At 45.1% G+C, this 258,675-nt stretch overlaps 1 protein-coding gene and 1 long non-coding RNA gene across 2 annotated transcripts; one reads left to right on the top strand and one right to left on the bottom strand.

Annotated features, from left to right (window-relative positions):
* Nucleotides 1-30,626: 30,626 nt before the first annotated feature.
* On the top strand, nucleotides 30,627-55,612 carry LOC143795455 (trypsin inhibitor ClTI-1-like). The gene is made up of 4 exons (XM_077281011.1): nucleotides 30,627-30,782; nucleotides 35,137-35,174; nucleotides 49,674-49,786; nucleotides 55,311-55,612. Exons 1-4 carry the CDS (start codon nucleotides 30,734-30,736, stop codon nucleotides 55,354-55,356), a joined length of 246 nt encoding a protein of 81 aa, XP_077137126.1. The 5' UTR covers nucleotides 30,627-30,733; the 3' UTR covers nucleotides 55,357-55,612.
* Nucleotides 54,443-219,737, bottom strand: LOC143795615 (uncharacterized). Its single transcript, XR_013220436.1, has 3 exons — nucleotides 219,726-219,737; nucleotides 129,441-129,558; nucleotides 54,443-54,486 (listed from the first exon to the last, which is right to left on the bottom strand). It is a non-coding gene; the product is annotated as an uncharacterized LOC143795615 (long non-coding RNA).
* Between the last annotated feature and the right edge of the window lie 38,938 nt (nucleotides 219,738-258,675).

The raw sequence follows: 258,675 nt of genomic DNA, 5'->3' as shown, positions 1-258,675 counted from the left end.
TCTAGCAAGATGCGCCACATTCGCAGTAGCAACTGTCAGTTCGCCAATAGCTGCTACTGCAGGCGTGACCGTTGCCACTTTCAGACTTTTTTTTTTATGAATTAAAGTATATATAAAAAAAAAAAATACATATTATAGATGTGGTCATGCTGCAGCACAGGTGCCTGTCTGCAGAAGGTGATATTTTGTTTTTTATTTTTTTCACGGATTGATCAGTAACCTGTCATAAGCCATCAGTATGAATACCAAAGCAGGGCACCACATGAAGACCCCCACACAAGCCACCTTGGAGCACGAGCATATCGTTAACAACAAAATGAAAATAAAGATTAAACAACAACCACAAGACTGATTTCATCAACCAAGGTATCATTTTAATCAGTATAACGGCACCAACCTGACACTGTAGGTTACTGTGCACAATCCTGCTGACAGGTTCCTTTTAAGTACTTTGCCAGCAAAGGTGGCATTCCTATCATTGTTTACTCAGGGACAGTGCTACACATTTCTGTGCTTGGCACAGCAGCTCCGTTCTGTTCACTTGCTGCAACCCCCTTCATTCACATGATGAGTTGGGGTGCTGACATTTGGGCCTCAACTGGTCAAATATCAATTGCTTATTGTAAGTAAGGGTGTAGAAACCCATTTAAGAATCTAGATGAAAGAATAATAAAACATTTTACCTTAGTTGCTACAAAATAGTTTTCTTTTTATAAGTACAAAATCAAGATAATGTAGTATTCGTTCATGAAAGGGACATTATACTGAAGTATTAATATAGTTTTCCTGTCTGAGCCTCTCAACTGCAGCCTGATTCTCAGACAGGGAATGTCCTTTACACAGACTTTTTTCACATAGTGTACTGATTCTTCCAGAGCTGCAGTTGGAAGGAGCCTCAAGTGTTTGGGAGTTATGGATTCAAAACAAGATAGTGAAGTATATTGCAGAAAAGCATAACTTTGCAATGCCAAAAGGAGAACTAAAAAAATAAAAAGTTTACTTACTACTTAGGTAATCTGGAACCTAATATTTGCTAGTAAGTACATGTCTGATTGCACTATTAAAAAAAACAAAAACAATCTCTAGTTGTTGGTAGGTTATAAATTGACTGTAACCCTTGAGACATTGTTTTTCATGCATGGGAAAATTTATATTTGAAGGTATGAAGTCCTTCATACACCTTACAAAACCGTTGGCCGGACAATGGTTCGGCTGGCAGCTATCTCAGGCTACTTTCACACTAGCGTCGTACGACACACGTCGCAATGCGACGTAACGACGCATACTGTGCAAGCGCCGCACAACGGGGGCAGCGGATTCAGTTTTTCAACGCATCCGCTGCCCCATTGTGAGGTGCGGGGAGGCGGGGGCGGAGTTCCGGCCGCGCATGCGCGGTCGGAAATGCTGGACACGACCCACCAAAAAACGTTACATGCAACGTTTTTTGGTGGCGACGGACCGACGCAACCGTCGCACGACGGTTGCGACGTGTGGCAATCCGTCGCTAATACAAGTCTATGTAGAAAAAAACGCATCCTGCAAGCACTTTTGCAGGATGCCTTTTTTTCTACAAAACGACGCATAGCGACGTGCAGTGCACAACGCTAGTGTGAAAGTAGCCTCACCTGCCTCTCCCAAACACAGAAGCACTTGCTTTGCCAAGTGCCCCAATTAGAGAGCCTGCTGCCAGACACGTCAGTGAGCTCATTTCTGCTGTTTAAAAATTTGACATGCTGTATCCTTATCTCTTACACCATCATCTGTCAGCCAAAGTGGTCAATATCGGCAGGTTCAACTGATGTTGTTCTACTGTGTATGGGGGCCTTTATGCATACAAGTGTTTGCTAAAGCAACACAATCAAATGGTAGCTGGTTGGTCTACTGCACAGTAAATACTTGCTTTTAGTTACATTTACCGCACAGGGAATACAGCTATTTGGGCATTGAGGTAGCTCAAATATGTTTTTGACCATTTTCTGTTCTTCACTGAAATATCATGCAGTGAATATTTGTGCATTACTTGGATATACAGTTTATTATGTCCCTTTAATAGTTTCAAGTTTAATGCTTGAGTGTTATTAAAATATTTAGCTTTCTAGCCATTGAAAAAGTATAGCTAGGTTCCCTAACATCAGCAATCTGTTTCTTGGCTAATTCTGCCTATACTGATGCTGCTTCCAAAGGAGGATGAATGTCAAACCCCTTTTGTAATTTTGGCCATCACATGGATGAGTGAATGGTAGTCTTTTACAATTAATGCAGCTACTTTAAATGATTCCAGTGTCTTCCATTTCACTTCAAGTAAATGGCTACAGTATTGTACAATAGAATCCTAAAAGCAGATGAATAAGTGAATGTTGAGAATGCATTTTCCGTGTATTTCTGTAGTCTGTCTGTGACTGCAGATTCCTAAATCCTAAGGGTAAGTTCACACAGGGCGTATTTTGCTGTTTTTTAATGCTAATTTTCAGCTGCTTTTTACAGTACCAGTAAAGTCTGAGATTTCAGAAATCTCATGCACACACATTGGTTTTTTGAGTGATCAGTATTTTGTGCTTTTCTGCGTTTTTTGGACATAGAACACGTCACTTCTTTTAGCTTTTTTGCTGCATTTTTTCAGCGTTTTTCACCCATTGACTTGAATGGGTATTGAAAAAACACAGGTATCATTATTTGCTGCTGAAAATTCAAGGACATTCGCATGGACAAAGGAAAAAAATGCACCAAAAACGCAACAAAAAACGCACCTAAACCTGCATTTTTGATGCAGCTTCTTTCCTGTCAAGAAGATCAGGTTTTGCTGCAGCAAATTGCCCCGTGTAAACTTACCCTAATGGCGTGCTATATGCACACTGTCAGGCTTTTCCTCTGCCGCCTTACATACTGATGTTCACATGCAGACTAGCATCTGTTCCTGTTTCTCTTCTTTGAAAAGTGTGGAAGAATAAAGCAGGAAGAGTTGCAAGTTGACATATTACAACAAGTGTGCATATTGCATAGGTAGGAGTGGTCATGGGAGGACTTGAATAGGTAGCAAAGGGTAATCTTGACATTGTACACGGTTAGGATTGTGCAGTCACAGTGACTACAGCAATTTTATGTTTGGCCTGAAGAAACTACTTTAATACATGTTGATATGTAACATTTTCCTTTACAGAGGCAACAAAAAAAAGCTTCTTTTAGAGTAATAAGGTCAATACATTAGAAAATGATAAAAAGCTGTAACGCTTGTTCTGCTATGGCTCTTTTCTGCCCTCATTCTAATAGAAATCCTGCCTTGCTCTAGTTTATGATCTGTTGCAACCAGACTGTCAAACATTTCAGACTGTTCAGCTCAAAACCTTAGTACTGGCAATAGAGAGTTGGAAACGTGGCTTTGTATCAGCCATGTTATGCTGTTCTTTATATCTGGCTATACACATATGATGTCTGTCAGCTGAATGCTGGCAGATCGCCAGCTCAGACCCCCATTCACAGAAGTACTCGCTCAGCTGAGCGCTCCTGTGATTGCCTTGATAACGGTCCGGCCATGTATGCGGTAAATGTCACCGAGTGGAAAGCCGTACTTGCACAAATTCTTATATTCAGGTAGAGATCTGATTGCTTCCTTGTACCGTATAAATAAAAAAATATATTAAATGTATTTTTGGCGCTGAATCGTTGGCAACCTCTCTCTTCTGTGACAGTCATCCAAAGCAGGTCTCAGGAATTTCTACATACAGAAACTTGTTGCACATACTGACCTTATAGTAACCGACCCATGTGCCAGCTAAGGGTGAGTGTCCACGGTAAGTAAACGCTGCGTGATTGACGCTGCAGCGTCAAACACGCAGCGTCCAGATGTTCCAGCATAGTGGAGGGGATTTTGTGAAATCCCGTGTCCACTATGCGTGGAAACCCGCACGCGGCGGCCCTGCGACTCCGGACATGCTGCGCGTCTTTTCAGATCGCAGCATGTCCGTGCTACCTGCGGCGACGCTGCGTCGCCGCAGGTAATATCACAGGGCCCTATGGCGAGGGGTGCAATGATCCCGGATGTGTACAGTACACATCCGGCATGATCGCGTCCCAGAAAGGGGGCGGGGCTTAGCACCGAGCGGCTTCGCCGCTGCGGCGATACCGCCGGCCATCCTGAGCGTTGACACGCAGCCTAAGGCTTCTTTCACACTTCCGTCTTCCAAATCTGCACAGGATCCGTCAAGACGTTGATATGACGAATCCTGTGCAGATTGTGGAAAACGTGTGCACTGGGCCCGTCTTTCTGACGGACCCGTCGAGGCTATGTGCACCTGTTGTGTATGCGTCTTCGCAGCGGTTTTCCGCTGCGAAAATGCATATACAACGCAAACCAGGTTAAAAAAAAAAATAAAAAAATTTGCAGTATTCTCACCAACCGGCATTCCCGATCTCGCGAGATTTCACAATGTATTTACTAGGAACGTTGGCTACCGGGAGTATCGGTGACGCTACGTGGGACGCCGATAGGTGAGAATATTGCGGGTTTTTTTGTTTTTTTTTCACATTATATCTTGTTACTATTGAGGCTGCATAGGAGCATCAATAGTAAAAAGAGCGAGAGAGTATTTCCCTGACAGGAAATTCTTCCACGCATTCTCAGTTTGAAAAGGTGGGACCCGTCGCTGGATTCCTGCTTTTCACAGTCAGTGACGTATCCCATTGTAGCCAGTGACAGGCAGCGCAGGATGCGTCGCTGACCGATTTTCCGACGTGCAGAAAAAACGTTCCTCTGAACGTTTTCTCTGCCCGACGGACCTTTTTTTTTTTTTTTTTTTTTTGCACAAGATCCAGTGCACGACGGATGAAACGGATGGCCATCCATCACAATCTGTCGCTAATACTAGTCTATGGGAAAATGCAGGATCCTGCATTCTCAAAAATCGACGGATTGTGACGGGAGCTGAAAGACGGAAGTGTGAAAGAGGCCTAAGAGGGATGAGCAATGTGGCTGCAATTTTCATTTTGGGAGGTAATGCTCATGAAGTTTTCTAAATTCATACTAAATTGGGAGCATTTCCCTCTAGCTTTTATAACTCATGAGGCATGGCTTATAATTTTACTAATCCAGCTGTCACATTAAATGTCCCACTACGTGGACAACTCCTGCTTAATCACTTCAGAGCCTTAAAATGAATAACCATAGGTACTCTTCTCCTGTGGCAGCGCTGTTCTAGCAATGCCAGCCCTTGTATTCCAAGCTGATCAGGTACATTGTTGTCACCTGATTGCTGCAGCCAATAATCGTTTTCACAAAATAAACGCTGCACCATCCGGTGGCCGCCGATTGCAGCAGTCCCATGACACAACAACGTCATGTGACCTGCTAGGAGTAGCATCTCTGACATTACTGGAACCGAGCCTCTGCGGGTTTAGAGTGTACATTGTTTTTATTTATAATGGGGACTGAAGTAATTTAGCATATTATACAAATTCTAAAATTGCTGAACTCCTGTATAGCTAATATTTACTTGGAATTAGAGAAACCTTAAAGAATGTATTTTAGTGGGTAGCCTATCCTTAAAGGGGTTGTCAATATTTCCATGAAGTTAGCGGTTTCAGCAGATAACTAGTATCTTTAGTGAACAGAGGTAATACTGCAGTGTGGCACTGTTGCTAGCATGCAATAACACTAATGTCTTGGTAAAAGGAAGTACATAAGTTTCATATTCCCCGCAGTTTTGTTTCTTCAAACACTCCTTATAGAATTGGTGATGGGTTCAGACTTGTAATGACCGTTTCCGTGTTTTGGAAGCCGGAACTGTACGCTTACATACAAGTATTTTATAACATGGCAATTGTAGAGATACAGTATCTCTGATGTTATTATAATCATTGGAAAGGAGAAACAATGTTCTATACTTGGAAATACAATATATTGTTAAGTCCTTCTCAGTCCCTGGCTTACTGGAGGTAAGCTTCCAGGTAAATGACACGCAAACAAAGTATTGTGTGATCATATACAGGGGAAGCTCAGGAGCGCGTCTGACTCTCTGGGCTTTACCCCTCCTTTATAAAGAAAAAGAGTTATGCATTTACAGACATGCGCACAAGCGCTCATTATTTCACATTCTCTTACAAAGCTTATCTATACTGTGAAATTTACAACCTCTAGTATGTAGGTAAAAGGCTATAATAACAGAAGGAATGCGTGCATAAAAAGGAAATGTCAACTTGCTCAAGTTTCTTGATATGAGCCAGATGTTTCAGGAGAAAGATACAATGGATTCTTTCAGTCTAATCTCTACAATATATTACTTGATATATGCCAAAAATGTTTGTGGAATGTACTTTTGATATTGTAAATGTTCACATTTTCACAGTAAAAGCATTAACTTCAATGCGGCTTGCAGTTATGTTCTTGATCTTTGTTGTGCTATGTTTTGCATGTAACATATATTCATTTAGGACAATCTTGTCATCTCATAGTGGTTGTATTCGTTGACCTGCATAAATCTTCCATGTCCTGTTGTCTGAAAAATGGAATCTACAAATGAATGTTTACTCATGCAAACCATGTACTGAGAGAAGAATGTACATTTAACTCCATGTAACATCTGATTGGACAGTCTTGTAATCATTTTGTGTATTACTCTAACTAGACTGTATAAAGGGCTATTTTAGTGAATGATATCTTGTCAGTCTGTTTTGTTATGCTAATATTTTTTTCTCATGTTTGGCTAGTTCGTTGATTTATAAAGAGAACATGAGATTTTGACTGCACTAAACATTAAATGGGACACTACCGTATATAGTCGAGCATAAGCTGACCTGAGTATAAGCAGAGACCCCTAATTTTGCCACAAAAAACTGGGAAAACTTAATGACTCAAGTATAAGCCTAGGGTGGAAAATGCAGCAGCTACCGGTAAATGTCAAAAATACAAATAGATACCAATAAAAGTAAAATTAATTGAGACATCAGTAGGTTAAGTGTTTTTGAATATCCATATTGAATCAGGAGCCCCATATAATGCTCCATAAAGTTTATGATGGGCCCCATAAGATGCTCCATATTAAAATATGCCCCATATAATGCTGCACAAATGCGGATTATGGCCCCATAAGATGCTCCATACAGACATTTGCCCCATATAATGCTGCACAAACGTTGATTATGGCCCTATAAGATGCTCTATGTAGACATTTGCCCCATATAAAGTTGCACAAATGCTGATCATGACCCCATAAGATGCTCCATTTAGACATTTGCCCCATATGCTGTTGCTGCGATAAAAAAAAAAAAATCACATACCTCTAGTCGCTCAGACCCCAGGCACTTGCTATATTCACCTGCTCCCCGTTCCGCCGCTGCGTCTTCCCCGTCCTCTGCACTGACTGTTCAGGCAGAGGGTGGCGCGCACACTAATCGCGTCATCGTGCCCTCTGACCTGAGCGTCAGTGCAGAGGACGGGGAAGACGCAGCGGCGGTGGAGCGGGGAGCAGGTGAATATCGCGCACTGTTATATTCACCTGCTCCTGGCGTGATCCCTGGTTCCCCGCCACCGGCAGCTTCCTGTATTGAGCGGTCACATGGTACGGCTCATTACAGTAATGAATATGTGCCTCCACCCCTATGGGAGTGGAGTGGGGTCCATATTTATTACTGTTATGAGCGGTACCATGTGACCGCTCACTACAGGAAGAAGCTACCGGGGAACCAGGGACTGTGCCAGCAGCAGGTGAGTATGATTACACAGCTGCTGCTCCACCTCACCTGCCGACCCCTGGGTATGACTTGAGTATAAGCCGAGAGGGGCAATTTCAGCCTAAAAAAATGGGCTGAAATTCTCGGCTTATACTTGAGTATATACGGTAACTTTGCAATACAGTCTAAGGGCTGTCCCACACGTCCAGATAATTCCGGTACCGGAATAAATCGGTACCGGAGTTATCCGTGTCCGTGTGCCTGGGAACTCACGTAGGCCATACGTGCGGCACACGTGTGCCGCCCGTATGGCGAGTGGGTACCACACGGAGCATGTGGTACCCACGCATGTGCCTCCCTCGCTGCTTCCTGGTCTGGCCGCGGCTTCTAGTGTATGCGGTCACGTGGGGCCGATCATTTACAGTCATGAATATGTGGCTCCACCTCCCATAGGGGCGGAGACGACTTCATGATTGTAAATGAGCGGCCCCACGTGACCGCATACAGTAGGAGGCGCGGGGCAGAGAGTGACAGCCAACGAGGGACCGGGTGAGTATTTTCAGGACAGCGGGGGGGCGCACAGGGGGTGGGGGGGCGGCGGACACATAGATCTTTTTTTTAAACACTATTATACATATTTTCTCTGCAGCAAACGCTGCTGCAGGGAACATATGAATCGCGGCTTCAGCACCATGTGGGGGGGACAGCGCTTACTGTAGCGCTGTCTCCTGCACGCACACGGACCCCAGACGGAGAACGTCTGTGTGAGGTCCGTGTTTTACACGGACCCATTGACTATTGGGTCCGTGTAATACGTGCGCTCCCACGAACACTGACATGTCTCCGTGTTTGGCACACGGAGACACGGTCCGCAAAAAATCAATGACATCTGAACAGATGCATTGATTTTTATGGGTCTACGTGTGTCAGTGTCTCCGGTACGTGAGGAAACTGTCACCTCACGTACCGGAGCCACTGACGTGTGAAACCGGCCTAAGAAATTTGGATTCTAGACGAAGATCTCAGGAACTGGGAGAGTATTAGCAGTAACTATTTGCTATACATACTTACAGATTGGATTAGCCACAAAGCTCTCTTGTATAGCTGTAGAGAATATACACTGCTCAAAAAAATAAAGGGAACACTTAAACAGCAGAATATAACTCCCAAGTAAATCAAACTTCTGTGAAATCAAACTGTCCACTTAGGAAGCAACACTGTTCATCAATCAATTTCACATGCTGTTGTGCAAATGGAATAGACAACAGATGGAAATTGTTGGCAATTATCAAGACACACTCAATAAAGGAGTGGTTCTGCAGGTGGGGATCACAGACCGACCACATCTCAGTACCAATGCTTTCTGGCTGATGTTTTGGTCACTTTTGAATGTTGGTTGTGCTTTCACACTTGTGGTAGCATGAGACGGACTCTACAACCCACACAAGTGGCTTAGGTAGTGCAGCTCATCCAGGACGGCACATCAATGCGAGCTGTAGCAAGAAGGTTTGCTGTGTCTGTCAGCGTAGTATCCAGAGGCTGGAGGCGCTATCAGGAGACAGGCCAGTACAACAGGAGACGTGGAGGGGGCCGTAGTAGGGTAACAACCCAGCAGCAGGACAGCTACCTCAGCCTTTGAGCAGCCTTGCAGCGCTGGAGTCCTGGGTTCTAATCCCACCTTGGACAACATCTGCAAAGAGTTTGTATGTTCTCTCCGTGTTTGCGTGGGTTTCCTCCGGGCACTCCGGTTTCCTCCCACATTCCAAAGACATACTTATAGGGAATTTAGATTGTGAGCCCCATCCGGGACAGCGATGATGATGTGTGCAACCTGTAAAGCGCTGCGTAATATGTTAGCGCTATATAAAAATAAAGATTATTATTATTATTGTGCAAGGCGGAACAGGAGGAGTACTGCCAGAGACCTGCAAAATGACCTCCAGCAGGCCACAATTGTGCATGTGTCTCCACAAACAGTTAGAAACCGACTCCATGAGGATGGTCTGAGTGCCCGACGTCCACAGATGGGGATTGCGCGCACAGCCCAACACCGTGCAGGATGCTTGGCATTTGCCACAGAACACCAGGATTGGCAAATTTGCCACTGGCGCCCTGTGCTCTTCAGATGAAAGCAGGTTCACACTGAGCACACGTGGCAGAGTCTGGAGATGCCGTGGAGAGCGATCTGCTGCCTGCAACATCCTTCAGCATGACCGGTTGGGCCTGGGTTCCTCCTAATGAAGGACAATACCAGACCTCACGTGGCTGGAGTGTGTCGAAAGTTCCTGCAAGATGAAGGCATTGAAGCTATGGACTGGCCCGCCCGTTCCCCAGACCTGAATCCGATTGAATACATTTGGGACATCATGTCTCGCACCATCCACCAATGTCACGTTGTACCACAGAGTGTCCAGGAGTTGGCAGATGCTTTAGTCCAGGTCTGGGAGGAGATCCCTCAGGAGACCATCTGCCGCTTCATCAGGAGCATGCCCAGGCATTATAGGGAGGTCAAACAGGCCCATTCCAAGTCAAGACGTGTGGCGTACAGCCACATATGGGGCATTGCCACTTTTAGCAGACATTGTGACACTTTTTTGCAATTTTCATCCATTTCTCCGTGTGACCATGTAAAATCTGGGCTAAAACAAAAATTTTTGTGGTAAAAATCCCAAAAAGAAGGAAGATTTGGAAGCATTTCAAGAGACCAGGATGGATGAACACAGAGCCTAAAAACTTGCTCAAAAGGAAAACAGAAATATACATCAAATGGAACGAGGGGGGCATATCTAAAGAAGAATATAATGCTGTCTGCAGGGAATGCAGGGCAAGCGTTAGAAGAGTAAAGCCAGTCATTTGTGGTGTACGTCAAAAGCAAAAGAAAAGTCAAAGAGCCTTACTTCTATACCAAGAAAAATCTTTGAACAAATTATTAAACAGTATGTATGTAAGTACTTTGGATAAAAATACAGTAATTAACCAGAGCCAGCATGGGTTTGTAGCAAACAAGTCATGCCAGACTAATTTCCTTCTACAATCCCTGGCAAAAATTATGGAATCACCGGCCTTGGAGGATGTTCATTCAGTTGTTTAACTTTGTAGAAAAAAAAAAGCAGATCACAGACATGGCACAAAACTAAAGTCATTTCAAATGGCAACTTTCTGGCTTTATGAAACACTAAAAGAAATCAAAAACAAAAAATGTGGTAGTCCGTAATTGGTTACTTTTTTTAACCAAGCATAAGGGAAAAATTATGAAATCACTGAATTCTAAGGAAAAAAATTATGGAATCACCCAAAAATTCATACCCAAAAATAACACCTGCATCAAATTAGATTTGCTTGTTAGTCTGCATCTAAAAAGGAGTGATCACACCTTGGAGAGCTATTGCACCTGGACTGACATGAATCATGGCTCCAACATGAGAGATGTCAATTTAAACAAAGAAGAGGATTATCAAACTCTTAAAAGAAGGTAAATCATCACGCAATGTTGCAAAAGATGTTGGTTGTTCACAGTCAGCTGTGTCTAAAATCTGGACCAAATGCAAACAACATGGGAAGGTTGTTAAAGGCAAATATACTGGTAGACCAAGGAAGATATCAAAGCATCAAGACCGGAAACTTAAAGCAATATGTCTCCAAAACAGGAAATGCACAACAAAACAAATGAGGAACGAATGGGAGGAAACTGGAGTCAACATCTTACCGAACTGTAAGAAACCGCCTAAAGGAAATGGGATTTACATACAGAAAAGCAAAATGAAAGCCATCATTAACTCTAAACAGAAAAAAACAAGGTTACAATGGGTTAAGGAAAAGCAATCGTGGACGACTGGATGAAAGTCATTCAGTGATGAATCACAAATCTGCATTGGGCAAGGTGATGATGCTGGAACTTTTGTTTGGTGCTGTTCCAATGAGGTTTATAAAGATGACTGCCTGAAGAGAACATGCAAATTTCCAGTTATTGATGATATGGGGCTGCATGTCAGGTAAAGGCACTGGGGAGATGGCTGTCATTACATCTTCAATAAATGCGGAAGTTTATGTTGATATTTTGGACACTTTTCTTACCCCATCAATTGAAAGGATGTGTGGGGATGATGAAATCATTTTTCAAGATGATAATGCATCCTGCCATAGAGCAAAAACTGTGAAAACATCCTTGAAAAAAGACACATAAGGTCAATGTCATGGCCTGCATCTCAATCCAATTGAAAATCTTTGATGGAAGTTGAAGAAAATAGTCCATGACACGGCTCCAACCTGCAAAGCTGATCTGGCAACAGCAATCAGGGAAAGTTGGAGCCAGATTGATGAAGAGTACTGATTGACACTCATTAAGTCCATGCCTCAGAGACTGCAAGCTGTTATAAAAGCCAGAGGTGGTGCAGCAAAATACTAGTGATGTTTTGGAGTGTTTTTTTGTTTTTGTTTTTCATGATTCTATAATTTTTTTCATCAGAATTGAGTGATTCCATAATTTTTCCCCTATGCTTGGTTAAAAAAAAAGTAACCATTACTGACTGCCACATTTTTTTTCTTGATTTCTTTTAGTGTTTCATAAAGCTAGAAAGTTGCCATTCGAAATGACTTTAGTTTTGTGCCATGTCTGTGATCTGCTTTTTTTGTACAAAATTAAACAACTGAATGAACATCTTCCAACTCCGGTGATTCCATAATTTTTTCCAGGGGTTGTATGATGGAAACACTGACTGGCTGTATTAGGGAAATGCGGTAGATATAGTATATCTCAACTTAGCAAAGCATTTGATAAAGTATGACAAAGTATGGGATTGACAAGGCTACTGTTAGGTGGATTCATAACTGGGTCAGTGCTTGGCAGCAACTAATAGAATGGTATCAAACAGGGAGAAATGCAAGATTATACATCAGGGCAAGAAAAACTTAAATGAAATCTACAGAATTTGAGAAATAGAACTAAGCAACAGCACGTGTGAAAACGACTTGGGTATTCTAATAGATAACAGACTGCTCGTGAGTCAACAGTGTGATGCAGCAGCAAACACAATTCTGGGATGTATTAAGAGAACCATAGAGTCTAGATCACATAAAGTAATTGGGCACCACATTAAAAAGAAAAAAGACCGAAATACTGGAGCAAGTTTGAAGAGGACCTATCAGTCAACAAAGTAACATTTTGGTGGAAAAAACTGTAATTTTCCATTGGCACAGCCAAATGTTATAGAATTTTGTGAATCGCCCAAGGGTTAAAAATGCTACACAGCTAGATGAATTCCCCAAGAGGTGTAGTTTTCAAAATGGGTGGTGAGCTCGCTATCTATTCCAGCCAATTTTGCTCTCCAAAAGTCAAATGGTGCTCCTTGGGTGCTCGACAGGGCTCAAAACGAAAACAGTTTTCCGCCACATATGGGGTATCTGCGTACTCAGGAGAAATTGCACAACAAATTGTATGTGTTCATTTTCTATTGTTACCCTGGTAAAAGTACAACATTTGAGGATAAATGTACATTTCTTTGGGAAGATTAAATTGTTCATTTTTTCCTTCCATATTGCTTTAATTCCTGTGAAGCATCTGCAGGGTTAATAAACGTCTTGAATGTGGTTTTGAGTACCTTGAGGGGTGCAGTTTTTAGAATGGTATAACTTTTGGGTATTTTCTGTCATATAGACCCTCAGTCATTTCAAATGTGATGTCCCTAAAAAAAAAAAAAAAGGTTTTGTAAATTTTGTGGAAAAATGAGAAACCGCTGGTCAATTTTTAACCCTGTTAACTTCCTAACAAAAAAAATTTTTTCAAAAATTGTGCCGATGTAAAGTAGGCATGTGGGAAATTGATTAACAACTTTGTGTTACATTTTTCTCTGATTTAAGGGCATAAGAATTAAAAGTTTGAAGACTTCAACATTTTCTCCAAATTTCCATTTTTTTTAAACGCAGATCATATGGAATTTTTTTTACCACTATCATGAAGTAGAATATGTCATGAAAAAAACATTCTCACAATCAGTGGGATCCATTGAAGAGTTCCAGAGTTATTACCTCATAAAGTGATCGGGGTCAGAATTGTAAAATTTTACCTGATCATGAAGATGTAAACAGCCTTGGGAGTTGAAGGGGTTGAAGAGTTAATTTTTTTCTGCTTTGATGAATTTCTGACTACAGATCAGTGTAAAAAAAACCATAATTCTGTCAATGAATGCATGGAAAGAAGCCATCATGTTGTGGGCTGTGGAAGACATATGTGACCAGAATGAACACTTATTTCCAGCAGATGATACCAATATGACACAACAAGATCGCAAAAAGAAACTTGACGGCCACGTCCACATCCCTTATTTGTCGCCCTCCTCATTTTTTAAGTGGTTTGTAGGAAAAGTACTCCCACAGACACAATTGCAGATTAGAAAAAATTGTTTTTACGCACCGTACTATCACAGACATGGGTGCATAACAGTAGAAACATTTGTTTGTACACCCAGTACTATCAGAAATAGGTGCACAAAAGTAGAAAAATGTGGTTTTACCCACAGTGCTATCAACGACATAGGTGCATAAGAGTAGAATATTTTCTTTTAACGCAGATGACTCCCACAGAGACAAACTTTTGGGTCTGCAAAGCACTATCACAGAGATGGGTGTAGAGTACATATAGAGAGTATTTTTTGAAAACTGAGCACACACAAAACCTAATACTGTCCCTCACTTTAGCTGTGGACTGTCCCTACGCTAAGCAGAGCAGAAATAAAAAATCTTGAACCAGAAGGAACAGGTCAAGGTGGAGGAGGAGGTGGACGTGGCAATGTAGGTGGAAGAGGCATGCAAGGAGTAATCCAATACTATTTTTTAAGGGAGGAGTTCTTTTTTTAAATTTTTTTTTATGGATCTAACTTAAAACAACTTAGAAGTAGCAAAACTAAAACTGGCAATCAAGAACCAGGAGGTGTAGGTCCAAAATGGAGGAAGAGGTGGATGTGGCGGTGTATGTGGAAGCGGAAAGGGAGGAGTAATCCAACATTGTTTTTGTGACTTTTAAAGAATAAAGTCAAAATAAACATGCTACCACCAGAGGGCGGAGGTTCCACTGGAGGAGGAGGTGGACATGGAAGTATAGGTAAGGCTACGTTCACATTTGCGTTGTGCGCCGCAGCGTCGGCGCCGCAACGCACAACGCAAACAAAAACGCAGCAAAACGCATGCACAATGCTGCGTTTTGCGCCGCATGCATCCTTTTTTTAATTGATTTTGGACGCAGCAAAAATGCAACTTGCTGCGTTCTCTGCGCCCCCGGACGCGGGCGCCGCAGGGACGCATGCGGCGCAAAACGCAAGTGCGACGCATGTCCATGCGCCCCCATGTTAAATATAGGGGCGCATGACGCATGCGGCGACGCTGCGGCGCAGACCGCAAATGTGAACGTAGACTAACATAGTAACATAGTTATTAAGGTTGAAGGAAGACTTTAAGTCCATCTAGTTCAACCCATAGCCTAACCTAACATGCCCTAACATGTTGATCCAGAGGAAGGCAAAAAAAACCCATGTGGCAAAGATCAAGCTCCAAATTGGGGAAAAAAATTCCTTCCTGACTCCACCTACGGCAATCAGACTAGTTCCCTGGATCTACGCCCTATCAAGGAATCTAGTGTATATACCCTGTAACATTATACTTTTCAAGAACGGCATCCAGTCCCCTCTTAAATTTAAGTAATGAACCACACATTACAACATAATACGGCAGAGAGTTCCATAGTCTCACTGCTCTTACAGTGAAGAATCCGCGTCTGTGATTATGCTTAAACCTTCTTTCCTCCAGGTGGAATAGGTGGAGGAGGTAGCCAACACAGGTTTTTTTTCAGCATTATAATCTATGGAAGACAAAGAGGGGTGCATTATAATCTATGGAGGAAAATAGGGAATGCAGTATAATCTTTGAAGGACCATGGGGAGAGCATTATAATCTATGAAACACCATGGGGAGAGCATTATAATCTATGGAGGACCACAGGGAGTCCATTATAATCTATGAAATACCATGGGGAGAGCATTATAATCTATGGAGGACCAAAGGGAGTGCATTATAATCTATGAAGCACCATGGGGACAGCATTATAATCTACGGAGGACCACAGAGAGGGCATTATAATCAATGAAAGACCATGGGGAGAGCATTATAATCTATGGAGGGAAATGGGTAATGCAGTATAATCTATGGAGGACCATGTGGAGTGCAGTATAATCTATGGAGGAAAATGGGGAATGCAGTATAATTTATGGATGACCCATGTGGAGTGCATTACAGTATAGTCTATGAAGGACCATGGGGAGAGCATTATAATCTATGGAGGACCACAGGGAGTGCATTATAGTCTATGGAGGACCACAGGGAGTGCATTATAATCTATGAAGGACCATGAGGAAAGCATTATAATCTATGGAGGGAAATGGGGAATGCAGTATAATCTGTGGAGGACCATGGGCAGTGCATTATAATCTATGGAGGACCATGTAGAGTGCAGTATAATCTATGGAGGAAAATGGGGAATGCAGTATAATCTATGGAGGACCATGGAGAGAGGATTATAATCTATGGAAGGAAATGGGGAATGCAGTATAATCTGTGGAGGACAGTGCATTATAATCTATGGAGGAAAATGAGGAGTGCAGTATAATCTAAGAGGACCATGTGGAGTGCATTATAATCTATGGAGGGAAATGGGGAATGCAGTATAATCTATGGAGGACCATGGAGAGAGGATTATAATCTATGGAAGGAAATGGGGAATGCAGAATAATCTGTGGAGGACAGTGCATTATAATCTATGGAGGAAAATGAGGAGTGCAGTATAATCTAAGAGGACCATGGGGAGTGCATTATAATCTATGGAGGACCACAGAGAGGGCATTATAATCTATGAAGGACCATGGGGAGAGCATTATAATCTATGGAGGGAAATGGGCAGTGCATTATAATCTATGGAGGACCATGGGCAGTGCATTATAATCTATGGAGGAAAATGGAGAATGCAGTATAATCTATGGGGGATCATGGGCAGTGCATTACAATCTATGGAGGAAAATGGAGAATGCAGTATAATCTGTGGAGGACCATGGGCAGTGCATTATAATCTATAGAGGTAAATGGAGAATGCAGTATAATCTATGGAGGACCATGGGCAGTGCATTATAATCTATGAAGGGAAATGGAGAATGCAGTGTAATCTATGGAGGGAAATGGGGAATGCAGTATAATCTATGGAGGACCATGGGCAGTGCATTATAATCTATGGAGGAAAATGGAGAATGCAATATAATCTATGGAGGACCATGGGCAGTGCATTATAATCTATGGAGGGAAATGGGGAGTTCAGTATAATCTATGGCGGACTAACGGGACAGCATTATAATCTATGGAGGACTATGGGGAGTGCATTATAATCTATGGAAGACTACGGGGAGTGCATTATAATCTATGGAAGACTACGGGGAGTGCATTATAATCTATGGAGGACCACAGGGAGTGCATTATATTCTATGGAGGACCACGGGGAGTGCATTATAGTCTATGGAGGACCATGGGGAGTGCATTATAATCTATGGAGGACCATGGGCAGTGCATTATAATCTATGGAGGACTACGGGGAGTGCATTATAATGTATGGAGGACCACGGGGAGTGCATTATGATCTATGGAGGACCACGGGGAATGCTTTATAATCTATGGAGGACCACGGGGAGTGCATTATAATCTATGGAGGACCACGGGGAGTGCATTATATTCTATGGAGGACCACGGGGAGTGCATTATAGTCTATGGAGGACCATGGGGAGTGCATTATAATCTATGGAGGAAAATGGGCAATGCAGTATAATCTAAGGAGGACCATGGGCTTGCATTATAATCTATGGAGAAAAATGGGCAATGCAGTATCATCTATGAAGGACCATGGGGAATGCGTTATAATCTATGGAGGACCATGGGGAATGCATTATAATCTATGGAGAAAAATGGGCAATGCAGTATAATCTATGGAGGACCATGGAGAATGCAGTATAATCTATGGAGGAAAATGGGCAATGCAGTATAATCTATGGAGGACAATGGGGAATGCTTTATAATCTATGGAGGACCATGGGGAATGCATTATAATTTATGGAGGACCATGGGGAATGTATTATAATCTATGGAGGAAATTGGGCAATGCAGTATAATCTATGGAGGACCATGGAGAATGCTTTATAATCTATGGAGGACCATGGGGAATGCATTATAATCTATGGAGGAAAATGGGCAATGCAGAATAATCTATGAAGGACCATGGGCAGTGCTTTATTATCTATGGAGGAAAATGGGGAATGCAGTATAATCTATGGAGGACCATGGGCAGTGCATTCTAATCTATGGAGGAAAATGGGAAATGCAGTATAATCTATGGAGGGAAATGGGGAATGCATTATAGTCTATGGAGGACCTTGGGCTTGCATTATAATCTATGGAGGGAAATGGGGAATGCAGTATAATCTATGGAGGGCCATGGGCTTGCATTATAATCTATGGAGGAAAATGGGGAATGCAGTATAATTTATGGATGACCCATGTGGAGTGCATTACAGTATAGTCTATGAAGGACCATGGGGAGAGCATTATAATCTATGGAGGACCACAGGGAGTGCATTATAGTCTATGGAGGACCACAGGGAGTGCATTATAATCTATGAAGGACCATGAGGAAAGCATTATAATCTATGGAGGGAAATGGGGAATGCAGTATAATCTGTGGAGGACCATGGGCAGTGCATTATAATCTATGGAGGACCATGTAGAGTGCATTATAATCTATGGAGGGAAATGGGGAATGCAGTATAATCTATGGAGGACCATGGAGAGAGGATTATAATATATGGAAGGAAATGGGGAATGCAGAATAATCTGTGGAGGACAGTGCATTATAATCTATGGAGGAAAATGAGGAGTGCAGTATAATCTAAGAGGACCATGGGGAGTGCATTATAATCTATGGAGGACCACAGAGAGGGCATTATAATCTATGAAGGACCATGGGGAGAGCATTATAATCTATGGAGGGAAATGGGCAGTGCATTATAATCTATGGAGGACCATGGGCAGTGCATTATAATCTATGGAGGAAAATGGAGAATGCAGTATAATCTATGGGGGATCATGGGCAGTGCATTACAATCTATGGAGGAAAATGGAGAATGCAGTATAATCTGTGGAGGACCATGGGCAGTGCATTATAATCTATAGAGGTAAATGGAGAATGCAGTATAATCTATGGAGGACCATGGGCAGTGCATTATAATCTATGAAGGGAAATGGAGAATGCAGTGTAATCTATGGAGGGAAATGGGGAATGCAGTATAATCTATGGAGGACCATGGGCAGTGCATTATAATCTATGGAGGAAAATGGAGAATGCAATATAATCTATGGAGGACCATGGGCAGTGCATTATAATCTATGGAGGGAAATGGGGAGTTCAGTATAATCTATGGCGGACTAACGGGACAGCATTATAATCTATGGAGGACTATGGGGAGTGCATTATAATCTATGGAGGACTACGGGGAGTGCATTATAATCTATGGAAGACTACGGGGAGTGCATTATAATCTATGGAGGACCACAGGGAGTGCATTATATTCTATGGAGGACCACGGGGAGTGCATTATAGTCTATGGAGGACCATGGGGAGTGCATTATAATCTATGGAGGACCATGGGCAGTGCATTATAATCTATGGAGGACTACGGGGAGTGCATTATAATGTATGGAGGACCACGGGGAGTGCATTATGATCTATGGAGGACCACGGGGAATGCTTTATAATCTATGGAGGACCACGGGGAGTGCATTATAATCTATGGAGGACCACGGGGAGTGCATTATATTCTATGGAGGACCACGGGGAGTGCATTATAGTCTATGGAGGACCATGGGGAGTGCATTATAATCTATGGAGGAAAATGGGCAATGCAGTATAATCTAAGGAGGACCATGGGCTTGCATTATAATCTATGGAGAAAAATGGGCAATGCAGTATCATCTATGAAGGACCATGGGGAATGCGTTATAATCTATGGAGGACCATGGGGAATGCATTATAATCTATGGAGAAAAATGGGCAATGCAGTATAATCTATGGAGGACCATGGGGAATGCAGTATAATCTATGGAGGAAAATGGGCAATGCAGTATAATCTATGGAGGACAATGGGGAATGCTTTATAATCTATGGAGGACCATGGGGAATGCATTATAATTTATGGAGGACCATGGGGAATGTATTATAATCTATGGAGGAAATTGGGCAATGCAGTATAATCTATGGAGGACCATGGAGAATGCTTTATAATCTATGGAGGACCATGGGGAATGCATTATAATCTATGGAGGAAAATGGGCAATGCAGAATAATCTATGAAGGACCATGGGCAGTGCTTTATTATCTATGGAGGAAAATGGGGAATGCAGTATAATCTATGGAGGACCATGGGCAGTGCATTCTAATCTATGGAGGAAAATGGGAAATGCAGTATAATCTATGGAGGGAAATGGGGAATGCATTATAGTCTATGGAGGACCTTGGGCTTGCATTATAATCTATGGAGGGAAATGGGGAATGCAGTATAATCTATGGAGGGCCATGGGCTTGCATTATAATCTATGGAGGAAAATGGGGAATGCAGTATAATCTATGGAGGGCCATGGGATTGCATTATAATCTATGGAGGAAAATGGGGAATGCAGTATAATCTATGGAGGAAAATGGGGAATGCAGTATAATCTATGGAGGGAAATGGGGAAAGCAGTATAATCTATGGAGGGAAATGGGGAATGCAGTGTAATCTATGGAGGGAAATGGGGAATGCATTATAATCTATGGAGGGAAATGGGGAATTATTATTATTATTATAGCGCCATTTATTCCATGGCGCTTTACATGTGAGGAGGGGTATACATAATAAAAACAAGTACAATAATCTTAACCCCTTCCCGACCTCCGCCGTGCTAGTACTGCTCTGCGGGAGGTGCATTTCTGCCCAGAGCAGTACTAGTACGGCGCCGCCATTTTCCGGTCACAGCGTGGCATTGCGTGGTGACCGGGTTCCGACTGCTGCTGTCCCTGACAGCAGACCATCTCTGCACGTAGCCCTGGGGGGCTGCACCTCTCGCCCACATCGGCAATCGCTGTGACCGGCTGTGATCTGTGCTGAGTGACATAACACCAATCACAGCTGTCACAGTGGGTGGGGTGATCCCGTCACTGGAGCGCCCCCACGTTAAGGGCAATGGGGTTCTCGGTACCGGGTCTCTCTCTCTCGGTTCTGGGGATGTCACGGTGGCCCGACCCGGTCCGTGGCCCTTCTGAGGGGCGTCCAATTAAAGGGTAAAGTTTGTCTGGTGTTCGTGACGCCACCTGTGGTATTCGGTCAGGGTGACCGACGCTGCTAGGGGTCCGCTGGGGTGATGGAGTGGCAGCTAGATGGTATACCTTCCCACAGGAGAAGTATGTCCCGAGGGCTTCCCAGATGTGTAGGTGGTGATGGTGGACAATGTAAGTCGCAATGAATAACGAGGACACAAAGGTTGCAGTTCTCCGAAGGCACATCCAGAGTTCTCTTAACCAGGTGGAAATCAGTAGCCTTCCTACTAGCGCCTGTGTGTTGTAGTACCTCCCTGCTGAGCACCACGGGATAGTCCTCACAACTTTCGTAGATGTTTCTGATGTTCTCTCTCTCTCTGTCCCCCAGATGGTATGGATAGGACAACCCATATGACTGGGATAGCCTGGGGCTTGTTTGTAGGGACCCTAGAGATGCCCCGACCCCCACAATTTGCCACCGTGTCTTCTTAGGTATTAAGGTCGGGTAGCCAACTTGGAATTGACTGTCCTGCTGGTCTCTGAAGTAATGAGTTAGAGACAATTACTCCCTCAGTGTTCCGGCCACCGGCTACGCGCCTCAGAAGGAGGCTGCCGATCTCGTGGCAGAACTCCTCCCGGTATTATCTCCTTGTGCTGTGACTTCGTTTCTCACTCTTCACAATACACTTCGCTTCGTGTCCTTTCTTAGGATGCTGCTGCACTTGGGGCAGGCGCAGCTCCGTAGCATTCTATCTCGTGCTAGGCCTCTGCCAGGATCTTACCCCTGACAGGGACCCTCTGTCTGCAGCTCAGATGTTCCTCCTTCTCCCTATGTCTACCTGACAGGTCCTCTCTGCGTCAAACCCAGGCAGCTTCTCACTGACTTCCTATCCAACCCACCAGTTTTACCCGTGTGTGAGGAGTGCCTTAATAGATAGAAGCAAGGCTCCCCCTGGTGGACTGGAGTGTGAAGTGTAGTGTGTGACTTGTGATACCTGGCAAGGTGAACTCCTTTAGTACCATCAGACGTAATATCACTCCCCCTGGTGGAAGGGCGACATTACTGCAGCAACCAGGACTCTGGGGCGCTGCATCACCTCACCAGATTAACCCCTATGGCGCTGATTGGCTGATCAGTAGCTTCTAGCCAGTCAGCGCCAAAGGGTTAATTTAAAATAGCGATCACCACCCTGCATGCCATCTTTAGCTCAGACTTGGCATGCAGAGCCTTTGTCCAAGCCCCTCTGTGTCTCACCTGAGAAAAGAATCCATTGGTGGCCAGTGTGATCAACCCGGCAATCTCCAGGCTCCATCTTCAGCAACCAGCTCCAGCTTCCTACTGTGCTTTCTGCTTTTTTCTGTGATTTACTTTCTGTGTGACTCCTGTGATCACAGCAGAGCAGCAGCACCTCCCCCATCCCTTTCCCATCCCCCATCCCTGTTCCAGTACCCCCCTCCCCCACCTCCAATTGATTTTTTAGCGCACTTCTTTTACGCTTTTTTCCTGTGTGCATTTGTGCTCTTCCCGTGACCGCAACGCTCTGATAAGTATCGCTGCTGATCAGAGACTGCGCCACTGGATTTTTTCTTTTTTCAGATAGTTAGCGTAGCGGTCATCGCAGTCTAAGCAACGTCCGATTTTTTTTTTTTAGAAAAATTAATAATCGTAGTTAGTACAGTGTAGTTTTAGACGTAGCGTAGCCGGCGTCAGTGTTTGGTGATCTCTCCTTTCCCAGTCCCCCATCCCTGTTCCAGTATCTCCCTCCCCCCTTCAATTAAATTTTTAGCGCACTTTTTTGCGCTTTTTTTTGTGTCCGCTGCGTCCTGCGCAGAGCATTTGTGCACTTCCTGTGTCCGCAGCGCTCTGATCAGTATCGCTGCTGATCAAAGACTGTGCCACAGGGATTTTTCTCTTTTTAGCTAGCTAGCGTAGCTGTCTTACCGAGTCATTAATGAGGAGGCGTTATGCCTTACTTACGGAGCACTCACTAATATACTAATTAGGCACAGACAAAAGTCTTTTTCGGTAAAACAAGATTATGAAATTTATTAATTGTGATTAAAAAGATTTATAATGACCTTTGGCACAAGATTAGTTCAAAAGTTCTGACATGCAATGATCAACATCTTTGTTATACAATCATATATATATAGAGATAGTAAGCATCAATACATTACCGGATATTGTAGCATCTCTTTCTCCTGACGGGGGACCTCGACAGGGGGAAGGAAACAATCCCGGCTTACATCACAGACCACAGTGCATCCACTTGAAGAGTCTGGAAATGTCCCTCCCCCATCTAGGTACCGTCCTGTTTTATACACTTTAAAGCTGTCATGCGTACTGGCATTTTTCTTATTGTTACTATAAAGATCACGAGCTGTTTATTGTGCAAATTCCACATTTATCTCCTCATGCAATATAAATAACACTTGTCTTGTTATTCGGCCTTGTTATTTTGTGCCACATCTCCTCATGCAATATAAATAGATCACTTGAAGGGCACCGCTTCCATTTTGTCTTTGTACTCAGTTAATGGCAATAGATACATGAAATCACTATCTACACATACATTCAGACATTCTTGTCTCATTTGTATCACAGTAGCGGACATCGCAGTCTAAGTGACGTCCGATTTTTTGTTAAGAAAAAAATAATAATCGTAGTTAGTGCAGTGTAGTTTTAGACGTAGCGTAGCCGGCGTCAGTGTTTGGTGACGTCTCCTTTCCCAGTCCCCATCCCTGTTCCAGTACCCCCCTCCCCCCTTCAATTTAATTTTTAGCGCACTTTTTTGCGCTTTTTTTGTGTCCGCTGCGTCCTGCGCAGAGCATTTGTACGCTTCCTGTGTCCGCAGCGCTCTGATCAGCATTGCTGCTGATCAAAGACTGTGCCACAGGAATTTTTCTCTTTTTAGCTAGTTAGCGTAGCGGACATAGCAGTTTAAGTGACGTCCGATTTTTATTTGTAGAAACAAATAATAATAGTAGTTAGTATAGTTGTAGTTTTAGACGTAGCAAGGTAGAGTAGCCGGCATCACAGCGTTAGTGAGGACCGATCTTTTATAAAAAAAAAAAAATCGTATAGTAGTTTTATAGGTAGTGTATTAGGTCTAGTCGGCGTCAGTGTTTGGTGATGTCTGATCTTGTGGTAGTGAAAAAAAAAAATCATACAGAGTAGTTTTATAGGTAGTGTGCTAGGTTTTGCCGGCGTCAGTGTTTGTTTCTATCGCTGAGTAATTCCTAGTGCATTAGGGGAGCGTACATCACATTGTTCGTGACGACCGTTTTTCTTTTGTAAAAAAATAATTAGTTGCGCCGAGTAAATTTTTAGCGAGTGCATTAGGGAAGCGTACGTCACATTGATGCTGACGTCCGTTTTTCTTTTGTAAAAAATAATTATTTGCGGCGGGTAAATTTATCGGGAGGGCATTAGTGTAGTGAACGTCTTATTTTTTTTATCCAAACTTTTTTTTTTCATCTGACTTTTCTTTTCATTTTTTTTTCTTTTCTACATTTTATCTCTCTACTATTTTTTCTCAGCTTTTTATACTAAATTGTACCCTATTACACAAGCCCCACACATTACACGTATAAAAGCACCACTTGCATACACATCCCCGAGGTGTGGGGAAAAAAAAAAAATGGCCTATTCGTCAACAAGGCGCTATTCACCAGAGGAGGCTCACGCCATCCTTGCGTCCATCACGGATTCATCCAGTGAGGAAGATCCCACATTCCTCTATTCCTCCTCCTCATCTGGTGAGGAAGGACCCCCAACAAGGCACCCTAGGACCCAGGCAACTCCTGCAGCAATCGATCCCGTATGGATTGTGTGGCGCCCCAGGGTCCTTTTCGTCACAGTAGCATTGCTTTCCTCCCGGGGAGAGTTATGTTATGCTTGAAGGCAAGAAGGGATAACTGTAACCAGGTACCACAAACATGCAACACGTTCACACTCCAGGCCACCAGGAGAAGCTTTTGATCCTATTTACTAAGTGACTTCCTGTTGGGAAAGTAAGTGAATTCTTGCCAGGAAACAGACTGGATCAGTCTGAGGCAGAAGAGGGTTTACGGAGCTGTGTAGCCGCAGTGCAGCAGTTCCCGGAAAGAGACATACAGAAAGCTGAATACATTGCAGTGAACGTGCAGGAGAGCAAAGCACAAGAGAGGAAACCAGGGGGAGACCAGCCCCGAGCAGGCTGCCTCCTTCTGAGGCGCAGAGACCTGTAGCCGGAACACCAAGGGTCGTAAGGCTCTCCATGACTTACATCAGAGATGGGCAGGACAGCTGAATTCCACGTTCCCTGTCCGCCTTAGTACCCAGGAGGCACGGTGACACCCTTAGAGGCTGGGGCGTGCTAGGGTCCCTAGAAACTGCCTCAAGTCACCAGTCATACGGGTCGTGTCCTATGCTATACGGGGGACAGAGAGAGAGAGAACATCTGTGAGGACCTGTGTGAAGCCATAGGCAGTAAGGGACTACAACATCACGGCGCTAGAGGAAGGCTTTGATTTCCACCTGGGTAAGGGGACTCCTAACTTGCCTCCAAGCCGGCCGGACCCTGCCTGCCCTGTGATCTGGTGCCCTGGACTGTGGCTGCCTGAAGACTTCAGTAAACAAGGTAAAGAGACTGCAAACCTGTGTCCTCATTCTTTACTGCGCCATTCACTATCTTCCATCTACACATCGGGAGCCCTGGGGATATACTTCACCTGTGGGAAGTTATTCCATCTAGCTGCCATAATCTCACCCCAGAAGACCCCTTAAACCCTTTACCCCCAAGGGTGGTTTGCACGTTACTAACCGGGCCAATTTTTACAATTCTGATCACTGTCCCTTTATGAGGTTATAACTCTGGAACGCTTCAACGGATCCTGATGATTCTGACAATGTTTTCTCATGACATATTGTACTTCATGATAGTGGTAAAAATTTCTTTGATGTTACCTGCGTTTATTTGTGAATAAAAATGGAAATTTGGCAAAAATTGTGAAAATTTCGCAATTTTCCAAATTTGAATTTTTATGCCCTTAAATCACAGAGATATGTCACACAAAATATTTAATAAGTAACATTTCCCACATGTCTACTTTACATCAGCACAATTTTGGAACCACATTTTTTTTTTGTTAGGGAGTTATAAGGGTTAAAAGTTGACCAGCAATTTCTCATTTTTACAACACCATTTTTTTAGGGACCACATCACATTTGAAGTCACTTTGAGGGGTCTATATGATAGAAAATACCCAAGTGTGACACCATTCTTTATAAAAACTGCACCCCTCAAGGTGCTCAAAACCACGTTCCAGAAGCTTATTAACCCTTCAGGTGTTTCACAGGAATTCTTGGAATGTTTAAAAAAAAAATTAACATTTCACTTTTTTCACCAAAAACTTACTTAAGCTCCAATTTGTTTTATTTTACAATTTGTAACAGGAGAAATTGGACCGCACAAGTTGTCCAATTTGTCCTGAGTAAGTTGATACCCCATATGTGGGGGTAAACCACTGTTTGGGTGCATGGCAGAGCTCGGAAGCGAAGGAGCGCCATTTGACTTTTCAATGCAAAATTGACTGGAATTGAGATGGGACGCCATGTCGCGTTTGGAGAGCCCCTGATGTGCATAAACATTGAAACCCCCCACAAGTGACACCATTTTGGAAAGTAGTCCCCCTAAGGAACTTACCTAGATGTGTGGTGAGCACTTTGACCCACCAAGTGCTTCACAGAAGTTTATAATGTAGAGCCATAAAAATAAAAAAATCATATTTTTTCACAAAAAATGATCTTTTCGCTCCCATTTTCTTATTTTACCAAGGGTAACAGATAAAACTGGACCCCAAAAGTTGTTGTGCAATTTGTCCTGAGTACGCTGATACCCCATATATGGGGGTAAACCACTGTTTGGGCACATGGCAGAGCTCGGAAGGGAAGGAGCGCAATTTGACTTTTCAATGCAAAATTGACAGGAATTGAGATGGGACGCCATGTCGCGTTTGGAGAGCCCCTGATGTGCCTAAACATTGAAACCCCTCACAAGTGACACCATTTTGGAAAGAAGACCCCCTTAGGAACTTCTCTAGATGTGTTGTGAGAACTTTGCACCCCCAAGTGTTTCACTACAGTTTATAACGCAGAGCCGTGAAAATAAAAATTCTTTTTTTTTCCACAAAATTTATATTTTAGCCCCCAGTTTTGTATTTTCCCAAGGGTAACAGGAGAAATTGGACCCCAAAAGTTGTCCAATTTGTTCTGAGTATGCTGATACCCTCTTAGTTGAGGGGTACCACCATTTGGGTGCATGGCAGAGCTCGGAAGGGAAGGCACGTCGTTTGGAATGCAGAATTAGATGGATTTGTCTGCAGGCGTCACGTTGCATTTGCAGAGCCCCTGATGTACCTAAACAGTAGAAACCCCCCACAAGTGACCTCATAATGGATACTAGACCCCCCAAGGAACTTATCTAGATGTGTTGTGAGAACTTTGCACCCCCAAGTGTTTCACTACAGTTTATAAAGCAGAGCCGTGAAAATAAAAATTATTTTTTTATCCACAAAAATTATTTTTTAGCCCCCAGTTTTGTATTTTTCCAAGGGTAACAGGAAAAATTGGACCCCAAAAGTTGTTGTCCAATTTGTCCTGAGTACGCTGATACCCCATATGTTTGGGTAAACCCCTGTTTGGTTGCACGGGAAAGTTCGGAAGGGAAGGAGTCCTGTTTTACTTTTTCAACGCAGAATTGACTGGAATTGAGATCGGACGCCATGTCGCGTTTGGAGAGCCCCTGATGTGCCTAAACAGTGGAAACCCCCCAATTCTAACTGAAACCCTAACCCAAACATACCACTAACCCTAATCCCAACCATAACCCTAACCACACCCCTAACCCTAATCCCAACCGTAAATGTAATCCAAACCCTAACTTTAGCCCCAACCCTAACCCTAACTTTAGCCCCAACCCTAACCCTAACTTTAGCCCCAACCCTAACCATAACCCCAGTCCTAACCCCAACCCTAACTCCAACCCTAACTGTAGCCCTAACCCTAACTTTAGCCCTAACCCTAATGGGAACATGGAAATAAATACATTTTTTAAAATGTTATTATGTTTCCCTAACTAAGGGTGTGATGAAGGGGGGTTTGATTTACTTTTATAGCATTTTTTTGGCGGATTTTTATGATTGGCAGCCGTCACACTAAAAGACGCTTTTTATTGCAAAAAATAGTTTTTGTGTCTCCACATTTTGATAGCTATAATTTTTCTATATTTTGGTTCACAGAGTCATGTGAGGTCTTGTTTTTTTGCAGGATGAGTTGATGTTTTTATTGATACCATTTTGGGGCACTTGACATTTTTTTACCTCTTTTTATTTCGATTTTTGTGAGGTAGAATGAACAAAAAACAGCTATTCATTAATTTCTGTTTTGGGGGGCACTTATACCGTTCCACGTTTGGAAACATTGATAAAGCAGTTTTATTCTTCAGGTCAGTACGATTACTGCGATACCTCATTTATATAATTTTTTTATGTTTTGGCGCTTTATACGATAAAAACTATTTTATATATAAAATAATTATTTTTGCATTGCTTTATTCTGAGGACTATAACTTTTTTATTTTTTCGTTGATGACACTGTATGGTGGCTCGTTTTTTGCTGGACAAGATGGCGTTTTCAGCGGTTCCATGGTTTTTTTATATTGTTTGGCGTTATGATAATAAAGTGTGTTTTTTTTTTTTTTTTTTTTACGGTGATCACTGAAAGGGTTAACTAAGGGGACAGTTTTATAGGTCGGGTCATTACGGACGCGGCTATACTAAATATGTGTACTTTTTTTTACACGTGTAAATATTTTTTTTTTACTTTTTTTACTTTGTCTCAGGGGGGGACATGACTATATAGGGTCAGATCGCTGATCTGACACTTTGCTGTACACTGTGTCAGATTAGCGATCACACATGCACAGCAGGGAGGCTTCCCGGCGCCTGCTCTGAGCAGGCGCTTGGAAGCCACCTCCCTGCAGGACCCGGAAGGCCCCCCGCGGCCATTTTGGATCTGGGCCTGCAGGGAGGAGGAAGTAGGAGACCCTCGGAGCAACGTGATCACATTGCGTTGCTCCGAGGGTCTCAGGGAAGCACGCATGGAGCCCCCTCCCTGCGTGATGCTTCCCTGTGCCGCCGGAACGCTGCGATCATCTTTGATCACAGTGTGCCGGGGGTTAATGCGCCAGGAGCAGTCCATGACTGCTCCTGGCACATAGTGCTGGATGTCAGCTGCGATAGTCAGCTGACACCCGGCCCCGATCGGCCACACTCCCCCCGTGAGCGCGGCTGATCGGTGATGACGTATTATCCCGTCGGTGGTCATACGGGCCCATACCACCTCGACGGGATAGTTCATCATATGTCAGAAAGGGGTTAAAGCAGCGTCGGTCTCCACTGACCGAATACCACTGGTGACATCACGAACATAAACTTTATTCCCTTTAAAGACCTTTCCCTTTTACATGAGCGCCCAGGGCCACAGAGCGGGTCGCAGCCCCCGTGACATCCCACTGTGAACAGCAGGACCCGGTACCGAGTACCCCACGGCCCTGGCGGGAGACTCAATTGCACCCCCCCGGAAAATTATCAGCCTGTCATTCCGGATTTCAGCAGCAGCTCAGGAATCCAGTTTGACACCACTGGCCTCACTGAAATTGACTTCTTCAAATTCTTTTTCAGTGAGAAAATAATAAATCTTATGGTATCCCAGACGAACTTGTATGCCCAACAATTTTTCACCCAAACTCCCACGTCATTATATGCCAGATGGACCCCCATAAATGCAGCAGAGATGGGGGGCATTATACTATATGGAGGACTATTTGGGGGGCATTATACTATAGAGAGGACTATTTGGGGCCCATTACAATATTTGTTGGGCTATGTGGGGCCATTATAATATTTGGAGGGCTGTCTTGGGGCTGTTACACTGTATGTAAGCAATTATACAGTGTGAAGGTATATGCGTGGTCCACCATACTGTGTGCAGGGCTGTGTGGGGGCCATTATATTGAATGGAGGGCTAGTTCAATCCATTTTACAGTGTAGAGAGGTGTGCAGCAATTATACTGTATGTAGGTCCATTATACTTCTTGGAGGGCTGTGGGAGGGGTCACAGTTGGAGGATCGTACTGTGTTGGGGTCAGTATACTTTGCCTTGTAAATTGTGGTGGGGTACAGTAGGGTCATTATACTGTACATGTGGAGCCTAATGTGGAAGAATTCAATATGGGGTATCATACTGTGTTTGGGGGGCATTTTTATTGGCATTATACTTTATGGGGGCAATGAAAGAGGAATGTAGAACTTCAGCAGGGGTACTCTGTAAAGGCTGGAAAGTTGTGAGAAATGCTCTACTGTGACCTCAACAAATTTTTCTTTTGGGGGGGCCAATTTGAACTTCTGCTATGGGGCCCCATGATTTGTATGAATGCCCCTGATAGAGACATTGACCTGCTATATGAATTAGATATTAAGGAAAGTACGGTGTTGCTTACTGAATTGTTGGACATGCTACAAAGGCTGCGCATACTGTTGTTTTGTGACATCACAGGCTTGTTCCAATGAAGCTGACAAAGGCAGGCACTGGGGAGTTCTGTGCTGGAACACAGTGCTGTCCTGAGCAAACAGCCTGTAAGTCAGAGGAGAGAAGAAACCATGAAGACTCTGATATTCTCCGCCTTGCTTTTCTACATACTAACAGCAGGTATGCAGAGGTATTGTTCTCACCCATAAGGGAGACCAAAAAAGTGAGACTATTTCAATTATCATAATGTATTATTGTAGTGATTTATTGCATGCATTTTTTTTATGTGGCTTCCAATTACCAAGTGATCAGTTACTAGCTTTGTTAATAAATGTAGGAAGCAGCCAGCATACATTTACTTTTACCAATTAATTTATTGGTGTAAGATTTGCATGGATTCACTTTTTTACTTTACTTTTTTCCATACTGTATATGTACAAATGTCAATGTGATTTGAGACTTTCATACGTGATTGGATGATGAAAAATGTGCTTTATATTCAATGGAGCAAATCTGTTAATGATAAATATAAATATAATACATCTATGTTTTCTGTTCATCAAAGGCTGTGAATGTGTAACTTTAACGTGAATGGCCACAATTATGAAAAGGTCTCTCCAGCAATTGCAACATCCCTGTCCATTTGCTGTTTGGATATTGCTCAGACCATTTTTTTTTTCTCTTAAAGGGGGTTACTAGCAAAAGGAAAACTGTAGTTAACTGTTCTTTAGCTGGCTAACTAACTAATACAGTCCTACTAGCCCAGGTGCCCTGCTTCTCTGCTGGCCCTATATTCCCTGTCTTGGCTGCCTCGCTTCCAGTACTGTGGTCATGACTGCTAATTTCAATAGCTAAGATGGGCTCCGATCTTTGTACAGAAAGAAGCCAGATTCGGTTAGAATGGTAGCAGTCAGTTGTCTCCTTTACACACTGCTTCTGTCATGTGCCAGCACAGCAATATTGTGTATTCCAAAGCGTTAAACAAGCTGTCGGAGGATCACTGCTTCAACTCCTCTAATGGGGCAAAAAACAACAGTAAAATTATGTCTGCTAAAAATTTTCAATAAAAATGCCTTTAACCCCCAAAAATGCTGTTTTCATGAAAAATATATTTTATTCAATGTCTCCAAACAAAAATAAATATATATTGACCCCTGCTGCAAATGTCACCATCTGTAGAATAAAGATAATAGAAAAAAATCTCCCAGATATACTGTTTTATTTTTTTATTTTGTTTTATTTTTTTCCATTTTCTCATACTGTTATATCAACATAAAAATGACCATGTATACACTCTTCAACGTTAAAATGGGACCACCAAAAAGGAAAAGTAGTAGAATTCTGGAAATGACAGGCTTGAGAGACATATTAATGATATGTAAATGACTACAAAAATTGACTACATTTTCAAAACATTTTGATTTATCCAAGTACGAGCACCGTGTGCACAAATAAACATACTTTGGCATGCTATCAATGAGGTCATTAATGGTTGTCTAAGGAATGTTGCCAATTCCCAAGAAATAATATCCCAGATTTGATCGATGGGAGATAAGTCTGGAGACGCTGCAGGCCATGGCAGTACGTTTAGGCCATGCAGGCTGTTCACAGTAACGTGAGGAACATGCTGTCTGGAATTGTCCTGTTGAAAAACAGCTATCGGGATACTTTGAAGAAATGGCTGTACTGCTATTTCAACAAGCAAATCAAGGTAGCACTGAGCTGTTATTGTACCATACATTAGGCCACCCCACACCATAATCCCGGTTGTTTCATTTACCTCATGCCTCTACTCTCAAGGGCTACCATGGTGCAAGTAAAAGGCAATGGAGGCTTGAATAGCTTTCTATCCTTTTCAGCGATGAGTCATGCTCTTGTCTTGTACACAATGATAGATGTAAATTGGACCGGAGACCATGTGGGCAACGCCATGAAAAGGCCTTTACGAGGAAACATCTCACCATCCTACTTCCAGGATTATGGTCTGGGCTAGCATAATATACAGTAGCGCTACCTGTTTAGCCTTTAATACATGTACAATAACAACTCCGAGTTACAATGATTTGGTGGTGGAACCAGTAGCAGTAAGGTTTGGTATGTGCAATTCTACAGATCCACCCTGTACTATAGGTATGGATACATGTTTGTCTAAATGTTCTTCATTGTTTTTGAAGCACTTTTGATTAAAGGTTAAATATTAGTGTTCAGTTAATTTTTTGGAGCTTTGTGGTATTTGGGTGGACCCATTGAGTGGAGGCTTCTCAAGCTATTCTGTAGAAAGAAATCCTTTAGTATTTTGTCCATACTCTGAAATAAATGCTCAAAATAATGTGTTTAAAATAGGTTTACGTACACTTTACACAAAAGTACAACCATAATTCTAAAAACGTTGGGATGCTGTGCAAAATGTATAGGAAACAAAAATGCAATGATTTGAAAATCTCTTATAGCCATATCTCATTCACAAAGGATTGTAGAACGCGAGTCAGAAGTTGAAAATTAGACATTTTTACATTTAAATTAGAAATTGTTGGCAGCAACATATTTAAAAAATGTTGGGACAGGTCCATGTCTACCATTGTGTAGCATTTAGTATTCCCTCTTCTTTTTACTATACAGCAGTTTATAAAGTTCTAGGATGTGAGAATACCAATTGCATAAGTCTTGGGAGAGCAATGTTGTCCCATTATTGTCTGATGTAGTATTCTAGCTGATCAGTAGTCCCGGGTCATTGTTGGATTTTTCATTTTATAATGTCTCAAATGTTTTCTTTTGATGAAAGGTCTGGACTGCAGGCAGCCAGTTCATTACCCAAACTCTTCTTTTGTGAAGCCATGTCTTTTGTGATGGATGATGTATATGGTTTAGCATCACGTTGCTGAAACATGAAATGCCTTCCCTGAAATAGAGGTTATCTGGATGGTAGCATATTTTATTATAAAACCTCTATTTAATGCTAAGTATTGATAGATACTAGTGTTGAGTGACCATTCTCACCTCTGCTCAATACTTGATTGGGCATCGGGTGCTCGGGTACGCTCGTTACTCGATCGAGAATTGCGGGAACTCAAGCGCCATGCTCAAGTCCCCTCCCACATTTTTGCGGCTGTTGCCCACCATACACAGTAATGTTGTAGCTATGTAGCTCACTGTGATTGGCCGGCTGTATCACGTCATCTGGTCTTATAGAAGGCCTGATGGCGCGATACTCAGCACACTGTCCTCTGGAAGCAGTTCAGGGAGAGTTGTTATATGAGGGTGAGCTTAGATTAATGTCCGCGCCTCTAAATATTATAAAGTTGCGTCCTTTAGTGGCACTAAAGGGGGGTTTTGACCTTTTTTTTAGACCTATTACATAACAAATGAACTTAAATAAAGTCTAAGGGGTAAGGTTTCTCCTTGTGGAGAGTTACATACCAGCTCTGGCTTGTCAAGGTAAGGAGACTTATTCGCCATGCAATGCTCCTCTGGGAAATTTAATATGCAAATTGCCTCTTCAGAGAAAAAGAAGACTTGAACTCTATAGCACCACCTGTTGGAGATTGTGACTTGTAGGATCGCTACTTCCAACAGGTGGCGCTATAGAGTTCAAGTCCTCTTTTTCTCTGAAGAGGCATTTTTAAATAAAGTGACGTGGGGTTCCCCTATTTTTGATAACCAGCCAAGGTAAAGCAGACAGCTGGGGGTGAGGGCTGATATTATTAGGCTGGGAAGGTCCATGGAAAATGGTCCCTTCCCAGGGTAAAAATACCAACCTGCACCCACCTGAGAATTAGCATGTCACATTAGACGCGCCAATTCTGTACTTTTCCTGGTTCTTTTCGATTGCCCTGGTGCGGTGGCAATTGGGGTAATATTTTTTGGGGTTGATGTCAGCTGTTTAATGTCAGATGGCATAAACCCCTGGGGTTAGAAATAGAGAGGTGTCTATCAGACATCCCAATACCAACCCAGTAATAAAAAAAAACAAATGCACACAGAAAAAAAACACTTTATTTGAATAAAGACTACTCCACACACCTTTGTTCACCAATTTATTATCAAATGTTCCCGCGAAGCTCCACCAATGTAGTTCATGTTCCCCCAAGGTCTCCAGTGTCTGTGAATAGCAGTAAAGTACTGCTATTCCCAAATGTCGGGTAGTGACAACAACTCTCATCAGAATCACTGGCCCTAGCTGAGTACAGCGTTGAGCCCGCAGCTCTCATGAGAATTGTCACTACCCAGCACCTGTGAATAGCAGTACTTTTGTCATGGTCAGAATCATCTACTTTCATCAACTTTTGTTTAATGCATTCGGACACCTTAAAGGGCTTGTCCAGGAATGAACCATTAATGACAGGTCATCTATATCAAATTGGTGTGTGTTCCACCCATGACACCCCTACTATTAGCTGATACCTGGGGCCACAACAACTCAAAGTGTATAGTGTCTGGAGCAAAAACACCACAGCTCTGTACACTGTGTAGTAGACGTTCTTGGGTACTGCAGGTCAAATCCCATTTAAATTAACTCTTTAATGTGCTTTTACAGCTTTGTGGCCAGTTCCTGAAACAGAAGGTGCAAAATTGGTAAGCATGATTTTATTTCTATATTAAACAGACAAAAGAAACCCAATGATTGCTTGTTCTGCTTACAAAACTACCCATAATATATCAAATCAGCATTACAAGGCCTGTAATCCATGAGATGGGTGCTAGTGAAAGTGGAAAGCTGGTTGGAGCACAGTGTTTTACTAATATTAGGATATGGCTTTCATGTTTCAAGCTGCCCCCCAGTCTTAGTTTTGACTGAAATATACAGCGGTCTCTAGTTGTAGGACCATTAGGCAAAAAATGGTCAGCAATCTGTAGATGGCATAGGAAAAAGTTTAAATGGCAACTCTTTTCATATACTGTTGTTCTCTTTTATTTACTATCATTTCAAAGAGAGAAGTAAAACTTAGTGATGTATGTTGTGCGTTGAAGTCAATGGACATTTCTCAAGAGCAGAGTTACTCCTATCATGTAATAGCTCCCTCAGTGACCAATCATATACTTGTGCCCTCGTCATATGCCAATAAACGTTATTAGTACAGAAAGGTCCACTTTTTTAAGTTTTATTGTCATTCATTTTTATTACATTTGGGCCTTATTAGTTCCTTTAAAGGCAATCTGTCACCAAACTTTCTATGTAAATTGAAAGTGTTGTCGAATATATAACTACAGTGGGTACGGAAAGTATTCAGACCCCTTTACATTTTCCACTCTTTGTTTCATTGCAGCCATTTGGTAAATTCAAAAAAGTTCATTTTTTTCTCATTAATGTACGCTCTGCACCCCATCTTGAATGACAAAAAAAAAGAAATGTAGAATTTTTTTGCAAATTTATTAAAAAAGAAAAACTGAAATATCACATGGTCATGAGTATTCAGACCCTTTGCTCAGACACTCATATTTAAGTCACAGGCTGTCCATTTCCTTGTGGTCCTCCTTGAGATGGTTCTATTCCTTCTTTGGAGTCGAGCTGTGTTTAATTAAACTGACTTGATTTGGAAAGGCACACACCTGTCTATATAAGACATCACAGCTCACAGTGCATGTCAGACCAAATGAGAATCATGAGGTCAAAGGAACTGGCCAAGGAGCTCAGAGACAGAATTGTGTTAAGGCAAAGATCTGGCCAAGGTTACAAAAGAATTTCTGCAGTACTCAAGGTTCTTAAGGGCACATTGGCCTCCATAATCCTTAAAAGGAAAAAATTGGACCCACCAGAAGTCTTCCTAGGCCTAGCCATCCAGCCAAACTGAGCAATCATGGGAGAAGAGCCTTGGTGAGAGAGGTAAAGAAGAACCCCAAGATCACTGTGACTGAGCTCCAGAGATGTAATAGGGAGATAGGAGAATGTTCCACAAAGTGAATTATCACTGCAACCCTCCACCAGTTGGACGTTTATGGCAGAGTGGCCCGATGGAAGCCTGTCCTCAGTGCAAGACATACAGTTAGGTCCATATATATTTGGACAGAGACAACATTTTTCTAATTTTGGTTATAGACATTACCACAATGAATTTTAACCAAAACAATTCAGATGCAGTTGAAGTTCAGACTTTCAGCTTTCATTTGAGGGTATCCACATTAAAATTGGATGAAGGGTTAAGGAGTTTCAGCTACTTAACATGTGCCACCCTGTTTTTTAAAGGGACCAAAAGTAATTGGACAGATTCAATAATTTTAAATGAAATGTTCATTTTTAATACTTGGTTGAAAACCCTTTGTTGGCAATGACTGCCTGAAGTCTTGAACTCATGGACATCACCAGACGCTGTGTTTCCTCCTTTTTGATGCTCTGCCAGGCCTTCACTGCGGTGGTTTTCAGTTGCTGTTTGTTTGTGGGCCTTTCTGTCTGAAGTTTAGTCTTTAACAAGTGAAATGCATGCTCAATTGGGTTGAGATCAGGTGACTGACTTGGCCATTCAAGAATATTCCACTTATTTGCTTTAATTAACTCCTGGGTTGCTTTGGCTTTATGTTTTGGGTCATTGTCCATCTGTAGTATGAAACGACGACCAATCAGTTTGGCTGCATTTGGCTGGATCTGAGCACACAGTATGTCTCTGAATACCTCAGAATTCATTCGGCTGCTTCTGTCCTGTGTCACATCATCAATAAACACTAGTGACCCAGTGCCACTGGCAGCCATGCATGCCCAAGCCATCACACTGCCTCCACCATGTTTTACAGATGATGTGTTATGCTTTGGATCATGAGCTGTACCACGCCTTCGCCATACTTTTCTCTTGCCATCATTCTGGTAGAGGTTGATCTTTGTTTCATCTGTCCAAAGAATGTTATTCCAGAACTGTGCTGGCTTTTTTAGATGTTTTTTAGCAAAGTCCAGTCTAGCCTTTTTATTCTTGATGCTTATGAGTGGCTTGCACCGTTCAGTGAACCCTCTGTAGTTACTTTCATGCAGTCTTCTCTTTATGGTAGATTTGGATATTGATGCGCCTACCTCCTGGAGAGTGTTCTTCACTTGGTTGGCTGTTGTGAAGGGGTTTCTCTTCACCATGGAGATTATTCTGCGATCATCCACCACTGTTGTCTTCCGTGGGCGCCCAGGCCTTTTTGCATTGTTGAGTTCACCAGTGCTTTCTTTCTTTCTCAGGATGTACCAAACTGTAGATTTTGCCACTCCTAATATTGTAGCAATTTCTCGGATGGGTTTTTTCTGTTTTCGCAGCTTAAGGATGGTTTGCTTCACCTGCATGGAGAGCTCCTTTGACCGCATGTTTACTTCACAGCAAAACCTTCCAAATGCAAGCACCACACCTCAAATCAGCTCCAGGCCTTTTATCTGCTTAATTAAGAATGACATAACGAAGGGATTGCCCACACCTGTCCATGAAATAGCCTTGGAGTCAATTGTCCAATTACTTTTGGTCCCTTTAAAAACAGGGTGGCACATGTTAAGTAGCTGAAACTCCTTAACCCTTCATCCAATTTTAATGTGGATACCCTCAAATGAAAGCTGAAAGTCTGAACTTCAACTGCATCTGAATTGTTTTGTTTAAAATTAATTGTGGTAATGTCCATAACCAAAATTAGAAAAATGTTGTCTCTGTCCAAATATATATGGACCTAACTGTATGAAAGGCTGCATGGAGTTTGCTAAAAAAACAGATGAAGGACTCCCAGACTATGAGAAATAAGATTCTCTGGTCTGATCAGACAAAGATAGACCTTTTTCGTGATGATAATTCAAAGTGGTATGTGTAGAGAAAACCAGACACTGCTCATCACCTGCCCAATACAATCCCGACAGTGAAACATGATGGTGGCAGCATCATGCTATGGGGGTGTTTTTCAGCTGCAGGGGCAGGATGACTGGTTGTCATTGAAGGAAACATGAATGCGGCCAAGTACAGAGATATCCTGAATGAAAACCTCTTCCAGATTGCTCTGCTCTGGACCTCAGACTTGGCTGAAGGTTCACCTTCCAACAAGACAATGACCATAAGCACACAGCTAAAATAACAAAGGCGTTGCTTCAGACCAATTCTGTGACCATTCTTGACTGACCCAACCAGAGCGCTGACCTAAACCCCATTGAGCATCTCTGGAGAGACCTGAAAATGGCCATCCACCAACGTTCACCATCCAACCTGACGGAATTGGAGAGGATCTGCAAGGAAGAATGGCAGAGGATCCCCAAATCCAGGTGTGAAAAACTTGTTGCATCATTCCCAAAAAGACTCATGGCTGTACTAGCTTAAAAGGGTGCTTCTACTCAATACTGAGTGAAGGGTCTGAATACTTATGACCTTGTGATATTTCAGTTTTTCTTCTTTAATAAATTTGCAAAAATTACTACATTTCTGTTTTTTTCAGTCAAGATGGGGTGCAGAGTGTACATTAATGAGAAAAAATGAACTTTTTTGAATTTGCCAAATGGCTGCAATGAAACAAAGAGTGAAAAATTTAAAGGGGTCTGAATAGTTTCCGTATCCACTGTATATCATTAATTGGGGATTACCGTAATTACATTGGATAATCAGTAGGTAAAATAAACTTGTCCAAGTAAAATTAGTGACAGGCCCAATGTGGCTTAACAAGGTGGTATATAATAAGATGTTTTGAGCTACATGTTTTCTACATTACAGTAAAGGTCATAAGTTTAAAAACAGAAGTCTGAAAAAACCCTCTTTTCATGCCCTTAGTACTGCATTTTCTTCGTTGCTCAATTATGGGTTCTAGTTTCCTTTGTTAAGGCAAGGGTGCACCTCATTCCCACACTGCGATCACCTATTCTCTGACCCCTGTGACCATTGTTCTGCCGCTATCTGAGAGCACCGGCTGTTTTCACATCTATTAGGTTGCAAGTGTACAGTACTTCCAATTTGTAATCCCAGCAGAGGTGGCATTCTCCAACCTTCTAGCTTGAAACAAGAAAGTAGCGGCATGGTTTGTTTTTGGCAGTCATTTAATATAGTGATTCAAACTAAAAAATGAATGCAGTGACTTATTCTGGATTTTATGGTCTTTCCTTGCTGTATAAAGCAAATAGAGATTTCTCTAGTCTATCTTATCCACTTATCTGTGTTTCTCCTCAGCACAAACCACACACTATGATTTATAAAAATTCATTTTCTTATTATGTAACACATTATAATAGACAAAATCCCATATGTGCTAAATGGGGATAAAGAGGCATAGGAAAAAAAAGGATTTTTACTAAAATAGTAATATTTTATTCAAAATTATTAAAATTAGTATAAAGTATAAAACAATGGGAAATTCTCAAACAATGGCTGGGTGTGAAGAGGGGGCCAAGGATAATAACTTAAGGCAGCAGATAAATCACAAACACTGTTTCATGATTAAATCCTATGAAGCAGTAAACCATATTCAGCAGCGTTCAGATGAATGTGCAAGGTGTCGATATATTGCAAAATGCTGTCATATACAAAAATGTATCTATAATCCTGGCATAGTGTAAGTAGATAGATCAGGTCATAAAGTGCATGAGTGCATTATAGCACAACCTGCCATATAAGTGAAGGACTAAATTACTTACAATAATGTCTTTGTTGGCCACAAGCACACCTCAGTTTTACCACGACAGCGCCGTTTTGCCTGATTGGCTTCCTCAAATGCCCCCTATTTCCCCTTGTTTTAAGCTTTATACTAATTCGAATCATTTTAATGGATTGCACAAGTAAATGTTGGGGGGGGGGATACAGCAATTGAAGTAGGATGTACAGATGCTTCTCACAAAATTAGAATATCACCAAAAAGTTAATTTATTTCAGCTCTTCAATACAAAAAGTGAAACTCAAATATTATATAGAGTAATTACAGGGTGATTTATTTCAAGTGTTTATTTCTCTTTATGTTGATGATTTTGGCTTACAGCCAATGAAAACCCAAAAGTCATTATCTCAGTAAATTAGAATAATTAACAAAAAACACCTGCAAAGGTTTCCTAAGTGTTTAAAAAGGTCCCTTAGTCTGTAAGCTCCACAATCATGGATCATGGAGAAGACTGCTGACTTGACAGATTTGGAGTGTGTCAATGACTGCCTTCTAGACAAGGAGGGTAAGCCACAAAAGGTCATTGGTAAAGAAGCTGGCTGTTCACAGAGTGCTGTATGCAAGCATATTAATGGAAAGCTGAGAGGAAGGAAAAAGTGTGGAAGAAAAAGGTGCACAAGAAACCGGGATAACCGCAGCCTTGTAAGGATTGTTAAGAAAAGTCCATTCAAAAATTTGGGGGAGATTCACAAGGAGTGGACTGTTGCTGGAGTCATTGCTTCAAAAGCCATCACACACAGATGTACCCAGGATATGGGCTACAAGTGTCGCATTCCTGGTGTCAAGCCACTGTAATAATTATAGGGGATAACTCAGGAGACTCTTTGCGTGGAACAAGACAACTACAGGACACAGTTTTATAAGTGGTAAAGTCTATATTATCACACGGTGATTCAAACAGGTGCAGAGAGAAACTCAAGTCCACAACACTTGGAGTAAATATTAATTGCAGCTTAGCAGTCTATAGGAAACTTCAGAGGAAAATGCAATCACGCAGAAAGTCTATGAAGCACAATTATTCTTGAGGATACTTGACACGAATAAGTCCTTGCTTAGTCCAAAACACAGATAGATATGCTTATAAGGCAGTTCAAATAATATCTTAGCTCAACCAGGGAGGCCTGGGTAATAGTCTCAGGTTCTTGCAGAGCAGAAACAGCTTACATGTCCAGCAAATGCAGATAGAAGTAAACACGAGCAGCAGATGAAGGAGGATTACTGGAACTGGTGCATGCAGCAGGAACTCAGAGCAGAGTAGCAGGATAACCACACAGGTTCACAGGAGCAGGTATATAGCCAGGGAGTAATCAGAGGTCAGGAGCTGGATGCAAGGCAGAATACTCTAGCACAGACTGAAGGCTGGGGTGGAGTTTTATAGCAGGAAGACACAGTGCACACGAGACCAAAGACACCATCTTGGAAAAGGGCAGTAATGCACAAAAGGTAATAAAAAATGTTCAGAGTCCTGACAGCCACTCATGACCAATAGACACCGCCAGAAGTGTCTGGGCCAAGAAAAAGAACTGGTCTGTTGCTCAGTGGTCCAAAGTGTTGTTTTCAGATGACAGTAAATTTTGCATTTCATTTGGAAATCAAGGTCCCAGAGTCTGGAGGAAGAGTGGAGAGACAGACAATACAAGCTGCTTGAGGTCTAGTGTGAAGTTTCCACAATCGGTGATGGTTTTGGGAGCCATGTCATCTGCTGGTGTAGGTCCATTGTGTTTTATCAAGACCAAAGTCAGCGCATCCGTCTACTAGGAAATTTTAGAGCACTTCATGCTTCCCTCTGCTGACAAGCTTTTTAGAGATGGAAATTTTATTCTCCACTAGGACTTGGCATCTATCCACACCACCAAAAGTACCAATACCTGGTTTAAAAACAACAGTATCACTGTGCTTGATTGGCCAGCAAAGTCACCTGACCTTAACCTTATATAGAATCTATGGGGTATTGTCAAGAGGAAGATGAGAGACACCAGACCCAACAATGCAGAGAGCTGAAAGCTGCTATCAAAGCAACCTGGGCGTCCATAACACCTCAGCAGTGCCACAGGCTGATCGCCTTCATGCCACGTTGCATTGATGCAGTAATTGATGCAAAAGGAGCCTCGACTAAGTACTGAGTGCATTTACTGAACATATATTTCAGTAGGCCAACATTTCGGATTCTAAAATTATTTTTCAAGCTGGTGTTATAAAGTATTCTAATTTACTCAGATAATGACTTTGAGGTTTTCATTGGCTGTAAGCCATAATCATCAACATTAACAGAAATAGATCACTCTGTTTGTAATGACTCTATATAATATACAAGTTTCACTTTTTGTATTGAAGAACTGAAATAAATTATCTTTTTAAAGATATTCTAATTTTGTGAGATGCACCTGTAATTTTCAGCAAACAATCAATTTCTACAGCAAATTCTATTAAGATCAACTTTTATTAAATATCTATTAAAATGTGTATACCTGAACAAACAAGTAGGATAATGACTCCTTTTTCATACACTACCCCCATAAATAGACAGTATGTACTGCTGTTTGCCTACCTTAACAGCATAAGACATAAGTGGAGTTTTTTTATAATCACAGTTATCACCATCTATTAATCAGGGTGATATCAACCATTGATAACTATGGGTACTCCAAGTCTTTTGTGGACAGCTTCATTAATAGTTGGACAATGAAAGAAGTGGTGTCCCTCTAAAATGATACAACAAAGCAAGCTATATTTATGAATGTGGGTATCAGCAGTGGTCCGCACATGTTAGCTTAGTACTCTTAGATAGATCCGCATCAACAGTGGTCGACAGGACAACGCTATAAATTAGACTTACATACTCATAGTAATCCATAAACATCTCCAGATGTTGCATGTGTATCCATCTGGTTATAGCAACATGCATAGAGATAATTAAATTATTCTGCGAGGAGAAGTAAGTGTACATTGGACCAACTCTTTCATTATAGTGGTGACATAAAATTGGAATGATCCCACGGCAATTGTTGGCACCATCACAGATATGGCGGACAGGAGTTGTTGGCATCTGGCATCAGACAGGTATTACTTGTATACTATCCAACCCTAAGCCCTAAAACTCCCTTCCTTACAAGGGCAGCCCGCAGCTATATTCCTTATGCGCCTTCTGTGCATTCCCTATGTGCCTCCTTCCTAAATTTTAGGGGACAACGTTTATTAAGCCGTGCCCAGGCAAAAAGAAGATGGACATTTCTGCAGTGATAAAATGTTATGGAAGCCAGCTATGCATCTATAATCGGATGTTTATTTATTAAGATATGAAGTATAAGTAGCCAAGATGGCTCTGCCCACATGTCCTGCAGGCTACAGACATTAATTGAAAAAGCAAGGCCCAGATCTTGTTTAAGGAAAGGATTTACCAGGGGATTCATCTGCTTCCCCGTGGATCAGTTTGTGCCTAACTCTATTAGTGGTGTGGTTACTAAAGTACTGTATATAAAAAGTTTTTTTAAAAAGAATATTTACCCTTTAACCTTGGGTTGTTCATACACTTTTAGGACACGAGTGCTACTGTATGTATATCTTTGAGTGGACCATGTGATGAGACCACCTTATCTGATTGTATTTAAGTTTTTAACCCCATTGCCCTGAAGCCTGTTTTCACTTTCCTGACCGAGCCAATTTTTACAATTCTGACCACTGTCACTTTATGAGGTCATAACACTGGAACACTTCAACGGATCCCGGTGATTCGGAGATTTTTTTCTTATGACATATTGGACTTTATGATTTTGAACCCCCATGTGTTTCACAAACGTTTATAACTAGTGATGAGCGAGTATACTCGTTGCACGGGTGATCTCCTAGTATTTGTTAGTGTTCGGACATTTAGTTTTTGTGGCCTCAGCTGCATGATTTACGGCTGCTAGACAGGCTGAATACATGTGAGGAATGCCTGTTTGTTAGGGAATCCTCACATGTACTCAGGCTGTCCAGCAGCCGTAAATCATGCAGCTGAGGTCACAAAAACTGAATCTCCGAGCACTAACAAATACTCAGAGATCACCCGAGCAACGAGTACATTCGCTTATCACTATTTATAACATTAAGCTGTGAAAATTAAAAAAAAATCAACATTTTCCAGCAAAAATCTTTTTTAGCTCCAATTTTTGTATTTTAACAAGGGTAACTGGAGAAATGGCCCCCAAAATATGTGGCACAATTTCTCCTGTGTTCGCAGATTCCCCATATGTCATCAAAAACTACTTTGAGGCACAGTGCAAAGCTCAGAAGGGAAGGAGCACCATATTACAGTGCAGATTTTGCTGCACTTGTTTGAGGGTGCCATGTTACATTGGCAGAGCCCCTGAAGTGCCAGAACAGCGGAACCCCCCATAAGTGACCCCATTTGACAAATAAACCTCCCAATGAATGAATCTAGGGTGTAGTGACTATACTGACACCACAAGTGTGTCACAGACTTTTATACCATTGAGCAATGAAGATAAAATAATTTACATGATTGCCACCAAGATTGTCTGCATGTTGGATCATGGGGTGTGCATGGAGCCTTGATCTCACTTTTCTTTGGATTAAGTCCAGTGCAAATCCAGTCTTTTTTCCATCATATTTCATTTGGTGGTGCCGTCTACTAGCTTAGTATGTGTATACACTTCATGTCACATCTGCATAGCACACAGGAGGCAGTGTTCACACGCCAGACATCTGCAGGAGGGCAGACACACGCTTGGGGTAAGCTGTGCAGCCTGAGAGGTAAGGGGGCCACTACCACCTCCAAAGCAGGTTGAACTGTGCTTCATGATGTTCTATTAGACTATAAAGGGCCCAAATATTGTTCATGCACAGGGGCCCTGCTGCTGCTGTGTCCCTCCTTGAAAAAGGTCCATGCGCGACTGAAGATCTGCAGCATGTTCATCTGTGCTGAATATTGTGGAATATTAAAAAATCCTTTATTATCCATGTGATATTTTTGGTATGGAATCAGCAAAGAAAAAAATAATCCACAGCATGTGAACCTGGCCTTATACATGTCTATGGAATTAATAGCGCTATATAGGTGAGTAAAATGAATAAATAAAATAAATGTTTTTCACTATGCCCTTGGAGCGCCCCCCAGTCGCAGGGCCGCGGGGTACTCGGTACCGGGCTTCTCTGTCTCAGTTCTGGGGTTGTCATGGTGGCTAGACCCAGTCCGTGACCTTGCTAAGGGGCGTCCAGTGAAAGGTGTAGGTGGTGGTGCGTGGTGCAGGTCGCGGTGAATAACGAGGACACAGGGTTGCAGTCTCTTTACCTCTTTACTGAAGGCTTCAAGATCCTCAATCCAGAGTACTGCTAACAGGGCTGTCTGAGACCGGCCGGTCCGATGGCACCTCCAGAGTTCCCTTTGCAGGTGGAAATCTGTGCCTACCTTCTAGCGCCTGTGTGTTGTAGTACTTCCCTGCTGAGCACTACGGGATAGTCCTCACAACTGTTGTGTCTGTTTCTGATGTTTTTTCCCACAATTTATGTCTGTTCTGATGTTCTTCTCTGTCCCCCAGATGATATGGATAGGACGCACCCGTATGACGGGAAGGCCTGGAGTTCTTCCGGGACCCTAGCGTCGCCCCTCTCCCACAATTGCCCCCTATGTCTGCTTAGGTGATTTAGGTGAGACAGCCAATTTATAATTAACTGATTTAGGTGAGACAGCCAACCTATAATTAACTGTCCTGCCGTTGGTTTGAAGTAATGCTTGGAACCCAATACTTCCTCGGCATTCCGGCCACTGGCTACGTGCCTCAATAGGATGTTGCCTCGATCTTACAGCACGACTCCTATTGGTGTTATCTCCTTTTTGCTTCTTGTCCTTTCTTGAGATACCGCCGCGATGTAGTGCAGGCGCGGTTCCTTAACGTTCTGTCCTTTTCGCTAGGCCTCTGTCAGGATCCCACCCCTGACAGGGACCCCCCTGAATCTTTCCCTGCAACACCCTCTGCCACAGGGTGTTGCCTGGTTCCAACCCAGTCAGCTTCTGTCCTAACTTTCTATCCAACCCCCAGTTTTACCAGATTGTGAGGAGTGGCCTAATACATAGCACCCTTAGCTCCCCCTGGAGGCCAGACTATGAAGTGTATTGGTGTCTGTGATACCTGGTCAGGTGAACTCCTTAAGTGCCATCAGACGTACCATCACTCCCCTTAGCGGCAGAGCGATGTTACTGCAACGACCAGGTCTCTGGGGCGCTGCACCCTTAACAATCTACACTAGTTATTCTTATTCTTTTCATTTAGGATTGCAAACAATGACTATGAATGACTATTGGGCTGCCGTCACATTAGCAGTATTTTACATCAGTATTTTACCTCAGTATCTGTAAGCCAAAACCAGGAGTGGGACATATAGAGGAAAAGTATAGCAGAAACATATGAACCACTTCTGCATTTATCACCCACTCCTGGTTTTGGCTTACACAAACTGATGTAAAATACTGACCAAATACTGCTAGTGTGACGGCAGCCTTAGTCAGATAATAGTTTACATAGAATCCATTTCATATCTAATTGGTAACACGTATATAATTTTGTTAATTTAAGCTTAAAGTTAAAAGCATAACAAATTTAACTTGTGGCTGATATTGAAACTTTTTAACTTTGGCCACAAAAGCGCAGTACATGAATTTGCCCAGCAGATGGTAGTAACGAGCTGTATAGACATGCCACTTTGGGCCTACATAGTTGTATGCAGGATGCAAACGTGTGCTCTCATAAATTTCAAGCTCATTTTTCCCACAGCTAAGTACAATTGTTGTAGGTGTCTGAAAGGTTTGGAGATTTTTCATCCGTATGTCCATTTTTTGAGAGCCGTGTGGCATTCTTTTTATACGTTAACAGTTAAAAAAATAATACAAGGCCAAATACATTTTCTATGTTAATAATTGTAAAAGATGTTTTTTTTTTTTTTTTTCGAAACCATTGAGATTATTTAGCGAATTTGAGATTAAAAATAGATCAGAGTAGTGCATGCTGTGATATTTTACATGTGGGCCATTGAACTACCCCATTTACTATCTTTGATCTATGTGGTGGACTTGACAAAGGGACAGCATACGGACTGAAAATGGGGTGCATTCATACAACCATATATTACTGTATGTAATGTACATCTGTGTACATGTCTGTAATGTCTGTCTGAACCACAGGTCTCCTGAACCAACCTAACAGTCTCATATATGGTTCGTAATAACCACCCAACCACCCAACTTTGGTCTTGAAAAATCACCGTGGACCTACACCAGCAGATGACATGGCTCCCAAACCAGCACTGATGGTGGCTACTTCACACTAGACATTGGAAATCAAGGTCCCAGAGTCTGGAGGAAGAGTGGAGAGACAGACAATCCAAGCTGCTTGAGTACTAGTGTGAAGTTTCCACAATCAGTGATGGTTTGAGGAGCCATGCCATCTGCTGGTGTAGGTCCACTGTGTTTTATCAAGACCAAAGTCAGCACAGCCGTCTACCAGGAAATTTTAGAGCACTTCATGTTTCCCTCTGCTGACAAGCTTTATGGAGATGGAAATGCCATTCTTCAGCAGGACTTGGCACCTGTCCACACTGCCAAAAGTACCAATACCTGGTTTAAAAACAACAGTATCACTATGCTAGATTGGCCAGCAAACTCACCTGACATTAACCCCATAGAGAATCTATGGGGTATTGTAAAGAGGAAGATGAGAGACACTAGACCCAACAATGCAGATGAGCTGAAGGCTGCTATCAAAGCAACCTGGGCTTCCATAACACCTCAGCAGTGCCACAGGCTGATCGCCTCCATGCCATGCCACATTGATGCAGTAATTGATGCAAAAGGAGCCTCGACCAAGTATTAAGTGCATTTACTGAACATACATTATAGTAGGCCAACATTTCGGGATTTTAAAATCATTTTTCCAGCTGGTGTTATAAAGTATTCTAATTTACTGTGATAATGACTTGGGTTCTCATTGGCTGTAAGCCATAATCATCAACATTAACAGAAATAAACACTTGAAATAGATCACTCTGTTTGTAATGACTCTATATATGAGTTTCACTTTTTGTATTGAAGAACTGAAATAAATTAACTTTTTGATGATATTCTAATTTTGTGAGAAGCACCTGTATGTGTGTGTCATTGACATACATATATATGTATTCTATGTGTATATGTGTATATATCTATTCTATTTATTATATTCTAACCAGTCAGTGTGATATTACTGTATGCGGCACGTTAATTGCCGGCTTTTCAAAGGGCACCTGTGCATAAAAATTGGACAGTACTTGCATGGTCTCAGTGCTATGCGATTTTTTTTTTTATCGCACCTATAGGTTTGCATTGGCGAGTCTCGGTGACAATTGCAGCATGCTGTGATTTCACACGCTGAATACGCCCAAGAAAATAAATGGTGATGTGAGCTGCCCTATAGATTAACACTGGGCCGAGTCATATGCGATGTTTTCACCCACTCCTGGTTTTGGCTTACAAATACTGATGTAAAATACTGACCAAATACTGCTAGTGTGACGGCAGCCTGATAGAAACACGTCACCACTTCTGTATTATCACCCACTACTGGTTTTGGCTTACAGATACTGAGGTAAAATACTGACCAAATACTGCTAGTGTGACGGCAGCCTTACGCTAGATCACACCTTTGTCAGCCAGGCCATGCAGCCTTACAGGACAGGGTGCAGAAAGGGATTTAAAACAAACGATAAATATGGTGTAGGACACGAAAAACAGTTTTAGACCAGTCTCCTATGGGAGGTGGAGCCGCAAATTCATCACTGTAATGAGCGGTACCACTTGACCGCTCACACAGGACAAGCTGCCAGCGCTGAGAGGAGGCATCGTGGGAGCTGGGTGAGTATTTCTCTGCAAGCGGGCGGGTGCAAGGGGGGTGGGGAGGGGTGGAACGCGGGAGGTGACCCCAAACTTTATTTTTAACAAAAAAAAACTTGATCTTTCATCCCTTCTCTCCTGCAAGCGCTGCTTTCAGCCGAGCAGGACAGAAGGGATGAATGCCGGCTTCAGCACCACACACAAGGGACAGCGCTTAACTGTAGCGCTGTTTCTCCTGCGGCGGTACGTGCACACTTTGACGAGAGTGCACACTGTTCTCCGTGTGCATGTGTGCGGGACGCTTTGCGGACCGTGCTGCCAGAGAAAAGCGGACATGTCTCCGTGTTTTGCACACGGTCATACGGTCCGTGAAAGCACACAGGCATGTGCATAGACCCATTCATTTGAATGGGTCTTTGTGTGTCAGTGTCTCCGGTACGTGAGAAAACTGTCACCACACGTACTGGAGACACTGACATGTGAAACCGGCCTAGTAAATATCCCCCCTCTGTGTTGAGTGATTAGTTGTTTCCGTTCATTATTACTGTTCAAATAATTATAGGCAACTGCTAAGAAAAGTTTTCAGTACATGCATTTCATCATTGTCCTTTGTAATCTGTTTTGTAATTTGATTTCAGCCAAATTGTTACCTATATGAAAAGATGCCGGGATGCACGAGAGAGTTTGACCCTGTCTGTGGAACAGATGGACATACCTATTCCAACGAGTGTATGCTGTGCTCCTCAAACAGGTAATTGCTAAGGCTATGTTCATACGTTGCGTTTTTGCTGTATTTTCTTAATGCAAATTTTAAGCTGCGCTTTACACTGCCAGAAAAACCTATGAGATTTCAGAAATCTCATGCGCACACCTTGGTTTTATTTTCCTGACTGAATTAGAAAACTTGCATTTTTTTTACTCATTGGTAATAATGGGTAAGTGCAAAAAAGCAGGTGTCAGGTTTTGGTGCAAAAAACCTGAAGGAAGTTGCATCATGCTTTTTGGTGGGCACTAAACTATCAGCATGCACAAGAGACAACAAAAACGCAGCAAAAAATGCAGTAAAACCTGCTTTTTCATGGCAGATTCAAGCAAGTTTTGTCTGCAGAAAAAAAAATGCAGCAAAAATGTAACGTGTGAACAAAGCCTAAATGTATGTGTTTTAGAGGATCTGTCACTAGGGATGGGTGAACCTGAGTTGTAAAGTTCTGGACCCTTACCGAACACAAGGTCCCGAACACGGGTTTCCATGGGAAACCCGTGTTACCGTTCGGGTCCAGTTCGGGCTGTGAGGGTATGTGCACACGTAGAATGGTCCTCTGCGGATTTTTGCGCAGCAGATTTGACAAATCCGCAGGGCAAAAACACCGCGTTTTTCCTGCGGATTTATAGCGGATTTACCTCGGATTTACCGCGGTTTTTCTGCGGATTCCACTGCGGTTTTACACCTGCGGTTTTCTATTATGGAGCAGGTGTAAAACCACTGCGGAATCCGCACAAAGAATTGACATGCTGCGGAATGTAAACCGCTGCGTTTCCGTGCGTTTTTTTTCCGCAGCCTGGGCACAGCGTTTTCGGTTACTCATAGGTTTACATTGTACTGTAAACTCATGGGAAACTGCTGTGGACCCTCAGCTGTGGATCCGCAGCAAAATCCGCAAAGTGTGCACATAGCCTCAAATTAATAATAAACATTATAATTATACTTACCTGTCCAGTGACGCGTCCTGCCATCCCGCTGTCTCCCGGCCACATCTGCTTCCGGGACCGCTCATTAACTTCCGGCGGTATTCACTGCACTCGGCAGTCTTCGGCTTTTTCCGGCAGTGTTCATGTGGTGACGTGAAATGTGCTTACTAGCAGCAAAAAACATTGTATTTAATTTTTTCAGATTTTTAAATGTTTTTATATTTTTTTATTTTTTATTTTTTTAAGCTTTATTTAGGAATCCACCGTGTAACACAGTTATCGATTCCAGTACAAAATGAAATTACTCTTTGTCTAGCTTCAAGTGAAATATTGCAGAGACCCACGCCTTCCCACAATCTGCTATGAATGCCACCCAAGCAGCCTTTTACCTTGATTTTTGGACCTCCACTGTGACAAACCTCTGCCTCACACTACAGCAGTTGGAGCAATTATACATGCCGTGGACATAACCCCCAAGCACACCCACTAAGGTCACCTGCTCACTGCCTCACCTGTCATCTGGAGATGGATGTATATTTTATTCCCTTCATTAATGGTGTCCAGTGATGAGTGAGGCTCACAGATACCAGAAATGGACCTTCCCAAGCTTCTTAGTGCTCAGATAACATCTCTCTTCTCTATGGTCACTACTAAATCAAACATTACTAAATACTTTTGAGCCAGTAAAAAAAACGAATTCAGCAATAACTGAACCTATGCAATCTACCATCAGTAACTGACAAGTTGCCAACCCAGCACTAATGCATGTAGGCATATCATGTGCAATCTAAATGTTGTCCTGAATCATAACACAGCGCCCATAGCTGTCTACTTAGCCTGCGGAACGTCGTTATGTCTCTTATTTCTAGAGTTATTTTCTGTTTCTTTCAGAGAGTGAAAACTAGCATAGCCCATCAGCTGCTGTATTGTTGATGTAAGGTCCGTTATGAGTATTGCTTAAAGGACAGACAACGGCCTCGATTCGTCAAAGTGGCATCAAACACTTTGATTTGGCATTTTCACACTAGTTTCGGGCAGCCCTGATAAAAAGGGCGGAGCTGGGGAGGAATCAGGACAGAAGATGGTTATGTCCGCCAGTCAAATGAATGGAAAATGGCAGCATTTCTTATCACAATAATGTTACTCCAGTCTTTGACCAGAGTAACGTTTCTGGTGAGGCACATGCCACTGATAAGTTGTGCCAAATTCACAATTGTGGTCACATGACCGCCGCTCCCAGCATTGTCACTGGAAAATCCTCACAGCGCGATGTGAGGATTCACAAGTCTGATGTCACACAGAGTGACTGCAGTCTTGTAACTTTAGAGCGGACAACCCCTTTAATGAATTGAAGCATGTATGCTTAATCAGGATACACACATGAATGGCTACATAAACCAAACACCACGTGGTGAGGTCTGTAGCACCTTTTCATCAAACACTCCTGATTAGAATAATAATACCAGAGAAAAATGGAGCAATGTCCGCTACATATATTATGGTAAAAATGTACAAATTTATTAAGTAGACCTCACAATTACAACAATGAAAAAGTATCAATAAATAACATCAAGCTTTAGAATCAGGTAGATATGTGGCAACAGTGTCCGCAGTAATTAAATCATCAATATTAATATATTAACATAGTAAAAATATAAATATATATGTAAAGGTAAGTGGGGGAGAAAAAAACTATCCCATAATCTCATGTCCCCGCTAAAGTGCGTATAAGGATCCTTCAATCCTCAGAAAATCCCCCAGAAAAACTCATAGCTGTCCACAAGTGCTTACCCGTGATAAATAGGACCCGTGCCACCCCGCTGTCGACGTGCTTTTTTCGCAGATGCTTCTTCAGAATGCGGTAATGTTCAATGTGCCTAACCAGGGTATAAATACCTTTATCCACAGGTGTCCATAGTCTTGGCGCATGTGTCCGGAAATATGTGCCGGCAAGGTCCGATGACTCACTGCGCCAGAGATGCCGAATGACGTCACTGGCACGCATGAGTCATCCCCCAGCGCCATCAGCGATGCTCCGGAACGCAGTAACCCGGAGACATGCGCACAGGAACCCCACAGGGAAAAACAATAAGTGGATCAAGTCCTATCATTCCCTATTAATCTTATACTGTGTATCAAAGAACAGGAGCAGTATGTGCATATTAACCCCTTCACCCCCAGGGCTTTTTTCCGTTTTTTCGTTTTCGTTTTTCGCTCCCCTCCTTCCCAGAGCCATAACTTTTTTATTTTTCCGTCAATATGGCCATGTGAGGGCTTATTTTTTGCGGGACAAGATGTACTTTTGAACGATACCATTGGTTTTACCATGCCGTGTAACAGAAAACGGGAAAAAAATTCCAAGTGTGATGAAATTGCAAAAAAAGTGCAATCTCACACTTGTTTTTTGTTTGGCTTTTTTGCTAGGTTCACTAAATGCTAAAACTGACCTGCCATTATGATTCTCCAGGTCATTACGAGTTCATAGACACCTAACATGTCTAGGTTATTTTTTATCTAAGTGGTGAAAACAAATTCCAAAGTTTGCTAAAAAAAAAAAAAATTTTCCGATACCCGTAGCGTCTCCAATTTTCATGATCTGGGGTCGGGTGAGGGCTTATTTTTTGCGTGCCGAGCTGGCGTTTTTAATGATACCATTTTGGTGTAGATACATTCTTTTGATCGCCCGTTATTGCATTTTAATGCAATGTCGCGGCAACCAAAAAAACGTAATTTTGGCGTTTTGATTTTTTTTCTCACTACGCCATTTAGCGGTCAGGTTAATGCTTTGTTTTTATTGATAGATCGGGCGATTCTGAACACGGCGATACCAAATATGTGTATGTTTATTTTTTTTTTATTGTTTTATTTTGATTGGGGCGAAAGGGGGGTGATTTGAACTTTTATATATATATTTTTTTTTAATATTTTTGAACACTTTTTTTTCTTAATTTTGGCATGCTTCAACAGCCTCCATAGGAGGCTAGAAGCATGCACAACTCGATCGCCTCTGCTACATAGAGGTGAAATACAGATCACCTCTATGTAGTAGAAATGGTGGTGTACTTTAAGCGCCGACCACAGGGTGGCGCTCAAAGCAATTGGCCATCAACAACCATAGAGGTCTCAAGGAGACCTCTGGTTGTTATGGCAATGCACCGCTGACCCCCGATCATGTGACGGGGGTCAGCGGTGCGAGCACTTCCGGCCACGCGGCCGGGAGCGCTAGTTAAATGCCGCTGTCAGCGCTTGACGGCGGCATTTAACTAGTTAATGGGCACGGGCGGATCGTGATTCCGCTCGCGCTCATTGCGCGCACATGTCAGCTGTACAAAACAGCTGACATGTCGCGGCTTTAAGGTGGGCTCACCGCCGGAGCCCACCTCAAAGCAGGGGATCTGCCAGCTGACGTACTATTCCGTCAGCTGGCAGAAAGGGGTTAAATATCCTACTACATATGACAGTGTCTATATTTGACAGAATATATTTGACAGAATAAATATTTACAAATCCGTGACAAATAGCTAACAGTGCACATATATAAAAATACAAATACCTACATATATCCAATGTATATCAAAAAGTGAAAAATAATCATCAATTTGTATCAAAACATCAATGACAATACCTCCATTAAGACAAACATCATCATAACAAAAGACTGGGAGATGTGGACATATGGCGGCAGCATTAATTTCAGGGATGGCCCAAAAGGATCTTTCTTAATTCACCCATTCAAGTCAAAGTACATGTTCCTTTTTGAGACTAAAGATAATACAAAATACAACATTAACAACAAATTAAAAAAATAGACAAACAAAACATTAAAACAAGGAGAATAAGTCTGAAGACATTCCAATCTATAAAAATGAACTAAAACTGAGTTGTTCATTAAGACCTGCCAGGGTCACAGTATCAAGTACCGCAATCCAACGGCATTTTCTTTGAGCTAATCCACGCTTTGTGTCACCTCCTCTAATGCTGGCGCGAATCCTGTCAATTCCCCAAGCTCGTAGGTAGTAATAAGAAGTTTACACAATTACATTGCCGTATCGGATTGGTAGGGCTCATGGGTAAAGTAAAGGTAGCATCTAATGCCATAACCCCGTTGTGGTTCCAGCATGACCAAAGCTCCACCGACCCGCAACTGGCCAATGACTATATTGATGTGACACAAAATCAGGCAGCTATAGGCCATCGCAGTGGGCAGAGTTCCATCCGTACACAACCAGCCACACAGGCTGACCCTACACTAAGCCCTCAGTCCTTTACATTAGATGCTCTTCTTATCACAAGTCCTTTACATATGGTCTAAAACAGAACCTCAAGTTGACCATCATAAAGCAGATTTGCATCTCAAATGAAGACAAACGTACTACGACAATTTAGCATTGACTTTCCAAGTACCCAAGCAATTACTTAGTGGTATGTCGGTAGTAATGGATTGCATTCAAGTGGGCAGCGTTTCCAGTCTTGGCAGTGCTTGGTAACAATGTCAATATTTAGGAGATCTGAGTACTTAATGACAAGTCAATATTATGCTGGCACTAAAAGGATAATATTGTGAAACTTATTTGTTTTCTCCACAGAAACAATGGACAGAAAGTTGAAGTTAAATCGAAAGGCGAATGCTGATGTGCTCCTATTACATCTCGGAGAGCTTCAGAAGAAGTCTTTTACTGCAATGATCACTTTGCAGAAAGTTTTAATCGCATGAAAAATAAATCCTGAGCAAATCCAATACTAAAGTGGAAGTATTTATGTGTAGAAATGTCTAAAGATTTAGTGACTATATTGTTGTATGCAAAGTGTACACAGTTGAAATAGTTCTTAAATATTATGCAAATAAGTTTCAGCCCTAAATTGATTATTAAAGAAGATTTGTAACTGGTTGAGTTTTCCAGAACATATATCCTCATGCTTCTATTTCTAAATATCCATCAATTACTTTCAGATTATTTTTATTGAATTTATGTAATGTATATAATTAATACTAATATATATAATTTGGTAACAAAATATAAAAACAAAAGTTGGTGGCATGAAAAGGAAAGGACTAGAAAAACTTTCTGAATTATACTAATACATTTCCAAATATGGATTAATATTACAGAGGCGCAGTATTGTTATAGAGTAAAGCAAGTTTTACATCCCAGCAAAATAATAACTTAGTGAACACATTTAACCCCTTTCTGCCCTTTGGACGGAATAGTACGTCTGATGCCAGTACACCCGCTTTGATGTAGGCTCCGGCGGTGAGCCCGCATCAAAGCCGGGACATGTCAGTTGTTTTGAACAGCTGACATGTGCCTGCAATAGGTGCGGGAGGTATCGCGATCCACCCGCACCTATTAACTAGTTAAATGCCGCTGTCAAACTCTCCCGAAACAATCATTGATTGTGGATACTTCTGTCAGTGGAAACATAGGGGGCTTCCACTTTTCTGGTAGTACAATGGCTCTGGAAAAGCGCTATGGCTCCTGACCCCCCCAAAAGAAATCCAGCAAATTCTGCTCTACCAAATCCAAATGCCCCTCTCCCTTCTGATCCCCACAGTGTGCCTAAACTGCAGTTAGCATCCACATATTTGGCTTTTCAGTAGCTATGTGAGCTTGCTTAATTTATGGGGTCCATGTCTCCAGAAGCACGAGCTGGTCACAACGTACTGGGCACTACAATGGCAGATTTGCAATTTTCACTCAGCAGCATCCATTGCTGCTTTGTTCTGGAAAATATCCATGGAGTCAAAATTGTCAGTACTAGCGATGAGCATCATTGCTTGGGTTTTCCCGAGCACAATCGGGTGGTCTCCGAGTATTTATGACTGCTCAGAGATTTAGTTTTCATCGCCACAGCTGAATGATTTACAGCTACTAGCCAGCCTGAGTACATGTGGGGGTTGCCTGGTTGCTAGGGAATCCCCACATGTATTCAAGCTGACTAACACATGTAAATCATTCAGCTGCGGCAATGAAAACTAAATCTCCGAGCACTTAGAAATACTCGGAGACCACCGATATTCCCTCATCACTAGTCAGTAAGCCTGTAGATAAATTTCAAGAGGGGTATCATTTCCAAAATGTGGTCACTTGAGGGGAGATTCTACTCTTTTAGCACTTATGGGCTCTGTATATGGAGTCCGCAAACTATTTACAATAATTTGTTCTGCATAAGTCAAATAGCTCTCCTTCCCTTCCGAATCTTGCAGTGTGGCTAAGCAGTACTGTACAGCCACGTATGGGGTATTGCCAAGTTCAGCAGAAATTGTGACATATTTTGGTGCCATTTTTATCCATTTCCCTATATGAAAATATAAAATCTAGGGCTAAAACCAAATTTTTGTTGTAATAATTTAATTTTTTTTATTGCTCAACGGTATAAAATTCTGTGACACATAAGTTGTGCCAATATGATAACGGTAACCTTAGATGAACTCATTAAGAGGTGTATTTAAAATGGGGTCACTTATGGGGGGTTGTTTTGTTCTGGCACCTCAGGGACTCTACCAATGTGACATGGCACCTGCAAACCACAACAACAAAATTTGCACTATGATATGACACTCCTTCCCTTCTGAGTTTTGCACTATGCCTCAAAAGTACTTTCTGACCACATATGGGGTATTGGAGTACTCATAAGAAATTGTGTAACAAATTATAATGTTTGTTTTTCTCCTATTACCCCTTCTGAAAATTAAAAAATTACAGCCAATGCAACATTTTAGTGGAAAAAATGGTAATTTTCCATCGACTCAGCCCAATTTTGTGAATCTTCTGAGGTATAAAAATGCTCACTACACTCTTAGATGAATTCCTCAAGAGGTGAACTTATCAAAATGGGGTCATTTTTGGGATATTTACACTTTGTCGTTTGGTTGGGTTGAAATCAGGCTGTAGAGGACTGATCCAGAGGCCACAAAAATTCTTCTGTTATTAATGTCATACAGTAAGGGACCTGACTTTAAAATAGTTTGCAGCATCTAATGTGTTATAGAGGCCTGATCCAGAGGCCACAAAAAATTCTTCCGTTCCTAGTGTCATACAGTAAGGGACCTGACTTTAAAATTGTTTGTAGAATAAATTCTTTGTCATATGGGCCTCATCCACACTCAAACAATTATTTTTTTCTGTAACTAACACGATACAGCATGCCATTTGTCAACTTGAAATTTACTGTAGCTGAAATTAAGCTGTTTGCAGAGCTTAAAATCTAATGTTTTGTTGCTAATACTGTGATCCTACCACACTATCTGAGCAACATGACTAGGAAAAACCAAGGCCGTGGTGAAAGGGGAGTTAGGCTTGGTGTCAAAGTGTACGTGTACGTGGGGTAGGTGGTAATGTTTGTGAAAGCACTAGTGAAGCAACATCATGTCCTATGCAAAGACAGCTGACAACTTATGTTACTGGACAGGCTACACTATTATCTTTCTTTGGCAGATGCACAGCGGTACGCCTTGTCGATGATGCCCAGAAACAGCATTTTCTCGAGTGGATGGCAAGCATAGCTTCAAGTGGCCTCTCCTCCTCTTCCTCCACCTCAACGTCACACCCAGTACAGCCCACAGATGTGGCACCCAAATTCTCCTTGCTTCCCCTGAATCTCAACTGACTGTATGGAACCATACAACTGAAGAGTTGTTCACACATTCTATGCCATGTTCATCAGAAGAGTACTCAAAAGCTTCGCAGAGTCAGGAGGAGGAAATCTGCACAGATGCCCAAATTTTTTTTAGCTTGGATGTGGGCCAGGACGAAGTAGGATCCGAACAGCACCCTGACACTCGTCATCAGATGTTAACCCCTGGGGGGAGGTGATCCTGATGAGTCACAGATATCTGAGGCTCATGCGGACTGTACTGTTCTGTCAGGACAAGAAGAGGAGGAGGGTGACTTCAGGGGCGAGGAATGTGATAACACAGGATGAAGATGAGGTGTTATATCCCAGTTGGCATGAACATAGAGGCACACAGCTGAGTAGGTCATCTGAGGAGGAAGACGAGGAGGAGGTTACGTTACGCCGTACGTCAGAGACACCTATTGATGCAGCCATGACGAGCAATGCATCCTCAGCCACAACTGTGCCTGTGACCAGCATCATCCACGGGGCTGCAGCTCACAGGGCTATCAAGATTTGCCTAGACTAGGCCTTTTTTGTCACTGCAAAGGATAAGCCAACTCACGTAATCTGACAACTTTGCAAAAAAAACTGAGTCGAGGTAAAAAGCACAATAATTTGACTACTACATGTATGAACCTTCACACGTGCAATCAACATTCTTTACTGTGGGAATCCCACTGCGCAAAAATGCAGACCAGCGGACCTCAACAACCATCAGCCACCTCATCAATCGCATCTGCTGCTTCTTCCTCCTCCTCTGTTACTGTGCCAACTATTGAGACGCACGTCTTCAAACGCAGAACCTCGGGTTCTTTACCTGCTCCAGTCACGCTGACTGAGAGCCTGTCTTCAGCTGTAACGGAAGCGGAAATGCCTGCTGTTTTTGACCGATCTCAGGGAACGAGCACACCATAAGTTTCTCGATCCACCTTAACACCTCCGCCTGCACCTCTTTCACGGTCCAGCAGTTTGTCCGGTTCACCATACTCTGCCCTCTCTCAGCACTGTAGCCCTCCCACGTAGTGGTCACATAAAAGATTGTTTCCTCCTACGCATGACAAAGCTAAGAGGTTAAACTCCACCATCTCCAATCTATTGGCCACAGAAATGCTGTCTTTCTGCCTGGTAAATATGGACAGTTTCCAAAAGCTGCTGGCCATCGCAATCCCCCAGTACCAATTACCCAGTCGCCATTACTTTTCTAAGAAAGCTGTGCCTGTGCTACACCAGCATTTCGCTGACAACATCACCCGTTCCTTGACAAAATCTCTGTCTGCCAGGGTGCATTTCACGACAGACACTTGGATGAGTAAGCATGGCCAAGAGCATTACATCTCGCTGACTTGGCACTGGGTGCATCTGGTGGCTGTAGGGACAGGCGCTGCTCCACAAGTCTGGGAATCCTCAAGGCTTGCAGGACAAACCTCTACATTTAACACTTTTTCCATTGCTTCCGCCTCCTCTGTATCTTCTAGGGCCTCCACCTGCACCTGCCTATGGGGTTACTGCCTTATACTTCAGGGTCTGCCTATAAGGGTACTGCCTTATATTACAGGGCCTGCCTATACGGGTGCTGCCTTATACTTCAGGATCCGCCTAAAGGGGTGCTGCCTTATACTTCAGGATCTGCCTATGGGGGTGCTGCCTTATACTTCAGGATCTGCCTATGGGGGAACTGCCTTATACTTCAGGATCTGCTTATGGGGGTGCTGACTTATACTACAGGGTCTGCCTATGGGGTGCTGCCTTTTACTACAGGGTATGCCCATGGGGCTGCTGTCTTGTGCTGTAGAGTCTGCCTATAGGTGCTGCCTTGGGCTATAGAGTCTGCATATAGGTGTGCATTATTCAATATAGAGTAGGCCTATGGGGAGTGCATTATACTGTATGGAGGTCTATGGGGAGTGCATTATACTATATTGAGGACTATCTGGTGCATTATACTATATGGAAGCTATCTAGGGGGCCATCATAGAGTGTGGAGATTACAGTGAGGTGGCCATCATACAGTTTTGGAGCCATCAGTTTGGGGGCTACTAAGGAGTCAGTATACTGTGTGGGTGGTACTATACAGTGAGGGGGCATTATACTGTGTATTAGAGAGCATCATATTGTGTATAGAGGAGCTGTGCAGGGGGGAGACTCAGGACATTATTAAATGTAACGTGGGTACTTCTTGTTATAGGGGAACTCAGGTTACTGTGACTATCAAAGGGGCACACAGGGCAATATTACTTTCTAGGGGGAAAATATGGGCACTGTTTTCTAGGGCACTTGCACCAGGCATTACTATATTGTAGAGGGTTGCTTTAGAATTTAGAGGGCACAGAGAACCACACAGCAGGTGCAGTAATAGGGAAACATACAGCAGCAGCGGCTCAGTTTTGGGGTATTAGCAGGATGAGGAGTTTGTGCAGGTTGGGAATAGATGGTGATGGGGCTGGAATATGAGACATGAAATGTGTCTTTGTTGTATTCTCTGCAGGCTGAGTCCTGGCTGGAAGAAGTTGTCATGTCGGTCTGGGCCAGATGGAAAAGACGGGAAAAGTGATGATTCCATCAGAGAATGTCAGCAGTAAGTCATTATCTGTAACTGTGCTGTGAGCACTTATATGTTCTGTAGGACTGTTATCTACCACTGACCATATGGCGGTAATATCTATGTTGGTCTTGAAATAGAGATTATCTTCAGTAATAGCGCGGTCATCTGCTGAGGCTCTCCTCCACTATTAGGGTGTGTCACCGAGTTGTAATGAAGGTTAACTGGTTAAAGAGAGAAATTTAGTCTAAGAAGAGGTTTCACAGGTACCCATTCAGATGAAGACATTTATTCTCAGCGAGGAAAGGAAAGTTTAGGACCTGGTATACGAGAGATGCCCTAATGTGGCTACCAGGTACACATGAATTGGCCATTTTTATGCGCTAAACGCTCTCATTTTTTCATATTTCTAGTGCAGTAAAGCAGTTCAATTTTCATGTTTCATGTTTGCATGTTTTAGCGCTGCAGTGTGCTGCCTTATTTATTTTATTGTCTGCGCAAGTCCCCTCTAAATTGTAAAGTGCTGCAGAATATGTTGGCGCTATAAAAATAAAATTATTATTATTATTATTATCATCATCAACTACAAAAAACATCTGACTACTCTGCTTGCCAACAAGAGATTTGCCATCAAGTAGTAAGTCTTGTTTGCCAGAGTGATCAAATACTTATTTTTCACTGCAAAATACAAATAAATTTATGTAATTTATGCAAATAAATTAATGTAATTTATACAATGTGATTTTCTGGATTTTGTTTTTGATATTCTGTATCTCAATGCTAAAATTAACCTGCCCCTAAAATTATAGAATGTTCATGTCTTTGCCAGTGGGCAAACTTACAAAATCTGCAAAGGATCAAATACTTATTCCCCACACTGTATATATATATACAGCTCTGGCAAAAATTAAGAGACCACCACATCAAAACCCTGTCATGGGCAGCCCAATCTCCAGATCTGAACCCCATTGAAAACCTCTGGAATATAATCAAGAGGATGATGGATAGTCACAAGCCATCAAACAAAGAAGAACTGCTTACATTTTTGCACCAGAAGCAGTGTGAGAGACTGGTGGAAAGCATGCCAAGACGCATGAAAGCTGTGATTAAAAATCATGGTTATTCCACAAAATAGTGATTTTTGAACTCTTCCTGAGTTAAAACATTAGTATTGTTGTTTCTAAATGATTATGAACTTGTTTTCTTTGCATTATTTGAGGCCTGAAAGCACTGTTTGTTTTTTTTAATTTTGACCATTTTTCCTTTTCAGAAAAAAAATACAAAATGTATTGCTTTGAAATTCGGAGACATGTTGTCATAACTTTATAGAATAAAAGAACAATTTACATTTTACTCAAAAATATACCTATAAAGAGAAAAATCAGACAAAAGTGAAAATTTTGAAGTGGTCTCTTAATTTTTGCCAGAGCTGTATATGGTTTGTTCTCCTGAGATTTTTGTGAGAGGGGCGAGCTCTCTTCGGTTCAGAGTTACATTAGACAATTTGCAAAATCATTCTGGCATATCATTGGTGGCTTCTTGTGATGCCCTGCTTTAGAGCCTTGGTCTTTGATATAGAAGAAATTCAGTCTTGACATCACATTTCTGGTTACCCCATTGGGAACGCTTTTAGGCTTAGGTATGCTATGTGCTCTACCTATGAGCAGATCCCGTTAGTTGGCTTCATCGATTATTACCACAAAATATGCAAATTGCCTCTTCAGAGAAAAAGAGGACTTGAACTCTATATCGCCACCTGTTGGAAGTAGCGATCCTACAAGTCACAATCAACTCTTTAACGAGTCGTGCAGTATGACTTAGGATAAAAGCCAAATCAGTATCTCAATTCGCAGACACGGTGTTTCGGGATGTTGGCCCTCATCAGTGCGAAGCATGAGAACTAATTTGGCTAGATGATAGGCTCTGGACTGGGGTCTAAGGGGCAACTTTTCTCCTTATGGATAGTGACATACCAGCTCTGGCTTGTCAAGGTAAGGAGGCTTATTCGCTTGCACGGCGAATAAGCCTCCTTACCTTGACAAGCCAGAGCTGGTATGTAACTCTCCATAAGGAGATACGTTACCACAAAATAATGAGCTAGAAAGTTCTTTAGCTTTTCTGCCACTACACTTTCATGAATTCCCTACACCTCATATTATTTCCACGTCAGCTATTTTTAATTTTAAAGCGGTTATATCATCATCCACTTAATTATGGACATCCACAAGTTTATTGCCTACTGCATTAAGCTCAGGGCCGGACTGGCCATCGGGCAGTTCTGGCAAATGCCAGAAGGGCCGGTGGCAGTAGTGGGCCGCTCGAGTGTGCCGCTGTCGGCACACTCTCCCTGCTGTCGGCACACTCCCGGCCCCGCATTCAACTATACCGGCGTCATAGACGCCGGTACAGTTGAATGCAATGATGGAGGAGAGAGCGTCTGCTGACGCTTCCTCTCCCATCATTCCCCGCTCTGCCTGCCGCTGACACTGCGGGTGCGCGATGACGTCATATCATCGCGCACCTGCTGTGTGACCGGGCGGGCAGACTGCGACTGCTGAGACCAGAGCCAGAGCAGCGCGGGGCAGGAGGAAAGGTGAGTAGAGTGTTTTTTTTTTGTTTTGTTTTTTATCAGTGAGTGATGACTGGATTGTGGAGCTATTGGGGGGAGGGGGGCTGTGCTGCATTCCATTCTATGGGCCTCTGCTGCATTATATTCTATGGGGCTGGCTGCATTCCATTCTATGGGCCTCTGCTGCATTATATTCTATGGGGCTGGCTGCATTCCATTCTATGAGCCTGTGCTGCATTATATTCTATGGGGCTGTGCTGCATTATATTCTATGGGCCTGTGCTGCATTATATTCTATGGGCATGTGCTGCATTGTATTCTATGGGCCTGTGCTGCATTATATTCTATGGGACTGTGCTGCATTATATTCTATGGGGCTGTGCTGCATTCCATTCTATGGGCCTGTGCTGCATTACATTCTATGGGCCTGTGCTGCATTATATTCTATGGGCCTGTGCTGCATTATATTCTATGGGGCTGTGCTGCATTATATTCTATGGGGCTGTGCTGCATTATATTCTATGGGCCTGTGCTGCATTCCATTCTATGGGCCTGTGCTGCATTCCATTCTATGGGCCTGTGCTGCATTATATTCTATGGGACTGTGCTGCATTGTATTCTATGGGCCTGTTCTGCATTCCATTCTATGGGCCTGTGCTGCATTCCATTCTATGGGCCTGTGCTGCATTATATTCTATGGGCCTGTGCTGCATTATATTCTATGGGGCTGTGCTGCATTCCATTCTATGGGCCTGTGCTGCATTATATTCTATGGGCCTGTGCTGCATTATATTCTATGGGGCTGTGCGCATTATATTCTATGGGGCTGTGCTGCATTCCATTCTATGGGCCTGTGCTGCATTATATTCTATGGGCCTGTGCTGCATTATATTCTATGGGGCTGTGCTGCATTCCATTCTATGAGCCTGTGCTGCATTATATTCTATGGGCCTGTGCTGCATTATATTCTATGGGACTGTGCTGCATTATATTCTATGGGGCTGTGCTGCATTATGTTCTATGGGGCTGTGCTGCATTCCATTCTATGGGCCTGTGCTGCATTATATTCTATGGGCCTGTGCTGCATTGTATTCTATGGGCCTGTGCTGCATTGTATTCTATGGGCCTGTGCTGCATTGTATTCTATGGGCCTGTGCTGCATTCCATTCTATGGGCCTGTGCTGCATTCCATTCTATGGGCCTGTGCTGCATTATATTCTATGGGACTGTGCTGCATTGTATTCTATGGGCCTGTTCTGCATTCCATTCTATGGGCCTGTGCTGCATTCCATTCTATGGGCCTGTGCTGCATTATATTCTATGGGCCTGTGCTGCATTATATTCTATGGGGCTGTGCTGCATTCCATTCTATGGGCCTGTGCTGCATTATATTCTATGGGCCTGTGCTGCATTATATTCTATGGGGCTGTGCGCATTATATTCTATGGGGCTGTGCTGCATTCCATTCTATGGGCCTGTGCTGCATTATATTCTATGGGCCTGTGCTGCATTATATTCTATGGGGCTGTGCTGCATTCCATTCTATGAGCCTGTGCTGCATTATATTCTATGGGCCTGTGCTGCATTATATTCTATGGGACTGTGCTGCATTATATTCTATGGGGCTGTGCTGCATTATGTTCTATGGGGCTGTGCTGCATTCCATTCTATGGGCCTGTGCTGCATTATATTCTATGGGCCTGTGCTGCATTGTATTCTATGGGCCTGTGCTGCATTGTATTCTATGGGCCTGTGCTGCATTGTATTCTATGGGCCTGTGCTGCATTCCATTCTATGGGCCTGTGCTGCATTCCATTCTATGGGCCTGTGCTGCATTATATTCTATGGGCCTGTGCTGCATTATATTCTATGGGGCTGTGCTGCATTCCATTCTATGGGCCTGTGCTGCATTATATTCTATGGGCCTGTGCTGCATTATATTCTATGGGGCTGTGCTGCATTATATTCTATGGGGCTGTGCTGCATTCCATTCTATGGGCCTGTGCTGCATTATATTCTATGGGCCTGTGCTGCATTATATTCTATGGGGCTGTGCTGCATTATATTCTATAGGGCTGTGCTGCATTATATTCTATGGGGCTGTGCTGCATTCCATTCTATGGGCCTGTGCTGCATTATATTCTATGGGCCTGTGCTGCATTATATTCTATGGGCCTGTGCTGCATTATATTCTATGGGGCTGTGCTGCATTCCATTCTATGGGCCTGTGCTGCATTATATTGTATGGGGGCTGTGCTGCATTACATTCTATGGGGCTGTGCTGCATTACATTCTATGGGGCTGTGCTGCATTATATTGTATGGGGGCTGTGCTGCATTACATTCTATGGGTCTGTGCTGCATTATATTGTATGGTGGCTGGCTGCATTACATTCTATGGTGGCTGGCTGCATTACATTCTATGGGGGCTGTGCTGCATTACATTCTATGGGGGCTGGCTGTATTACATTCTATGGGGGCTGGCTGTATTACATTCTATGGGGGCTGTGCTGCATTCCATTCTATGGGCCTGTGCTGTATTACATTCTATGGGGGCTGTGCTGTATTACATTCTATGGGGGCTGTGCAGCATTACATTCTATGGGGCTGTGCTCTATTATAGTCTATGTAGGCTGGCTGTATTAGTTTCTATGGGGGCTGGCTGCATTACATTCTATGGGGGATGTGCTGCATTACATTATATGGGGGCTGTGCTGCATTACATTCTATGGGGGCTGGCTGTATTACATTCTATGGGGGCTGGCTGTATTACATTCTATGGGGCTGTGCTGCATTACATTCTATGGGGGCTGTGCTGCATTACATTCTATGGGGGCTGTGCTGCATTACATTCTATGGGGGCTGGCTGTATTACATTCTATGGGGCTGTGCTGTATTACATTCTATGGGGGCTGAGCAGTAATGCTGGATACAGCTGTAATTATATGTTATATAGTCGTGTTACACTCCCCTCACTTCTTGAAGCCTACAAGTGTACAAAGATATTATACAGTCACCATGTGACAAGTGGGCCTGTGTGACTTCAAATGCCAGGGCTGAATTTTAGTCCCAGTCCGGCCCTGATTAAGCTCCTTCATCTAAGATTCCATGTGGTATGTTTTGTCCCCTACCTATTTCTCCTTACAGTATTAATTTCAGAGGTTATATCATCATTAATTGATTTATTTAATTCAAAAAATAGGGCTCTCATCATTGCATCAGAGTTAGGGGTGATGTCACTGTTCATTATGAGAGACAGCTGATGAGTTACTGCATGAGACAATATACAGTATCTATTCTACCTTTAATTGCAGGTTCTTTCCTTTGGTGATTTTCATCTAATGGTTGAGTGTGAATCATTTGAAGCTTTAGAGGAGAGGAGTCAGTATGGGGCTGTTCATCAAGGACAGGAACCTACTAAATAAAAGGGCAGAAACTCTCCCCCACATCAGTTGGGTATATCTACATACCATCACCAGACCATAGCCACCATCTAGACTATACACCTATAATTTTTTATTAGTGCACACCATTACCAATGAGAGGGTAGGGGGAAATATAGGGGTGCTGTCATGGGCTCTGGAAAAATCCCATTTCCGGTAAATGATTTAGTATTTCCCTTTCACCCATAACAGCACCACACAAGAGATTTACAGAGAAACCAAGTCCACCCTGTTATGTCCCATGAATGAGAAATTTTACAGACTGTCCTTTACATTTTACATGCTGTATTGCAGTCTCTCATATTGTTTATTGTTGCTATGTGTTCCTCATTTTGCATAGCTGAAATCTTCCCTTTCCATGAAGTTTGTCCCTTCTGTCTCCCTGTCTCCCTCTGCTGGGTTTCATGTCACTTCCTTCTTCTTTTCCCTGTGTCTCAGTCTCCATCTTGGCTTCATTAGAGGCACATGTGTTTTCAGTTTGTCTGAAGAAAGTCTTTTTTACCTGCTGCTGTTTGTATGCATTCAACAAGAATTCTTAAAGAAATCAAAGTCTCTTCTGGATTCTTCATAACGTGTGCCTGCTGCTGAGTTAAGCTATCTGCGAACATCGCCAATTGTAAGTAGGGTGAAGAGATTCAGCATCTCACAGAGCCATATTTACAGCCACAGGCCCCGGGGACAGAATAGTAAAAAAGACTTACCAGATTCATCGGTAAAGCCACCCACAGCTTCTATAAAGCTACAGAACTTCCTGCAGAGCATCCGCTCTCAGCATATAAGAGACTATACAGCCCCCCTTCTCCCTGTGAATCAGGATGGCTGAAAGAATGACTACATGGTCTCTGCCAGACCCATTGTTAGAGGAAGAGTGCATAGAACTTGATCCACCATCTAGTGAGAAGGCTAGATGTCCCACAAAGCCCACATGGAAAGTAAGGGAGAATCTAGAATCCAGTAAACATGATCTCCATCCATCCCAATCTAACACTGCACAGCTTACGCCTTCCCCCACCACAAAGCAAGGTGGGGAGGATGCTGTTCAAACAGTGAGTTCCATCCCAATATCTTCTTCATGCACAGAGGTCTGCGGAGAAGGCCTCTGGGACAAGTTGTGTGAGAAGATATGCCTGGTGAATGTGTATCCCAAGGGTCGACCAGAGAAAACCGCAAAGGTGTATGTTATCCTGGATGATCAGAGCAACCAGTCACTTGCAAGGTCAGAACTCTTTGATATGTTTGACTTAAAGGAAAACTCTCACCCCTACACCCTGGGCACCTGCAGCTGTGTTACGGAGGTCTCTGGGAGAAGAGCCAATGGACTCATGGTGTCTTCTCTTGAGAGCAATGTGGAGATACCCTTACCCACTCTGGTTGAATGCAACCAGATACCGTCCAACAGAGAGGAAATCCCAACTCCAGAGGCTGCACTCCATCACGCTCATATAAGAACTTTGGCAGGCAAGATACCAGCTCTCGACAACAGCGCAAACATTCTGATCTTGCTTGGCAGAGACATTCTGCGACTACACAAGGTACGTCAGCAAATCAACGGGCCACACCACGCTCCATTTGCTCAACGCTTTGACCTAGGCTGGGTTATCATAGGCAATGTTTGTATAGGAAAGATGAAGAGACCCACGAGGATTTCCTCATTTAAGACTCACATCCTACCAAATGGTCGCAGGCAGCACTTAGGGTACCGTTACACAAAACGATTTACCAACGATCACGACCAGCGATACGACCTGGCCGTGATCGTTGGTAAGTCGTTGTGTGGTCGCTGGAGAGCTGTCACACAGACAGCTCTCCAGCGACCAACGATGCCGAAGTCCCTGGGTAACCAGGGTAAACATCAGGTTACTAAGCGCAGGGCCGCGCTTAGTAACCCGATGTTTACCCTGGTTACCATCGTAAATGTAAAAAAACCCAAACAGTACATACTCACATTCCAGTGTCCGTCAGGTCCCTCGCCGTCCGCTTCCCGCTCTGACTGAGTGCCGGCCGTAAAGTGAAAGCAGAGCACAGCAGTGACGTCACCGCTGTGCTCTGCTTTTACTTTACGGCCGTCAGTCAGTCAGTGCGGGAAGCGGACGGCGAGGGACCTGACGGACACCGGAATGTGAGTATGTACTGTTTGTTTTTTTTTACATTTACGATGGTAACCAGGGTAAACATCGGGTTACTAAGCACGGCCCTGTGCTTAGTAACCCGATGTTTACCCTGGTTACAAGCAAACACATCGCTGGATCGGTGTCACACACACTGATCCAGCGATGACAGCGGGAGATCCAGCGACGAAATAAAGTTCCAAACGATCTGCTACGACGTACGATTCTCAGCGGGGTCCCTGATCGCTGCTGCGTGTCAGACACAGCGATATCGTATGGATATCGCTGGAACGTCACGGATCGTGCCGTCGTAGCGACAAAAGTGCCACTGTGAAACGGTACCCTTACTTTCAACCATGCCCGCATATTTACTGGGTAAAAGAGAAGATAAGAGATAACAAGTGGAAGATAGAAACTTCTGACAACACCAACATATTCCTATCCCACAATGATGACCTCAGGTCAACAGTGTTCAACTCTACAAGAGAAGACAACCAGCTAGTACCTGCAAGGGAGGACAAAGAGTTCATAAAGATTATGGAAAAGGAATTCGCCCAAGACGATTCAAATAGCTGGGTAGCACTTTTACCTTTTCGTTCTCCAAGAACAAGACTACCTAATAATCTGCAACAAGCAACGGCAAGGTTTTCATCCCTAAAACGCACCTTAAAGAGACGGCCAGAGATCGAGAAATATTTTGTCGACTTCATGCAGAATATCTTCGACAGAGGTCACGCAGAACCCGCACCCCCGCTAAAAGAAGGTGAAGAATGCTGGTATCTGTCATCCTTTGGTGTCTACCATCCTCGCAAACCCAACCAAATTAGAGTGGTGTTTGACTCCAGTGCTCAGTATGAAGGCATCTCCCTAAATAGCCTGCTGCTCACTGGGCCTAATCTAAACAACAGCCTTATAGGAGTACTGATTCGATTCAGGCAAGAAACTGTCGCAGTAATGGCCGACATTCAACAAATGTTTCATTGTTTTATCGTGAGAGAAGACAGCAGAAACTACCTCAGATTCCTATGGCACAAAGACAACGACGTCCGCAACAAGGTCATAGACTACAGGATGAAGGTGCACGTCTTCGGAAACAGCCCCTCGCCTGCAGTGGCCATCTATGGACTTAGACAGACAGCACAGGAAGGTGAGAGAGAGTATGGGTCTGATGCTTGTCTATTTGTGGAAAGAAACTTCTACGTAGATGATGGGCTTAAGTCTCTTCCCACAAGTGAAGAGACAATCGATCTGCTCTCTAGGACTCAGGAAATGCTGTCAACAGCAAACCTTAGACTCCACAAGATAATCGCCAACAGTAAAAAGGTAATGAAAGCATTTCTATCTGAGGATCATGCTGCTGGTGTAAGGGATCTTGTTCTGGGTTCTGACGTTCCTCCCATGCAACGCAGCCTCGGTCTGCTTTGGGATATTAAGCAGGACACGTTCACTTTCCAGGTGTCAGCTTGTGATAAACCTTTCACTAAACGAGGAGTCCTATCTGTTGTGAACAGCATCTATGATCCTCTCGGATTAATCGCACCCATCACCATTCAAGGTAAGATACTGTTGAGACAGTTGACCACCGAGAGTACGGATTGGGACACTCCGCTACCATCCCAGAAACAACAAGGGTGGGAGGCGTGGAAGAAGTCTCTGAAGGTCTTAGAGCATTTCCAAGTCCCACGATGTTATTCCCCAGGCACCCTTTCAGCCACCATCAGAAGAGAAGTCCACATTTTCTCCGACGCTTCTACAGAGGCTATAGCTGCCATAGCCTACCTGAAGACCATGGAAGAAGATAACAAGGTGCATTGTGGGTTCATCCTCGGTAAGGCAAAACTAACCCCGAAACCTGCTCACTCTGTTCCAAGACTCGAACTTTGTGCCACCGTTCTGGCAGTGGAGTTAGCTGAATCTATAATGGACGAAATGGACATTGCTATTGATTAATTTGCCTTCTACACAGACAGAAAAGTGATACTTGGTTACATCTACAACCAAACATAACAATTTTATGTCTACGTCAGCAATAGAGTAGAGCGTATCAGAAGCTTTTCTACCCCTGACCAGTGATACTACGTCCCTACTGACATGAATCCAGCTGACCGAGGGACGAGACTCACTGCCGCTTCTAAACTCAATGACAACATGTGGGTGTCACCTCCAAGGCTCTTGTATGAGGATTGCAGTTCAAGGGACTTCAACAACATTTACGAGCTGGTGGAACCAGAGTCTAACAAAGAGATCAGACTAATCATTTCTACTCACTCCACTTCTGTGATGCCAAAATTTAAACTGAGATCTCTCCGCTTCGAGCGCTTCTCAAGATGGTCAGCTGTCATGCAGGCCATAGCTCGTCTAATTCACATCACCCATTCCTTTGCCGGTAACAAGACATCAGAGTGTTGTGGCTGGCATATGTGTAGAGGACACCCTTCCGTTGCCGATATCAGACATGCCGAGCAATTCATCATCCGATGTGTGCAACGAGAAGAATATGGTCACGAGATTGACAGTATCACAAGGGGTACTAGCCTGTCTAAAAACAGTTCTCTTTTTGAATTGAACCCAGTGATCGATCATCACGGATTGTTAAAGGTGGGTAGTCATATAGAGAAGTCTGACCTATGTGATAAGGAACAGAATCCTATCATCATCCCGGGTCGGCACTACATTGCTATGCTGTTGGTCCATCACTATCATGAACGAGTGCAGCACGAAGGAAGACAGTTTACCGAAGGCCCTATAAGGTCTGCTGGCCTATGGATCGTGGGGATGAAGAGATGTGTTTCCTCAGTGCTCCATAAATGCATTAAATGTCAAAAAATTTATAGGAAAACAACAACATCAACAAATGGCAGATCTTCCAGCGGACCAGCTAAACACAGACCAGCCATTCTCGTACGTAGGCATAGATGTTTTCGGCCCATGGTCGGTTGTTACAAGAAGGACCCATGGTGGAGCTGCAAACAGTAAGCGGTGGGCTGTGCTGTTCACCTGTCTTAGCATCCGAGCAGTTCACATTGAGTTAATTGAATCCATGGATTCCTCTTGTTTCATCAATGCCCTCAGAAGATTCTTTTCTATCCGGGGATCCGCCAAGCAACTCAGATCTGACTGTGGCACTAACTTTGTGGAAGCGTGCAAAGAACTACAGTTGGACAACTTTTTGACTGACAATGGGTGTACTTGGGTGTTCAACCCTCCACATTGCTCGCATATGGGAGGATCCCGGGAATGTATGATTGGCATTGTTCGAAGAATCCTAGATTCGATGTTGCTGGATCACAAGTTACCCCTCACCCATAAAGTGTTGGTTACCTTCCTGGCTGAAGTGTCTGCCGTGATAAACGCAAGACCATTGGTACCAGTAACATCGGACCCTGATGCACCAATGATCCTTACTCCTGCTACATTTCTTACTCAGAAGGTTGGAGCTGCCACAATCCCTCCAGGGAAGTTTGGGGACGGGGACATTTACAGACGTCAGTGGAAGCAGGTACAACACTTGTCCAATGTCTGTTGGCACCGCTGGAAAACTGAATACCTGCACTTGCTTCAAAGCCGTCACAAATGGCAGACTGCAAAACCTAATCTCCAAGAGGGAGACCTCCTCCTCCTTAAAGATAAAGAAGCTCATTGCAACAACTGGCCAATGGGTCTTATCACCAAGGTTGCACCAAGGAATGAGAAGAAGATCCATAACGTAGAAGTCAAGGTTTCGAAGGGCGGTTCAACTCGTATTTTCTTCCATCCAGTCACTGAGCTTGTGCTACTTTTACCAAAGGAGGACATCACATAAAGTCGTTGTTTATGGACACACCTCACGGCGGGAAACCTACCGCCATATATTCCTCCAGCTGTGTTGGATCATTTGAACTTTCTCCAGAGGATTGTTGGGTTGGTGGAAGAGTTTGCACATTGCGGCTTCCCCAATCTGAAGATGGGTTTACGTTTGGACTCGGACTATCCCGCTGTTGAGGACTTCACATCTCCAACTGAAGATTGGACCATGCCAATTGGTCTACAACTGTCATTGTTGTGATGTCCCCAGAGAACATCAGAAGAATTATGAAATCTAAAGATTTTAGACGGGGAGTGTTATGTCCCATGAATGAGACATTTTACAGACTGTCCTGTACATTTTACATGCTGTATTGCAGTCTCTCATATTGTTTATTGTTGCTATGTGTGTTAGGGGTCGAGTTCCCACCTCAGCACAGGGGGAATCTCGGGCCATCTCCGCTGCGGTCTCCCATTCTTTTCCTGCCGCAGTGGAGCCTGCTCAGCGGAGATGTCGGTCCCAGCGTCTCGCTCAGTCTGACTCTGTGCAAAGGGTTACTGCTACTTTTCCAGCTTCTGCCATTGAAGCCAGTGCTGGGCAGCGGCGAGCAGATGCTTTTGGGACTAAATCCTGCTTTTCTCCTTCTGAGCATGCCCAGGGTAAGATCTCTCATTGGAGATCGAGGGTCACATGCTTGGATACTGCAGCAAAGCCCATTGGTTCTCCAGGAAGGTCCTGAAGGTGCTCAGGCTCCGTGGCAGTCTCTCATTGGTCCTTCTAGGAAGGTCTTGTACTTGCTGCAGCTATATAAGGTTCGCATGGCCGCACGGCCATGCGCTAGTATCAATGAATGTTATGAGCTTTGCGCCAATGTGGTCACGCTTGTGTGGATTCAGGGACCCGGCTGAAATAAGCCCCTTAGAATACCGGCACCTCCGGTGAGGAGATTGTATGTTTGCCTCCTTGACTGCATGACCACAAGCTGCTATCTGCTCAGCAGTTACTGTGTATTCCTGTGAAGTTTAACAGGACACAGTCCTTTCTTTATAGCGACTCTGTGAAGCAACAGAGATCGCTTCTACCGGCATATAGTGCCGCCATTTGCCAGCAGCAGTTTCTTTTCCTGCACGGTGGACCCCAGGCTGCGAACGCACCAAATAACATATCTATATTTACTCGGTGCGTTCTGCCAGCCCTAACAGTGTGTTCTTGTGTTTGCATAGCTGAAATCTTCCCTTTCCATGAAGTTTGTCCCTTCTGTCTCCCTGTCTCCCTCTGCTGGGTGTCATGTCATTTCCTTCTTCTTCTCCCTGTGTCTCAGTCTCCATCTTGGCTTCATTAGAGGCACATGTGCTTTCAGTTTGTCTGAAGAAAGTCTTTTTTACCTGCTGCTGTTTGTATGCATTCAACAAGAATTCTTAAAGAAATCAAAGTCTCTTCTGCAGTCTTCGTGTGCCTGCAGCTGAGTTAAGCTATCTGCGAACATCGCCAATTTTAAATAGGGTGAAGAGATTCAGCATCTCACAGAGCCATATTTGCAGCCACAGGCCCCGGGGACAGAATACACCCATCACTTATAGAACCCATCTAACCAAAGGATAGATCAGTAGAGAATGTCAAATCAAGCCTACAGTGGGTACGGAAAGTATTCAGACCCCTTTAAATTTTTCACTCTTTGTTTCATTGCAGCCATTTGGGAAATTCAAAAAAGTTCATTTTTTTCTCATAATTGTACACTCTGCACCCCATCTTGACTGAAAAAAAGCAAATGTTGAAATTTTTGCATATTTAGTAAAAAAGAATAACTGAAATATCACATGGTCATAAGTATTCAGACCCTTTGCTCAGACACTCATATTTAAGTCACATGCTGTCCATTTCCTTGTGTTTCTCCTTGAGATTGTTCTACTCCTTTATTGGAGTCCAGCTGTGATAATTAAACTGATAGGACTTGGTTTGGAAAGGCACACACCTGTCTATATATGACCTCACAGCTCTCAGTGCATGTCAGACCAAATGAGAATCATGAGGTCAAAGTTACTGGCCAAGGAGCTCAGAGACAGATTTGTGGCATGGCACAGATCTGGCCAATGTTACAAAATAATTTCTGCAGCACTGAAGGTTCCTAAGAGCACAGTGGCCTCCATAATCCTTAAATGGAAGAAGTTTGGGACCACCAGAAGTCTTGCTAGACCTGGCTGTCCAACCAAACTGAGAAATTGTGGGGGAAGAGCCTTGGTGAGAGAGGTAAAGAAGAACCCCAAGATCACTGTGGCTGAGCTCCAGAGATGCAGTAGGGAGCTGGGAGAAAGTTCCACAAAGTCAACTATCACTGCAGCCCTCCACCAGTCGGGCCTTTATGGCAGAGTGGCCTGACAGAAGCCTCTCCCCAGTGCAAGACATATGAAAGCCCACATAGAGTTTGCTAAAAAAACACATGAAGGACTCACAGACTATGAGAAATAAGATTCTCTGGTCTGATGAGACGAAGATAGACCTTTTTGGTGATAATTCTAAGCAGTATGTGTGGAGAAAACCAAGCACTGCTCATCACCTGCCCAATACAATCCCAACAGTGAAACATGGTGGTGGCAGTATCATGGTGTGGAGGTGTTTTTCAGCTGCAGGGACAGGGTGTCTGGTTGTCAATGAAGCAAACATGAATGCGGCCAAGTACAGAGATATCCTGGAAGAAAACCTCTTCCAGAGTGCTCTGGACCTCAGACTTGGCCGAAGGTTCACCTTCCAACAAGACAATGACCCCATGCACACAGCTAAAATAACAAAGGAGTGGCTTCAGAACAACTCTGTGACCATTCTTGACTGGCCCAGCCAGAGCCCTGACCTACACCCAATTGAGCATCTCTGGAGAGACCTGAAAATGGCTGTCCACCAACGTTCACCATCCACCTGACGGAAATGGAGAGGATCTGCAAGGAAGAATGACAGAGGATCCCCAAATCCAGGTGTGAAAAACTTGTTGCATCATTCCCAAGAAGACTCATGGCTGTACTAGCTCAAAAGGGTGCTTCTACTCAATACTGAGAAGAGGGTCTGAATACTTATGACCATGTGATATTTCAGTTTTTCTTTTTTAATAAATTTGCAAAAATGTCTACATTTTTGTTTTTTTTCAGCCAAGATGGGGTGCAGAGTATACATTAATGAGAAAAAAAATGAACTTTTTAAATTACCAAATGGCTGCAATGAAACAAAGCATGAAAAATATAAAGGGGTCTGAATACTTTCCGTACCCACTGTATGATTATAAAAGTTTGAAAGAGAGGACCAAGTTGCCACCTTACATATCTGAAGAAAACGAACACTGAGCCGGAGTATGACTTGAAAACATGCCTAATGTAAGAGCATGTTCACACTGGCCATGGAAACAAGCAAAATCAAAGAAAAAACAATATGTGCATATACAGTCATGGCCAAAAGTATTCACACCCATGCAATTCTGTCAGATAATACTCAGTTTCTTCCTGAAAATGATTGCAAAATTACAAATTCTTTGGTATTATTATCTTCATTTAATTTGTCTTAAATGAAAAAAACACAAAAAGAATTGTTCTAAAGCCAAATCTAATATATAAAGCTGAATGTGTGTATGTGTTTATGTGTGTATGTCCGGGATTGGCATCTGAACCGTCGCAGCTACAGCCACAAAATTTTGCACAGTCACACATCTGGACCCCGAGAGCGTCATAGGCTATGTTGTGAGGTGAAATTTTAACCCCGCGCTTTCCAATTCACCAAACAATTTTGCCCCTATCTACATAATGGGGAAAAAATGAAAGGAAAAGTGTTGGAGGCAAATTAACAGCTGCCAGATGTGAACAAGGGGGATTTAAAGAATGAGAGCGATGGCGCCAAAGAGTATATACTGTACAGTTGCTAAGGTGGGGCCCCGACATGGGATAATCACCACACCACCACGGGGATATGAACGCACACACAAAATGCGCCACACACTACCACGTGCTCGAACACATATACCACCCTCAGCGCACATTTCACCACACATACACCAACCTCGCCACATAAAAGTCGAAACACAAAAGTCGCCGCTCAAAACTCGCCACGCGCAAAACTCTCCACATGCAAAACTCGCCACACGTGCAAAACTCACCTCATGGAAAACTCGCCACACGCAAAACTTGCACACACGGAAAAATTGCCACATGCACAAAAGTTGCAACACATGCAAAAGTTGCCTTACACAAAACTTGCACATACTCAAAAGGCACCACACGTAAAACTCGCCACGCGCAAAACTCGCCATGCGCAAAACTTGCTGCACACAACTTGCTACACTAACCTGTCACATGCAACTCGACACACAAAAAGTTGCTACACGCATGTCGCCACACAAAACTCATCTCACAAAAGTCGCTACATGCATGTCGTCACACGCAACTCAACACACACAACTTGACACACGAAACTCGCCCTAAAACACACACAAGTCTGGTATTATCCTTCAAAAATAAAATTCTGATTAATAAGCAGACAATCTACAAGAGCAACAAATGTACCATATAGGAAATACGGCAGCTGTCAGTCACATGACCTGTCTATTATGTGTATGTGTGAGCTAATATATACTGCCAGGGGGTGGGCTTACTGTTGGCTGGGGATTTATCAGGCTGCCAATTTATCTTACAAATACTGAGGTAAAAATACTGACCAAATAACGTGTGAACGAGGTCTAATACAGGAGGAGATGACATACAGATATATACTATTTACAGGGGAGATGACACACAGGTATATACTATATACAGGAGGAGATGACACACAGATATATACTACATACAGGAGAGATGACACACAGGTATATACTATATAGAGGAGGAGATGACATACAGGTACATACTACATACAGGAGGAGATGACATACAGGTATATACTAAATACAGGAGGAGATGACACACAGGTATATACTATATACAGGAGCAGATTACCTACAGGTATATAGTATATACAGGAGGAGATGACATACAGGTATATGCTATGTATAGGAGGAGATGACATACAGGTATATACTATATACAGGAGATGACACACAGATATATACTATATATAGGTGAGATGACACACAGGTATATACTATATACAGGAGGAGATTACATACAGGTATATACTATATATAGGAGGAGATGACATACAGGTACATACTATATACAGGGGAGATGACACACAGCAGGTATATACTATATACAGGGGAGATGACATGCAGGTATATACTATATACAGGAGATGACATACAGGTGTATACTATATATAAGGGAGATGACAAACATGTATATACTGAGGTGAAAATGAGAGGTGTGAGGTGAAAATGAAAAGGTGTGAGTGCAAAGTGAGAGGAGTGAGGGAAAATAGTGGAGTGATCGGAAAAATGACAGATGTGAGGTCAAAATGACAAGTGTTAGGGGGGAATGAGAGGAGTGAGGGGGAAAATAAGAGGAGTGAGGGGGAAAATGAGAGGTGTGAGGGAGAAAATGAGAGATGTGAGGGGGAAAATGAAAGATGTGATGGGGAAAATGAGAGGCGTGATGGGAAAATAAGAGAAGTGAGGTGCTATAACTAACCACAGATATTTACTATGCCCAGGCAATGCCGGGCTCTTCAGCTAGTACAGTATATAAAGCTGAATGTGTGTGTGTGTGTGTGTATGTGTGTATGTCCGGGATTGGCATGTGCAACGTCGCAGCTACAGCCACAAAATTTTGCACAGTCACACGTCTTGACCCCGAGAGCGTCATAGGCTTTGATGTGAGGTGAAATTTTAACCCCGTGCTTTCCAATTCACCATACAATTTTGCCCCTATCTACATAATGGGGAAAAAGTGAAAGGAAAAGTCTTGAAGGCAAATTGACAGCTGCCAGATGTGAACAAGGGGGACTTAAAGAATGAGAGCGATGGTGCCAAAGAGTATATACCGTACAGTTGCTAAGGTGGGGCCCCGACAGGGGATACTCACCACACACGGGGATATGAACACACACACAAAATGCGCCACACACTACCACGTGCTTGAACACATATACCACCCTCAGCACACATTTCATCCCACATACACCAATCTCGCCACATAAAAGTCGAAACACAAAAGTCACTGCTCAAAACTCGCCACACGCAAAATTTGCCACATGCAAAACTCGCCACATGCAAAACTAGGCTCACTTGCAAAACTCACCTCATGGAACACTCGCCACAGGCAAAACTTGCACACGCGGAAAAATTGCCACATGCACAAAAGTTGCAACACATGCAAAAGTTGCCTCACACAAAACTTGCACATACTCAAAACGCACCACCCATAAAACTCGCCACGCACAAAACTCGCCATGCGCAAAACTTGCTGCACACAACGTGCTACACTAACCTGTCACATGCAACTCGACACACAAAAATTTGCTACACGCATGTCGCCACACAAAGCTGATCTCACAAAAGTCGCTACATGCATGTTGCCACACGCAACTCAACACACACAACTTGACACATGAAACTCGCCCTAAAACACACACAAGTCTGGTATTATCCTTCAAAAATAAAAATCTGATTATTAAGCAGACAAACTACAAGAGCAACAAATGTACCATATAGGAAATAAGGCAGCTGTCAGTCACATGACCTGTCTATTATGTGTATGTGTGAGCTAATATATACTGCTGGGGGGAGGGCTTCCTCTTGGCTGGGAATTTATCAGGCTGCCAATTTAGCTTACAAATACTGAGGTAAAAATACTGACCAAATAACGTGTGTACGATTTCTAATACAGGAGGAGATGACATACAGGTACATACTATATACAGGGGAGATGACACACAGGTATATACTATATACAGGAGGAGATGACATACAGGTATATACTATATACAGGAGGAGATGACATACAGGTATATACTATATACAGGAGGAGATGACATACAGGTATATACTATATATAGGAGCAGATGACACACAGGTATATACTATTTACAGGAGGAGATGACATACAGGTATATACTATATACAGGAGGAGATGACATACAGGTATATACTATATACAGGAGCAGATGACATACAAGTATATACTATATACAGGAGGAGATGACATACAGGTATATACTATATATAGGAGGAGATGACATACATATATGCTATATACAGGAGGAGATGACATACAGGTATATACTATATAGAAGAGGAGATGACACATAGGTATATAGAGGAGGAGATGACATACATCAGGTATATACTATATACAGGGGAGATGACATACAGGTATATACTATATATAGGAGGAGATGACATACAGGTATATACTATATACAGAAGAGATGACACATAGGTATATACAATATACAGGAGGAGATGACATACAGCAGGTACTGTATATACTATTTACAGGGGAGATGACATACAGGTATATACTATATACAGGGGAGATGACATACAGGTATATACTATATACAGGACATGACATACAGGTGTATACTATATATAAGGGAGATGACAAACATGTATATACCGAGGGGAAAATGAGAGGTGTGAGGTGAAAATGAGAGGTGTGAGGTGAAAATGAAAAGGTGTGAGTGCAAAATGAGAGGAGTGAGGGAAAATAGTGGAGTGACGTGAAAATTACAGATGTGAGGTCGAAATGACAAGTGTTAGGGGGGAATCAGAGGAGTGAGGGGGGCATGAGAGGCGTGAGGGGGAAAATGAGAGGTGTGAGTTGAGAAAATGAGAGATGTGAGGGGGAAAATGAAAGATGTGAGGGGGAAAATGAGAGGCGTGATGCGAAAATAAGAGAAGTGAGGTGCTATAACTAACCACAGATATTTACTATGCCCAGGCAACGCCGGGCTCTTCAGCTTGTATAAAAATAAATTTAAAAAAACTGACCGTTACATCCAAACATAGACTAGGTCTGAAGATCCTTCTATTTATATTTAGGACTTCATTGTGCTCCGTATCACAGGAGAGGAGTTATAAGATCTTATCAAGGTGGTATAGATGCCTTTCCTTGGTGCATATCATGATCCCGGTGATTCCGGATACATGCTGGAGATGCTTAAAAGAAAAAGGAACATATGTTCATATCTGGTGGGATTGCCCGCCTATAAAGAAACTATGGCTGTCAATTTTTTTATCTGTATAATAGATTATCTATTTGTAAGGTTCAACCCACGGTAGAACTAGCCCTTTTGTTCTTATGTGACTTGTCGATATCCAGGTTTAAGAAGAATCTCCTCAGACACTTTCTTACGGCTACTAGGTACTTGATCCCTCAGTACTGGAAACAGGAGAAATTTCCTTCATATTCTGAATTTGTTGCAGAACTTAATGATATTTACAGAATGGAACATTTGATAAATCAAGTTATGGGGCATTCTGAAAAAATTTACAATACCTGGGCTCCCTGTATCGTATTTAGGGAAACCTCAGAACTAGACTTCTGGTTATCTGGATCTCGACTCACACCTGAAGTGGTCTCAGATGATTGTATATTTTGGACACGGTAAACTTAATTTAACCTGCCTTCAAAACATGGAACTGATTTAAATAATTTACTATTCTTCACCACTGTTAGTTGGGGATGTAGATTCGCTCAGGATGGGGGGGATGGGGGGAGCTGGGGGGCTGTGAATCCAGCTCCCTTATTCACAACTTCACACAATAACTTTCTTTTCTTTATTTTTCTCCTTTTTTCTTCTCTCTTCCTCTTTTCTTCATCCATTCCTTCCCTTTTTCATTAAAATTTTTACTTTTCATATTGTACTTTATGTTAATATATGTAACTTAGTTGTTGGAGTTATAATTGATTCTCTTATTGACTATTGTAGTAATAATAACTAATGCTATCAAATAGAAGGAAAGATAATCTTGGTTCTGACCAATAAAGGGTCCTGAAAATTATATGTTAGTTACCTTATGTTAGAGATACAGGTATGATCTTACTAATTGGACCGATTATGCTTTTATTCTATTTTGTTTATATATTGTTTATTCGCTTTAATAAACATGATTTATACAAACAAAGACTAGGTGTGAACAGGTGCTTACCTAGAGTCACCATCTCATATACAATCAAATAAATAAGGCAGCACTCTGTAACGCCATAGCTTGCAAACATGAAATATGAAAATTGAATTGCAGTACCACACTGGAAATATAAAAAATTAAGAAAGCTTAGCACATAAATTGGCCAATTTATGTGTACCTGGAAGCCACGTTAAGGAGTTTCTCTTTTCCAGGTCCTAACAACGCCAATCCTCTCTTAGAATACAGTCTTCATCTGTATGGGAACTTGTGAATCCTCTGTCAGACTAAAATCTGTATTTCTGTGGAGGGGTAGGGTCCTGGTGTAATTAAAAAAGCTTGAGGCTAAAAGTCAGAGTGCTCAGTCAGAAGGCTTATGAATACAAATTTCAAAAAACTGACCATCACATCCAAACATAGACTTGGTGTGAACAGGTGCTTACCTGCAGTCACCAACTCATATACAATCAAATAAATAATGCAGCACTCTGTAGCACCATAGCTTGCAAACATGAAATATGAAAATGTTATTGCAGTTCCGCACTAGAAATATGAAACTTGAATTGCAGTAATAGCATTCACAAGTTCCCATACTTATGAAAACTTTATTCTAAGAGAGGATTAGCATTGTTAGGACCTGGAAAAGAGAAACGCCTTAACGTGGCTTCCAGGTACACATGAATTGGCCAATTTATGCGCTAAGCTTTCTCAATTTTTCATATTTCTAGTGCAATTCAATTTTCATATTTCATGTTTGCAAGCTATGGGGTTACAGAGTGCTGCCTTATTTATTTGAATATATAAAAATAATATCTATGGAAAGGAGAACACAATTTAAAATGTTTTTTATCGGTTCTTTGCTGTTGTAAAAAAGATAAAAATAAAATAAATAAACACATTTCCCAATTTTCTTTAAATTTTCCCATGATATCAGCAAAAAAAATAAATATAAAAATGACAGAGAAATTAAGCCCTATGTACTGTAAAAAAAAAGATAAAAACATTTTTTGAATATTCAAACATGACATTTTTTTAGAGTTGTTAAGAGAACATACATACAAAAAACAACCCTCCCCCCCCCCCCGAAAATGTGCCTAGTCAGGAACGGGATTATTTGGTCTGGTCTTAAACTGGTTAGATGCTCCAAAATATAATCTGTTTGTTATTCAATGCAAAACAAAACATGAAAGCTTACTATGTGTCTGCTTTTATTTATCTCAGCTTTCACATATAGGCTAGAGTCCAATAGTTTTTGGATTCCATTTCATCTGGTTCTAATTTCCTGTCGTCACCAGTCCAATTATTTGGTTTTTCACTCTATCATTAACCCTATGTTATAGGGTTTTCCCTATATCAATTCATTTCAACAAATTTGTTGTGGCCATAAATTTAGAAACTACTCACACTTCGCTCTGCTGCTTCTCCTGCGATTGTGTACAGACTGCAGCAGTGTCATTATGTAAGTAGTAGATGGCATTTGCTGCTAAGTCCAATGATTGACCATGGCGCTGCTGACATAATGTCACTGTTGCAACCTGTAGACAATGAAAAGATTAGTGTCGGAGAAAACAGGGTGACAACATAACGGCACTTTGTAGAGTAAATTACTGACATATATTCTTCTGGCTCCACCCCCACAAAAGTTTTTTCTCTACAACAGGGGTCCCCAACCTGCGAATCGCAGTCCCATGATGGGAGGTCATGATTGTCAGCTTGGTGTATTACCACCAGGTCTAGCAAACAGCTATGAAGAACAGGCCTCCAGATGGTGACTTTTCTGAGTAGCCCTGCACAGAAGAGCAGATCTGGATATTCATATACTGGGTGAAGGGAATAAATATGGAAAGCTGGGGATAGAATGATACTGCCAGTTAGGTGCTTGAAGCTGAATGCAATAGTGTGATAAGTATGCCTGATGTAAGAATACTTTATGGGGTTAAAGTGGTCACTGCTCTCATCAGATGTAGATGTAGATAAGTATCCTGCCTATAAGTGGGGCCCCCGAACACAGTGTGCTTTTTGTGGGGAAGCTTTGACCGTACTTATACCAGTTACTGGGTGTCACTACTGTGGGAGATGTCGCTCTGAATGTGGCTCGTGATAATTTCTGAGCTGAATGTGGCTCTCATGGTAAAACTGGTTGGGAACCACTGCCCTACAACATCCAGTTTTGTTGGGGGAGCCTTCCTTAGGCTTTTGCATCCAGTTTCCATGACCTGTCCCTTCAGCACATAATGGAGACTTTCAGCATGTCTCTTATTGGCATGATCCCTAAAATTCCTTGCTGATTACTAATTGTGATGTCATGTTTCTGTGAATGCTTAGCCTAGTATCATAAAATACTCAAACTGCGGGCTAGTTCCCTTTCAGATCACTCACTAGAACTATTACATTCTGATGTCAAATAGACACCCTATAGGTAGAGTAATGATTCCCAGATGCTAGTGTAAGGGGATGAAGGATTATGCCCTCTTTGCTTTTCCTCCTTAACATGTCCTGATACTATCTGGTGTATATATGTTATTATATATATTGGTATTGCTACATGGGTACATGTATTACCGCCTACTTACCAAGGAACTGCTACACTCTTAGTGTATTACCGCATACTGTTCCACCACCCAAACCACTCCATATACCAGACCTCTGCCCTTCCCCAATAACTTCCCTCTCCAACATCAATGAAGGAGAACTTACTCGCCTCCTTTCCAAATCACACCTCACCACCTGTGCACTTGACCCCATCCCTTCCCACCTGCTCCCCAAACTTCACTAACACGCTCATTCCAGCCCTAACCCATCTCTTCAACCTATCACTATCTTCTGGTACTTTCCCCTCTGCCTTCAAACATGCCACCATCACACCCATCCTCAAAAAAGCTAACCTTGACCCAACTACTATGCCCAGCTATCGCCTCATATCACTGCTCCCGTTTCTTCTAAACTCCTTGAGCAGCATGTCCATGGTCAACTTTCCTCCCACCTCTCATCTAACTCTCTCCTTGATAACCTCCAATCTGGCTTCTGCCCCCACCACTCCACCAAAACTGCTCTGACCAAAATTACTAATGACTTACTCACAGCCAAAGCTAACAGACAGTTCTCCATCCTCCTCCTTCTCGACCTGTCCTCTGCTTTTGACACAGTCGACCACTGCCTGCTGCTACAGATTCTTTCTTCCCTCAGCATCAAAGGCCTTGCCCTGTCCTGGATTGCCTCATACCTTTCCGACTGCACATTTAGTGTTTCCCACTCCCACACTACCTCCTCACCCCACCCCCTCTCTGTTGGAGTCCCTCAAGGCTCTGTCCTAGGGTTTCTACTTTTTTCCATCTATACCCTTGGCCTAGGACAACTCAAAGTCCCACAGCTTCCAGTACCACCTATATGTGGACGACACTAAGATCGACCTCTCAGATGTCGCCTCTCTTCTGTCCAGAATCCCGGAGTGTCTGTCAGACATATCCTCCTTCTTCAACTCTCGCTTTCTAAAACTCAATGTAGACAAAATCGAACACGTCATCTTTCCCCCATCTCGCGTATCCCCCCTACCTGATCTATCTATTATGGTAAACAGCATCACGCTCTCTCCCGCACCTGAAATCTGCTGCCTCGGGTTAACTCTCGATTCTGCCCTGTCCTTCAAACCGCACGTCCAAACTCTTGCCACCTCCTGTCGCTTCCAACTCAAAAATATTGCCAGAATCCATCCCTTCCTCAGCCCAAAATCTACTAAAACTCTTGTGCATTCCCTAATCATCTCCCGCCTTGATTACTGCAACACCCTCCTCTGTGGCTTCCCCGCTGACTCCCTTGCACCACTCCAGTCTGTCCTCAACTCTGCTGCTCGGCTAATCCACCTCTCTCTTTGCTACTCCCCTGCTTCACCTCTAGTTCAAACTACTAACACTGATCTACAAAGCCATCCACAACCTGTCCCCTCCCTATATCTCTGAACTAATCTCCCACTATCTTCCCTCACGTAATCTTTGATCCTCCCAAGACCTCCTACTCTCCTCCACACTTATTCGTTCCTCACACAACCGCCTCCAAGATTTCTCCCGAATATCCCCCATCCTCTGGAATTCCACGCCTCAACACGTCCGATTATCCACCTGTTATGGTTTCCAATGGCAAGGAAACATCAGAAGCATAGAATAAACGGACAAGCTCTCGGGTGATGGAAACTAGAGCTGACCGCGATGCTAAACCTACACACCACACTAGAAGTAGCCAGGGGGCATTCCTGCGTTGTCTCTAGATGCCGCGCGCCAGCCGGAGAACTAACTACCCCTGGTAGAAGAAAACACAGTCCTGGCTTGCCTCCAGAGAATGTCCCCACAGGAGATAGCAGCCCCCCACATATAATAACGGTGAGAGCAGATGAAAAGACACACGTAGTATGAAAGCAGATTTAGCACAGAGAGGCCCGCTAACTAAATAGCAGAAAGATACAACAGAGGACTTCGCGGTCAGCTGCAAAACCCTTCAAAACACCATCCTGAAATTACCTTAACTCATGTGACAACTCATGCCACTGGAGTGGTAATTTCAGCCCAACAAGAGCTTCCAGCTGCAAAGATTCACATAAGTGCAAACTGGACAAAACATACAAAAATAGACTTAAGGACTAAAGTGTCCAACTTAGCTGAGCAGAAAACTGGGAGCAGGAACATGCAACAGAATCACTCTGGATACATTGATGGCCAGCATTAGAATGAGTGAGGAGCAAGGTTAAATAGGATACTCCCACATCCTGATAGGAACAGGTGAACTGAGAAGGCAAAGCTTGCAGGACACCAGTACCACAAGAGACCACCGGGGGAGCCCACGAACCGAATCACAACAGTACCCCCCCCTTAAGGAGGGGGCACCGAACCCTCACAAGAACCACCAGGGCGATCTGGATGAGCCCTATGAAAGGCACGGACCAAATCAGAAGCATGAACATCAGAAGCTGTAACCCAAGAATTATCCTCTTGACCGTAGCCCTTCCATTTCACCAGATATTGAAGTCTCCGTCTGGAAACACGGGAGTCCAAGATTTTCTCCACCACGTACTCCAATTCACCCTCAACCAGCACAGGAGCAGGAGGCTCAACAGAAGGCACAAGTGGTACCTCATACCTCCGCAATAATGACCGATGGAAGACATTATGGATAGCAAAGGATGCTGGGAGGTCCAAACGAAAAGACACAGGGTTAAGAATTTCCAAAATCTTATAAGGACCGATGAACCGAGGCTTAAACTTAGGAGAAGAGACCCTCATAGGGACAAAACGGGAGGACAACCACACCAAGTCCCCAACACGAAGACGAGGACCAACACGACGATGGCGATTAGCAAAACGTTGAGTCCTCTCCTGGGACAACTCCAAATTGTCCACCACCTGCCCCCAAATACGATGCAACCTATCCACCATGGTATCCACTCCAGGACAATCCGAAGACTCCACCTGACCAGATGAAAAACGAGGATGGAACCCTGAATTGCAAAAGAAAGGGGAGACCAAAGTGGCAGAACTGGCCCGATTATTAAGGGCAAACTCAGCCAACGGCAAAAAGGAGACCCAGTCATCCTGATCAGCAGACACGAAACACCTCAAATAAGTCTCCAAGGTCTGATTAGTACGTTCCGTCTGGCCATTTGTCTGGGGATGAAATGCAGACGAAAAAGACAAATCAATGCCCATCCTGGCACAAAACGCCCGCCAAAATCTGGACACAAACTGGGATCCCCTGTCGGAAACGATATTCTCCGGAATACCATGCAGCCGAACCACATTCTGAAAAAACAGGGGCACCAACTCAGATGAGGAAGGCAGCTTGGGCAAGGGCACCAAATGAACCATCTTAGAAAAGCGGTCACACACCACCCAAATGACGGACATCTTCTGAGAAACAGGGAGATCAGAAATAAAATCCATAGAGATGTGTGTCCAAGGCCTCTTAGGAACAGGCAAGGGCAACAACAACCCACTAGCCCGAGAACAACAAGGCTTGGCCCGAGCACAAACATCGCAAGACTGCACAAAAGTACGCACGTCCCGAGACAGGGAAGGCCACCAGAAGGACCTAGCCACCAAATCTCTGGTACCAAAAATTCCCGGATGACCTGCCAACGCAGAAGAATGAACCTCCGAGATGACTCTATTGGTCCACTCATCCGGCACAAACAATCTACCAGGCGGACAACGATCAGGCCGATCCGCCTGAAACTCTTGTAAAGCACGTCGCAGGTCTGGGAAGACAGCAGACAATATCACCCCATCCTTAAGTATACCCGTAGGTTTAGAATCACCAGGGGAATCAGGTTCAAAACTCCTAGAAAGGGCATCCGCCTTCACATTCTTAGTACCTGGCAGATACGAAACCACAAAATTAAACCGGGAGAAAAACAACGACCAGCGCGCCTGTCTAGGATTCAGACGTCTGGCCGACTCAAGATAAATCAAATTTTTGTGATCAGTCAAGACCACCACCTGATGTTTAGCACCCTCAAGCCAATGACGCCACTCCTCGAATGCCCACTTCATCACCAAAAGCTCCCGATTACCGACGTCATAATTTCGCTCGGCGGGCGAAAATTTTCGAGAAAAGAACGCACAAGGTCTCATCACTGAACAATCTGAACTTTTCTGCGACAAAACCGCCCCCGCTCCGATCTCGGAAGCATCAACTTCCACCTGAAAAGGAAGAGAAACATCAGGCTGGCACAACACCGGAGCAGAAGAAAAACGGCGCTTAAGCTCCCGAAAGGCCTCCACAGCAGCAGGAGACCAATCTGCAACATCAGCACCCTTTTTAGTCAAATCAGTCAAAGGCCTGACAACGCTAGAAAAACCAGTTATGAATCGACGATAAAAGTTAGCAAAGCCCAAAAATTTCTGAAGGCCCTTAAGAGAAGTCGGTTGCGTCCAGTCACAAATAGCCCGAACCTTCACAGGATCCATCTCAATAGAAGAGGGGGAAAAAATGTACCCCAAAAAAGAAATCTTCTGAACCCCAAAAACACACTTTGAACCCTTAACAAACAGAGAATTGGTCCGCAAAACCTGAAAAACCCTCCTAACTTGTTGAACATGAGATTCCCAGTCATCCGAAAAAATCAAGATATCGTCCAAATACACAATCATAAATTTATCCAGATATTCACGGAAAATATTGTGCATAAAAGACTGAAAGACCGAAGGGGCATTTGACAGACCAAAAGGCATCACCAAATACTCAAAATGGCCCTCGGGCGTATTAAATGCGGTTTTCCACTCATCCCCCTGCTTAATTCGCACCAAATTATACGCACCGCGAAGATCAATCTTAGAGAACCACTTCGCCCCCTCAATGCGAGCAAATAAATCTGTCAGCAATGGCAAAGGATACTGATACTTGACTGTGATCTTATTCAAGAGTCTATAATCAATACAAGGTCTCAAAGAACCATCGCTTTTAGCTACGAAAAAGAACCCCGCTCCAAGAGGAGACGAAGAAGGACGAATATGTCCCTTTTCCAAGGACTCCCTAATATACTCTCGCATGGCAGCATGTTCAGGTACAGACAGATTGAATAGACGACCCTTAGGAAATTTACTGCCAGGGATCAAATCTATGGCGCAATCGCAATCTCTGTGTGGAGGAAGAGAATTAAGAGTAGATTCCTCAAAAACCTCACGATAATCAGACAAAAACTCAGGAATTTCAGAGGGAATAGATGAAGCAATGGAGACCAAAGATGTGTCCCCATGATTTCCCTGACATCCCCAGCTTAGTACAGACATTGTTTTCCAGTCAAGGACTGGGTTATGAGTTTGCAACCATGGCAATCCCAGCACCAACACATCATGTAGATTATACAGTACAAGGAAGCGAATCACCTCTTGATGGTCTGGAGTCATACGCATAGTCACTTGTGTCCAGTATTGTGGTTTATTACTAGCCAATGGTGTAGAATCAATACCCTTTAAAGGTATAGGAACTTCCAGAGGCTCTAGATCAAACCCACAGCGCCTGGCAAAGGACCAATCCATAAGACTCAAAGCGGCGCCAGAATCCACATACGCATCCGCAACAATAGAAGATAACGAACAAATTAGAGTTACAGACAAAATAAACTTGGACTGCAAAGTGCCAATAGCAGAGGATTTATCAACTTTCTTTGTTCGTTTAGAGCATGCTGATATAACATGAGTAGAATTTCCACAATAGAAGCACAAATGATTTTTGCGCCTATAAATCTGTTGTTCGCTTCTGGACAGAAAGCTATCACATTGCATACTCTGTGGTGCCTCTTCAGAAGACACCGCCAACTGGTGCACAGGTTTGTGTTCCCGTAAACGCCGATCAATCTGAATTGCCATTGTCATGGACTCATTCAGACCAGTAGGCGCAGGAAACCCCACCATGACGTCTTTTACAGCATCAGAGAGACCTTCTCTGAAAATTGCCGCCAGAGCGCACTCATCCACATTGAGCAACGCAGGATCCCCTGGTGCCAATGAAAATGCCCAATTTTGGGGGTCACCCCGCTGTAAAGAAATAACAATTTTGACTTGCTGGGCAGGATCTCCAGCAGAATGAGATCTCAGCGAAAGAAACAATTTACAATTGTATTTAAAATATAGAAAACAAGATCGATCTCCAGAAAAAAACTCCGGTATAGGAATTTTAGGTTCAGACCGAGGAGCATGTAACAAAAAATCTTGTATATTCTGAACTTTAGAGGCAAGATTATTCAAATTGGTAGCCAGACTCTGGGGATCCATATTTCAACAGATAAAGTTTGAGCCATTCAGGGGTTAAGAGGAGAGGAAAACAGGAGACTGCAATTAGAGCTGGAGTGCAACTTCAGAGGAAGGGAAAAAAAAAAAAAAAAAAAAAAAAAGGTTTCACACAGTTCCTTTTCTCTCCTGCTTCAGCCTATAGATTAAACATTTGGGCTGGCCATACTGTTATGGTTTCCAATGGCAAGGAAACATCAGAAGCATAGAATAAACGGACAAGCTCTCGGGTGATGGAAACTAGAGCTGACCGCGATGCTAAACCTACACACCACACTAGAAGTAGCCAGGGGGCATTCCTGCGTTGTCTCTAGATGCCGCGCGCCAGCCGGAGAACTAACTACCCCTGGTAGAAGAAAACACAGTCCTGGCTTGCCTCCAGAGAATGTCCCCACAGGAGATAGCAGCCCCCCACATATAATAACGGTGAGAGCAGATGAAAAGACACACGTAGTATGAAAGCAGATTTAGCACAGAGAGGCCCGCTAACTAAATAGCAGAAAGATACAACAGAGGACTTCGCGGTCAGCTGCAAAACCCTTCAAAACACCATCCTGAAATTACCTTAACTCATGTGACAACTCATGCCACTGGAGTGGTAATTTCAGCCCAACAAGAGCTTCCAGCTGCAAAGATTCACATAAGTGCAAACTGGACAAAACATACAAAAATAGACTTAAGGACTAAAGTGTCCAACTTAGCTGAGCAGAAAACTGGGAGCAGGAACATGCAACAGAATCACTCTGGATACATTGATGGCCAGCATTAGAATGAGTGAGGAGCAAGGTTAAATAGGATACTCCCACATCCTGATAGGAACAGGTGAACTGAGAAGGCAAAGCTTGCAGGACACCAGTACCACAAGAGACCACCGGGGGAGCCCACGAACCGAATCACAACATCCACCACCCTCGGATCCTTCAGACGGAACCTGAAAACCCATCTCTTCAGGAAAGCCTACAACCTGCAATAACCATTCTGCTGCCTCACCAGCCACCCAAGCTGCCGCCACTTCACCAACTACCCGAGCTGCCGCCTCACCAACCACCCGAGCTGCCACCTCACCACCACCAGTGCTGCAGCACACCGACCTCCTGTCTCTTCCCCATTATCTCGAAGAATGTAAGTCCGCAAGGACAGGGTCCTCTCCCCTCTGTACCAGTCTGTCACTGTAAATTTGTTTACTGTTAACAATATCTATAACCCTGTTTGTAAACCCTTTTCACATGTACAGCACCATGGAATTAATGGTGCTATATAAATAAATAATAAAATTTATAATAATACTGTAAATATGTATTATGTGTTGCATTTGTATTAGGGAAAGTGTAGTGCACCTGTTGGCCACTAGATTTGGGACAACATATTGTACATAGCTCTCAACTAGTGTTTAGAACAATAAATAGTTAACATAGGAGGGGCTGCTGTTTGGTAAGCTGAGAACATTTCCTTTAGAGAGTCAGAGGACTAGGAACGCCCAAATCGTCCACACGGGCAATAGGCCCAAGACAAGACAGCAGTCATGCAATGTGAAGGGAATAGCAGATCAGTCATCCCAAGCTACAGTACAGATAATCAGTTAGAACAGTTGAAGACTCAAAATGTGGCAGTACAAACTGTAAAGACTTGGTGCAAAGGTAGAAGGCAGAATAGAAGGGCAGTACTCTCTTTTAGTGGCTTTATACTTCAGAGATTAATGATCTTATGTCTGGGGCAAAACAGACTGAGGAATGCATTCCTGTAGCAGAGCTGCATAGAAACCATGCTGAGGGACTATCAGGGATGGTCCGACCTGGGCCTGCACTTTGTGATCATAAGAGAAGTGCAGGGTAAGAAAAGGAATGTTGTTCTGTGAAATCCGCTGTCAAGAATGTGAAGTCTATTGATGTGCTGTGTAAGAAAATCAGTAAAGATGTTATTGTTGAAGTTTACTTGGACTGTGTCTCAGTTTCTCCTGACTTATCTGGAGAGGATCTACCACAGCAGGAAAGGGAGTCCGATGGAGTTGAACCTGAAGGCACATGTTATGCTGACAAATGGAGAATATGTTTCTGTAAGGAGAGGCAAGCGCACTGATGTAACAGAGTGCTTGGCCATGACTACTGCCTTGGCTCAACCTTTCACTTGGTGTAGTTGGCAGGAAGCAACTACCTCACAATGCGGAGAACCCACGAAGAAAGAAAATGTTGACGACTTGGGTGTCACTGTTATAACCAGTGGGAACAGTGATGAAGAATTTGAGGATGCTTTTGACATATCGGATGTGACTCACAAACTGGATTTGTCTTATACCATGAAAGAGACTGACATTGTGGTGGTCAAGAAGGCGGCCATGAAGATGGCGGGAAGTGGCGCCAGAGAAGAAGTTGACAACATGGGCTTCGCCCGTCGTGGGCATTTCAGTGCAGTGAAGGTGCCAAAATTCACCTGTCGATATCCCCCCGGTCGCCCCTGGTGGGTGCAGTTGAAGAAAAGAAAGCTTCGCCCTCTCCTACAGAATTCCAGCAAATGGGTGGAGTTGTCAGGGGTGTTCCCACCTGGAAACGGGTGGGACCCATAAGGAAAACCCGAGTGCAACTGCACGGCACCATCCTGTAATCTAGGACCGACCGCGATGGAGCACTCCTGCATCCGAAACTGCCAAGGCATGGGCCGCATCAAATGGGGATGGCAGCAGGAGGCCAAGAGAACCCGACCCGGCAAACCATGGGAGGACATCACAGGGGGTCTCGACTCACCAGCATGCAGAGAGACCTCTGGCACAGGGGCAGCGTCCGGAGCCAGAGCGGTGTGCGGAGACAGGGCGGCGGGTGGGGTCATGGTGCCAGGACAAAGAACCTCATCATCCGGAACCAAAGTCATTTGCTCAGCAGGAACCAGAAGGGACGACTGCCCCAGAGGAACCACTACCAAACGCCAAGGACGGACCGGAACTACACCTTCTAGCCGCACCTCTTGAGGGATACAGAGTTCGCAGGACTGGTGCAGCTTCTGGACGGGTGCATGTACCTCAACCCCCGATCCCTGAAGGATGGCTCTTACCCTGGCCCCTTGCATCAGAGGAAATCATCCGCCCCTGCATACCGGAAAGGGAGCCTGCTCATGGTCCCTGTCCTTCGGAGGCCCAGCCCGTCTCCAGCTCTGTTGTGGCCTGGGATGCCACTCATTGTCCCAGACCAGCGGACAGCCCTTTCCCTACTCCCAGACAGGCTGCTTGGATTGGGGGCGTCATAAAGTGGATGAAGCAGCGAGAGCAGGAGATCTGGGCTTAGTTGCGTCAACCTGGAGGGGGCACTATGGCCGGCCGTTGTACCCACGGGCGGTTGGTTTACACTGACATAGGGAGAAGATACGGATTTATCTGTGAGATGTAACAGATGCTAAGATCTACGTCAATGTAGCATCTGTAAAATTCAGGAAGCCTTTGTGGGAGGGTGACCGAGTCACATTTTTTAAGGAGGACTGCCCTGGGGGGTATTATGCCATTGTGGTCACCCTTGAGGAGGTGGATGACCTGGAACACTGTCCAGGCCCGGAGCGGGCTCAACCTACACCTGGCACTCAGGCTGCTGCAAGGCCTGATCAGTACTCCACTACTCCATGGCCACCCATGACCCCTGCGGCTGCAGGTTCAGCTTCAGCCCAGTATCGGGCATGGGATTCAGCAATGAATGCAGCGGCACAAGATACACACCGCTGATTCTGTATTTTGCTAAGTAAAGAGCAATGCACATTGCACCTTGAAAGATGCAACGGTTCTGCGTCCCCAAAATAAAAGATAGGACTGTTCTGCGTCTCTGCAGGCAATGGAGCCCTGAAACACCTCAAGAGGTGGGTGTAATGTGGCCAGACGGCCTGAAGTGAACTTAATTTTATTTTTCTTGTTTTGTTACGCCTTTTGCGCCCTTTCTACTGGAAAGCGGAACTGCATCTTTTAAAAAATTGGGTCCCTGGACTAGCAGATCGTGTGTGGCTGTGGCAATAGACTGTGTTACTGAACCAGGCAGCTGCACTAGGAAGGGAGAGATGCCTTCCCCCTTTAAGGACTGTTGACCTAATGAATAGGTCCTCACAATTGCTTGGTCTCAGCAGAAGAGGGACCGTGCTCTCTTCAAGGGAAGGGGGACCTCACTCCTAAATGACTTCAGACCCCATCTATGGGTCATGCCCTAAAAACTACTTATTGTTGAACTACTCCTGGAGAACTGTGAGTCAGGATAATGTTCCTGCAGCACAGACTATGCTGCACCGGGTTTTGTGGACTTGGCTCATCATGGGTCACCTGTGACAGTATAAAGACAACCTCGTTTGATCGCTAGCTCCCTGCGTGGAGTATATTATGTAAATAATAAACGTTTAGGCGGTATCTGGTCGGGGATGACCAAAGGGAAGGGGGAGTGTAAGGAGATGACGGATCTTTGCTTTTCCTCCTTAACAGGTCCTGATATTGTCCGGTGTATATATGTATATATGTTACTATATATATTGGTATTGCTACATGGGTACATGTATTACCGCCTACTTACCATGGTACTGCTACACTCTTAGTGAATTACCATGTATTGTAAATATTCTTTATGTGTTGCATTTGTATTAGGGAAAGTGTAGTGTACCTGTTGGCCACTGGATTGGGGACACCGTACTGTACATAGCTCTCACCTAGTGTTTAGAACAGTAAATTGATAACATAGGAGGGGCTGTTGTTTGGTAAGCTGAGAACGTTTCGTTTAGAGAGTCAGAGGGCTAAGGACACCCAAACCGTCCACACAGGCTATGGGCCCAGGACAAGACCGCAGTCATGCAGCGTGAAGGGAATAGCACCACAGCCATCCCCAGCTACAGTATGGATAATCAGCGAGTTAGAACAGTTGAAGACTCAAAATGTGCCAACTCATGGTCTGGGGAGAAACCCTTAAAACCGGGGCGAAGCTGTTAAGTGTCCCCATGGAAACAGTGAGTACAAACAATAAAGATGTGGTGAAACAGTACTCTCTTTCAGTGGCTTTATACTTCAGAGATTAATGATCTTGTGTCTCGTTCGAAACAGACCGAGGGAAGCATTCCCGTAGCAGAGCTGCATAGAGACAATGCTGAGGGATCGTCAGGGACGGTCTGACCCAGGCCCGCATTTTGTGATCACAAGATCACGAGAGAAGTGCAGGGAAAAAAAAGGAATGCTGTTCTGTGAAACCCATTGTCAAGAATATCAAGTCTACGGATGTGCTGTGTAACGGAATCAGTAAAGATGTTACTGTTGAAGTTTCATCTGGAGAGGATCTCCCACAGCAGGAAAGGCACAGGTGTGCTGACAAATGGAGAATATGTTTCTGTAAGGAGAGTCCAGGGCACTGATATAACAGAGTACTTGGCCATGACTACTGCCCTGGCTCAACCTTTCACTAGAGTCAGTAGATTAAACTATTGGACCCTAGCCTTTCAGTGAAAGGAAGATAAATGCAAGCAGATGCACAATAGGCTTTCGTGTTGTATGTGCAAACATTGCAATGTTTTGAACTGAATCATGAACACTTTAAATTTTGGACCGTTTAGCGTATATGATGTTTCATCATCATCTATTTCTTTCTTTAACCCCTTAACGACTGCTGATGCGCATTAAAAACGGCAGCCGCTAAGGGGCCTTATTCCATCATCATCGTTTTAAAACGGCGATCGGGAATAAGCTTATAGCGCCCCCAAAAGTCTAAAAATCTCTGGGGTCTCTGCTACCAGGGGTAGTGGAGATCCTGGAAAACACGATCAGGGCCAGTTTTTACAGTCCCTGATCACGTGATCGCTGTTATTCAATGAAAAAGGCGATCATGAGAAAAAAGTGTTTGCTATAAAAATTTCTCTGTATTTTGACATGATATAACATGTCAGAGGAGAGAGAAATGATGTCCCCAAACACCCCTCAGTACCTCCGCCATCCCTCGGGCCCTCCTGCTCTGTCCCCTGGCCCTCTGCTTCCTGTACATGAATAAAAATGGGGAGATCTACTGGCATGCAAACAGCAACAGCAGGGAATTTTCCTATTGGTTACAGACTTTTGATCACTGTGATAATCTTTATCACAGTGATCAAAAGCTCAATAATTCGTAAATCATCCCTGTGTCATCCCTTTAGTCAGATACATTTTTTTATTTCTTTCATTCTTTGCCGTTGGGTTTAGGGTTGGGCTTAGGGTTAGGGTTTTTTCAAAATGTATGACGACTAGTGTCGAGCGCAAGTCCTCACTACTCAATTTTGCATCGAGTGCTATTTGGGCACCTTAGGGCTGCAAATGTGATATCACCCACAATCTATTTCAGCCAATTTGTGTTCCAAAATTCAAATATTGCTCCTACCATTCCAAGCTCTGCTGTTTGTACAAAGATAACTTTTTGACTACATGTGTGTCTTCCAAAGAAATTGGGTAACAGACAAAGAAAAATTTGTTGAAAAAATGAGAAATTTCTGACAAACTTTTAACCCCTCTAACATCATAACAAAATAAAATGATGTTTGAAAAAGGATGTCGATGTAAAGTGGACTTATGGGAAATGTTATTTAGTAATTTTTTTGCGCAATTGGTTTAAGGACATAAGGATTGAAAATTGCGATTTTGTTTTCAAAATGGTTGCCAAAATTGCAATATTTTCACAATATATGCAAGTTATATCGAGCAAATTTTACCACTATCAAGTACAATGTGTCACGAAAAAACAGTCTCTCAAAATCAGTAGGATCCGATGAAGTGTTCCAGAGTTATTACCAAATAAATTGACAGTGGTCAGATTCCTAAAATTTGGCCTGGTCATTAGTGTTGAGCATTCCGATACTGAAATATCGTGTATCGACCGATATTCGCTGTATCGGAGTTCCGATACTGAGTTCCGATACTTAAAGAATATCGAATACCGGAATCGGAAGTTCCCATAATGCAATGAGCCAGTTTGATTTTATTCAGCCAATGAGGATCCTGTTGTGAATTACACTTTTTGGCTCCCTCTTGTGGTCACTAGTGATATGACTCTGGGATTTTCTTTCTTCAGTTTGGCACTCACCTGGGCCATTAGTCCAGGGGTGTCGCTATATAAACTTCCTGGATCCTTAGTCCAGTGCCTGGCATCGTTGTAATCAGATCCTTCTGTTGCTCCTGTCTGCTGGTCCTGGCTCTTGCAAAATTAAGCTAAGTCTTGCTTCTTTGTTTTTTGAGTTACTTGTTTTGCTACTATTTTTGTCCAGCTTGTACTAAATGTGATTTCTGACCTTGCTGGAAGCTCTAGGGGGCTGGTGTTCTCCCCCCGGCCGTTAGACGGTTCGGGGGTTCTTGAATATCCAGCGTGGATATTTTAAAAGGGTTTTTGCTGACCATATAAGTCATCTTACTATATTCTGCTATTAGCTAGTGGGCCTCTCTTTGCTAAATACCTAGCTCATTCTTATGTTTGTCTTTTCCTCTTGCCTCACCGTTATTATTTGTTGGGTTGGGGGCTTGTATCCAACTTTTGGGGTCTTTTCTCTGGAGGCAAGAAAGGTCTTTCTTTTCCCTTCTAGGGTTAGTTAGTTCTCCGGCTGGCGCGAGACGTCTAGAACCAACGTAGGCACGTTCCCCGGCTACTTCTATTTGTGGTGCTAGGATTAGATATATGGTCAGCCCAGTTACCACTGCCCTATGAGCTGGTTTTTTGTGTTTGCAGACTTGGTATTTATTCCTGAGACCCTCTGCCATTGGGGTCATAACAGTATGCTAGGCCTACATTGAATGTTTAATGCATTGCAGAAGTGGGATTATAAGAAAGGAAATTCTGAGGTTTTTTTTTTTTTCCTCTCTTCCTCCCCTTTACCTCTGAGTGGCTTGAGCTTGCTGCAGACATGGATGTCCAGACCTTGATTACAAGTGTGGACCAGCTTGCTGCTCGTGTGCAAGGCATACAAAATTTTGTTACCAGTAATCCTATGTCTGAACCCAAAATACCTATTCCTGAACTGTTTTCTGGAGACCAATTTAAGTTTAGAAATTTCAGGAATAATTGTAAATTGTTTCGATCTCTGAGACCCTGTTCATCTGGAGACTCAGCTCAGCAAGTTAAAATTGTTATCTCTTTTTTACGGGGCGACCCTCAGGATTGGGCTTTCTCGCTAGCGCCAGGAGATCCGGCATTGGCAAATATTGATGCGTTTTTTCTGGCGCTCGGATTGCTTTACGAGGAACCCAATCTTGAGGTTCAGGCAGAAAAAGCCTTGCTAGCGAAATCTCAGGGCCAGGATGAAGCTGAAGTGTATTGCCAAAAATTTCGGAAATGGTCCGTGGTGACTCAGTGGAATGAGTGTGCTCTGGCCGCAAATTTCAGAAATGGCCTTTCTGAAGCCATTAAGAATGTGATGGTGGGTTTCTCCATTCCTACAAATCTGAATGATTCCATGGCGCTGGCTATTCAAATTGACCGGCGTTTGCGGGAGCGCAAAACCGCTAATCCTCTGGTGGTGTTGTCTAAACAAGCACCTGATTTGATGCAATGTGATAGAATTCAGACCAGAAATGAGCGGAAAAATCATAGACGTCAGAATGGGTTGTGTTTTTACTGTGGTGATTCTACACATGTTATATCAGCATGCTCTAAACGCCTAACAAGGGTTGTTAGTCCTGTCGCCATTGGTAATTTGCAACCTAAATTTATTTTGTCTGTGACTTTAATTTGCTCATTGTCCTCTTACCCTGTTATGGCGTTTGTGGATTCAGGTGCTGCCCTGAGTCTTATGGATCTGTCATTTGCCAAGCGCTGTGGTTTTGTTCTTGAGCCGTTGGTAAATCCTGTCCCTCTGAGGGGTATTGATGCTACGCCATTGGCGGAAAATAAACCGCAGTTTTGGACACAGGTAACCATGTGCATGACTCCTGAACATCGGGAGGTGATTCGTTTTCTTGTTCTGCATAAAATGCATGATTTGGTCGTTTTGGGTTTGCCATGGTTACAGACTCATAATCCAGTCTTGGATTGGAAGGCAATGTCTGTGTCAAGTTGGGGCTGTCAGGGTATTCATGGTGACTTCCCACCGGTGTCTATTGCTTCCTCTACTCCTTCGGAAGTTTCGGAGTATTTGTCTGATTATCAGGACGTGTTCAGCGAGTCCAGGTCCAGTGCTTTTCCTCCTCATAGGGACTGTGACTGTGCCATAGATTTGATTCCAGGTAGCAAATTTCCTAAGGGAAGACTATTTAATCTGTCTGTACCTGAGCATACCGCAATGCGTTCGTATATCAAGGAATCTCTGGAGAAGGGGCATATTCGTCCATCCTCTTCCCCTCTTGGTGCGGGATTCTTTTTTGTGGCCAAGAAGGACGGATCTTTGAGACCTTGTATTGACTATCGGCTTTTGAATAAAATCACTGTTAAATTTCAGTATCCTTTGCCTCTGTTGTCAGACTTGTTTGCCCGAATTAAAGGTGCCAAGTGGTTCACCAAGATAGATCTTCGTGGTGCGTACAACCTTGTGCGCATTAAGCGAGGAGATGAATGGAAAACCGCGTTTAATACGCCCGAAGGTCATTTTGAGTATTTGGTGATGCCTTTTGGGCTCTCTAATGCTCCTTCAGTGTTTCAGTCCTTTATGCATGATATTTTCCGGAAGTATCTGGATAAATTTATGATCGTTTATCTGGATGATATTCTGTTTTTTTCTGATGACTGGGACTCGCATGTAGAGCAGGTCAGGATGGTGTTTCAGGTTTTGCGTGAGAACGCTTTGTTTGTTAAGGGCTCAAAGTGTCTCTTTGGAGTACAGAAGGTTCCCTTTTTGGGGTTTATTTTTTCCCCTTCTGCGGTGGAGATGGACCCAGTCAAGGTCCGAGCTATTCATGATTGGACTCAACCCACGTCAGTTAAGAGTCTTCAGAAGTTCTTGGGTTTTGCTAACTTCTACCGTCGTTTTATTGCTAATTTTTCTAGCATTGTTAAACCTTTGACGGATATGACCAAGAAAGGTTCTGATGTTGCTAACTGGGCTCCCGCAGCCGTGGAGGCTTTCCAGGAGTTGAAGCGCCGGTTTACTTCGGCGCCTGTTTTGTGCCAGCCTGATGTCTCACTTCCCTTTCAGGTTGAAGTGGATGCTTCTGAGATTGGGGCAGGGGCCGTTTTGTCGCAAAGAGGCCCTGGTTGCTCTGTGATGAGACCTTGTGCCTTTTACTCTAGGAAGTTTTTGCCTGCTGAGCGGAATTATGATGTTGGCAATCGGGAGTTGTTGGCCATGAAGTGGGCATTTGAGGAGTGGCGTCATTGGCTCGAGGGTGCTAAGCATCGTGTGGTGGTCTTGACTGATCACAAAAATCTGATGTATCTCGAGTCTGCTAAACGCCTGAATCCTAGACAGGCCCGCTGGTCATTATTTTTCTCCCGTTTTGACTTTGTGGTCTCGTATTTACCAGGTTCAAAGAATGTGAAGGCTGATGCTCTTTCAAGGAGCTTTGTGCCTGACTCTCCGGGAGTCGCAGAACCAGTTGGTATTCTTAAAGAGGGAGTTATCTTGTCAGCCATTTCTCCGGATTTGCGACGTGTGTTGCAGAGATTTCAGGCTGGTAGACCTGACTCTTGTCCACCTGACAGACTGTTTGTTCCTGATAAGTGGACCAGCAGAGTCATTTCCGAGGTTCATTCCTCGGTGTTGGCAGGGCATCCGGGAATTTTTGGCACCAGAGATCTGGTGGCTAGGTCCTTTTGGTGGCCTTCCTTGTCACGGGATGTGCGGTCGTTTGTGCAGTCCTGTGGGACTTGTGCTCGAGCTAAGCCTTGCTGTTCTCGTGCCAGCGGGTTGCTCTTGCCCTTGCCTGTCCCGAAGAGGCCTTGGACGCACATTTCCATGGATTTCATTTCAGATCTCCCGGTGTCTCAGGGCATGTCTGCCATCTGGGTGGTATGTGATCGCTTTTCTAAGATGGTCCATTTGGTACCCTTGCCTAAGCTGCCTTCCTCTTCAGATCTGGTTCCTGTGTTCTTTCAGAATGTGGTTCGTTTACACGGCATTCCTGAGAATATTGTGTCTGACAGAGGATCCCAGTTTGTTTCCAGGTTCTGGCGATCTTTTTGTGCTAGGATGGGCATTGATCTGTCGTTTTCGTCTGCCTTTCATCCTCAGACTAATGGACAAACGGAGCGAACTAATCAGACACTGGAGGCTTATTTGAGGTGTTTTGTTTCTGCGGATCAGGATGATTGGGTGACCTTCTTGTCGTTGGCTGAATTTGCCCTTAATAATCGGGCTAGTTCCGCTACATTGGTTTCGCCATTTTTCTGCAACTCTGGTTTCCATCCTCGTTTTTCCTCGGGACATGTGGAGCCTTCTGACTGTCCTGGGGTAGATTCTGTGGTGGATAGGTTGCGGCAGATCTGGAATCATGTGGTGGACAACTTAAAGTTGTCACAGGAGAAGGCTCAGCGTTTTGCCAACCGCCGCCGCGGTGTGGGTCCCCGACTTCGTGTTGGGGATTTGGTGTGGCTGTCTTCTCGATTTGTTCCTATGAAGGTCTCCTCTCCTAAATTTAAGCCTCGCTTCATCGGTCCTTACAGGATATTGGAAATCCTTAATCCTGTGTCCTTTCGCTTGGATCTTCCGGTGTCGTTTGCCATTCACAACGTGTTCCATAGGTCTTTGTTGCGGCGGTACGTTGTACCTGTGGTTCCTTCTGTTGAGCCTCCTGCTCCGGTGTTGGTTGAGGGCGAGTTGGAGTACGTGGTAGAGAAGATCTTGGATTCTCATCTCTCCAGGCGGAGGCTTCAGTATCTGGTCAAGTGGAAGGGCTATGGTCAGGAGGATAATTCCTGGGTGGTTGCCTCTGATGTGCATGCGGCCGATTTAGTTTGTGCCTTTCACGCTGCTCATCCTGATCGCCCTGGTGGTCTTGGTGAGGGTTCGGTGACCCCTCCTTAAGGGGGGGTACTGTTGTGAATTACACTTTTTGGCTCCCTCTTGTGGTCACTAGTGATATGACTCTGGGATTTTCTTTCTTCAGTTTGGCACTCACCTGGGCCATTAGTCCAGGGGTGTCGCTATATAAACTTCCTGGATCCTTAGTCCAGTGCCTGGCATCGTTGTAATCAGATCCTTCTGTTGCTCCTGTCTGCTGGTCCTGGCTCTTGCAAAATTAAGCTAAGTCTTGCTTCTTTGTTTTTTGAGTTACTTGCTTTGCTACTATTTTTGTCCAGCTTGTACTAAATGTGATTTCTGACCTTGCTGGAAGCTCTAGGGGGCTGGTGTTCTCCCCCCGGCCGTTAGACGGTTCGGGGGTTCTTGAATATCCAGCGTGGATATTTTAAAAGGGTTTTTGCTGACCATATAAGTCATCTTACTATATTCTGCTATTAGCTAGTGGGCCTCTCTTTGCTAAATACCTAGCTCATTCTTATGTTTGTCTTTTCCTCTTGCCTCACCGTTATTATTTGTTGGGTTGGGGGCTTGTATCCAACTTTTGGGGTCTTTTCTCTGGAGGCAAGAAAGGTCTTTCTTTTCCCTTCTAGGGTTAGTTAGTTCTCCGGCTGGCGCGAGACGTCTAGAACCAACGTAGGCACGTTCCCCGGCTACTTCTATTTGTGGTGCTAGGATTAGATATATGGTCAGCCCAGTTACCACTGCCCTATGAGCTGTTTTTTTGTGTTTGCAGACTTGGTATTTATTCCTGAGACCCTCTGCCATTGGGGTCATAACAGGATCCTAAGAAGTGTGGGCACATCCTGTTAGGCATGTTAGGCATGTTAACTAATGGCATGGCTGTGATTGGCTGCTGAAATGATGTCATGATGCACTATAAAAGCCGCCGCCGCCGCCATTTTGGGTTCACTCTGCTGTGAATTTACTTAGGGACAGGACGCTGCTGTTCTGACTCTGAGGGACAGATTGAGCTAGCGATTTGCTTTATTGTGCTTTACCCAGGCTACTTTAGCAACCGCTGTGTGAGAAGCTTTTTTTTGCCTTGCAGCGCTTTTCACGGCTGTCAGCGAGGTCTCTCTGTGTGATTGCAGCTCATGCTGTAGTGTGTTCTGCAGCCACCTCCGGTTGTAGTCCGCTCAGCATGCGTCACTGCCTCATACATTGTCCTTTTTTGCATTAGTGCTGCTCATTTTTCCTGATTTCTCCTATTAGTGTGGTTCCATCCGTATCCAGCTAGATTGTTTGCAAACACTATATAGGAGTAGATAGAGGAGCCTTTCTGCAGCCTTGCAGCGCTAGTGCACAGTTGTCTGCACTGTTCATGGCTGTCTGCGAGGTCTGTGTGTGTGAGTGCAACTCACGCTGTAGTGTGCTCTGCAGCCACCTCCGGTTGTAGTCCGCTCAGCATGCGTCACTGCCTCATACATTGTCCTTTTTTGCATTAGTGCTGCCCATTTTTCCTGATTTCTCCTATTAGTGTGGTTCCATCCATCCATATCCAGCTAGATTTCTTGCAAACACTATATAGGAGTAGATAGAGGAGCCTTTCTGCAGCCTTGCAGCACTAGTGCACAGTTCTCTGCACTGTTCACGGCTGTCTGCGAAGTCTGTGTGTGTGTGAGTGCAACTCACGCTGTAGTGTGTTCTGCAGCCACCTCCGGTTGTAGTCCGCTCAGCGTGCGTCACTGCTTCATACATTGTCCATTTTTGCATTATTGCTGCTCATTTTTCCTGATTTCTCCTATTAGTGTGGTTCCTGTTGTGAATTCTGTTCTCGAGCTCCCTCCTGTGGTTATGAATGGTACTTCGGCGAGTTCTGTTCATGGACTCCCTCTGGTGGCTGTGAGTGGAGCTGCTGGTTCTGAGGTTCCTTCTCCAGCTGATCTCGTTTAGGCCTTGGCTGGCTGCTCTATTTAACTCCACTCAGATCGTTACTGGATGCCAGCTGTCAATGTCCTAGTACTGGTTCAGTTCTCTTGGATCTTTCAGATGACCTGTCTACTTCAGCAAAAGCTAAGTCCCTGCTAGCTTATTTTTTACCACTGTGTTTTTGTCCAGCTTGCTATTATGATTTTGTCTTGTTAGCTGGAAGCTCTGGGATGCAGAGTGGCACCACCGCGCCGTGAGTCGGTGCGGTGGTTTCTTTTGCACACTCTGTGTGGTTTTTTGTTAGTTTTTTATGCTGACCGCAAATATACCTTTTCTATCTTCAGTCTGTTTAGTTAAGTCTGGCCTCCTATGCTGAAACCTATTTCATTCCTGTGTTTGTGACTTCCATCTTAACTCACAGTCAATATATGTGGGGGCTGCCTATTTCTTTGGGGAATTTCTCTGAGGCAAGGTAGGCTATATTTTCTATCTTTAGGGGTAGTTAGCTCTTAGGCTGTGAAGAGGCGTCTAGGCAGAGTCACGAACGCTCAACGGCTATTTCTAGTTGTGTTGATAGGATCAGGGGTTGCGGTCAGCAGAGCTCCCACTTCCCAGAGCTCGTCCTGTATTGCTAGTTTGCTCATCTGGTCATTTCTAGTGCTCCTAACCACCAGCCCAACATAACAGGTTCCATCCGTATCCAGCTAGATTGCTTGCAAACACTATATAGGAGTAGATAGAGGAGCCTTTCAGCTGGCTTGTGCCCTGCAGCCCCAGCCAGATTAGTATTAGCCTATTTTTTGGAGCCTCATGTATTGCATTGCAGGTTACCTTCCTGCATTGTAATAGCTACAAATAGTTTGTGATACTATCGGTTTTACATCTTTGGGCACATCCAGTGTCTTTTTGTGAAAATAAAAATAAAGTTCACCAAACACTCCACTTTACAGTTGTGTAGGCCACATTAGCTCATATTAAAGTCTAGTCCACACTTTATAAAATTAGTGTTTCTTATACCTGTTAGCAGCTGTTCAGGAATAAGCACACTAAGCCCTTAGTACTTTTCTGCCTATCTTTATCAGTCTACCACGATGAAGAAGGCAGGGAGTAAGGCACGTGGTCATGGGCGTGGAGTTTCTGCAGGGAGAGGAAGTGGGGATTCTGTGCCAGCGACTCAGCATCCCCCAGTTTTACCAGGGAACAGTCCTTTATGCGCAGCTTTGTAGGAGCTCGCCGTAGCCCACTGCTGCGGGAGGACCAAATTGAAGCCGTTGTCGGATGGATGGCAGCTAACGCATCGACTTCAATTAGTTCCAGATCCTCTCAGGTCCTGAGCACTAAAGAGCACCCATCTGTCTCTTCACCACCTGCCAAATTGCCCAGGCAGTCAGAGAGCCCTGGACAGGAGCCATCTCTACTTCTGTTCTCTGAAACTCTTGGCTTGGAAAGAGGGGGGCCAGCCAAGCAGCATTCTAGAATTTGAAGAAGAGGTAGTATGCAGTGATGCGCAACAGCTTTGTCTCTCTGAATCTGAAGAGGCGGGTGGGCTAGTGCCTATGGTCAGCACACCTTAGTACGCATCTGATGATGAGACTCAGGTGCCACTTTCTAGTGCGTACTGTGCTTTTGAGACTACCCAGGAGAAGCAGTTGTTTGAAGAGGGTAGTGTAGATGATGAGGTCCTTGACCCATCATGGAGTGAGGTAAAGGAAGGTGGTGGGAGCAGCTCTGAGGAAGAGATTCCCCGAATAGCCAAAAAAAGGAGGGAGAGGGAGGGGGCAGACTCGGTTGCCTGTAGCCTCCACTTCGGCACCCATTAGGAGCATGCATCTTCCAAAACCCAAAACGGGCGCTCCCAAGACTTGCAGTGCCTGGTCCTTTTTTGGAACACTTGCAGATGACATTTGCTTTGTCAAATGCAAGCTGTGTAAACAGAAAGTCAAAAGAGGGAAAAGTGTCAGCAACCTCGCTACCACAAATATGTGGAAACATGTGCGGACCAAGCACGTGGTGGAGTTACAAAGACACACTGAAGACCTAGGCCAACCTACAGCATCACCTACCACCTCTTCGGCTCGTGTTGTAGCCTCTTCCTCCAGTTGACACACAGCTGGTTTGGCTTCCTCACAGGATCGCCATGGAAGAACCTCTGGCACTGTTGTACAGAGACAGTGTCATTCCACCCACAGCACCACGTTCCCTGTCATCTTCACACTCTCAGGCCAGTCTACAGCCATCGGTAGCACAGGCATGGGGTAAAAGGCGCCCATACTCGGCAAATCCCCCCCGAGCACAGGCTCTGAATGCTGGCATTGCAGAACTACTGTCCCTTGAAATGCTATCATTCAGGCTGGTGGAGACTGACACCTTCCGTAACTTCATGGCATTGGCAGTCCCACAATACAATGTACCCAGCTGCTTTTATTTCAGCAGGCAAGCCGTCCCTGCCCTGCAAAAGCATGTGGAGGGAAAAATTAAACATGTGCTACTAAACGCCGTCAGTAGCAAGGTCCACCTGACCACCAATGTGTGGACCAGTAAGCATGGACAGGGACGATACCTTTCCCTCACTGCCCATTGGGTAAATGTTGTGGAGCCAGGTACAGATCTTGAGAGTGGCGCTGTACGTGTTCTGCCAACTCCAAAGATTGCAGGAATCCAGTCTGTACACATTGACTCCTCCTCATACTCCAGTTCCTCTGAATCAGTGCTGCAGGAGCCGTCACGGTCTACCCAGTCTGTACACATTGACTCCTCCTCATACTCCAGTTCCTCTGAATCAGTGCTGCAGGAGCCGTCACGGTCTACCTCCACATGGACCATTGAACGCTTACCTGTTACGACCGATATGAGCACAGCCGTGGCCAAACGTCAGCAGGCCGTATTGAAATTAATTTCTTTGGGGAATCGAAGCCACACAGCGCTGGAGCTCTGGAATGCCATCAAGCAGCAGAGTGACGTGTGGTTTGTGCCAGCGAATCTCCAGCCAGGCGTGGTAGTGTGTGACAATGGCCGAAATCTGGTGGCAGCTCAAGGCCTAGGCAACTTCACTCACATCCCATGTCTGGCATATGTGCTCAAATTGGTCGTGCAGAGTTTTTTGAGGGACTATCCGGATCTTGATGCACTGCTGCACAAGGTCCGCATAGAGTGCGCTCGCTTGCGACGTTCCAGCATGGCATGGAAAGATCGCACATTGCAGCTCTGCAGTGCCGATTCCGCCTTCCGGAACATCGCATCAATGTGACCTACCCACCAGGGGGAATTCAACGTTACATACAGTATGTTGGAGCGGTTGTGTGAGCAGCAGGCAGCAGTAATGGAGTACCAGCTGCATCAGGCGCAAACAAGTTGCACTGCACGCCGTTCACACTTCACCACCACTGAGTGGGCCTTCTAGGAATTTAGGACCTGAGGGATGACGTCACGGCTTCTGATTGGTCGCGTGGCGGTCACATGAGCGGCACGCGACCAATCAGAAGCCGTGATGTCATGGAAGGTACTGAACGCGCTCATTTTAAGCAAAAGAAGGCTGCCGGTTCACAGCGGTAAGGTCCAGGCTACGTCGGAGAGGTGAGTATATCAATATTTTTTATTTTAATTCTTTATTTTACACATTCATATGGATCCCAGGGCCTGAAGGAGAGTTTCCTCTCCTTCAGACCCTGGGAACCATCAGGGATACCTTCCAATACTTGAGTCCCATTGACTTGTATTGGTATCGGGTATCGGTATCGGCGAGATCCGATACTTTGCCGGTATCGGCCGATACTTTCCGATACCGATACTTTCAAGTATCGGACGGTATCGCTCAACACTATCTAGTAGTCAGTATGTAGAGCGAGGGTGGGGTGATGCAGAGCAGGCAGAGATCACGCCTCAAGCAGGGGTCAGCATTTCTTGGCCAGTTGGCAGTCTGCAGCACATGGTTGATTTCGTGCTGCAGTGCCTGAGAAATGACTGCCAAATCGCCCACATTCTGAACACTTCTGATTATTGGTTGTCCACCCTCCTAGATCCTCTCTACCGGGACAACTTACAAAGCCTCATAACACCATTGAACCGGGAGCGTAAAATACGGGAGTACCAAGACGCACTGGTGCATTCCATCATGTTCTCCATTCCACCCGAGAGCAGTGCTGCTAGTGCGTTACAAAGCAGCTCAGTGCATCGAGGCAGTGGAGGAAGTTCTGCACAAAGAGGGAGAAGAAGCAGCGCTTCAGCACAAGGCAAGACCAGTATGGCCCAAATGTGGCAAAGTTTTGTGTCCCCGCCACAAATGTCTACACCAACACAGATGGCTCCAGTCAGCAGGAGGCAATGTTTCCGTCAGATGGTGACAGACTACATGTCTTGCCCTCTCAGTGTACTCCCAGACAGCTCTTCCTCCTTCAAGTTTTGGGTCTCTTAGCTGGATACATGGCCAGAGATTAGCCAGTATGCATTGGAGGTGCTAGCTTGCCATGCTGCTAGTGTATTATCGGAACACGTCTTTAGTGCCGCAAGTGGTGTACTAACAGATCGTTGCATGCGACTATACTCTGATAAGGTTGACCAGCTTACTTTTCTGAAAATTAACAAGGACTGGATCTCGCAGGAATTTGCCAGTCCTCTTCCTGATTAAATAATTAGTTGGCAACAGTATCCAAGTATCCGGTTGTGTTCATGTTTCTAACACCTGAACTGTAATCCCTGGGCTCCAACACAGCCAGTTGCTGCTCAGAAGTGCAGTCTGCACAGTCAACACTTGCTCCTGTGTTATTGGGGTTCAGTAACGTCAGCTGATGCCCTGCTGTGTGTCCGGCAATTTCTCCTGCTCTGTCCACATTCACACTACTACTGATTTTAAACTTGCACCAATAAGGCCTCTGCCTCCACTCTGTTTCTAGTATTTACCCTGGGCTCCCACACCGCCAGTTGCTGCTCAGAAGTGCCGTCTGCACAGTCAACACATGCTCCAGTGTTATTGGGGTTCAGTAATGTCAGCTGATTCCCTTCTGTGTGTCCGGCAATTTCTCCTGCTCTGCCCACATTCACACTACTACTGATTTTAAACTTGCTCCAATAATTAGGTCTCTGCCTCCACTCTGTTTCTATTATTTACCCTGGGCTCCAACACCACCAGTTGCTGCTCAGAAGTGCGATCTACACAGTCAACACATGCTCCAGTGTTACTGGGGTTCAATAACGTCAGCTGATCCCCTGCTGTGTGTCTGGCAATTTCTCCTGCTCTGTCCACATTCACACTACTACTGATTTTAAACTTTCTCCAATTAGGCCTCTGCCTCCACTCTGTTTCTAGTATTTACCCTGGGCTCCAACACCGTCAGTTGCTGCTCAGAAGTGCCATCTGCACAGTCAACACATGCTCCAGTGTTATTGGGGTTCAGTAACGTCAGCTGATCCCCTGCTGTGTGTCCAGCAATTTCTCCTGCTCTGTCCACATTCACACTACTACTGATTTTAAACTTGCTCCAATTAGGCCTCTGCCTCTACTCTGTTTCTAGTATTTACCCTGGGCTCCAACACCACCTGTTGCTGCTCAGAAGTGCCGTCTGCACAGTCAACACATGCTCCAGTGTTATTGGGGTTCAGTAACGTCAGCTGATCCCCTGCTGTGTGTCCGGCAATTTCTCCTGCTCTGTCCACATTCACACTACTACTGATTTTAAACTTGCTCCAATTAGGTCTCTGCCTCCACTCTGTTTCTAGTATTTACCTTGGGCTCCAACACCTCGAGTTGCAGCTCAGAATTGCCGTCTGCACAGTCAACACATGCTCCAGTGTTATTGGGGTTCAGAAACGTCAAATGTTCCCCTGCTGTGTGTCCGGCAATTTCTCCTGCTCTGTCCACATTCACACTACTACTGATTTAAAAACTGCACCAATAAGGCCTCTGCCTCCACTCTGTATCTAGTATTTACCCTGTGCTCCAACACCACCAGTTGCTGCTCAGAATTGCCATCTGCTGTCAACACATGCTCCAGTGTTATTGGGGTTCAGTAACGTCAAATGTTCCCCTGCTGTGTGTCCGGCAATTTCTCCTGCTCTGTCCACATTCACACTACTACTGATTTTAAACTTGCTCAAATTAGGTCTCTGCCTCCACTCTGTTTCTGGTATTTACCTTTGGCTCCAACACTGCCAGTTGCTGCTCAGAAGTGCCATCTGCACAGTCAACACATGCTCCAGTGTTATTGGGGTTCATAACGTCAGCTGATCCCCTGCTGTGTCCGGCAATTTCTCTTGTTCTGTCCACATTCACACTACTACTGATTTTAAAATTGCTCCAATTAAGGGTCTGCCTCCACTCTGTTTCTAGTATTTACACTGGGTTCCAACACCACCAGATGCTACTCAGAAGTGCCGTGTGCACAGTCAACACATGCTCCAGTGTTATTGGGGTTCAGTAATGTCAGATGATCCCCTGCTGTGTGTCCGGAAATTTCTCCTGCTCTGTCCACATTCACACTACTACTGATTTTAAACTTGCTCCAATTAGGCCTCTGCCTCCACTCTGTTTCTAGTATTTACCCTGGGCTCCAACACCACCAGTTGCTGCTCAGAATTGCCATCTGCACAGTCAACACATGCTCCAGTGTTATTGGGTTTCAGTAACGTCAGCTGATCCCCTGCTGTGTGTCCGGAATTTTCTCCTGCTCTGTCCACATTCACACTACTACTGATTTTAAACTTGCTCCAATTAGGGGTCAGCCTCCACTCTGTTTCTACTATTTACCCTGGGTTTCAACACCGCCAGTTGCTGCTCAGAAGTGCCGTGTACACAGTCAACACATTCTCTAGTGTTATTGGGGTTCAGTAATGTCAGCTGATCCCCTGCTGTGTGTCCGGCAATTTCTCCTGCTCTGTCCACATTCACACTACTACTGATTTTAAACTTGCTCCAATTAGGCCTCTGCCTCCACTCTGTTTATCGTATTTTCCCTGGGCTCCAACAATGCCAGTTGCTGCTCAGAATTGCCATCTGCACAGTCAACACATGCTACAGTGTTATTGGGGTTCAGTAACGTCAGATGATCCCCTGCTGTGTGTACGGCAATTTCTCCTGCTCTGTGCACATTCACACTACTACTGATTTTAAACTTGCTCCAATTAGGCCTCTGCTTCCACTCTGTTACTAGTATTTAACCTGGGCTCCAACACCGCCAGTTGCTGCTCAGAAGTGCCGTCTGCACAGTCAACATATGCCCCAGTGTTATTGGGGTTCAGTAATATCAGCTGATTCCCTTCTGTGTGTCCGGCAAGTTCTCCTGCTCTGTCCACATTCACACTGCTACTGATTTTAAACTTGCTCCAATTAGGCCTCTGCCTCCACTCTGTTTCTAGTATTTAACCTGGGCTCCAGCACTGCCATTTGCTGCTCAGAATTGCCGTCTGCACAGTCAACACATGCTCCAGTGTTATTGGGGTTCAGTAACGCCAGCTGTTCCCCTGCTGTGTGTCCAGCAATTTCTCCTGCTCTGTCCACATTCACACTACTACTGATTTTAAACTTGCTCCAATTAGGCCTCTGCCTCCACTCTGTTTATCGTATTTTCCCTGGGCTCCAACACCACCAGTTGCTGCTCAGAATTGCCGTCTGCACAGTCAACACATGCTCCAGTGTTATTGGGGTTCTTTTTCAGCTGATCCCCTGCTGTGTGTCCGGCAATTTCTCCTGCTCTGTCCACATTCACACTACTACTGATTTTAAACTTGCTCCAATTAGGCCTCCGCCTCCACTCTGTTTCTAGTATTTGCTCTGGGCTCCAACACCGCCAGTTGCTGCTCAGAAGTGCCATCTGCACAGTCAACACATGCTCCAGTGTTATTGGGGTTCAGTAACATCAGCTGATCCCCTGCTGTGTGTCCGGCAATTTCTCCTGATCTGTCCACATTCACACTACTGCTGATATTAAACTTGCTCCAATAATGCCTCTGCCTCCTCTCTTTTCTAGTATTTACCCTGGGCACCAACACCGCCAGTTGCTGCTCAGAAGTGCCATCTGCACAGTCAACACATGCTCCAGTGTTATTGGGGTTTAGTAACGTCAGCTGATCCCCTGCTGTGTGTCCGGCAATTTCTTCTGCTCTGTCCACATTCACACTACTACTGATTTCAAACTTGCTCCAATTAGGCCTCTGCCTCCACTCTGTTTCTTGTATTTACCCTGGGCTCCAACACAACCTGTTGCTGCTCAGAAGTGCCGTCTGCACAGTCAACACATGCTCCCGTGTTATTGGGGTTCAGTATCGTCAGCTGATCCCCTGCTGTGTGTCCGGCAATTTCTCCTTTTCTGTCCACATTCACACTACTACTGATTTTAAACTTGCTCCAATTAGGCCTCTGCCTCAAGTCTGTTTCTAATATTTACCCTGGGCTCCAACAATGCCAGTTGCTGCTCAGAATTGCCATCTGCACAGCCAACACATGCTCCAGTGTTATTGGGGTTCAGTAACATCAGATGATCCCCTGGTTGGGTCCGGCAATTTCTCCTGCTCTGTCCACATTCACACTACTACTGATTTTAAACTTGCTCCAATAAGGCCTCTGCCTCCTCTCTTTTTCTAGTATTTACCCTGGGCTCCAACACCGCCAGTTGCAGCTCAGAAGTGCCGTCTGCACAGTCAACACATGCTCCAGTGTTATTGGGGTTCAGTAACGTCAGATGATCCCCTGCTGTGTGTCCGGCAATTTCTCCTGCTCTGTCCACATTCTTACTACTACTGATTTTAAACTTGCACCAATAAGGCCCCTGCCTCCACTCTGTATCTAGTATTTACCCTGTGCTCCAACACCACCTGTTGCTGCTCAGAAGTGCCATCTGCACAGTCAACACATGCTCCAGTGTTATTGGGGTTCAGTAACATCAGCTGATCAGCCGCTGTGTGTCCGGCAATTTCTCCTGCTCTGTCCACATTCACACTACTACTGATTTTAAACTTGTTCCAATTAGGTCTCTGCCTCCACTTTGTTTCTAGTATTTACCCTGGGCTCCAACACCGCCAGTTGCTGCTCAGAAGTGCCATCTGCACAGTCAACACATGCTCCAGTGTTATTGGGGTTCAGTAACGTCAGCTGATCCCCTGCTATGTGTCCGGCAATTTCTCCTGCTCTGTCCACATTCACACTACTACTGATTTTAAACTTGCTCCAATTAGGTCTCTGCCTCCACTTTGTTTCTAGTATTTACCTTGGGCTCCAACACCACCAGTTGCTGCTCAGAAGTGCCATCTGCACAGTCAACACATGCTCCAGTGTTATTGGGGTTCAGTAACGTCAGCTGATCCCCTGCTGTGTGTCCGGCAATTTCTCCTGCTCTGTCCACATTCACACTACTACTGATTTTAAACTTGCTCTAATTAGGTCTCTGCCTCCACTTTTTTTCTAGTATTTATCTTGGGCTCCAACACCACCAGTTGCTGCTCAGAAGTGCCATCTGCACAGTCAACACAGGCTCCAGTGTTGTTGGGGTTCAGTAACATCAGCTGATCCGCTGCTGTGTGTCCGAGAATTTCTCCTGCTCTGTCCACATTCACACTACTACTGATTTTAAACTTGCTCCAATTAGGTCTCTGCCTTCACTCTGTTTCTACTATTTACCTAGGGCTCCAACTCCGACAGTTGCTGCTCAGAAGTGCCATCTGCACAATCAACACATGCTCCAGTGTTATTCGGGTTCAGTAACGTCAGCTGATCCCCTGCTATGTGTCCAGCAATTTCTCCTGCTCTGTCCACATTCACACCCCTACTGATTTTAAACTTGCTCCAAATAGGCCTCTGCCTCCACTCTGTTTCTAGTATTTACCCTGGGCTCCAGCACCACCAGTTGTTGCTCAGAATTGCTGTCTGCACAGTCAACACATGCTCCAGTGTTATTGGGGTTTAGTAACGTCAGATGATCCCCTGCTGTGTGTCCGGCAATTTCTCCTGCTCTGTCCACATTCTTACTACTACTGAGTTTAAACTTGCACCAATAAGGCCCCTGCCTCCACTCTGTATCTAGTATTTACCCTGTGCTCCAACACCACCAGTTGCTGCTCAGAAGTGCCATCTGCACAGTCAACACATGCTCCAGTGTTATTGGGGTTCAGTAACATCAGCTGATCAGCCGCTGTGTGTCTGGCAATTTCTCCTGCTCTGTCCACATTCACACTACTACTGATTTTAAACTTGCTCCAATTAGGTCTCTGCCTCCACTTTGTTTCTAGTATTTACCCTGGGCTCCAACACCGCCAGTTGCTGCTCAGAAGTGCCATTTGCACAGTCAACACATGCTCCAGTGTTATTGGGGTTCAGTAACGTCAGCTGATCCCCTGCTGTGTGTCCGGCAATTTCTCCTGCTCTGTCCACATTCACACTACTACTGATTTTAAACTTGCTCCAATTAGGTCTCTGCCTCCACTTTGTTTCTAGTATTTACCTTGGGCTCCAACACCACCAGTTGCTGCTCAGAAGTGCCATCTGCACAGTCAACACATGCTCCAGTGTTATTCGGGTTCAGTAACGTCAGCTGATCCCCTGCTATGTGTCCGGCAATTTCTCCTGCTCTGTCCACATTCACACTCCTACTGATTTTAAACTTGCTCCAAATAGGCCTCTGCCTCCACTCTATTTCTAGTATTTACTCTGGGCTCCAATACCGCCAGTTGCTGCTCAGAAGTGCCATCTGCACAGTCAACACATGCTCCAGTGTTATTGGGGTTCAGTAACATCAGCTGATCCCCTGCTGTGTGTCCGGCAATTTCTCCTGCTTTGTCCACATTCACACTACTGCTGATATTAAACTTGCTCCAATAATGCCTCTGCCTCCTCTCTTTTCTAGTATTTACCCTGGGCACCAACACCGCCAGTTGCTGCTCAGAAGTGCCATCTGCACAGTCAACACATGCTCCAGTGTTATTGGGGTTTAGTAACGTCAGCTGATCTGTTGTGAATTTGGATTCTGGGCTCCCCCGGTGGCCGCTTGTGGAATTGGACTTGTCATCCTCTTTCCTGTTTCACCTGGTTCCATCAGTAGTGGGTGTCGCTATTTAAGCTCATTTCTCTGGTGGTTTCTTGCCGGTCAACAATGTTATCTGATGCCTCTCAGTGCTTGTTCCTGCTTCTGACAACTACTAGATAAGTTGGACTTTTGTCCATGTTTCGTTTTGCCTATTTGTTCCAGTTCACAGCTGAAGTTTTTGTTACTGTGTCTGGAAAGCTCTCGTTGATCAGGGATTGCTACTCTGGCGTTATGAGTTAATGCCAGAGTTTAAGGTAATCTCTGGATGGTGTTTTGTTAGTGTTTTTCTGCTGACCATGAAAGTATACTATCTGTCTTCTGCTATCTAGTAAGCGGACCTCAAATTTGCTAAGACTATTTTCCTGCTGCGTTTGTTGTTTCATCTGAACTCACCGTCATTATATGTGGGGGGCTACTGTCTTCTTTGGAATATTTCTCTAGAGGTGAGCCAGGTCTTATATTTCCCTCTGCTAGCTATTTAGGTCTTAGGCCAGAGCTGGGCATCTAGCAATAAATAGGAAATGCTACCTGGCTATTTCTAGTTGCGCGGCAGGCTTAGTTCATGGTCAGTATAGTTCCATCTTCCGAGAGCTTGTCCCTCTATAGGCTTTCTATGATCTCTGCCTGCAGAGATCATGACAGTTTGACCGGCCAATAAAGTGTTAAAGACCCAGGTTGAGAAAGGAGAGTTATAAGAAGTCTGCTGGAATTTTTTTTTTTTTTTTTTTTTCCTCCAGTTTGCCTTGCTGCAGTCTTTTTTCTCTCTCTCCTCCTAATCTCTGTATGGCTCTGTGTGCACCTGACAATAATGGATCTTCAGAGTGTAACTGCGGGTTTGAATAATCTCATCACGAAAGTACAAAATTTACAAGATTTTGTGGTACATGCTCCAGTATCTGAGCCGAGAATTCCTTTGCCGGAGTTCTTCACAGGGAATAGAGCTAGCTTCCAGAATTTCCGAAATAATTGTAAGCTTTATTTGTCCCTGAAGTCTCGTTCAGCTGGAGACCCTGCTCAGCAGGTTAGGATTGTGATTTCCTTGCTCAGGGGTGACCCTCAAGATTGGGCCTTCTCATTGCCAGCAGGGGATCCTGCGTTGCGCGATGTGGATGCGTTTTTTCTGGCCTTGGGCTTGCTTTATGAGGAACCTCATTTGGAACTTCAGGCAGAAAAAACTTTGATGGCACTATCTCAGGGGCAAGACGAAGCTGAGGTTTACTGCCAAAAATTCCGTAAATGGTCTGTGCTTACTCAGTGGAATGAGTGCGCCTTGGCGGCAACTTTCAGAGAAGGTCTCTCTGATGCCGTTAAGGATGTTATGGTGGGGTTCCCTGTGCCTGCAGGTCTGAATGAGTCCATGACAATGGCTATTCAGATTGATAGGCGTCTGCGGGAGCGCAAACCGGTGCACCATCTGGCGGTGTCTATGGAAAAGACGCCAGAAAGTATGCAGTGTGATAGAATTCTGTCCAGGAGCGAGCGACAGAATTTTAGACGGAAGAATGGATTGTGCTTCTATTGTGGGGATTCTACTCATGTTATATCAGCATGCTCTAGGCGTACAAAGAAGCTTGATAAGTCTGTTTCCATTGGCACCATTCAGTCTAAGTTTATTTTGTCTGTAACCCTGATTTGCTCTTTGTCATCCATTGCCACGGACGCCTATGTTGACTCTGGCGCCGCTCTGAGTCTTATGGATTGGTCCTTTGCCAATCGTTGTGGTTTTGATTTAGAGCCTTTGGAGACTCTTATTCCTCTGAAGGGGATTGACTCCACCCCATTGGCTAATAATAAACCACAATACTGGACACAAGTAACCATGCGTATCAATCCGGATCACCAGGAGATTATTCGTTTCCTGGTGCTGTATAATTTACATGACGATTTGGTACTGGGATTGCCATGGTTGCAGTCTCACAATCCAGTCTTGGACTGGAGAGCAATGTCTGTGTTGAGCTGGGGATGTAAGGGTATTCATGGGGACTTACCTTTGGTTTCTATTTCGTCGTCCATTCCCTCTGAAGTCCCTGAGTTCCTCTCTGATTATCAAGACGTCTTTGACGAACCCAAGCTTGGGTCGTTACCTCCGCACCGTGAGTGCGATTGTGCCATAGATTTGATACCGGGTTGCAAATATCCAAAGGGTCGTTTGTTTAATCTGTCTGTGCCGGAACATGCTGCTATGCGGGAATATATAAAGGAGTCTTTGGAAAAGGGACATATTCGTCCATCTTCTTCTCCCTTGGGAGCTGGGTTTTTCTTTGTCTCAAAAAAGGACGGCTCTTTGAGACCATGTATTGATTATCGGCTTCTGAATAAGATCACTGTTAAGTACCAATACCCATTGCCATTGCTTACTGATTTGTTTGCTCGTATAGAGGGTGCTAAGTGGTTCTCTAAAATTGATCTTCGTGGGGCGTATAATTTGGTGCGGATCAGGCAGGGGGATGAGTGGAAGACCGCATTTAATACGCCCGAGGGCCACTTTGAGTATTTGGTCATGCCTTTTGGTCTTTCTAATGCCCCTTCAGTTTTCCAGTCTTTTATGCATGATATTTTCCGCGATTTTCTGGATAAATTTATGATAATATATCTGGATGATATTCTGATTTTTTCTGATGACTGGGACTCTCATGTCCAGCAGGTCAGGAGAGTTTTTCAGGTTCTGCGGTCTAATTCTTTATGTGTGAAGGGGTCTAAGTGCGTTTTTGGGGTCCAGAAAATTTCCTTTTTGGGGTATATTTTTTCTCCCTCTTCCATTGAGATGGATCCCGTCAAGGTGCAAGCTATTTGTGACTGGACTCAGCCCTCCTCTCTTAAGGGTCTTCAGAGATTTTTGGGCTTTGCCAACTTTTACCGCCGATTTATTGCTGGTTTTTCGGATGTCGTTAAACCACTGACTGATTTGACCAGACATGGCGCTGATGTTGCTAATTGGTCCCCTCATGCTGTAGAGGCCTTTCAGGAGCTTAAGCACCGTTTTGCCTCTGCCCCTGTGTTACGTCAGCCTGATGTGAATCTGCCTTTTCAGGTTGAGGTTGACGCTTCGGAGATCGGAGCTGGGGCAGTGTTGTCGCAGAAAGGTTCCGACTGCTCCGTCATTAGGCCTTGTGCCTTCTTTTCTCGCAAATTTTCGCCCGCAGAGCGGAATTATGATGTTGGGAATAGGGAGCTTTTGGCCATGAAGTGGGCGTTTGAGGAGTGGCGCCATTGGCTAGAGGGGGCTAAGCATCAGGTGGTGGTATTGACTGACCACAAAAATTTGATTTATCTTGAGACTGCCAGGCGCCTGAATCCTAGACAGGCGCGCTGGTCTTTATTTTTTTCTCGCTTTAATTTTGTGGTGTCATACCTACCGGGTTCTAAGAATGTTAAGGCAGATGCCCTTTCTAGGAGTTTTGACCCGGACTCTCCTGGTAATACTGAACCCACAGGTATCCTTAGGGAGGGAGTAATTTTGTCGGCCGTTTCTCCTGATCTGCGGCGGTCCTTGCAAGAGTTTCAGGCGGATAGACCGGATCGTTGTCCGCCTGATAGACTGTTTGTTCCGGATGATTGGACCAGTAGAGTCATCTCTGAGGTACATTCTTCTGCATTGGCAGGTCATCCCGGAATTTTTGGTACCAGGGATTTGGTGGCAAGATCCTTCTGGTGGCCTTCCCTGTCACGAGATGTGCGAGTCTTTGTGCAGTCATGTGACATTTGTGCTCGGGCCAAGTCTTGTAGTTCTCGGGCTAGCGGACTGCTGTTGCCCTTGCCTATTCCTAAGAGGCCTTGGACACACATCTCGATGGATTTTATTTCAGATCTGCCTGTTTCCCAGAAGATGTCTGTCATCTGGGTGGTCTGTGACCGTTTCTCTAAAATGGTCCATTTGGTTCCTCTGCCCAAGTTGCCTTCTTCTTCTGAGTTGGTTCCTCTGTTTTTTCAGAATGTTGTCCGATTGCACGGTATTCCTGAGAATATTGTTTCTGACAGAGGTACCCAATTTGTGTCTAGATTTTGGCGGGCATTCTGTGCTAGGATGGGCATAGATTTGTCTTTTTCATCTGCTTTTCACCCTCAGACTAATGGCCAGACCGAGCGGACTAATCAGACCCTGGAGACATATCTGAGGTGTTTTGTCTCTGCTGACCAGGATGATTGGGTTGCTTTTTTGCCATTGGCAGAGTTCGCCCTCAATAATCGGGCCAGCTCTTCCACCTTGGTGTCCCCGTTTTTCTGTAATTCGGGGTTTCACCCTCGATTTTCCTCCGGTCAGGTGGAATCCTCGGATTGTCCTGGAGTGGATGCGGTGGTGGAGAGATTGCATCACATCTGGGGGCAGGTTATGGACAATTTGAAGTTGTCCCAGGAAAAGACTCAGCGTTTTGCCAACCGTCATCGTCGTGTTGGTTCTCGGCTTTGTGTTGGAGATTTGGTGTGGTTGTCTTCTCGTTTTGTCCCTATGAGGGTCTCTTCTCCTAAGTTTAAACCTCGGTTCATCGGCCCTTATAGAATATTGGAGATTCTTAATCCTGTTTCTTTCCGTTTGGACCTCCCTGCGTCCTTTTCCATTCATAACGTTTTTCATCGGTCGTTGTTGCGCAGGTATGAGGTACCTGTTGTACCTTCAGTTGAACCTCCTGCTCCGGTGTTGGTTGAGGGTGAGTTGGAGTACGTTGTGGAGAAAATTTTGGACTCTCGTGTTTCCAGACGGAGACTCCAGTATCTGGTCAACTGGAAGGGTTACGGCCAGGAGGATAATTCTTGGGTCAATGCATCTGATGTTCATGCTTCTGATCTTGTTCGTGCCTTCCATAGGGCTCATCCTGGTCGCCCTGGTGGATCTGGTGAGGGTTCGGTGCCCCCTCCTTGAGGGGGGGGTACTGTTGTGAATTTGGATTCTGGGCTCCCCCGGTGGCCGCTTGTGGAATTGGACTTGTCATCCTCTTTCCTGTTTCACCTGGTTCCATCAGTAGTGGGTGTCGCTATTTAAGCTCATTTCTCTGGTGGTTTCTTGCCGGTCAACAATGTTATCTGATGCCTCTCAGTGCTTGTTCCTGCTTCTGACAACTACTAGATAAGTTGGACTTTTGTCCATGTTTCGTTTTGCCTATTTGTTCCAGTTCACAGCTGAAGTTTTTGTTACTGTGTCTGGAAAGCTCTCGTTGATCAGGGATTGCTACTCTGGCGTTATGAGTTAATGCCAGAGTTTAAGGTAATCTCTGGATGGTGTTTTGTTAGTGTTTTTCTGCTGACCATGAAAGTATACTATCTGTCTTCTGCTATCTAGTAAGCGGACCTCAAATTTGCTAAGACTATTTTCCTGCTGCGTTTGTTGTTTCATCTGAACTCACCGTCATTATATGTGGGGGGCTACTGTCTTCTTTGGAATATTTCTCTAGAGGTGAGCCAGGTCTTATATTTCCCTCTGCTAGCTATTTAGGTCTTAGGCCAGAGCTGGGCATCTAGCAATAAATAGGAAATGCTACCTGGCTATTTCTAGTTGCGCGGCAGGCTTAGTTCATGGTCAGTATAGTTCCATCTTCCGAGAGCTTGTCCCTCTATAGGCTTTCTATGATCTCTGCCTGCAGAGATCATGACACTGATCCCCTGCTGTGTGTCCGGCAATTTCTTCTGCTCTGTCCACATTCACACTACTACTGATTTCAAACTTGCTCCAATTAGGCCTCTGCCTCCACTCTGTTTCTTGTATTTACCCTGGGCTCCAACACAACCTGTTGCTGCTCAGAAGTGCCATCTGCACAGTCATCACATGCTCCTGTGTTATTGGGGTTCAGTAACGTCAGCTGATCCCCTGCTGTGTGTCCTGCTGTCTTCTGTTATCTGGGCCGTTCTGCTTGTCTTCTGCAATTTCCTGGGCACTTCTCAATGTAAGTCTATGAGAGCTAGAATGAGGCTCTCATAGACTTACTCTGAGAGCTTATGACCATTAGTTCTGACTTCCGGCCAATCATGAACTGCGATCACAAGATGGCAGAATTGGACCAGAATTGCGCCATGTACAGCAGAAGACGGCGGCTAGTAAGTATGTAACTGGAGTCAGGGAACAGGCATTAGCGATACCACAGGGTTGATAGGGTGCTGTGAAATAAGATAAATGCTGAAGTGCTGCTTTAAAGGTGTCTTTACGCAATTCCGTTCTCCCAAATACATCATGTAGATTTGAGCTAAAATTTGCTCTAATTTCTTCTTTGAGTAAGGACTCACTCATGTCATACGTGTATGTGAAAAAATGAATGGATTTTCTTCATTGTTTTGGATCCAAGTTTCATCAGTGTTTTTACATCAGTGTTTCTTCAGTGATTTTCTCCTATCCAAAAAAAAAATTGCAAACCTTCTCTGACCCATTGCAATGTTTATAATGGACAGCACACTGATTGTGTAGCAAGAAGGACCGGGTCAGTTATGCCTCTCCCAGGTCGGTTCTAGAACTATTGGGGCTGTCACCATTGTTGCTGGGGGAAAAGCTTTCTGACCCGAACAGACCTTTGCACTCAACTGTAGGGGGAGTGTCAGGGATAAAAGGGTCGCTGCGCTGGAAAGCAGGACACTTGGCGTGAAGACAGAGCGCACAGCAGGAGATGGTTAATTAACTCTCCGTGGGGAGACGCGATAGTCCAGGCCTGCGCTGCAGCTCCCCAGCCCTTGACTGTGAGGACCGCATATCTGTGTGCCCACTCACCCCTGTAACTGGGAATCCGTCCTGCACCGTTTCACTTACTGCCATGAGTGTGCAGCCTGAGTCACACCAGCTGAATCATACAGAGCCAGGTAGCATCATCTCCGCCTCCGCCATTGAACTGAGACATATTCCGGTGGTACTGCAGACTACTTCACAGCACGGACATCATCCCGGTAACCCAGGACCTCGCCTCAGAGAGCCAGGATACACGACTTCCATCAGGAGACAGTGCATCTACTTTCTTCAGGATCAAGCCAGAGACTCCACGCGTCACTTACAGTGCCGCCGACAGGCCAGAAACTATCGGACTTTTAAGTTTACCTATTTCATAACCGTTTGTTCCTACCCTGACATAATATCCAGTGTAACTCTCCTCTTAACCATTTCTCTCCCTGCGTGGAGTATCCCCTGTAATAAACCCTTTAACTCTTGCTATGCCTCCTGCTCGTCTAACAGCACGGAGGCGGCAGACAAAGCAGTTGGAATGAGCCCTAGGTCCAGTATCTCTCTGGGGACAATGTTGAACAATCTCCCTAAGTTTACAAGGAATAATACCATGTTATGGAGCTGGGCTGAGCGCAGGAGGGGGATGATGAGGATGCCTCCCATGATCCCAGCATTAGATAGAGAAGCCAGAGACTCAGTCATGTTACGACCCTCCAGGGAACAAGACACCTTTAAGTGCTACACATTTTGGAGGAGACTCATGAGGACCCCACGGTCGTAGGGGAGTTATGAATGCATTTATTTAGTCGTATGCAAAGGGACAGGGAGATGGTGACTCAGTACATAAACGCTCTCCAGGAGATCCATACTGCTATCATAAGAAAAGATGGCATAGGCGTAGGACCGAATGACGTAATTTTGCAAGATCAGTTGGTGACAGGCTTGCGGGACATGCTGACGAAACAGGCTTTGCGGGAGCGCTTGCGGTTAAATACTCGTATGACCTTTTCTGAGATAGGAAGCAAAGCACGCACACGCGAGCAAGAGCAGGGGGTGACAGTCCCAGTAGGGAAGGTCCGGAGCGGAGAGGTATCTGTAAACATGATCACCGAACCACAATGGGTGGAGGATTTGCGGAAGGAAATCCAAGATATTCGAGGAGAGTTGGCTGATGCAAAGAAGAAATCAGTAGGTACTTCGAATCCGCCATGGGGCAGAGATGGCCACGAACCTTGCCGCGAAACAAGGATGTTCCATCGTGAGAGACCCCTCACCTGTTACAATTGTGGAAAAATTGGACATTTGGCTCAGGAGTGCCCATGATGGGGTAGGTCCCTTCAATGTCGTCCGTTAAACTAGAGAGCTCCGAGCTTGGCGGATGCCGCCCGGAGCCTGAGCAGTCATGAAGGAGTGACATAAGTCCCACAAATCTAGTCTCTATGTGCCTCCTTGTCTGGGCCGAACTGGACGGTCGAGCTCACAGGTGACTGAAACTTACTTTCGGCTACACTTTCCTGAAACAATGCGGACTGAGTGGGGCCCAGTGATAAAACTGATAGCTGCCAATTACTTGCCCCTCCGGGTCGCAGGGGTGGTCTGGATGCAATTAACCATCTGTGGCAAAGATCTGGGTCGGAAGGGAGTACTGTTGACCAGTGGAGAAGAAGGTATCGGACATGCCATCACCCTGGGAATGAATGTGCTGAAGGAGTTCAGGAGTCTGCTCGTCAATGAGCCCTCAGATGTAACCCTGAAACAGTGGAGTCCGCACACTCCCCAAAGAAGAGTGTTCCAACAGTTAATCCGCATGGCTCAAGTACAGGAATCCTCCAGTGGTGAAGGAATGTTGGGAAAAGTGATTTTCCCAGCCTTTGCTAAACTCATTCTGCCACCAGGACACATCGTGTTTACTCTGCCTGTATGGGCTTGTACCCCGCTAGAAGGAGTTGAGATCCAGATTGAACCAGCTACTATGGAACAACCACCCCCAGGACTCCTTGTGGCGGGAACACTAGCCATTGTACTTGTCGGGATGGTCGCAGTACTCTGTGTCAATTTTGCAGAAGGTAACATCACGCTAACTCCCAGATGTGAAGTGGCTCGAATTATGGGCATGCCGGAAGAAGTGATACCACCTCAGGCCGTGCAGTTGACGGTGAAGCAGGGGGACCCTTGGACCGTGGCTGTGGATACGTCTCTGAGACCGGAACCCCAGCATATCCAGGAAGGTCCAAGGCAGCAAAAGAAAAAATGGAACGCACTCACCAGTCTGACCCGTAGAAGCGCCTGTGTGCGTGAAACGGCCGTCATCCTTCATCCTCCACACCCCTCCCTGCTAAGTTTGTCCATGTTCGAATAAAGGATCAGAATTATCAGACTGGTGAGTGCGTTCTATTTTTTCTTTTGCTGTCTTGGATATTTCATGTTTGAACTTTCACTGGATACTGCACCAGACCGTCTGTCATACAGGGTCCATTACATCACTGCAGCACTGTTTGGCAATTGGACATGGTGGCCTAGGTAACGCAGCTGTGTGGAGGTGCCACTCCTGTTCATATCCAGGAAGGTTGTCGTATATTGGAGCAGATGCGGGTTGAGCTGACAGACCTTACTCCGCTACAGATCCAGCAAGTGGAAGCTCTACTGGGGCGATATAAAGATGTGTTCACACACCATGTGGATGATTTCGGCTGCACTACAGCAATTACACATGAGATACTGATTGGGAATGCAGCGCACATAAGGGAGCGGTATTGACAAATTCCACCACAATTATATCAAAAGGTGAAAGGTATGCTAACTCAGATGCTGCAGAAGGGCGTCATAAGGGACAGTCAAAGTCCGTGGGCCACCCCCATTGTGCTAGTGCGAAAGAAGGATGGCACTCTGTGTTTCTGTGTAGACTATCGTAAACTCAAAGCCTGCACCGTGCGAGATTCCTATCCGTTACCCAGGATTGAAGAATCTTTGTCTGCACTAGGAAAGGCCAAATTCTTTTCATCGCTGAATCTAGCCAGTGCCTACTGGCAAGCACTGATGTCAGAGCAGGATCGGCCAAAAGCAGCCTTTATACTTCCTATGGGACTGTATGAATTCAACCGGATGCCGTTCAGTTTGGCCAACAACCCTGGAAAGATTCAACGATTGATAGAGAGGTGTTTAGGCAATTTAAACTTTGAAGCCACACTCATCTATTTAGATGACATCATAGTCTATGCCGCTTCATTTGAGGACCATCTACAAAGACTGGAACAGGTGTTGATTCACCTTCAAAGACACGGTGTAAAAGTGAAGCCTCAGAAATGTCATGTGTTTCGCACCCAAATAGAGTACCTGGGTCATGTTGTTTCTGCTGAAGGAATGAAACCATCATGGGAGAAAATTGCTGCAGTACAGGATTGACCTACCCTGACGAAGGTGAAAGATGTCCGAGGATTCTTGTGGCTGACCGGGTATTATCGACGCTTCATGAAGAATTTTACCCGCATAGTAAGCCCTCTGCTGGAACTGTTAAAGGGAGTACCCTTAGGCGCCAAGAACTGGACTATTCAGTGGGGAGAACAGCAACAAAAGGCATTTCAAGATCAGAAGAAGGCGTTGACAGAAGCACCTGTGTTGGCTTATGCGGACTTCTCTCAACCATTCATTCTCCACACCGATGGAAGCTTGCATGGATTTTGGGCTGTGTTGTCACAGACGCAGGATGGGAGAGAGAAGGTGATCGCGTATGTTAGTCGGTCCCTTCATGATTCCGAATGAAATCCTGACAATTGCAGTTCCTTCAATCTAAAGCTGCTGGCGTTGGTGTGGGCTATAGCGGAGAAGTTTGTGGAATACCTATCCAGGTCTGAAGTATTGGTGCGTACCGATAGCAACCCTTTGGCTCATTTGGAAAATGCAAAACTAGCAGCTCAGGAACAAAGATGGGTGGCTAGAATGGCAAAGTTTCAACATAAAATCGCCTACAAAAGAGGGGCTGAGAATACTCATATGGATGCCTTATCCAGAGTGAAACATGGACGACCGGGGAAAAACAGAGATGAGGAATTAGAAGAGGAGATGCCCAGGTTCCGAGATTCTGCCCGGACAGCGGTAGCCATGTAGGAGCACGTGCAAGTGTTGGCCCGGGAGAGTGTCTTGGGCGATCCCGTGATGAGTGGGTTCGGTTACAGCAGGAAGATGGGGAACTTGACCAACTAAGACAGTGGGTGACGTCTAAGCAACTTCCTAATCAAGGAGAGAGAAATACCCTGTCTCCAGAGACTCTGTGGATTTTTCGACAATGGAAAAGACTTCAAATGAAAATTGGACTGCTGTATCGGAAGTTCCAACTACAACGGGAACTAGGTGTCACCTGGCAGGTGGAATTCCGGAGAAGCTGTTACCTATGGTGGCTACAGAGGCACATGAAAGGGGAGCACACTTCGGCCAAGAGAAAACCTTTCAGTGGTTACAGTGATTAATATACCATCCTCGACTGAAGGCCATAGTGGAAGAGGCCTGTTGGCTATGCAGGAGATGTGGGTTGGCAAAACCACCATAGCAGAGAGCTCCTACACAAACCATCATGACGTCTGCTCCTTTGGAGGTTCAAATGATAGACTACCGGACTATTGGGCCAGCTCATCAAGGGTACAAGCATTGTTTGGTGATGGCGGACCACTTCACAAAGTTTTCTATCATGACCCCAACACGTGATCAAACTGCTGAATCTGCTGCGCCCGTTTATGAAATTCAGCCTGAAGGGGAAAAGAACACCACTCATATAGTTCATCGGAATATGCTTTGGCCCTGTCTGTCAAAGGATCCTGATCAAGTGGAAGAGGTGCAAGCTGTGCCTGAAGTACCTTCACCAGGTGTAGTATATTGTGAAGAGGAAGAAAGTCCTGAACGGCCACCCGAAGATCTACGGGAGGAACAAGTACCTGAAGTTCCCGAAGAGTCTGCCCCAGGGGGAATGGACGCACTACGGCGACGCAATTACTACTTCTGACTTACGGTGCACCAAACGAACAATAGCCGGAATACCCCCCAATCGATACAATCAGGACCAATTTATTTGGCATCAAACTGTCCAGGAAAAAGAAGACTGCCAGCATGTTTGCAAGAACACTGGCCTGTGGAATGGCGAGCAAAAGGAGAGTTGGAGTGTGGGAAGATGGACCAGGCCAGTGATGCCTCTCCCAGGTTGGTACCGGAACTATCGGGGCTGTCACCATTGTTGCTGGGGGGAAAACTTTCTTATATTGACAGACCTTTGCACTCAACTGTAGGGGGAGCGTCAGGGATAAAAGGGTCGGTGCGCGGGAAAGCGGGACACTTGGTGGGAACAGAGTGCGCAGCAGAAGGTTAATTCACTCTCCGTGGGGTGATGCACAGCAGCTCCCCAGCCCTTGAGCACACTGACTGTGAGGAACTTATCTTTGTGTGCCCACTCACCCTGTCTCTGGGAATCCATCCAGTACCGTTCCACTTACTACCATGAGTGCACGGCCTAAGTCAGATCAGCTGAATCATACAGAGCCGGGTAGCGTCATCCCCGCCTCCGCCACTGAACTGAGACACATTCCGGTGGTACTGCTGACTACTTCATAGCACCAACGTCATCCCGTTAAACCATGACCTCGCCTCGGAGAGCCAGGATACACCCCTTCCATCAGGAGACAGTGCATCAGCTTTCTTCAGGATCAGGCCAGAGACTTCACGTGTCACTTACGGTGCCACCGTGGGACTTCAAGCTTCGAGCTTCGATAGGCCGGAAACAATCGGACTGATAAGTTTACCTGTTTCATAACTGTTTGTTCCTATCCTGACATAATATCCAGTGTAACTCCCATCTTAACCCTTTCTCTCTCAGAGTGGAGTATCCCCTGTAATAAACCCTTTAAGGCTACGTTCACATTTGCGGTCAGCGCCGCAGCGTCGGGCGCCGCAGCGGCGCCGCATGCGTCATGCGCCCCTATATTTAACATGGGGGCGCATGGACATGCGTTGTGCTGCGTTTTGCGCCGCATGGCCGCAAGCGTTGGACGCAAGAAACGCATCAAGTTGCATTTTTTTTGCGTCCAACTTTCGGCCAAAAACGACGCATGCGCCGCAAAACGCAGCGTTTTAGCGTGCGTTTTGCCGCGTTTTTGTTTGCGTTGTGCGCTGCGGCGCCGACGCTGCGGCGCACAACGCAAATGTGAACGTAGCCTAACTCTTGCTCTGCCTCCTGCTTGTCACTACATCCCTCATCCCTGCTATTCTACAATTGCACATGACAACTGTCATGATTTTCACAGACACATATACTTCTATAGGATATTTTGATCAAAAATGGACACATCTCAGGGATTTTTGTCTTTTTTCAGACACGTAGTCACCAAAAAATATGGACATGTGAATGTTCCATAGACTATAATGTGAACATGTTCTATCTGTGAAGAACACAGCTAGAACACATACTGAAATATGGATGGAAGAACGTGGCTTTATTGTAAATTTGTTGGCCTAATTGAAACCTTGCTCCATTCCAGTAAACCCTGGCCATATTATATCTACCGTTTGAAAACTGAAATGAGGAGAAAAGGTTCATATTATGGCAGAATTACTTACATTGATATAATTCAGGGAAAAGGCAATTTAAACATATTTAGGTTGATGGTCATGCAGCTTTCATTACCAAGAAAAACTGTTTAGAGGGTCCTTATGACACTCTATAATGTTTTTATCATTTGCCTTTGTCGTATCTCAGCCTATTTAAATATTCTGGAGCTAAGCCAGAAAGTCTTTATCTCAAACTAAATGTCAAAAGATAAAATGTGCTGTCAAGAGCTGGTGTCACATTTTTTGACTTGTATAGTCTATTTAAGGAGCACTGTAGCTGTCCTTATTATTCCAGCTATACTGTACTTTTTAGGACAATGCACACCAGCTACCAGACACTAGGTTATCCCGTGTATGAGACTGGTATTACTTTGTGTCCCTCTGTCTCTGTAGCTCTTATGTATATTTAGGTTGCACTATTTTAAGCTGCAAGAATGAGGAAGTTTTTCTGAAATAAGTACTAGATCTGATGTAGTTCTGTTAAACTGGAAACCTCCAAATTGTTTTCTATACAGAATCCAGCATGAAATGTTATGTTTTTGTTTGCCTCGTTGTAACACAAACTAATACTTCTGGTCTTGGGTTAGTTGATAATTTAGGGTATGAATTTATTGGTCAGGATATGTAGATGAGCTCTCATACATCTTTTTAGCACTGACATGCTTGCTTGTCACAATTACCCTAACTTCTTTCAATTTGGTTTGAAAGGGAACCTGACATCAGAATTTCGCACATTAAGCTGACCGCATGGTCCTGTTGTCAATGTAAATCCATAATAGAGATTATTTTTAATTTAGATTTTGCTTAGCTGTTGCCTTATAATAAATTCATATATAAAATGTGCTTACTGGTATAAAAATCCGATGCCCCAAGTCATCGGGGCGTCATTGCTTCCTTTGCGAGTCCCAGAGTCATCCTGTTGATGACGCCCATGTATTTGAATTGATCGCTCCATGGGCTGGTTTCCTAAAATAAGACAGAGGAGGATCAAAGGAAAAATATTTTCCAGAAGTAATTGCTGAGGTTTTGTTTAATTGTCTTGTGTGCAATATTCTACTTTAGACACTATGTCTTGTCTTTACTAGCTGGGGATGCAATAGAGTTCAGTTCAAAGAGGCAAATGCTGCTTTTGCAGAGGTCGTCTTTTGTAGATATGCAAAGGAAACCTAACCTCTGAATTTCCGCACAGTGGCTCCATGCTGAGAATTAAGACGTCTTGTGCATATATACTAATACAGCTACACATTGCCTAGCTAAGCTTTCTATTTAGTGTCTGCATAATACCACCATATACGACTGAAATAATGCAGCCTATATTAAACTACCATAAAATACCCAAACAATATAACATATTCAAATAAAATTAATAATAGTGCTCGTGGTTTCGGTGTGAATTTTAATCTAGGTTTAAAGGTGACCATATTTGATTGTCTAGGATGACAAAAAAGCTAATGGAGTTTAGAGTAGTGAGATAACTCCCATTGGTGTCGCATTCAGAGCCTCGATAGGATTTTGGGGGCTTCTGCAAGTGTCAAATTTGCCACCAGTTACATAAGGGATCTAAACTTATTAAAAAAGGTGAAAACAAAACTTTAGTAGTTCCCAAACCGCTAACAAATCTATTCCATTAAAATATGATCTGGAATGCTGCTTTGTTGCAGGCAGTGACCGGTCTAATCATATGATTGTTGGTAAGGATAAGTGGAGTGAAGCAGCACTTCATAAAGAGCTATTATATCTTTGTGTAAGGGTAAACTGTGCATGGAAACCTGCAGCTCTTAATAGCTTTTCATGGAGAGACTTTGTGCAAGCTACTCCAGTAAAAGAGCATCCGCCAGTATAGAATGAGTGTGTAGGAAGTGGACCAGAATAGTAGTCTCTCTTGCGTGTCCAGGCTGGAACTGTTGGGACTGTCATCATTATTGCTGGGGGAAGCACTTTCTAACCGAAATAGACCTTTGCACCTGACTGCTGGGGGCGGGTGTGATATAAAAGAGTCTGCACGCGTGGAAATAGGGTTTTTGGTGGGTACCCAGCGTGCGCTGCAGGAGAAGATTGACTCCCTCTCCACCGACTGACGTCAATTGACACGACTGCTTTGCAGCGCTCCATCCCCCACGCTCATAGACTGTGCATTTGTAAGGAGGTGTACCAAGTCAACGGTCCCTTTTGCGTGTCTGGGCCGGAACTGTCGGGAATGTCACCAGTATTACAGGGGGAAGAGGTTCTGAACACCTAGCTGGTGGGGGCGGGTCTGACATAAATAGCAGTGTGAGCGGGAAGACGACACACTTGGCGGGAATCGAGCTTGTGAGCAATGAGACAGTTGACTCCCTCTCGACGGACCCATGCCAGCTAGCTGTGCCTGTATTCCCGGCTAGCAAGACTGCCGACACGTTCTACCCAGAGAGACATCTGCACCAGGTAGTGACCTGTATAGAGTACATACCTTGGCTCCGCTCACCACCGCGGAGGTCCCACTTAGTCCCATCCTTGCGGTGCCTGTTAAGGACTGGTCTTTGCCTGTGTCTGTGTCCGCTGGACTGTATGCTTCTACTGTGACCAGGTCTACTGAACTTTCTGCTTCTTCCACTGTGCCGCCGACCTTCAACTCTACCCCACCATGTACCTGATTAGGAGATCACGTGTTAAAGGACCCAGAGGATTAGTCATTGCAAGGAGACAGCGCATCACCATTCTGGGGAACTGGATCGAAGATATCTCACGCCGCCTGCAGTGCGGCCGAGGGATCTTCCAGCCACTTTCCTCCACCAAACAATGACTGATAAGTTAACCTGTTATTATCTTCTGCATTTGACTTTCCCCATCCACAAATTCACATACTTTACCCCCCTGCTTGTACTATCACTGTTTGATATAAAGAACCTGTTAACCCTTGCTCTGCCTGCTGTGTGTCACTGCATCCTACGAACCTGCTAACATCCTACACATTACCCGAGACTAATTCGCCATTACTCCCCGGCCTTAACAGCACTAACCGGTCAGTACATCTGACACCTTCTGTCCCTCCTTGCAGCGCTGCTCCGGCGTTGCACACAGTTCATAGTGGGGAGACTGCAGCCTCCAGTCTGGGACTATGTACATCTTTAGCCATGCAGCAGACCTTTCCCCATTCAGCACCTTGTTCCAGGATCACAAGACCACAGGAAAGAAGAACAGGACGCTTTGCTGCCGTACAGAGACAGTGCTACACTTTCCTTCAGGACTGGCTCAGAGACTTCACGTGCCACCTACGGCGCCATTGTGGGATTTTCCAACCTCCATCATCCAGGAACCAGAGACTGATAACTTAACCTGTTATTTCATCCGTTGTAGTTACTCTGTTGCTTTATATACATCGTGGGCCTGTATATTTACACCCCCCTTACTCCCTGCGTGGAGTATTTACTGTTGAGCCATATATATATATGATAATAATAATCTTTATTTTTATATAGCGCTAACATATTCCGCAGTGCTTAAGAGTTTGCACACATTATCATCGCTGTCCCTGATGGGGCTCACAAGCTAAATTCCCTAACAGTGTTTTTGGAATGTGAGAGGAAACCGGAGTACCCGGAGGAAACAAACGCAAACACGGGGAGAACATATAAATTGATGTTTTCCGTGGTGGGATCTGAACCCAGGACCCCAGCACTGCAAGGCTGCAGTGCTATCCACTGAGCCACCGTGTTAACTCTTGCTCTGCCTCCTGCTCATCACTGCATCCCACGTTACTGCTAGTACCTTACAATTGCTCAAAACAATTTCAGGTGCTCGGTGCACCCTTGGTGTGGCTAAGAATTTAAGTGCACCAGTGGAGCTACTTGTTTTCCATTAATCGCTGTTCTTGTCTGGCTCTATGTAGTCACCTCTGTCAATCAAAGAAGTGGGTGTGGGGGGTGGATATAGAAGGAAAGTAAGTGGGAAGGTGCACTTAAATTTTTGGCGACTGCAATGCTGCACTGAGCAACTGCACTTGGTTTGAACAGTCATTATATACTGACAGACTCTCTTTAAAAGTTTCCAGGGGGCCCTGGCCTTCACTGTTTAACTCATATATGGGAACTGCCCCAGTGTAAGATGCCAAGTCGTGGGTGAGCTTCTGGTCCTAGCTCTGGCTCTGAGCTCTGGCATCCTACAGACAACACGTGTCCCTCTTCTTGTGTACTGCTGTGTGTCAAGTGCATCACACTTACTTCAGGGCTGCAGTCCTCCATTGGCTCCAGGGTTCCATCTTAGGGCTGTACGGTGGCTCAGTTGTTAGCACTGTTGCCTTGCAGCGCTGGGGTCTTGGGTTCAAATAACACCAAGGACAACATCTGAGTTTGTATGTTCTCCCCGTGTTTGCGTGGGTTTCCTCTGGGTACTTCGGTTTCCTCCCACACTTCAAAGACATACTGATAGCGAATCCTGATTATGAGCTATTCTTGGGACAGCAATGATAATGTATTTCTCCCACAGTCGCGCAAGAAGAACATGTCCCCAGGCCCAATGTCTATCTCGAGATTCTCCGGCTGGCAAAAGGGGACTCAGCTGAGGGGTTCTCTGGCGATCCTCTGCCCTGAGGCTCATGCTGTCCCTAGCAGCCTCTGACCTGAGTCTGCTACTTATCACTGCTCACAACTCACTGACTGTCACTTCCTGGACTTGCCACTAACACTCTCCCTCCCCTCCCTCTACTGGGCCAGCTGTTACAGTTAACCCTACCTAGGCTAAATGGCAACTACAGGGCGTTCTACTTTCAGAAATGCACGTTCAACCTCTTTTTAGTGTCAGGGAGCAAGCCATCACTTCCACCACTCCTTCATTCCCTCACACTTTAATTGTGGTCGTCCTTGACCACACCAGACCTACAAAGGAGCTAGTGCAAGTATTCTATCATCATAAAACATTATAAAACATCAAACTCAAGACTAATCTTGATGTTTTATTCCTCAAGGCGATCTAGCTCTACTTGATTAAGGGCCTCAGAACAGCACGTATGACAGTCCATAATCATAAAACTTTTAGTAGCACCAATGCTTCTTGGTAAGGATCCTGAAAACAAAGTCTACAAGTCCAAGTTATCAACAGAGTCCCTAGAGTAACACAGTTCAGGAAACTTCTCTATTATTGAGGGTAACAAACTGTCAAGAAGCACCAGTGTCAGCGATTCCAGCAGAAACTTGCTCTTGTTATTTGCACCTCAAAAACATTTCTAGAATTTTACCTTTTCTTACTTTTGACTTTGCAAAAACTCTTACTTTTGCTCTTATTCATTCTCGTCTAGACTATTGTAACTCTCTATTAATCGGTCTCCCTCTTACCAAACTCTCCCCTCTCTAATCTGTCTTGAATGCTGCAGTCAGGATCATATTCCTCACCAACCGTTACACCGATGCCTCTACCTTGTGCCAGTCATTGCACTGGTTACGCATCCAATCCAGAATTCAATATAAACTTATCACTCTCACCCACAAAGCACTCCATGGTTCAGCACCACCCTACATCTCCTCCCTCATCTCAGTCTACCACCCTACCCTTGCCCTTCATTCTGCTAATGACCTGAGGTTAGCATCCTCAATAATCAGAACCTCCCACTCCCATCTCCAAGACTTCTCACGTGCTGCGCCAATACTTTGGAATGCACTACCCAGGATAATTTGATTAATCCCCAATACCCACAGTTTTAAGCATGCCCTAAAAGCACATTTGTTCAGACTGGCCTACCGCCTCAAAACATTTACTGTAATTATCCCTGTGTTGCCCATTCAAAATTTTCACCATTACCAGGCTCCTCGTATCATCTTCTCACACACTTCATGCCTTTAATACCCCTCTGTGTCTGTACTTTTACATATTCTGGCTGATAACAGGTTCATGCAGCATTACATGAACACCCGATTTCTTACATTATAGCTGGTCAGAACGATGAAATCAATTGTTACCATCCACCTTTCGTGTCTCCCCTATTTCCTCATAGATTGTAAGCTTGCGAGCAGGGCCCTCATTCCTCTTGGTATCTATTGATTTTTGTGATTATTGTTATGCTGTAATGTCTTTTATTGTCTGTACAAGTCCCCTCTAAAATGTAAACTGCTGCGGAATATGTTTGCACTATAGAAATAAAATTATTATTACTACTAGTTGGCCCGTGTGAAATTTTCGCACATTGGTTGTCGGGGGCGAACGCAATTTCAGGAAAATCAAGCTGGTCAAATGTAAATGTATTTAATGAGATGATGAACACAGAGAGGTATGTGTCTCACTGACATATATACACTGCTCAAAAAAATAAAGGGAACACTAAAATCCCACATCAAAGATATCACTGAATGAAATATTCCAGTTGTAAATCTTTATTAATTTAATAGTGGAATGTGTTGAGAACAATAAAACCTAAAACTTATCAATGTAAATCACCACTAATATCCCACGGAGGTCTGGAATTGGAATGATGCTCAAAATCAAAGTGGAAAATGAAGTTACAGGCTGATCCAACTTCAGTGGAAATGCCTCAAGACAAGGAAATGATGCTCAGTAGTGTGTGTGGCCTCCACGTGCCTGTATGACCTCCCTACAATGCCTGGGCATGCTCCTGATGAGGCTCCTGAGGGACTAAAGCATCCTGGACTAAAGCATCCGCCAACTCCGAGACAGTCTGTGGTGTAACATGACATTGGTGGATGGTGCGAGACATGATGTCCTGGATTTGTTCAATCTGATTCAGGTCTGGGGAATGGATGGGCCAGTCCATAGCTTCAATGCCTTCATCTTGCAGGAACTGCTGACACACTCCAGCCACCTGAGGTCTGGCATTGTCCAGCATTAGGAGGAACCCAGAGCCAACAGCACCAGCATTTGGTCTCACAAGGGGTCTGAGGATCTCATCTCGGTACCAAATGGCAGTCAGACTACCTCTGGCGAGTACATGGAGGGCTGTGCGGCCCTCCAAAGAAATGCTACCCCACACCATTACTGACCCGCTGCCAAACCGGTCATGGAGAAGGATGTTGCAGGCAGCAGATCGCTCTCCATGGCGTCTCCAGACATGGCGACTGTCACATGTGCTCAGTGTGAACCTGCTTTCATCTGTGAAGAGCACAGGGTGCCAGTGGCGAATTTGCCAATCCTGGTGTTCTGTGGCATATGCCAATCGTCCTGCACGGTGTTGGGCTTTGAGCACAACCCCCATCTGTGGACGTCAGGCACTCAGGCCATCCTCATGGAGTTGGATTCTAACCATTTGTGCAGACACATGCACATTTGTGGACTGCTGGAGGTCATTTTGCGGGGCTCTGGCAGTGCTCCTCCTGTACCTCCTTACACAAAGGCTGAGGTAGCCGTCCTGCTGCTGGGTTGTTGCCCTCCTATGGCCCCTTCCATGTCTCCTGGTGTACTAGCCTGTCTTCTTGTCATGCCTCCAGCCTCTGGACACTATGCTGACAGGCACAGCAAACTTTCTTGCCAGAGCTTGCATTGATGTGCCATCCTGGATGAGCTGCTCTACCTGAGCAACTTGTGTGGGTTGTAGAGTCCGTCTCATGCTACCACAAGTGTGAAAGCACAACCAACATTCAGGAAAGTGACCAAGACATCAGCCTGAAAGCATTGGTCCTGAGATGTGGTCTGTGGTCCCCACCTGCAGAACCACTCCTTTATTGAGCGTGTCTTGATAATTGCCAACAATTTCCATCTGTTGTCTATTCCATTTGCACAACAGCATGTGAAATTGATTGTCAAACAGTGTTGCATCCTAAGTGGACAGTTTTCTTTCACAGAAGTTTGATTTACTTTTAGTTATATTCTGCTGTTTAAGTGTTCCCTTTATTTTTTTGAGCAGTATGTATATATATATATATATATATATATATATATACATAAAGACTGTATAATATATGTTTTCACGAATATTTGAGCCCATGGATCCATTATATGTCCATTTTGCAAGCTGGCGAGAAAATCTTGCCATACGGATGTCACACGGAAGCTTACATGCAAGAAAATTACATCCTCGCACTGCACACGGATGACATACGGATCACTGTTCAGGGAACATTTCTGCGATTGTCGTCCGTGTAAACATAATGGTATTTTAATTACTGATCAGAAGGGATCTGATTGTCAGGACCTTGCAAAAGAACAGGGGCAACAGCATTTTTTTCCCCTCCACAGCAGCACTGCCATCTATCTGCAGTGTAGGGAAGTGCAACACAGCCCTATGCATGTGAACAGAGCAGCTCCCTGTACAGCGCCACTTTGACAGTAAAAATGATGAAGGAGAATTGACCCCATAACTGAGCGTATTTACACCATTGTATAATAATTGGGAATATCCCTTTAAAAAAAACGTAATTTCTGCAAATTATTTTACCTTTTTTTCTCTATGGTTGGATTTTTTTTTTCAATTTTTGCAAGGTTGTTTCCACCAATCTGCGTAGCGGTTCAACATCACTTGAGGAAGAGGAGGAGATGGAGGATGAAAATGAAAGGAAGGTGGCATCCTCTCCCTGACTGTCAGTGTCAGAGGCAAGGAAAGTGTATACCTCCTCCGCTGAATACCGCGTTTGGGATGAGCGGGATGACATTTTTTCATATATTCAGCGTTTGTGTGCATACCAAATTTTATTCAGTTGTGTGTGTGAGTGCTCGGTGTAAAACTTTTTTTTATTTAGAACAGATGTAGGATGCACTCATGGATGTGATTCTTTCTTTTCCACGCTGACACTAACTCAATTTAGTAAAAAATACTGTAGCTGACTACGAATACTACAGAATATTTTACTGTCCCTAATCTAAGGTATTTTTTTATTCTCTTTTCACAAGAAAAATAAAAACAAACAGCCGGAGGTTAGTCATTGATGTGCGTCTATGATCAACGCTCGCCGGCTGTAGGACACAAGGATGATTATTTTCCCCGCAGATACTAACTCAGTTCAGTAAAAAATACTGTAGTAGATGATGATTATTACGGTATATTTTACTGTAACTAATCAAAATTATTATTTTTTCTCTTTTCACAAAAAAAAATCCCAACAACCAGAGGTTGATCACTGATGTGCGTCAATGATCAGCGCTTGACAACTAAAGGACATATGGATGATCCTTTTTTGCGCTGATACTAACTCAATTCAGTAAAAAATACTGTAGTAGACGACAACTACTACAGTATATTTTACTGTCTCCAATCTAGTCCTATCAACTAATCTTAATTATTTTTTTTGCACTTTACAATCTGACATTAACTAACTCAATTCAGTTAGGCTGCGCTGACTCCCCACCTGACGCGGTGAACTTGACAGCATGGGACAATTTTCAGAAACTTTGCCACGCTAATGAGTTTATCTCCGGTCAGGCGGGGAGACTGCGCAGGCAGCTTTTCATTCATTCCTCCATGGTATACAGCCCGGCCGGTAGCATTAGCACCGCTCCGGGTTGTAAGCTATTTAACCCCTTGAGATGGATTGCAGCATGGGACTTGACAGGACAGCAGACAGGTATGGGATATTATTGCTTTTTTATTTTGCATTTTTAACAGAGGAACGAGGGCTTTGCTTGGATTGAGAGTGGAATAAAGTGTTAGGGCTGGGGGAACGCACCCGAGCATATTTAGATATTATTATTGGTGTGTTTGCAGGAGACCAACCTGCTGCTAGCAAATGGTGGCACAATACAGCGGTAGAAGCGAACTCTGTTACTTCACAGAGTCGAACAGAAGGGAAAACGCTGTGCCCTGTTAGTGTCACAGGGGAACACAGCTGCCTCAGGGTATGTGTCCATGTTCAGGTTTGCTTCAGGCTTTGGTCAGGATTTTATGCAGGTAAAATCCTGACCAAAAATGCACCTGAGGTCACTGGCAGGTCACCTGCGGTGTTCCTGCGTGTTTTGCTCATTGTAGCAACATGCTGCGTTCTGAAAAAACGCACCGCATGTGCGTTTTTACGGGAAAAACGCATGCGTTTTTTAATGCACAGTGAGACGGGATTTCTTTAAATCCCCTCCACTATGCTATAACATCTGGACGCTGCGTTTTTGACGCTGCGGCTCAATGCTGCGTCGAAAACGCAGCATTTCCTGAACGTGGACACATACTCTAACAGAGCAAAAGCAATCAGTGGACAGGGAGTAGCAAGCACACAAACACCTCCTCTCCGGTGGAGCCGGAATTCTAATGGCTTTATGCCAGCCCTGAATTCACCATACAAACTTCTTACCGGAGGTGCCGGTATTCTAGTGGCTTATTTCAGCCAGACCCTGACCACAAGCAGACAAGACCAGGCTCGGACTGGCCCACCGGAGAACCGGAGGATTCTCCGGTGAGCCCAGGCACTGACAACTGCTGGCATACTGGCCAGCAGCTGCCTAGGGCCCCCACTGCTCCAGGCTGTGTGGCCATTATACAGTATGGAGAACAGTGTGTGGCCATTATACAGTATGGAGCATCATGTGTGGTGGCCGTTATACAGTATGGAGCATCATGTGTGGCCATTATACAGTATGGAGCACTGTGTGGCCATATTTTTTTGTTTATAATTGTATATAAAACAGTGTGATCAGCAGTGCTAAATGGCTGTGGTTGGGACATGGATATGGGTGTGACTAGTTGTGAAATGGGTGTGGTCAGAGGCGTGGCCTAAAATTTGCCACGGCGCACTACGCGCGCCGCAAACTTAATACCTCCTTCCCTTCTTCAAAAGTTGGGAGGTATGGTACCACATTTGCCAGATCACGGCAAGTGACGCAAATCCCATAGGGAATGAATGAGGCCGAATGCAGTGTTGCTGTAAGTGATCCGTTACCCGGCAGATGCAGAAAAACTGCCAGATCTGCTGCTAAAGGCGACTTTCACATCAGCTATTCTTGCCAAAGTCACTGCCGATAGTGTCATACTCACCAAAGGGGGAGGTAGCACTAAAAGTGCCTAGGGCAGCAGAAACTCTAAATACGGCCCTGGTGGGCTACATTATATTCTGTGGGGGGACTGCATTATACTCAGGGTACTACATTATATACTATATGAGGGGTTACAGTATACTCTATGGTGGGCTGCATTATATTCTGTGGTGGGGCTGCATTATTCTCTCAGGGGACTACATTATATTATGGGGGCTACATCATACTATATGAGGGGGCTACAGTATACTCTATGGGGGGGCTGCATTATATTCTGTGATGGAACTGCATTCTCTCAGGGGACTACATTATATTCTGTGGTGGGTTGCATTATACTATATGAGGGGGCTGCATTATACCCAATGGGGGTGCTACATTATATTCTATGGTGGGGACTGCGTCATACCTGAGGGTATATGTATATATTGTATGTATATGTATGTGTGTATATATATATATGTATGTGTATGTGAATATATATATATGTATATATATGTGTATATATGTATATGTGTGTGTGTGTATATATATACATATATGTATGTATATGTGTATATATATATATATATATATATGTGTGTGTGTGTATATATGCATACACATACACTTTATGCAGTTAATAGCACTCTGTGTCTGTACTGCTACATACTTAGGCAGTTAACTGGTTCATGTAGCTTTACATGAACACCCGAGCCTTACACTATGGCTGGTCCAAATAACTAAAGCAATTGTTACCATCCACCTCTCATGTCCCCCCTTTTCCTCATAGTTTGTAAGCTTGGGAGCAGGGCCCTCATTCCTACTGGTATCTGTTTTGAACTGTGATTTCTGTTATGCTGTAATGTCTATTGTCTGTACAAGTCCCCTCTATAAGTTGTAAAGGGCTGCGGAATATGTTGGCGCTATGTAAATAAAAATTATTATATATTAATATATACACTCACCGGCCACTTTATTAGGTACACCTGTCCAACTTCTTGTTAACACTTAATTTCTAATCAGCCAATCACATGGCGGCAACTCAGTGCATTTAGGCATGTAGACATGGTCAAGACAATCTCCTGCAGTTCAAACCGAGCATCAGTATGGGGAAGAAAGGTGATTTGAGTGCCTTTGAACGTGGCATGGTTGTTGGTGCCAGAAGGGCTGGTCTGAGTATTTCAGAAACTGCTGATCTACTGGGATTTTCACGCACAACCATCTCTAGGGTTTACAGAGAATGGTCCGAAAAAGAAAAAAAATCCAGTGAGCGGCAGTTCTGTGGGCGGAAATGCCTTGTTGATGCCAGAGGTCAGGGGAGAATGGGCAGACTGGTTCGAGCTGATAGAAAGGCAACAGTGACTCAAATCGCCACCCGTTACAACCAAGGTAGGCCTAAGAGCATCTCTGAACGCACAGTGCGTCGAACTTTGAGGCAGATGGGCTACAGCAGCAGAAGACCACACCGGGTACCACTCCTTTCAGCTAAGAACAGGAAACTGAGGCTACAATTTGTACAAGCTCATCGAAATTGGACAGTAGAAGATTGGAAAAACGTTGCTTGGTCTGATGAGTCTCGATTTCTGCTGCGACATTCGGATGGTAGGGTCAGAATTTGGCGTAAACAACATGAAAGCATGGATCCATCCTGCCTTGTATGGAGCATCTTTGGGATGTGCAGCCGACAAATCTGCGGCAACTGTGTGATGCCATCATGTCAATATGGACCAAAATCTCTGAGGAATGCTTCCAGCACCTTGTTGAATCTATGCCACGAAGAATTGAGGCAGTTCTGAAGGCAAAAGGGGGTCCAACCCGTTACTAGCATGGTGTACCTAATAAAGTGGCCGGTGAGTGTATATATGTATGTGTATGCATATGTATATGTGTATATTTGTATATATATATATATATATATGTATGTGTATATGTATATGTATGTGTATGTATGTATATATATATATGTATATATATATATATATGTATGTATATATGTATGTATGTGTGTGTATGTATATATGTATATATGTGTGTGTATGTGTGTGTGTATATATGTGTGTATATATGTATGTATGTATGTGTGTGTATATACTGTATGTATGTATGTATGTACAGTGCAGACCAAGGGTTTGGACACGCCTTCACATTTGAAGATTTTTCTGTGTTTTCATGACTGTGAGGGTTGTGCATTGGCAATGAGGGCATCAGGGCTGTGGGTTGGCACGTGTTGAATTGTATACTTGGCGGAGAGGTGTGAAACAGCTGAAATTGTGTCTTGTATTCTGGGTTCTTCAGGGTGGCCACCTTTTGCTTTGGTGACTGCTTTGCAGACTCCTGGCATTCTCTTGATGAGCTTCAAAAGGTAGTCACTGGGAATGGTCTTCCAACAATCTTGAAGGAGTTCCCAGAGATGCTTAGCACTTGTTGGCCCTTTTGCCTTCACTCTGCGGTCCAGCTCACCCCAAACCATCTTGATTGGGTTCAGGTCTGGTGACTGTGGCGGCCAGGTCATCTGGCGTAGCACCCCATCACTCTCCTTCTTGGTCAAATAGCCCTTACACAGCCTGGAGGTGAGTTTGGGGTCATTGTCCTGTTGAAAAATAAATGATGGTCCAACTAAACGCAAATCGGATGGAATAGCATGCCGCTGCAAGATGCTGTGGTAGCCATGCTGGTTCAGTATGCCTTCAATTTTGAATAAATCCCCAACAGTTCACCAGCAAAGCACCCCCACACCATCACACCTCCTCCTCCATGCTTCACGGTGGGAACCAGGCATGTAGAGTCCATCCGTTCACCTTTTCTGCGTCACACAGACACAGACACGGTGGTTGGAACCAAAGATCTCAAATTTGAACTCATCAGTAGTGTTGAGCGATACCGTCCGATACATGAAAGTATCGGTATCGGAAAGTATCGGCCGATACCGGCAAAGTATCGGATCTGATCCGATACCGATACCCGAAACCAATACAAGTCAATGGGACTCAAGTATCGGAAGGTATCCCTGATGGTTCCCAGGGTCTGAAGGAGAGGAAACTCTCCTTCAGGCCCTGGGATCCATATTAATGTGTAAAATAAAGAATTAAAATAAAAAATATTGATATACTCACCTCTCCGACGCAGCCTTGACCTTACCGCTGTGAACTGGCAGCCTTCTTTGCTTAAAATGAGCACGTTCAGCACCTTCCATGACGTCACGGCTTCTGATTGGTCGCGTGCCGCTCATGTGACCGCCACGCGACCAATCAGAAGCCGTGATGTCATCCCTCATGTCCTAAATTCCTAGAAGGGAATTTAGGACCTGAGGAATGACGTCGCGGCTTGTGATTGGTCGCTTGGCGGTCACATGAGCGGCACGCGACCAATCAGAAGCCGTGACGTCATGGAAGGTGCTGAACGCGCTCATTTTAAACAAAGAAGGCTGCCGGTTACCAGCGGTGATGTCCAGGGGCCTCCGGACAGGTGAGTATATCAATATTTTTTATTTCAATTCTTTATTTTACACATTCATATGGATCCCAGGGCCTGAAGGAAAGTTTCCTCTCCTTCAGACCCTGGGAACCATACACTGGAAACTTCCGATTCCCGATACCACAAAAGTATCGGATCTCGGTATCGGAATTCCGATACAGCAAATATCGGCCGATACCCGATACTTGCGGTATCGGAATGCTCAACACTACTCATCAGACCATAGCACAGATTTCCACTGGTCTAATGTCCATTCCTAGTGTTCTTTAGCCCAAACAAGTCTCTTCTGCTTGTTGCCTGTCCTTAGCAGTGGTTTCCTAGCAGCTATTTTACCATGAAGGCCTGCTGCACAAAGTCTCCTTTTAACAGTTGTTGTAGAGATGTGTCTGCTGCTAGAACTCTGTGTGGCATTGACCTGGTCTCTAATCTGAGCTACTGTTAACCTGCGATTTCTGAGGCTGGTGACTCGGATAAACTTATGCTCAGAAGCAGAGGTGACTCTTGCTCTTCCTTTCCTGGGGGGATCCTCATGTGAGCCAGTTTCTTTGTAGTGCTTGATGGTTTTTGCCACTGCACTTGGGGACACTTTCAAAGTTTTCCCAATTTTTCAGACTGACTGACCTTCATTTCTTAAAGTAAGCAGCATGGTGGCGCAGTGGTTAGCACAGCAACCTTGCAGCGCTGGCGTCCTGGGTTCAAATCCCACCAAGGACAACATCTGCAAAGAGTTTGTATGTTCTCTCCATGTTTGTGTGGGTTTCCTCTGGGTACTCCAGTTTCCTCCCACATTCCAAAGACATACTGATAGGGAGTTTAGATTGTGAGCCCCAACGGGGACAGCGATGAAAATGTGTGCAACCTGTAAAGCGCTGCGGAATATGTTAAATATGTTATGTGCTATATAAAAATAAAGATTATTATTATGAGAGGGGACCGCATTATATTTTATGAGGGGGCTACATGATATTCTGTGAGGAGGCTACCCCAACCCTTGCTACATAATTAAAACATGAACTACCTTATATTATACCCTGATATTAGCGCTTTTTACCGCACAATTGGTGGTCTTGTATCTATTTCTATGTAGCTACATAGTGGGCCCCAAGAATGATTTTCTCTGGTGGGTCCAAGGTGCTTCAGTCCGACGCTGGACAAGACCACTGAGTAGCTAAAGCACATAACATAAGCTGATACCAGCACATGGCCGTGCGGCCATGCGAACCTTTTATAGCTGCAGCAACTTCAGGACCTTCCTAGAGGACCAATGGGAGCTGCTACAGTACCTGAGCAACTTCAGGACCTTCCTATATGACCAATGCGAGCTGCCACAGTACCTGAGTATGTGACCCCTGACCTCAAATGAGAGGTCTTACCCCGGGCATGCTCAGAAGGGGAAGAGCAGGACTTAGACGTCTGCTCGCCGCTGACCAGTACTGGCTACAATGGCTGAGCCTGGAAAGGCAGCAGTAACCATCCGTACAGTGTCAGGCTGAGCCAGACGCTGGGACCAATGTCTCCGCTGAGCAGGCTTCACTGTGGCTGGAGAAGAATGGGAGACTGCAGCGGAGATGGTTCAAGATTCCCCCTGTGCAGAGGCGGGAGCTCGACCCCCAACATTACCCCACCTCCTTGGGCCTTGAAAGCAGCAATGAGCTGCGGAGCTCAAATGTGCTCAGCAGGCTCCCAGGACCTGTCCTCTGGGCCATAACCCTTCCAGTCCACCAAAAAGAATTTTTTGCCATGTACCACCTTGCACCCCAAAATAGCGTTCACCTTGTAATCGTCCGTAGACGAACCCGATATCCCGGCAGATGACTCAGAAAACCGGGACATGTATACGGGCTTCAAGAGAGACACATGAAAGGTGTCGGTGATACCTAGTCATGGACGAAGGGCCAGACGGTAGACCACAGGGTTAACGTGTTCGAGGGCCTTGAAGGGACCCAAGTAGCGAGGTGCAGACTTAGTGGACTCAACTCACAGGCTGATGTTACGGGCGGAGAGCCACACCACGTCGCCAGGAGCAAAGTTCGGAGCGGTTCGCCGATGTGGAGCGGGGCGCCGATGTGCATTGGTGGAGGACCTCATTCTCTCCTTGGAGGCCCGAATGGCATCCTGAGTGCGGTCCCAAATGTCCCGTGCCTCCACAGCCCAGTCTGCCACCCTGGAGTCGGCGGAAGACATGGGCATGGGCACAGGGACACGCGGATGCTGGCCGTAATTTAGGAGGAATGGAGTCTGACCGGTGGAGTCGGCTACAGCGTTGTTAAGCGCAAACTCAGCCCACGGTAGCAAGGATACCCAGTCATCCTGCCTGGCAGAAACAAAATGTCGTGAATATGTGACCAGGGTCTGGTTGGCCCTCTGATCCAACCCATTCATCTCGGGATGATATACCGAGGAGAGATTCAACTCAATACTGAGTAGACGACAAAGTTCTCTCCAGAATCGAGACGCAAACTGGGGACCCCGGTCACTGACAATTTTGTCCGGCATACCGTGTAGGAGAAAGATATGCTTGATGAACAACACTGCCAGAGCCCGTGCAGAAGGTAGCCGTGGAAGAGGCACCAACTGCACCATTTTGGAAAAATGGTCGTGATCACCCAGATAATGGTGCAGCTACGAGACTTGGGTAAGCCCACCACAAAATCCATCCCGACCATCTCCCAGTGCCTGTCCGCCACCGGCGGGGGGTAAAGCAACCCAACTTGCCATTGCCGAAGAGACTTGTTCTTGGCACAAGAGACACAAGCCCGAACATAGTCTGTGACGTCACGAGCCATATGCGGCCACGAGTATGTCGTCGCCAGTAGCTCAGATGTCCTTTTGGACCCAAAATGTCCACACACCCTGGACGAGTGAGCCCAAGAGAGAACCTCCGGATGCAGACTGGATGGTACAAAAGTCTTGCCCGGAGGCACAGACTCTAGCAAAACCGGGGCCACAGTTCTCAGGCTCTCAGTGGGGACAATAAGCTGAGGCTCCTCTTCCTCCTCCTCAGATGATACAATGGAGGGAGAGCATGTCGGCACGAATGTTCTTCTCCCCAGAAAGAAAATGGCGGGTGAAATGAAACCGGGAGAAGAACAAGGACCATCTGGCCTGGCGAGAATTTAACCGCTGGGCTGTCTGCAAGTACATCAAATTCTTGTGGTCTGTGAAGACTTGAAAGGGAAAACGAGCCCCCTCCAAGAGATGTCTCCACTCTGAGAAGGCCAACTACATGGCTAGCAACTCCCTGTCCCCGATGGAATAATTCCTCTCCGCTGGTGAGAAGGTCTTGGAAAAGAAGAAGCAAGGATGCTTCCGACCTTAAGCATCCTTTTGGAAAAGTACTGCTCCAGCACCAACAGATGAGGCATCCACCTCCATTATAAATGGCTTATCTACATCGGGGCGATGAAGGATGGGAGCGCTAGCGAAGTGTGACTTAATGGAGTGAAAGGCCTTGGAGACCTCCTCAGACCACAATTTGGGATTTGCTCCCTTCTTGGTGAGGGCAACCAAGGGAGCTACCAAAGTTAAGAAGTGTGGAATGAACTGGCGATAGTAATTAATGAACCCCATAAAGCGCTGCATCGCTTTAAGAGAATGGGGTTCCTGCCAGTCTATCACAGCCTGCAGTTTGGCAGGATCCATAGCCAATCCCTGGGAGGAGATGATATAGCCCAGGAAAGGTAAGGACTCCTGCTCAAACACACATTTCTTCAAATTTGCGTAGAGGGAATTTGCCTGTAAGAGGTCGAAAACTATGCAAACATCTCTCCGGTGGGAGTGAATATCTGGAGAGTAGATGAGAATATCATCCAGATAGACTACGACCGAAGTGGAGAGCATATCCCGGAAGATGTTGTTCACAAAGTCTTGGAAACCGGCTGGGGCATTACAGAGCCCAAAGGGCATCACCAGATATTCATAGTGTTCATCCCTGGTGTTAAAAGCCGTCTTCCATTCGTCCCCCTCACGGATGCGAATCAGGTTGTAAGCACCCCGCACATCTAATTTTGTAAATACCCTTGCTCCCCAAAACCTATCAAAGAGCTCAGATATCAGGGGCCGAGGATACTTAACGGTGATGACAGTAACCATCCGCACAGTATCAGGCTGAGCCAGATGCTGGGACCGACGTCTCCGCTGAGCAGGCTCCACTGTGGCTGGAGATGAATGGGAAACCGCAGCGGAGATGGTTCGAGATTCCCCCTGTGCAGAGTCAGGAACTCGACCCCTAACATAAAGATGTTAAACCTGTGTTTCATTAAAAGACTTTATTCTTGATGTGTGTGTATTCTTAACCCTTTCATACTATTGAATTAATAATGGATAGGTATCTTATTGACACCTCTCCATTATTAACCAGGCTTAATGTCATCTTACGATAGCAACGTGACATTAACCCCTTATTACCCCATATGCCACCGCCACAGGGCAATGGAAAGAGAGAGGCTAAGTGACGGAATAGATGCGCCTTTTCTGGGGTGGTTGGGGGAAGACTTTTTTAGCCGGGGGGCCAATAACAATGGTCCCTCTCTAGGCTATTAATATCTGCCCTCAGTCACTGGCTTTCCCTCTCTGGCGGAGAAAATTGCGCGGGAGCCCACGCCAGTTTTCTTCGCGAATTAATCCTTTAATTTAACACCTACAGCTCCAAAATTGTACACACACACACACACACATACACACACTGCTAACTTTATTAGTCAGAGACATATATAAATCTAACAGATATGCAATGGTTTACTGTATGTAAACCATGTCTCATACCCTGTCGGGTTCTGCAATGATTTTACAGCTGCTGACAATTGAATTATTGGCTATTCTGCTATCTATCTCTGTATGAAATATAAAGATATATATATGTGTCTCACTGACATATATATATATATATATATATATATACACACTGCTCCAAAAAATAAAAGGAACACTTAAACAATAAAATATAACTCCTAGTAAATCAAACTTCTGTGAATTCAAACTATCCACTTAGGAAGCAACAGTTTGACAATCAACAGACCACATCTCAGTACCAATGCTTTCTGGCTGATGTTTTGGTCACTTTTCTGAATGTTGGTTGTGCTTTCACACTCATCGCAACATGAGACGGACTCTACAACCCACACAAGTGGCTCAGGTAGTGCAGCTCATCCAGGATGGCACATCAATGAGAGCTGTGGCAAGGTTTGCTGTGTCTGTCAGCGTGGTGTCCAGAGGCGCGACAAGGAGGCAGGCCAGTACATCAGGAGACGTCGAGGGGGCCATAGGAGGGCAACAACCCAGCAGCAGGACGGCTACCTCAGGCTTTATGCAAGGAAGAACAGGAGGAGCACTGCCAGAGCCCTGCAAAATGATGTTCAGCAGGCTACAAATGTGCATGTGTCTGCACAAACGGTTAGAAACCGACTCCATGAGGATGGTGTGAGTGCCCGATGTCCACAGATGGGGGTTGTGCTCAAAGCCCAACACCGTGCAGGATGCTTGGCATTTGCCACAGAACACCAGGATTGGCAAATTCACCACTGGCACCCTGTGCTCTCCACAAATGAAAGCAGATTCACACTGAGATCATGTGAAAGATGTGACAGAGTCTGGAGACGCCGTGGAGAGCGATCTGCTGCCTGCAACATCTTTCAGCATGACCGGTTTGGCAGTGGGTCAGTAATGGTGTGGGGTGGCATTTCTTTGGAGGGCCACTGGGTTCCTCCTAATGCAGGACAATGCCAGCCCTCAGGTGGCTGGAGTGTGTCAGCAGTTCCTGCAAGATGATGGCATTGAAGCTATGGACTGACCCACCCATTCCCCAGATATGAATCTGATTGAACACATCTGGGACATCATGTCTCGCACCATCCACCAACGCCACGTTGCACCACAGACTGTCCAGGAGTTGGCAGATGCTTTAGTCCAGGTCTGGAAGGAGATCCCTCAGGAGACCATCCGTTGCCTCATCAGGAGCATGCCCAGGAGTTGTAGGGAGGTCATACCGCTGCCGCCTCACCCCTACCTTCTGTCTCTTCCCCACTATCCCATAGAATGTAAGTCCGCAAGGACAGGGTCCTCTCCCCTCTGTACCAGTGTGTCACTGTAAACCTGTTTACTGTAAATGATATCTATAACCCTGTATGTAACCCCTTTCTCATGTACAGCGCCATGGAACTAATGGTGCTATATAAATAAATAATAATAATAATAATACAGGCACGTGGAGGCCACTCACCCTACTGAGCATCATTTCCTTGTCTTGAGGCATTTCCACTCAAGTTGGATCAGCCTGTAACTTCTTTTTCCTCTTTGATTTTGAGCATCATTCCAAATCCAGACCTCTGTGGGATATTAGTTGTGATTTACATTGATAATTATTAGGTTTTATTGTTCTCAACACATTCCACTATATAATGAATAAAGATTTACAACTGGAATATTTCATTCAGTGATATCTAGGATGTGGGATTTTAGTGTTCCCTTTAATTTTTGAGCAGTGTATATATAGACTATATATATGTTTGCACGAATATTTGAGGCCATGGATCCATTATATGTCTATTTTGCAAGCCGGCGAGAAAATCTCGCCATACGGATGGCATACGGATGTCACACGGATACTTTAATGAGAAAAAATTGCATCTTCACATTGCATACAGATGTATTGAAAAACTGACCTTTTTTTATACGTTGTGTGTGACTCCAGCCTTAAAGATAATGTGGGAGATCGCGTAACCTCATCCTGCTATAGGAGGCAAACAGTGCAAAATATTTAATGAAACCCAAGTGCAAAAATGAGTTTTAGCCCCAGTTGCATGCATTTAAGTAAGGAAAAAATATCCCTAAAGGTGGATAACCCATTTGAGCAAAAGATGATGGAAAGATGTTAACTGAATTTCCAATATGAACCAGGGCTGAATCTGCAATGTATCTCTACTTAGGTACAGCCTGCGGTGTTAAGACAGAGTAGCAATATTACATACAGTTCTGCTGTTATTCAGCCATTAGCAGAAGTGGCTACAGGTTCTATTTTTGCTGCTGGGTTTCTGACTACATGTAGAGCTGATTGGAAGCAGCAGTTAATAAGCGGTTGAAGGAGGTGATCAGGCTAAATGTTAGGCTTTGAGCACAATAAGAGGAAGCCAATAAGTTCTGTTTGCTGAAATTTTGCCAAAACTGTGGCAATAAAAACATCACAAGTTTACTTTCCTTTGATCTGCACTTAAGTTGCCTCCCATTATTGGCAATTATCTATAAATTATAATATGTTGCACCACATAGATTTTGCAAGCACCATTAAAAGAATATTAAAAAGGAAAAGCAAGAAAATATTCACAAGGCACCAACTAACATACTGTATATTTGGTATCACCATAATTATAACAGCTTGTGCAATAACTCAATATAACATTTTTTTATAACCCCTTCCAGCTAAATGACTTAAAGGGGTATTCCTATCTCCAAAATCCTATCCCTATAAGACCACTAACATCTAACTAAGGGCTCATTCCCACTTGAGATTAAATCTGATGAATGCAGTCCAATTAAAAGCAGATTGCATTCGGACCAATCTTATTCTATTATTGTGTGTTCATCTGCAATTTTTTTTCCAGCTTGGATCGGATCACGATCAGACTGGAAAAAAATCGCAGCATGCTGCGACTGTAATTGAAAATCAGATTGCATTCGCCAATGGAAATCAATGGATGCGAGAAAAAAAAATCGCACAGCACCTGGATCACGTGAGTGCCATCCAATTTTTACACACCGATGTCCTTTGAAAAACCGGCAATTGATCTGCCGCTTACAGTAAAATCACAGCAAGACCCGACAGAATAGAATAGATACAATAGATGTCAGTCACATATATATTTAGTGCAGTGCTTGTGTAGCTTACTGTACATGTATTTTATTACTGAAAAAAATGGTGAGAGCTCCTGCATAATTTTCATGACGAGCAGATAGAAAGCTGGGGGAAGATGTTTACAGCCTGGGAAGGGGTTAATACCCATGGTGCTTCCCAGGCTATAAATATTAGCTCACAGCTTTAAGCTTAGCCTTTATTGGTCATTAAAGTGGGGGACCCCCCATAAAAATGACCACCAGTCATTTAATAACCAGCAAAGGCTATGCTGAAAGCTGCAGGCTGATATTATTAGTCTATGAAGGGGCCATGGATATTGGCCCCCTCCAAGACTAAAAAGATCAGCTCTCAGCAGCCCCAGAAATGACACATCAGTAACATGTGCAAATCTGGCACTTAGCCTCACTCTTCCCACTTGCTCTGCTGTGGTGGCAAGTGGGGTGATAGGGGGGTTGATGTCACCAGCTGATATATGCCTTTAACAGCTGTGGGTGGAATTGTGATCCACCCATGGCTGTTAACAAGATAAATGCTGCTGTCAATCTCTGACAGTGGCATTTAACATGCCACCCATCGGCACCCCTATCACATGATCATTTGGCATGACATCCGGGGGTCTGCGGGAGAACCCTGTCATTGTCATTGCCGATTTGCTAAGAGCACCGCCCAGTGGCCGGTGTTCAAAGCAGATGAGCATTTCTGCTACATATGCTGAAGAAAATAAAAAAGTTATGGCTCTGGGAAGAAGGGGAGCAAAAAAAATGAAAACACAAAAATGGAAAATCCAAAGTGGTGAAGGGGTTAGAAATAGAAAAAAATAAAAAATTCGAATCAAATCTCCTTTGACCCATTAAAAATAAAACAATTTTAAAAAATAAAAAATACACATATTTGGTATCTCTGTGTTTGTGAAAGTCCGATCTATCAAAATACAAAACAGATTAATACAATCGGTAAAAGGTATAATGAAATAAAATTGAAACGCCAGAATAACTTTTGTTTTGGCGTCTGCGACATAGCAATAAACTGCAATATCAGGTGATCACAACATCATATCTACTCCAAAATGGTATGAGTGAAAACTTCAGCTCAGTGTGGAAAAAATAGGCCTTCACCCAGTCCCATATCCCAAAAATGGAAAACTTTGGGAGTCTCGGAAAATGGCGAGAAAAGCAAAAAATGTTTTTACAAATTTCAGATTTTTTTTTCACTAACTATTCATGTTAGCTATCTGCGCAATCATTCTGACAATGTAGAATAATATTGCCAGTTCAGAATAACCATATAGTGAACATGGTAAATTAAAAACCAAATAAACAATTGTGGAATTGCACTTTTTTTTTTTACAATTTCAACACACTTGGAATTTTTTTCTCACTTTTCCATGCATCACATTATAAAATGAATGATGTAATTCAAAAGTAGAACTTGTCCCACAAAAAGCAATCCTTATTACAGCTATTTGGGCGGAAAAAAAAATTGACTCTTGGAAGAATGGGAGGGAAAAATAAGAAGAAAACTGAAAATAGCCTGGTTATGAAATGGTGAAGTGGTTAATTACATAATCTTTTTTTTAATATACTTTATTTTTAAAAAATTCTTCTCATTCCCTCACTATTCTAACTGCTTTATTTTTTTTTCCACTTACTATGAGATGACGCTTTGTTTCACTGCCGCAGCCCTCTGCCACTCCCCTGAAACAAAGCGTTATTAGCGATGTCCCTTTCAGGAGTTGGGCTAGTCCCTGCACTGTTGAGCATACGTTGGTTGTCAATTACAACAGTTGCTCAGTAGGATCTTGTCACTGTGCAATATTCGTCTCAGTTCATAGTGACAATGCGCTCTCTTGTTGGCTTTGATGAGAAGTGATGAGTACAAGGTCAGTGCGCATTGTAAAGCGAGAACGACGAGCAGAGGTTAGTGCCGCCCCCCAAGTGATGTCCCTAGTTGGCACCCCTGCAGCATAGGTCTCTCTCTAGTGTGGCGTCCCAGGGTCCTGGTCGTCGCAGTAGTGTCGCTTTCCTCCCAGGGAGAGTGATGTTACGTTCAGAGGCAAGGAAGGATAACTGCATCCAGGTATCACAAACATGCAACACAAAAAAAGATTGCCTTGTGCAGGCATGTACTACGGAGGACAGAGAATGAACTTCAATCCAATATTGCAGCCAGCATGCAGCCGGCGGGTAAGGAAAGGGTGCATCAAACACCCGAAAACCCCGCCCCTAGGTCTAAAGATTGTTCCCTCCAAATTCAGGTGACAGTGTCCCTTTAAGTGATTTTTTGATTGAGAACAGGTTTAGCAGTAATCAGCCCTTAGTGTGGCTAGAGAAGTTGAACTCATCTTCCCAAAGATGTGATAAACCACAGTTAGGCCGGCCTCACACTAGCGAGTTTTACGGACGTAAGAGCGCAGAAATTACGTCCGTAAAACTCGCAAAATAAACGGCACAATTATTCTCAATGGGGCTGCTCCTATTAGCCGTATATTACGGTTCAGTATTATACGGCATTCTACGGCCGTACAAAATCGCAGCATGCTGCGTTTGTCAGCGTATTGCGCAAAAAAATCGCTAATGAAAGTCTATAGGGGCGAGAAAAATACGTATTCCACATGGACCTGCAGTGTGACTTGTGAGAAATACGCAGCGCTGTTAGTGAAAAGTCGGTAATTCAATTGCCGGCTTTTCATTTCTCCTGCACAAACCCGACAGGATATGAGACATGGTTTACATACAGTAAACCATCTCATATCCCCTTTTTTTTTGCATATTCCACACTACTAATGTTAGTAGTGTGTATGTGCAAAATTTCAGCGCTGTAGCTGCTAAAATAAAGGGTTAAATGGTGGAAAAAATTGGCGTGGGCTCCCGCGCAATTTTCTCCGCCAGAGTGGTAAAGCCAGTGACTGAGGGCAGATATTAATAGCCAGGAGAGGGTCCATGGTTATTGGCCCCCCCGTGGCTAAAAACATCTGCCCCCAGCCACCCCAGAAAAGGCACATCTGGAAGATGCGCCTATTCTGGCACTTGGCCACTCTCTTCCCACTCCCTGTAGCGGTGGGATATGGGGTAATGAAGGGTTAATGCCACCTTGCTGTTGTCAGGTGACATTAAGCCAGATTAATAATGGAGAGGCGTCAATTATGACACCTATCCATTATTAATCCAATTGTTGGAAAGGGTTAAAAAACACACACACACATGATTTAAAAGTAGTTTAATGAAATAAACACAGCGGTTGTTGTAATAATTTATTGTTCTCTCAATCCATCAGGAACACCCTCGCTTGGAAAAATAATAAACGCACAAGATACATACCTTCTGGTGAACCGTCTCGTCCCACGAAGTAATCCATCTGAAGGGGTTAACTAATATTACAGGCACGAGCTGCGATAAACCACTCGCTCGTGCCTGTAATCCCCGGGTGCTGAAAGGAAAGCTGGATCTGTACTTACATTGAGTCGCGGTGATGCGCCCCTGCTGGATGTTCTCATGAACTGCAGCCTGGGAACTTTTTCCCACGCTCCAGGTCATATGAGGACATCTGTTATGACCCCAATGGCGAGGGTCTCAGAGGAACGTGGAAGTCTGCAGAATACAAAAATCCAGCTCATAGGGCAGTGGTAACTGGGTTGACCATATATCTACTCCTAACGCCAACACTAGAAGTAGCCGGGGATCATTCCTACGTTGATTCTAGATGACACGCGCCAGCCGGAGAATCTAGCTACCCCTAGTAGAGGAAAACAAAGACCTTTCTTGCCTCCAGAGAAGGGGACCCCAAAGCTGGATAGAAGCCCCCCACAAATAATGACGGTGAGGTAAGAGGAAATGACAAACACAGAAATGAATCAGGTTTAGCACAGAGAGGCCCGCTTACTGATAGCAGAATAAAGAAAGGTAACTTATATGGTCAACAAAAACCCTATCAAAATCCACACTGGAAATTCAAGAACCCCCGAACCGTCTAACAGTCCGGGGGGAGAACACCAGCCCCCTAGAGCTTCCAGCAAAGGTCAGGATATAGATTTGGAACAAGCTGGACAAAAATACAAAACCAAAACAAATAGCAAAAAGCAAAAGGCAGACTTAGCTGATATAACTGGAACCAGGATCAGTAGACAAGAGCACAGCAGACTAGCTCTGATAACTACGTTGCCAGGCATTGAACTGAAGGTCCAGGGAGCTTATATAGCAACACCCCTAACTAACGACCCAGGTGCGGATAAAAGGAATGACAGAAAAACCAGAGTCAAAAAACTAGTAACCACTAGAGGGAGCAAAAAGCAAATTCACAACAGTACCCCCCCCTTAGTGAGGGGTCACCGAACCCTCACCACGACCACCAGGGCGATCAGGATGAGCGGCATGAAAGGCACGAACTAAATCGGCCGCATGAACATCAGAGGCGACCACCCAGGAATTATCCTCCTGACCATAGCCCTTCCACTTGACCAGGTACTGAAGCCTCCGCCTGGAGAGGCGAGAATCCAAGATCTTCTCCACCACGTACTCCAACTCGCCCTCAACCAACACCGGAGCAGGAGGCTCAGCAGAAGGAACTACAGGCACAATGTACCGCCGCAACAAGGACCTATGAAATACATTGTGAATAGCAAACGACACAGGAAGATCCAGACGAAAAGATACAGGATTAAGGATTTCCAATATCTTGTAAGGCCCAATAAAACGAGGTTTAAATTTGGGAGAGGAGACCTTCATAGGAACAAAGCGGGAAGAAAGCCATACCAAATCCCCAACGCGTAGTCGGGGACCCACACCGCGGCGGCGGTTGGCAAAGCGCTGAGCCTTCTCCTGTGACAACTTCAAGTTGTCCACCACATGATTCCAGATCTGCTGCAACCTATCCACCACAGAATCCACCCCAGGACAGTCAGAAGGCTCCACATGACCCGAAGAAAAGCGAGGATGGAAACCAGAGTTGCAGAAAAAAGGCGAAACCAAGGTGGCGGAACTAGCCCGATTATTAAGGGCAAACTCAGCCAACGGCAAGAATGTCACCCAATCGTCCTGATCAGCAGAGACAAAACACCTCAAATAAGCCTCCAAAGTCTGATTGGTTCGCTCCGTCTGTCCATTAGTCTGAGGATGGAAAGCAGACGAAAACGACAAATCAATGCCCATCCTACTACAAAAGGATCGCCAGAACCTGGAAACTAACTGGGATCCTCTGTCTGACACAATATTCTCAGGGATGCCGTGCAAACGAACCACGTTCTGGAAAAACACAGGAACCAGATCGGAAGAGGAAGGCAGCTTAGGCAAAGGAACCAAATGGACCATCTTGGAGAAGCGATCACATATCACCCAGATAACGGACATGCCCTGAGATAGCGGAAGATCAGAAATGAAATCCATGGAGATATGTGTCCAAGGTCTCTTCGGGACAGGCAAGGGCAAGAGCAAACCGCTGGCACGAGAACAGCAAGGCTTAGCTCGAGCACAAGTCCCACAGGACTGCACAAATGACCGCACATCCCTTGACAAGGAAGGCCACCAAAAGGACCTGGCCACCAGATCTCTGGTGCCAAAAATTCCTGGGTGACCTGCCAACACCGAGGAATGAACCTCGGAAATGACTCTGCTGGTCCACTTATCCGGGACAAACAGTCTGTCAGGTGGACAAGACTCAGGCCTATCAGCCTGAAATCTCTGCAACACACGTCGCAGATCCGGAGAAATAGCTGACAAGATAACTCCATCTTTAAGAATACCAACAGGATCAGCGACTCCAGGAGCATCAGGCACAAAGCTCCTAGAAAGAGCATCGGCCTTCACATTCTTTGAACCTGGTAAATACGAGACAACAAAATCAAAGCGGGAGAAAAACAATGACCAGCGGGCCTGTCTCGGATTAAGGCGTTTAGCAGACTCGAGATACATCAGATTTTTGTGATCAGTCAAGACCACCACACGATGCTTAGCACCCTCGAGCCAATGACGCCACTCCTCAAATGCCCATTTCATGGCCAACAACTCCCGATTGCCCACATCATAATTTCGCTCGGCAGGCGAAAACTTCCTAGAGAAAAAGGCACAAGGTTTCATAACAGAGCAACCAGGGCCTCTCTGCGACAAAACGGCCCCTGCCCCAATCTCCGAAGCATCCACCTCAACCTGAAAGGGAAGTGAGACGTCAGGCTGGCACAAAACAGGCGCCGAAGTAAACCGGCGTTTCAACTCCTGGAAAGCCTCCACGGCAGCAGGAGCCCAGTTAGCTACATCGGAGCCCTTCTTGGTCATATCCGTCAAAGGTTTCACAATGCTAGAAAAATTAGCAATAAAACGACGGTAGAAGTTAGCGAAGCCCAAGAACTTCTGAAGACTCTTAACTGACGAGGGCTGAGTCCAATCAAGAATAGCTCGGACCTTGACTGTGTCCATCTCCACAGCAGAAGGGGAAAAAATGAACCCCAAAAAGGGAACCTTCTGTACACCAAAGAGACACTTTGAGCCCTTGACAAACAAAGAATTTTCACGCAAAATTTTAAAGACCACCCTGACCTGCTCCACATGCGAATCCCAATTATCAGAAAAAAACAAAATATCATCCAGATAAACAATCAAAAATTTATCCAGATACTTCCGGAAAATGTCATGCATAAAGGACTGAAAAACTGAAGGCGCATTGGAGAGCCCAAAAGGCATCACCAAGTACTCAAAATGACCTTCGGGCGTATTGAATGCGGTTTTCCATTCATCACCTTGCTTAATGCGCACAAGGTTGTACGCACCACGAAGGTCTATCTTGGTGAACCACTTGGCACCCTTAATCCGGGCAAACAAGTCAGACAACAGCGGTAAAGGATACTGAAATTTGACAGTGATCTTATTTAAAAGCCGATAATCAATACAAGGTCTCAAAGATCCGTCCTTTTTTGCCACAAAAAAGAATCCCGCACCAAGAGGGGAAGAAGACGGACGAATATGTCCTTTCTCCAGAGACTCCTTGATATATGAACGCATAGCGGTATGTTCAGGTACCGACAGATTAAACAGTCTTCCCTTAGGAAACTTACTGCCTGGGATCAAATCTATAGCACAGTCACAGTCCCTATGAGGAGGCAGTGCACTGGACTCAGACTCACTGAAGACATCCTGATAATCAGACAAATACTCCGGAACTTCCGAAGGCGTAGAAGAAGCAATAGACACAGGCAGGGAATCCCCATGAATACCACGACAGCCCCAACTTGAGACTGACATAGCCTTCCAGTCCAGGACTGGATTATGGGTCTGTAACCATGGCAGCCCTAAAACAACCAAATCATGCATTTTATGTAAAACCAGGAAACGTATCACCTCGCGGTGTTCAGGAGTCATGCACATGGTAACCTGTGTCCAATACTGCGGTTTATTTGCTGCCAATGGTGTAGCATCAATACCCCTAAGAGGAATAGGATTTTCTAATGGTTCAAGAGTAAAACCACAGCGCTTAGCAAATGAGAGATCCATGAGACTCAGGGCAGCACCTGAATCTACAAACGCCATGACAGGATAAGATGACAGTGAGCAAATCAAAGTTACAGACAGAATAAATTTAGGTTGCAAATTACCAACGGTGACAGGACTAACAACCTTAGCTATACGTTTAGAGCATGCTGAGATAACATGTGTAGAATCACCACAGTAGTAGCACAAGCCATTCCGGCGTCTATGAATTTTCCGCTCATTTCTAGTCAGGATTCTATCACATTGCATTAAATCAGGTGTCTGTTCAGACAACACCATGAGGGAATTTGCGGTTTTTCTATCACATTGCACCGAATTAGGTGTCTGTTCAGACAACACCATGATGGAATTTGCGGTTTTGCGCTCCCGCAACCGCCGGTCAATTTGAATAGCCAGTGCCATAGTATCATTCAGACCTGTGGGAATGGGAAAACCCACCATAACATTCTTAATGGCTTCAGAAAGGCCATTTCTAAAATTAGCGGCCAGTGCACACTCGTTCCAATGTGTCAGCACGGACCATTTCCGAAATTTTTGGCAATACACTTCAGCCTCGTCCTGCCCCTGAGACATAGCCAGCAAGGCCTTTTCTGCCTGAATCTCAAGATTGGGTTCCTCATAAAGTAAACCGAGCGCCAGAAAAAACGCATCAAGATCAGCCAATGCCGGATCTCCTGGCGCCAGCGAAAAAGCCCAATCCTGAGGGTCGCCCCGTAAGAACGAAATAACAATTTTTACTTGCTGAGCAGAATCTCCAGATGAACAGGGTCTCAGGGACAAAAACAATTTACAATTATTCACGAAATTCCTAAACTTAAACCTGTCTCCGGAAAACAGTTCAGGAATCGGTATTTTAGGTTCTGACCTAGGATTTCTGATAACATAGTCTTGTATGCCCTGCACACGAGTAGCCAGCTGGTCCACACTTGTAATCAAGGTCTGGACATTCATGTCTGCAGCAAGCATAGCCACTCTGAGGTAAAGGGGAAGAAGAAAAAAAACAAAAAAAACTCAGAATCTTCTTTCTTATAATCCCTCTTCTGCAATGCATTAAACATTTAATACTGGCCTGGCAAACTGTTATGACCCCAATGGCGAGGGTCTCAGAGGAACGTGGAAGTCTGCAGAATACAAAAATCCAGCTCATAGGGCAGTGGTAACTGGGTTGACCATATATCTACTCCTAACGCCAACACTAGAAGTAGCCGGGGATCATTCCTACGTTGATTCTAGATGACACGCGCCAGCCGGAGAATCTAGCTACCCCTAGTAGAGGAAAACAAAGACCTTTCTTGCCTCCAGAGAAGGGGACCCCAAAGCTGGATAGAAGCCCCCCACAAATAATGACGGTGAGGTAAGAGGAAATGACAAACACAGAAATGAATCAGGTTTAGCACAGAGAGGCCCGCTTACTGATAGCAGAATAAAGAAAGGTAACTTATATGGTCAACAAAAACCCTATCAAAATCCACACTGGAAATTCAAGAACCCCCGAACCGTCTAACAGTCCGGGGGGAGAACACCAGCCCCCTAGAGCTTCCAGCAAAGGTCAGGATATAGATTTGGAACAAGCTGGACAAAAATACAAAACCAAAACAAATAGCAAAAAGCAAAAGGCAGACTTAGCTGATATAACTGGAACCAGGATCAGTAGACAAGAGCACAGCAGACTAGCTCTGATAACTACGTTGCCAGGCATTGAACTGAAGGTCCAGGGAGCTTATATAGCAACACCCCTAACTAACGACCCAGGTGCGGATAAAAGGAATGACAGAAAAACCAGAGTCAAAAAACTAGTAACCACTAGAGGGAGCAAAAAGCAAATTCACAACAGACATCCACCAGGGGGCGCATCACCGCGACTGAAGGAAATGTAGGTCAATGACCTACATTTCATTCATTCGCCGGGGAATTACAGGCACGAACACCGCTGCATTTAGCAGGGCCCCTGCCTGTAATATTAGTTAACCCCTTCAGATGGATTACTTCGTGGGACGAGACGGTTCACCAGAAGGTATGTATCTTGTGCGTTTATTATTTTTCCAAGCGAGGGTGTTCCTGATGGATTGAGAGAACAATAAATTATTACAACAACCGCTGTGTTTATTTCATTAAACTACTTTTAAATCATGTGTGTGTGTGTTTTTTAACCCTTTCCAACAATTGGATTAATAATGGATAGGTGTCATAATTGACGCCTCTCCATTATTAATCTGGCTTAATGTCACCTTCCAATAGCAAGGTGGCATTAACCCTTCATTACCCCATATCCCACCGCTACAGGGAGTGGGAAGAGAGTGGCCAAGTGCCAGAATAGGCGCATCTTCCAGATGTGCCTTTTCTGGGGTGGCTGGGGGCAGATGTTTTTAGCCACGGGGGGGCCAATAACCATGGACCCTCTCCTGGCTATTAATATCTGCCCTCAGTCACTGGCTTTACCATTCTGGCGGAGAAAATTGCGCGGGAGCCCACGCCAATTTTTTCCGCCATTTAACCCTTTATTTTAGCAGCTACAGCGCTGAAATTTTGCACATACACACTACTAACATTAGTAGTGTGGAATATGCAAAAAAAAAGGGGATATGAGATGTTTTACTGTATGTAAACCATGTCTCATATCCTGTCGGGTTTGTGCAGGAGAAATGAAAAGCCGGCAATTGAATTACCGGCTGTTCACAGATATCGCGCTGAATGAAATCTAAATACAGAATATATATATATGTGTCTCAATGACATATATATATATATATATATATATATATATATATATATATATATATATACTGTATATATGTTTTCCCGAACATTTGAGCACATAAATCCATTAGATGTCGGTTTTGCAAGCCTGCGCGAAAATCTCGCAGTACGGATGCCATACGGATTACATACGGAGGATGCCATGCGCAAAATACGCTGACACACCCTGACTACGGATCAATATTTTGGGAACATTTCTCCGTATTACGGCCATAGTACGGACGTATAATACGTGGCGTATTGTTTTACGCCAAGTGTGAGGCCGGCCTTAATTTGTGTTTTAATCACACAGGTCCCTGTAGGTTTGGATTTCTTTTTCCCTTAATAATAAACCTTAATTTAAAAACTGAATTTTGTGTTTCCTTGTGTTATCTTTGTCTATTATTTACATTTGTTTGGTGATCTGAAACATTTAGGTGTGACAAACCATGCAAAAGAAAAAGGAAATCAGGAAGGGGCAAACACTTTTTCACACAACTGTAACTAATATTAAATGGTGATTAAGAAAAAAAATATAACTGATGTTTTTGGTTCATTTTGCCTACCAAAGAGCGTAATACAAAGTGATCAAAAAGTTGCATGTAACACAAATGGCACCAATGAAAACTACAGTTTGTCAAATAATAAGCCCACATAAAGCTGAGCTAAGGGAAAATTGTAAAACTTATGGCTATTAAAATATGGCGACACAAATACGAGTGATTTTTTTCAAATAGCTTATTTATTGTACAAAATAATAAAACATTAATAAAATTATCTAAATTTGGTATTGCCATAGTCGTACAGATCCACAGAATAACTGTACAGCATTGTGAGTAGCATAACATTTTAAGCACAAGACACAGCGGCAGAAATTCAGTTTTGTTAATATTCCTCCCATTAAGAGTTAATATAAGTTTGTCATTAAGTTATCTGTACATATAAATGATTTATCTGACAAATACAACCATTCCCCCCCACTCCCTGAAAAATACAAGCCCTCATTCGACTGCGATGCCCGAAAAAAAAAAAAATTAAGTTCACGGTAAGCATCAACAAAACAGTGGAAAAAATGGTTTGTCTAAAACATATAACAAACCTAAACATATTTATACCACCAAATGCCACTTAAGTTGTCTTGCAAAACAATCTGAAACAAAACTTTCCTACAGCTACATCACCATAGAAATACAAAAGGTAAGATAGGTGGAAATTCAGGAAACAGGCCTTTAAAGGGTTAATTAACAATTTAGTAGGAATAACAGTATAAATCTAGATGCCAAAGCTAAAGATATATTTTCATGCACAAGAGCTTTGTTTTTCCTCTTGCTTTTGGTAGATATCCAGAGATATTAACAGTTTGTGTTTTGCTTTACATTCTTTCCATTACTCTCCGTTTTTTCCTCAATAAATATGTATGTATGAGCAGATTTTTTTTTAAGTTGCCTATTCCATAGGTGGCTGTCCTTCTAATTGGTTGCAGTCGTGAAACTATAGAAACAAAGGAAATCATTGATATTAACCTCAACCACAGAGTGTTTTTCTTGTGTTCCTTGACTGTGCATTCCTGACACACCCTGGCCCTGCCTCATGAATCTGTAGATGCAAAGAAAAAAATCTTTGTTTATTGATTAGAATGTGAACTCGGGTTGGCGTCACTCGACAGAAAAACATTCTCTGTACTGGATATGGGGGTGTTGGTACAATTAGAGTAATATTTGCTGTAAGTGACCAAAATAAGATTCTGTTCACATCATGAATTGACCACTACATATCATGTAGTGCTGTTTGCCGTTCACGGCCCAACGTAAAAAGCAACCCCATGTTTACAGCACCTGCATTGGTGACTGTTCTCCTCATGATGTCCCGTGTGAGTATCTCAGCATACACTGGGCATTCTCAAACAAAATGTCATCAAGTCAAGAGTAAAAAATAAAACTAAAAGCAGCTAGAGTAATTAGGAAACAGTAAGGATTTTTTTAATTACAGTGTATTAGAAAAGTGATTAGATTATTACACTAAATAGATATTTATGGTTAAAATCAACATTAGTTTCGGACCACCCTTTTAACCTTGTTTCCATATCATATGGTATAGTTTTTTGGCCACAATTCTTCTATGAAGACCATCTTTGGCCAGATTTCTCCAAACAGTAGATGGGTGTAGCTGGATCCCACTGGTGGCTGCCAGTTCTGAACTGATGACACTGCTGCACATCTTACATTTTTAAAGGGAAGAATTATGTGTATTTAATTGGCTTACCACTGCATCTTGGTCCTCAACATTGCACATTTTTTATGCTTCTTCAAAAAGGCTTGAGCACCACATCTTAGGGTCTGTGCCGATGATCCGGAACTGGCAGCACTTTGGACGCAGCACATGTTCGCTGCATCCAAAGCGCTGCTGTCTATTGAACGGAGGTGAATCCTCTGTGATCACTGAACCATGTGGATTCCCTGCGTCAAATAGATTATATGGGTGCAATTTCTCTTGGCGTCTCAGCTATGGAAATTGACATGTTGCAGTCTGGAGAGACGCACCGCATGTCTGTCTCTGCGGGTAAGCCGCGGGCGACTCTGAATGTGTTGAGGGAGGATTTAAAGTGATCCTTCACGGTTAACCCAGTGATTTCCAAATTAATATATATGGTGTTGCCGGCAACTGAAAATGACCAGACGGAGACATGTGTCTCTGTATGGGGGATCGAGCTGATCTCTAGCCCCCGTTTATTCTGCATGACTATATCACAGTCATAGAAATTACACTTCAACCAATCAGCATAAGAACACGCTCACGGTTCTTAGCCTATAAGAATGCAGGAACAATCTGTGCGTCAATGTCTCGTAGAACAATATACCCTCAGTCTCATATTCTGTCCAAGTTGCAACAATCAAGGTCTCATACCCTCAGTCTCATGTTCTGCCCAAGTTGCAACAATCAAGGTCTCATACCAGCGGTAAAGTTTAGCCTACTAACAAAATTTATATCGAAACAACAAAATGGAGTCGAAAAGCACAAAAATGGAGATTCTTTCTTAATTTCTTCCTTCACATTCCCCCCTAGATAAATTTTGTTAATTAATGTCCAGCATCAGAGATACTATCCCAAGCTCTAAACTCGAGGGGTACTGGTCTTCACATGGCTGGTGCCATGTTACCAGCCATGGCTGTTGCGGCGTACCCGTCCCCCCTGTATACTAGAATTTACGAATAACAATTATTGATAACAGTAGTGGGGATCTTTTGAAGATAGCCATGCGCTTGGCTTCAACATCTTCATCAGATAACTTTGTGAAATCGGTGTAGAGAAGAGCAGAGATAGCAACGCTTTTGGTTTCATCACTAGTTATCCTAGTGCAGAATTTCCTAATACACACAGAAATGCACCAAAAAAACAAATTTTAGTATTACATACATGACAAAGATAAAGGTGAATACTGGCAGCCATTTTAAATACAGTTATATCTGCAAGCATAGGAAAAAGTTATTGTTTCACAGTATAAGAGTATAGCAGTACAAAAAGTATATAAGAAAATATATTTTCACCTTGACAATCCCCCCTAAATACTAAGTTTTTCCCTTAAGAAAGATCCTTCGAGACTGTCCATGTGATGGGAAAAGGGGAGGTGGATTTCTTCATCCAGACACCTCAGAAACTCTCCCCTAGCGAGAGGCCTCCAGGCAGCTGAACCCTTCACTAACCTCACATGGAGTTCTCCCACTGTCCCTAAACTAAATCTCTTAGCATCATCTGAGAATGGGGGGTTTTGTCTACTCTTTTGAGGGGGACATACTTAGGGATCTCCCCTGGATCAGTACCATCGTACTCTGGTGGGTCTACTTCTTGATTGAGGAAGGTGCCAATCGGAGTTGCTTTCACTAACTACCTAGGCCTGCCTAGGTGCACTAATACATCCATCATATTATCATTATTTATTTGTAAAATGAAAGGTTGGTTCTCAGGGTCAGCCAATTGTTTTTGCATAGCTAGTCAGAGGGCCTCCAGGGATAATACTCATGTATCTGTCTTACCCTACCTGATGTGGTTGGTTCTCTGGTGGTGGGGGCGACATGACATGCTGGTCTACAGCTCCTTCCCAAAAGGATTACTGTCAGCCTACTCCCAAAAGTTAATGTCTCCAGTATCCACCAACCACAATCCTGTGTCAGCTTCTTATATCACTGCATGTGATCTTGTCTGGACAGGATTCAGTGTAATTCTCTTAGGTCGGGTTGCAGCACGGGTCATACAAGTGTTAGGGCCCAAATCCTCAACTATACCCTAAAAGGCATCACAGCTATAATTAACAAATCTTTGATCTCTGTAATATATATATATTTGATCCATTCAACATTTTTATTAATCTGCACCTGTGGGATTATAGAAGCAAAGTCAGCATAAATCTGGTTCTGGGCTTTAAACTGGTCAGGCACCCCCCTTGGCACCCCAATAGCATCAATATATATTATTGGATCTTCTTCATAACTCATGTAGAGCTGATCGAGACCTCCTCTTTCTGGTAGGTTCATCAGGTATCTTTGGATCTCAAAGTAAAATCTTGAACTGCATGGCTAGTTTAACAGGGGTGCATTGGCCTATCCAGGCATTAGGCAACCTAGGACGGAGCTTACCATCTCCACATAACCAATAAATGTCGTACATATATTCTGTATGTTTGGTTAACAAATCAGTATCTAGAGAACTGCTCCCTTTGCAGAAACCTGTCTCGAAGATCCCTACTAGTGTACCTGTGGTGTCGTGGGAATTATAGCAGGTGTAATTGTCACCTAATACGGCTACTTCTCCTGGGACCTTTAGTTTAGGTTCCTCATGAATTAGTGGGACGTAATCTGGGCAATCAGTGGACTTCAAACCTTTCAACAAGTTCATGACACAGGCAGTGGTGTTGTCATCAGGAAAAAGCAATGCATGTGTGTATAGGTGTGTATTCGCAGCAGCACAAGCAATACATCCTACAGAGATATTCTGGACTCTTACATTGTATCTCACCCATTCTAACCATAGGTTTTTCCTTGGGGCTGTTTGTGTTTCTATTGAGAAAACCTCTTGCCAACTGAGACCTGGAATGGGGATCACTTCATTGACTACATTTTGCAAACGCTCACCTGGGCTTGTTTTAGGTGTACTGGTAACAGGGGCCTTGGTTGGTCTGAAACTAATATCCTCGAGCTGTATATGGCCTAAATTCCCATAGTATCCACTACTAAATACATAATTATAATGCCTTCCCAGTACAAATGTCTGCAGGTCAGCAGATTGGGGGCTTTCAAGATTTAGGAGGGGGGGGTGACAACTTTTACCCCATTTACAGCCCCTAAGTGGTTGCAGAAGGTCTGTTAGATGCATTCTCTCACGGAGACTCCTACCCGTTCTATCCTTAGGGAACATGGCTTCGCTAGGTTTATATCCCCAATCATCCCCTGTATTCCAGGCGGCATCAGTCTAATAATAACAGTTATTGTTGTCATTTCTGGTAACACATATATAAAACTGGATGATCCCCTCTACAACCCGTTCAGTCTCGGGGCACTTGACTACATCACAAAAATCAAATCGCCAGATATTTGCCGGGGCTGTCAGGTTTACCCAGAGAATAATGGAACCAGAATTCTTATTTTTACAATAGGGACCAAAGAGGTAGGGGCGAGGATAGCCCTCAGTTCCAGGATCAAAAACAACAGCAACATTTCCCTTCAGTCACTACTGTGACTAAACACTGGTTCGGTCTCTTTTACAGTGTGAAGCGTGGATCCAGGTGCTCTTTCCTTCCAGCTTTACTGCAGTGGGGGTGACCAGGATCACCGTGTGGGGTCCTTCAAATCTCGGCTGGAGACAATCTCTGCGCACAAACTTTTTCACATACACCAGGTCTCCTGGCACAAAGGGATGGTGTCCAGGAACCTTGTCTGGGTCTGGAAAAGAACTGAAAACGGTTAAATGCACTTTGGCAAGGTGTCCATGTAAGGCCTGCACATAGCTAGTCAAGTCCCAGTACTTGAGCTGCAACTGTTGTGGAAAGAAACATTCAAGATTGGGGCCCCTGCCAAACAGAATCTCATACGGTGACAGTCCTGTCTTCCTGTTTGGGGTATATCTTACTGAAAACAAAGCTAGAGGGAGACATTCTGTCCATGGTTTACCAGTATCTGTCATTGCCTTCTGGATTTTAAGCTTAAAAATTCCATTTAGTCTCTCCACTCTTCCACTACTCTGCGGATGGAGTATGCAATGCTTGACTTACCCCCAGTGCTGCCATTACCTCTGACATGATCTCTCCAGTAAAATGGGAACCCTGATCGCTTTCAATGACTTCAGGAACTCCATACCTGCATATGATCTCAGCCATCAGTTTCTTCGCCGTTGTCTTAGCCGTAGCTTTGGCAACTGGGTAGGCTTCTGGCCAACCTGAAAATAAATCAATGCAGACCAACACATACTCATACGTCCCTACCCTGGGTAACTGAATATAATCATTCTGCAGTCTCTGGAATTGGTTAAAGGGCCGGAGAGTGTGTTTGGATGGGGTTTTCACTGTCCTACTCTGATTATGTGTGGCACATATCATGCAGCTCTGTACCTGCCTTTCTGCGCAGGTGGAAAACCCGGGGGCAATCCATTGTCTCTGTAGGGTGTCACACATGGCCGTCTTCGAGTGGTGCACATTCCCGTGCAGAACCTGTGCCATCATTGGGTACAGTACCTGTGGTAGGCAGACCTTTTCACCCCTCCCCCATAGTCCAGTGACGGTATCAGAGCAAGCCCCTATCTTTTGCCACCTATTTTTCTCCTCCTTACTTGCCTGTTCTTGTAACCGGGCTAAGATGTCTTTCAACACAAATGGAGATGGTGGGGTGTCTAGGTGATGTACTTTAGAGGCTACAGGAGTGCTTGCTGCTTTCTTCGCAGCCTGGTCTGCCAGTGCGTTACCCTTTTGTCCGTCCATCAGTGCCTTTGCTATGTGCCTTTACCTTTATGATGCCTGCTTAGGTGGGAAACTGTAGTGCATTCATAAGTTGCTGGACTGCCTCAGCATGTTTAAAGGGGTGGCCATTTGCTGTCAGGAAGGCCCTGGCTCTCCAGATAGGCCCATAACCGTGTGCAATGCCAAAAGCATACCTGGAATCAGTGTAGATATTTACAGTCTTACCTTCTGCTAGTTTGCACGTTTCTGTGAGCTCTGCTTCTTGTGCAGACATATGAGCTGGCATTGACTCTGCCTTGATTACCTCATGTTCTGAGACCACAGCATATCTGGTACAGAAGCGTCCTTGGTCATCTTGGTGACGGGATCCATCTACAAAAAGCTCAAAATCAGCATTAGAATAGGCACACTAGAGACCAGCCGTTTCCTGAGACATCAATTCTAGACAATCATGTGGTTTGGAAACCTAATCTTGTTCCTCTGGATCCATTCTAGAAAGAAAAAGAGTGTCCTCGCTCATGTCACCTACTCCTCCCCCCTTTGGATCCAGGGGAACTAGGGGAAGAGTAGCGGGGTTCAGGACAGCGCACCTTTTTAAAATCACATTAGTAGGCATGAGAATAGCACACTGAAGTCGCAGCTGTCCAGCCATGGACATATGGCCAGGTTGTAACTGGAAAGGGGAACTTGATGGTAGCATCTGTCAGCAGGGGTGTGACAATTTCTTTGAAAGTGACCGGGCTGGCCATAGCGCCAACACTGCAAGTGAGAACTGGTGCGGCGGGGGCTGGGGAGCGATACCTCCAGACATAGGGTTAAAAGAAATATTTGAGTACGGGACTGAATTTGTATAAGGTGGGAGGGCTAGAGTTGGAATTTGCTGCTGGGCAGATAAGGAGCCAGCTGCTTGCTTGTTCCTTGGGTGGGGGCTGCTCTTGGAGCAGAAACTGCTGCGGCTATAGTTTTAACTCTTGATCTTCCTGTTGATACAAAACGTGCTAAATTCTTCTCGGCAGTCTCCCCCTTGTCCTGTGTGACATCTGTGAGGGAGGTAGCTTGGTCCGCTAATCTATCTTGTGCCCAAACTTTTAAAACATTACAGAATTGCGTTCTGGACAGCCTCAGTAAGTAACTGTTTGGACCTGGGAATGTTGGCAGGATTATACCATGGCCCCACTGCATATATTACATATTGACACGGAAACTGTCCTGCTCTGGTTGCTGCGACCTGTCCTGTTTCTACCTGGCCATAAGTTTGTATATATGAATTAGATTCTTCCTGTATCATGGGTCCACCTTTCTGTGAAATCACTGCAGCCAGTCCTCCAGCATGGCGGAGCTGGTTATCTGCAGCATTTACTATGGCCCCAACATATTATTTTGTGAGATCCCCTGTCCCTATCCTAAAGAGCACATTATGACGGTGGGGTCCAGGAATAATATTAGAATACATTTCCTGAAAATCTATCTCCTCTGTATATCCTGTCTCTGACCGAGTGACTAAGATAAGTGGGGGCGGATACTCATAATCACTAGCAATACTAGGCATAACAGGAGCTTGTGCTGGCGGTGGCTGATAATAGGTGTCGTGAGCGTTTAGCAAGGAAAAGGTGGGGGCTACAACTCCGGGTCTTCTTGCTCCACAATTGTAACACATCTCTACACTGAGCAACGTAACGGTAACAAAAACAACTAGAATTCACTTTCTCTGTTGATCCTCAATTTGCTATATATCAACCACTCAACTTGCTTTTACCAATCACTTACAAATTTCCTTCTAAAACTAGACACTAGATTTCACTTCCAATTTTCCAGATTATATTTCTTTGTACTTCAAACAATATTGTCGCCTTAAACAAGACACAGATCTACCAGAGAAAATACAGAGAACACCGTTACAGTATGTGCTCTCTCCATTCCAAGGACACAGACATAAGAGAGATCACAGCATTCCTCTACACAGAGAAAAGAGACAAGCAATAGCGCAGCTACGCGACCCCTCCCATCGGATATTTCAAAGACAAACACAAACGAAATACAGTAGTTCTCAGACTTAATTAATTTCTACAAAATCTTCATCGCACAATTCACATACCAGATTGAGAATATTTTCCCTGCATTCCTGACAGATTTCTTTTCCCTTCTTTGGGTTAACAATATCAAATTTTTATCACACAATTCAAAGTCTTCTTCTTCCACGAACTGATTCTCCTTTAAAGCGAAATACCCCTTTTTAGTCATGTATAGTTACCAGAGCAGCTGTGTGGCCTATTCCACTCAGGGTTTTTACCTGTCCCCCGCTAGGACAACCCAAAATCGCGGTACTCAGTGAAAGGAGGAGGGCGTCTTAGACTCAACCCTCCGGACACCCCTGGAAATATTTAAATCAATATATTCCTGAGTTATGCATCCTACCCATCTTCGATCACCTCAGTGAAAGGAGGAGGGCGTCTCAGACTTAACCCCTCCGGACGCCCCTGGACATACACATATATATCTATGTATTCCTGAGTTACGCATCCTACCCAATCTTCGATCACCTCACCGCTCCTGATTCTAACAGTGATCAGGAATTCAGGGTATTTTGACTGTAAAGAGAATTACATCACTGGTTAATCCGGGGTGTCCGTCCCTTATGAGGTACGGTTCAAGCACTGGGCTTCCAACGGAACTACACCTCTATATGATTCCACCCTAGAATCATCCCACCTCCGGGGACAAACCTCAGATCCTCTTTGCAGCAACAAACACAGGAAAACCACACCAAACGGTCAGTCTGGACAGTATAACTGCCAACTTACCGTGGTTGTGGGGGATGATCAGTCCCAATTTTCCAGTGCCTGTGTCCGGTCCGAGGGTCCTTTGTCTTGTTGTCCTCCGGGGGGCAGAAGCGTTCCTGCTTGGATCCCGGGTTTCGGCACCAACTGTTGAGGGAGGATTTAAAGTGATCCTTCACGGTTAACCCAGTGATTTCCAAATTAATATATATGGTGTTGCCGGCAACTGAAAATGACCAGACGGAGACATGTGTCTCTGTATGGGGGATCGAGCTGATCTCTAGCCCCCGTTTATTCTGCATGACTATATCACAGTCATAGAAATTACACTTCAACCAATCAGCATAAGAACACGCTCACGGTTCTTAGCCTATAAGAATGCAGGAACAATCTGTGCGTCAATGTCTCGTAGAACAATATACCCTCAGTCTCATATTCTGTCCAAGTTGCAACAATCAAGGTCTCATACCCTCAGTCTCATGTTCTGCCCAAGTTGCAACAATCAAGGTCTCATACCAGCGGTAAAGTTTAGCCTACTAACAAAATTTATATCGAAACAACAAAATGGAGTCGAAAAGCACAAAAATGGAGATTCTTTCTTAATTTCTTCCTTCACAAATGCACAGTGGGCATGGGATTTCTTGACATCCCATCTGCTATGCTGATACAGCTTGACACTGCAGGTTGGACGCTGCACAAGTACACAGATTCCAACTCGCAGCGTTTACTGATCGTGTACACATACCCTAAAAGCCCCAGTCTGCTTTGAAATCTTTGCCTTGAAGAGGCCTTGCTGATGCAGAATAACTACCTGATGTTTTTTATTTTGTTGCTATGCACAGAGTCTTTTCAAGGTAAATACCGTATATACTCGAGTATAAGCCGACCCGAGTATAAGCCGACCCCTCTAATTTTGCCTAGGGTGGAAAATGCAGCAGGTACCGGTGAATTTCAAAATTAAAAATAGATACTCTATACCGTTCATTATGGCCCCATAGATGCCCCACATAAAGCTGTGCCACATATAATGCTCTGCACCGTTCATTATGGCCCCATAGATGCTCCACATAAAGCTGTGCCACATATAATGCTCTGCACCGTTCATTATGGCCCCATAGATGCTCCACATAAAGCTGTGCCATATATACAATGCTCTGCACCGTTGCCCCATAGATAGCTGTGCCATATATATAATGCTCTGCACCGTTGCCCCATAGCTGTGCCATATATATAATGCTCTGCACCGTTGCCCCATAGCTGTGCCATATATATAGTGCTCTGCACCGTTGCCCCATAGCTGTGCCATATATATAATGCTCTGCACCGTTGCCCCATAGCTGTGCCATATAGTGCTCTGCACCGTTGCCCCATAGATGCTCCACATAAATCTGTGCCATTGCTGCTGCTGCAATAAAAAAAAAAACACACATACACACCTCTCTTGCTTGCAGCTCCTCAGCGTCCCGTCCCGGCGTCCCGGCGTCTCTCCGCACTGACTGATCAGGCAGAGGGCGCCGCGCACACTATATGCCGCATCGCACAGTCAGTGCGGAGAGACGCCGGGAAGATGGCGCGACGCCCGGCGTGTGGAACGAGGACAGGTGAATATGTAATACTTACCTGCTCCCGGCGTCCCGCTCCTTCCCCCGGACAGCTGGTCTTCGGTGCCGCAGCCTCTTCCTCTATCAGCGGTCACCGGCACCGCTTCACTAGAGAAATGAATTATGCGGCTCCGCCCCTATGGGAGGTGGAGCAGCCTATTCATTTCTCTAATGAGCGGTCCCACGTGACCGCTCAGGGGAAGAGGCTACAGCACCCGGAGACCGTGGGAAAAGCAGGGGGAGCGACAGGAAAGCCGGAACTAGGTGAGTATATGACAGTCCTCACCCGCCGACCCCACCACCGATCATGACTCGAGTATAAGCCGAGAGGGGCACTTTCAGCCCAAAAATTTGGGCTGAAAATCTCGGCTTATACTCGAGTATATACAATAACTTGTGTCAGGAAACTGTATTGCACAGTGTCAACTTTTTAGTACAAGTGCAGCGCCCCAGAGTCCTCGTCGTTGCAGTACTGACGCTCCGCCGCTAAGGGGAGTGATGGTAAGTCTGATGGCACTTAAGGAGTTCACCTGACCAGGTATCACAGTCACACTTTACACTTCACATTCTGGCCACCAGGGGGAGCAAAGGGTTCTATGCATTAGGCCACTCCTCACAATCTGGTAAAACTGGGGGCTGGATAGGAAGTTAGTCAGAAGCTGACTGGGTTGGAACCAGGCAACATCCTGTGGCAGAATGTGTTGCAGGGGAAGATTCAGGGGGGTCTCTGTCAGGGGTGGGATCCTGACAGTGGCCTAGCGAACAGAACAGAACGTTACGGAGCCGCGCCTGCACTCGACTGCGGTGGCATCCTAAGAAAGGAAAAGAAGCGAAGTTTTTTGTGGAGAAGTGAGAAACGAGATCGCAGCAAAAAGGAGATAAAGCCAGTAGGAGTCGTGCCGTAAGATCGAGGCAACATCCTACTGAGGCGCGTAGCCAGTGGCCGGAACGCCGAGGAAGTATTAGGCTCCAAGCAATACTTCAAACAGCGGCAGGACAGTTAATTTTAGGTTGGCTGTCTCACCTAAATCACCTAAGAAGACATAGGGGGCAATTGTGGGAGTGGGGCGACGCTAGGGTCCCGGAAGAACTCCAGGCCTACCCGTCATACGGGTGCGTCCTATCCATATCATCTAGGGGACGGAGAAAGAACATCAGAATAGATACGAGTTGTGAGAAAGAAGAACATCAGAAACAGACACAACAGTTGTGAGGAGTATCCCATGGTGCTCAGCAGGGAGGTACTACAACACACAGGCGCTAGAAGGCAGGCACTGATTTCCACCTGCAAAGGAAACTCTGGATGTGCCTTCGGACCGGCCGGTCTCAGCCAGCCCTGTTAGCAGTGCTCTGGATTGAGGATCCTGAAGCCTTCAGTAAAGAGGTAAAGAGACTGCAACCCTGTGTCCTCGTTATTCATCGCGACCTGCACCACACAACATCATCACCCCTTTCATTGGACGCCCCTTAGCAGGGTCACCGTGACAACCCCAGGACCGAGACAGAGAGGCCCGGTACCGAGTACCCTGCGGCCCTGCGTCTGGGGGCGCTCCACAAGTTGTCTGTTACTTTTGGAATTTAACATACTACACAGTTTCTTATCAATAATTGCAGCTTCGCCATGCTTGTACAATACAAATGAAAGAATTAAACTTGAAGATAGATAATAATTTTATTATAGATACAATTACATTTGCTAACATTACAAGAGGATTAATATCCACTATATAAGTATTTACTACTATCGTATCTATCTAAATTCCCATTATATGCTAAATCCAAATGGGAAGCAGATGTTTCAGCCTACAGTGGGGAAAATAAGTATTTGATATACTGCTGATTTTGCAAGTTTTCCCATCTACAAAGAAAGGAGAGGTCTATCATTTTTATTGTAGGTACACTTCAACTGTGAGACAGAATCTTTAAAAAAATCCAGAAAATCACATTGTATGATTTTTAAACAATTAATTTGAATTTTATTGCATGAAATAAGTAATTGATACAACAGAAAAACAGAACTGATATTTGGTACAGAAACCTTTGTTTAAAATTACAGAGGTCAGAGATTTCCTGTAGTTCTTGACCAAGTTTGCACACACTTCAGCAGGGATTTTGCCCCATTCCTCCATACAGATCTTCTCCAGATCTTTCAGGATTTGGGGCTGTTGCTGGGCAACATTGAATTTCAGTTCCCTCCAAAGATTTTCTAATGGTTTCAGGTCTGAAGACTGGATAGGCCATTCCAGGACCTTGAAATTCTTCTTTTGGAGTCACTCCTTAGTTGCGCTGGATGTGTGTTTCGGGTCATTGTCATGCTGGAAGACCCAGCCATGATCCATCTTCAATGCTCTTACTGAGGGAAGGAGGTTGTTGGCCAAAATCTCTCAATACATGACCCCATACATCCTCCCTTCAATACGGTTCAGTAGTCCTGTCCTCTTTGCAGGAAAACAGCCCCAAAGTATGATATTTCCCCCACTATGCTTCAAAGTTGGGACAGTGTGCTTGGGGATGTACTCATCCTACTTCTTCCTCCAAACACCGCAAGTGATGTTGATAACAAAACTTTCCCATTTGGTCTCATCTGACCACATGACCTTTTCCCATGCCTCATCTGGATCATCCAGATGGTCTTTGGTGAACTTCAAATGGGGCTGGACATGTTCTGGCGTGAGCAAGGGGACTTGCGTATCCTGCAGGAATTTAATCCATAATGGCTTAGTGTGTTACAAATGGTAATATTTAAGACTCTGGTCCCAGGTCTCTTCATGTCATTAACCAGCTCCTCCTGTGTAGTTCTGGGCAGATTCCTGACCTTTCTCAGAATCCTCCTTAAGCCACAAGGTTAGATCTTGCATGGAGCCCGAGTCCGAGGAAGATTGACAGTCATCTTGTGTTTCTTCTATTTTCTAATAATTGTGTCAACAATTGTTGCGTTCTCCACAAGCGACTTGCTTATTTTCCTGTAGCCCATCCCAGCCTTCTGCCGATCTACAATTTTGTCCCTTGTGCACTTAGACAGCTCTTTGGTCCTGGCCATGGTGGAGAGGTTGGAGCATGATTGATTGAGTGTGTGGACAGGTGTCTTTTATACAGGTAATGAGTTCAAACAGGTGTAATTAATACAGGTAATGAGTGCAGAGTAGGAGGACTTCTTAAAGAAAAACTAACAGGTCTGTGAGAGCTGGTAGGTAGTTGATCAAATACTTATTTCATGTAACAAAATGCAATTTAATCATTTAAAAATCATACAATGTGATTTTCTGTTTTTTATTTGCGATACAAATTCCAGACCTCTCCATTCTTTGTAGGTGGGGAAAACTTGCAAAATCGGCAGTGTATCAAATACTTATTTTCCCCACTGTATACAGTATCAGATGGAATGTGGGAAAATATCCTGAATCCACTCCCAGGTGAGTCTCAGCATCTCTCTCAATTATAACTAATTTATAGGGTATACAGAACCCCTACTGTCCGAGGTGTGGTAAGGATGAAGCACATTTATTTAAAGGACATGCTATTGGAATGCACATGAATTGGAGTATTTTAGAAACAGGTGGTATCTCTGACAGAATGGGTGTATCATATAAAACTTTGGTTAGAACAAGAGTGTGTATTTTCGGTATTCTAGGAGAGTCCCCGATAGTGATAGGTACAGCAGTGTTCAAAATAATAGCAGTCCAATATGACTAACTAGATTAATCACTATTTTTGGTATAAATTATATTACCACATGTCAAACAATTCACCAGTTGGTGCAGTTGTTTCTGAGAAAACCAGCAAACTCAGCATTCATGATGTGCATGTTTTTATTCTACGTATTAAAATAATTAATTAATATAATTGCAGTGTTCAGTTCAAATAGTTAAGTCAATCTTTTTGTGAAAAAACATGTATGAATCAGGTGGCCCTTATTTAGGGGTGAACCAGGACATTTTGTACATGCATTTCTCCTTGAAAGTGTCACAGCGTTACAGAGAGGAGCCAGTTTATGCGTAGTGTCTGATTACTCCTACTCCTGCGCTGAAAAGGAGCACTTCACCTTCTTTTTAAATGGTGTTAATTTATTTTGGCAGAACAGGGGTTAGTCGGCCATGATGGGAGCTCTGGGAGTCTGAGCTCTCAGCTGAGCTCGGTTAGCCATTCTTGTCCCCTGAATAATCTGGGTCCTGATTGAAACCCATGTCAGACCTATCTTATGCTGCATGGTTTCGAGGAGAGGAGTTTATATGAGGAGATTGGAGGTGTTATTTGTGACTGTTGGGAGGGTTAGTAAGTGTGATAATTTCCTTCCCTCCTCTTACTTTGTTTTTCCCCGTCCTCCACTCCCCGGTGCATTCCTGTGAGTGAACATTTGTATGCCTGGTATTTTCAGTTACCCTTGTTCATGTTACCTTGTTTGTTGGGTTGGTGTACTGCGGAGCACGGCAGTGCCCCTCTTCCCTGGGTGGGTGAAGAGAACAGATGGAGTGCTGTTTCAAGAGATAAGGCAAGGGTGGCAGCCCTGGCATCTTTACCTTCAGAAGTATCCTGGGGAATAGGTCGAGCTAGTGTGCCCCTTTGTTGTAGGTACAGGGAAGGAGCTCCTGGTCTTGGGTCACCCGACAGCTGAGACATGACAGAAAACCTGAGAAATATGGGTCATTCAAGATATTGTTCAGAAGAACAGCATACTTTCATTAAAAAGTTGATTGGAGAGGGTAAAACTTATAAAGAATTGCAGACAATGATAAGCTGTCCAGCTAAAATAATCTCCAATGCTTTAAAATGGAAAACCAAATTAAACAGATGTGGAAGGAAACGGAAGACTACCATTCGACTAGATGGAAGAATAGCCAGAATGGCAAAGATTCAAGCAATGATCAGCTCCAGGATGATCAAAGACAGCCCCAGGTTACTTGTGAGTACTGTGACAGTTAGAAGACCCCTGTGTGAAGCTAATCTCTTAGCAAGATGTCACCACAAAGTCCCATTGTTTAAAAAAGACACGTAGTGAAGCGGATTCAATTTGCCATACTGGCCTAAAGCGAAATGGAGAAATATTTTGTGGACTGATGAAAGTAAAATTGTTGTTTTTGCGTGAAAGGGCTGCAGACAGTTTGTCAGATGACCCACTTAAGACAGTGAAGCATGGTGGTGCAAGCATCATGATGTGGGCATGTTTCTCTTATTATGGTGCCGGACCTATTTACCCTATACCAGGGATCATGGACCAGTTTGCATACAGTACAAACCAAAAGTTTGGACACACCTTCTCATTTAAAGATTTTTCTGTATTTTCATGACTATGAAAATTGTACATTCACACTGAAGGCATCAAACTATGAATTAACACATGTGGAATTATATACTTAACAAAAAAGTGTGAAACAAATGAAATTATGTCTTATATTCTAGGTTCTTCAAAGTAGCCATCTTTCGCTTTGATGACTGCTTTGCATACTCTTGGCATTCTCTTGATGAGCTTCAAGAGGTAGTCACCGGGAATGGTTTTCACTTCCCAGGTGTGCCCTGTCAGGTTTAATAAGTGGGATTTCTTGCCTTATCAATGGGGTTGAGACCATCAGTTGTGTTGTGCAGAAGTCTGGTGGATACACAGCTGACAGTCCTACTGAATAGACTGTAAATACAAATTCTATGGCAAGAAAAAAGCAGCTAAGTAAAGAAAAACGAGTGGCAGTAGTAGAGAAGAGGTACCATTCATCAAACTCAATTTGACAGGTGCCCCGCCCCTATCAAAGTGTATGAAAAGTGTGTAAACCCTCCCCTCTGCAGTCTGTAGCCGTTCCCCCTGTAATACTTTGTTGTGTTATAAGAGTATCAATTAAAATTGCTAGATGTATTATCAAACCATTTAATTTTGATTTTGATAATGTTGCTATCGATTAAATTACAATTTTGTGTTTGTACAGCGCAATGATTTTGATTGTCAGGCTATTATTATCATGTTGTTGTGTTACACAATGTATTTTATCATGGTATATTATGTATATTCTGTGTTTCTGCACTATTATTTGATACTGGTATTCTCATTTATATGTGTTTTATAACACACTGTGCCAGTTATATAATTATATCCTAGGATTCTCATTTTTACACGTGTTTTATAACACAGTTTCTCATTTTCAGCATCACGCCTACAATGCTTAATAGAATAGTGTGTGATAATATAATTCTCAATATTATGAAAAATGACAGTCATTGTATTGGTTTTAAAATACTTTATTAAAGTATGGATCAGACACAATACATTGTATGTGGATTACAGCATGATATACAATCAGGGAGCTGACTCAGGGAGCTGACCACTACACATTTAGAATGAAGCAATGACAGCATAATTTTTCAGCGTGTCCAAGGGTTGTGTTAGGTGTGATAACGCCCCACCCTGTACAGATAATGTCCAGTGTTAGAGTGATACAGCAATGTGGCCAGCTAACCACAGTGACACTCTGCAATGTTAGCTAATTCTCAACAGTGCATCTATATATATATAATTGTCTAAGGGTTTTTCTGTCTGTCTGTCTGTCCTGGAAATCCCGCGTCTCTGATTGGTCGAGGCCGCCAGGCTGCCCAGCGATGGGCACAGCATGGCGACGATGATGTCATAAAGGTTGCCTCGACCAATCAGCGACAGGCACAGTCTGCCGTGAATTCGCCTCAACCAATCAGCGACGGGCACAGTATCGACGTAGATGTCATAATGGTTGCCATGGCGACGATGATGTCATAAAGGTTGCCTCGACCAATCAGCGACGGGCACAGTCTGCCACGAATTCTGGAATCATCATTGTCCATATACTATGGGGACATGCATATTCTAGAATACCCGATGCGTTAGAATCGGGCCACAGCCTAGTGATAGTATAATTCTCAATATTATGAAAAATGACAGTCATTGTATGAGTTTTAAAAGCCTTTATTAAAGTATGTATCAGACTGTAATGTTAGCTAAACCTCAATATTGTATGATAGTGTAATTCTCATATAATGCCCAGTGTTAGAGTGATGCGGCAATGCGATGTATCAGACACAATACATTGTATATGGATTACAGCATGATATACAATAACATACAGCAGGGGTGATAGTGTTTATTTTATATCCTATTAGATTTTCATATTATTTGTAGATGCTTGTGAGTTTAAAGCAGCTGACATGGTATAATATAGTTTTACGGTATAACCCCTGTTTATGGTGTATCTGTTTCAATAATTTAGTATTATATTGGTGGCTAGCGGCATTATTTGTTTTAATAATTTAACCATATATTTATTATGACATAATTTGTGTAATACAATAGTTAATAGCTGTTATAGTTTTACGGTATAACCAGAATTTGTGGTGTAAAATTAATATAGCATGACTTATTCCGTATTACCTATGTATTGCTTGGTATAAACATATTTATGCAGCAGGCGTAAATTTAGTTGTTGAGGTGTATAAATCGTGTTTGTCTATATTATACTATGTCAGCTGCTTTAATCCTTTGTATGTAAACACGGACTAAGTGCAATTTCTCATACAGATACTGACACGCAACCATCGGTCTATATGTCGGAAAACTGTTGTGTTCCCGAACCATGTCAAGATCTGGATTCAGACGTCGAGATCATAGATGTCAAGAACACTGTAATTTCACCGCTACCCGATGCTCCTAAAAGACGTGGAAATTCGTTAAGCAGGTGTCTCAAGAATAGAAAAGGTAACGGTTCACTTGAAATACATACGATTCTCACTTTTTGTTTAATAGTTATATTTTATTTACAACTGCTAAACTAGTTGTCAGAAAATTCATTTTGAAAAAGAGAATATCTCCGTCTCAACGAGACAGTTTTGTGTAGAAAATCAATTCTGTGTTAACTAATAGTCATATTTTATTTACATCTGCGAAACTAGCTGTCAGAAAAATTCAATTTGAAAAAGAGAATTTCCCCGTCTCGACGAGTTTGAACAATGCGCGGGCCATTAAACCAGGAGCTGCGGAGGTGCAATTCCCGGTTCATACTTGTAAGTATATATCTGGTCTGCTCTATACTGGATTTATGCAAATATGGTTACAATGATTTCATGGATAACTGTCGCCGGTAAGTTTTCAAATATTACACAGGATCATAGATAAGTGTCGGCGTGTAGCTTTTCCAATTTTACACCGATTTCGCGGGTAACAGACACTTGCATCTTTTCTTTTAGATACGCTGGATCTTCAACCACGCGATTTGCAGCGGTGTAATTACGGATCTGCACAGAATTAACAACAAAGAGCTAATGCGTCTGTGAGAACAACGCCTCTTTCACCCATCTGTGTTGTAGATCGTCAGGAAAGCTACGCGGCACCCAAACACTCCGGGAATCCAAGCCCCAAGATTTCACGTCAAAAATCTAAGAATGTTTCAAGAAAGCGATTTGCATCACAGATCGCTAGTCCCTGTATAACTCAGGAGGCCAATAGCACAGTCAGCATTCCACAAGTTACTTCTGAAAACAGTGAAATTGAACAGCTCTCCGAGGGTATGTGGTCACCCACTGCTCCGTTCAATATACGGGTGTGTCAAGCTGTACAATCTGCAGATTCTGCTCTTGCAGGATCTTCTAGAGATGTAAGTAAAAAACAGAATTTTGCCGAACATTCATCTTACACAGGGAGCCCTGTGTGGAATGATGAACACATCAAAATCTTTATTGCCATGTCTGCTCAGTACGTCCATATCAAACTCGCACAGATCAAACTAAAATCTTTCTGTAATACCTATGAAAGACTGCTAAATGCCTGTCCAACTCCTGACATTATCGCTGAACTATATGCTTTTAAATCCCACCTGTGAATTTAAATAAATCTAAATCCACCTGACTAGTGAACACTGTGAATAAAATACACATTTAAACTTTTACAATATACACTCACCGGCCACTTTATTAGGTACACCATGCTAGTAACGGGTTGGACCCCCTTTTGCCTTCAGAACTGCCTCAATTCTTCGTGGCGTAGATTCAACAAGGTGCTGGAAGCATTCCTCAGAGATTTTGGTCCATATTGACATGATGGCATCACACAGTTGCCGCAGATTTGTCGGCTGCACATCCCAAAGATGCTCCATACAAGGCAGGATGGATCCATGCTTTCATGTTGTTTACGCCAAATTCTGACCCTACCATCCGAATGTCGCAGCAGAAATCGAGACTCATCAGACCAAGCAACGTTTTTCCAATCTTCTACTGTCTAATTTCGATGAGCTTGTACAAATTGTAGCCTCAGTTTCCTGTTCTTAGCTGAAAGGAGTGGTACCCGGTGTGGTCTTCTGCTGCTGTAGCCCATCTGCCTCAAAGTTCGACGCACTGTGCGTTCAGAGATGCTCTTAGGCCTACCTTGGTTGTAATGGGTGGCGATTTGAGTCACTGTTGCCTTTCTATCAGCTCGAACCAGTCTGCCCATTCTCCTCTGACCTCTGGCATCAACAAGGCATTTCCGCCCACAGAACTGCCGCTCACTGGATTTTTTTTCTTTTTCGGACCATTCTCTGTAAACCCTAGAGATGGTTGTGCGTGAAAATCCCAGTAGATCAGCAGTTTCTGAAATACTCAGACCAGCCCTTCTGGCACCAACAACCATGCCACGTTCAAAGGCACTCAAATCACCTTTCTTCCCCATACTGATGCTCGGTTTGAACTGCAGGAGATTGTCTTGACCATGTCTACATGCCTAAATGCACTGAGTTGCCGCCATGTGATTGGCTGATTAGAAATTAAGTGTTAACAAGAAGTTGGACAGGTGTACCTAATAAAGTGGCCGGTGAGTGTAGTGTCTTTGCTTTTTTATAAACGTATAAAAACACACCGCTTCATACTTGCTGGTGTTGTAACATGGGCTCTGTACGTCCATATCAAACTCGCACAGATCAAACTAAAATCTTTCTGTGATACGTGTGAAAGACTGATAAATGCCTGTCCAACTCCTGACATTATCGCTGAACTATATACTGTATATTATCTATTTTGTAAGAAGTGTAATGATGTATGTTAATTGTACATGTGATGATTTTTACTTTTTATATTCATATACCTGTCATGTATAAAACAACCGCTTTATACCTGTCAAAAACACATGATATACATAATATTCCCGTACAGTGAGCCTGCTCATATAAATGAGAATCACAGAATCATATAATGCTACAAAAACACAGGCTATACATAATATCCCCAATACAGTGGGGCTGCTGTGTTATATTTGTGTCATCAAAATTTTCAAGCTTAACCCGTTGTTCTGAGATTTTTGTGTCATCAAACTTTCTTTTTGATGCTTCGGTGGGCGTAGACAGCTACTCTGTTTAGATGAGATAACATAACATAACCACATGCTGAGCTTACATAATGACATATGTGCCCATATAATGACCCTGGTATTATAAAGTGTAAAAATGAGAATCCTATCTTTTTAAACTAAATCATGCATGTGTACATACACCCCTCCTGTGAATTTAAATAAATCTAAATCCACCTGACTAAACCTGGCTTTAAAATAAATCATGCATGTGTACATACACCCCCTGTGAATTTAAATAAGTCTAATCCACATGACTAGTGAACACTGTGAATAAAATACATGTTTAAACTTTTACAATATAGTGTCTTTGCTTTTTTATAAACGTATAAAAAGACACCGCTTCATACTTGCGGGTGTTGTATATCATGCTGTAATCCACATACCAGTATCAAATAATAGTGCAGAAACACAGAATATACATAATATACCCGTAAAATGGGTCTGGTGTGTTATAAAACTCATATAAAACAAATAAATACACGACTAGGATATAAATTATATAATTGGCACAGGTCAGAACACATATTTGAAGTATAATGATATATGCTAATTGTACATGTGGTGATTTTAATATCATCCAGTACGAATTTTATAGTAATGAAATGTCTTTGAGATGTATTTATTTTATTACATTAAAAACTTTAAAATTTACAATACCGTGTCTTTGCTTTTTTAGAAATGTATAAAACAACCGCTTTATACTTGTCAAAACACAAGATATACATAATATGTCCGTTAGAATGTCTACAAATAATATGAAAATCTAATAGAATATAAAATAAACAGCATGGTGTGTTATAAACACAATTTTGACACCATTTTGCACTATATGATTATTATTATTATTATTATATGTGAATACCGACTCTGATAAAAAATCAAGAGATCGCTGAAATTGTGGGACATATACCGTCAGCTGATCCCTAATAGCAGGCCACGGCCGGGACGCCGCAAAAGCAGGCCACGGCCGGGATGCCGCAATAATAAATAAAAAGAATGGTGTTTTTACTAAACAGGTTACTGCAGAATAAAAATGTCCCGTTGTTCTGACCGGAGTTATCAGATTCAACAAAAATGTATGTGTCAGCTTCACACGGTTAGCTAACTAGAATGTCTACAAATAATATGAAAATCTAATAGGATATAAAATAAACAGCATGGTGTGTTATAAACACAGCAAACTCACAAACAAGCCAAACTCACAAGCATCTACAAATAATATGAAAATCTAATAGGATATAAAATAAACACTATCACCCCTGCTGTATGTTATTGTATATCATGCTGTAATCCATATACAATGTATTGTGTCTGATACATCGCATTGCCGCATCACTCTAACACTGGGCATTATATGAGAATTACACTATCATACAATATTGAGGTTTAGCTAACATTACAGTCTGATACATACTTTAATAAAGGCTTTTAAAACTCATACAATGACTGTCATTTTTCATAATATTGAGAATTATACTATCATGCACTGTTGAGAATTAGCTAACATTGCAGAGTGTCACTGTGGTTAGCTGGCCACATTGCTGTATCACTCTAACACTGGACATTATCTGTACAGGGTGGGGCGTTATCACACCTAACACAACCCTTGGACACACTGAAAAATTATGCTGTCGTTGCTTCATTCTAAATGTGTAGTGGTCAGCTCCCTGAGTCAGCTCCCTGATTGTATATCATGCTGTAATCCACATACAATGTATTGTGTCTGATCCATACTTTAATAAAGTCTTTTAAAACCAATACAATGACTGTCATTTTTCATAATATTGAGACATACTATCACACACTATTCTATTAAGCATTGCATATAATGTAGGCGTGATGCTGAAAATGAGAAACTGTGTTATAAAACACGTGTAAAAATGAGAATCCTAGGATATAATTATATAACTGGCCCATCTAATAGGATATAATTATATAACTGGCACAGTGTGTTATAAAACACATATAAATGAGAATACCAGTATCAAATAATAGTGCAGAAACACAGAATATACATAATATACCATGATAAAATACATTGTGTAACACAACAACATGATAATAATAGCCTGACAATCAAAATCATTGCGCTGTACAGACACAGAATTGTAATTTAATCGATAGCAACATTATCAAAATCAAAATTCATTGGTTTGATAATACATCTAGCAATTTAAATTGATACTCTTAAAACACAACAAAGTATTACAGGGGGAACGGCTACACACTGCAGAGGGGAGGGGTTACACACTTTTGATACACTTTGATAGGGGCGGGGCACTTGTCAAATTGAGTTTGACAAATGGTACCTCTTCTCTACTACTAGTGGCTATCATTACTTTAAGAAATGAAGGTGAGTCAGTCCGAAAAATTGGGAAAACTTTGAAAGGGTCCCCAAGTGCAGTGGCAAAAACCATCAAGCGCTTCAAAGAAACTGGCTCACACGAGGACCGCCCCAGGAAAGGAAGACCAAGAGTCACCTCTGCTCCTGTTTATCCGAGGCACCAGCCTCAGAAATTGCAGGTTAACAGCAGCTCAAATTAAAGACCAGGTCAATGGCACACAGAGTTCTAGCAGCAGACACATCTCTGCAACAACTGTTAAGAGGAGACTTTGTGCAGCAGGCCTTCATGGTAAAATAGCTGCTAGGAAACCACTGCTAAGGACAGGCAACAAGCAGAAGAGACTTGTTTGGGCTAAAGAACTCAAGGAATGGACATTAGACCAGTGGAAATCTGTGCTTTGGTCTGATGAGTCCAAATTTGAGATCTTTGGTTCCAACCACCGTGTCTTTGTGCGACGCAGAAAAGGTGAACGGATGGACTCTACATGCCTGATTCCCACCGTGAAGCATGGAGGAGGAGGTGTGATGGTGTGGGGGTGCTTTGCTGGTGACACTGTTGGGGATTTATTCAAAATTGAAGGCATACTGAACCAGCACAGCCACCACAGCATCTTGCTATTCCATCTGGTTTGCGTTTAGTTGGACCATCATTTATTTTTCAACAGGACAATGACCCCAAACACACCTCCAGGCTGTGTAAGGGCTATTTGGCCAAAAGGAGAGTGATGGGGTGCTACGCCAGATGACCTGGCCTCCACAGTCACCAGACCTCAACCCTGACTGCAGAGTGAAGGCAAAAGGACCAACAAGTGCTAAGCATCTCTGGGAACTCCTTCAAGATTGTTGGAAGATCATTCCCGGTAACTACCTCTTGAAGCTCATCAAGTTGTTTCACACTTTTTTGTTAAGTATATAATTCCACATGTGTTAATTCATAGTTTTGATGCCTTCAGTGTGAATGTACAATTTTCATAGTCATGAAAATACAGAAAAATCTTTAAATGAGAAGGTGTGTCCAAACTTTTGGTCTGTACTGTATATTAAAATACTTGTTGAATACTTGTTGAAGAGGTCATGTTGCCTTATGCTGAAGAGGATATGTCATTGAAATGGGTGTTTTAACAAGACAACGACCCTAAACACACCAGTAAACAAGCAAAATCTTGGTTTCACTGCAAGAAAATTGAGGTTATGGAGTGGCCAGCCCAATCCCCTGACCTTAATCCAATAGTACATTTGTGGGGTGACATCAAAAATTCTGTTTCTGAGGCAAAGCCAACAAAATGCTGAAAAATTGTGGGATGTAATCCAAGCATCCTGGGCTTGAACTCCAGTTGACAGGTGCCAGAAGGTGGTTGACTCTATGCAACATACAGTAGATGTGAAGCAATTCTAAAAAAACCTGTGGGTATACAACTAAATATTAGGTTAGTGACTCACAGGAATGCTTAGTTCACACACGAAAAAGTATATATTGTGAGTTTGCAAAGACAAATGCAGACACTGCTATTTTTAGAACAGCCCAATGTTAATTTTTTGTTATTTACTGTAAATTATCTACATTTCTCTTGCTGTTTTGAATTAGAAAACAGTGTGCAATGTTCCCAATGCATGAAAATAAAAGCTATTACAGAGATTTTGTGATTAACTTGTGTTTTTGAACACACTGCTATTATTATTATTATTATGAACATTACTCTATGCTTTGTATTTTATTCCAAGCTTGCAAATTACTTGCCTTACACTGGGTAGATTCCAGTCTGCTTACTGCTGCAGAATTAATCTAATATATAAAGCTGAATGTGTGTGTGTATGTGTGTATGTATGTATGTATGTGTGTATGTCCGGGATTGGCATCTGCACCGGCGCAGCTACAGCCACAAAATTTTGCACAGTCACACGTCTGGACCCCGAGAGCGTCATAGGCTTTGTTGTGAGGCGATATTTTAACCCAGCGCATTCCAATTCACCAAACAATTTTGCCCCTATCTACTTAATGGGGAAAAAGTGAAAGGAAAAGTGTTGGAGACAAATTGACAGCTGCCAGATGTGAACAAGGGAGACTTAGAAAATGAGAGCGATGGCACCAAAGAGTATATACCGTACAGTTGCTAAGGTGGGGCCCCGACATGGGATACTCACCACACACGGTGATATGAACACACACACAAAATGCACCACACACTACCACGTCACTTGAACACATATATCACCCTCAGCACACATTTCACCACACATACACCAACCTCGCCACATAAAAGTCGAAACACAAAAATCGCCGCTCAAAACTCACCACGCGCAAATCTCGCCACATGCAAAACTCGCCACACGTGCAAAACTCATCTCATGGAAAACTCGCCACACGCAAAACTTGCACAAGTGGAAAAATTGGCACATGCACAAAAGTTGCAACACACATACTCAAAACGCACCACACATAAAACTCACCACGCGCAAAACTCGCCATGCGCAAAACTTGCTGCACACAACTTGCTACACTAACCTGTCACATGCAACTCGACACACAAAAAGTTGCTACACTCATGTCGCCACACAAAACTCATCTTACAAAAGTCGCTACATGCATGTCGCCACACGCAACTCAACACATACAACTTGACACATGAAACTCGCCCTAAAACACACACAAGTCTGGTATTATCCTTCAAAAATAAAAATCTGATTAATTAAGCAGACAAACTACAAGAGCGCCAAATGTACCATATAGGAAATATGGCAGCTGTCAGTCACATGACCTGTCTATTATGTGTATGTGTGAGCTAATATATACTGCCAGGGGGGAGGGCTTCCTGTTGGCTGGGGATTTATCAGGCTGCCAATTTAGCTTACAAATACTGAGGTAAAAATTCTGACCAAATAACGTGTGAATGAGGTCTAGTACAGGGAAAATGACACACAGGTATATACTATATACAGGGGAGATAACACACACATATATACTATATACAGGGGAGATGACACACAGGTATATACCATATACAGGGGAGATGACACACAGGTATATACTATATACAGGGGAGATGACATACAGGTATATACTATATACAGGAGGAAATGACACAAACATATATACTATATACAGGGGAGATGACACACAGGTATATACTATATACAGAGGAGATGACATACAGGTACATACTATATACAGGGGAGATGACACACAGGTATATACTATATACAGGGGAGATGACACACAGGTATATACTATATACAGGGGAGATGACACACAGGTATATACTATATACAGGGGAGATGACACCCAGGTATATACTATATACAGGGGAGATGACACACAGGTATATACTATATACAGGAGTAGATGACACACAGGTATATACTATACACAGGAGGACATGACATACTGTTAGGGGTCAAGTTCCCGCCTCTGCACAGGGGGAATCTCGGGCCATCTCCGCTGCGGTCTCCCATTCTTCTCCTACCGCAGTGGAGCCTGCTCAGCGGAGACGTCGGTCCCAGCGTCTCGCTCAGTCTGACTCTGTATGAAGAAGTTACTGCTGCTTATCCTGCTTCTGCCATTGAAGTCAGTGCTGGGCAGCGGTGAGCAGACGCTTCTGGGACTAAGTCCTGCTTTTCTCATTCTGAGCATGCCCAGAGTAAGATCTCTCAGTGGAGATTGAGGGTCACATGATCAGATACTGCAGCTGAGGCCATTGGTCCTTCAGGAAGGTCCTGTAGGTGCTCACGTTCTGTGGCAGCCTCTCATTGGTCCTTCTAGGAAGGTCCTGTACGTGCTGCAACTATTTAAGGCTCGCATGGCAGCACGGCCATGCGCTAGTATTGTTCTTTATTATTTGCTTTGCGCCAGTGTGGTCACGTGAGAGTGTGCTCAGGGACCCGGCTGAAATAAGCCCCTAGAATGCTGGCACCTCCAGTGAGGAGTTTGTGTTTGTATGTATTCAGGGACCTGGCTGAAATAAGCCCCTAGAATGCTGGCACCTCCGGCGAGGAGTTTTGTGTGCATGCGTGACCACTGACTGCTCTCTGGGCAGTTAGCCTGTGCCTCTGTGAAGTCCAACAGGGCACAGTGCTTTGCTTTCAAGGCTACTCAGTGAATTAACTGAGTTAGTCCATACTGCCATATAGTGCCGCCGTTTGCTAGCAGCAGGTACTCCTGCATGGTGGACCCCGGGCTGCGAACGCACCAATATCAATAAAAACATCTCTATTTACTTGGTGTGTTCCGCTAGCCTTAACACATACAGGTATATACTATATACAGGAGGAGATGACACACAGGTATATACTATATACAGGAGGAGATGACACACACACATATATACTATATACAAGGGAGATGAAACACAGGTATATATTATATACAGGAGGAGATGACACACAGGTATATACTATATACAGGGGAGATGACACACAGGTATATACTATATACAGGGGAGATGACACACAGTTATATACTATATACAGGAGGAGATGACACACAGGTATATACTATATACAGGAGGAGATGACACACAGGTATATACTATATACAGGAGGAGATGACATACAGGTATATACTATATACAGGAGGAGATGACACACAGGTATATACTATATACAGGAGGAGATGACACACACACATATATACTATATACAGGAGAGATGATAAAAAGGTGTATACTATATACAGGGGAGATGACACACAGGTATATACTATATACAGGGGAGATGACACACAGATATATACTATATACAGGAGGAGATAAAACACAGGTATATACTATATACAGGAGGAGATGAAACACAGGTATATACTATATACAGGGGAGATGACACACGTATATACTATATACAGGAGGAGATGACACACAGATATATACAATATACAGGAGCAGATGACACAGGTATATACTATATACAGGAGGGTATGACACACAGGTATATACTATATACAGGAGGAGATGACATACAGGTACATACTATATACAGGAGGAGATGACTCACAGGTATATACTATATACAGGAGCAGATGACACACAGGTATATACTATATACAGGAGGAGATGACTTACAGGTATATACTATATACAGGAGGAGATGACACACGTATATATTATATACAGGAATGAGATGACATACAGGTATATACTATATAAAAGAAATGACACATAGGTATATAGAGGAGGAGATGACATACAGAAGGTATATACTATATACAGGGGAGATGACATACAGGTATATACTATATACAGGAGATGACATACAGGTATATACTATATATAGGAGGAGATGACAAACAGGTATATAGTATATACAGAAGAGATGACATACAGGTATATACTATATACAGGAGATGACACATAGGTATATACAATATACAGGGGGAGATAGCATACAGCAGGTATATACTATTTACAGGGGAGATGACATACAGGTATATACTATATACAGGAGATGACATACAGGTGTATACTATATGAGAGATGACAAACATGTATATACTGAGGGGAAAATGAGAGGTGTGAGGTGAAAATGAGGGGTTTGAGGTGAAAATGAAAAGGTGTGAGTGCAAAATGAGAGGAGTGAGGGAAAATAGTGGAGTGACTGGAATATGACAGATGTGAGGTCGAAATGACAAGTGTTAGGGGGAATAAGAGGAGTGAGGGGGGAATGAGAGGAGTGAGGGGGGAAATAAGAGGAGTGAGGGGGGAAATGAGAGGTGTATGGGTATGTGTCCACGTTCAGGATTGCATCAGGATTTGGTCAGGATTTTTCATCAGTATTTGTAAGCCAAAACCAGGAGTGGGTGATAAATGCAGAAGTGGAGCATATGTTTCTGTTAGACTTTTCCTCTAATTGTTCCACTCCTAGTTTTGGCTTACAAATACTGATGAAAAATCCTGACCAAATCCTGATGCAATCCTGAACGTGGACACATACCCTAAGGGTATGTGTCCACGTTCAGGAAACGCTGCGTTTTTGACGCTGCGTTTTTACGCAGCGTCAAAAACGCAGCGTCCAGGTGTTACAGCATAGTGGAGGGGATTTCATGAAATCCCGACTCCACTATGCGTTAAAAAACGCATGTGTTTTTGCCGCGAAAACGCATGCGCGGTGCGTTTTTTCAAAACACAGCATGTTGCTACAATGAGCAAAACACGAAGGCACACCACAGGTGACCTGCCAGTGACCTCAGGTGCAGTTTTGGTCAGGATTTTACTTGCATAAAATCCTGACCAAAGCCTGAAGCAAACCTGAACGTGGACACATACCCTAAGGGAGAAAATGAGAGATGTGATTGGGAAAATGAGAGGCGTGATGGGAAAATAAGAGAAGTGAGGTGCTATAACTAACCACAGATATTTACTATGCCCAGGCAACGCCGGGCCCTTCAGCTAGTAGATAATATAATAAGACTTGAAGATGCAGTATATCAAAACAGAAATGCACTGCATAAATTCAAACAAATTTGGGAAAAATGGTTGGATACTCCAGTGTTGACTTCAAGTATGTTATTTAGAGAATGTATGTTTTCAGCTCTTTTATGATGTATCTAAAAGAAAACGAATAGAGGTTGCATTTGGTTTTTGAACAGAAACATATATAAATGGGAGGTGGAGGGGGAAATTTGCCTAAAAATAGAAAATACTGTTATTTAGTATTTAGAGATTGACAATAGTCTTGACTCAGTGTTCACATAAGAAATATGCAACTTTGAAATTGTGTTACTTACATAGTGCCTTAAGTATTATTGTATTTCTTATTTATTTTTAATGTTTGTATTTTGTTATGTTATGAAAAATGTAATGCAGTGATTTTTTCAATAAAAATTATCTGACTGAAAAAAAATAAGTTGTCTGGTCCTCACCCAGTTTTAAGCTTCTTACACTGCTGATTCTGTTTCAGTTAATAAATGATATGGAATGTATTGTGATAAATAATTTGTTTTTTTTTCTGCTTTTGGTTTGTGAAGACCTTAAAAAGGGACTTGGTTGCTAAAGTGAAAACAAAAAGCTACACTTAGGGTATGTGTCCACGTTCAGGATTGCATCAGGATTTGGTCAGGATTTTTCATCAGTATTTGTAAGCCAAAACCAGGCGTGGGTGATAAATACAGAAGTGGTGCATATGTTTCTATTATACTTTTCCTCTAATTGTTCCACTCCTGGTTTTGGCTTATAAATACTGATGAAAAATCCTGACCAAATCCTGATGCAATCCTGAACGTGGACACATACCCTAATTATTCTTCAGGGCATCCAAGGTTTCAATAGAATCCAGAGTGTTGGAGCAACTGCTTGTTGATGTGAGACTAACATGAAAGACTGCATTTCCATGAGTTAAATTACCCACTAGTATTCACAATATATATATAGATGTAGTGGCTGAGGATGATCTGGATGATTATTGCCAGCTGGAAATCATGGAGTATCAGCCAATAAATAAGAAATCAAGGCTTAATTGCACAAATGCTAGATACTTTAGGGTATGTTTCCACTGTCAGGATGGCCGGCGGTATCGCCGCAGCGGCGAAGCCGCTCGGCGCTAAGCCCCGCCCCCTTTCTGGGACGCGATCATGCCGGATGTGTTAACTCTTCACATCCGGGATGATCGCTGTCTCCCATAGCGCCCTGTGATATGCCTTGCGGGGACGCTGCGTCCCCGCAAGGTGTACGGACATGCTGCGATCTGAAAAGACGCGCAGCATGTCCGGAGTCGCAGGGCCGCCGCGTGCGGGTTTCCACGCATAGTGGAGACGGGATTTCATAAAATCCCCTCCACTATGCTGGAACATCTGGACGCTGCTTGTTTGACGCTGCAGCTCTGCGCAGCGTCAAACAAGCAGCGTTTCCTGACCGTGGAAACATACCCTTAAGGTAATTCGGGGTTTACGAGTTTTTGGCTGCTTTGATAAAACCCCTTTGCAGATTTCTATCAGAGCCATTGATAGTAATTTCTTCACCTGGTACAAGCGCTTTATTTCTTGCCCTAGCACTGTATCCAAATCCTCTGGCCAATGCTCCCCTGGCTTCTAGCACTGAAGCTCATGTCCTGCAAACACAGTCTTGTCCTTAAAATCTTATAAGATATGGAGAGGGATTACATGAAGTAAAAGAATGCAGCATTTTTAAGTCATAATGTGATATTTAAAAAAATATGAAATACAGAAATAATAGCCTATAAAGTCCAAAACCCAGTAATCGCCATAAATGCCATACAGATAAAAAAGATTATTAACACAGCTGGAGCTTTTACAAGATCATGACCTTTAGTTTCTTTGGATTACTGAATATCCAATGTTAATGGCAGAGAAGTCTATATTTGCACTTAAGGCAACAAATTATACCATTCACAATATGCTTTCAGAAAGCCTAAAACGTTATTGTCATTTTCTACCAAAGCACTGACACTGTTAAAAATGTTTTCAATCATAGAACTTGAGTTCCATCATACAGTGCCTTTGGAAAGTATTTGGCTCCCTGGAACTTTTCAACTTTTTCCCACATATCATGCTTCAAACATAAAGATACAAAAAGTAAATTTTTGGTGAAGAATCGACAAGTGGAACACAATTGTGAAGTTGAATGAAATTTATTGGTTATTTTAAATTTTTGTGGAAATTCAAAAACTGAAAAGTGGGGCGTGCAATATTATTCGCCATTCGGCCCCTTTACTTTCAGTGCAGCAAACTCACTCCAGAAGTTCATTGTGGATCTCTGACTGATCCAGTGTTGTCCTAAATGCCTAATGATGATAAATATAATCCACCTGTGTGTCAAGTCTCCGTATAAATGCACCTGCTCTGTGACAGTCTCAGGGTTCTGTTTGAAGCACAGAGAGCATCATGAAGACCAAGGAACACAACAGGCAGGTCCATAACACTATTGTGGAGAAGGTTAAAGCCAGATTTGGATACAAAATGATTTCCAAAACTTTAAACATCCCAAGGAGCACTGTGCAAGCGATCATATTGAAATGGAAGGAGTATCATACCACTGCAAATCTACCAAGAACCGGCCGTCCCTCTAAACTTTCATCTCAAACAAGGAGAAGACTGATCAGAGATGCAGCCAAGAGGACCATGATCACTCTGGATGACCTGCAGAGATCTACAGCTGAGGTGGGACAGTCTGTCCATAGGACATCAATCAGTCATACACTGCACAAATCTGGCCTTTATGGAAGAGTGGCAAGAAAAAAGCCATTTCTCACAGATATCCATAAAAAGTGTCATTTAAAGTTTGCAACAAGCCACCTGAGATACACACCAATCATGTGGAAGAAGGTGCTCTGGTCAGATGAAACCAAAATCGAACTTTTTGGCAACAATGCCAAATGATATGTTTGGAGTAAAGGCAACACAGCTCATCACCCTGAACACACCATCCCCACTGTCAAACATAGTGGTGGCAGCATCATGGTTTTGGCCTGCTTTTCTTCAGCAGGGACAGTGAAGATTGTTAAAATTGATAGGAAGATGGATGGAGCCAAATACAGAACCATTCTTGAAGAAAACCTGTTGGAGTCTGCAAAAGACCTTAGACTGGGACAGAGATTTGTCTTCCAACAAGAGAATGATCCCAAACATAAAGCAAAATCTACAATGGAATGGTTCACAAATAAACGTATCCAGGTGTTAGAATGGTCAAGTCAAAGTCCAGACCTCAATCCAATCGAGAATCTGTGGAAAGAGCTGAAAACTGCTGTTCACAAACGATCTCCATCAAACCTCACTGAGCTCGAGCTGTTTGCCAAGGAAGAATGGGTAAAAATTTCAGTCTCTGGATGTACAAAACTGATAGAGACATACCCCAAGCGACTTGCAGCTGTAATCGCAGCAAAAGGTGGCGCAACAAAGTATTAAGTTAAAGGGGCCGAATAATATTGCACGCCCCACTTTTCAGTTTTTGAATTTCCACAAAAATTTTAAATAACCAATAAATTTCGTTCACCTTCACAATTGTGTTCCACTTGTTGTTGATTCTGCATGATGTTTGAAGCATGATATGTGCGAAAAGGTTCAAAAGTTCCAGGGAGCCGAATACTTTCGCAAGGCACTGTATTCTGTGCATACTGGACAGATTCTTTGAGAATAACTCCCCTCTAGAATGAGTTTTCTAAAATGGGCTTCACTATATAAATTTTTAATTCCAAAGATCACTGTATCTCACGGTTACATCATAGCGCAGGTACCATGACAAGCAAGTCCCAAAAAGATAGAATCAGATGGATAATGCGCCCTCTTGTCGCAGTCACAGTATCTTGTGGGTTGCAATGCAACCACATGCACTTTGCATTATATTGCAATATAGCAGCAGCATATATACCATAGTTCTTTTAGCTGTGTGACCTTTGCTGCCGCCAAAGTTGATTTGTAGCCCCAGCCTTCAAGGGACTCTGTCAGCACAGAATCACTATCCAAACCAGGCACAGGCTCTCGCTGCACCCTTGATTTCGCCAAACATTTAAGTGCACCTTCCCACTCACTTGTTTTTCCTCTATCTCCAGCCCCAACTCCTTTTTGTTTAATTGACAGCTCTGGATTAATAGAGCCAGAGAAAAGTGAAGATACAGTGGGTGCAGAAAGTATTCAGACCCCTTTCAATTTTTCACTCTTTGTTTCATTGCAGCCAAAATTTTCTACATTTCTGTTTTTTTTTCAGTCAAGATGGGGTGCAGAGTGTACATTAATGTGAAAAAAATGAACTTTTTTGAATTTACCAAATGGCTGCAATGAAACAAAGAGTGAAAAATTTAAAGGGGTCTGAATACTTTCTGTACCCACTGTATATGGAAAACAGGTAGGTGGAAAGGTTAAACATTTGTCCATGGCAATGGTGCACCAAGCGCTTCTACTTGGATTGAGCAGTCATTCTGTGCTGAGTCCCTTTAATGTCCATCTGAATTCAATCCCAGCCTTTTCTGTTGGCAGAGCAAGAGACTATAAAAATACGGGTTCAATAAAATTCAGGGTTTTTTGTAAATCATAAATGTAACTTTTCCAATTTGTAAACCCGTTATCATATCAAAAGTCTTTTTTTTCAGTTTTACTTAAATCTGCAGATGTAAAATGAGCAAGAAGAAAATTTTGAGTTTTCATTCTCAGACAAAAGTAGTGCATCCGGTTTCTTTTTTTTAGTTACCTCATTCTATGCCCTGTGTTGTTTTTCCATAAAATTGAAATCTGAGGGGCATTTTACAATAAGGAATAGTCGTGGGAACATTTTTTAAAACTTTGATTAAATGATTTAAAGGCAAATACAAGAAAATATGCTTTTTGGGGTTTTTTTTTAGATATTTTTGGAATAATAAAAGACACACTATTACCCAGTGTGAACCCTCTCTGGTGTGATCATATGAAAAAAGTGTAACAGGTTTTCTTTTAATTACAGGTTGTCCTGACATCTTACTGGCCCCTGGACGAAGCATTTCATTGCGAAACGCGTGGGTCTCCAGTCATTACTCCTGAGGTACAGTTCCTTTCATTATGTACTCTTTCATTTTCTGATACTTAAAAAGTATATATGGCTTCTATTTATGTACCTATTTCTTGCATGTTAAACCTATATCCCTGCATCTGGTTGGATGTTTCCTCTACTTGTGGAAACTTTGCCTATACAACTTTTTTTTTTCTAAAAAACCTGGATGCACAGCTATTGGTCCTATATGAATATATGTGTTAGGAGTCGAGTTTCCTCTGCTGCACAGGGGGAATCTCGATCCGTCCCTGCTGCGGTCTCCCATTCTCCTTCGGCCGCAGTGGAGCCTGCTCAGCGGAGACGTCGGTCCCAGCGTCTCACTGAGTCTGATTCAGTGCAAAGGGTTTTTGCTGCCTCTCCAGGCTCTGCTATTGTACCCTGCACTGATCTACGGCGAACAGGCTTTTCTGGGACTAAGTCCTGCTTTGCACACACTGAGCATGCCCAGGGTAAGATCTCTCAGTGGAGATCGAGGGTCACATGTTCAGGTACTACAGCCAAGTCTATTGGTCTTTCTAGGAAGGTCCTGTAGGTACGCAGACTCAGTAGCAATCTCTCATTGGTCCTCTTCTTTAAGGTCCTGTATGTGCTGCAGCTATTTAAGGTTCGCATGGCCGCACGGCCATGCGCTAGTATCTTCTAAAGTTACATGCTTTGCGCCACTGTGGTCATATGCGTGAATGTGTTCAGGGACCCGGCTGAAATAAGCCCCTAGAATGCTTGCACCTCCGGCGAGGAGATTGTGTATGAAAGTATTCAGGGACCCGGCTGAAATAAGCCCTTAGAATGCTGGCACCTCCGGCGAGGAGTGTTGTGTGCATGCATGACCACTGACTGCTCTCTTCTGGGTAGTTAGCCTGTGTCTCTGTGAGAGTTAACAGGGCACAGAGCTTTGCTTTCTCGGCCGCTCTGTGAAGCTAACAGAGCTGGTTAATACCGCCATATAGTCCCGCCCGATTACTTAGCGGCAGGATATTTCCTGCACGGTGGATCCCGGGTTGCGAACGCACCAATCACATCAATAAATATATTCGGTGCGTTCCGCAAACCCTAACAATATACTAGTGCCAGGATCTGGCTAAGTAATGGAACAGCGATTGCAGGGGTACATCCAGCTGCTGGAGGGCCGGTTGGCGTCTCTCGAGCGTGCAACCTCGGCGGTGGATGTTACCGCAATTGCTGTTCAGGCTGCTAGCGTGGCTGCAGCAGCTTTACCCACTGCCACCTCTGTTCCGAGCTTATCCCACCTTCCGTTGCCTGAAAAATTCTCTGGGGACAGTAAGTCCTGTAGGGGATTCGTGAGCCAGTGCGGTATATATCTCGAGCTCCTGGCTGCACGTTTTCCCACAGAGCAGGTAAAGGTGGGATTTGTAATTTCTCTCCTGTCGGACAGAGCTTTGGAGTGGGCTACGCCGCTGTGGGAGCGCAACGATCATGTGGTGCAGAGTGTTCGTCGGTTTCTGGGCACTCTGAAGCAGGCCTTCGTAGGACCTCAAGTCACCCATGATACGGCGCTCCAACTGCTGGCATTGACTCAGGGTTCGACCATGGTCAGCCAATTTGCCATTCTCTTCCGGACTTTAGCGTCTGAGTTGGAGTGGTCAGATAAAACCCTCATCCCAGTATTTTGGAGGGGGCTGGCTGACCATGTGAAGGACGCTTTGGCCACTAGGGAGATTCCCGCTACACTGGAGGAGCTCATATCTATATCAACTCGCATAGACCTTCGTTTTCACAAGCGAGGGTTGGAGTGAGCCCAGTGTAAGCAGAGGTTTCGGCTGGCTCCCACCTTCGCCAGACCTTTGGAATCTCCGGTCCAGGCGCCCGAGTCACATGAGGCCATAGAGGGGTCGCAAGCGGGGTCTAAGTCCCAGGCCGCTCATGCCCTTAAGGTCTGTCATGTTTGCCGGCAGTCCGGACATTTTGCCTCCAAGTGTCCGCAGCAGTCGAGGAAACGTCAGCGTCTAGTGGCAGTTGGAGGAGGTACATTAGACACAGCGACGTTTACCTCAAAATTGTCCTTCAAGGGGACAATTACCATAGGCCCATCCACTCTTATGGTAGAGCTTTGCGTGGACTCTGGGGCGGAAGGTAATTTTATGTCATCCGCTTTCGCTCAGCGACACGCAATACCCCAGGTGATGCTCGCCAAGCCAATAACCATTCGAGTGGTAAATGGGTTGACACTACCTTCACAGATTACACACCAAACCATCCCTTTCACTCTTTCTGTATCTCCATCACATCAGGAGATTATTTCTCTTTTGGTCCTTCCTGAGGGAGTTGATGAGGTCCTGTTGGGGATACCCTGGCTTCGTTTTCATTCTCCTCATATAGAGTGGTCCTCAGGGAAAATTTTGGGATGGAGTAAATCCTGTGAGGGTAGATGTCAGAGGGAGTGCGTTCAGGTTGCTACAACTGAGGTACCCGCAGATCTTTCCTCTCTCCCCAAGCACTATTGGCCTTATGCGGACGTGTTCTCCAAAAGGGCTGCGGAGACCCTTCCGCCTCACCGACCCTATGACTGTCCTATCGATCTCTTGCCTGGTGCTGAGCCTCCCCCGGGGTCGAGTCTATCCGTTATCTCTCCCGGAGACAGAGGCAATGTCTCAGTATATCCAAGAGAATCTGGCAAGAGGTTTTATTAGGAAGTCAGTGTCACCTGCAGGGGCTGGGTTCTTCTTCGTGCAGAAGAAGAGTGGAGAATTACGTCCATGCATTGACTACAGGGGTCTTAACGCCATCACCGTTAAAAACAAGTACCCACTACCCCTGATATCTGAGCTCTTTGAAAGGCTACGGGGAGCAAGGGTATTTACTAAATTAGATTTGCGGGGTGCTTATAACCTGATTCGCATTCGTGAGGGGGACGAGTGGAAGACGGCTTTTAACACCAGAGATGGGCACTATGAATATCTGGTGATGCCCTTCGGGCTCTGTAATGCCCCAGCCGTTTTCCAAGACTTTGTGAATGACATCTTCCGGGAGATGCTCACCACCTCGGTCGTAGTCTATCTGGATGATATTCTCATCTACTCTCCAGATATTGACTCCCACCGGAGAGATGTTCGCAAAGTCTTCGACCTCTTACGGGCAAACTCCCTCTACGCCAAGTTGGAGAAGTGTGTGTTTGAGCAGGAGTCCTTGCCATTCCTTGGTTATATCATCTCTGCCCAGGGTTTGGCTATGGATCCTGCCAAACTACAGGCTGTGATGGACTGGCAGGAACCCCATTCTCTTAAAGCGGTGCAGCGCTTTATGGGGTTCATCAATTTCTATCGCCAGTTCATTCCACACTTTTCAACTTTGGTAGCTCCCTTGGTTGCCCTCACCAAGAAGGGAGCAAATCCCAAGTTGTGGTCGGAGGATGTCTCCAAGGCATTCCTTTCGATTAAGTCACACTTCGCTAGCGCTCCTATTCTACATCGCCCCGATGTAGATAAGCCATTTATAATGGAGGTGGATGCCTCATCCATTGGTGCTGGAGCAGTCCTTTTCCAAAAGGATGCTCAAGGTCGGAAGCATCCTTTCTTCTTCTTCTCTAAGACCTTCACACCAGCGGAGAGGAATTATTCCATCGGGGACAGGGAGTTGCTAGCAATGAAGTTAGCTTTTTCTGAGTGGAGACATCTCTTGGAGGGAGCTCGCTTTCCCTTCCAAGTATTCACCAACCACAAAAACTTGGTGTACATACAGACGGCCCAGCGGCTGAATTCTCGCCAGGTCAGGTGGTCCCTGTTCTTCTCCCGGTTCCATTTTACTCTCCATTTTCTCTCTGGGGAGAAGAACATTCGTGCCGATGCTCTCTCCTGCTCCGTAGTGTCATCTGAGGAGGAGGATGAGGAGCCTCGGCTTATTGTCCCCTCTGAGAGCCTGAGAACTGTGGCCCCGGTTTCGCTAGAGTCCGTGCCCCCGGGCAAGACTTTCGTACCAGCGAATTTGCGACCGGAGGTTCTCTCTTGGGCTCACTCGTCTAGAGTGGGTGGACATTTTGGAACCAAGAGGACATCTGAGCTTTTGGTGAGGACGTACTGGTCGCCACATATGGCCCGTGACGTCGGGGACTATATTCGGGTGTGTGTCTCCTGTGCCCAGAATCGGTCTTCACGGCAACGGCCTGCTGGGTTACTTTACCCCATGCCGGTGGCAGACAGGCCCTGGGAGATGGTCGGGATGGACTTTATGGTGGGTTTGCCCAAGTCTTGCGTCTGTACCATCATTTGGGTCATCACCAATCATTTCTCGAAAATGGTGCATTTGGTGCCGCTACCACGGTTACCTTCTGCACGGGCCTTGGCGGTGTTGTTCATCAAACATATTTTCCGCTTACATGGAATGCCTGATAAAGTTGTCAGCGACTGGGGTCCCCAGTTTGCGTCTCGGTTTTGGAGAGAGCTCTGCCGTTTACTCAGCATATAGCTGAATCTCTCCTCTGCATATCATCCCAAGACGAATGGGTTGGTAGAGAGAACCAATCAGACTCTGGTGACATACTTACGACATTTTGTCTCTGCTAGGCAGGATGACTGGGCATCTTTGCTACCTTGGGCGGAATTTGCCTTGAACAACGCCGCAGCCGATTCCACTGGTCAGACTCATTTTCTCCTTAATTACGGCCAGCATCCGCGTGTCCCTGTGCCCATGCCCGTGTCATCCACCGATTCTAGGGTGGCAGACTGGGCGGTGGAGGCACGTGACATCTGGGACCGCACACAGGATGCCATCCGGGCCTCCAAGGAGAGAATGAGGGTCTCGGCTGATACACACCGGCGCCCCGCTCCGACCTTTGCTCCTGGCGACTTAGTGTGGCTCTCGGCCCGTAACATCAGGCTGCGAGTTGAGTCCACTAAGTTTGCGCCTTGCTACATTGGCCCGTTCAAGGTTCTGGAACAGGTGAACCCTGTGGTCTACCGTTTGGCTATTCCTCCACGCCGTGGTATCACCGATACCTTTCACGTTTCCCTCTTAAAGCCCGTTCATTTGTCCCGGTTTTCTGAGTCATCTGCCAGGACATCGGGTTCATCCACGGATGAGTTTGAGGTGAATGCTATCATGGGGTGCAAGGTGGTATGTGGCAAGAAATTTTATCTGGTGGATTAGAAGGGTCACGGTCCAGAGGATAGAACCTGGGAGCCTGTGGAGCACATTCAGGCTCCGCTGCTCATTGCAGCTTTTGAGCGTAGCGAGGCCCTAGGAGGGGGGGTAATGTTAGGAGTCGAGTTTCCTCTGCTGCACAGGGGGAATCTCGATCCGTCCCTGCTGCGGTCTCCCATTCTCCTTCGGCTGCAGTGGAGCCTGCTCAGCGGAGAGGTTGGTCCCAGCGTCTCACTGAGTCTGATTCAGTGCAAAGGGTTTTTGCTGCCTCTCCAGGCTCTGCTATTGTACCCTGCACTGATCTACGGCGAACAGGCTTTTCTGGGACTAAGTCCTGCTTTGCACACACTGAGCATGCCCAGGGTAAGATCTCTCAGTGGAGATCGAGGGTCACATGTTCAGGTACTGCAGCCAAGTATATTGGTCTTTCTAGGAAGGTCCTGTAGGTACCCAGACTCAGTAGCAATCTCTCATTGGTCCTCTTCTTTAAGCTCCTGTATGTGCTGCAGCTATTTAAGGTTCGCATGGCCGCACGGCCATGTGCTAGTATCTTCTAAAGTTACATGCTTTGCGCCACTGTGGTGATATGCGTGAATGTGTTCAGGGACCCGGCTGAAATAAGCCCCTAGAATGCTGGCACCTCCGGCGAGGAGATTGTGTATGAAAGTATTCAGGGACCTGGCTGAAATAAGCCCTTAGAATGCTGGCACCTCCGGTGAGGAGTGTTGTGTGCATGCAAGACCACTGACTGCTCTCTTCTGGGTAGTTAGCCTGTGTCTCTGTGAGAGTTAACAGGGCACAGAACTTTGCTTTCTCGGCCACTCTGTGAAGCTAACAGAGCTGGTTAATACCGCCATATAGTGCCGCCATTTGCTTAGCGGCAGGATATTTCCTGCACGGTGGATCCTGGGTTGCGAACGCACCAATCACATCAATAAATATATTCGGTGCGTTCCGCAAACCCTAACAATATGTTACTTTATTTGCCTTATACTTCCTATTTGTGGTGTCTATAACTTTTTTTGCAATGACTACTGTATGGGCTACTTTTGGTCCAGTTTTTGGGAGTACAATACATGCACAAAGGTCCATGTGAGCAGAATATATTTAGGACATTTTTTGAGTACTTGTTTTCATTTATATACTGCCTGGGTGCACCCACCCCTTTCCTGATACCTGTAGTGTCTCTTTTTATTTAAAACACTGTTTTTAATATAATCAATAAAGTTGAATATTTTTTAACAGTAATACTGTGGCCTGTTGTAAAGTTTTTCCTTTGGTGTTCTTATGTATGTTTTTTGCTTTATGGCTATTTATATAGGATAATTACCGTAGTCGGTGTGTTTTATCTTACTGGTAATGTGAGATTATTGTACACGAGCAGTAATGACATCATATACACACGTTGGGTGGAGAAGTTCAGTTTGTTTTTCCACTAGCTCTTTGTACAGGACTGTGATTTCCTTGGGGTAATTCATCACTAGATTCTGAAGATGTAGAGAAAACCAGTCCTAGAATTTGGTTTTTGTATAGATGTGTAGAAAATGAAGTGAATTTTACTTCAATAGCTTGTCCCACAATAAGCCATTAAGGTCATTTTAAACCCTTTACACTGAAGCCTGTGCTCACCTTCCTGTCGAGGAAAATTTTTAAATTCTGACCCATGTCAGTTTATGTGGTAATAACTCTTGAACGCTTCAACAAATCCCAGAGAATCTGATGCTGTTTATTCATGACACATTGTACTTTATGTTAGTGGTAAATTTAGGTTGAATTTTTTGGCATTTATTTGTGGAAATTTCGGAATGGAATTTTGGCAAAAACTTTGAAAATGTGCAGTTTTCAAACTTTCAATTTTTATATCCTTAAACCAGTTAGTCATGCTGTACAAATTATTTTATAAATAACATTTCCCGTATGTCTACTTTTACATCTGCATAATTTTTGAAACTTTTCTTTTTGTTAGGAAGTTAGAAGAGTTAAAGTTAAGTTTCAACAAAATTTGCAAAATAATTTTTTTAGGGACCACATCACATTTGAAGTGGCTTTGAGGGGCCTATATGACAGAAAATACCCAAAAGTGACAAAATTTTAAAAACGTCACCCCTCAAAGTGCTCAAAACCACATTCAAAAAGTTTATTAACCCTTTAGGTGCTTCACAGAAATTAAAGCAATGCGGGAGGAAGAAATTAATATTTAAATTTTTGCCACAAACTTTTAATTTCACAAGGGTAACAGGAGAAAATGGACCATATAATTGGTTGAGCAATTTATCCTGGATATGCTAATATCCCATCTGTGGCAAAATAAACCCTACTATTTGGCACATGGCAGGGCTCGTAACAAAAGGAGCACCATTTGACTTTTGGCGCACAAAATTGTCTGGAATAGACCTCGAACACCTTATTGCTGATACCTCATAAGTAGTGGAAAACTGCTGTTTGGACAAATGGCAGGGCTCGGAAGGGAAGGAGCACCAACAGAATTCTGGAGCACAATTTTGCCCTGAACAGATTACGAATGCCATGTGTTGTGTTGTGAACTATACTTTTTGGCTCCCTCTTGTGGTCACTAGTGATTTGGCACTTGGATTGTCTTTTACCAGGTTGGTGCTCACCTGCTTCGTTAGGCCTGGGGTGTTGCTATTTAAACTTCCTGGATTCTCAGTCCAGTGCCTGGCATCGTTGTAATCAGTTCACTTCTGTTTGCTCCTGTCTTCAGGTCCTGGTTCTTTGCAAGATAAGCTAAGTCCTGCTTTCATACTCTTGATCATTTGCATTGTTCATATTTTTTGTCCAGCTTGTACAATATGTGATTCCTGTTATTGCTGGAAGCTCTAGGGGGGCTGATATTCTCCCCCCACACCGTCAGTCGGTTTGGGGGTTCTTGGATATTCAGCGTGGATATTTTGCAGGGTTTTTTGCTGACCATATAAGTCTTCTTACTATATTCTGCTATTAGTCAGTGGGCCTCTCTTTGCTAAATCTAGTTCATTCTTACGTTTGTCTTTTCTTCTTACCTCACCGTTATTATTTGTTGGGGGCTTGTATTACTGTGGGGTCTTTTCTCTGGAGGCAAGAGAGGTCTTATTTTCCCTGATAGGGGTAGTTAGTTCTCCGGCTGGCACGAGACGTCTAGGATCAACGTAGGCACGTTCCCCGGCTGTAATCTTTGAGGTCCCCTGCCATTGGGATCATAACAGTGTTGTGAATTCTGCTCTTGCGCTCCCTCCGGTGGTTGTAAGTGGTAGCGCTGCTGTCTCTGAATCGCAGCATTTGTCAGGTGTGTTCACTTTTTTGCAATTTTGACTGGGCTATTTAGTCTTGCTTCACCCTTTAGTCAGTGCCAGTTGTCCATTGTTCCTGGAGGATTCACATCCCTGCCTGGTCTCTTCTGCTTTGCAGTTCCTTTCAACAAAGATAAGTTCTGGCCTTGATTTTGCTGTCCACATGCTGTGGCCTTATTGTTCAGTTCTTTTCTATGTTTTGTCTTGTCCAGCTTGGTCTGTATAAGGATTTGTTTAGGCAAGCTGGTATCTCTGGAGATGCAGATATACCCTCCATATCTTTAGTTAGCTGTGGAGATTTTGTATTTTCTGTGGTGGATATTTTCTAGTGTTTTTAATACTGACCGCATAGTACTCTGTCCTATCCTTTCTATTTAGTTAGAAGTGGCCTCCTTTGCTAAATTCTCATTTCAGTCTGTGTGTGTTTTTTCCCTCTCCTCTCACAGTCAATATTTGTGGGTGGCTGCCTATCCTTTGGGGATTTTCTCTGAGGCAAGATAGTTTTCCCTTTTCTATCTCTAGGGGTAATTAGTCCTCCGGCTGTGTCGAGATGTCTAGGGAGCGCTAGGTACATTCCACGGCTACTTCTAGTTGCGGTGTTAAGTTCAGGGTCTGCGGTCAGTACAGGTACCACCTTCTCCAGAGTACGTCTCATGCTGCTCTTAGGCCACCAGATCATAACAGTACAACTGGCCAACAATGAGTTAACCGCATCTCAGAAGAAGGGAAGGAAAGTGCTGAGCCATTTTTTTTTCTGTAGTCTGCTGTGTTTTTGTTGTTGTTTTTTCTTCCCTCTTTACCTCTGGGTGGCTCAGGAGTTCGGCGCTGGTATGGATGTTCAGGGATTGGCTTCTCGTGTGGATCAACTTGCTGCTAGAGTACAGGGTATTTCCGATTATATCGTTCAGAATCCAGTTTTAGAGCCTAGAATTCCAACTCCTGATTTGTTTTTTGGGGATAGGTCCAAATTTCTGAGCTTTAAAAATAACTGTAAACTGTTTTTTGCTCTGAAACCCCGTTCCTCTGGTGATCCCATCCAGCAGGTTAAAATTATTATATCTCTGCTGCGTGGTGACCCCCAGGATTGGGCATTTGCCCTGGAACCTGGGAATCCGGCGTTGCTTAATGTAGACACCTTTTTTCAGGTGCTTGGGTTATTGTATGACGAACCTAATTCAGTGGATCATGCTGAGAAGACCTTGTTGGCCCTGTCTCAGGGTCAAGAAGCGGCAGAATCATATTGCCAGAAGTTTAGAAAATGGTCTGTACTGACTAAATGGAATGAGGATGCCTTGGCGGCAATCTTCAGAAAGGGTCTTTCTGAATCCGTTAAAGATGTTATGGTGGGGTTCCCCACGCCTGCTGGTCTGAGTGATTCTATGTCTCTGGCCATTCAGATTGATCTGCGCTTGCGCGAGCGCAGAGTTGTGCACACTATGGCATTGTCTTCCGAGCGGAGTCCTGAGCCTATGCAGTGTGATAGGTTTGTGTCTAGAGCTGAACGACAAGGATTCAGACGTCAGAATAGGTTGTGTTTTCACTGCGGCGATTCTGCTCATGTTGTTTCTGATTGCCCTAGGCGTACCAAGAGAATCGCTAGTTCTGTTACCATCAGTACTGTACAACCTAAATTTCTGTTATCTGTGACCCTGATCTGCTCATTATCGTCATTTTCTGTCATGGCATTTGTGGATTCAGGTGCCGCTCTAAACTTAATGGACTTAGAATTTGCCAGACGTTGTGGTTTCCCCTTGCAGCCTTTGCAGAGTCCTAGTCCTTTGAGGGGCATTGATGCTACACCGTTGGCTAAAAATAAACCTCAGTTTTGGACACAGCTGACCATGTGCATGGCGCCAGCCCATCAGGAAGATTGTCGTTTTCTGGTGTTGCATAATTTGCATGATGCTATTGTGCTGGGTTTCCCATGGTTACAGGTGCATAATCCGGTGTTGGATTGGAAGTCTATGTCTGGGACTAGTTGGGGTTGTCAGGGGGTTCATGGTAACGTTCCTTTGATGTCAATTGCCTCCTCCCCCTCTTCTGAAATTCCTGAGTTTTTGTCAGATTTCCAGGATGTATTCAATGAGCCCAAGTCCAGTTCCCTTCCACCGCATAGGGACTGTGATTGTGCTATTGACTTGATTCCAGGCTGTAAGTTCCCTAAGGGCCGACTTTTCAATCTGTCTGTGCCAGAACATACCGCCATGCGGAGCTATGTATGTTAAGGAGTCCTTGGAGAAGGGGCATATTCGGCCATCTTCTTCACCATTGGGAGCAGGTTTTTTTTTTGTTGCCAAAAAAGATGGCTCCTTGAGACCCTGTATTGATTATCGCCTCTTGAATAAGATCACAGTCAAATTCCAATACCCTTTGCCTTTGCTTTCTGATCTGTTTGCTAGGATTAAGGGGGCTAGTTGGTTTACTAAAATTGACCTTCGAGGGGCATATAATCTTGTTCGTATTAAGCAGGGTGACGAATGGAAGACTGCGTTTAATACGCCCGAAGGCCATTTTGAATACCTTGTGATGCCATTCGGACTCTCTAATGCTCCATCTGTGTTTCAGTCCTTCATGCATGATATATTTCGGAATTATCTTGATAAATTCATGATTGTATATTTGGATGATATTTTGATTTTTTCAGATGATTGGGAGTCTCATGTGAAACAAGTCAGGATGGTATTTCAGATCCTTCGTGATAATGCCTTGTTTGTGAAGGGGTCTAAGTGCCTCTTTGGAGTACAGAAGATTTCTTTTTTGGGCTTCATTTTTTCTCCCTCATCTATAGAAATGGATACGGTTAAGGTTCAGGCCATTCATGATTGGATCCAGCTCACATCCGTGAAGAGCCTTCAGAAATTTTTGGGCTTTGCTAATTTTTATCGCCGTTTCATTGCCAACTTCTCCAGTGTGGTTAAACCCCTGACCGATTTGACGAAGAAAGGCGCTGATGTGACGAATTGGTCCTCTGTGGCTGTTTCTGCCTTTCAGGAGCTTAAACGCCGATTTACTTCTGCCCCTGTGTTGCGTCAGCCGGATGTTTCTCTTCCTTTTCAGGTTGAGGTTGACGCTTCTGAGATTGAATAATAATGTAATCACAAATCACTTGGCACTCAGAGAATTATTTTTGCAAGATGAAGATAAGTATTCTGTTTATTTGTGCATCCAGTTCAAAGATTAGATAAACGTTTTCGGTCCATACATCAGACCTTCATCAGAAAATATCTTTTACCAAACTGGAAAACAATGCACGTAGGTGTGTATAGGCCAAACGGCCTAAGCTGGGTGACCCGGGATAAAAAGAGACAGAAACCCCTGAGGCGTCTCTGGGATCCTGTGGAGATGCACCGAGGAAAGGCGAGAACCCGCCGCTATTAATGGCGCTTAGGAAGCCAGGTACGTGGCGTGAAGACAGGAGCTCCCGGGGACCTGGCTTCCTAAGAGACGCCTCAGGGGTTTCTGTCTCTTTTTATCCCGGGTCACCCAGCTTAGGCCGTTTGGCCTATACACACCCACGTGCATTGTTTTCCAGTTTGGTAAAAGATATTTTCTGATGAAGGTCTGATGTATGGACCAAAAACGTTTATCTAATCTTTGAACTGGATGCACAAATAAACAGAATACTTATCTTCATCTTGCAAAAATAATTCTCTGAGTGCCAAGTGATTTGTGATTACTTGATTGACGGGCTGGAAACCTGACTTGTGCACCACATAGGAACCTTGAGTGCCGTGTGTATTGTCTTTAGCTTCTGAGATTGGGGCAGGGGCCGTTTTGTCTCAGAGGAATTCTGATGGTTCTTTGATGAAACCGTGTGCCTTCTTTTCTCGAAAGTTTTCGCCTGCAGAACGCAATTATGATGTCGGCAATCGTGAGTTGTTGGCTATGAAGTGGGCATTTGAGGAGTGGCGACATTGGCTTGAGGGGGCCAAGCACCGTATTGTGGTCTTGACCGATCATAAGAATCTGATTTATCTCGAGTCTGCCAAACGGCTGAATCCTAGACAGGCCCGATGGTCCCTGTTTTTCTCCCGTTTTGATTTTGTGGTCTCGTATCTTCCGGGTTCTAAGAATGTTAAGGCTGATGCCCTCTCTAGGAGCTTTTTGCCTGATTCTCCTGGGGTCCTTGAGCCGGTCGGTATTCTAAAGGAAGGGGTGATTCTTTCTGCCATCTCCCCTGATTTACGATGGGTTCTTCAGAAATTTCAGGCTGATAAACCTGACCGCTGTCCAGTGGGGAAATTGTTTGTTCCTGACAGATGGACTAGTAAAGTGATTTCGGAGGTTCATTGTTCTGTGTTGGCCGGTCATCCTGGGATTTTTGGTACCAGAGATTTGGTTGGTAGGTCCTTTTGGTGGCCTTCTTTGTCACGGGATGTGCGTTCTTTTGTGCAGTCCTGTGGGACTTGTGCGCGGGCCAAGCCTTGCTGTTCCCGCGCTAGTGGGTTACTTTTGCCTTTGCCGGTCCCTGAGAGGCCTTGGACGCATATTTCTATGGATTTTATTTTGGATCTTCCGGTTTCCCAGAGGATGTCGGTTATCTGGGTGGTTTGTGACCGGTTTTCTAAGATGGTTCATTTGGTACCTTTGCCTAAGTTGCCTTCCTCTTCTGATTTGGTTCCATTGTTTTTTCAGCATGTGGTTCGTTTGCATGGCATTCCGGAGAACATTGTGTCCGATAGAGGTTCCCAGTTTGTTTCTAGGCGGGCCTTTTGTGCTAGGCTGGGCATTGATTTATCTTTTTCTTCCGCATTTCATCCTCAGACAAATGGCCAAACCGAGCGAACTAATCAGACTTTGGAAACTTATTTGAGATGCTTTGTGTCTGCTGATCAGGATGATTGGGTGGCTTTCTTGCCATTGGCCGAGTTTGCCCTTAATAATCGGGCTAGTTCTGCTACCTTGGTTTCACCCTTCTTTTGTAACTCTGGTTTTCATCCTCGTTTTTCTTCGGGGCAGGTTGAGCCTTCTGATTGTCCTGGGGTGGACTCTGTGGTTGACAGGTTGCAGCAAATTTGGGCTCATGTTGTTGACAATTTGGTGTTGTCTCAGGAGGGGGCTCAGCGTTTTGCTAACCGTCGTCGGTGTGTTGGTTCCCGTCTTCGTGTTGGGGATTTGGTCTGGTTGTCTTCCCGTCATGTCCCTATGAAGGTTTCTTCCCCTAAGTTTAAGCCTCGGTTTATTGGCCCTTATAGGATTTCTGAGATTATCAATCCAGTGTCTTTTCGTTTGGCCCTTCCAGCCTCCTTTTCCATCCATAATGTTTTTCATAGATCTTTGTTGCGGAAATATGTGGTGCCCGTTGTTCCCTCTGTTGATCCTCCTGCCCCGGTGTTGATTGATGGGGAGTTGGAGTATGTGGTTGAGAAGATTTTGGATTCTCGTTTTTTGAGGCGGAGGCTTCAGTATCTTGTGAAATGGAAGGGTTATGGCCAGGAGGATAATTCTTGGGTTGTTGCCTCCGATGTTCATGCTGATGATTTGGTTCGTGCCTTTCATTTGGCTTGTCCGGATCGGCCTGGGAGCTCTGGTGAGGGTTCGGTGACCCCTCCTCAAGGGGGGGTACTGTTGTGAATTCTGGTCTTGGGCTTCCTTCGGTGGTTGTAAGTGGTAGCGCTGCTGTCTCTGAATCGCAGCATTTGTCAGGTGTGTTCACTTTTTGCAATTTTGACTGGGCTATTTAGTCTTGCTTCACCCTTTAGTCAGTGCCAGTTGTCCATTGTTCCTGGAGGATTCACATCCCTGCCTGGTCTCTTCTGCTTTGCAGTTCCTTTCAACAAAGATAAGTTCTGGCCTTGATTTTGCTGTCCACATGCTGTGGCCTTATTGTTCAGTTCTTTTCTATGTTTTGTCTTGTCCAGCTTGGTCTGTATAAGGATTTGTTTAGCCAAGCTGGTATCTCTGGAGATGCAGATATACCCTCCATATCTTTAGTTAGCTGTGGAGATTTTGTATTTTCTGTGGTGGATATTTTCTAGTGTTTTTAATACTGACCGCATAGTACTCTGTCCTATCCTTTCTATTTAGTTAGAAGTGGCCTCCTTTGCTAAATCCTCATTTCAGTCTGTGTGTGTTTTTTCCCTCTCCTCTCACAGTCAATATTTGTGGGTGGCTGCCTATCCTTTGGGGATTTTCTCTGAGGCAAGATAGTTTTCCCTTTTCTATCTCTAGGGGTAATTAGTCCTCCGGCTGTGTCGAGATGTCTAGGGAGCGCTAGGTACATTCCACGGCTACTTCTAGTTGCGGTGTTAAGTTCAGGGTCTGCGGTCAGTACAGGTACCACCTTCTCCAGAGTACATCTCATGCTGCTCTTAGGCCACCAGATCATAACAGCCATGTCCCATTTGACGAGTCCCTGACATCCCAAACCAGCAAAAATCTCACAAGTGATGCCATTTTGGTAACTACACCTCTCGACGAATTAATCACGTGGTGTAGCGAGCATTGTTAACGCTCAAGCGATTCACAGAATTGTACAACATTGGGCTGAGTCAATGGAAAATTACCATTTTTTAACTAAAAACACAATCACAATCCTGTTGTGTCAATCGGAGTAGAGAGGGAGCTCCCGCCCTCTATGATGCTGATCCATGTTGCTAGCACTATTCACAGTGGCATCAAAGGAATTAAACATCGGACTGGTGCTAGCACCGATAGTGGGTGTTGCTACAGGTTTTCAACGCTCATATAACATTGAAACACATATTTGACCATGCCAGCGTTCATTGTGAGCCTGCGCAATTGTCACACTGTACGTGTACAGTTTTACAGGCGTTCATCGGGCCCTCACATCCTGTGGCACCGTACTTGTACAGCGGATGTCGTGAAGGGGTTAAATATTCAATCCAAACCTTCCTAAATTCTCATGAACATGCAGTGTGGTCATATGGAATTATTCTCACCTGGAAGCAATATTTATATAGAATCTGCCAGAAAAAATATAACTCTATGAAATTGGAGTCACATAGAGATCCAGTAAGGTCCCATAGACTTTACTTTTGATATATTATTGTATGTATGAAGCCTTATTCTAACATGACACATGAGATATAATTTAATATATGCTGCACGCCTTACATTGTGTCACATCTACTTATACCACTCCTTGTATTTCGCACTAATATGCATATAATTAGGATAAATCATCTTCTTAATCATGTCACTGACATTATATTTCTTCATGAAATCGCTAACTTGTTGTGGAAGGCATAAGGTAACAGATACAGGATCTGAAGTCTTGCCATAGGCGTGTCTGCTAGTTCAAGTCAGCATATCATTCTTGGTTGGTTTTACTGAACTAAGTTACGCTTGATGGCTGTCATATTTTTGTTTAGAATGCTGGGAGTAAAAGTAGGATTATGTGTAAGGTATGTCTTTACAAGCCTAAATCACAACAGGGTGGAGCAGATGTGAGGAACGAAAACTACAATCCTCAATTAGTGACATAGCAGCAATTATTAAAACATCACTGCACTCCTTGAATGAAAAATACAAAAAAGGGCATGATATTGTGGCAAAGAAAAAGAGAAAACGACCATTCATAAGTATTAGGGAACAGTTTAGATTGTTCTGAAATATAAAAATAGAACCCCTGAGCTCACATGCGTGAACAGAGCCCAACTGATAGGCCCTTACAAATAGACAGCATACAAATGGGACTGAAAACAGAAAAACATGCCAAAATAATTTATATCTGAATGTGAAATATGAACTGGATACCTAAGCTGCAATGTCTGCACATGGGATAAGCGACATAGCGAATCTGAAGAGCTATGCTAAATTTCAAATTGGAGGTATGTGCTAATATTTTTATTATTACACTTATTACATATTGGGATAGGATCTTGGAGACGGGAATACCTCTTTAGGATATGTGCCAACGCTTCAGATGTGGCAGCACTTTGGACACAGCATATATTTGCTGAGTCCTAAACGCTGCCTTCTATTGAATGAAGGTAAATATTCATGGGTTCACTGAACCACGCGGATTTACCTTGTTCAATACATTCTCGAAATCTCAACCGCTAGGCTGTAACATCTGGCCGCTACGGGTTTGACCCTGCATAAATACACAGCGTCAAACCCGCTGCAATTCCTGAAGTACCCTAAAAGATCTGAGCAAGTCTGACAAGGACCAAATTGTGATGTATAGATGACTGGTCAGATTGCCATTAAAATGAAAAGAGTTGTGGGGTGATCCTGGAATGCAGCAGATAGTACATAACCAATGGTGTGACGATCACTGTCGCAGAGGGTGCAAATGTACCCATGCCGGAGAGCGGCCCACTGGCGACAACAGCTATTTCAGTTGGATGTGCATCCCAGGATGTACAATTAACTGAAATATATTGCGGCACAGAGATCTTATGGCTTCCTGCACTGCAACACAAGCTGCCAGCCAATCAGAGGCCGGCAGCTGACGTCTTCAGGCAGCGCATAATAGTCATGTCCTACATTTCCCATAGCAAGCATGCAGATGTCAGCTCTCACCCTGTGCGACTGCTACAAACGAGGACATGTACTTTGTGTATTAGAGAACTGTGGCAGAACAGTGACATATATACCATGTAGGAACCAAGGATGGGGGGCATATCTACCAGGATGGGGGACAGATATACCAGGAAGAGGCCCAGAATGAGGTCATATATACCAGGATGCAGAATGAGACTGAATGCAAAAGAAGAAACGGACAGCACCACAGCAATTGTGACAGAACAGCTTACGTGTTTATTCTGCCATCTGCAACGTTTCGGTCCTGAGACCTTTATCAAGCATCTCAGGACTCAGGACCGAAACGTTGCAGATGGCAGAATAAACACGTAAGCTGTTCTGTCACAATTGCTGTGGTGCTGTCCTTTTCTTTTTTTGCATTTGGACTTTATACTGGGATGGATCCCCTGGTGTGGACGGGCACCCTGTTGTCCATAGAGACGTTATTTATCTAGGGTGCGGCCTGACTTCCAATTTTTTACTTTTGGCAGAATGAGACTGGTCTGCCGGGACACCAGAGAATCAAAATGGGGGGTGTTTGATGATACATAAGGGCTCATGATGGGAGGGGTGTGATAACACATAAGGGCTCATGATGGAGGGGGGGTGATGATACATATTGCCCCTATTGGACAAACAATCAGTAGATTTGGGTTCCAGTACCATCTCTATGCTGATGACACTCAATTATACATTTCTTCTCCTGATATCACGCCTGCCTTTTTACAAAACACCAGTGATTGTCTTACCGCTGTCTCTAACATCATGTCCTCCCTCTATCTGAAACTGAGCCTGTCAAAAACTGAACTCCTCGTGTTCTCTCCCTCTACTAACCTACCTTTGCCTGACATTGCCATCTCCGTGTTTGATTCCACCATTACTCCCAAGCAACATGCCCGCTGCCTTGGGGTCATACTTGATTCTAAGCTTTCATTCACCCCCCCACATCCGATCACAGGCTCACTCTTCATATCTGCATCTCAAAAACATTTCTAGAATTCGCCCTTTTCTTACTTTCGACTGCAAAAACTCTTACTGTTTCACTTATTCATTCTCGTGTGGACTATTGTAACTCTCTACTAATCGGCCTCCCTCTTACCAAACTCTCCCCTCTCCAATCTGTCCTGAATGCTGCTGCCAGGATCATATTTCTCACCAATCATTACACCGATGCCTCTACCTTGTGCCAGTCATTACACTGGTTACCCATCCACTCCAGAATCCAGTACAAAACTACTACCCTCATCCACAAAGCACTCCATGTCTCAGCACCACCCTACATCTCCTCCCTGGTCTCTGTCTACCACCTTACCCGTGCACTCCGTTCTGCTAATGACCTGAGGTTAGCATCCTCAATGATCAGAACCTCCCACTCCTGTCTCCAAGACTTTTCACATGCTGCACCAATTCTTTGGAATGCACTACCCAGGTTAATATGATTAATCCCCAATCCCCACAGTTTTAAGCGTGCCCTAAAAACACATTTGTTCAGACTGGCCTACCGCCTCAATGCATTAACCTAACTATCTATGGATGGCCCATTCAAAAAACTTAAACCATAATCAGGTTCCTTGCATCATGTTCTCATACGCTTTATGCAGTTAATTAGCCCTCTGTGTCAGTACTGTTACATATTTAGGCTGTTATCTGGTTCATGCAGCTTTACATGAACACCCGATCCTTACACTATGGCTGGTCCAAGCAATGAAAGCAATTGTTACCATCCACCTCTTGTGTCTCCCCTTTTTCCTCATAGTTTGTAAGCTTGCGAGCAGGGCCCTCATTCCTCCTGGTATCTGTTTTGAACTGTGATTATTGTTATGCTGTAATGTCTATTGTCTGTACAAATCCTTCTCTATAATTGTAAAGTGCTGCGGAATATGTTGGCGCTATATAAATAAAATTATTATTATTACATAAGGGCCCATGATAGGGTGTGTGGTGATACATAAGGGCTCATGATGGGGGGGTGATAATACATAAGGGCCCATGATAGGGGGTGGGAGTGATACATAAGGGAAAATGATGGGGGAGGGGATGATGCATAGGGGTCCATGATGGGTGGGGGTGGAACACATTGAGACACAGGATGGGGTAGATACATAGAGTCCCAGGATGGGAACTGGGGATACATAGAGGTCCAGTATGGGTGGCAATACCATGTTCCTGTGGTGTTTCCTGATGAAGGAGTTTCGAACTCTGAAACACGTAGAATAATAAAGCCACATGTACTAATAATTCTGGAATTCTAGTAATTCAGCAGCGCAGAAATTTGCCACAATTATCCCAATCTGTATCTAAAGGATGGGGGGTGGGGATACATAGAGGGCCATGATGGGTGGGAATACATAAGGGCCCAAGATGTGGGGGAAGGGAATACACGGGGGGGCCTAAGATGGGGGACATTATTAAATAAAGTGCACCAGGATGTGTGACAATTACAGTATGGGGGCCAGAATTAGGTATTATTAGTCTATAGTTGCAAGTGGAGACATAAATACTGTAGGGGTCTATTAGGGGACATTACTGCTGTAATATAACTTATTTTTGAGGATACTGTCTTCCATGGGGTAACAAAAGGGGAGTCCTGTTAAAGTGCAGGGCAGCATTATGTCGCTTTTTTTCTTCATCTGACGTAGTGTAGAAATCGGGAAAAAAGTGGGGAATTTGCTCTGGAAGTGATCAACTATTGATAACTGTGTGTCATTTTCTGCAGAGTTGAGTCCTAGCTGGAGGAAGTGATGGCAATCTGGGCCAGATGAAGAAAAGTGAAGATAAAGGACTTCAATTGCAGACGTCACTGGTGAGTCAGTGTATTACAAGCATATACAGAGCTCCTGTCTATAATGTCACCAGTGATCACTGTATTACCTGTACCCTATATACAGAGTTCCTGTGTATAATGTCACCAGTAGTAATATTTGTTTTATTAGTATTGTGGTTTCTATTCATGATGATTATTGTAGTATTATTCGGTCAATATGTAATGGTAACATGTGGTCTGCTCATGGTATGGCGGTATTTGTCACTTGTATGTGGTATTATTCGGTCACTATGTGGTGGTAATAGTTGGTCTGCTCATGGTATGGTAGCATTTGCCACTTGCAAGTGGTATTATTTGGACACTATGTGGTGGTAATAGGTGGTCTGCTCATGGTATGGTAGCATTTGCCACTTGCAAGTGGTATTATTTGGTCACTATGTGGTGGTAATATGTAGTCTGGTCATGATGTGATGTTATTTATCCCTTGTATGTGGTATTATTTGGTCACTATATGGTGGGAATTTGTGGTTTTGTCACGGTGTGTGGCGGTATTTGTTCTTTGCATGTGGTATTATTGGTCTTGGTATAGTGGATTGTGTTGTGTATGGGGGTCACTCTGCTTGTATCAATAAGGGGAAAACTGTTTATTTCCAATAGAGATAAATTACTTGGACGTTTAATAAATATGCACTTACAGGGGTTCGCTGATAAAAACAAGGCCACATTCACATGTTCAGTATTTGGTCAGTATTTTTACATCAATATTTGTAAGTCAAAGCCAGGAATAGGTGAAAAATGCAAAAGTGATGCATGGGCTTCCATTGCTCTGATTGTTCCATTCATGATTTTTGCCTCAGAAATAGGTGATGTAAAATACTGAACGTGTGAATGTAGCCTAAGGATTAGTTATTGATTGGTGGGGGTCCGACTGCTTGGACCAGGCCGATGAGCAGAATGTGGAATTTTTATCCCCATTAGACTGGAGGGGCATGTACAACTCATCAACTGATCCATTCATTCTGTAAGTGGCTGTCCTTGTTTTCTTCTGGAAGCTCCAAAGAGGGTGAATGGAACTTCCGGGACCCACTGAAATGGGGGAAGGAGGGAAAAAGAGATTACCTCAGTGTTTTAGCCCGTGAGGAAGGGAAAGAGGGGGGGAATAATAAACCATGCATAATGATTGGCTTACAGCCGTAAACACCGCCCCCTTCTAAATATTCATAAATGTGGAGGGATAACAACATGGCCATGGCAACAGGAGGGTGAAGATCACCACAGTCAGAGGCACCATTCTTATTCAGCCCCGTGCTTGCCAGACTGCGTAGACCCCAACCCAGCATAACCATGATCCCTCTCACATATAACCCTTAAGGTACCGTCACATTAAGCGACGCTGCAGCGATAGCGACAACGATGCCGATCGCTGTCATACAGACCGCTCTCCAGCGACCAACGATGCCGAGGTCCCCGGGTAACCAGGGTAAACATCGGGTTGCTAAGCGCAGGGCCGCGCTTAGTAACCCGATGTTTACCCTGGTTACCAGCGTAAAAGTAAAAAAAACAAACAGTACATACTCACCCAGCGTCCCCCAGCTTCTGCTTCCTGACACTGACTGAGCTCCGGCCCTAACAGCACAGCGGCTTTCACTTTCACTTTAGGGCCGGCGCTCAGTCAGTGTCAGGAAGCAGACGCTGGGGGAGGTATGACGCTGGGTGAGTATGTACTGTTTGTTTTTTTTACTTTTACGCTGGTAACCAGGGTAAACATCGGGTTACTAAGCGCGGCCCTGCGCTTGGTAACCCGATGTTTACCCTGGTTACCAGTGTAAAACATCGCTGGTATCGTTGCTTTTGGTGTCAAACACAACGATACACGGCGATCGGACGACCAAATAAAGTTCTGGACTTTATTCAGCGACCAGCGACATCACAGCAGGATCCTGATCGCTGCTGCGTGTCAAACTAAACGATATCGCTAGCGAGGACGCTGCAACGTCACGGATCGCTAGCGATATCGTTTAGTGTGACGGTACCTTTAGACGTACAAAATAAGACCAGACAACTAAAATTGATGGGTGAAGATTGGTCACAGCTTTATTAATGCATTTCATATAACTTGTCACCATATTTTTTAAACGCTTAGAAAGGCACATAAAGTTAATTAACCACGTTCGCCGCCAAATGCCCTGTAGTCAAATCACAGGCACGTCAGCCGACAAGCCGTACCCCTGTGTCCTTTCTTTAATTCCCACCACGGGAGGATCATGTGTTTTCACACATGACTCTAACCCCCACCCATCAATAACAAAGCTTGCTCAATTCCATCTTGGAGGCCTGATAAAAAGATATCCAGCCCGATATCTGTAAGATGTACTCCATCTGGTCTTAACAGTGCTCTGTTATCCCCTTTTAACTGCTTGTGCCTTATAACCACGCCCAGCCTTTCTCTGACGAATTTCGAAATCCATTGATTGTTCTCCTGGTGCGTTCAACCTCCATGCCATCTCTGGCACATGCCAGGCTGCCCTAGGAACAATTTAACAATTTCGGACCAAACTAGTATAAACTCTTGAAAGAAACCGTGAAAACGGGCTATATCTGACCTCATCATCGTTATCAATTCAGCGATTTTGTAGGAACACAGATCGCTACCGCCAGCATGTAGAACGAGAACTACCGGACCCCTGGCTTCTCTTGAGATGTCCACAATTTCGGGTAAGACTTGCGGCCACTGTAAGCCTCTTATCCCCCTCCAAGAAAAATTCGGGCCTCAAAAGCCTAGAGTCCTACCACCAGGGTGACACTTAGCCATTTGACCAGCCCAGAATATGTAGGAGTGGCCTAGCAATCACACGGTTGGACTGCCAGAACCTGAAAATAAAGATGACAAGGTTAATTTAAAAGATCAGGACGAATATATCTCGAAAAACAAGCTGAGCGCCATCTGACGATCCTTTGTACCTCTGCATTGGATAAACCTGCTTTTGCCGCCTCTGTCGCAACTCCGATACGAAATGACAAATAATGCATGAAATTGATACCTGGTCAACGGCGAACCGTCTAGATGAGCAAGGAAAAACCTACCACAGCATCTAACCTCTAAGTAGGCATTGATTAAATGAACAGGGCAAACTTGCCCTGACTGACGGTGCAACAACAGCCAAGTACCTCTGCCTGCTGGGTCAGTCTTTGACTTGCGAAGGCGAATTGGTTCTTTCACTAGAAACACGTCATCGTATAATAACCCTCCCTTCAAACTACTCTTAGACTGGGGAACGAGCTCACTAATACGAAGGGCCCCAAAAAAACTAAACCTAATGCTGTGGATAACAATAATGACTCAAAATGGGAGGTGCATATAGCACTTGTGATGCATATAATAGTATGGAGGAGAGCTAAAGAAACAGGACGCCTGCATTCACGACTTGGCTGCGCCCGTTTCCACCCTTGTAATGCCTGTCTGATAAGAAATGTTTTTGTAATGTCGGCCCAACCTAATAATTGAAAGTAAAATGCTAAACCAGATAAGCGCTGTTGCGCAGAAGAATCCGATATACCTTTGCCTACCAGCTGACCAATAAAATCAACCGAAACTTGCAGCCTACATTGATTAGATACATGCACCGGCCTTCCTCGAATCAATGAACACCATTCCTCCCATGCCTTACCGTAAGACTGCCATGTTGATGGAGCCACTGAAGAAAGGACTATAGACATCAACTGTTCGCCACTGCATCCCAGAGAGAAAGGGGGCAAGGCAAGCCCTCCAGTTGCCCATTGGGAAAACTGTTCTTGAAAACCTGCCAAACAAAATGTGGTAGCATGTCAGATAGCCTGTTATCGGGAACTGCAATTTGTTGAGCCCGGGGTCAAATATTATATTTCAGGCATAACAAAGCTAAACGGTGAAGCAGGCATAACATTGGGAGTGAAGTACAAGACATAAAATTAATGCAAAGTGCGGCTTTAGGGTGACAGGACTGAAAAACAATCTTTTTGTTAGCTAAATTGTCAAACCAAAGCTCGACCGATAAAACAATTGCAAAAACCTCGCAAAAAACAGGGTCACGACAAATGCTTAGCATTTGCCAAGATGATGGCCAGTTGTCAGTACACCATTGATTACCAAAAACTACTAAAAAACCCGAAGAAACATCCACGCTCGTAAATAGCTCAAGATCCTGGCTAAGAAACTCCCTTGGCATAAAGCACGTATGACAGTACAGACTGCAGGAAGGACTTCCAAACCTCGAGGTGAGCCCGCATGGACCTGGTGATACGAAGTCTATGACCAGGTCGGGACACACCTCTGGTAGCCAAAGACAATCGGCGAGAAAATACTCTGCCAACAGGCATGACTCTACAGGCAAAAACTAATAAACCCAACAAGGATTGCATTTGCTGCAATGATACCTTCTTGAATGAAATAAAACCTTCAATTAAACTCAACCTTTTTCTGAATTTTTTCAGCCGGCAATCGAAATACCATAGAAACAGAATCAATCTCTATTCCCAAAAATGTCAACGTTTGAACGGGACCGATCGTCTTCTCCGCAGATAAAGGTATCCCGTATTCGCATGCTATCTGCTTGAATTTGTTAGTTAATCAAAACTGAACATAAGTCAGAGTCTTCGGGGCCCACAAAAAGAAAGTCATCTAAGTAGTGCGTGACGGCATCACATTTTGTCTCGTAACGCACTACCCAATCCACGAAGCCCGTGAGGAAGGGAAAGACGGGTGGAATAATAAACCACGCATAATGATTGGCTTACAGCCGTAAACACCACCCCCTTCTAAATATTCATAAATGTGGAGGGATAACAACATGGCCATGGCAACAGGAGGGCAAAGGGCACCGCAGTCAGAGGCACCATTCTTATTCAGCGCCGTGCCTGCCATTCTTGTGGGTAGCTGTAAGAGATGGGTGGGACGGTTAAACACTATATCTCCCCCTCAAGGGTGTGGTTCGACAAATTAAAGGGAATGTGTCAGCAGGACTCAGCACAGTAACCTACAGACAGTGTCAGGTCGGTGCAGTTATACTAATTAAAATGATACCTTGGTTGATGAAATCCGTCTGGTGGTTGTTGTTTAATCTTTATTTTCAGTTTTGTGTTAATGATATGCACGTGCTTCAGGACAGCATGTGGTGCTCTGATTAGGAATTCGTCAGTATGGCTTCTGACAGGTCATTGATCCCTTAGTGACCCACCCACTAGTTTACCTAATGAATATTATATATAACTTGAAAAAAAAATCTTCTGCAGGCAGGCGCCATCGGTGACATCTGCGCTGCAGCCTAATCACATATGTAATGAGTTATATACACATTTGTTTGATGTAATCCTGAAGTTTCTGGAAACAAAATCCAGTTGAAAATGGCGCTGGCCGTGCCTGCGCAGTAGCAGCTATCGGTGATCCCATAGCTGCTACTGCGCAGGCACTGGCAGTGCCATCTTGATAGGGAAAAACAATAAATTTCGGCACCGCTGGTCCCTGTGCAGAAGCAGCTGCTGGCGATCGCCAATGGCTGTTACTGTGCAGGTGCCGGCGGCACCATCTTGGAGGAGGAAATTTTATTTTATTCTCTAGCAAAATGGCGAGGTTGGCACCTGCGCAGTAGCAGCTATCGGATCACCTAACTAGAGAAAAGAATGGTTCTCCTGCAATAAATTAGGTCCAGGATGGACAACTTTATGCCAAAAAAAAAATTGTCCAGCATTCTATTAGACAAATATGACAAACTTATCAAAATCTTATATATAAATCTTATACAAATCTTATATAAAGTATACCTATCCACAAATATCTGTATCGCAAGCTACATAATGTGACACCTATTCATTTCTCCTCAAATTCATACTCTTCACTAATAATTTGATGAGCGAATATACTCGTTATTCAAGCACGCTCGGGGGTCCTCCGAGTATTTTTTAGTGCTCGCAGATTTAGTTTTTCTTGCCGCAGCTGAATGATTTACATCTGTTAGCCAGCTTGATTACATGTGGGGATTCCCTAGCAACCAGGCAACCCCCACATGTACTTATGTTGGCTAAAAGATGTAAATCATTCAGCTGCGGCAAGAAAAACTAAATCTCCGAGCACTAAAAAATACTTGGAGGACACCTGAGCATGCTCAGGAAATCTCGAGTAATGAGTATTTTCGCTCATCACTACTAATAATGCCTGCTGGTGAAACCTCCACATCTCCCCCTCCCTTTTTATGTTCTCTCTTCTTCTCTTTTTCTATATCCTTTATGCTTCTTACCTCCTGTCCCACCCAATGTACATACCAGACACAACATGCCAACTTCTGAAGTTTATGCGAAGACTCAGTTTGTTCAAAATTCCTGAGTAGGACCGGTTCCATTGTACTCCATAAGAGAGAAGGAAAAAGACGTCATAGTAATTCTGTGTTCTGGAGAAGACCAGAAGAAGATGCCTAAGTTGGTTATAATGCTATATGTGTGGTATAGTGCATTGGTGTTATCAGCGTCGGACTGGGGTGTCTGGGGCCCACCAGAGGAATGGACTCTAGGGGCCCACACTACAGCTATATGCAAATATCTGTCATTATAGTGGAGCATCGGCTGTAAAACACCGGCGGCTGCTGCACATCTACCGTGTGCCCCAATAACTGGGATGTATAATTACGGTAGTTTACATTAATGTGGTTCTTGGTAAAACAAGTTATCACTGATCCATGGGCTCCACAGGATAGGTGATCGCTTAGATCCGACCATTAGAAACTGGGGAAGTTTTATCCCTGACAGGACACTTTTATCACTATTTTAAAATGCAGCGGCAGGTGGGATTTCTGACCGCAGCTCCATTCATTCTCTTTGGGGCTTCCAGAAAAAAACAAGTGCAGCCACTGAGGGAATGAATGGATCAGTGATCTAGTCGGACATGCCACTCCAGTCAAATGGGGATAAAAAGTTCCACATTTTGCTGAGTGGGTCCAAGCAGTCAGACCCCCACCAATCAATACGTTATCACTTATCCTGTGGAGAGGTGATTTCTTTTTTCCACAGGAAACCCCCTGTAAGTGCCTCACCGCCGCTGTGTACAAAGCATTAAAACTCTAATGGAAATAAAGAATCTTCTCCTAATTAATATCAGAGAGAACAAATGACCGCCATACACAACACAATCCACTATACCAAGACCAATATTACCACATACAGGAAGAAATACCACCACACCATGACCAGACTACATAGTGACCGAATAATACTACATACAAGGGACAAATACCACCGCACCATGTCAAGACCACATATTACCACCACTTGGTGACCAAATAGCACATACAAGGGACAAATACCACAACACCATTTCCAGACCACATATTACCACCACATAGTGACTGAATACTACAATACTGATCAGAAATAAAAAAAAAACAAAAAAAAACACAATACTATCACCATAAGGCTGCTGTCACACTAGCAGTATTTAGTCACTATTTTACATCAGTATTTGTAAGCCAAAACCAGGAGTGGAACAATCAGAGGCAAAGTATAATAGAAACATATGCACCACTTCTGTATTTATCACCCACTCCTGGGTTTGGCTTACAAATACTGATGTAAAATACTGACCAAATACTGAATGTGTGACGGCAGCCTAAGTGACATTATACACAGGAGATCTGTACTTAGTATGCAGTGTCTGTGTAGAGGTAATACAGAGATCACTGGTGGTATTATACACAGGAGCTCTGTATATAATGTATAGGTAATACAGTGATCACTGGTGACATTATACACAGGAGCTCTGTATATAGTATACAGTGTATAGTGTCAGTGTATAGGTAACACTGACTCACCAGTGACGTCTCTAGGTGAAGTCCTTCATCTTTCATCCAGCACAGACCGTCATCATTTCTTCCAGCCAGGACTCATTTCTGCAGGAAATAACACAGTTATCTCGAGCTCCGCTTGCAGAACACATTACTTAATTTTTCACAACTTCTACATTACACCACATGAAGAAAAAAAGGCGACAATAGTGTCACTCTACACAGTAACAGGATCGCCCCCCCCAATTAAAACAGTATACTCAAAAAATAAAATAAATACATCACTGCAGTAATAATATCCCTTAATTAGCCCCTATGGTAATAATATTCCCCACCCTGGCCCCGTTTATCTCATTCCTGGCTCCAGCCATATGTTCTCGCATCCTGCCCTCATGAGTATCCATTCTACCCCATATGATCTCCCCATCCTGCCCCATCTGTCTCCATCGTATCCATCCTGCCCCATGATTCAATCCTGCCCCATGTCTTTCATTCTGCCCCGTGTCTCCAATCATGCCCTGTATCTACATTCTGCCCATGCCTCCAGTCCTTCCCCCAGTGTGTCCAGCAATCTACCCCAGTGTGTCCAGCATATTACCCCCAGTATGTCCAGCATATTGTCCCAGTGTCCAGCAATCTGCCCCAGTGTGTCCAGCAATCTGCCCCAGTGTGTCCAGCAATCTGCCCCAGTGTGTCCAGCAATCTGCCCCAGTATGTCAAGCATATTGCCCCAGTGTGTCCAGCATATTACCCCCAGTGTGTCCAACAATCTGCCCCCAGTGTGTCCAGCGTTCTGCCCCCAGTGTGTCCAGCGTTCTGCCCCCAGTGTGTCCAGCGTTCTGCCCCCAGTGTGTCCAGCGTTCTGCCCCCAGTGTGTCCAGCGTTCTGCCCCCAGTGTGTCCAGCGTTCTGCCCCCAGTGTGTCCAGCGTTCTGCCCCCAGTGTGTCCAGCGTTCTGCCCCCAGTGTGTCCAGCGTTCTGCCCCCAGTGTGTCCAGCGTTCTGCCCCCAGTGTGTCTCCAGCGTTCTGCCCCAGTGTGTCTCCAGCATTCTGCCCCAGTGTGTCTCCAGCAATCTGCCCCAGTGTGTCTCCAGCATTCTGCCCCAGTGTGTGTCCAGCAATCTGCCCCCAGTGTGTCTCCAGCATTCTGCCCCAGTGTGTCTCCAGCATTCTGCCCCAGTGTGTCTCCAGCATTCTGCCCCAGTGTGTCTCCAGCATTCTGCCCCAGTGTGTCTCCAGCATTCTGCCCCAGTGTGTGTCCAGCAATCTGCCCCCAGTGTGTGTCCAGCAATCTGCCCCAATGTGTCTCCAGCATTCTGCCCCAGTGTGTCTCCAGCATTCTGCCCCAGTGTGTCTCCATCATTCTGCCCCAGTGTGTCTCCAGCATTCTGCCCCAGTGTGTGTCCAGCAATCTGCCCCCAGTGTGTGTCCAGCATTCTGCCCCAGTGTGTCTCCAGCATTCTGCCCCAGTGTGTCTCCAGCATGCTGCCCCAGTGTGTCCAGCAATCTGCCCCCAGTGTGTGTCCAGCAATCTGCCCCCAGTGTGTGTCCAGCATTCTGCCCCAGTGTGTCTCCAGCAATCTGCCCCAGTGTGTCTCCAGCATTCTGCCCCAGTGTGTCTCCAGCATTCTGCCCCAGTGTGTCTCCAGCAATCTGCCCCCAGTGTGTGTCCAGCATTCTGCCCCAGTTTGTCTCCAGCATTCTGCCCCAGTGTGTCTCCAGCATTCTGCCCCAGTGTGTCTCCAGCATTCTGCCCCAGTGTGTCTCCAGCATTCTGCCCCAGTGTGTGTCCAGCAATCTGCCCCAGTGTGTGTCCAGCATTCTGCCCCCCCAGTGTCCCCCACTGCTCCGGGGGCCCCCTGGCCGCCCCCCACCCACCCTCCTTGAAGACGATACTCACCCTGCTGCCTGCTCCAGCGATGGTCTCGGCGTCTGCTCTGCACTGCATCTTCTTCCTGCTTGTGCTTGTGCGGTCATGTGATACTGATTAAAGTCATGAATATTCATGACCTTAATGAAGCGGTACCACGTGACCGCACAAGCAGGAAGAAGATGCAGTGCAGAGCAGACGCCGAGACCATCGCTGGAGCAGGGTGAGTATCGTCTTCAAGGAGGGTGGGTGGGGGGCGGCCGTGGGGGCCCTGCCAGCAGGTGTCAGTGCCTGGGCCCACCGGAGGATCCTCCGGTTTTTCGGTGGGCCAGTCCGAGCCTGTATACATATATACACGTATTTCAGTGCCACGTATTTCAGGTTAGGGTTAGGGGTAGGGTTTTTTGTTTTTTTCTTGTTTTCTTGTGTTTTTCTATAAAAACGCATGCGTCTAAAAAACGCATGCGTTTTACCGCGTTTACATGCGTTTTTTCACACATGCGTTTTTTTTTAAAAACGCATGCAGATAAAAACGCAAGTGTGAAACCAGCCTTACCCTTTATTTTACAAGCTACAGCGCCCAAATTTTGCACATACACACCACTAACAGTAGTGTGGAATATGCAAAAAAAAAAAGGGATATGAGATGGTTTACTGTATGTAATCATGTCTCATATCATGTCGGGTTTGGGAAGGAGAAATGAAAAGCCGGCAATTGAAATACCGGCTTTTCTGCTTGCTAGCGCTGTATGAAATATTAATATATGTGTGTCTCAATGACATATATATATATATACTTACTGTATATATGTTTTTACGAACATTTGAGCCCATGGATCCATTGACTGTCGGTTTTGCAAGCCTGCGAAAAAATCTCGCAGTACGGATGCCATACGGATTACATACGGAGGATGCCATGCGCAAAATACGCTGACACACCCTGCCTACGGATGACATACGGACCACTGTTTTGGGAACATTTCTGCGTATTAAGGCCGTAAAAAACGGACAGTATTTTCATATGCTGAGTGAGTGTGATGCCGGCCTGATGCACACACATGTCGGCGCCACATGTTTAATGCGGCTGTCAGAGATTGACAGTGGCATGGCATTTAACATGCGCCATACATGTAAGGCGGATGTTGTGAAGGGGTCAAATATCTGAGGGCGTCTTCCCCACTGTGTCACCTAATTTCATGAGGGCCCCCTTCCCCACTGTGTCACCTAATTTTCTGTGTGCCCCTTTCTCCACAGCGTCACCTAATTTCCTGAGGGCCCCCCGGGCCCTTCCCCACTGTTTCATCTAATTTCCTGAGGGCCCCCTTCCCCAGAGGTGAAATGGTGGGAGAGGTGATCCACAGCAAATTAGGAGACAGTGGGGAAGGGGGAGGGGACCACAGGAAATTAGAAATTTTCTATGGGGGACCCCCACCTTGTTGTGTCACCTTCAGATTGCAGGGGGGCCTCCCATAACTGACTCAGTGTCTCAAACTATGCTGGAGGCTGCCTGCAGGCATATTTTACTTGCACCTTACTGACTGGCTGCGATCGTCATCCCTCACAGCTCCAGGCAGCCTCTCCAATCACAGTATTGGAGACAGTGCGCGCCTGTGTGCCTGTGCTGCTTGGGCAGGAGGACAGACGACCAATCACAGCACAGCTCATTGAGGTGTGCTGTGACCTGACCTGTGAGGTCACACAAAGAAAACTAATGCTGATTGGCTGCTCCTGCCTGCATCTGTCAGCCAATCAGCATTAGAAATGTACACCCTTAGTCCAGACTCCAGTCAGACCACAGAGTTTTACTGATGAAGAGGCGGAGTCGAGGGCGGGCAAAGGAACAATAAACAGGTCGGTGATGATGAACAGTGCAGACTCAGTGCAGACAGTGCTTGCAGGTGCGTGTGTCCCTCCCTGTCTTCTCCTCTCTGACTCTGAGTCACACAGTCAGCTGTTTCCTCGGACTGTGCTGTGTCTGGCTGAAGTCAGTGAGGTGACGGTCGGCACTCGCGCTGCGCACGGGCCGCTCTAGACTGAGCCTCTGAGCACAGACTTGGCAGCAGGCCAGTGCGAGATGAGAGAGTGATCATTTCAGTTTCAGATGTGAAGGAGCGAGCAGCTGCCGTGCGGCTGCTTGCACAGCGCTGCACTTCACATTCTCTTCAGTACAGCATGTGCGCAGGCCGCCGGCTATACAATAATAAACTGTGCACCACCGCATGCAGGGCAGGGACAAATGAAGGAGGCAGGGGCTGGGGGCGGGGCCCACCGGAGGATTCACCGGTGTCCCGGTGCCCCAGTCCGAGCCTGTGTTACCACCGTGTTATCCATCTTTTCCGGATGGTTGAGGACAACTATCATTAAAGAACAGGGAAATGTTGCCCTGTTCCAGCTGAACACAACCTTCTCCTTGAAGACAACAGTGCTGTGTATAATGTAAAGTGTAATGTGTATAATGTGATGTGGTATTGTGAGGGTAATGTGAATTGTCTTGTAATGTATTGTAGTGTCCTGCACTGTACTGTTAGGAAGCTAAGTTCTTTCCAGCAACAGACAGTGAGTAGGGTTAGACATAGTTAAGTGTTGGGACTAGCCCAAAGAGGAAGGGACTATGTAGCCTGATCAAGGAGGACATCCTGGTGACTGTACTGTGGTGTTAAGCTGGGTGGTGTTAAGCTGGGTGGTGGTTAATGAAATAAGACCAGTGGAGTCAGGAATGTGTGAGGCCGAGGAAGTAACAAAACAATTTATTGAGGTGCTCTGTATTAATGAAGAAACTTCTGGGTATATAGTTGCCAGGTAATTACTGTTTAGTAAAGCTTTGTTTGTTAAGAACTGGTAGTCTCCTTTCATTAACTGGTTAACATCTGGTCCTGGCATACCAGGGTCCTAGATTACATGCAGCCTTCATGGGCATAGCACCCTTACAAAACAAGTCCACACTCCCAGCCAGGACCCCCACCTTCATGTAACTTGCCAGGGCGCAAAAGACAAGTACCTTGCCCAACGCTGCCGCCTCACACCATGTTACACCTGCATGTAGAATAAAACCCTTGCATAACTGACCTAAGAGTGTGTGGTTAATTTCTTTTTGCATAGTGGCCGATCGATGTCTATATAAAAATGTGTTCTGGGGAGATTGAGTACTAAAACAATGGGTTGGCACTGGGGGCGTCAAAGGACAATTTTGCACAGGGCACCATTATGTCTAAGGCTACAGTTCTGTGTGCCATTTTATCATGAGTCCAAATAGCTATAAATTACAGAGATATACTGTATTAGGAGCAATTCCTCTAGGATAGAATATCTCCTGAGCCATATTAAGCCAGATTGTAAGAGCTCTAACTGTAGATTTATATATGAAGGAACCTTTTGGTCAAATTAGCATCACTATGTGATCAACCGTGATCAGAACAACCACTACTATTTCTGGAAGCATCCACTCATAGGCAGCTAGTCTCAAGCCACTCATACATAATACTTAACTGTTGGCTGAACTCCGCCACACACATGAGTGATCCTGTGTTCTCTATGAGAGAGCCATCACTACACTGATCTGGTGGTGTGTTATCTCCTGCAGGACAAAAATGAAAGGCACTTCGAAATCAGATATGCTGGAACCCTCTCTTCTCTGACATCATATGTCTGGGAAGAGGCAAATATGGTGACTGTTATGGTGACACAATAGAGTTTTTATGACTTCTCATGCTATATTTACTGTATATATTGTGACAGGGTCACTGGCACAGTGTATGAAAGGAGATATGTGTCACTTTGCATATTAGCATCAGTGATGAAAAACCAGAATAGTTTTCCTCCAGCACGCTATGTGTTGAGAGGGTTAAGTTATGCTATGGGCTGGTTTTAGTGGACCTCCATAGAGCGAGTGGGAGAGGGTCCACCGTATCTCCACCTGCAGAGTCCTGACAGGACCTATGTGATGTCAAGGTCATGTGATCATCACATGGGGTGTTAAATACCTGGCCATGAGAGTCAGTGGTTGTTGTGTCTTGGGAGAGCAGGAACTCCCACATAGCTCCTGAAGGAGCGAAGAACTGTGCGGGTTAACTGCAGGTTGAGACCTGCTGAGAAAGGACTCTGTTATACTTTATTTTTTTGTTTTCCTTTAAGTCAGGAAAGCCCTGGTTTTGTTTTTCTGAACCTTGCCTAGGTGTATGCTGACCAGCAGGTGTTTCACCACCAAAGTGTTCCCGTGTCTACCTGAAGAAGCAGCTAAGTGATGTGCTGGGTTGTCATTATGATTTAAAAGAGAAAACACAGTAGTTTGACAATAAATGGCTTCACTCCACCATGAGTGGAGAAAAAGTTTTAGTGTTATAATTCATATTCTCTGAAAAAAGGCCAAGAAGGCTAACATTCTGCCAGGGTAGCTAAACATTTGAGCACAGCTGTGTGCGTATATATATATATAGAACACAGCAGCACATGTACATGAATCTAGGCCATGTGAAAACACAGACAAATATTCAGTATGGATTATACTTCTCAACCGTACATGCCACTTTTGGACCACCAGCCTACAACTATGGACAGAACATGTCACTCTGGGCTAAACCTACAATTTATGGGCAGGTAGAGTTGATTAGTGCCACCTGCAAGGTCAATGGGAGGAGTGCAAGATCAGTCTGGATGCAGCCACATCCAATAACTAAACAAACAAAAACAAACAAACAAAAAAACACTCCTAATGTGAGCACGTGCAAAGCTGCAAACTGCATCATATAGATAAAAAAGGACACCGCAGCACATGTACATGAATCTAGGCCATGAGAAAACACAAATATTCAATATGAATTATACTTCTCAAAAATATTTTTCACAAATTTAAAAAAAAAAATTCCCATAAAACGTACAGTAATAGATGAAATGAAGATTCCTAGCGGATAAATTGGCCAATTCATGTGTGCCCATCAACCACGGCAAGGTGATCTCCCTCTGATGAGTCCTACTCTACCGTATTGTATATATATATATTTTATATACAGTATATACACTGCTCAAAAAATAAAAGGAACACTAAAATTCCAAATCCTAGATATCACTGAATGAAATATTCCAGTTGTAAATCTTTATTCATTAGATAGTGGAATGTGTTGAGAACAATAAAACCTAAAAATGATCACCGTAAATCACAACTAATATCCCACGGAGGTCTGGAGTTGGAATGATGCTCGGAATCAAAGTGGAAAATGAAGTTACAGGCTGATCCAACTTCAGTGGAAATGCCTCAAGACAAGTAAATGATACTCAGTAGTGTGTGTGGCCTCCACGTGCCTGTATGATTGATCTCCCTCAACGCTTGGGCATGCTCCTGATGAGGTGGCGGAAGGTCTCCTGAGGGATCTCCTCCCAGACCTGGACTAAAGCATCCGCCAACTCCTGGACAGTCTGTGGTGCAACATGACGTTGGTGGATGGTGAGACACATGATGTCCCAGATGTGTTCAATCGGATTCAGGTCTGGGGAACGGGCAGGCCAGTCTATAGCTTCAATGCCTTCATCTTGCAGGAACTGCTGACACACTCCAGCCACATGAGGTCTGGCATTGTCCTGCATTAGGAGGAACCCAGGGCTATCCACAACAGCATATGTTCTCACAAGGGGTCTGAGGATCTCATCTCAGTACCTAATGACAATCAAGCTACCTCTGGCGAGCACATCGAGGCCTGTGCAGCCCTCCAAAGAAATGCCACCCCACACCATTACTGATCCACTGCCAAACCGGTCATGCTGAAGGATGTTGAAGGCAGCAGATCGCTCTCCATGGCAACTCCAGACTCTGTCGCGTCTGTCACATGTGCTCAGTGTGAACCTGCTTTCATCTGTGAAGAGCACAGGACACCAGTGGCGAATTTGCCTATCCTAGTGTTCTGTGGCAAGTGCCAAGCGATCTGCATGGTTTTGGGCTGTGAGCACAACCCCCATCTGTGGACGATAGGCACTCAGACCATCCTCATGGAGTCGGTTTCTAACTGTGCAGACACATGCACATTTGTGGCCTGCTAGAGGTCATTTTGCAGGGCTCTGGCAATGCTCCTCCTGTTCCTCCTTGCACAAAGGCTGAGGTAGCGGTCCTGCTGCTGGGTTGTTGCCCTCCTATGGCCCCCTCCATGTCTCCTGGTGTACTGGCCTGTCTCCTGGTAGCACCTCCAGCCTCTGGACACTATGGTGACAGACACAGCAAACCTTCTTGCCACAGCTTGCACTGATGTGCCATCCTGGATGAGTTGCACTACCTGAGCCGCTTATGTGGGCTGTAGAGTCTGTCTCATGCTACCACGAATGTGAAAGCACAACCAACATTCAAAAGTGACCAAAACATCAGCCAGAAAGCATTGGTACTGAGATGTGGTCTGTGGTCCCCACCTGCAGAACCACTTCTTTATAGGGGGTGTCTTGATAATTGCCAATAATTTCCATCTGTTGTCTATTCCATTTGCACAACAGCATGTGAAATTGATTGTTTGATTTCACAGAAGTTTGCTTTACTTGGGAGTTATATTCTGTTGTTTAAGTGTTCCCTTTATTTTTTTGAGCAGTGTATATATATATATATATATATATATATATATATATATATATATATATATATATATATATATATATATATATATATAACTATGTTAGGGCTAGCGGAACGCACCAAATAATTAGAGAAAAGGAATAAGGTGCGTTCGCAGCCCGGGATCCACCGTGCAGAGATGGAACCTGCTGCTAGGCAGTGACAGACTATATGGCGGTACAATGAGGATACACATGAGTTAGCTTCACCCTGTGTGAAATAGGCGAACCCTGTTGCGTCACAGGGCCGCAGTACCGCATGTAACAAAACTAATAATTTAATAGCACAAGAGTGCATGCGATGCCGCACTGGCGGACGCCACTAACCACCCAGACTTGGGTTTGGAAAGCGCAGTGATAGCGCACGACGCTGCACTGGTGGTCACAGCAATAGACGCTGTTTGTGTACCAGTGTTGGTTACAAGTAGGGCGCTAGATTACAATCATCCTCCTTACGCGAGCATTCAAACACAAGGGAGGGGATGATTAATGAGCGATTTTCACTCACAACACACATACATAAACAAGAGTATACTAGCACATGGCCGTGCAGCCATGCAAACCTTTTATAGCTGCAGCATGTACAGGACCTTCCCAGAAGGACCAATGAGAGGCTGCCACTAGTGTTGAGCATTCCGATACCGCAAGTATCGGGTATCGGCCGATACTAGCGGTATCGGAATTCCGATACCGGGATTCCGATACTTGGCGCGTATCGGATACCGGAATCGGAAGTTCAATGATTCAAAATTCAGAAATTCAGCCAATGAGAAAGATTCCAAGTGTGGGCACATCCTGTTTAGCATGGAGGGCATGAAACTACTGGCAAGGCTGTGATTGGCTGCTGAAATGATGTCATGATGCAGTTTAAAAGTCGCTGGCGCCATTTTGCGATCACTCTGCTGTGAATTCAGTTAGTGACAGGACGCTGTTTGCTGACTGAGGGACAGTTTAGAGATAGCGATTTGCTTCTTTGTGCTTTCCAAAGGCTAATTTAGCAACCGCTGTGTTCACCTACTATTCACCTTCCTTTTGCCTTGTAGCGCTGTTTTCACAGCGATCTGCAAGGTCTCTCTGTGTGTGTGTGTGAGTGCAGCCCACTCTCTAGTCTGAGTGCAGCCACATAGGCCATCCATAGCTGGTTGTATTCAGTTCAGGGAGGGTGGTTCATTGCCTCATACTGTCCTTTTTTTTTTTTTTTTTGAAGTAGTGCAGGCTGCTGCACATTTTTTCCAAAAATTCCTATTAGTGTCTTTCCACCCGTCTCCAGCTAATTTGTGGAAAAACACTACATAGGATAAAGTAGAGGAGGGTTTTTGGGCCTTGCAGCGCCGTTTACGGCTGTCTGCACGGTCTCCGTGTGACTGCAGCTCGCCCTGTAATCTGTGAGCAGCTATAGCCTGGTTGTCTCCAGCTCAGGGTTTTTCACTGCGTCATACCGCCAAATCAATTTTCTTTTTTTTCAAAGTAGTGTAGTCTGCTGCTAATTTATTTTAAAAAATCCTATTAGTGTCTTTCCACCCGTCTCCAGCTAATTTGTGGAAAAACACTACATAGGATAAAGTAGAGGAGGGTTTTTGGGCCTTGCAGCGCCGTTTACGGCTGTCTGCACGGTCTCCGTGTGACTGCAGCTCGCCCTGTAGTCTGTGAGCAGCCGTAGCCTGGTTGTCTGCAGCTCAGGGTTTTTCACTGCGTCATACCGCCAAATCAATTTTCTTTTTTTTCAAAGTAGTGTAGTCTGCTGCTAATTTATTTTAAAAAATCCTATTAGTGTCTTTCCACCCGTCTCCAGCTAATTTGTGGAAAAACACTACATAGGATAAAGTAGAGGAGGGTTTTTGGGCCTTGCAGCGCCGTTTACGGCTGTCTGCACGGTCTCCGTGTGATTGCAGCTCTATCCGTTGTCAGTTCAGCCCCCAAAAAATAAATAAATAATAAAGTTCACCAAACACACCAGTTACACACCACTTTACATTTGTGTAGGCCACATTAGCTCATATTCAAGTCTAGTCCACACTTTAGAAAATTAGTGTGTCTTATACCTGTTAGGAGGAGTTGCTCAGGAATAAGCACACAAAGCCGTTAGTACTTTTCTGCTTATCTTTATCAGTCAACCAAGATGAAGAAGGCAGTGAGTAAGGCACGTGGGCGTGGGCGCGGAGCAGGGAGGGGACGTGGGGATTCTGTGCCTGCTGCGGGCACCGGTGAGTCATCAGCACCCACTTTCACAAGGGAACAGTCGTTCATGCGCAGCTTTGTCGCCGAGCGCCGTACACCGCTGCTGCGTGAAGACCAAATTGAAGCCGTTGTGGGATGGATGGCAGCTAATGCATCAACTTCCATTAGTGCCACATCCTCTCAGACACAGAGCACTGGAGAGCAGCCATCTGTCTCTTCACCACCTGCAAAATTGCCCAGGCAGACAGAGATCCCAGGACAGGAGCAGTCTCTACTTCTGTTCTCTGAATCATCTCTTGGCTTGGAAACAGGGGGCCAGCCAAGCAGCATTGGAGAAATGGAAGAAGAGGCAGGGTGCAGTGATGCCCAACAGCTTTTTCTGTCTTCCTCTGAAGAGGCGGGTGGGCCAGTGGCTCCGGTCACCACCTCGCAGGCCGCATCAGCTGATGATGACACTCAGGTGCAGCGTCGGACTGGGGTGTCTGGGGCCCACCAGAGGAATGGACTCTAGGGGCCCACACTACAGCTATATGCAAATATCTGTCATTATAGTGGAGCATCGGCTGTAAAACACCGGCGGCTGCTGCACATCTACCGTGTGCCCCAATAACTGGGATGTATAATTACGGTAGTTTACATTAATGTGGTTCTTGGTAAAACAAGTTATCACTGATCCATGGGCTCCACAGGATAGGTGATCGCTTAGATCCGACCATTAGAAACTGGGGAAGTTTTATCCCTGACAGGACACTTTTATCACTATTTTAAAATGCAGCGGCAGGTGGGATTTCTGACCGCAGCTCCATTCATTCTCTTTGGGGCTTCCAGAAAAAAACAAGTGCAGCCACTGAGGGAATGAATGGATCAGTGATCTAGTCGGACATGCCACTCCAGTCAAATGGGGATAAAAAGTTCCACATTTTGCTGAGTGGGTCCAAGCAGTCAGACCCCCACCAATCAATACGTTATCACTTATCCTGTGGAGAGGTGATTTCTTTTTTCCACAGGAAACCCCCTGTAAGTGCCTCACCGCCGCTGTGTACAAAGCATTAAAACTCTAATGGAAATAAAGAATCTTCTCCTAATTAATATCAGAGAGAACAAATGACCGCCATACACAACACAATCCACTATACCAAGACCAATATTACCACATACAGGAAGAAATACCACCACACCATGACCAGACTACATAGTGACCGAATAATACTACATACAAGGGACAAATACCACCGCACCATGTCAAGACCACATATTACCACCACTTGGTGACCAAATAGCACATACAAGGGACAAATACCACAACACCATTTCCAGACCACATATTACCACCACATAGTGACTGAATACTACAATACTGATCAGAAATAAAAAAAAAACAAAAAAAAACACAATACTATCACCATAAGGCTGCTGTCACACTAGCAGTATTTAGTCACTATTTTACATCAGTATTTGTAAGCCAAAACCAGGAGTGGAACAATCAGAGGCAAAGTATAATAGAAACATATGCACCACTTCTGTATTTATCACCCACTCCTGGGTTTGGCTTACAAATACTGATGTAAAATACTGACCAAATACTGAATGTGTGACGGCAGCCTAAGTGACATTATACACAGGAGATCTGTACTTAGTATGCAGTGTCTGTGTAGAGGTAATACAGAGATCACTGGTGGTATTATACACAGGAGCTCTGTATATAATGTATAGGTAATACAGTGATCACTGGTGACATTATACACAGGAGCTCTGTATATAGTATACAGTGTATAGTGTCAGTGTATAGGTAACACTGACTCACCAGTGACGTCTCTAGGTGAAGTCCTTCATCTTTCATCCAGCACAGACCGTCATCATTTCTTCCAGCCAGGACTCATTTCTGCAGGAAATAACACAGTTATCTCGAGCTCCGCTTGCAGAACACATTACTTAATTTTTCACAACTTCTACATTACACCACATGAAGAAAAAAAGGCGACAATAGTGTCACTCTACACAGTAACAGGATCGCCCCCCCCAATTAAAACAGTATACTCAAAAAATAAAATAAATACATCACTGCAGTAATAATATCCCTTAATTAGCCCCTATGGTAATAATATTCCCCACCCTGGCCCCGTTTATCTCATTCCTGGCTCCAGCCATATGTTCTCGCATCCTGCCCTCATGAGTATCCATTCTACCCCATATGATCTCCCCATCCTGCCCCATCTGTCTCCATCGTATCCATCCTGCCCCATGATTCAATCCTGCCCCATGTCTTTCATTCTGCCCCGTGTCTCCAATCATGCCCTGTATCTACATTCTGCCCATGCCTCCAGTCCTTCCCCCAGTGTGTCCAGCAATCTACCCCAGTGTGTCCAGCATATTACCCCCAGTATGTCCAGCATATTGTCCCAGTGTCCAGCAATCTGCCCCAGTGTGTCCAGCAATCTGCCCCAGTGTGTCCAGCAATCTGCCCCAGTGTGTCCAGCAATCTGCCCCAGTATGTCAAGCATATTGCCCCAGTGTGTCCAGCATATTACCCCCAGTGTGTCCAACAATCTGCCCCCAGTGTGTCCAGCGTTCTGCCCCCAGTGTGTCCAGCGTTCTGCCCCCAGTGTGTCCAGCGTTCTGCCCCCAGTGTGTCCAGCGTTCTGCCCCCAGTGTGTCCAGCGTTCTGCCCCCAGTGTGTCCAGCGTTCTGCCCCCAGTGTGTCCAGCGTTCTGCCCCCAGTGTGTCCAGCGTTCTGCCCCCAGTGTGTCCAGCGTTCTGCCCCCAGTGTGTCCAGCGTTCTGCCCCCAGTGTGTCTCCAGCGTTCTGCCCCAGTGTGTCTCCAGCATTCTGCCCCAGTGTGTCTCCAGCAATCTGCCCCAGTGTGTCTCCAGCATTCTGCCCCAGTGTGTGTCCAGCAATCTGCCCCCAGTGTGTCTCCAGCATTCTGCCCCAGTGTGTCTCCAGCATTCTGCCCCAGTGTGTCTCCAGCATTCTGCCCCAGTGTGTCTCCAGCATTCTGCCCCAGTGTGTCTCCAGCATTCTGCCCCAGTGTGTGTCCAGCAATCTGCCCCCAGTGTGTGTCCAGCAATCTGCCCCAATGTGTCTCCAGCATTCTGCCCCAGTGTGTCTCCAGCATTCTGCCCCAGTGTGTCTCCATCATTCTGCCCCAGTGTGTCTCCAGCATTCTGCCCCAGTGTGTGTCCAGCAATCTGCCCCCAGTGTGTGTCCAGCATTCTGCCCCAGTGTGTCTCCAGCATTCTGCCCCAGTGTGTCTCCAGCATGCTGCCCCAGTGTGTCCAGCAATCTGCCCCCAGTGTGTGTCCAGCAATCTGCCCCCAGTGTGTGTCCAGCATTCTGCCCCAGTGTGTCTCCAGCAATCTGCCCCAGTGTGTCTCCAGCATTCTGCCCCAGTGTGTCTCCAGCATTCTGCCCCAGTGTGTCTCCAGCAATCTGCCCCCAGTGTGTGTCCAGCATTCTGCCCCAGTTTGTCTCCAGCATTCTGCCCCAGTGTGTCTCCAGCATTCTGCCCCAGTGTGTCTCCAGCATTCTGCCCCAGTGTGTCTCCAGCATTCTGCCCCAGTGTGTGTCCAGCAATCTGCCCCAGTGTGTGTCCAGCATTCTGCCCCCCCAGTGTCCCCCACTGCTCCGGGGGCCCCCTGGCCGCCCCCCACCCACCCTCCTTGAAGACGATACTCACCCTGCTGCCTGCTCCAGCGATGGTCTCGGCGTCTGCTCTGCACTGCATCTTCTTCCTGCTTGTGCTTGTGCGGTCATGTGATACTGATTAAAGTCATGAATATTCATGACCTTAATGAAGCGGTACCACGTGACCGCACAAGCAGGAAGAAGATGCAGTGCAGAGCAGACGCCGAGACCATCGCTGGAGCAGGGTGAGTATCGTCTTCAAGGAGGGTGGGTGGGGGGCGGCCGTGGGGGCCCTGCCAGCAGGTGTCAGTGCCTGGGCCCACCGGAGGATCCTCCGGTTTTTCGGTGGGCCAGTCCGAGCCTGTATACATATATACACGTATTTCAGTGCCACGTATTTCAGGTTAGGGTTAGGGGTAGGGTTTTTTGTTTTTTTCTTGTTTTCTTGTGTTTTTCTATAAAAACGCATGCGTCTAAAAAACGCATGCGTTTTACCGCGTTTACATGCGTTTTTTCACACATGCGTTTTTTTTTAAAAACGCATGCAGATAAAAACGCAAGTGTGAAACCAGCCTTACCCTTTATTTTACAAGCTACAGCGCCCAAATTTTGCACATACACACCACTAACAGTAGTGTGGAATATGCAAAAAAAAAAAGGGATATGAGATGGTTTACTGTATGTAATCATGTCTCATATCATGTCGGGTTTGGGAAGGAGAAATGAAAAGCCGGCAATTGAAATACCGGCTTTTCTGCTTGCTAGCGCTGTATGAAATATTAATATATGTGTGTCTCAATGACATATATATATATATACTTACTGTATATATGTTTTTACGAACATTTGAGCCCATGGATCCATTGACTGTCGGTTTTGCAAGCCTGCGAAAAAATCTCGCAGTACGGATGCCATACGGATTACATACGGAGGATGCCATGCGCAAAATACGCTGACACACCCTGCCTACGGATGACATACGGACCACTGTTTTGGGAACATTTCTGCGTATTAAGGCCGTAAAAAACGGACAGTATTTTCATATGCTGAGTGAGTGTGATGCCGGCCTGATGCACACACATGTCGGCGCCACATGTTTAATGCGGCTGTCAGAGATTGACAGTGGCATGGCATTTAACATGCGCCATACATGTAAGGCGGATGTTGTGAAGGGGTCAAATATCTGAGGGCGTCTTCCCCACTGTGTCACCTAATTTCATGAGGGCCCCCTTCCCCACTGTGTCACCTAATTTTCTGTGTGCCCCTTTCTCCACAGCCTCACCTAATTTCCTGAGGGCCCCCCGGGCCCTTCCCCACTGTTTCATCTAATTTCCTGAGGGCCCCCTTCCCCAGAGGTGAAATGGTGGGAGAGGTGATCCACAGCAAATTAGGAGACAGTGGGGAAGGGGGAGGGGACCACAGGAAATTAGAAATTTTCTATGGGGGACCCCCACCTTGTTGTGTCACCTTCAGATTGCAGGGGGGCCTCCCATAACTGACTCAGTGTCTCAAACTATGCTGGAGGCTGCCTGCAGGCATATTTTACTTGCACCTTACTGACTGGCTGCGATCGTCATCCCTCACAGCTCCAGGCAGCCTCTCCAATCACAGTATTGGAGACAGTGCGCGCCTGTGTGCCTGTGCTGCTTGGGCAGGAGGACAGACGACCAATCACAGCACAGCTCATTGAGGTGTGCTGTGACCTGACCTGTGAGGTCACACAAAGAAAACTAATGCTGATTGGCTGCTCCTGCCTGCATCTGTCAGCCAATCAGCATTAGAAATGTACACCCTTAGTCCAGACTCCAGTCAGACCACAGAGTTTTACTGATGAAGAGGCGGAGTCGAGGGCGGGCAAAGGAACAATAAACAGGTCGGTGATGATGAACAGTGCAGACTCAGTGCAGACAGTGCTTGCAGGTGCGTGTGTCCCTCCCTGTCTTCTCCTCTCTGACTCTGAGTCACACAGTCAGCTGTTTCCTCAGACTGTGCTGTGTCTGGCTGAAGTCAGTGAGGTGACGGTCGGCACTCGCGCTGCGCACGGGCCGCTCTAGACTGAGCCTCTGAGCACAGACTTGGCAGCAGGCCAGTGCGAGATGAGAGAGTGATCATTTCAGTTTCAGATGTGAAGGAGCGAGCAGCTGCCGTGCGGCTGCTTGCACAGCGCTGCACTTCACATTCTCTTCAGTACAGCATGTGCGCAGGCCGCCGGCTATACAATAATAAACTGTGCACCACCGCATGCAGGGCAGGGACAAATGAAGGAGGCAGGGGCTGGGGGCGGGGCCCACCGGAGGATTCACCGGTGTCCCGGTGCCCCAGTCCGAGCCTGCTCAGGTGCCACTTACTGGTGCGTGCTCTGCTGCTGAGACTACCCAGGAGGAGCAGTTGGGGGCAGAGGGTAGTGTAGATGATGAGGTCCTTGACCCATCTTGGCGTCAGGGACAGGAAGGTGGTGGGAGCAGCTCTGAGGAAGAGATTCCCCGTACGGCCCAAAGAGGGAGAGGGAGGGGGAAGACTGCGGATCCTGCAGCCTCCGCTTTGGCACCCGTAAGGAGCATGTCTCTTCCAAAAGTCAAAAGGGGGGCTCCCAAGACTTGCAGTGCCTGGTCCTTTTTTGACACAGTTGCAGATGACATTTGCTATGTCAGATGCAAGGTGTGTCATCAAAAAATCAAAAGAGGTCAAAAAGTCGCCAACCTCAATACCTCCAACATGTGGAAACATGTGCGCAACAGGCACCCGGCGGAGTTAGACAAACACACTGAAGAGCTAGGCCAACCAACAGCGGCAGCTACCACCTCTTCAGCTCGTGTTGCCTCTTCCTCTAGCTCACACGCAGCTGGTTCGGCTTCCTCCCAGGATCGCCGTGGAAGAACCTCTGGCCCTGTTGTCCAGAGACCCGCTGTCATTCCACCCGCAGCACCACTTTCCCAGTCAACCACACACTCCCAGCCCAGTCTACAGCCATCGGTAGTACAGGCATGGGAGAAAAGGCGGCCTTTCTCGTCAAACCACCCACGAGCACAGGCTCTGACTGCAGGCATTGCCAAACTTCTGTCACTGGAAATGCTGTCATTCAGGCTGGTGGAGACTGACAGCTTCCGTGACTTGATGTCATTGGCAGTCCCACAGTACAGTGTGCCCAGCCGCTTTTACTTCAGCAGGCAAGCCGTCCCTGCCCTGCACAAGCATGTGGAGGGACACATAAAACACGCGCTACTGAACGCCGTCAGTAGCAAGGTCCACCTCACCACCGATGCGTGGACCAGTCAACATGGACAGGGGCGATACCTTTCCCTCACTGCCCATTGGGTTAATGTCGTTGAGCCGGGTACAGACCGTGCGAGTGGCGCAGGACGTGTCCTGCCCACTCCAAGGATTGCAGGAATCCATTCTGTACGCATTGACTCCTCCTCTTACACCAGTTCCTCAGAATCATCGCTGCAGGAGCCGTCACAGTCCACCTCCACATGGACCCGTGATGAACGTGTACCTGTTACGACTGACATGAGCACAGCCGTGGCCAAACGTCAACAGGCCGTCTTGAAATTAATTTTTTTGGGGAATCGTAGCCACACAGCGCAGGAGCTCTGGAATGCCATCAAGCAGGAGAGCGATGTGTGGTTTGAGCCAGCGAATCTCCAGCCAGGCATGGTAGTGTGTGATAATGGCCGAAATCTGGTGGCAGCCCTGGGCCTCGGCAACCTCACTCACATCCCATGTCTGGCACATGTGCTCAATTTGGTCGTGCAGAGTTTTTTGAGGGACTATCCGGATCTTGATGCACTGCTGCACAAGGTCCGCCTAGAGTGTGCTCACTTGCGGCGTTCCAGCACGGCAAAAGCGCGCATTGCGGCTCTGCAGCGCCGACACCGCCTGCCGGAACATCGCATCATATGTGACCTACCTACCAGGTGGAATTCCACGTTACATATGTTGGAGCGGTTGTGTGAGCAGCAGCAAGCTGTAATGGAGTACCAGCTGTATCAGGCGCAAAAAAGTCGCAGTCAGCGCCGTACAGACTTCACAACCACAGAGTGGGCCACTATGAAGGATGTCTGCCAGGTTTTGCGTCCCTTTGATTATTCCACGCGGATGGCGAGTGCAGATGATGCACTAGTCAGCATGACTGTCCCCCTTATCTGCCTGCTTGAAAAATCACTGCAAGCGCTAAGGGATGATGTTGTGGAAGAGGTGGAGGATGAGGATTCACCACTTCCATCATCTTCTGGACAGTCAGCGCCACGTGGTTCCTCACAAACGCGTAGGCAGGGGACAGTTTGTGAGGAGGATGAGGAGGAGTCAATGGAGGAGGAAGACATCCGTCCAGAGGAGAGAGTTCCCGAATTGTCCAGTACTCAGTGTGTACAGCGAGGGTGGGGTGATGACGAGCGGGCAGAGATCACGCCTCCAGCTGGGGACAGCGTTTCTTGGGCAGTTGGCAGTCTGCAGCACATGGTGGATTACATGCTGCAGTGCCTGAGAAACGACCGCCGCATCGACCACATTCTCAACATGTCTGATTATTGGGTGTTCACCCTCCTCGATCCTCGCTACCGGGACAACGTAGAAAGCCTCATCACACCGTTGAACCGGGAGCGAAAAATGCGGGAGTACCAAGACACACTGGTCAGTTCCATCATCTTCTCCATTCCAACTGAGAGAAGTGCTGCTAGTGCATTCCAAAGCAGCTCAGTGCGTCCAGGCAGTGGTGGAGGCTCTGCACAAAGAGGGAGCAGAAGCAGTGCCTCTGCCCAAGGCAAGACCAGTATGGCCGAACTGTGGCACAGTTTTCTGTGCCCGCCACAAAAGTCTACACCATCACAGACGGCTCCAGTCAGCAGGAGGCAACGGTTCCGTCAGATGGTGACAGACTACATGTCTTGCCCTCTTGCTGTACTCCCAGACGGCTCTTCCCCTTTCAAGTTTTGGGTCTCAAAGCTGGATACATGGCCAGAGCTAAGCCAGTATGCATTGGAGGTGCTGTCTTGCCCTGCGGCCAGTGTATTATCGGAACGTGTCTTTAGTGCTGCAGGTGGTGTACTAACTGACCGTCGCATGCGACTATCCTCCGATAACGTTGACCGGCTTACTTTCCTGAAAATGAACAAGGCCTGGATCTCGCAGGAATTTGCCACTCCTCCTCCTGATTAAATAATTAGGTCACTGTATACGTTATCCAGGTCTCCTGTTGTGTTCATCTTTCTACCACCTGAACTTAAATTCCTGGGCTCCAACACCGCCAGTTGAGGCTCAGATGTGCCGTCTGCACAGTCAAAACATACGACCCAGTGTTATTGGGTTTCAGTAACGTCAGCTGATCCCCAGCTGTGTAGCCGGCAATGTGTCATGCGACCGCCACGCTGACACAACAACTGAAATGTAAGGGAATCTGTCCCCCCCCCCCCCAAGGCGTTTGTTACTGAAAGAGCCACCTTGTGCAGCAGTAATGCTGCACAAGGAAAAAGGTAGCTATTTTGGTTTTGCTCCTTGCACACGCAAAACTTAACACTTATAAAATGTGTCCACTGATACCGTAAAACCGTCCCGGAGGTGGGACTTTCCTTCGTAATATGACGCAGCACAGCCGTCATTCCTACCCCCCCGGCGCCGCGCCCCGGCTCCTCAGCGTTGTTTGATTCCGTCCCGGAGCCTGCGCTGTTATGTTATCCCGTGGCCAGGCACACTTAGCGCTGCCCGTCTTCTGGCATCATTTGGTGTCAGGCTGGCTGCGCCTGTGCGGCCACGCTGGCCGAGAGCCCGCCTCGCAGTGTCTTCTGATTTAATCCCACTGGGGGCCTGGGATCTATGGACATGCGCAGTGCATATCTGAACCTCCACCTCTCACTCATCTCCCTATGGCTTCTTCAGACTGTTCGGTGTCAGCTGGTCCCTAATAGCATGCCACGGCCGTGACACCGCACAGTCTGAAAAAGAAGCCGTAGGGAGGGGAGTGAGAGGCGAGGATATGCACTGCGCATGGCCATGGATCCCAGGCCCCCAGTGGGATTACATCAGAAGACACTGCGAGGCGGGCTCTCGGCCAGCGCGGCCGCACAGGCGCAGCCAGCCTGACACCAAATGATGTCAGAAGATGGGCAGCGCTAAGTGTGCCTGGCCACGGGATAACATAACAGCGCAGGCTCCGGGACGGAATCAAACAACGCTGAGGAGCCGGGGCACGGCGGCGGGGGGGTAGTAATGATGGCTGTGCTGCGTCATATTACGAAGGAAAGTCCCACCTCCGGGACGGTTTCACGGCTTCAGGGGACACATTTTAAAAGTGTTTAGTTCTGTGTTTGCAAGGAGCATGATGAAAAGAGCCACCTTTTCCTTTTGCATCTTTTGTGCTGCACAAGCTGGCTCTTTCAGCTACAAACGCCTTGGGGGGGGTTAAAGGTTCCCTTTCGACTTTCTCAGGCTTCGGCCTACATTGTGTTCCTCTGCTTTTCCACCTGCCCCTGGGCTCCAACACCGCTAGTTGCCGTCCAGAAGTGCTGTACGCACAGTCAACAGTCGCTCCTCTGTTATTGGGGTTCAGTAACGTCAGCTGTTCCCCTGCTGTGTGTGTGGCAATCCCTCCTACCTCCTCCAACCTCCTCCAACCTCCTCCTCCTCCACCTGTCCCTGGGCTCCAACACCGCCAGTTGCCGTCCAGAAGTGCTGTACGCACAGTCAACAGTCCCTCCTCTGTTATTGGGGTTCAGTAACGTCAGCTGTTCCCCTGCTGTGTGTGTGGCAATCCCTCCTACCTCCTCCAACCTCCTCCTCCTCCACCTGTCCCTGGGCTCCAACACCGCCAGTTGCCGTCCAGAAGTGCTGTACGCACAGTCAACAGTCCCTCCTCTGTTATTGGGGTTCAGTAACGTCAGCTGTTCCCCTGCTGTGTGTGTGGCAATCCCTCCTACCTCCTCCTACCTCCTCCAACCTCCTCCTCCTCCACCTGTCCCTGGGCTCCAACACCGCCAGTTGCCGTCCAGAAGTGCTGTACGCACAGTCAACAGTCCCTCCTCTGTTATTGGGGTTCAGTAACGTCAGCTGTTCCCCTGCTGTGTGTGTGGCAATCCCTCCTACCTCCTCCTACCTCCTCCAACCTCCTCCTCCTCCACCTGTCCCTGGGCTCCAACACCGCCAGTTGCCGTCCAGAAGTGCTGTACGCACAGTCAACAGTCCCTCCTCTGTTATTGGGGTTCAGTAACGTCAGCTGTTCCCCTGCTGTGTGTGTGGCAATCCCTCCTACCTCCTCCTACCTCCTCCAACCTCCTCCTCCTCCACCTGTCCCTGGGCTCCAACACCGCCAGTTGCCGTCCAGAAGTGCTGTACGCACAGTCAACAGTCCCTCCTCTGTTATTGGGGTTCAGTAACGTCAGCTGTTCCCCTGCTGTGTGTGTGGCAATCCCTCCTACCTCCTCCTACCTCCTCCAACCTCCTCCTCCTCCACCTGTCCCTGGGCTCCAACACCGCCAGTTGCCGTCCAGAAGTGCTGTACGCACAGTCAACAGTCCCTCCTCTGTTATTGGGGTTCAGTAACGTCAGCTGTTCCCCTGCTGTGTGTGTGGCAATACCTCCTCCTACCTCCTCCAACCTCCTCCTCCTCCACCTGTCCCTGGGCTCCAACACCGCCAGTTGCCGTCCAGAAGTGCTGTACGCACAGTCAACAGTCCCTCCTCTGTTATTGGGGTTCAGTAACGTCAGCTGTTCCCCTGCTGTGTGTGTGGCAATCCCTCCTACCTCCTCCAACCTCCTCCTCCTCCACCTGTCCCTGGGCTCCAACACCGCCAGTTGCCGTCCAGAAGTGCTGTACGCACAGTCAACAGTCCCTCCTCTGTTATTGGGGTTCAGTAACGTCAGCTGTTCCCCTGCTGTGTGTGTGGCAATCCCTCCTACCTCCTCCTACCTCCTCCAACCTCCTCCTCCTCCACCTGTCCCTGGGCTCCAACACCGCCAGTTGCCGTCCAGAAGTGCTGTACGCACAGTCAACAGTCCCTCCTCTGTTATTGGGGTTCAGTAACGTCAGCTGTTCCCCTGCTGTGTGTGTGGCAATCCCTCCTACCTCCTCCAACCTCCTCCTCCTCCACCTGTCCCTGGGCTCCAACACCGCCAGTTGCCGTCCAGAAGTGCTGTACGCACAGTCAACAGTCCCTCCTCTGTTATTGGGGTTCAGTAACGTCAGCTGTTCCCCTGCTGTGTGTGTGGCAATCCCTCCTACCTCCTACCTCCTCCAACCTCCTCCTCCTCCACCTGTCCCTGGGCTCCAACACCGCCAGTTGCCGTCCAGAAGTGCTGTACGCACAGTCAACAGTCCCTCCTCTGTTATTGGGGTTCAGTAACGTCAGCTGTTCCCCTGCTGTGTGTGTGGCAATCCCTCCTACCTCCTCCTACCTCCTCCAACCTCCTCCTCCTCCACCTGTCCCTGGGCTCCAACACCGCCAGTTGCCGTCCAGAAGTGCTGTACGCACAGTCAACAGTCCCTCCTCTGTTATTGGGGTTCAGTAACGTCAGCTGTTCCCCTGCTGTGTGTGTGGCAATCCCTCCTACCTCCTCCAACCTCCTCCTCCTCCACCTGTCCCTGGGCTCCAACACCGCCAGTTGCCGTCCAGAAGTGCTGTACGCACAGTCAACAGTCCCTCCTCTGTTATTGGGGTTCAGTAACGTCAGCTGTTCCCCTGCTGTGTGTGTGGCAATCCCTCCTACCTCCTCCAACCTCCTCCTCCTCCACCTGTCCCTGGGCTCCAACACCGCCAGTTGCCGTCCAGAAGTGCTGTACGCACAGTCAACAGTCCCTCCTCTGTTATTGGGGTTCAGTAACGTCAGCTGTTCCCCTGCTGTGTGTGTGGCAATCCCTCCTACCTCCTCCTACCTCCTCCAACCTCCTCCTCCTCCACCTGTCCCTGGGCTCCAACACCGCCAGTTGCCGTCCAGAAGTGCTGTACGCACAGTCAACAGTCCCTCCTCTGTTATTGGGGTTCAGTAACGTCAGCTGTTCCCCTGCTGTGTGTGTGGCAATCCCTCCTACCTCCTCTTACCTCCTCCAACCTCCTCCTCCTCCACCTGTCCCTGGGCTCCAACACCGCCAGTTGCCGTCCAGAAGTGCTGTACGCACAGTCAACAGTCCCTCCTCTGTTATTGGGGTTCAGTAACGTCAGCTGTTCCCCTGCTGTGTGTGTGGCAATACCTCCTCCTACCTCCTCCAACCTCCTCCTCCTCCACCTGTCCCTGGGCTCCAACACCGCCAGTTGCCGTCCAGAAGTGCTGTACGCACAGTCAACAGTCCCTCCTCTGTTATTGGGGTTCAGTAACGTCAGCTGTTCCCCTGCTGTGTGTGTGGCAATCCCTCCTACCTCCTCCAACCTCCTCCTCCTCCACCTGTCCCTGGGCTCCAACACCGCCAGTTGCCGTCCAGAAGTGCTGTACGCACAGTCAACAGTCCCTCCTCTGTTATTGGGGTTCAGTAACGTCAGCTGTTCCCCTGCTGTGTGTGTGGCAATCCCTCCTACCTCCTCCTACCTCCTCCAACCTCCTCCTCCTCCACCTGTCCCTGGGCTCCAACACCGCCAGTTGCCGTCCAGAAGTGCTGTACGCACAGTCAACAGTCCCTCCTCTGTTATTGGGGTTCAGTAACGTCAGCTGTTCCCCTGCTGTGTGTGTGGCAATCCCTCCTACCTCCTCCTACCTCCTCCAACCTCCTCCTCCTCCACCTGTCCCTGGGCTCCAACACCGCCAGTTGCCGTCCAGAAGTGCTGTACGCACAGTCAACAGTCCCTCCTCTGTTATTGGGGTTCAGTAACGTCAGCTGTTCCCCTGCTGTGTGTGTGGCAATCCCTCCTACCTCCTCCTACCTCCTCCAACCTCCTCCTCCTCCACCTGTCCCTGGGCTCCAACACCGCCAGTTGCCGTCCAGAAGTGCTGTACGCACAGTCAACAGTCCCTCCTCTGTTATTGGGGTTCAGTAACGTCAGCTGTTCCCCTGCTGTGTGTGTGGCAATCCCTCCTACCTCCTCCAACCTCCTCCTCCTCCACCTGTCCCTGGGCTCCAACACCGCCAGTTGCCGTCCAGAAGTGCTGTACGCACAGTCAACAGTCCCTCCTCTGTTATTGGGGTTCAGTAACGTCAGCTGTTCCCCTGCTGTGTGTGTGGCAATCCCTCCTACCTCCTCCTACCTCCTCCAACCTCCTCCTCCTCCACCTGTCCCTGGGCTCCAACACCGCCAGTTGCCGTCCAGAAGTGCTGTACGCACAGTCAACAGTCCCTCCTCTGTTATTGGGGTTCAGTAACGTCAGCTGTTCCCCTGCTGTGTGTGTGGCAATCCCTCCTACCTCCTCCTACCTCCTCCAACCTCCTCCTCCTCCACCTGTCCCTGGGCTCCAACACCGCCAGATGCCGTCCAGAAGTGCTGTACGCACAGTCAACAGTCCCTCCTCTGTTATTGGGGTTCAGTAACGTCAGCTGTTCCCCTGCTGTATGTGTGGCAATCCCTCCTACCTCCTCCAACCTCCTCCTCCTCCACCTGTCCCTGGGCTCCAACACCGCCAGTTGCCGTCCAGAAGTGCTGTACGCACAGTCAACAGTCCCTCCTCTGTTATTGGGGTTCAGTAACGTCAGCTGTTCCCCTGCTGTGTGTGTGGCAATCCCTCCTACCTCCTCCAACCTCCTCCTCCTCCACCTGTCCCTGGGTTCCAACACCGCCAGTTGCCGTCCAGAAGTGCTGTACGCACAGTCAACAGTCCCTCCTCTGTTATTGGGGTTCAGTAACGTCAGCTGTTCCCCTGCTGTGTGTGTGGCAATCCCTCCTACCTCCTCCTACCTCCTCCAACCTCCTCCTCCTCCACCTGTCCCTGGGCTCCAACACCGCTAGTTGCCGTCCAGAAGTGCTGTACGCACAGAGCCAAACACCTCGCCAATGTGTTAGTGGGGTTCAGCACCGCCAGCTGTTCCCCTGCTGTGTATACGGCAACGTGTACTGCGACCGCCACGCAGACACAACAAGTTAAATGTAAGGGAACCTGACCCCCCCCCCCCCCCAGGCGTTTGTTACTGAAGGAGCCACCTTGTGCAGCAGTAATGATGCAAAGGGAAAAAGTGCCTCTTTTCGTGATGCTCCTTGCACATGCTGAACCAAACACTTATGAAATGTGTCCCCACACAGCGTTAAACCGTCCGGTAGGTGGAACTTTCCTTTGTCGTGTGACGCAGCACAGCCATCATTTTTACCCCCTTGGCACCGTGCGCCCCCTCCTCAGCGTTGTTTGAATCTGTCCCGGAGCCTGCGCTGTTAGGTTAGCCCTTGGCCATGCACACATGTTGCGCTGCCCGTCTTCTGACCTCATTTGGTGTCAGGCTGGCTGCGCCTGTGCGGGTGCGCTGGCCGAGATCCCGCCTCGCAGTGTCGTCTAATGTAATCCCACCGCGGGCCTGTGATCCGTGCCCGTGCGCAGTGCATATCCTCTCCTCTCACTCCCCTCCCTACGGCTTCTTCAGACTGTGCGATGTCAGCTGGTCCCTAATAGCATGCCACGGCCGTGACACCGCACAGTCTGAAAAAGCCGTAGGGAGGGGAGTGAGAGGAGAGGATATGCACTGCGCACGGGCACGGATCACAGGCCCGCGGTGGGATTACATTAGACGACACTGCGAGGCGGGATCTCGGCCAGCGCACCCGCACAGGCGCAGCCAGCCTGACACCAAATGAGGTCAGAAGACGGGCAGCGCAACATGTGTGCATGGCCAAGGGCTAACCTAACAGCGCAGGCTCCGGGACAGATTTAAACAACGCTGAGGAGGCGGCGCACGGCGCCAAGGGGGTAAAAATGATGGCTGTGCTGCGTCACACGACAAAGGAAAGTTCCACCTACCGGACGGTTTAACGCTGTGAGGAGACACATTTCATAAATGTTAGGTTCCGCATGTACAAGGACCATAATTAAAAGAGCTAAGTTTACCTTTTCCAGCATTAGTGCTGTACACAATGGCTCTTTCAGCTACAAACGCCTGGGGGGGGGGGGGGTTAAAGGTTTCCTTTCAACTTGCTCGAGTGCAGGCTTCGGCCTACACTCCGCTCCCCCTGCTCCTCCTGCTGACCCTGGGCTCTAACACCGCCAGTTTTTGCCCAGATGTGCTAGCTGCACAGAGAAAAACACCAGCCAATGTGTCAGTGGGGTCCAGCACCGCCAGCTGTTCCCCTGCTGTGCAGCCGGCAACGTGTCCTGCAAAAGCCACGCAGACACAAGAACTGAAATTGAAGGGAACCTGTCCCCCCTCCCCCAGGCGTTTTTACGTTATCCAGCCACCTTGTACAGCGGTAATGCTGCATGTGTGCAAGGTGGCTCAGAAACGTATTCTCCTCGCACATGTGGAACTGAAAACACGTCTGAAATGTGTCCTCTGTGTGACCATTTAACCGTCCCGGTGGTGTGACTTTCCTTTGTAATGACACGCTGCAACCCCCTTGGTAGCGCTGCCCGTCTTCTGGCATCATTGTTTGGCTGGCTGCGCCTCTGCGGCCGCCCTGACCCACACAACGCCCCTCGGTGTCTTATTTATTGGGACTGCGAGGGTGTGATTGATGGGCAGGATCAGTGCATCAGTTCGCCTGTCCCTCCTCTCCTTCCGCCTTCTTCGGACTGTGCGGCTTCATGGCCGTGGCATGCGATAAGGGATCAGATGACGCCGCACAGTCTGAAGCGGGTGTAAGGACCCGAGTGTGAGAGGCGAACATATGTGCTGCGCCAGGCCCTGAATCCCAGCCCCGCAGTGTTTTAACAATGTTAAGACACTGCGGGGCTGGGATTCAGGGGCATCGCGAACCGCACCGGCCGACATTACATGATGCCAGAAGATGGGCAGCGCTAACGGCGCTAGGCCAGGGGATAACACGACAGCGCAGACTCCTGTACAGCAAATAACAACGCTCGGGAGGCTGCACCCAGCACCAAGGTGGGATTCTTGACACCTGTGCTGCGTCTCATTACAAAGGGAACTCTCGCCTCCATTACACAGTTTGACTGTATAAAGGGCTAAATGTTATACGTGTTCCATTCAGCGTGTGCAAGGAGAAAAATTACAAGAGCAACCTTTGACTTGCGCAGCACTGCTGCTGCATAAGCTGTGGCTCTTCTACTTTGTAACCCCTGAGGGGGGGTTAAAGGTGACTTTTGAAATCGGTTCAATTAGGCTTCGGCCTACACTCTGCTCCACCTGCAGAGCCCGGGCTCCAACAACGCTAGTTGCTGTCCGGAAGTGCTGGCTGCACAGAGCCAAACACCTCGCCAATGTGTCAGTGGGGTCCAGCACCGCCAGCTGTTCCCCTGCTGTGTAGCCGGCAACGTGTCCTGCAAAAGCCACGCAGACACAACACACCCAAAGCTGCCGCCTGTGCAGGCTTCGGCCTACACTCCCCTCCCCCTGCTCCTCCTCCTCCTGCTCCTCCTCCTGCTGTCCCTGGGCTCTAACACACCGCCAGTTGGGGCCCAGATGTGCTAGCTGCACAGAGAAAAACACCAGCCAATGTGTCAGTGGGGTCCAGCACCGCCAGCTGTTCCCCTGCTGTGCAGCCGGCAACGTGTCCTGCAAAAGCCACGCAGACACAAGAACTGAAATTGAAGGGAACCTGTCCCCCCTCCCCCAGGCGTTTTTACGTTATCCAGCCACCTTGTACAGCGGTAATGCTGCATGTGTGCAAGGTGGCTCAGAAACGTATTCTCCTCGCACATGTGGAACTGAAAACACGTCTGAAATGTGTCCTCTGTGTGACCATTTAACCATCCCGGTGGTGTGACTTTCCTTTGTAATGACACGCTGCAACCCCCTTGGTAGCGCTGCCCGTCTTCTGGCATCATTGTTTGGCTGGCTGCGCCTCTGCGGCCGCCCTGACCCACACAACGCCCCTCGGTGTCTTATTTATTGGGACTGCGAGGGTGTGATTGATGGGCAGGATCAGTGCATCAGTTCGCCTGTCCCTCCTCTCCTTCCGCCTTCTTCGGACTGTGCGGCTTCATGGCCGTGGCATGCGATAAGGGATCAGATGACGCCGCACAGTCTGAAGCGGGTGTAAGGACCCGAGTGTGAGAGGCGAACATATGTGCTGCGCCAGGCCCTGAATCCCAGCCCCGCAGTGTTTTAACAATGTTAAGACACTGCGGGGCTGGGATTCAGGGGCATCGCGAACCGCACCGGCCGACATTACATGATGCCAGAAGATGGGCAGCGCTAACGGCGCTAGGCCAGGGGATAACACGACAGCGCAGACTCCTGTACAGCAAATAACAACGCTCGGGAGGCTGCACCCAGCACCAAGGTGGGATTCTTGACACCTGTGCTGCGTCTCATTACAAAGGGAACTCTCGCCTCCATTACACAGTTTGACTGTATAAAGGGCTAAATGTTATACGTGTTCCATTCAGCGTGTGCAAGGAGAAAAATTACAAGAGCAACCTTTGACTTGCGCAGCACTGCTGCTGCATAAGCTGTGGCTCTTCTACTTTGTAACCCCTGAGGGGGGGTTAAAGGTGACTTTTGAAATCGGTTCAATTAGGCTTCGGCCTACACTCTGCTCCACCTGCAGAGCCCGGGCTCCAACAACGCTAGTTGCTGTCCGGAAGTGCTGGCTGCACAGAGCCAAACACCTCGCCAATGTGTCAGTGGGGTCCAGCACCGCCAGCTGTTCCCCTGCTGTGTAGCCGGCAACGTGTCCTGCAAAAGCCACGCAGACACAACACACCCAAAGCTGCCGCCTGTGCAGGCTTCGGCCTACACTCCCCTCCCCCTGCTCCTCCTCCTGCTGTCCCTGGGCTCTAACACACCGCCAGTTGGGGCCCTAGGAAGACAAGCTTGAATAGGTCCCCATTCGGGTTCCAGTACCGTCAGCTGGTTCTCGGCAGTGTCTTTTGCTCTTGTACCTTCTGCTCCCCATCCTGGTTCCAGTACCGTCAGCTGGTTCCGGGCAGAGCCTTTGGCTTAGGTGCCTCCCTCTGGGTATCCGAGTTCCACCAACGTCAGGTGGTCCTTGGTAGTGCTTTCAGGCACGGGTACCTCCTGCTTAGTAACCGGGTTCCAGTAACGTCAGCTGGTCCTCGGTAGTTCCATTGGCTCTTGGACCTTCGGCTACCCATCCGGGTTCCAGTACCGTCAGCTGGTTCTCGGCAGTGTCTTTTGCTCTTGTACCTTCTGCTCCCCATCCTGGTTCCAGTACCGTCAGCTGGTTCCGGGCAGAGCCTTTGGCTTAGGTGCCTCCCTCTGGGTATCCGAGTTCCACCAACGTCAGGTGGTCCTTGGTAGTGCTTTCAGGCACGGGTACCTCCTGCTTAGTAACCGGGTTCCAGTAACGTCAGCTGGTCCTCGGTAGTTCCATTGGCTCTTGGACCTTCGGGTAGCCATCCGAGTTCCAGTTCCATCAGCTGTTTCTTGGCATTTTCTCAGCCTTCTTGTACCTTCTGCTACATTTCCAAGTTCAAGACCCGAAAGACGATGACCCGGAAGACCACCCCTAAGATGATGACGACACCAGAGACGACAACCACCGAGATGACGACGACCCTGGAGACGATGACCCTGAAGACGACCCCGATGACGACGACCCCGATGACGACGACCCTGGAGATGACGACCCTGGAGATGACGACGACAACCTGGAAGACCGAGAAGCAGAAGAACAAGAGGCTGCAGAACAAAGAGCAGAAGAACATTAAGCATAAGACTAAATATCAGAGCAAAAGATATTATCTAAATTATAAGCAGAAGAAGACTAAGCAGTGTATGGGGGTGAGTCCGTTCCTCCTCGTGGTGCCCCTGGATAAAGCCTGATGCTGCAGGCCAAACTGAACGCGGACAAATGTAACTGTTTTGTGACAGGCAGAACGGAAGGTGTAATCTTCAAACTTTTATAGATAACAACTACGGGAATGCCTGTCACAAATAAGAATATGATGAAGAAGTTGAATATAAAAAAGATAATAGTTAAATAAAAAGAATATGAACAATGTAAAAAAAAAAAAATATATATACGTAGAAAAGAAGAAGATGAATAAGGTGAAGAAGTTGATGTCACAGAAGCTGATGATGAGGATAATGAAGAAGAAAGTGTGGGAGAAGTAAAAAATAGGGTGAAGGGCGTGGAAGTAGTGAAACATCAATATCTGACAAAATAAATAAAAAATTAACATAGTCAAATTCTTTCTAACGCCGAACGTCATAAAAAAATTAAAAATACTGCTATTCTATTTGATTGGGATAAACCCCTGTGCCTTTAATGTCTCCGCCACCTCCCCCAATACATCCTACATTATTCTTAGTTGTTTTCCTTCATGTAGAATTAACCTACAAGGAAAGAAAGGGTTTATTTTAATTCCGATATTTTCGTCCCATTGACTTGCATTGGGATCGGGTATCGGTATCGGATTGGATTCCGATACTGTGACGGTATCGGCCGATACTTTCCGATACCGATACTTTCCGATATCGGAAAGTATCGCTCAACACTAGCTGCCACAGAAGTTGAGCACCTTCAGGACCTTCCTGGAGGACCAATGGGATCTGCTGCAGTATCTGAGCATGTGACCCTCAATCTCCAATGGGAGATCTTGCCCTGGGCATGCTCAGAAGGGGAAAAGCAGGATTTAGTCCCAAAAGTGTCTGCTCGCCGCTGCCCAGCACTGGCTTCAATGGCAGAAGCTGGAAAAGCAGCAGAAACCCTTTGCACAGAGTGAGACTGAGCAAGACACTGGGACCGATGTCTCTGCTGAGCAGGCTCCACTGCGGCTGATGCAGAATGAGAGACCGCAGCAGACATGGTTCGAGATTCCCCCTGTACAGCAGCGGGAACTCGACTTCTAACATAGATAGATATATATCTATGATATATATCTATAGATAGATATATATATGTGTTCTGTCCTCACTAAATGAGACAGGCCCAAGTAGCTATCCAGTCAGCTAAACCGCTATACCGGGGTCCAATAAGGAGACTGTGGTTGAGTCTGTGTTTTATTAAACGTAGTGGTATATTGATGCGGTGAAACTGTGAACAATGATATACATGGAATCAGTACATGGTATAGAACAAATACATACTACACATGATAAACGTTATGCATTACATTTAGAAGGCTAGTAACTGAACTAGGAGTGCAACTGGTTAAGCTAGGCTAATATAGAGCAGAAATATCTACAGAGAGCATAAAGACATACCGGCAATGCAATCGCAAGGGGGATGAAGTGTAAGCTTCTTTCCTGGAAGGCAAACTGGAAGTGAAATGATAATGGAGGGAAATGTAGGCTGAGCTACCATAATGCATTGCAAAGGAGGAGGAGAATCAGACATAAAAAATACATAACAGAAAAATACAACTGTCAACATGACTCTGACCGCTAGAGGGAGCCAAAGCACTACAAATAAAGGTATGAATATATCAAGTCCTGTATACTGGCTGAGAAACTGCAAATTATGCAAACAGATAATTGGAGGTAACAAATTAGATGGCGGAGACAGAACACTCCCCGTCTGACATCAACGGATGTCACTACTCCTTTCTTCTGAAGGCAACAATAGGACCAGTTCAGATACCGGTCTGGAAAATGTCTTAGGTTCATTCCCTTTGGTCATCCTTAGTTCAACTTTGCGGACGTTGCCGTCCTTGCTCGGGAATGTTGCGGTAACTAGACCAAGTGGCCACTGGTTCCGTTGAATTTGACAGTCTTTCACAAGAACAAGGTCACCTACATTCAGATTAGGTTTAGTAGATTGCCACTTCGTACGTGGCTGCAGGGTAGACAAATATTGTTTGCGCCACCTGTCCCAGAAAGTATTTGCAAGACTTTGTACCTGTCTCCATTGGCGCTTGTAAAGGTCCTTAGCGTCGAATCCTCCTGGAGGGGCACTGGACAGTCCCGTTTTCTGGGTAAGTAGAGTAGCTGGAGTCAATAGCAAGGGCTCCTCAGGGTCGTTAGGAACTGGAACCAAGGGTCTGTAATGCCACTGCTTTGGATGAACTGATCTCCTGATTCGTAGCACTCTGTTATTAACATAAACGTAGAATCGCCTGGTTTCGTTGTGGATATATCCCAGGACTACTTTGCTGTCTGAGTAGAACTTGGCCTGTGTCAGGTCGATATCCATTTCGGATGTGATGAACTCTGCTAACTCAATGGCTAGGACTGCGAAACAAAGCTCTAACCTGGGTATAGTGTGCTCTGGTTGTGGTGCGAGTTTGGCCTTTCCCATAATGAAACCAATGTGGCACTGACCTTTGGAGTCTACAGTTCTCAGGTAGGCAACAGCGGCAATCGCTTTGACAGAAGCATCTGCAAATACGTACAGTGTTTGGCTTTGTATTTCAGTAGATTGCACAGGGGCGTATGGTCTTAGCACATTCAGGTTGGAGAGCGCCGCTAACGAGTTCTTCCACTCTTCCCACTGGATCCTCTTATCAGGTGGCAGTGGTGCATCCCAGTCAGATGTTTCCCTAGTTAAGTCTCTTAGTAGGGCCTTGCCTTGTATAGTAACAGGAGCTGCGAAACCCAAGGGATCGTACAGACTGTTGATGGTAGACAGGACGCCTCTACGTGTGAAAGGCCTTTCTTCCTGGTTGACCTGAAAGGTGAAAGTGTCTGACTGTAGATTCCAGAGAAGCCCAAGGCTGCGTTGCATTGGTGCAGGGTCTGACCCCAGGTCCAGGTCTCTGAGACCATTACATAGGTCCTGAGAAGGGAACGCTTCCATGAGTTCTTGGCTGTTTGAGGCTATTTTATGAAGCCTAAGGTTCGAGCAGGCAAGCATGTCCTGGGCTCTCCTGAGAAGACTGATGGCAGTCTCATTTGAAGGCATGGCTTTTAGACAGTCGTCGACATAAAAGTCCTTTTCTATGAATTGTCTGACATCTGCTCCGTATTCTGCTTCTCCTTCCTGAGCCGACCTTTTGAGTCCATAAATGGCGACTGCAGGGGAAGGACTGTTGCCAAAGATGTGCACTCTCATGCGATACTCTGTGACTTCTTTAGTAGGATCATTGTCTCTGTACCAGAAGAATCTTAGGAAGTTCCTGTCTCTCTCTCTCACAAGGAAACAATGGAACATTTGCTGGATGTCAGCGATGAAGGCAATGGAATCCTTACGGAAGCGCATAAGTACTCCCAGCAGTTTGTTATTGAGGTCTGGTCCTGTTAGTAGAACGTCATTTAGGGAGACATCATTAAATTTGGCACTGGAATCGAACACGACTCTAATCTGACCTGGTTTCTTAGGGTGGTATACTCCGAACATAGGTAGGAACCAGCATTCTTCAGAGTCTTTGAGAGTGGGAGCTAGTTCTGCGTGACAGTTTTCAAAAATCTTTGACATGAAGGAGAAAAAGTGATCTTTCATCTCTGGTTTCTTTTGCAGATTACGTTTGAGAGAGGAGAAACGTTGTAATGCCTGATTTCTGTTGTTCTGTAGACGTGGTCTGTGGGTTTTGAAGGGAAGAGGTGCGACCCAGCTGTTGGTCTCATCTTTAACGAGTCCCTTGTCCATTACCTCCAAGAACAACTTGTCCTCTACCGACATTGCCACTTGGTTGTCCTGCTTAGTTCTCTGGAAGACTGTGCACCCTAACTGATCCTCATAGCTTCCCGACACTATACTGCTGTCGTGAGTAAAGTCTATTAAATGGTTGGGCAGTTGGATGCTGTGTGGCAGTTCCCTGACATGGAACTCATTGATACAAGGTTGAAACAGAGATGGTCGTCCTTTCTCCAATGTATTTGTCAGCATGCTTGTCACAGAAGATGGGGCGTGCATGCGTCCCAAGCATACGTTGCCAATTATGACCCATCCTAGGTCTAGCTTTTGGGCATAGGGAGCATTGTGGAGTCCATTGATATGACGTCTCACTTTATGAACCTGCAGGATATCTCTCCCCAACAGCAGAATTATCTGGGCCTGATGGTCGAGTTCCGGTATAAGGTGTGCTATTCGCTTTAAGTGAGCGTGATGGATTGCTACATCTGGCGTAGGGATTTCAGATCTGTTGTCTGGGATCTGGTTACATTTGATGATCGTAGGTAGTGGTAGGCAGAATTGTCCGTCTAATGACTCGATTTGGTAGTCTGTAGCTTTCCTGCCTGCTGTTGTCACAGTACCTGCACACGTCTTTAATGAGTAGGGAGTGCTTGGCCCTTTGATGTTGAATAGGTCAAAGAATGTTGATCTTGCCAAGGATCGATTACTTTGATCATCCAAGATAGCATACAGTCTTACAGCCTGGTCTCTATGGCCTTTTGGGTATACTCTGACAAGGCATATTTTTGAACAGGACCTACTGTCTATTGTCCTTTTGCAGACGTCGGTACATTGTGAAGTGATCTCTGGCGTAGCTGTATTAGTGTTCCTTTCCTCCCCGCCATGCTCACTGTCAGCTGGCGTGTTTTGTGCACTCCATGGAGCTGGGCCTGGGTGTAGAGCAGTGTTATGGTCTGTTAGTCCATGAGCCAAGAACCAAATTTGACGATATCGGTACCAAGCGGAGTGACTAATTCTCTTTGGTATTTTTAGGTAGATGCATGTCTGTAGTTTATTTTTTGATATGA

Source organism: Ranitomeya variabilis, chromosome 1 (assembly GCF_051348905.1).
Source record: "Ranitomeya variabilis isolate aRanVar5 chromosome 1, aRanVar5.hap1, whole genome shotgun sequence".
NCBI classification, from domain to species: Eukaryota; Metazoa; Chordata; class Amphibia; order Anura; family Dendrobatidae; genus Ranitomeya; species Ranitomeya variabilis.
Note: the sequence above shows the minus strand (reverse complement) of the source record. Positions and strands in the feature narration are given on the sequence as shown.

Excerpts from the sequence above, each read along its gene's own strand:
- LOC143795455 (XM_077281011.1), top strand. The coding sequence starts at position 30,734 with ATGAAGACTCTGATATTCTCCGCCTTGCTTTTCTACATACTAACAGCA. Across the intron at positions 30,783-35,136 it reads TTTCTACATACTAACAGCAG|CTTTGTGGCCAGTTCCTGAA; the intron begins GTATGCAGAGGT and ends GTGCTTTTACAG. Across the intron at positions 49,787-55,310 it reads ATGCTGTGCTCCTCAAACAG|AAACAATGGACAGAAAGTTG; the intron begins GTAATTGCTAAG and ends TTTTCTCCACAG.